Source organism: Thermobia domestica, chromosome 9 (genome assembly GCF_964235325.1).
Source record: "Thermobia domestica chromosome 9, izTheDome1.hap1.1, whole genome shotgun sequence".
In the NCBI taxonomy this organism is placed as follows: domain Eukaryota; kingdom Metazoa; phylum Arthropoda; class Insecta; order Zygentoma; family Lepismatidae; genus Thermobia; species Thermobia domestica.
The window spans coordinates 282,728,886-282,962,949 of NC_137462.1; the positions used below are offsets into that span (position 1 = coordinate 282,728,886).

General features: G+C 40.7%; 2 protein-coding genes across 8 annotated transcripts; both read right to left on the bottom strand.

The window, feature by feature from the left end:
- Nucleotides 1–11,035: 11,035 nt before the first annotated feature.
- On the bottom strand, nucleotides 11,036–25,095 carry LOC145661225 (zinc finger MYM-type protein 1-like). Its single transcript, XM_081726683.1, has 2 exons — nucleotides 24,831–25,095; nucleotides 11,036–11,976 (listed from the first exon to the last, which is right to left on the bottom strand). Exons 1-2 carry the CDS (start codon nucleotides 25,093–25,095, stop codon nucleotides 11,036–11,038), a joined length of 1,206 nt encoding a protein of 401 aa, XP_081582809.1.
- Nucleotides 25,096–26,612: 1,517 nt separating this feature from the next.
- LOC145660729 (uncharacterized) lies at nucleotides 26,613–149,489 on the bottom strand. Of its 7 annotated transcripts, none has more exons than XM_081726127.1 (4): nucleotides 77,233–77,323; nucleotides 65,170–65,309; nucleotides 62,705–63,215; nucleotides 29,392–33,352 (listed from the first exon to the last, which is right to left on the bottom strand). In XM_081726127.1, the coding sequence occupies exons 3-4, from the start codon at nucleotides 63,133–63,135 to the stop codon at nucleotides 31,858–31,860; spliced, it is 1,926 nt and encodes a 641-aa protein (XP_081582253.1). In that variant the 5' UTR covers nucleotides 63,136–63,215; nucleotides 65,170–65,309; nucleotides 77,233–77,323; the 3' UTR covers nucleotides 29,392–31,857. The 7 variants fall into 7 exon arrangements, with proteins under 7 accessions (XP_081582256.1, XP_081582253.1, XP_081582251.1 ...); XM_081726125.1 differs by having other exon boundaries at nucleotides 77,144–77,305; XM_081726130.1 differs by lacking the exons at nucleotides 29,392–33,352; nucleotides 65,170–65,309 and adding an exon at nucleotides 26,613–27,164 and having other exon boundaries at nucleotides 77,144–77,309.
- Between the last annotated feature and the right edge of the window lie 84,575 nt (nucleotides 149,490–234,064).

Genomic DNA, 234,064 nt, shown 5'->3' on the forward strand with positions numbered 1-234,064 from the left:
CCTATGAATCTGTTATGAAACCAATTTCGTGGAAAGTTAAACTTTTTGTTCGCTTCCTTCGTAAATGTATTACGATTATGGTTCTTGTTTCTCCTACAATTGATTCGGTTCTATTACTGGTAAAATTAGGTTCAGTTCTCTTCTCGTTACAATGGAATCTATTATTATTTCTCGCATTAAGATCACCTTCTTCCCTGTCACTGATGTTGCGAACTGGTACATAACTATCTTGATTACTATTAGTATTGGCTTGATTCCGATTACTATTTGCCTGCAACATAGATTGACTTTCAAAATTTTGCTCTATCATAATAAGGTGATTGAATTTGACGTATTGTGCAGAAATCAACATTTTCTGCAACTTAAAAACGTAAAAAGATTCGGATTGATGCTATTACTCTTGATTGCTGTTGGTATGGATTAATTGAGTGCTTGAGAGTGAGAAGGAGATATGCTACAAACAGATAGTTTGCAGAAAAATGAAGTTTTATTAGACTAAGTACAAAATGATAACGTAAGGTTACTGTAATTGGGCAATGGCTTATTTTAGCTTTCAAATATCAACAGGGTATTTGGAAAAATTGATAGCAGCACCAACAGGAAATGTATCTACATCAAACTTTCAGGTTGTGTGGCCAGTGGCGGCTTAAGGGTGGGGCGCGCGGTGCTTCCGCCCCGGGCCCCACTTTGTGGGGGCCCCCGACGGTAAGTAAAAAGTAATTACTAAGGAACCTTGTTAGCATGAGCCGTACAAGGGCCGTCAAGGTTTATAATGCACACCTTCCCTAAATGTAAACGCAATTAATTGTCAATCAATATTACACCAAATAACGGATGAAACCAAAGAAATATCTGTCTAATAAAGCTAATCAGTGCTGGATTTCCATACAAGCTAAACAAACTATAAGCTTCGGGCCTTACTCTCTTGGGGACCGGAAAGAAATTTAGAAAAGAAAACTGAATGTAGGTTAAAAATAAATAAAATAAAAGTTTTATTATCTTGTAGGATCCCAAAGAAATTTAAAGGAAAAAGCTCTGAATATAGGTGAAAAATAAAGTAAATGTTTCATACTCTTGGGGGCCCCCCAAAGAATTTTAAAGGAAAAGGCTGAGTGCAGGCGAAAAAATAAAACAGACGTCTCACTTTCTTGAGGCCCCCAAGATTTTTTTTTTAAAGTTGAATGTAGGTGAAAAATAAATAAAATAAAAGTTTTACTCTTTTGGGACCCCAAAGAAATTTAAAGGAAAAAATGTATGTGGATTAAAATATGAATAAAATAAAAGTTTCACTCTGTCCAATGACCTCAGAGAAATTTAAAGGAAAAGCTGAGTGTAGATTAAAATATAATGGAAGTCAAAGTATATTGTGTTATTTACATTCTAAGGTCTTATGATGCAAGTAATGGGGCCCCGTCTGCTAGCCTGCTTCCTAAAATATCACTGTTTATTTATTTATTTGTTCATATATCAGTTCAAGAGAAAGATAGAAAAAAGGGATCAACGTGTATAATGCTTTATTAGGGTACTAGCATTCTGTTCCTAATTAAAAGCTCTTTGGTAACTATAGTCGCTGATTCACTTGTTTTCTTTCTGTCTTTATTCTTTTGTCTTTTACAAGTCGAATTTTCAGCGAGCGAAACCCTTTTGCTTAGAAGGTTTCCCCATTTCTGCTTTTGTTTTTCGGCGTATGAATTTACATTTCATCCCACAAATTTAGACTGAAGAAAATGTTCAATAAGAAAACAAGTGTTCAAATAATCAAAATACTTCAGCATTTTATTTAATTCAACTCCTGATTGTTCTCATATGGAACACTTGTCACAAATAATTCGATTTGTTGACATACAACGTGATTCTGTTTAAGATCGGGAAGCATTTATTGATTTCATCTCTGTCGAAGGAAAGACTGCTGAGAGTATTTCTGCTGAAATACTGAAGAAACTTCAATGTGATAGGCTTGGTATTAAGATTCCAGAGGCCTGTCTTGTGATAATCAGGCTACAATGGCCGGGTAATATTCTGGAGTTCAAACTTTTATACGGAATATAAGTCCTTTGGCCATTTTCGTTAATTGTAACAATAATTCATTGAACCTTGCGGCTTACACGCTGCGCATGTTAACGTTCTGGCGGTGACATTGTTAGGAGCAATGGAACGTTTGTTGGTATTCTTCTCTAGATCTACTCACCGATGGAATGTACTGCAAAATCACGAAAGATTGGTCTGAAACGTGAAAATGACACTAGATTGAGATCAAAAGCAGAAGCTTTAAAGGCACTTTCTAGTCAATTGGATCAGGGGCGTCATTTAGGGAGGGCAGGAGGGGGCAATTGCCCCCCCAAGAGTTTGAGGAATACATATACTTTAATCGATTGTCTAATAATATACTAGTACAAAACGTGAAAGTCTTATGTCGGTAGTTCTCTTGGCCCCCCCCCCCCAAGCGGTCTGAAATGACGCCCCTGAATTGGATGAAGTAATTGATCCGTTGAAAGATCTGCGTGACACTTTGATTGAAACGCTTGATACTACAGGAGATGCTGGTCTTCTTCTTGCAAGCATCCAGTCATTTAACTTTATCGCCTTAATATATTTCTGGTCTGCAAATCTCTCATGTATTGATCGAATCCAAAAATGCCTTCAATCTCACGATATGAGTTTCAATCAAACTCTTTTTCAGTTACAGAACCTGGTTAACACCATTAATATCTGGAGACTTGAGCTAGGCAAGGAAATCATATCCATAGCTGAAAGAAGTTGCAGAGCATGGAACATAACTGTGTTAATAGACAGTAGAAGAAGATGCATGCCTGGAGAAGCAAGGAATGAAACCTAACTGCACAGGCCGAAGTGAAGCGATCTATCAATGAAATTCTAGATGAGATGAGACAACAAATGATCATTTTACTCAGATGCATGACCTGAACGGCAGATTTGGATTCCTGTGTTCTATGGCCAACTTTGTGCAGCAATGAGATGATGAGAGCGAGGAAAGGCTAAAAGCATGTTGCTCTGATTTGGCTTTGTTCTACCCGTATGACCTGGATGGCTTATTATTATTTCAGGATTGTAAAGATTTAATCCGTTCACTAAGGTGTGCTCAAAAAGCTAAAGAACGACTTGAATTTTCACCACAAGGTATCCTGAAATATGTATCTTCAATAGGGCTTGAAATTTACTAAAGTTTAGCAGCCGTTCTTCAGATTTTGATAACACTGCCCGTATCTGTCGCATCATGTGAAAGGTTTTTCACCAAAATGAAATTGATAAAATCATACTTGCGTTCCACAATGAGTCAGGAAAGATTCACGAATCTGGCCATTCTTTCTATCGAAAATGAAATAGCATCCACTTTGGATTTTGATAATATAGTTGAGCCTTTCGCTGCTACCAAAGCAAGGAAGGTATCATTCTGAATGTTGGTGGAACATATGCTAATATGGTAGTGGAACTACTGTCGAAAGTAGTTTCATGTTTTAAGTAAAGGCAATAAAAATACAAAAGTACCGAAAGAAAATGAAATCTTTCGTCCCACGCTTATGCCGGTTACGCTAAAGGGGACGGTGATGATGAGAAATGAATGCACAGGTAGAATGAAGAAAGTGGGAGGAAACGGGAGAACCCCGATAAAACCCACGAGCACGGTGTTTGTTCACCACAAAGTCCACACGGCGCGAGCTGGGATCGAACCAGGGACCCCAAGCATAAGAGGTGAACGCTCTACCACTGAGCCACCGCACCCCCAAAAGTACCAAAAGAGTAATAAAAAACTGTCAAGATTTGTCAATTGACTGGTGATAGGTGGTAATGAAAAGTAGGATGGTATAACTCGTAGTAGAATTCTGTGCTCACATATTTAATCTATAATATCCCCAATTATTCAATATATTCAGGATTTTTTAAATAATATATTCTAATACTATGTTAGTAAATGGTAATGGAAATAGTTATAAGTGACAGAATATAAACATGACTGAATTATTAAATACAAAATAATATAATCATAAAACAAGTGCAAAATCTGGAAACAATATTAAAAAAAACAAGCAGGAGAGAAATATTCTAGTGCTTAACTATTAATTGATATTTCGGCAAAAGCAGCGGGATAGATCGTATATTATCACTGGAGAGAAACCGAATGTTAAAGTCAATGGGGCTAATTGTAGGAAGAAAAATCTAATCAAATAAAACCCACCTAACGTAAATTCAGGCAGGTGAGAAACTATGAATAAACTTAACCATATGAGAAATTGCGCAGGAGAAACACCAAAGGCGAGAACCGAACAAAAATTTTCTAGAAAAAAGAGGCTACATTTAAAAATCGCATCGGTTATATTATTATTTGCAATTTTTGCAATATCAGCTCATTGTTACGTTTTGTACGTAGGCCTAAATTTGTCTCTAACTGTATTATTAGGAGCATTACTTCAACTATTCCATCTAATTACAGTACGCGTTGATACTACGATAGTATAAGTGTAGGATAAATTCTGGATTCTTGATTGTTACGTTTCCGTTGTGAGTTGTAGTTTCCGTTACAATTGTATCCCTAATCCTTTTTCTATCGTGTCCTTTGTTTAAAAATGAATAATAATAAAAAAAATATGCAATGATAATCGTGATCCAGTTTTATTTGTTTAATATATCCCAGATTATAATGATCTAAACACACACACTAACGGGAAAGGGGGCGAAGCAAACAGAAAGAATGATTATGTAAATGAATGTCAAAAATAGAACTGTATAAATCACGATTGTTTGAAAAGGGGCCCCAACGTACTTCACTGGCCCCGGGCCCCACTTTGCCTTACGCCGCCACTGTGTGTGGTATAGCCCCTTCTCACTCTCAGGCACTCAATTAACTTCATTATATACGGATATCACAAAATCAGTGAGGTTCGTATCCAATTTTGGGTTATAATGTCTATTTCGAACTAAGGCGTCCCTATTGACCAACATTAAATGGTTTTGAAAATTAGAAAGTAAGGAATTTTAAAATGTAAATAATTACCTAAATTACTTCTGATTGCTTTGAACCTGACGGAACACAGTGGTAATAAAGCATGAGGAAGAATGTTAAAAAATTTAGATTTTTCTACTCTCATTAAATCACATTCATCCTCGAACTTTTCTAAGAAGGTGCTGGCCGGGATGTAATCCGACTTTCCACTAAATTTTGTTAGAGATCTAATTTCACTAACCCTTTGGGAATCCGATGGTACAATTTGTACGATACGGGTGTTTCATGGTACATTGCGTTATAGCTCTCCTATTTGAGCTTTTTCGTCCGGTTTTTGTTTTTCAAGTCCAGAGGCATTGTAGAAGACGATACGTATTGTTTCACACCTTCATGGGTCGAGACATAGGAGGTGATGACATAATTCTAAAAAATATATTTTCTTTTATTAAGCCTATGTTCATTATTTCTTGGCGGGCTTATTTTTGCACGTAGAAGATTAAAATTTTGCACAAACATTCCGTCCACTGAGTAGTATTTACCAGATTTTTTTTTCAGATTTCTGCGTGAAAACAGGGGGGGGGGGAATCCAGAGGGGGGAAATTTTGAAAAAGGGATATTTTTACCAAAGAATCCCTTTCTTCGGGTTTTCCCGCCATAGATACATGATGGAGACATGTGAATGGTACCGCCTGAAAGGCAGTTCTATTCTGAAGAGGATAATGTGCTAGCCATGATCTTAGGGTAATTAGGGATATCTCAGGGAATTTTTACAAAATATCCTTCTGTATACGGGAATATGGGACATTGTATATATTTTTTTTGGCGGGCTTACTTCTGCACCTAGAAGATTGAAATTGTGTATAAACATTCAGCCCACCTAATAGTATTTATCAGATTTTTCAGATCTCTGCGTTAAAACAGGGGAGTCCAGAGGGGCTAAAAGTTGAAAAAGGGATATTTAGACCAAAAAATCCTTTTTTCCCGGATTTTCCCGCCTTAGATACATGATGGAGACACGTCAGTCATACTGTCTTAAAGGCAGTTCTATTCTGAAGAGAATGATGGGCGAAACATGACCCTAGTGTAATTACGGATGTGTCCAGGAATTTTTATCAAAATATACTTCTGTATAGAGGAATATGGGACATTTTCGGTATTTTTTGGGGGGCGGGCTTATTTTTGCACCTAGAAGATTGAAATTGTGCACAAACATTCAATCCACCGAGTAGTATTTAACAGATATTTTTCAGATTTCTGCGTTAAAGCAGGGGGGTTCAGAGGGGCTAAAAGTTGAAAAAAGGAATATTTAGACCAAAAAATCCCTTTTTTCGGGATTTTTCCGCCTTAGATACATGATGGAGACATGTGGATGGTACCGCCTGAAAGGCAGTTCTATTCTGTAGAGAATGATTGGCGGATTATAGTCCTAGGGTAAATAGAGATGTCTCAGGAAATTTTTTACCTCAGATCATGGTGTTTTGCGGTAATTTGGAGGATTGTGGAGATTCATGATAACATTTCTCCCGCCCTTAGTATTCAAGATAGAAACTTGAAATTTGGCACACACGTTCAGTCTACCAAGTACTATTTATCAGATGTTTTACGTTCACACAGGGCCGTTCCAGAGGGACCCAAAGGGTGAAAAAAATCCCCTCAAATTTTCCCTTTGACATCACTTTTTCCACTCCTGGTATATGGTATGAGCATGCAAGTGGTACCATTTGAAAGCCAGCTTCATTCTGAAGAGAATGAGGTATGAACCATGGTCCTAGGATAAATAGTGACGATGCGGTAGCTGCTTGACTGAAAGTCTAAAAAAGTGCCCATAAAACCCCGGATCCCTTAAGGGCTAAATTGAAAATGATTACTTTTATTAGTATGCTTACAATGCTTAGAATTTACGGAATGTTTTCCTGGCGGTGAGATGAATGATTTCTTCTTCCATATCTCTTCACTGTCGTCCTTCTCGGAATATCCTCCGGATGAATTACTATCTTCCAGTACAACTTTGGGTTCATATGGAATAAGTTCGAAGTTGACAGCCGGAACTGGATCACCATTTTGAGTGCTAAACTTCTCTTTGATCGCATTTACATCTTCTTGCAATTCCCTGATCTGATTAGCATGCTCATTAACTGAAGTTTCCACAACTTCTACCGAACTTTGTACGTCAGTAAATCGATGTAAAATCTTTTTCATCTTATAATCTGTTTGCTCTAACTTTGAATGTATTTGTTGGTTTATTTGCTCCAATTTACTATCCATTTTAGTGTTGATTTGATTACAAACTTAGCATTCATCTGTTATGCTATTTGCTCTAGCTTGGTATCAGTTTTTTGTTTTGTTAGAAGTGACATTTGGTCCATGTTTTGTTGTTGCTGCTATATTTGATGACCAAGCTGTCTTATAAGATGAGCCACGTTCGTTGGTGAGTTCGTACCTGGTAGTTCTACATCACCACCTTCCTCATTTATATTTTCTTTTCGTGCAACACTCATTTTAATGTTTCTATAAATCCTTTTCTTACTTCTAAGTAAAGTATACTCTGTGTTGAACGCTATGTTGAGACTGCTTTACTAAACTTCAAACTAATATAAAGGTAATCCTGGTCGGTAAACCATCTAAAATGTAACGATTAACTTCTTATATTTTATACTTTACACGCTACATTCAGCCCAAGTCCGAATTGTAATATAAGTTGACACAGCTAAATATAAGAGCTTCTGCTTGCATGCATTGAGAATTAGACACACCAAATACAGAACACCATTAACTTCTTATTCTCAAAACCTTCATGAAACTTATTATTATGTTCATAGGCGCCTAACACATGTAAACAGTAGGGGGGCAAAATTGGCCAATAAAGAATTCTATAATAATAATAATAATAATAATAATAATAATAATAATAATAATAATAATAATAATAATAATAATAATAATAATAATAATAATAATAATAATTATTATTATTATTATTATTATTATTAAAATAATCATTCTTTGTATCATTGGCTTTGAGGATAAGCATAGCTTCAATTTTTATTTGTATGTGTGGTCTACAGCAATCATGATTGCTGTTCGTACGAGAAGATGATCACTGTTGAGCGCCAAATTGGGAAGGAAGTCTATTGGTGGAACACGAAAAAAACAGGAAAATCTATCAGTGAGGAAGTCTATTAGTGGAACACGAAAAAAACAGGAAAATCTATCAGTGAGGAAGTCTATTAGTGGAACACGAAAAAAACAGGAAAATCTATCAGTATATTTTCTCACAGTTTAGACCGATTGTACTCTCTAAAAATTGAAAGTGGATTCGCTTGAGCGGAAACCAAGATCATTATCAAATTGCGCTACGAAAGACCCTAACGAAGAAAACACATTATTTTAAATAAATGTTCTGATAACAATGACATTAAATTGTGCCATCAACAAATAAATTGCGCTAACCTCAATTACTAGTGATTTTCGGTTGATTAAAATTTTCGACATCTTAATGGGAACATTATCCGAAAACATTGGGAGATTTCACAGCACAACAAAACCCTCCTCACGGAACTCTCTTAGCACACAAGGCATCGATAATTCGATGAATTTCACAACAAAAAATACTCGACCAAAAATCAAAACAATTTTCCCCTATGAACAGCAATATGGACAACCATTGCTAATCGAATTAGGAATGAATTTTGCCTTTTGAAAGCATTAAACAAGAACGAACTAATTATATACTAAATCACTGCATTGCTCTACCACGGTAAAAAAAGTAATATGTTTACTTCTTACTTAAATTTAAGGCTTCTTTCTTGAAAATGATCATTTCCTGAGCTTGTAAAAATATATATAAACACCAAATGTTCGAAATATTTAAGATACAGTAGAAGCTGTTTATACATAAAATAGTGGTTTGGGTACAAAACCTCGAGGCCAGAAGCTCGCGGGGACAACCTCGCGGCCCAAAACCTCGCCTGGCCAAAACCTTGTCCCCCAAAACCTCGCCGGGCCGAAACATCGCTGGCCAAAATCTCGCCTTGCCAAAACCTCGCCGGCCAAAACGTCGTGGGCCAAAATCTCGCGGTGCCAAAATCTCACCTGGGCAAATCTTCGCCACCCAAAACCTCGCGGGCAAAAACCTCTTCATCCAAAACCTCGCGCCCCAAAATATCGCCATACCCAAAATCTCGCCTGACCAAAACCTCGTTGTAATGATCTCGCGACACAGACTCTCGCCTGGTCTAAATTAAGCGAGACGTAGTGTCGCCTGTGAAGAAATGTCGTCAAGATAAAACTTCTTCACGACGATTTCTTCAATGTAGAATGTTCTATATATTACTATATGTATATATTTAGTAATAACACATAATTACATTAAAATAATGATAAAAGAAATTCTAATGCATGCTTTGGAAATATATATTAAATGACTGTGTTTGTTACATTATACCTCTTGAGCCATCCTACCGATCTCAATCAAATTTTCAACATAGATAAGGTTCGAGCCTAGGATGTCTTTTATAATTTCACTTTGTCGGCACAACAAAAGGGAGGGGGAGGGGGATATATATATATATATATATATATATATATATAATATATATATATATATATATATATATATATATATATATATATATATATATATATCAAGAGCCGTAGCTGGAGATTTCGGCGCCCGGGGCGAAGTAGAATTCGGCGCCACTACTCTCACCACACCAAGCTCTTCCTTCCTTTTTTCTTTTTACTTTTAAGAAAAGCAGCAGATATTGTTATACTACACTGAATTTTTATTAAGCTGCAGGCGAGATTTTGGCCCACGAGGTTTTGGCGGCGAGGTTGTGGCCACACGATGTTTTGGGTGGCGCGGTTTTGGCCCGGCGAGGTTTTGGCAACGTGAGGTGTTAGCCCGGCGAGATTTTGTCCCGCGAGGTTTTGGCCAGGCGAGGTTTTGGGCCGCGAGGTTGTCCCCGCGAGCTTCTGGCCTCGAGGTTTTGTACCCAAACCACTATTTTATGTATAAACAGCTTCTACTGTTTCTTAAATATTTCGAACATTTGATGTTTATATATATTTTTACAAGCTCAAGAAATGATCATTTTCAAGAAAGAAGCCTTAAATTTAAGTAAGAAGTAAACATATTACTTTTTTACCATGGTAGAGCAATGCAGTGATTTAGTATATAATTAGTTCGTTCTTGTTTAATGCTTTCAAAAGGCAACCCAAAAAAGTCACAAACTATATCACTATCACTTGCAGTTTCCAACACACCACATATACACAATAGTGTTTGCTTCAGAAACAATCAAATGTTTTTCTGCGGATTTCTGTCTTTAATAGCAATTCATTTGCTATATCACGCAGATTTAATTTGTCAAGTCTTTCCTGGTGAATCCGAAGAACAGCAACATCATTAAGTCTACTCTGAGTCATAGTGCTTGTAAGATTAGTTTTTAATCGATGCAGAGCTGAAAACGTTCTTTCAGCAGTAGCCATTGTAGTGGGTAAAAGTAAATGTAGTTGCAGCAAAGTTTTAATTTCAGAGAAGAGGTATGACATATTTCCCATGCTACTTAGGATATCTACGACGTCTTGCACTGAAACAAAATCTCGTTTATAACGACATCACGGAACATTTTTTAGCTGAACTCGAAGTCTATTTCGTCCAAATCATCGTTATATGTATCAAGTACATATCTCAGTTCTTCTTCATATTGTATATCACATGCGGCTTTTACAAAAAGTTTCTTTGTGTGTAAGGCTGTATTCACGTCCTGTTGGTCATACCGTCTTTCTCACCACAAACTGCATCTAATAGTCTATACCAGATTTCTACTTCATATAAGTGTTTCAGATCACTAAAAGTATGGTTTGGAGAGCCATCGTCCAGTCGTCTCGGAATTTTTCGCTGACGCGGCAGAGTTGGTTCTTCCACGCGTGACAACTCTCTTTTTGCCGTAGCATTAGTCCAAACCCTGTCAAAATGTTCATCTGTTCGAAGATTAGTGAGAGTATCTCTTGTTCGTTTCGCTGCGTCAATAGCCTCGGAGACATAGCAGGATGTTGTAGAAGTTCACTCAGTTATTCACAAAGCTCAAATACAATCTTAGCGGCCTCCATGGAGAAAAATGTTTTAAAATCCTTCATGTTACGCATCAAGCCACCAGCGACAGACACATCTGTACTTGTATCATCATCATGTATATTTTTCAGGGTTTCCAATAACGGCGCGTAGTTCTTCAGAACATTGTCAAATGACAGAGCTTTTACAGTCCATCTGTTCGGACATAAACGTCTCAATAAGACACTTGAAAAACAACTGTAATTAGTTTCCGACAAGCCCTTCTGAATATTCGTAAAATTAGCAAAACGCTTCGGTGACTCACGTATTAAATTTACAAGCGCACGCACGAATTCAAGAACATCTCTAATACAAGGAATTTGTCGTGCTCCCCACTGTAGAGCTAAATGTAAAGAGTGGGTAGTACAGTGAATATAGAGCACCTTTGGTTGCACTTCTTTTATTTTAGCTTCGACTCCAGAGTAACAACCGGACATATTACTAGCTCCATCATAACACTGTCCCCTGCAGTTTTGTAATGATAGATCCATTCGTACAAGCATATCTGCAATCACTGCTGTTAATGTAGATGCATCCATTCCTTCTACTTTATAGAAACCGATGGAATCAGAGTATACTTCGAATGCTTCACTTACATAACGAATATACAAGCACACTTGCTCCTGACGCGAAATGCCTGAAGTTTCGTCAACAATGAAAGAAAAATGCTTTTGCCGTTTAATATCAGATGCTATCCCACGAAGAACGAATTGCGCAAGAAGTTCTAAAATTTCATTTTGAATGTCATGGCCGAGCCATTTATCTCGACGATGAAGCCACTTGCTTAAATCTTCGGAATTCTCTGATCTCAACTGCAGAAGCTGGTATAAGTTTCCTGCTTCCTCAGAATGTCTACGTAAAGCACATCCCTGTCTCGCCAGATTGCGAATTGAGGAAACACCTTAAGAAGAGCATTTTCGACATTTTGGGGTATTTGTTTGTTCAATTTACTGTTCACATTTACTTTTTCACTAAGGACTAATTTTAATGCTGCTTCTCGGTGAACATGAGAATTTTCGTGACAAGAAAATTTTTCAAGTGCTTTTTTTCAGTTCTTGAAGCCATTTTTAGTAAACCCTTCGTCCATATTTTTTTTGAAAACGAAAGATTTTTCTCCGTAGCTTTAATGCAAGTGAAACAAAACACCCGCTCTGGCAATGGATCCCAATTAAGCCAAGGGTAGTTATCGAACCAACAAGTCTGAAAGCATCGGCGTACTTTACCAAAATACACTTGAGGGAAAGAAATATCGCATGGTTGATTGGGAGCACTAATATCTTGCAATTTTATAGTGTCATTGTCTACGTGCGATGTGTTAAACAGCTGTTGTTTGTCAGACATATTATCGACATTTGAACTTTCCCGTCTCGATTCCACACTTACACTAGAAATACTATCTTCACTGTTGATACAAGATGATTCACCAGTTTCGAGTGTACTGTGAGAGCACTCATGCGTGAGGAGTTCTCTCCACTTCTTTTTGAACTGACACTACTACTGCCACTGATTTTTTTTAAAAAAATACTTCAAGAGAGATATTTTCTCTCGACTCAAACACACACCACAGTTTATGATATGATATTAAAGAGCACCAGCCGGACCCCCATGATACAGAATTACAGACATACTGTCCCAAAACTATGACAACTCTCTTGCATTCTTTTTTGTCTAAATTTTTAGAAAACTATAAAGATACTTCTTTCACGTGATTGCCCTAAGGGGAGATAAAAGAGAAGGAGGGAAGTGAGAATGATTCGTAGCCTTCTTTCCATCCACATGTGCAATTATACGAATATAATCCAAGGCAGCAAGATGTACTGGTTCTTTTACCGTATACTTGCTTTGTTCGGAAGTTAAAGATCAACAGATAAACATGGACTGTCACTTGATAGCACAAGTGCCCACCCTCCTCCTCTACTTTTTCTGGCTTCATAAGACACCGGCAGACCCCGTTTCTACCATGTTCTTTCCAAGGTTACTAGAAGGAAAGGGGCTATACGCACAGACGCTTCGCTCCTCGTTTTGCGTGACGTCACCAGCGAGGAGCAGCAAGTAGGTATAGAGGTGTACGAAGCAGCCAGAAAGTCTTTTTTCTTTCTTTATGCATAACATTTTCGCTGTCACAACATTCTCCTACACACAAACTTCAAATAAATAAATAAATAAATAATAAATAAGCCAGCAATAAATAGAACATCTGAACGCAATTTATATTATGGAAAATTAACGATGTACCTGTGTTGCATGATCATTTATTTATTTTTTGATTAGATAGATAATTTTTGAATTATAATTACATTTTAAATGTATTTATATCTGAAATGTTACTGTCAATGTATTTAAGCAAAGTTTTACCAGGGCAATCTGATATTTCCAGTGCCTGGAGTTAAAGTAATTGGGGAACCAATGATAAGGTGAGTTCCACACTTTGTGATTACTGATAGGAATATCTCAATAAATACTTAAAACCATGGATATTAATAATAATAATAATAATAATAATAATAATAATAATAATAATAATAATAATAATAATAATAATAATAGACGTCGATGCATTCAGTTGCGGAAGCCCTTTGATGCCTAGCAATTTATTTTGTTCAATATATTGCACTCAGGCTTAAAGTTTAAAATTGCCAATTCATATCTTCTCCACATGATTATTAAAACGGAACCCATCCGTGTTAAACGTCATGTCGATTATCCATCACAGATTATATTTAATGTACCCAATGTTGACGCTATGATTGCACTTCGTGACATTAATAGTACACAGTCCGTATTTGGTTTATATCTAAATATTTGTATGCTCACTAGTGTTACGAATCGAGAGAGACGAGACGAGAAATTTGGTTTTCTCGTCTTGTAGAATCGATTTTCGGAAAAAGCTCTTTTCGTCTCGCCTCGAAGTTTCTCTAGCCTCTTGTATAAATTTGTGTACAAAATTTGTCCTGACTTCCTAAAGTCACGAGAGATCCACGAGGGATGAGATATAACAACATTTAAACGATATTTATTATTGGAGTTTATTGTGTAATGTCTTGTGTATCTTTGCATTATCTTCATTGTGTTCTTACAATCACTTTATCAATTTATAGTTTCTCTTTTAAAACGATGAACCATGCAACACTAAATCAGTGTTTAAGGTTTAATACTTGGGTGAACTCGTGTTGCCAATGAGACTCATGAAGTTTCCCATCTTGCCTCGAAAACGAGACGAGAACTCCCATATTTTTAAATTTAAACGAATTTAAAAGATTCTTCTCGTCCCGAATTGCAGACGAGACAAGACATTTCTCGCCTCGATCTCGTCTCGTGGACAATGCTAATCTTAGCAATGAGTTAGAAATAGTTAACCTGCCAGTTTTCCTCAACGGTCAAACTCTTCCATTCTGGGGTGCAAGGCGTGGGGCAACAGTCCCACCTGTTCTAACACACGACGTTCCGGAGTTTTACTCTGATTTCTAAATCAAATAAACATCTAGAGGACTAATAAGCAGAAAAAAATATCGAAAAATAATTTTAAATTATGAACTTCATGCATACATAGAAATTTATGAAAATGAATGAGGAAAATAAACTTACTTTATTTTACTTTGAAATCGGGAAATCGGCTCCCCCTAGAAAAGTTTCTTCAGGTGCCTATGATCCTGACTGAGGACCTTTGTCTTTTCTTCACTATTTTGGCATGGAGGAACTAAAACTATCAATTAAGTATGAATAGTGCAAATCAAAGGTGTATACATGCATAAAGAAATCGGTTGATTGTGCAATTGATAATAAGTTAGAACAACATTTAACTCTAAAAGAAACCGATGAAATATAAGTGTCGTGGTTAATATTAAACAAACTGAAAATAGTTTGAAAAATGTATCGGTAAATATCGGTGTTTATTTGCCAATGCCGATACCGATACTCCCAAAAATGGCTGATATTACCGATACCGATATATCGGTACATCCCTAATTCTATAATGTGGAACACTTGGAGATGAAAGACAAATACACGTAAAAATACATATGTACACAAGTATTTAAGTTAACACTATCATGCAATATTGCATGTCTGTACAGCCAAGCCCACTTAAAGAAATCTTCCGAGATATAGACCTTTCCTCTATTAAATAATATTCGTCCACGTACACCACTAGAAAGGAAAGCAACACAATTCAACATACCAAAAACCCAACATAAATAAAGAATTGTTTGTGGTCTTACTAGCAAATCTTCGCGCGCCAACCAGACGACAAGCTCTAAGTTCCTCGCTGGTGACGTCACTGTGAAGAGAGCGTGAAAGTAGAGGTCCGGGACAAAGGTGCCCTGGTTCTTTCTTCTACTGCGGCACGGAACACCTTGAGGATGTGATTGACAGGTTATTGTACCAACTTTTCCATCAGCAGTTGTTTTAATCCTCCACAATGTTTTGGACATGCGCATTTTAAAACAGACCTAGCATTAAAAGAATACTGGAATCTAGCTCTTTGTATCGATGGTTCACCAAAATCTGAGAATCCACGGCGGCGGATCCAGGATATGATCAAGGGAGGGGCTAAACCATATTTTGCCGTTTTATCCAGTGTAAAGCAGGATTGAAGCCCATTTTATCCAGTGTATACCTCGGCGTCAAGGGGGGGGCTATAGCCCCTATATCCCTCTCCTTGGATCCGCCAATATATATATATATATATATATATATATATATATATATATATATATATAGAATATATATATATATATAGATAGATAGATAGAGAGAGAGAGAGAGAGAGGGAGAGAGAATTAAATACGATAAACACTTAGCAATTTATTTCAGTGCTTTGTATTTGAGAGGTAGTTTTCCCTGAAATACTTTTTGGATATTGTTTGGTGCTCCGAAAGTGCGTGTGTGTGTGAGGGGGGGGGGAAATGCTATGTTTGACCTCCAGTTTGGGAAGTGAGGGACAAGTGACCCCTTTTGCCCCATGGCTCAGGCGACTATAATTATGTTGTCATAGCAACCAAACAAAATATCTATCTTCTTTTTAACAACTCACATTACCTGATTATCAATATAAAATCAACAATATATATTATTTTTCTTTCTTCTTTTTCTACTCAACAGATTGTGTACTTTTAAGCACCGTTGCCCAAAATAACTACAAGAAAATGGGAGTAATTTATAGCAGATATACAATATCGTTGTAACCACATAGTCCAATATGATTTCGATATTGCTTGTATGCTTGTGTTAGCGGTGACGTTTTAGAAGCTCGTTATATGCTTTGAAACCTATGACGTGATGACCATCGTATATTTGTCTAGTGTGTTGTTATAATCACTATGATGACGCTTGCGACTTTCAATTTGTAAGGATAAAGTTGGAATACGCTTTTACTCCTTCTGTCGCTCTTCTCGCTATTGTAGGCCTACTTGCCGTGGCACTACTGTTAGCAATGAAGTATATGTCATTATCAATATTAGGAATATCATTGTTTGTTTGGTTCTGATAGTATCCATTTCTAGCCGGAGCTTACATTTTACACGATAAACGGAACAAAAAACACGCAAATGGTTTATCTTCTACACCATATTTAGGAAGAAGAATTTGTCGTATCGGTTTCTCAAGCAATTTTAATACAATAGCAAGGTTGATAACAGCCACCGTCCCATCTACCACTTCACTCCACAAAGATCTTAGCAAAATCTGACTTCAGATAGATTACACTGTCTCAACTCGTGTAGACAAGAAAGGCCCAACTCGACAAGTGAACTTCCTCTCACAGACGTCTGGAGAAGTGTGAAGAGAAGCAATGGGAACTCTAGCCCGGACCAGGGGTTAGCCCCCAGTTTTTTGACTGACAAAAATATTTTAAGCTATCATTTATATGTTTCCAAAGTTTATATTAGGCTCATCATATACCTATCATAGTCTGGGTTCTTGCTTATCCCTGTTTTAACTTCTATACCACCCACTGAAGACAAGCGAATACCATCCATAAAATATAATCTTCAATATGACCTTTCGTGAGATTTTGGGGTAAAAATGTATGTTATAACACATACAACATGTTGACAAAGGTTGGTGGGAGGGGGAAACATTATGACGTGGTAAGGTGTCGTTCGCCATCTTGGAATCAACCTGTTTATTTTAAATTGGAATATATGGTCCTTGACTTATTAAAAAAACATCCAAGTTTGAAGGGAAATCCAATGATAAAGTTATTTTTCTAAAATCTGCAATGGTTTTGAAGTTATGAATGTAATTAGGATAGGTTGTTATCTTTTAGACTTAAATTTTGTTATATATGGACGGAAACTGACTGGGCCTTATGCAGAGTCGTTTTGACTCATGGTTAGTGCCATACTAAAGAGTTCGACTAACATATGATTCCTGCAGTAGTGAGGCCTTTAGTATGGTGCTAATTATACTTCAAAAGGACTCTGCATAAGTCGGACTCTCTCTCTCTCTCTCTCTCTCTCTCTCTCTTTTTTTGTAAGTAGGATGGGATGTTAACTCGAGAGGAAAGAATCAAAATTATCCTTTTGGCTAGAGGACGCAGTTCAGCAATAAGAGCAGCCATCTTCAATATGCAACATCTTAATCGCGAGCCGTGACAGATACAGCTGTACGAAAACTAGCCCACAAATTCAGGGCAATGGAAAATCTTGATGATTTAGCTGGATCAGGACTACCACGGAGCTGTGTCGGATGTATTGGTGAATAGTCCTACGTTGAGTGAGACATCTATCAAGTTTTACACAATGTTAGCGAAAAAAAGTGTTCAAAAAATGTTGAAAATTAAAAAATGGCACCCTTACATATTCCGGCTGAAAATAAAAATTGCCACATGATGATTCTGATAGACGAATTGAGTTTTGTGAGTGGGGATTTGTGCAGATAGCTTCTGACACGGTGTTGTGCTCATAACATTGTTTTTAGTGATGAGGGAAATTTTTATGTAACAAGTGAGATTAAGCAAAATGCTCGGCACTGGGCTAACACAAATGCTAGTTGAATGCATCAACGATACAAGATACAAGTAAGGTAATGGTGTGGTTTGGAACAGTGGCGGATCCAGAAATTGCTTTTGCGGGGGGCTGGAACAAAATAATTTTGAAAAACAGTGGAACTTATTTTTACTGTTCAAATTTGATAGTAATATACAATACACTTGCATATAGTTAAAAATAGACTAGTTCATGGAACCAAGGAAGTGACTAAATCTGACATGCTAGCTCATCTATTTAAAAGGTTTATTATATTAATATTCTTACATTGTTCAGTGTGTCTTATTGTAATATTCTTTCTGTATTCTTAATGAGTTAAGATTAAAAAACTTCTTCGGGAGACACATGAAATGCTTTGTAACAAAGAATACATATCACAAAGTTCACGACTAAACCAGTTGAGAAAGCTCCAAGAATATTACCAGAACGAACTTAAAAAGAAATAATATTTTCGAAATTTCTATGAAATTGTGTATTATATTTATTTGATTAAATTGAATAGATAATACACTTACATAGTTGGAACCTGCGGATTACAGAATCTATTGGATTAGCTATATTGAGCTGTCACTTTTTTTTTATCACCGTATACATACTAAAAATGCAGATATAAACAGTGGCCGCCAGTTAATGATTGCAACTAAAATGTTCACCATCCTCTTACGTATTGATCAATACCGATATTGTCTTTCTATGAGTCACCGTTCCCGAGATATTAGCCAAAAAATTTCTGATTTTAGGAGATTTAAGGAGTCATATTTCAAGAACCGTAAGTCATAGAGAGATTATACTGGTGTTAATCAGTATCTAAAATGGTGATTAACATTTTTTTTGGTACCAAATAATAACCGGTGGGCTGGGGTCACTCGCCAAAACACACTTCAAATGTTTTTTGCATGGGAGTTTCGGATATTAGGGTATGGCCATTCCTAGTACAGAACGAAAGTTCGCACAATCACTTGATGTACTTCGAGACAGTACAAAATTTCTTCAGTTATCATCACAAACAAAAGTTCTCCACTCCTACTCTATAGGTGTCTGTTTACAAATTATTTCGCGATTTGGCTGTTAAGGTCATCGACACCCGTAATTGAAAAGACCAGCAGTTAATATCCAAAGCCAAACACAAGAGGAAGCCTCGATCGTCCATTCACATAATTCAGATGAAACCTTATTTATCGCTTCATCACAATGCTCTGCATTTTTAGTGTTAATGACTTCAAACTCGTCTTGCTCTGATATTTGGGGGGTGCTTCAGCCCCAAAGCCCCCTTTAAATCCGCTACTAGTGTGGAATATGGGGCGAAAAACATTGGGCCTGTCTTCATTAGTAGTACCATTACGGTATCCGGGCTCGATCCGTGTACCTTCCCGATTGGGATTTTTGTCCCTGTGAAGGGCTTAGCCATTCTATTACGGTCCTGGGTTCGATTCTTGTCTGTCCCTGTTCGGCAAAGCCATTCTATTACGGTATCCGGGCTCGATCCGTGTACCTTCCTGATTGGGATTGTTGGCCCTGCGAAGGGCTTAGCCGTTCTATTACGGTACTGGGTTCAATTCTTGTCTGTCCCTGTTCGGCAAAACCATTCTATTACAGTACAGCATTGCGCTGCCCGGTACGCACCATCCTTAACCGGCCACCGCGGAGAACTCTCTACTCTTTGCCCCCGAATAATATAGCTTCGCACTATTTCATTGAGGGGTTCAGAAAGTTCGTCCCCGCGACAATCGTTCAAGGGAGGCACGATACTCCTTACCGTAATGGTCCAGATTCGGACGGAATCACCTGGGAGGAGACCTAAGGCGTGTTATGGAAAATAGATGAGAGCATCACCTACTTTCATGGATTGATCACAAGTAATTCAACAACCACGTTCTCGTCTTGTCATGCAATCTGTAAAAAGGATGAACTGAAAAAACTACATATTATAGTGCCGTTTATTAGAAATGAATAAACGTACCTGTAACAAATATGTTTCTTACATTACGTTGCCCCAGTTACGTAGCGAATTCGTAAATATGCTTTAATATTACCCACAAGAACAGTTTTAGTTCACCATGGCGCGCCTATATTCGTGATCACGTTTATAAATAGAAACACTAAGTATCCGACGAATCCACTCGCAGAAATTGTCCTTTCTTCCAATTCGAGGAATTTAATAAACAGTCTTTCCAGGCAAACGTGATGACAGCATTATGTTGTGATTTTAGTTGAAGAATTAACTTGTTCTGACATTTTTCGTGTTAATCGGTGATCAGGAGCCCATTACCTTCAAATGCACCTTGCCAAGTCCTTTGTTTCACTCGTAATCTCGATCACGCCCCCTTGTCGTTATAAAATATTACTTGGGGCTGATTTACTTTAACAACGACTTGCACAACACTTACGAAAAATACTAGTTTCTACATCATTATTTTCACAGATCATTTATGGAGCTTCAAAGAAAGCTGTAGTTTTTCTAAAACATAACATAATTTAAATCATTGAAATGCTTTCTGGCGTCGAGATAAAACTATGATCAGCGAAACTTGCCGAGTCATACTTCACACACACACACACTAACACCAAAACCAACTATTGCGTTTCAAAACTCTCCATTCTTTCCTTTTCTTCTACTCTGTCTTTTAGCACCACCAGGCGGCAGCACAATCAATGAGAAGCATATACCACACAAAGCGTACAAATTCAGATGAACGTCACATAATGCACTAACGCAGAATTTGCGTTTAAACGAAAAGTATAAGCAAAATTTTGGTACAGTTACATTGGTGGTCGAAAGGAATGTACGTGCACCATTGAATAATGGTAAACGTTCAAGAACCCTGACTGTATTTTCACTTCAATGATCATCACTGTTCCAAGGTCAAGATGAACTCTAGTTCACTAGGAATTTTATAAAAACTTTCGTCGGGTGACACTTCATCAGATGTAAAATCTCATTTAACGTAGAAAAATGACGAACGCGTGGGGCATTTATACGCATACATAAAAGTTTATGGGGCTTTTATATGTAAAGTCCTTTTTTTTTTTACATTCGGCATCGTCACTAAATTAAACATTTATACGTGCATGACTCACAATTGATATACAAATAATTCTCATGATATACCTTTGATATTTGAATTACAATATTGCTATATGCGCTCTTATTATTAAAAATAACACAAACATTATACGAAATTATGGCATTATTTAAACATAAAATATTCACATTACTTTACGATATTATGCAAAAAACTATAGAACATGAACAAATAATCATTATGAATTACTCAACTTTTAAACAAATAGATAAAACAAATATTATTTGAATCATATATTTCAATATTCCACAAAAGGAAATAAATAAACTTATTCCACACACGTTATACTTAAATATCATAAATGACGAAGTATGCGTGCGATTCTTACGTTATTCTGACAAAAGTTACGGAAAACAAAATCGTTACTCACAAATACAAGGATTACACATCATTCAAATATAATCACTACAAGAAATAAATTTATTACCACTCTTTTGTACTGTTACAATAAGAGTGAGGCCGGATAGAAGTAAGTCTGCCACACTTTTACGCTAATAAGCGCCTATCCACTTAAAATTATAAGTTTCCCTTCCCCATTATACATTTATAGTTTCATCCCACCCCTTTGGAATGGCAACAAGACCTTTTAGTGAGGTAGGAGTATAAAACAACATAGAAAAGTGAACCCAAAGGTTAAAAATAAATGAGGGGGGGGGGAGTTGCCATTCATAATTCAATACTCGTGTTTTTGTTACAGTACTCCATTGACACACAAAAACTTACTCTCACTCTAATAAAATTAGAGCTTATCATCGTTTACATTAGTAATAGTACATGAATGCTAAACTCACCTTATACAATTGGTGGTTTAAGATCTTATTGTTAGTTTCAATAACTTGTCGCAAAGTATCAACAAGACAATACAATAATTCATGTAAACGAGTTTTTAACTCATATTTCTTTTACATATGAATACTAATGAACAACATTTTCATACATATCAGTATTTAGATAATAATCATGTCCGTGACTTTTTTTTTTTACATGTCACGTCTACTTAGCTTAGGATTCAGCAAGTGATTTAAAGCTAATATAAGAGCACGATACCGACAATCTAGCCTATCATTTAAATATTGCAAATATGTGTCACATTTTAATAGCTCTTTCAACAAGAACTGAACATTAAACTTATTACTTTCGCTCTCGTTGAAAACAGATAAACTAACTTTCGTTATATTCAAAGAATTCACATTTACTAAAGTTTCAGGTTCACAAGAATCCAATTTTTCACTACTTTCTTTTACAGAATCAAATTCTTTTTCATGAATATGTTTCTTAGCTAATTCTAACCAGATGTTCCTAGTTTTCTGAGTGGGTCTCCACACTCTCATACGATCAATAGAATGTACACCACAAGATTCTCCGGTTAAAGGATCTACAAGTTCAAATACTTTGTCTGAAATTTTACTTTTACAAAACAGGGGACCGTTGTAAAGCATGAAAAATTTGGGAATCTTTTTGTCTACTGCTGAACTCAAATGTGATTGCAACAAGAATACCAAATCGTTTTCTTTTATTTTATATTTTCTTTCTTGGGATGCATTATATTTCTCGTTTCTTTTTCTAACTTTTTCACCTCTGCGGTAATCAGCCATTATCAGTTTATTTTCCCAATTTACAGGTTCACTTTCATCATAGCTTTCATTTGTCACAAAGCCAAAATGCTTCAACACAGAATAATTTGCTTTTACATTTAAATGAAGACTAGCAGGGCTGACACCTAAACTACTACACACAGAATAATTCAACAAAATGACAATTTGAGGTATGTATTTCTTTACGACGATTACAAAAGTAATTTTAAAATTTCGACAATTCCAAAATCATTGCAAATATCACATTCCAAATAATCAATCCAGCGGAAGGTAATAATCTACTTAACTTACGCCTACTTTCGGTTTCTCTAACTCGGGAGTAATTTTGTACGGTTTCATTTGCCAAAACATCATGTATGTGAAATCGCAAATGATTAAGTGGTTTCTAATCATGACTTTACTTTTAAAACACACCATATTTATACATGCACTTTGTTTCTCAACACTGCAGATGGCAACATTGCATAAAATACTGCTCTTTCTTTTGCATTTTAATGCACTGAACTGATTAACTTTCACTTTATTAGCATTAAATTTTGCATCTTTTAACTTTTCATTCGTTATGGCAACACTACGTCGATACTTGGATCGCATACCAAGTTGTGAATTAGAACACTGATTCATGTTAGAAGATTGATTCACTAACTTTTGAACTATACCACAATCTCCACAATTTCTCCTTTTCTTTCGAAAACTTTTAACACGCTTTACTAGTATTTTCCGAAATTTCAATCGATCACTAATTTGACTTTTCATTTTAAACTGGTTTTTTCGATGCAACTGCATGTTTGGGTTTTTTCATTGCAATGACGCAATTAACATTCGGTTTTTCATTAACAAGCATTTTTGACCTACATTTTGTTTTGCATTTTTTATTTTTGGCTCTTACCAGTGCGTGTGATTTACTCAATAGCCTGACGGACGTTCTTTAAAAAACTTTACAATTCTTACTAAATGATCTGCGGTCTGCACCTAATGTAACAGCTGATTCAATACTTAATGATCTACTATGGTCGCTAGATTTCAAATTACTGTTATTCGTGCACGAACTTTCGGAAGACAATTCAGAGACATAAACAGAATCATTTTTGCGTGTACCATGCTCTATCATTACGCTACGATGGCATTTAAATCTTTTTTTAAGATTGGAACGCAGGACCTTGTTTGAGAATTTATGAAAGTTATGCAATAAACGGAATAAATTTTTCACTTTCTTACGGACTTTATGCAACTTTCGTTTATTTTTCTTACTGTTTTTACTGCAAGCTAGTAAATGAATACGCTTTTTGACAAGTTTGCTGTACATATGCTTTACGCTACTGAAAATTTCACGACAAACTAGACTCTTTTCTTTCCATAAGACAAAGTTGTTACTACAATTGGGAAGCTTACTGAACTCAGAACTATTATCTTTGGTTTTTGAATGTATAGACATCGTGCATACGAGTACAAAGAAAGTTATTCGTTTGACTTGCTTAACTTGTACTTGATTGACTACTAACTCACAACAGTGCAGATTACTTTCAACATGACCTAGTTTAACAATCGTTACATTAACAAAGTAAAAGCAACTAGTGCGGACGGGAATACATTCTAATTTACTAAGCGGTACACTACCTAAGATACTTTGAAGTGTTTGCGATAACAAGCTACCAACGGGCATTGAGGTCTCTTTGCCTCGAATTTCTTTACAATAAACGACGACATTAGTGCTGTTCTTCGCCAAACGGTATGCACACAGCTCATGAATGTTATTCAACCCTTCACACAATTCACAATTTTCTTCTACCTGTCACTTTTCAACTATTTTCGGACTAGGTGTGTCAGCTACAGCAATCTGACAACAAGAACTTTCGTCAATAACTAGACTAGGAGTGTTCCCATATTCTTTATCTGTACAAGTACTAGTAACTACAACACTATTTACTTCATTACTTTCTTTCTCTTGTGACTCAAACTTATCATCTAACTCTATCGAAAATCGTTTACCGCTATCTGAACCTGCACGATTGATTTCGTCTACATTTCTTTCTAAGTTTTTTTTTTCAATTTAACAGGATTCCTGCAAGGTTGATACTCCAATTGTAATACCGCCAAAACATTTTTCTAACTGTTGTTTGGTTTTGTTATGACATTTTTCTACTTGTTGGTGGATTTCAGTGTTTAAATCATTAATAACATCGTTGATTTGTTTGGTATCACCAACAACACCATTAAGCGTTAGCATTTGTCGTTTGGTGTCATTGACAGCAAGATTAAGTGATTGCATTAATTGTTTGGTGTCACTAACAGTATCATTAATTTTATTAATAGCTTGAAGCAAAGTTTGCAAGCTTAAATTCTCACTTTTCGCCATAACTGCACGTTACAAATACACAAACACAATAAACACCAATAATGCTTTCGAGTTAGCGCATATAGCATATCATGAGAAATGAAACCTGTCAAGTATTACAACACCTAGATCCTCTCCCAGATGCTACATCCGTTACGAATCAGTTAGTAAATAATCCGTCCCTGAGAGGGAAACGCCATTCTATTACGGTATCCGGGCTCGATCCGTGTACCTTCCCGATTGGGATTTTTGTCCTGTGAAGGGCTTAGCCATTCTATTACGGTCCTGGGTTCGATTCTTGTCTGTCCCTGTTCGGCAAAGCCATTCTATTACGGTACCCGGGCTCGATCCGTGTACCTTCCTGATTGGGATTGTTGGCCCTGCGAAGGGCTTAGCCGTTCTATTACGGTACTGGGTTCAATTCTTGTCTGTCCCTGTTCGGCAAAGCCATTCTATTACAGTACAGCATTGCGCTGCCCGGTACGCACCATCCTTAACCGGCCACCGCGGAGAACTCTCTACTCTTTGCCCCCGAAGAATATAGCTTTGCACTATTTCATTGAGGGGTTCAGAAAGTTCGTCCCCGCGACAATCGTTCAAGGGAGGCACGATACTCCTTACCGTAATGGTCCAGATTCGGACAGAATCACCTGGGAGGAGACCTAAGGCGTGTTATGGAAAATAGATGAGAGCATCACCTACTTTCATGGATTGATCACAAGTAATTCAACAACCACGTTCTCGTCTTGTCATGCAATCTGTAAAAAGGATGAACTGACAAAACTACATATTATAGTGCCGTTTATTAGAAATGAATAAACGTACCTGTAACAAATATGTTTCTTACATTACGTTGCCCCAGTTACGTAGCGAATTCGTAAATATGCTTTAATATTACCCACAAGAACAGTTTTAGTTCACCATGGCGCGCCTATATTCGTGATCACGTTTATAAATAGAAACACTAAGTATCCGCCGAATCCACTCGTAGAAATTGTCCTTTCTTCCAATTCGAGGAATTTAATAAACAGTCTTTCCAGGCAAACGTGATGACAGCATTATGTTGCGATTTTAGTTGAAGAATTGACTTGTTCTGACATTTTTCGTGTTAATCGGTGATCAGGAGTCCATTACCTTCAAATGCACCTTGCCAAGTCCTTTGTTTCACTCGTAATCTCGATGACGCCCCCTTGTCGTTATAAAGTATTACTTGGGGCTGATTTACTTTAACAACGACTTGCACAACACTTACGAAAAATACTAGTTTCTACATCATTATTTTCACAGATCATTTATGGAGCTTCAAAGAAAGCTCTAGTTTTTCTAAAACATAACATAATTTAAATCATTGAAATGCTTTCTGGCGTCGAGTTAAAACTATGAACAGCGAAACTTGCCGAGTCATACTTCACACACACACACTAACACCAAAACCAACTATTGCGTTTCAAAACTCTCCATTCTTTCCTTTTCTTCTACTCTGTCTTTTAGCACCACCAGGCGGCAGCACAATCAATGAGAAGCATATACCACACAAAACGTACAAATTCAGATGAACGTCACATAATGCACTAACGCAGAATTTGCGTTTAAACGAAAAATACATGAAGCAAAATTTTGGTACAGTTACAGTACCTCGGATGCTGCACAATACAGTGTGTGTATAAAAGAACTCCGGGGTTTTGAGGCAAAATGTTTTAATTAAGTAAAAAACGTACATACTTGTGTTACAAATGATTGGCAAGCTTACATTTTCAAGTTTTGTTTTTAACAATTTAATAAAGTTCAATATGAGCCCCGCCGGGGTGTTGAGGCAAAATAAGTAATAAAACGTACATACATGTGTTATACATGAGTGGAAAGCTTACATTTTCACGTTTGTTTTAACAATTTATTAACGTTCAATATGAGCTCCGTGAGTGGCATGGCACACATCGTAACGGTACTCTATCTCTTGAATAACACATTGAGCCTTTTGTTGTGGCATCACCATAGCGCGAAGCGCAACAATGCACACGGCACTTGTAGTGATTCACTGACTACCGCAACCGCTACGTCGTCTCAAAGTCAACGCTCCGCAGCGCTGCCACCTGTTGATAAAAATATTTCCAATTAGTATGACAAACATTTTGAGCTAGTCGTTTCAGAGAAATTAACTAAATTTTGCTCTCTTTTATCGTTAATAATATATGCATTTTTAAAAACCCGGAGTTCTTTTATAAACACCCTGTATAAAGATATGTATGAAAACACTGTTCTGCGGTTTTTGTTGAGAGGGAGGGACATTTCTTTAATTCTAGCAACAAGATGGGGCACCAAAGCATTATATCGTAATGTAATCTGATGACTCACTGAACAGTTTCTCGGTGCTGGATAGGACGACGTGGACCAGCTGAGTAGTTACCAATGTCCCCTACCTAACTTCGTTGGAAGTTTATCTTTGAGGGCGCCGTTTAGCTATTGTCTACCAGTGTAAACTTAATGGCTACCTAAAAAAGAGAATAAATACGGCCTGTGAACAAATATCACAGACTTTGCTTCGCAGAGTGCACGAGCACTAGTTCGCGCGGTTAAGTGACGTACATATAACATAATAGTATTGTGGACACCATGTCGAAATTTTTGGGCCCCTGGAATGCGCCGCCCGGGTACTCACATTACCCCGCCCCTGCGGTCCCGTTGTATCACGTCATGAATTACTAACCCAGGCGTTAAGCCCTTTCAAGTTTGAACTTGGGATTACATACTATCCCAGTTCTCATCTAATAGTTAGACAATCCTAAACAATAGACTCGATACGAATGTCGGTCATTTGAGACGTTCTATATTTCATTCCTTCTTACCTTCGATAGCGATGGGAACTGAACTCCCATTTTAACGCTCTCAGGAGTGTAATTATTAATCTCAGTGCCATCAAAGAACTATAGAGTCGACACTAATATCAGTAGTTTTATTTTTAAATGTCAATTTCTTCCCATCTTCTTAGGGGTGCTAATTAGAAAACGGCATAAGAAGTGTCGCCAATCAATTTAGGTACCACGAAAACTATAGATTTGATACAACTATCAGTCGGTTTTTTTTTCTCCTGTAAATATTCTTTCCCCCGGGGTTTACTAATAGAACCTGAAGTAAGATTAAACAGCATTAGTAGTGTCGCTGTTCATGTAACGACTTCGGAAACTATTGACTGTACACTAATATAGGTCATTTATCATCATATGTTACTCAGCCATTAATGGTACTTAGCTTGACTTAAATGCCATCAATACTGACACCAATTAACTTAGCAACGCTCAAAATTAATGATTCTACACTAACCTTGGTCGTTTCCTATAATTTTACATGTCACCAATTCAACCCGGGTGATAGTCGGGGTTTAAGTCAGAGTTAAACGACATCGGAAGTGTTATTATCTAAGCGACCCCGAAATCTATGGATTCAATATTAATATTGGTCGCTCTCAGAAGTACGAATGGGGCTTAATTCGGATTTAAACGGGATCAGAAGTGCCACTATTCATTTAAGCGACCCCAAAAGTTACGGATTCGACAGTAATGTTGGGCCTTTTCCAAAAGTTTATATTTCACCCTTCTTTATCGTCTATGTGTGCTGGAAAGTGTTACTCTTACTGGGGCTGAACTTGTACTTACAGGCCATCGAAACAGTCACCAATCAACAAAAAGTATGGATTCAACACTAATATAGGTAGTTTTTAGTCATTCTGAAGTCTCCCCGCTCCCACTTCTGGGTGTACTAGGCTGGTCTTACTTCGTCTAAGTAATGTGTGTTGCAAATTTAATTAAAATTGCTTTACGCTTTCCACACATACATATATATGAAATGAAAGGAAATTTTTGAGTTTTACGTCCCACGTATATGCCAGCTGGGCTAAAAAGAAACGGTGATGACGAGTAATGAATGAAATGGTTAAATGAAGAAAGTAGAAGAACTCCGAAGAAACCCACGCACACAGTTTGTTCACCACAAAGTTCACATGGCGGGAGCAGGGTTTGAACCCCGGACCCCATGCACAAGAGGTGAACGCTCTGCCACTGAGCCACCACCGCCACACACACACACACACATATATATATATATATATATATATATATAAAGATAACGAACTTCCTTCAGATAAGTAAAAACAAATTGGATAAACGGGAAAAGGTAAAAAGGAATAGCCAGTTCATAAAGTAAAATATGAAATAACGTATTAGCTTAGAAATAATAGTGGTAATAGTAAACACATACAGAGTACTCTTAAATTATAATTTAGTTATAAATTATAAATTAATAATTATTAACACGAAATATGTAGACGAAAGTCTCAACTAAGCAAATGTTTATTTCCAAATAATAATAATAAACACATCACTACAAATGAGATAACAGACACTAAAACAAACAGGAAATATCTGTGAAAAATTGGAATGAGTAACATAAATACCTAGATATAAAATATAGATAACTCAGAAATAATAAACAATAATAACGAATATTTCCCAATATTGGAGAACGCCTCTAATACGCGATGAATGTAGCCGATTTTTAAGAACAGAAATAGTGCTTAAATAATAAACAAATCATATTTTTTTTTAATGACGTCTGCCTCATGGAATTTCCGCAGTTCGACTGTTACAATATCATCTATATTATAGCCGCTTGGTCAAATAAAACTTGAAAGGAGAAATTGGATGTAATTCTTATGCCTGTGCTCCAATGTAGTTTGTTGTTGTGGAGATAGCAATTTCGTGCAATATTCACAATATCGGTGGTCCAATAGAACTAAAGCAAAGTTGGCTGCAGGATATTTTATAGAGTAAGAAGATTTTGCAAATCAGGCAGTTACCATTTTTCTATGTTGCGTGAAGGAAAATCAACAAGTTTGAAAATAAGATATACCATAAAATGTTTCAAAGATGCACAAATTTGATCGCGTACACGTTTATTCCATAAATATTTGAAAACATTTCGTGGCCTAATCATAAAAGAAAAGATAAAATTGTAGTGAAATATACTAAAGATGCTACTTTTTTTTCAGATGTTTACAAAGTTCGGAAAATATTTGGAAACAAAGAGCAGTAGAGTATGAGTGCCTGGTGTCTCTTGCTATACAATATTACTGTAGGCAAAGTATGAATTTGGATTCAAAGAAAATACCCAAATGAGCATTTTGTTTGCATGTACACATAAAATACTGTTTGAGAAACGAAAAAATAATGCTTGCACGAACTAATACTTGGATATCATATATATATATATATAAAGAACAGTGTTGAGTGCAATATATTCATACCATTTGATTTATTATATTTACAAAATGAGGAATTAAAAGGAACAGAATTTGCAATACCTCTACTAAATATCTATATATTGAACTTGCGATAAATAAATATATAATTCGTTATCATTCTCTATTTATTAGATGCTTACCAAATTGAGTCGAGAGCAGTATTAATTCATCAGATCGGACTTTTCCGATTCTTTTTCAGTTAGCCTAAAATTGTGCTTCTTCTTCGATTACAAATAGAGCTTTCGGTTAGTATTTTCAACTTCTTAAAGAACAATGTTTGTGGTTTTTTAGTTTCCTTGTCAAATAAGTAGTCGTGAGTATTACGGAAGAGTGTTTTTTCTGACACATGAGTTTAGTTCTTTTCTGTAATTATGATATCCATATTCGTTCTCACTTAATTTGATCCATCTTTCGAACGTGATTTAACAGCCTCATTTTCAAGGAATTGATTAAATTGTGAGAGACGCTTGAGCAATGAAATGGAATATAACTATAATCAGTACGAAGGTTTTAACTTTTCAATGTCACGTTTTAATTAGATTCAGTACACAATATACTATACTAACATTTTCTGTATGCAAAATAACATGTATGGACTCTAACCGATTATCTAACCATGGAAAGGTTGGCTAAATACCTACTTACATTCATTCACCTCAGACTTTTAGATAGTTGTAACATTAATTGGAAAGTACAGGAAATGTGTGCTCGTACTTCCATGATTACACACAATAACTCGTATATGCGAATTTGCAGTTTTTGCAGTTTTTTTGGTAAGCATATTTTCCTTCTTATATATAAATTGTACCGTAGTCACCAAGTGAGTTCTGTTTCACACAACTGAATAATTGTGTTTCCTTTTAATTTGTATTTGCTATGCCAAATACAATTTTCCAACAAAACTTTACATACATTGAAACTTTTTCAATTTGCTTTTTGTCAAAAAGGAGACTATACTATATACGACCAATACTGTAATGGCGAGAATCAGAAAGAAAAATATATATGCTTTGTTTATAAATAGTATAAAAACAGTTTTATCCCTTGTTAGGTATTTGGAAGCATGAGCCTTTATTACCTGTACACAGTAACATTTGTCACTCAACCTCGAAGGTTCAATTGGAGAACTTCATTACAGAGATGTCATTGAACACATTTTACACACATGTGGTTTGTAAGCTCTTGGGCATAACACGTGACTTTAAAATAAACGTTTCTCAATTCTTTGGTAAATATTCTAATAGAGACACGTGTACTGATGTAACTCACTATACGTAAATGTTAATTGAATCCTACGCTAAAACACTTGAGTGATGCGAGATTCGTTACTTACGTTACCTCTGGTTTGCGAAAGGGTATTTCCAACTCTATAACAAAGAACTGGAATCTATGACTCTATGTAAGTATATGAGTATATTACCTTTAATATTTAACACACGATGTAAAACGTTCTCAAAATATCCGGTTAGAAAATCTTGGCTATTTGTTTTTTAATTGTGCTGTAACATATGCGTTACTAAAGATGACTTCGTATTATAACCTTTACCGCAATGCTGACATGTGTGAAGTTTTTGGCCGGTATGTATTAACATGTGGCTAAGCAAATGCGTTTTTCTTCTGAAACCTTTACCGCAATGGTGACAACTGTAAGGCTTTTCAGTTGTATGTGTGAAAATGTGCTTTTTCAAATCCGATCTAGTAGCAAATCCCCTGGAACACTCCTGACAAACATAAGATTTCTCACCTGAATGTGTCAATATGTGAGTTCGTAAAGATGAACTTTGACTGAACCTTTTTCCACACTGTTGGCATATATGAGGTTTCTCGCCTGTATGTGTCAACATATGGGATTTTAAAGCCCATTTTAAACCAAACCCCTTGCCACACTCCTGACAGACATGTGATTTTTCACCTGTGTGTGTTACCATGTGGCACTTTAAACGAGATTTTACAGCAAAGCTTCTTTCACACGTTTGGCAAAAATAACGTTTCTCCTTTGTATGAGTCAACATATGTTTTGCTAAATATGACTTTCGACTGAATACCTTAGAACATTCTTCACAAATGTGGGCTTTCTCATTTACGTGAGTTCCAAGGTGATTTGTTAAATGTATCTTTTGGGTGAATCCCTTGCTACAGTGTTGGCAAATATACGACTTTTCAGCTTTGTGTGTCAACATATGCTTTACTAAAGTCGATTTCAAAAGGAATGCTTTTCCACACTCTTGGCAAGTATGATTTTTTTCACCTAGATGAGTTAACATATGCGAAGCTAAAGATGCTTTTAGACTAAATGATTTTCGACAATTCTGGCAAGTAAAATCTTCAGTGGAAGTATGCGATAAGATATGTTTGTCAAACTGTGATTTTGAATGGAATCCCTTATAACACTCTTTACAAACTAGTTTTCCTGCCGAATGTCGTGAAACATGGTATGTCAATTTAAATTTGGTAGCAAACCCCTTTCCACATTCTTTACATGTGAAAGGTTTTTCTTCTGTATGTGTGAATAAATGAATAGCTAAATTTTGTTTGACGCTAAATCTCTTTCCACATTCTGGACATACATGTGATTTTACATTTGAATGCGTTAACATGTGCATTTTCAAGTAACTTTTTAGACGGAATTGCTTTGCACACTGCTCGCAGGTAAAAGGTTTGTTTTCTGAGTGTGTTTGCATGTGCCTTTTTAAGCTGGATCTCAAACTGTACTTCTTGTAACACGTCTGGCAAACGTGCTCCTTATTGCCAATGTGTTGAAGCATGTGGTAAGACAGTGTTGATTTTAATTTGAATGTTTTCGCACACTTTTCACAAGTATTTACATTTTCACCTGTACGTATTGAAATGTGATTTGTTAAACTAGATTTGTGGGTGAATCTCTTTCCGCACTCTTGACAAACATGTGATTTCTGGCCAGTGTGACTTAACATTAGCTTTGAATTAAAAGTATTCCCTTCTTCGCTTAGATTAGATGTGTAGAACCTGAAATAGAATCCATAAGACACCTGACATGTAATATATTTGTAACAATTACTAAACAATTAACACCTTCTTTCGACACTATACGAGATATTATTGTATTGTTATTGCATGTCATAATTACACTATATCAGGAAATAACATTATACCATAAAAAAAAGTTACGTGTTCGCGTAATAATAGGCAAAATCATTACCAAAATGAACACAATCGACTATGTAGAATGACAAACAGAAACAAACAAAATAGAATGAAGAATACAATGAAAATAAAAAATGCGGAGAATTTCAACAGAAATAACAGTAGGCAAGCCTAGAGGGAGGTAATTTGATCGTACAAGAAATAGTAATAAATCACGTATTTACGAAACCCATTACGGAAATATTGATATTAAGAAACAATATACAATTACAGAAAAAACAGGTGGCAGGAAAATTATAATAGGAAAATGAAGAGGGAGGAGACAATAAATTGGAGTAGTCTAACAAAGAACACACTAAGTATTTCAAATTCCGAGTTGAAGTTAAACCATGAGTTAAACTAGCAATAATAATAATAATAATAATAATAATAATAATAATAATAATAATAATAATAATAATAATGGATTCAGACTCTCTTATATATTCTACTGGTTTGACAGATACACGTATTGAAGCAGGTCTCTTGTATCACGATAATTACAATTGAGACACACAACGTTCAAGAATAGGAAAGATGGAATAAAAATTTTTAGTTTAACGTCACACATTACGTCCTTTAGGCCACAGGAGACAATCGTTAAAGCGAAGTAATTGAAATGAAATAACTGTTGGAATGGGAATGAGGAAGGAAAAGAGAGTATCCCGAAATAAACTCATCGACACGATTCTGATCAGCACAAAATTAGTTGATAGCAGATCGAACCAGGAACTCTATGCACGAGAGTAATCGTTCAAAAATAGCAAACAACTAGTTTAAGTGTAACTAAAGGTAAATTGTAATGAGACAAAAATGAGCGAGAATGTTAAAACAATCAATTTTAAAGAAGCACGAACTAAATAAGGATTTTTTTATGTCATACTCTCACTATTGCCGCAAAACCGTCTTCTTAAGGATTTTTCTTTTAACGTATATTATCCATGCAAAGGAATTCATTTAGCACGTTTCGACGTCAATATTGTACTAAAAATCACAATAAGTATTTCTTCCCTTTTTATTTTACGGATATTGTAGAGACAACCTAGGACAAAGCTCACGAAGAAAAGGCGTCAATTCCATATGAAGGATTGGTACCGGCTAAAATGTATATGTGAAGTCGCGAATTCTTATTTCATGAATTACTGCGTACTTCAGGACTGAAACTCTTTTTCTCTCTTGGATTTGTCCATTTTTTAAGATGACTTAAGTTATAGTGTTCACACATCGTAAATAAATATTTGATTAACAACATAACAAAGTGGCTCAATTTGTTTGACCAAAAAGTAATCCACTTTTATTTTTTTTTTCCTAAAAACGTCTCAGGAAATTAAATGTTTCATTAATAACCATTGAATACGACGTAAAGGATGAAAATATTTGTACGGGCTAGTTTGCTCTTGGGATAAGTTGTTTTCGGACGATTTTGTGAAAAACGACTTCAGTGATTTAACTTATATTTCATAAATAAAGTTTGAATTCATAAGTGCAGAATTAGGGATGAGTCTTTTGTCTTGTAAAGTCAACAGGAGGTAACTTACTCTTGGGGGTGAATTTTTCTACGATCTCAGAAACAATACAAACGATCTTCATTATATATCATAAATAAATGTGTCAGAAATAACCCTACAATACAGGATAACTCACTTCTCTTGAAAACTTTTACAAGTGGTAGTTTGCTCTTAAGAGTGAGTTATTAGCTTTTCCTTTTGCGTCCTCAAATACATCCCATGCGATTTTGATATTTCATAAATGAGTATTTCATTAATAAACTATGAAACTACCCTAATATATGGTACATAACTTTTATTGAAAAAATCAGAATGAGTAGTTTATTTTTGAGGATGCTTTCATGAGGAGTTTGTATTGTACGGTTAATAATGTCTCCCGAATTTTACAATTAATGAAACATTTATTTATTGTATACGAATAAAATCTGACAAGGGAAGGTCCTACAAGTTGTCGGTCAAGTCTGATTGCCGCTTAGTGCATCTGCTAGAGCATAACGAGAAACGAAAATGAGCAAAATTTAAGGTGCTATAGACCAGAAGGATAGGGTTCGTTTAACATTTCATTAAAAAAAATTATATCATGGAATTATTTATGTTTAAAGTAAATATCTTGAAAACCGTTAAAACAATGAAACTGAGTGGTGTACAATATGATGAGAACAAAATACCGTATCGAAAACCACAGTGTTGTCATACATGAGGTAGTGTTGCCAACTCAACAAAAATATTTTGTTTTAAATAGCACCCTATACAAATGTGCAATTTAAAATGCACTATTATCACTAAACCTAACAGTGTAGTGGCACAGTGTTGCACTGAAGCAGCTACGTGTGCTGAAAATGTACAATGGAGAAGCCAGATGTTTCAACAGAGAGTAATAAAGGAGTGTGTTAGAAAAAAGTGAGGTATCTGCATTACAGTTTAGTACCCCGGTGAATAAGCAGATAATGCACGAAAACAAAATGTTACACGCGAGGAAAGAAACTCGTGTTTCCTAATTATGCATTTGGAGATTATCAAGATGTGGTAGACAACTTTCTTGGTTTATGTCTTTTGTGCTGTCACATTCTTTTATTTCCTATCCTAAATATCATATGATTATGTTACCGTACACTCAGCCGCGTGGTCTAGAAAGCTAAGCAATAGACTTAGCTTCGCGTGTTCCAATCCATTTCGGACATGGAGGTTTATATTGTGCTTTTCACCTTGCATTTCATTGTCATCTTTTGTCTTTCATAGTGGTTCGGATCCCCCTTTACGCTATAGGTCCCATCCTATGTAGCTCCGCTGGTGACACAGCAGATAAAAATGGCATAACTCAATTTCGTTTTTCAAATGCATCAATCTTTTATGACAATGCTGACAATTTGCTATATTATACTAAAGGTGATATTCTGTATTTGATTTAAATTATGAGACCCAGATTGCTTTATCACCCTTTGTTGTCGCATATCAGACTTCTTCATTGTACATTTTCAGCACACGTAGCTCCAATAGTGTGCAACACTGTATCACTACACTCTACTTTTAAGCTTAGTAATAACAGTACATTTTAAATCTGTGCACATTTGTATAGGGTGCTATTCCAAACAAAATTCTAAGTTGGCAACACTGCCTCAACTATGACAACAATGTTTATGATTTCGATATTTTATTTTGTTCTCATTACATTGTGCATCTTTTGTTTTAGTAAATCTAGCAGGTTTCAAGATATTTACCTAAAACATAAATATTTCCACGTTATGTTTTGAATATTGAAATGTTGAGGCGTCGTAGGTCCTATTCCTCGAGTCCATATAATTTTAAATTTTGCTCATCTTCATTTCTCATGATAGTCTATCAGATGTGCTATGTGGCAATCAGGTCTGACCGACAACTTGTGGGACTTCCCTTGTTAACCGGTTTTTCTGAAAATTATCAGAAGAGAACTCATCCCAAGAGCAAACCATCTGTTATGGATGTGTTCATGAGAAACGAATTATACCCAGGAGAGTAATTAGGGGCATGGCCATCGGGCTCAAGCTCCCCCCCCCCCCCGAAATAAATTACTTATATGGAAAACTTCATTAAAATTTGTCGGCACCCAAAAGGAAAAAATATAAGTGCTTATTCACATGATGTGCATAGCCCTCCGAAACAAAGTCTTAAATATGCCACTGATTACGCCATATGGCACGGTTACTAATGAAGAATCTATGTAAGAAAACAAAATTTCTTGAATCTTTTCAAAAGAATTCACCCCAAAAGCAAACTATCCCTTGCGGTATTTTTTCTTTGGTAAAAGAATGAGTTATGCCATTCTATAACAATATTAATGAAATATTTATTTATGGAAATATGAACAACATCGCCTGAGTAGTTCTGGATAAAATTACGGAAAGTTCACCCACGAGCACATACTTTCTGATGTTATTCAGGTCACATAAGTTATACTGTATTGTCAGGTAATTAACGAAACATCTATGAAGTATGAACATAATCGACTGAGTAATGTTGCAAAAAATGCAGAAAGAGCAGCAAAGAATAAACTGTCTTCCCTCACAGAAATTACTTATACCGCAGTATAGTATTGTTAAAAAAATATTAATGTATGAAATATAAAAACACTAGAAAAGAGCATTTTTCATCCTTAAGAAATGTACCTTTACTTATGGAAGTAGAAAGAAAACTCGTAAATCTTCCACTTAAGAAATGTACGTTTACTTTTGGAAGTAGAAAGAAAATTCGTAAATCTTTCACATGGGCTATCTTAGAGAAACCTTAAAATTTTATTTCTTTTCGTCACTTGAAATTGAAAAAAATGGTCCGATGTTCCAGAACACTTTATCTTGATTGCTAATAGGTGGTGAAGTAAATGTACTATGTATATATATTTTGGCAGTAATGTGCAACGGATAGCAATGATCAGGAAGAGATAGTTTCTGCTTTCCCGCCACGTTAATTAATATAGGGACTTTTGAAGATCCACATATACAGACTTTAAGCAGGATTGTACATTTTCCAACTACGAGCAATATATGTTATGTTTTGATTGGCATTGGTTCCAGAGTCTTTTCTTTGCAAAGCGTTAGTAGTATAAATTCATCTTCTGATAATTTTCTGCTTCTTGTAATCAAACTGGGATTTAACTCAGAGTTCTTCTGTTGGAAAGTCGTGCATTCGAGAGAGGGCAATATTCTGAAAATCCCATGCCTCAAAGACAAGTGGGGTGTAATTTGTCCCACAGTAGATGTTATGAACTTGAATAGTAGTATTGGAAATCAGTATCGGCACTTATGAGATTATTACAAAAATTCAACGCCCACTGGGTTATATCAAGTGGGAGCGTTAAGTCCATTGAGTACAAAAAGTAGTGGTATTTTTTTCAGAAAACTGTGCACCTTTTATGTTATGATTCGGAATAAAATTTACGAAAAGAAACGCAAACAAAAGAAAAATTGTTTTATGCAGAGGGAGTATTGTGCTAATTTTATCTTTTCTGAAATATGTTGAGTTGAATATTTCGAGTTCTGAACTTCTTCACCAGATGGCATTCCTGTCTTCCAGAAGCGACCTCCTTGGAGGTTAGTTATGACGCCACTTTTCGTTATTGTAAGAAGGAGGAATATTGTTTTTGATGTTGATATAAATTTAATTTAGTGAAATTACAACCTATTGAATATTTAAGTTGGTGGAAGAATCTAATTCAGAATTTCTGGAAACAAAGGTTAATGGTTATGTGGTGAAAAAAGTCAGTGTGTGTACGTAGTCCATTTTCGGTAAAGATAAATGGGTAATTATTTTATCATTATACTTCATACATAGAAAAATTGAATATATCTTTTGGGAATGAAGTCCATATTATCTTTTGGGCACTATATTGCTTATAGGCATAAGTTCCTGGCTTCATTCTAAAGAGAAACATTTTGTTAATAAATGAAATAACAGAATCTTCAGTTATGAAATTGTAAACATTATAAATGTAAGCAAAAGAGAGGGTAAAGGATTTACTAATAAAATTCGTCCGCCTTTGGTAAATGGGGGATAAATTTCCGACCACTCTAGAACTTCTTCTCGCTACAGGTTTTCTGTATTTGCTGGTAATTACTTCAGTATAGATTCACAGTTTGGGGAAGAAAATTTGGGTGACACAAATTCCTGATTCTCCCAGAGGAATACAATATAACTCTCTACAGCATTTTTTTCGGATACAAAAAGGAGCAGCTTGGAATGTAGGAGAACATGATGCAGGAGGAATTTAATAAAGAAACTCGTAGTCCACTTAATTGATTCGTTTACCAGGTTTTGCATGCTTCACTTGCGGTTTCTACTGGCAAGCAGGTCTACTGGAGTATAACTAATAGTTTTGCATACGTGAGAAATTGTCTTTTCTCATATATAAAATATTTACAACCACTGATAAATAACAAGACCCAAAACTGGAATGTATACACTGATTGCAATCGTCAATTGTACGGGGAGACAAGACTGATACACCACATTAGTACATTGAACCTTAAGAGGGAATCTATTTTTAAAATATAAACAGCACAAGAAATATCTTAGAATATACTCTTTTCTGCATGAAGGAAACCGTACTTACGGCTGTGAGAGATATTCTGCAATATTTATAAGACTGCCCCAGTTGCATATGAAAACCTGTTGGTTCCAGAGCAGTGACGTTTCAAACCAAATTATCCTCCTAATGTTATATGTGAGGAAAGCCATGTTCCTTTTCTACGACATCGAAGCAATACAGTGCAGGAAAATTCACGATAGTATGTTCGTGCGCGTACCTAATTTCCTTGTTGCATAAAAATCTGCAATGAAGGTCTGGAAAATTAGAATATTCTGCAATACCTTCTATCAGTGGGAACATATCTTTAACAGTTAGGACAAAATTCATGATTTTCTCATCTAGTTGGGGGAACGACACTTAGGTATTAAGAAGTTTATGTGACACGTAACTCAAAGGGTTACGAAGTGCATTTCATATTGAAGGCTATGGTAGAACAACATGAATTTTTTATCATCTTGAACGGAACCAAAATTTTTACTGCAATACCTCACCCTTCATCGAATCTGAATTTTCTCCCCATGATTTTGAGTAAATTATGCAACGTGTTCAATTTATACCAGCAAACAAGGGCATGACATCCTGCATTTCTTTAATATCATGAGAAATTAAACGTATATCGGACGGGAAATGAGCTCATACAGTAGAACACTTCATAGAGACAAAACAATTCCAGGAAAAATTATGAAACACCCTGTCCAAGATGTAAATGTACTTCGCCAGGGAACATATTTCATTCACTACTACATTCGAAGTCGAAACAAAAGTACCGTACATCAATTTCTTGAGACCATAACAATTGTCACCGCATAAATATGATCTTTTCTCTTTATTTAAAAAAAAAAAAGCCAAATACCATTGAAATTCTACCGGTAGATGATTATCAACGGCGACTTCCAACTTGTCGCGAATATGGGCAGTTGTTCAACCTGTTGGTGCCAGTGTTCCAAACACTTTCTGCCAATGCCGTTGTAGCCCGTGAATGTTTTCGTACTTTCAGTACCATTTCAGTACAGCTTTGCTTTCAATAAACGATAAGAGAACTTCAGCCATTGTTTCTACTCGATTGTCTTCTGCTGCACTGGCTAATATAATTGGCTCAATCCACCACTAACAACCCGCGCATGAGTGGAAGAAGTCATCAGCTCCGCTTATCACCACAACTTCAATACCTTACACTACACTACGTATTATTAGTAAGTTGTTTTGTTTAGAAATTATTTAATTATAATCAGTGAGTATACTTTTTGGACTCCTGTGTATTAATGTTATTATACAAATGAGTAAAAATAAACATATTGACGAAAACAAGTATATGACAAAGACAATAATAGCCATTATAAGAGATCAAATATTAGTAAATACGATATTTGCTTAAAGATTTGTGTACAAAATATACATATCTACGTTTTAACAAAACCTATTTCTTAATTTCTTTGTGCACAAAAGTATATGTAATGTTGCTTAGATCTTGGTTAGTAGTGAGGTTATTAAACTTAATGTACATACTATACAATGGAGAACCTTTACATACTTCAATCCTGGGAACATCTAAAGCCATTACTGTTGATTATGTAGATAACCTGGTCTATTATTGGGTCCAATTTTTTGTAAGAAATAAGTATTGTCGAGATGAGCATTTATAATTTAATCAAGAAATAATTGTTGAATAAACTGACGCCTGTTACGCGATATAACACAATCATATTTTTTGAGGTTAATAATAGTAAATATTGGGCGCAGGGGGGTAAAACAACATGCGTCTATTAAATATAGTGGAATTATTTGGACTGCATGAGCGTTTAGATTTCAATAATCTTATTGCAAATTTATAGTTAAAATGAATAATTAGATCTAATGTTAAAGAATTTGATAGAAACGAAGGTATATTTTCATGTCGTTTATAGTACAGAGCTACCTCTGTACACAGATTTAAAATATCTAGCAAATCTTTCCGTTATATCATTCGTACGTAGATGTAATGAGAATGTTCTGATACTTCACGGAATATTTCTTAACATTATAATTTGCATTCTGTTTTTATTGTTGAAGAAATTTCAGAATGATTTTTGATCGGATTTTATGTCCTTTCATACGTTTTCTAAATAACTGCAATACAGTTAATTAACGGTAGTTTTACTTGTTTCCTTGCTTGCTAAACATTTCGTTATACTCCTCAGCTATTCCGACATGTTTCTGATATTAATCTTTTAATTCTAGAATCTTAAGTTCTTCCCTAAATCAACATGGGTTTCTACTATTTTTTCTTTTTCATGTTTTCAAAAGCATGTTACAAAATGCCTTATTAAATCTATTATAAAATACATTAATGGGTACTTCTACGGAATCTACATTATATAAACCAGACCATTTTATATCACTGTGAAAAATCTGCTTTTACAAAATTATTTTACGATTCTTAACCGTAGTAACTTTATTAATCGCACTTATTAATATTTCCAAACCAGAGAGTTGCAACTCTCGACATACCATTGAAAATAAGTATTTACTACAGTGTTTAATGTTTTGTAGGAGCTACCTTCCGTTTGAGTTACGTATTTCGAATGAAAATTTTGAAGTTAAAATTAACAATGACTATTATATTATGATGTTGGAAATCGATATGTGACTCAAACATACTCACGAACAGTATAACATAGTGCACAATATACACTTAAAATATAATTATACAGTATTCACAACTACTTTTGCAACTAGAGATTCATGTTTTACACTTTAATACAATCAACTTGGAATCGCTGAAACATTACTTTTCAGTACTACAAACAAAAAATGGAAGAATGGCCATATAATCGTTGAGCTGTACAAGAGATTCCCCCAAATAAAGTGGGTAATCTTCAAAAGAATAAAGGGGAAAACGTCGAATAAATGCACACTATGGCACGTAACATTTCCAGATATAGCACATTAAAAAGAGATTTCGCCTGAGAAATGAACAATCTCTACATACGCTCACGAACTGCAAATGGTACATCGATCTCTAGAATCTACGATAACACCATTTACTACATAACACTATGCAGTGCTGATGGGAGCTTATAAACACTGATATACTCAGAGACGTTCTTGAAAAAAAAATACGCCATTAACTTCAATACATTTATAACAACGTCGAAGGACAGATTGCAAAGTACGCGCAAATCTCTCCTGTCTCTATATCTCCCACAGCACCAGTTACACGAGGAAAGAGGTCCTCGACACTTTCCACAAGTTTTCTATATATAAGCGTTTTCATTTCTCCCATGCAAAGAAATCCAGTGGTGTGGGGTTGGCAGAGCAAACGGCCGTAGATAAGTCTAACCTTGCCATTCCTAAAGTGGAAAAAGCTTGATTAGCCACACTGAATTTTTCTCATTCACACCAGGCAAATGTCGGAGTGATACTTAACTTATAGGTTTCAGGCTAATTCCTTTCTTCCACAAACCATTCTTCCTTCCTTTTACCCGGATAGTTTGCTCGCCGAAGGATGTCATCCGTCATACGGGACGGGCTAAATAGCCATGCCCAGATGCCGAAAGCTCAGAAATTTAAATCCTAAATATCGAATCCAACGATCGCCGAAAATACAGTTTTCTGACGCTGTTTCTCTTACTGTAATGCGTAGGGGCGACATCGTATTGAAAGCCATTGTTTATCTTGTCTTGGCACGTTTCCCAAAAGATCAAGAAATACGTATAGAAAAAGTCATAAATTCCACAATACTAAGTAGGACGCAAAATGTAAAGGCCTATCACCTATGCCACACCACATTTTCGGTGTGAAAACATGTTGACGCTAGCGCACAATGATTGAATGCGATTTCACATGTGACTGGTATTGAACATGCCTTCCTTAGTGAGCACTGCCTCATTTGTCCACAAAACTGTCCTTGGGAAATCTAGAGGACAAGAGTTTGTCGCAGTTACCATTGGCACAATTCTGTATGTGGGAGAAATTCCATGGGCAGTATGTGGTGCTAGGGCTGTTCCGACAATTGAGTAATCGATAACAATTCGACAAAATTTCAAAACCGTTTCGTCGATAAACAATTTTAGTTTTATCGAATTATTGATCTTTGAGACTCCCGAAATGTTCGAGGCACTCCAAATGTAAGAAACATTCAACAAGTTCAAGACTCTCGAACTGTACGGGAGTCTTAAATTGTTTGAAGGCAACAAACACAGAAATATCTCAATATGATCGCATTTGTTAAGACGCTTGTATATTTTGAAAAGTTTAGGATTATCGGAGTATTCGGAAAAAACAATGTATTTGAGGTTATCATAGTTGTACATAATAGTACTGCATTAATGTAGAATGTTCATTTTAAAAGTTGTCTCCTTAGAAATGAAGTGAAAGAAAAGTTTTTTTCAACACAGATTTGTACAAGACTTAAGCAGTTTGTCAGAAAAGAGAGAGAGGAAGAGAAAACATGGAACTCCCGAACGGGATTGGAATCCAGGACACTATTAGTCTACTAACAGTCACTTTGCTGATTGCGCGAATAGCAGGCAGAAAAAGAAGTTATCTGATTTCAAGGGTTTAATTTGAAGTTCTGGATAGAAACAGCTACTGATATGGGTAGAGGTAAGAAAACTCGATAAGGCTAAGAATTTATCGAACTTCCGTTTCAAAAATTTATTATCCGGCACTCGAAGCCATTCGAGTATTTGAGATTGTCGAAATTTCGTGCAATAACTGAACTTTGAGTATCAGTGAACAAACCTTCAGAATGTGCGTGCGAAGCGTTCTATTATAGCTCGTCCTGTCTGTCTGTATGTGACATCTGACGATAACTTTCGAAGGGATTGTCAGATTTTGTTTTAACTTAACTTTAAAGTGTTTTTCCTTTGCTCTCCCCATACACTTATTGTTTTGGTTGCCATACGACAAGGGGAATTTTCCAGAATCCGAGAATTTGTTCTTACTTTGAGCGGAATTCTTCCGAATAAGAAAGCAGCGTATGTTCTTACTTTGAGCGTAGTCATGTGAAACCTACGATAAGATTCGAATGAGTTGTCCGATTTTAAAGGAGATTGGTCCAAATACATATGTCAAGTATATGTTGCTCTTGGTTACCGTACGGCATTTGATCTTGTACATACGATGCTGAGCGGCTCTGGGGCATTACCAACCTGATTCAATGGATACCTTGGAGGGGGGATGCGGCCGAACGACTGAGATCAATAAAGTTTGGAGAATTAACTCCGCACTCCCTATATGCTCTCATGCCATGGTGCTATGCACAAGGGAGAACTTTACATATGACAGAACGGAGACTAAAGGAAAATGAAATGAAATGTTCCAGTTTAACGTCCCATGATAGTACCTTTTAAACTGAGAAGAATGATTAAAGCAAGCGAATGAGGATGGAATAATTGTTGGAATGATAATGTGGGAAGAAATGGGAGAAAACTCACGGACACAATGTTGTCCACCATAAACTTACTTGGTCGGGGATCGAATCAGGGAGAGACAAAAGGAATGAACGGCAAAGGGGAGAAAATCATACATGCTCTCACTTACATTTCATATGGTTCTGAATCAATTTCCATATCAAATTAAAATAACTTCCGATTACTTCTTAAGGAAAAATAAAAACATTATTTCCTCAAGAGTTCTGTCAGCTACTTAGTATTACGTTGCACTTTCAAAGAAAGACGGTCGCAGTTATTTGCTTTGCATTTGTTGAAAGAAATATTCTCTCTCCTGTCGTGTCCTGCGTACAATACTTATCACTGTTTCTTTTTTTTCTAAACAAAAAAAGCCAATCAATATCTTTCAAAACGATTGCGAATACACAGACTTCAGTTGTAATCAGATTTTTCTTGGGAAATAAGGTTATACTACTAATTCAAGCTGAAACGGTGCCGGAAAATATGTTTAAGTTACTGTATAGTGAAAATGTCAGCGAAAAGATAATTTGTGTGGCATTTTTACAATACGTGCGATGACAAAGTGCAATATTGGTAACATTACTGTAAAGCTGTCATTTTTACAAAATCTGGAAACACTTCTGGTATGATGAACCATCATAAAACAAAGTATCCAATGAACTATGACGAATTTTAACGTGAATCTGGATCTGAGAAACGTGAAAGAAGTGTAGATGATCCAGACGAGTTGAGTTGATTTTGAGTTTAACGTCCCTTTTCAGCAGCGAGGCTATATGAGACGTGGACCTACTGATTAACGTGGAATCCGAACCACATGAGCGCCCGCCGGGAATCGAACCCGGGTCTACCGCGCCACAGGCGCGTATGCTAACCGCTTAGCCACGGAGGAGCTCTATGATCCAGACGAAATTGAAGTATTATCTACAGATGGAAGAGCTAATCAAGATATCGAAACACGTCCTTCCTCTTCAGCTTCAAACAGGTAAGAATTGAAGAAATTAATATACAGGGGCAGGCAAAATTCTGGATACATCTCTATAAAAATCGAACGGTGTGAGGAATCATAATGTCGTTTGGTACGGTGTCTGTAGGTGGGGACGCCACTTATAGGAGCTATGGCGACAGCGTCGGTCATCTTGAAATCCATCATCTCGGATTTGGGTTACATTTTTCAAATGGGAAGAGGGTCATGTCGCATATCATTTTAAGCTGCCTTTTTCTGAGGAATACATCTGTGTAATCCGCTCTGCGATATCTTTATTTGTGTGGGAGTTATGACCTTTTAAAATTTAAATTTCCAAGGTGTTCAATTTTCTTTATCATTGCAGGTGATCTACAATGGCACTTACACAGGAGAAACGCATTGAAATTGTGTTAATGAGTGGTAGACGAACTGGCAGAGTGATTGCTGCTTACTTCAATGCCCTGCATTATGAAAGAAATGGCATCTAGCATATGATAATTTCCAAATTATTAGACAATTTACTTGCAATAGGTTCTGTGGCGGACAAGCCACGCAGTGGACGTCCAAGAGCAGCCACCGACGAGAAAACTGCAACAGCAATTGTGTCATCGGAATGAGAAGTCCACATCGCAGTACGCGCCGGTTATCAGCAATATCCGTTGTCAGTTAACGTTCAATCCTGCGTGTATTGCACACACATCAATAGCACCCGTACAAGTTACAGTTGCAACATCTGTCGGAGGATGACCCTGGTCGACGGTTACAATTTGCAGAATGGGCTCTGAATCAGTGCGACAATAATCCAAACTTCATAGAATAGGTGTTTTTCAGTGACGAAGCTAACTTATATGTGTAAGGTGAGGTAAAGAAACAGAATTACCGTTACTGGTTAGATGCAAACCCGTCGTGGATGGATCCCTGTAAACTTGCTGGTGGTGGAAAAGTGATGATATGGTGTGGGATTTGGGATACAAAAATTGTGGGTCCGGTGTTTATTGATGGAACCTTGAATGGGGAGAGGTATCTTAACATGATTCGTGATTGTTTCGAACGTTGTTGAACCCGCAGGGTGATTTCCCAACTTTCTTCCAACAGGACAGTGCACCTCCCCACTATGCTACTGAGGTCAGAGAGTTTCTGAATGAATAGTTTCCAGGCCACTGGATAGGTAGGAGTAGTCCCATGAAATGGCCACCACGCTCCCTGATCTCACACATCTTGACTTCTATCTGTGGGATTATTTGAAATAAATTGTGTGTGAGGTAAAAATCAACAACGTAGCCCATTTCTGCCGGCGTACTGAGAAGGCATGTGCCTGTGTTTACCCATAGGCCTTGCGACGTGTGCAGGAGGACAGGCAAAAAAGACTCCGATTGTGCATACAGCGCAATGGAGGTCATATTGAGCATATGCTGTAATACCGGCTCTGACAAGTGTCCCAAAATTTAAGATGTCAGATTCCTACAGAAATAAAGATATCACAAAACGGATTGCACAGGTGTATTCTGAATTGAACACAACTTTGCAAATTTAAATTTTACCAGGCCATAACTCCCACACAAATGAAGATATCGCAGAGCGGATTGCACAGGTGTATTCCTTAGAAAGGGCAGAGTAAGATGATATGTAGCAAGACCCCTTCCTGTTTAAAAAACTCAAATCTAAGGTGGCGGATTTCAAGATGGTTGCCACTGTCGCCATAACTCCTATAAGTTGCGCCCCATATCAAACGATATTATAATTCCACATACCGTTCGACTTTTATAGGAGTGTATCCAGACATTTTTCTCACCCTGTAAAAATTAAAATTTTGCATTTTACTTTCTGAAAAGAATTACAAGCTGTCAATACTTCTCCCATCTACTTCAATCATCTTGCTACGGTCGACTACTTAAGCCATGGATGGGCATGGAGGCTAAGGCTGTTGAAAGAGATACAGCAGAATCTCCAACATTCTTCCTCCACGGGGAGGGTTGGGACAACCTGGCCCCCCAGACTTCCTTTTAATAGGCCTAAATACAGAGTGTTTTAAAAAAACCCGGATAACGTTTGATAGATGTTTCCTGACACCAAGATAAAACAAAAGATATAAATCAACCTGGGTGCACAGGTGCTTCATTTCGGAGTTATAGGCTGCCGAAAACATGCAAAAAAAGAACTTTAAGATCCATAGCTCCAATACTATGGGACCTACTGTAGTTGGGTCAAGACTTCGCTTAGGAACTAATAGGTACACTATCCAAAACTAGATGTTTCAGAATCCTAAAGTATTCACGCAACAACTTTTATAGAGGGAGTTTGCCTATGGGCATATAATTAAAGAACTCACCAACTACATCTATAAAAATTGTTGCGGAAGTACTACAGGATTCTGAAACTTGGATATTTATATAGGGCACATATTAGTTAATAAATAAAGTCTTAACCGGACTACGGTGGATCTCATGAGATTGAAGCTATGGACCTTTCAATTTCATTTATTTATGTTTTCGGCAGCCTATAACTCCAAAAGGAAGCATTTGTGCACCCAGGTTGATCGATACTTTTTGTGCCATCTTGGTGTCAGGAATCACATCACAAACGTTGTCGGTGTTGTTTTGAAACACCTTGTATAAAATAATGCACCGTGTTATTCTGAATTGATGTAAAACCTTTACGTATTTTAGGTCTACATTATTCGTCCAGTAAGCAACCTGCCCCCACCAAACGAAGCTTCTGGATCCAATAGTGTGTGGACCGTTTAGAACATACACTGTACATATTCACTGTCGAGATAATATATTTATTTTCGTTTTTAATTTTCATTGAGCTCAGTGATGATTTCAAGGTTTCTTCTGGGTAGGCTTACCATACGCCCGGGATTCAAGCCTGTGCCCGGAAAATTGTCTGGGATTAATTAACGTCCGAAATTTTACGGAAAGTGGAAACCGGAAAGTTTCGCTAGTTTGGTCAAGTGATTGGCTTGCAATTCTGTTTTGTGCTGATATTTATGAAAAAATCAATAGCGACCAGGTGTTCTTCGGAAGAATACTTTAGTCAGAAAAATAATTACGACAATATAAAAATATATTTTAAGTATAGAAAATGAGCATTTTAGGAACTTATGGTTAGACTTTTTTTTAGCTTATCAATACCAGATTTTGCAGTGTTGTTTTCTATTTCTAGAGCGTGGGGCTGTGTCCTAAAAATAGTAGGACATTTGCAAATATGTCGTCATTTTTTTTTCCACTGGTCAATTACGATCTCAATATTATATGGAACATAATCTTCAATTTCGTTTATTTTCCGTCATGGGATTTCTCATTTTGGGAACCACCTTGCGCTCTTAAAATAGGCCTCTATTGCTGGACCATTGTATTGGTGAAGTACTATGTTCTTTGTCTTCTTTTAATATTATACTGATAACTTTGTTTTTTGTTATTGTGCTTTAAACATAGTAGGCAGCGATTTTCGAACGCCTTTCACTCACCAACCGTATTGCTTTCGACATTTTTCACCGACATTTTGCCCGTTTTTACTTAGAGGAAAAATTACCTCCCAACTACTGTAACATAGATTTTGCAACACCTTGTGTATTTTCATTGTATCAAGTTGTGTGACAGCATTGACCTTTGAAGGTCAAAATTGAGAAGACCCTTATCACGCGATTTCAAAATAAAATTCTGAAATAGCATATGTACCATTTTGTTCGATTACTCTATTTTTCAGACTGGACTAGGGTCTCGTCGCTAAAGAACTTCTGTGGTTTCTAGTTAAAAAAAAAAAACTTGAGACATGTGGTTTTCTTAGGCCTCTTTTGAAACTACCTTAATACCATTCAGGTAATAGTCTGACGGCTTCCGGTGAAGGCTATGCGGCGAATGCATTAAAACCTCCCACCAATCTTTTATAAATTTTTAGTGAATCGCTGGCGGTGGCATAAGTAGAAACTCGTAATGCCTTGTGAATTCTACCAAACACTGGTCGCTAGTATGGCTTTTCTTTCAGACTATGGAGTTTCCCTTCGACCACGATCTGTTTCGCACATTGTTATACGTTATATATTTTTCGTGATCAACCGTTACAGAAATGCTTCCAGTTCGTTATGTTTCAGTAGACCTTCACGGACCTGTGCACCATTTGCATCTTATAAAATTGTGATTATAAGCAACTGGTACTACCGAGAAAAATGGATTAATATGTGTAGTAAAACGTAGACTGAAGGGAAACACATAGAGCCTGCTTTGCTTGTAAGCAGCTGTGTTTACCAGGTGCCGTTAAATTATTCGGGAATGTTAGTTTGTTGCACCTGGTGCTTTGAATACTTTTGCTGCTATGCGTTCTCAGCGTTACTATAGACTACATAGTCACTGTTTCAACTATGTGTTCGGATCGTTTCCGTGATTGATATGTCCATTGAGTGTTCTACCCGTTTGCCTGTTGGGCTGTCCGATCGTTTTGCCTAGTAGAATGTCTTACCGTTTTAGCACTTGTGTGTTTTAAGGTTCTGAGCGAATTTGCCGTTTGACCATTTTGGAGTTGGGCATTCAGACATAGGCCCATAAATTTAAAAAAATAACGTAAGACGACTTGAGTCGATCTGTGATTGTTCTTGGCTCTATTTTGAGTGTCTCTCACGAGGTATCGTTCAGATATTCAGAAAATGGGATAACGTTTCTGCTTTTGCGAAAGAATCTGAACCCTCTTAGTTCTGCCCCCTTTACATTAAAGATTTTAATGAAGTGCAGTAAGAAAAGTCCATAAGAAATTGTATTTTTGGCATATATTTTGAATCTCCTATCTTACTGAGAATATGCACTTCACTCAAAATGATATGACAAAAATTCCCTTTGAGATGTGTACAGACTATATACCAAAATTGATTCCAAATGTGTCATCCATTTTTCCGTAATGCGATCAAAAACAAAAGAAAGCCTACGATTTGAACATAGTGGAAAGTACTATAGAAAATACCGTCTTCCCTCTTAGAACCGGAATTTTCAAACGCTGAGGCTTATGTCCTTTTATTTTTAATTAGGAATGTACTCAATGAGTTTCATCACACTAATTTGATGCGATCGTGAAACACTGTACTTTCGGCATAAATTTTAAACACCATCTAGAGCTCCCACTTTCTTTATGGTTAGTGTACGCAACTAGGGCGCCGAAGGCTCGTGTTCAGTTACCGACACGAACTCATATGTTCACGATCCCATGTTAAGCTGTAAGCCCACGCCTTATAGAACCATAGTGTTGAAAAGGTCACTAAACTCTAATGAAATAGAATTGATTCCCATCTACCCTTTAGGGTACATCATTAATTTACATGAATAAAATCTTATCTCAAGGTAGGTAATGAGTATGTTTGAAAATGTATTTCAAACTATTCGTAGATTCACCGTATAAGGATCACAAACAGTAACAAATATAGCTTTAAATATGAGGAATGAAATTATAGAAAGTATTTTTTTTTTCCATTCTTAAAACAAGAACTTTCAAGACTGTTGGGACATGTTTATTTTTAAGGAAGAGATTTTATGGGAAATTCGTCTTCGTAACTTGATGTACTAGTAAGATACTCAATTTCCGAGTAAATTAAGATCCTAATTAACTACTTACAATATGCATTTTAATCAAAATCTGATTATAAAATCCCAGTTAGAGGTAGTTGACAACCATATTCAAATATTCATTTCGAATGGTTCTATCGTTCTCCCGTAATTTGATCAAATACAAGATTACTTTCCCTTTAATATACTGAAAATAATGCTTAAAAGAAAACATAATAGACTAGATTCTACTATTTTAACTTTAAAAACTTGAATAGCTCAATCTTACCAAGGAAATAAGCTGACTTCACTTATTGCTAACTCTTGCCTTGTGGGACTGGCCTTGTTTAGTTACGACTAACGGAGTATCTTCTACTTATAACTGTTAACTGATAAACTTGTTGACGAAATAGAAATAAACTTGTCACTAAGTTTGTCCAATTACAATGTATTAGACTGTATTTTGCCAGTAGTAAAACAATATTAGTTTCTATTTTCTTAAAGTGGTAAATGTTTTGGTTCTGAATCAGATCAGTTCACAGAGTAAATAGCCTAAAAAAATAAATAGAAGATAGCACGCGACCTGCGCTCAGCTATAGTATCGGATGTTAAATACATAATATTAATAAGCATGTATTAGGTATACATTCGTGCATCGAGGAAGTATTTGACATTATACTAAGTAGTGTTGTAAAAGACTGTTTTTTTTTCAATAAAAAGACGTTCTTTTTCATGCGTTTTTTCAAATGTCTGTTTTTTTCTGGCAAGTATTATTTATTGATTTATGTTGGAGATTATTGAAATAATCAACAGAACTTACGTTGAAGCCCTCGTAACTTACAAATCGTTTGTTTCTTTGTACCTGCATACTAGCGAAATTGTGTGATTATTCCTTTCGGACCCAGGTCATTTTTGGCATTTTCCTACATCTTCAGTTAGTGACTTATTGCTCAAAAACAGTTTATTCGATTGATATGGTTAAGGCCTTGTTTTTTGGAAAATGAATATGGCTACTTTTTGGTGTAAGTTACATTGCAGTCTTGCCAACAGGTGGGAAAGTATTGAGGGAAATGTAGGGTTGAAAATTTAGAAAAAAAATCCCTAACCGAATTTCCAAATTTTTAGTATCTAGCACCACTGCTACCATATGGGTTCAAGTCACTTAAAAAAATTCTCTGGTGTGTTGACAAGGTACAGTGAAATCCTGAAGTCACTGGCTTCCATTCAAAGAGAGAAATAAAAAATTCTCTTTCATCATACGCATGCAATTTTGACACTTTTTACGCCTCAGTAGCAAAATCAACAGATAAGCCGGAGCTGCAGCTTTTCTAATTATCCTATTGAAACATTTTATGCTGCGTTCTGCAGGCCAAAGAGGACGCTTTGAGGTGGTGGTACGTTTGTTTCAATGTAGCCAGCAAGAGGGAAATAATAGAGGAGAAATGGAAATTTTTCAAAGTTTTCACCTAAAATCGGGAATTACTTGTTTTGGCTGGAAACCGTACCATCAGAGGGACGAAAACTATCTGAAGATAAACCTTGGTACTCCAAGGATATATCCTACAAGTATTATGGCGATATCTAACAAAATAAGCATGAAATTAAAAAAAAAAAATCATTCTACCTCAGAAATTCACCATTATCTTGCCATTTATAGGACATGGTTTATTGTACACCTCAACTGCACTTTCTCTAATTACTCGAGTGAAACTTTTTGTGGTGCGCTGTGGAGGCTAAGGACGAGGCTTTTAGACACTGGTACGTTTCTTCGAATGTAACCAACAAGAGGGAAATAATACAGACAAACAGGGAATTTTTCAAAATTTCCACCTAAAACCTGGAACTAAAATTTTCTGTAGCTGGCAATACTGCTATCAGACACACACAAACTATCTTAAAATAAGCTTTGGTATCCCTCTAATATATCCTATAAGTATTCTGACGATATCTAATAAAGTAAGCATGTCAATAAAAAAATATCTCATTCTATCTAAAAAAAATCACAGTTATCTTTCAACTTAGAGGCCAAAGTCTACTGTAAACCTCCACTGTACTTCCCCTAATGATCCTATTAAAACTTTCTATGGTGCGTTGTGTATGGCAAAGACGAGACTTTCAGATACTGATACGTTTGTTTCGATATAGCGAACAAGAGGAAAATAGACAAAACAAATAATTTTCCCAAAATTTCCCCCTAAAATCTGGAATTGAATTTTTTGTAGCTGGCAACACTGCTACCAGATGGACGCAAACTTTCTTAAATTAAACATTGGTACACCACTAATATAACCTACAAGTATCATGCCCATATTTAAGGAACAAAGCTTCTAATTACCAAAAATATATTACGGTAAACACAAAAGTAGGGAAGAACTAGAAAAATCAAGTTTTAGAACCTAAATACGAATTTTCCGTGCGCCCCCTAATTACCCCATTATAACGATCTGTACTTACGTTTGTTAAGTAAGGACAAATGTTCGATTGGCGTAAGTTGACTTGCACTCGGACGTTAGATACGGATTTATAAACAAAAATTCCGATTTTTTTGTCCAAAGTTAGGGAAATTTTAATTTACCTAATTGGCAACTCTGCGCGCAGGCCCGTCCAATTGATGTGAACAATTAGGTATCTATCCGAGGTATCTACCTGGCAAGTCTTAAGGAGGTCTCTCTACAATGAACGAAGCTACAGGGGAAAAAAAGGTAGGGGAAATTCGGAAATTCTCGAATTTTTAATTGGGCTAAAATTTGAGAAGGAAATTCGACCCCGAGAAGAAAAAGAAATTAATATGATAAACTATGCTCCAACAATATTTTGCAAAAATAATATCTCGATATCTTAATTAGTGTCCACCCAGGAGCGGATTAAAAAAGTGACACACCTGTGTGTGCCACTTTGGCCACCTGGGTCCGAAAGGGTTTCGAGTGTACATTTGATTACATTTTTTTGACTACTAACTCGCGTTGTTGTAAAAGTTATAGTCTCAACTAATAATGATATCGTTGTTGTAAACAATAACTTTATAAAGAAATTTTTTTCTCTTAGTTCCAATACTGTTGGTGAGAAATGCAGGGTGTTTCAAAATGAATATCGGGATTTTAAGTCTTCGTAGTACTTATTACATTTTACGTACAACTAAAAACAATACATCAAGTAAAAGAACACCTCAAACAGTCTTTGCTACAAGTGTTCGATGTGTGCTTCATTCGTCACACGGCACACATCTAGTCGCTAGACGAAATGGCGATTTATCACTGAAGACGACACGATCCAGAAAATCTTCATCGTCATACAGCAATATTTCATCTGCAAAATTGGCACATAAACTGTAGGCTTTAGGCCTTTAGCAACTGCAAACGATAAGGACGTAGTTGCAAGCGTCTCCTTAATATTCTTCACACACACGGTTGCACTGTACTACAAATTCAGTCTGTAAAACTAAAACACAAGAAGCTTTCTGCTGTCTAGTCTCCATCTTTGCTACTAGCTCTTTCTAAAGGCAGACAGAGGAAACACTGCATGTGCATGCGTGCGTACAAAACTGTTTGAGTTGCTGTTTCATTTCATAATATTTATAATTGTAACTTAATTGTAATAAATAAGACAAAGTTTCAAAACTCTACTTTTCATTTTGAAACAGCCTGCATTACTTCAAATTGAGTCATTTTATATTCATGTCTTGTATATACATACCATCAGGGCCAGCCTTAGGCAATTTTTCGCCCCGTGCGAAAGCATAATTTGCCGTCTCCCCCTTTCTCCAGAAAGAACAAATCTTAAAACTTACGATTTTAAGTATGCTACTTCAGCATGAACAAGAAGGGGAGGGTAAGTGCAGTCGCACTCAGAAAGGCTTAAATACTTACTAAAAGTACAATCTCCTTGTGTCTGTCTTTTTCTTTAAATATTAATCTCTAATGTTAGTGAGAGATAAAGGAAATACACCTGCAGAGGAAAGATGGTAATCCTTTTTATACTGCTTGTAGACGATCCAAGAAAGCTTGAACAAGAGTCTTGTTCAAGACCATTCAAGACTATTTGATGAAAAAGACGTCAGCACTGACGTCATTTTTCTCTTGAATTCAATAGTTTCGTTCAAGAAATTTCGTTTCGGTCTTGTTCTAAACAATCCAATTCAGGAGCATTCAATAGCCAATCAGCGCTCGAGTTTAAGTGCAGGAAAATACAAAACAAGTATGATGGCGTCGTGAGACAGAGCTGCAGTTGAATAAATATCTTTTCGTTACTCTTTTACATAATTGTCTGATATTGCAAGTGTGTATTATAATAAACAAAGCTAATATTTGCGCCGGAAGATATTGTTAGATTTTTTTGTTGATTATAATGCTTGCATGCCCATAACTTTTGTTTAATTTTGAGGCAATGAAAAGTATAAGTATTAATTTGAGATTTTAATATACAAGAATACCGAATGTAGATTAAGAAAGAAGAGTCCATTAAATATATATATATAACTGACTTTTCTTGATTTAATAAGACGTTTTGTACTGTTATTAATCTCTGATAATATCAAATAATTGCGTACAGATTGATAATATGCTCGCAAACTGAAGTATCCTTGAAATTATTACACGTTATCCTACTGTAATCTAATTATTTTTTCACGAAATCCACACGTAGTATTTGAGAAGTTATTTCTTAAGGTAGAGGTTAATTTCACGCGTGCAGATTAATTTTACTAGTGCTTTCCCGTAAGGTACAAATGTGCATCCTAACATATGCTACATACAAGACTGTGCAAAAAAAAAATAAATAAATAAATAAATAAATAAAATCGAGATGCTATTTAAGTGTCGGGGCAGGAGCATTGAAGGGGGTCCACGGGAGAGTAGTCCGTACGGAGCAGGCGCGTCATCGACGGAGGTTATAGTACAAGAATAAGAATCATGTATAAATTAGATTTGTGCAACAAGCCCTTGACATCGTATTCACTCATTTGAACTGAACTATAGCTCTTGTAATGATTTGATACTGGAAACATAAAACTTCTAAACATAAAATACTAGTTTCCTACATTATACAGGCATGTTTCGATAGCGGGAATTCTTATGGTATCTCAGATAGCTCTCCTTCATCCACACTCACATATTTTAACAGTAAAATTACTATTCGTTTCACGGGTTATTCTTAACCATTACCAAAACAGGGATAGATTTGTGAAGAAAGTCTGATGCAGATATGGGCAGCAAGTCCTATAGCTGAAAAATATTATCATTGCTTCGTTTGGTTTACTGTGATTTCAGCCTTTTCTTTAAACAGTCTTCGATGCCAAAGCATAAATAACATCAAAAGGTAGTCATTGCCTCGTGATACACACCATTTTAGGAAAAGTTCGATTTTTTTCTTTTTGAGTGTGGTTCTGTCATCAGCACACCATTAGAAGAATCAGATTAAAAAAAAAAAAAACAGTATAGGGAACGATTTTATACCTAAGCAGCACTTTACTTTTTTAACGTCACCTATCCTAACTCGCATTTAATGTCAAAGGGACAAACTAGTTAGTGAAAAATCGAGGGGTTTGCTGCCAAATCAATTGACCTGTTTTCTAAATTATTTAATATAATCTATTAAATTACAAATGCCTGCAGAAAGTTACGAAAAATATGGTAGTATTTTAGCTATTCATGCGCAGGTCTGAACTAAATAAGTACGCAGTTTCGCTTTCATTTGCTTTCATAGTTACAGTCTCTTGTTTTGGGCTGCCATCTATTAACAAGAATATAAATCAGATTCAATATCTCTATGATCGTGTAAAAGTTGTTTCAAGTCCGTTCGAGAGACTTGTTCAATGTCTCGAACAATACTCCTTTGAACGTGTAATTTTGAGGCATTGAATGCTCTTGTTCAAGCTTTCTTGGATCGTCTACAAGCAGCATTACATAATTCAATATCGAGCTCCAATCTCAATGTATCAGTTTGCAATTTCAGTTCAAGTACCTCTTTTATCTTTATCTCTCTGATTTTTCTTCTACATCTGTTAAATTTTTTTTTAAAAAAAGAACTTGTTTCTATATTCAATAATAAGGAACTTGTTTGTGACAAAAAAAGACTAGTTTTCATATCAAAACTGTAATAACTAACTAAATGGAACAGATATTCGCTGCTACTATTTGAGAATTGAGTTCTTGCAATTGACAACAATCAAGAAATTTGTACTGGGATTTATTTGCCCATTTGCTTTAGCATTGTCCATGTGACCTTAAACTAACGCGACCTAAACATAATTTATGAATGTATTTTTCAAATATTAATTCGGCTTAGTAAATGTAACTACCATCATCATGAAGTCTGTTTCCAACAAGAAATATTTAATTTAAATAATATACTTATGACAGATTTTGCCGGATCCTCCAAACTTGCCGCTCTATGCAAATGCACGTGTTGTACATATGGTAGAGGCGGCTCTGCATACACACATATCTAGTTGACAAATTATTTATATATTATATTTAGAAAAATACTAGTAGGCAAATTACTATTAGATTTTACCTTAAGACAAGTTATTTAAATTTATACTGTTCGTGACATTATTTTTCTAATTATCAAAGACCTGCTTTCACGAAAAAACAAAATTTCATTTCTACTTTTATTTCTAAGTTGATATTGATGAAAACTGCTGAAACCCGAATTGATAGTAGTTATGCTATTCATATAAATTGTAAAATATTTGTAGCGTATCAATATCTAGCGTTTATCCTCATTTTACGGTAATCACATCTATATAAAATATTTCATATTTAAATAGACGTAAGATGCATTACAAGTGACTATTTAAAAAAAAAACGAAATTTAGAAAAAAATGACGCAATATTTTTTCTAAGAAAACGTACATTACTAAAAAATACGAACGATTTTTTTCTATTTACAAGACTAAGACATAAGAAGTGTTATATAGGTACACGAGAAACATCACATCGACAGTGTTGGAGAAACCGACTACACCGCTATTCGCTATGCGGTGTCAAGTGATTTTTCGATTAGAAGGAACTGTAAATTGTTATGTGGTGTAAATCTTAACGGAAAAATAAGAATAAATTTGCCATAGCATAACTATATATATATATATATATATATATATATATATATATATATATATATATATATAGTATATGTCTTACAGAATTACTGAACTTAATATTAAATATTTTACTCTCCAGGATGCTTTCCAACTGCAAGATGGATTCTCAATAATTCGTAAACGACTTAGGTAAGCACTCAGAAAGTGGAAAATATTTTACAGTTGTGACTTCTAATGGACATAATTAAGGAGGTCCTGGCACAATAAAATTTGAGAAAAGTGAATGCAGATAATAATAAAATTTTAAGATAAATTCAAAGAACTTCAAATATGTGTAAGCAATCTATGAGAAGTTTAGATCTAGAATATTAAGATATTATTTTTGTAGATTCTGTTCATAAATGTCACCATTCTAATGTCCGAACAGTAAGTGAACAAGAAAGAAGCACTTTCGTGCTTTTCCTTGACACGAATGGGAGAAAGATTCCATATTTCAAATACCAACTAATGCGTCAATTAATTTCCGGATGGGATAATAACAATCTTTATGCATTGAAACTGAGAGTTTAGTTACTTCATTTTGCTTGTTAGGATGTATCTGGGCGACTACATAATATTGAACAAGAACATGTGTAAGACATAGAAGTGTTTTAAACATTAAAGGTGATTTCAATACACACATTGCTTCCGCCTTGATTCTTGATTGGAATAAATCGGATTCATGTGCAACCAGACTCATCAGGGTAGGAAGATGCTCCCACGGAAGCATATTTAGTGGCCAAGCTCGGCTACAGACAGATTGGCTCGGCTTGTATTCGTACTTAATTTCTCGGTAACTACGGGCCAGATCTCAAATTTGATGCCACGAAACCCACTGTTTAAAGAATAAATATTACTATGTTTCAGTTTATGAGTTTGATTGTTTTAATTAAACATCTATTTTCTTTTTTATACTTTCTATTCCTAACCGCAATTGGTAAATTTTAATACACATTCTACACAGAAAGATCTCGAAAATCGAAGTATACAATGCATAATTAATTTGCTGAAATCTTATGTAAGGATACATATAGAACTTTTTGGAAAGCAAATTCTTTGAACGTAACTGTACAACACAATACTTGCGTTAGCATAATCCACTTTCGGTATTACTGCACTAAGGTGGATGGATTGAGGTGAGTCAGGCCCGTGGTTACACCTCTGATCACATTGGAATATATTATGAAGCTCTTGAAACATAACTTTACATGGAGACAACATTGTCTTGTCAGTTTACACATTTTGTACTTGAATTTAGGAGAGTGCTCTTCAATAAATATTAGTCCTCACTAAAACTGAGCTCCCTCGTGGCTAAGCGGTTAGTGTATGCGCCTTTCAAGTGGGAGACCAGGGTTCGAATCCCGGCGGGAGCTCATGTTCAGATTCCACGTTAATAATTATGTCCGCGTGTTATATAGCCTCTCTGCTGAAAGAAATGCTAAACTAAAAACATCCATCCTTATCAAAACTGTTTCAAGTTTTCTAACATATGGATCACGGATATAGCAATGAGTCTTCAGCGAAACTATTACTTATACAAGGCAACAGAAGTGACTTTGACACTATTTGTTTCGTGTTTGATAATATTTAGCACGCGTAGGAAATTTTGAAATGTCCTCCCTGATGGCCTAATCAAACGTAGAAAGAAGAAATAGTTGAGGTGCGTAAGAATCGAACCGTAATCTGTTTCTTGAGTTTTCGGTATGCTGGAGCGTTATCTCTGATGTGTGAGTCTCTGATTCGATCCCCAGCTAAGTAAGTTTGTTGTGTATAACATTGTGTTCATCTGTTTTCTCGAGATGTTTTCGTTTTCCCAATCCTTCGTATTACAACGTTTGTTACGTTAACGTTCACTTGCCTTAATCGACTGTCCTCCTTAGCTTAAAGGGCTTAATCATGGGTCGTAAACTGATTTAGTTTCAGTTTTTTCGGTGTGCTAACCATAAAACCACACCGTGAACTGACAAATATTTTCATTTGGAGATTTTTTACGGTGCTCTGTCATCTTGGCCTACTTCTTTGATGATTATTTCGTTTAATTCACTGTGGTATGCTACATTTTGAATGCTTGAAATATTTTGACATGAGAAACATGTAATAATTTGAAAACTATGTTGTTGGAAATATTCTTTAAAAACGTATTGATAAATAATTTTATATTTGAAGACATTCTAGAGTCAGTGAACATATTCCTTTTTTTAGGCTATGTTAGTTCTCTTTGGAACTACTTTCGTCAGAAACCATTATAAAATTCTCCTGAATTTTGCAATTTTGAGATCAAAACTATACGAGTTAACCACCTGAAGTAATTATTCTAACTACCACTACTACATATTAGAAATATATTTTGTTCATCATTACGCAGTTATCTTATGTACGTAATAACATGTGTAGTGCCATTTGGAAATACAAGTGCACAACCAGTTTACAACACAATTACTTACAGCATTGATGATAATGCTTTTGCATCCCTAGTATGGAGTGTATAATGTCAAGGACTTCCTTAAAATACCGAATTCTCATGAACTGCTTAAAAGCATTTCAAGTTATTTGATTTACCTTCAACGTTTATTGTTGAGTTGATTCATTTTTCTCAAATCTTTATGGTGAAAGAACTTCATTATTTCTGAACACTATCAGCTAAAACTCTAGAATATATTACACCATCGGACGCACTATCTAAATAACTTTCCATATTATATTATATCTTCAGAAGGGTATCTAAATCTTATATGCGAGGTTTGCAAGTATTCTAATCAGCACAAATAAATAAAGTTATTCAAGAAGTGAAAAAGAATTGATTAGCAAACATTGGTCTACCCACTTTAAGAAAGAAATTAATTCCTTTGGATGTTAGTTTGGGTTTATATACCTGCTTTTAACATGTAGATTTAAAAAAGCACCTGACATTGTGCTATTTGAAAAAAAAAAATCTTCATCTTGGATTTCCAAGACTTTTGATCTTGTAGTACCACATATTATGCTAAACAATGTCCTATTCCGATATTTGCATGATACACAATTTCAGCGCTTCTTGTCTATTCGCTCAAAAATTATAGGAGTGTATCAAGATGAAGGGTCTATTTATCAGTATGATGGACCATTTATCCTAAAACATCCTTGTAACATTTAAACTAATACATACAAGCTCTGAAATTTTGTACCATGCATATATTTTGGGGACATTGCCTGGCATACTCCGATGACATCAAGTTAATAATGTTACAAACTCAACGTAAACTTTAAAAAAAAAATGGAAATAGGTAATTACATATTATAAATCTACGTATTAAACGAAAACCTACAATATCAAACGTGTTATTCTCCATTATGAACTAAGAAGGCTACAGTATTACAAACATCCGAATTTTGGTAGCCTCTACAATAGTAAGAACTTGAGTGTGTGTGTGTATGTGTAATGCACGTCCAAAATGTCTCAATATTCAATACACCAGACAAATTTTCAGTGAATAAAAACTAAGATACAAGGAATTGAAAATTTGACGTGGTTTGACAAAATTGCGATTTACCGCGAAACCCTTTGTCTTTGATAATATCGCACATAGAGAAGACGCATGTTCTGAGATTACATGGACGGGATAGTCGTACAAGGACAACCAAACCCATTATTAGGATACTGACAAAGAAATCAATCACAACACCAAAGTGAGGTGGTGGTGTGTTGTGTTGCCACTTGAAATAAATGATTTCGTAACGAGGTTTATTTTTCAGTTTTGGAATGGAAACTTGCTGCAATATCTGAAGGTATGTGTCACTAGTAACCGTTTCTTCAATAAAAGAATGGCTGAAAGACGCCACAACCGTAACTAACGTCCAAAACAGTGACACCAAGGGCACAATTAACTCTTCTATCACAATCTTGTGTGAATTCGGTTTTGGGTTATTCCGTTTCATCACAAATTAGTGAAAAGGTTCCTATTAATTAACAGTGACGTTTGAATTCTCATTTCAGTACCATATTATCCCACTTCTTACGAAGCTAAAAAATACATTGTACTCTTTCATTCATTCAAGTAACTACTATTCAATTAGCCTAGTTTAACGAAGGACGAACAGATAAACTATTGCAAGTACTGAAGAGAAATATTTAGAAAAAAATGAAGAAATGAGCATACGTGAACGTACCTGAGATTCTGATTGTCGCTATTTATTTCCTGACAATTGCTTTCTTGAACATTTCCATTGGTCTGATTCAAATCGCTTTCTTCAATACTCCCTTGGGTCTGATTTCCAATAATATAATTGCTTGAACCTTCTTCAGTGCGTGTAAAATTAACATCCGTCACATTACTTTGAATAAGTTCGTCTTTTACGGGTAAATCTGGCGTGCAATTAGACACCATATTTTCTCTTAACATGGAAACTTTAATGTCAAAATCTCCGTCTGTTCTATTTATTCCTTCTTCCGTACATTCCACATATGAGGAAGCAATTGAAAGAGGATCCTCAGTTTCAAACTCAGTAGTATTAAGTTCATAATTGCTATATTGGGTAGACTCATTTCCTGTTTTTGCCTCAACTTTAATAGCAGCAATGTTAGAACAATCGAAAGCCATTTCTTCACTTAACAATTGTTCACACTGTAGTTCTTAGACTTTTAAAAGACAGTGTCTGAGAGAAAGAAAAACGAAAAGTCCTGAAAGCATTAACAAAAATATTATTCATTACTACGTAACAGTATATTCAACGAAGCAACAGCTAAATACATGCTAAACTTCGTTACCTGAACCGGTAACACTTTCTGTAATAGGTTATTACAATATTGAGACCAATACGAACATCGGTGTGAAAAGGGATAGGGAACATATTGCTGAGAAAACGATGCTATCATGAAAGATACTTAAACCTAGTATATTAACTTATTTATGACAAAATAATCACTTTCTTTACTCTAATGGTATTCAAGCAATTTTAAAAATTTAATTTTATTTTGCTCGATTCCCCAGTCTGTTTCTTCCATGTTTGAATTGGAGAGTATTTATAGTCTCCCTCGACTCTCTGTGTAACTCTACCCATAGTTGCTGTTAAAAGCAGTTAAGAACTAATGATACTTAGAAAATAAAGAAATATGTGAGCCTACATTAACGTTTTGTATGGAGAAAGCGTTTTGTAATATAATGTATTGTGGAAGTGAGTGGAAGCGGAATATGCATTGTAAATTTACATTATATTAAAGTGTATATATATAACGTGTACGCACATATATAACGATGTAGATTCTAGAATATATATATATATATATATATATATATATATATATATATATATATATATATATATATATATATATATATATACTAGAAACTACATTATTTATACATACCATAAGAAAAATTTTCAATTCCGACTTCCATCCATACAATACGAGAACTACTAGCCATATCCATACTGAACTTTAGGTCAACAAAACTCAAAACTTGATATATTACATAGAAATAAGATTATTTTATAAAGCTGTAGGTTCCCTTATAGAAATATAAAGTTAAGGTTTTAAAAACAAGTAAAAGTATTGTTACATTATCATTTGTTCTGTAACATCAATGATTACCTTCTACTTTCATTCATTTCTGTTACCTTCATTTTTGTGTAAGTGCAAGATATCAATTTGTATGAAACAAGACGGTAATTTAAATTCAAAAGTTACTGAAGATTTTATTTTAATGTAAATGCTATATTTTGTTAGTTTTCTTTTGATTGTATAGCTTGTGTAAAGTGTAGGTTTTAAACATCTTGTATTTTCTGACCAAACCATGAATTGAGGATAATTCCTAAGAAAAATAAATAAACAACATAAATGATTTTTCATAATGGATGTAGTGAATAATACAATTGGTGAATGCATTCTTTAATTCAATGCTAGCTAGTAGACCAGCAAGAAAGGCATATTTATTATTAAAAAAGATTTTCTGTACAGAAAATTACTAGAAACTTAGAAACTATATACATATATATTAGTTTACACTCGTTTCGCTAGTCATTTATAGTAGGAAGAAATGTGATTCCTAATACATAGTGGTTATTTATTCAAACAGGATGACTGCAGTTAGAACATTTAATTTTCAGCACTGACAATATCTCTTTGTTTATAAAAAGATCTTGATACCTTAAGCTGAGTTCGTGAGTGGCAACACTGAAATCACTTGAATTTGATTGACGATTTTAAAGTGCCGTACTATCAATTGTTTAAGAGTTATACAAAAGCACGTAACATTACGTCACCGAACTACTTTCTAATAATCTATTCGGGACACCAATGAAGGAACTAGACCCCAAAGATTTAGTAGGCAATACTCTCGTAGTAGTATGAGTTGTAGAAATGGAAGTTTGATAAGGGTAGTGACAGCTGTTGAGGCAAATCACAGCAGCAAGGAAGTTTGTCTCTACGAGCTACCAAAAGAATGTTCTGTACAATCTCAGAAAGGTTTATATAATAATACATTTTAGATTAGGTAACTTTCCTTCTCTTAGCATGTAGAAATAAAATTTAACTCTAAGCTAAGAAGACCAGTTACTAAATTACTAGTTCTTACTATGCTATACTTTTTCCTATTTTTATTTACAATATGGTATAATATTGTAAGGTAATTTACCTGTTGCACAAACTATCTCCGAATAGCAGAAGGAAGCCATAAGAGCAATAAAAGGATTAACGATACTTTATTTTGTAAACCAATTTTTAAGGCATATCATGGCAATTTCCTTTATGCATATTGATGTTTGTCTTAGGTATCTTTAAAGAAAATAAGATAGTGTCGGTTAGAGTAACGGTATTAATTCATATACTATTAAGGATAAGGCTTAATTTAGTACTCCCCAAAATTGGTAAGCAAAACACACAGCTCTTTCAAATGTATTGGCTTCACACTGTGCAATAACCACCAGTACATATACGAATGGTGTGTAGTTATGACTTTGAAGAGCACTGTAAATCTTTCCTTATACGTAATTCTGTGTATTATCGAGCAATTTGAAGAAGGTTTAAATTGGAGCTTTTGTTTCTCTGTATGCCTGAGTTGACTCTCTCTATTGCAACAATATTGTTTAATGTCAACAAAATTATTCTATTCATTAGCGATGTGGGGCAGCGGTGGCTCAGTGGTAGAGCATTCCCCTCTCGTGCTTGCTGTCCCGGGTTCGATCCCAGCCCCCGCCAAGTGAACTTTGTGGTGGACAAACACCGTGTGCGTGGGTTTTCTCGGGGTTCTCCCGTTTCAACACACTTTCTTCATTCCACCATTTCATTCATTTCTCATAATCACCGTCTCTTTAGCCTAACCGGCATAAAGGTGGGACGTAAAAACTCAAAGATTTTCATTAGCGATGTGACTTTCCTGAAAATCTAACACTGAATAAGCCAAATTATTGCTCAATTAATAAATATTTTCAAAAACAAAGACAAGAAAAAAAAATTCTACATTAACATTACATCGACCGCCTCAGGTTGTACCCTTACATACACACAGAAAGTCAACCGTCAGAGAACAATCGTTCTCATACGAAATCTTGCTATAGTAGAGCGTCGATTATCCGAAGTAATTGGGGGACATGGGTGTTCGGAAAACTGTTCGGATAATCGAACTGTACATGTTTATTTGCCAAAAAGAAGTACTGTACAGTAAATTTATTCATAAAAACAGGCATCTCTGTAAGTATTACAAGTAACGTACAAAGGCAACTTTAATAGGAATATATAGTATGTGGTACAGTTTATTAAACAAAAATATGTACATATTACATACGCATTTTGCATGAACAATACACACAGTACACAAAATTAACGTTTAAAAAGATCCTTTAAGCGAGCGAGTACACAGTTCGGTTAAGCGGTCGTTCGGTTGACCGACGTTCGGATAATCGACGCTCTACTGTACTTTCAAATGTACACGAAGAGAAACTGAAGCACATCATACTCGCAAGTAAAGCATAACACCTATTTCACATCATATGTAGTGCTATCCAGATTTTTCGAAATAGAAGAAAGGTTTAATGGTCTTATTTAACTGGTACTGTCTTACGTCTGGAGACAATTGCATTGTATGCTGCTGTACCTTGGTATTCTGTGCTAAAAGAAAATATTATATATGATCAACATAACATTATGCAGAAGTAAATTTACATATTTTAGTTTCTTGCGTAGGTTTTAAAATGTTACTAGGTATACCTCAATGTACTAACGTAAAGGAAAAACATAAGCCACATTCATAAGGTGATTTTACATGAACAAAATAACATTATACCAAGTAGTTAAACTTCCGTAGTGGGTCTCCATGCATAAAATGATTATAAAAGGATTGATATCACAAGAAGGGTGATTGTTTATATTATAATAGAAGATGGAAAAGGAAAGGGAGTAAAACAAAGATATCGAGGAGGGAGCGGCGCTTTCCAGTTTAGAAACCAGATTTGAAAAATGTGCAGACAAAATATAACAATAAATTAGTTCCCGAAATAAATCGGAACCTTACCTCATATTCAATAACGTAGAAATATGAAAGATAAAATATGCTCCTTACAACATTGTACTTTATAAGGAAGCTATGATGAAGTGAAGAGCTATGAAGGCAGCACGAAATGTTTATGAAAGTGGTGCAGATTGAGTGTATGGATCTACATATTCCTGAAATTTACAGAAGACATTTGTAATAATATTTTAATACCGCCCGAGCTACGCACTGTTTCTTCATTAGCAACTTTTTATAAGGCTTTAATAGCGCCCAAGATCGAATACTGCTCTCCCATATGGTCCATGGCAGCACCTACACATCTCTCCAGACTTGATTCTGTTCTCAATTTCTTCATCGCTATAGTCCGTTTTAGTGCTCCTGCACTTGGAATATTATCTAAGAAGGAACTCTTGCGACATCTTAATATTCAGACTCCTGAGGTACGCAGAATTATCTCTGACCTGAAATATCTACATAAAATAGTTAATGGAAACTTAAGATCAGAAATATTACTTACAGGAACTATGCTTACGTGTCCATTCCCGCATCACCCGGAATACCCATTTATTCCATCTTGCCCGTCCTAGGTTGGCTATTATACAGAGGTTTGTTTCTTATAGAATACCAAACTGTTATAATCAAACAACAACTGATGTGGACATTTTTTCGAGCTACCCAGTGTTTGAGAGAGCAATTAAACGGGTTTTGACGGAATAGTTTTACTCTTACACTCTTTTTTCTATATTGTTGTTATTGTCAGGGTTGGCAAAAACCATGGTTTTTATTGAAAAAAACAAAAAAACAGGTTTTTTTGGTTTAAAGCCGGTTTTTTGGTTTAAACCAGGTTTCTTTGGTTTAAATAATTTACTCTATGTATTCATATTAAATATAAACACAAATTAGTTTGTTTCGTCTTGGTGTTATTATGCAACAACAAGCTTATGCTAGAAGGAGTCACATAAGCTTAAAGCGGAATCCAAATCGCTTCTCGGCTTACATCCAAGAGAAAGTGTCCATTTCGACACGAAAGCGGGACTAATTGGTCTTAAAGCGATTGCCGACTCACTCACGAAGGACTCCTGATAAAAACGCGTTGTACTGATCTTTACATAGGCCTACTTGTTAATATAATTGTCAAGAGTCATTTCAGAAGGACAAAAAGATAAACAGTTACACAAGTGAAAACATTATACAGAATTATATATAAATCGGGAAACTCCCGCCTTAGCCATTGGGAAATCCTGTTATTACTTTAAATGTATTTGTATGTAAAATTTTCAGGTCAACGTATCATAATCACTATGCTAAAACTGAGGTATTAAATTACAAATTTAGTATGTAGATATCATTCAATAAAATTAGAACCAAATCAAATCTAAGCTGATGTTGGAAGCTACGTAGGCAGTTAATAAATTATGCCGATTTCTATCAATATATTTAAGCAACCTTGGCTTCGGTATAAAACAACTGGCATTCCATCAAGTAGAAATATATAATTTGGTTTCATTTCGTATGTTTAGGCCTAACATCCTTATGAAATACCAAGGTTACTACAAAAGACTTTTGCTTAGAGGGACACCACGAATCGCTACTTGGTTTACACTTGAAAGATGGGTTGTGGTTCGACCGAGAATTGAACACTTGACCCCTTGATTAAAAGGAGAAAAGTAAAAAAAAAAAAAAAATGAAATGAAATCTTTGAGTTTTACGTCCCACGTGTATGCCGGTTAGGCTAAAGGAGACGGAAGGTGAAAAGTAGATAAACGTAATGCGGATGGTTTGATATGTGGAAACATCACCATAAAGTTCACGCGATTTAAAGCATTTTTCGTTATTTTTTTTTTTTTTTTGGTTTAAACCAGTTTTTTTTTTGAAAAATTCAGCTGGTTTAAACCAATGTTTAAACCAGCCAACCCTGGTTATTGTTGTCTTGTTTTTTTCCTTCTTTTGTTAGCATGTCCCTGTGTAAAATGGCAAGGTTATGCTGTATCTGGTAATTTGTCCAATAAATAAATAGAGTAGCAATTAAATAATCAAAATATGGTGTGTTCTTTCCTACGAGATGTGTATGTACGTGTTAGATATTGCAAATATAATGTTTAGTTTTGTATCTGGCAACAGTGAAGTTTTTTTGCGTGTGTTCGCTACAAAAAAGAAAAAAAAAAGAGACAGACTGCCTAGTGCAGAGATGTGTGCTAAGATGTTAAAACAATTGAAAACGTTCTTGTTTGTACTACTAACATTTAGTTAAAATAAAACCATTAGATCAGGCCTGCCCATGAATTGGCTCCCGGAGCCGAGGCGTGAGCGACAACGAGCGAAGATAAGAACAGGTGAGCACAGGTGTTGGTAGCTCCGCCCCTTCCACTGCATCCGATAAGTGTTGCCAACCACACATGATGGTAAAAAAGCTACGGCCAAGCCTGGTCACAAATTTGCACGATGTTGAAGCATTGAGCAGACGCAAGCGTGAAATGTGCAGGTGTGCTCTCCCCCTCCCCATTTCGAAAGCAGTGACGCGAAAACACTGCAGGAAATAAAATTGGTACGTTTTTTGATCTAGGAAGACGCATGATAGAGGTTACAGTTAGCGTTGAAGTAACTAACAAATGAAAAAGAAAGAAAGAAAGAAAGAAACGAATATTAAACATGTCAGCTTACAGACGTAAAAACGACTGCAAAAATCGGAAACGAATTGTTTCAGGCCTTTTTTTAGCTTGCTTACACAATTCGTGACATTGCATTACAATAGTGCAAGGGATATGTGGGAAAAGCTTCTGTCAGTGTATGAAAAAAAATCTGAAATGACTCTTCATCTGCTGCAGCAGCAATTTTTCAATCTTAAATTTGACGGTGGAAGTGTAGTTGACTTTATGTCAAAGATTCAGAACATTTGCTGTAGGCTGAAATCTATGGGTGAAAACGTTTGAGATAATATGCAGATTACGAAGATACTAATGTCTCTGCCGGAGGAGTACAAATTTCTAGTCACTGCGTGGGAGTCGGTACCAGCAGAGAAACAGTATGTGAATGAACTTATTTTAAGATTACTGGTGGAAGAAGGAAGGTTGAAGAATTCAAGATCTACAGATAGCAGTTAGGAAAATGGAACTCGTGCTTTTGCAGCCAAGGCTTGATACTAGAAAAGATCACCGGTACCAGAGAGAAAGTCAGAGATAGTGATTCGGCAGCCAGTAGTGCTTCAAGAAGTGCAAGGCCAAATATAAAGTGTTTTTTGTGTGGTGGTGGTTATTTTAAGCGTCATTCTCCACTGCAGCAAAGTGAAAAGGATAAATCCGTGTGTAATTTTTGCAAAAAACCTGATCACATATTTAAAAATTGTTTTGTAAGGTTGGGAAAAGACAAGGCGGGTCGCAAAAACGAAATGAAAAAAAAATGAAATCTTTGTTTTACGTCCCACGGTTATGCCGGTTAGGCTAAAGGAGACGGTGATTATGAGAGATGAGTGAAATGGTGGAATGAAGTAAGTGGGAGGAAACGGGAGAACCTCGAGAAAACCCACGAGCACGGTGTTTGTCCACCACAAAGTTCACTTGGCGGGGGCTGGGATCGAACCCTGGACCCCAAGCACGAGAGGTGAACGCTCTACCACTGAGCCACCGCGCCCCCCACAAAAGCGAAACGTAATCAAATGCATTCGTCTCCGCTTATGTCAGTGGAGAACTAAACTGTGCAGATTGGTTTGTAGATACTGGTGCAACAGAGCACATGTGTTATAAGAAAGAAATGTTTGCCACTTACAAAAGTTTAGATGTACAAAGGTCAGTCAAAATTGGTGACGGATCAGAAATATATGCGTTGGGTGATGGTAGAGTGAAAGTAAGAGCTTTTGACGGTACACAATGGGTAGATTCAGTAATTGAGAATGTTTTGTATGTACCAGCTCTTAAACTGAATATATTTTCAGAGTGTGCAGTGACAGATAAAGGTTACGATCTAGTATCAAACAATAAAGAATGAAAGTTGGAGAAGGATAATGAAGTAAAATGTATAGGCATAAGGGTAGGAAAGTTATACAAAATGATGTTCAGGGTGGATTTTTAGTTTGAAAATTCTGTGCATGTTAGTGTAGCAGCAACAAAAGTAAAACTAACGTTAAAGAAATGGCATGAAAGGTTGGCTCACCAAAATGCGACACAGGTCCGTAACATTCTTGTGAAGCATGGCATTGATTTTGTAGACGATTTTTTTTTCTGTGAGTCGTGCATGAAGGGTAAGCAAGATAAGTTACCTTTTCAAAGTAGTCAAAATAAATCGAAAAGACCTTGTGAGTTAATACATGCAGATTTAGCAGAGCCAATGGAAGTTGAATCTCTTGGGGGCTCAAGATATATTTTGCTGTTGAAAGATGATGTATCTCATTACAGAATTGTTTATTTATTGAAGAACAAGAGTCAGGTGCATTTAGAAAAAAATTGAGCGGGTGGAAAATGAAACAGGGTATAAGGTAAAAACTTTAAGAGCTGACAGTGGGTTAGAGTTCGTAAATAGCGAAATAAAGTAACTTCTGGAACGTAGAGGAATCATTCATCAAAGAACAGTAAGTTACATGCCAGAACAAAATGGAAAAGCTGAACGCGAAATGCGCACAATCGAAGAAGTAGCAAGAACTGTTTTACAAGCTCAAGATCTGAACAAAGAAATGTGAGCTGAAGCGGTGCATCACGTAATATATATTTTAAACCATTCAGGTACAAGCGAGGTGCAAGGAAAACTTCTAGTTGAAGTATGGTCAGGTAATGATGTTTCGAAGGAAGAAATTGAAAATGTTCATGTTTTCGGTTCAAAAGTATGGGTGCACATTCCCAAACAAAAAGTACTAAAATGGGATTTAAAAGCGAACGTGGTATTTTTGTGGGCTACGACTTGAACAGTAAAGGGTACAGAATTTTTTACGCTGGAAGTGAGAAAATCGATGTGGCTCGGTATCTTGTTTTTAAGACGAACCAGGAAATAAGTCAACACAAATCAGAATCCGGTAAAAATAACACTTCTTACATCCTAACCGAAACAGAAGATTCTGAAGCTCTAGAAGGAAGTCAAAGGGACAAGAATGGGAAGAAACATCGGTACCGTAACCAGAAAGTGAGAATGAAGCCCAGCTTCCTCAGCTCAGAAAAAGGGATAAAATTAAAGCACCAACTTGGCTTAAGGACTATGAAACTGTTTTTGTTTGTGAAGCAGATGAACCTACGACGTTGAAGAAGCCATGCAGAGCAAAGAAGCAAATGCGTGGAAAGAGGCAAGGCAGGAGGAACTGAAAACACTTGAAGACACTAGTACATGGACAGTAGTTGAAAAACACGAAGAAGGTGACATTGTGGATTCCAAGTGGGTATATAAGAAAAAGAGAGATGAAAATGGACATGTGACATACAAGAATTGGTAGCAAGAGGGTTTCGATAGAAGAGTGAAAGTGATTTTGCAGACATTTATGCACCGGTTGTTAAATTAAACACTGTAAGAATTTTATTAGCTGTAGCTAAGAAGTTAAGGTTACCAATTTATCAAATGGACGTTAAAACTTTCTTAAATGGTGAAATGAAGAAAGAAGCTTTTATGATACCATTAAAAGGGTTTGAATGTAAACAAAATCATTTATTGAAGTCGCACAAGTCAATTTATGGTTTGAAAAAATCCCCTCGAATATGGAATGATACATTCAGTAGTTTCTTTGTGAAACAGGGTTTTGTTAGGTCCAAAAATGATTATTGTTTGTATATCAAAACCGTGAATAAGAAACGAGTATATTTGTTAGTTTTTGTTGATTATGTACTTATATTAGGGACTGAAGAAAATCGTGTTAAAAGAGAAGTGTAGAAAAAATTGTCAAATGAAAGATCTGGGAAGGGTGTCCAATTATTTAGAGATAAACAATCATCAAGATTTAGAACAAGGTGTTAGAACCTTAAACCACACAACCTATTTGAAAAATGTACTGAAACGAATCAATATGGAAAATTGCAAGCCAGTAAGTACACCAATGGAATTTAATTTTGTCATAAAAGCATGCGAAAAATCAAAAAGTCAACAGTTAGAAAATAAATGCAGACAAATTATAGATAGTTTGATGTATGCTATGGTAGCTACTAGGACACATTTAAGTATACCTTTAAACATTTTAAGTATGTATCAAAATTGAGCAAATAAAGAGTTGCTAAATGCTTTGAAAAGAGTTTTGGAATATGTGAAAGGTACTTTGTGACTTGAATCTTGTATTTAGATCGGAACTCAACCAGTGGTTACATGTTTCAAATATTTGGAAGTACAGTAGTTTGGTGTAGTAGAAAACAAAATTGTGTTACTCTGTCATCAACCGAAGCTGAGTATATAGCATTAGCCGAAGCAACAGCAGGGTAACTTGGATTTATAATTTGTAACAGGATCTAAAACTGTCTGATATTTTTTTTATAAAGAAGTTCTTTTACTCGAAGATAATCAGGGAGCAATAAAAGCAGCTAAAACTTCTGAAAGAAGTAAAAAGTTAAAGTTCGTAGACATAAAGTACCATTATGTAAGAGACGAAGTAGAAAAGGGTGAAGTTAAAATTGAGTACGTTAGTTCTGAGAACCAGATTGCTGGTGGTTTAACTAAGCCTTTGAATAAAACAAAATTTGAAAAATTTAAGTTTGGGTTAAAGCTTAGAGCTGCTTCAGATGAGTAAATGCACTACGTGTATAACATGTAGGTTGTTCATTTATCTAGTAGATTTTTAATAATAACAATAATAATAAAAAAATAGTTTTTGTTCTTAAACATTATATTTCAGGAGGGGTGTTAGATATTGCAATATAATGTTTAGTTTTGTATCTGGCAACAGTGAAGTTTTTTGTGTGTGTTTGCTAAAAAAGAAAAGAAGAGAGTTGATTGTGAGTTTAGAGTTTCGTTCAGCAGCGAGGCTATATGAGACGTGGAGCTACTGATTAACGTGAAATCCGAACCACATGAACTCCCGCCGGGAATCGAACCCGAGCCTCCCATGCCAAAGGCGCGTATGCTAACCGCTTAACCACGGAGGAGCCCAAGAAAGAAAAGAAGAGAGACCTGCCTAGTGCAAAGAGATGTAAGATGTTAATTAAAAACTTTTCTGTTTCTACTACTAACATTTAGTTAAAACCATTAAATAATCAAGTTCCTGTGTATCATACTCCCAATTTTTAAGAATGTTACATAAATGTCGAACCTAGTACGCACGTATTTGACTATAATGTAAATAGTGAAAGATGGGTCATTTCTAAAATTTACAATTTTACTAGATCAGTGTGTAAATAATTGAAATATCTTGTGTTCTTACCTGTGAGATGCGATTTACAATACAATAATGAATGTTAATCTATTAAGCATTAATTCACCTGTCAGGAAGCACAGTGCACAAAGTGAAGTGAATTATCTCAAGTCAGTGTGCTAACTCGTGACAAGAAACTATAGTGTCCGATAGTTACGAGATCGACATATTTGTGAAATTTACATTCGAGATCTGTAACGTTACTTTGGAAAACAAATTTCCAAGCAATATAAAAACATCGCATTATGAAGGGATATATCACATATCTTTATAACGTAAAAGCAGTGGTTTTGCACAATCCACGTTTACGGATATACGCACCATCGCTGACGCGCGTGCTCCCTACGGACGCACCCGCACGGTATCTTATAGACCCGCTATTGCGCTCCTGTCCTGACTCGATTAGACCGCATTCGTGCTTTTTATTGGCCACCTAGCATAGTAAGAGTTCTTTTGTTTTTACACAAGACGTCTTGAAAAGAATCTGCGCCGACGAATGCAAGTACACTCCTCAAAAATGATTGCTGAAGGTACAAAAAGTGAATGCAAAGAGAAAGAAGTACAGTCACTCTCAGAATTGAGCGTACACCTGTAGATATTATGTTAAAACTGCTATAACGTCTACGTATATAATATTTTGTTTCGATAAATTACCATGGGTCTATGTTGAAGGACTTCGAAGCTTGTTTAGCCAATGTAAGTAAGTATTTGCTGTGTTTGGAAGGATGTATGCGTACTAGGGCCGCAGGATATAAAAAACAAAGACTCAGAATTGAGCGTACACCTTAGTATTTGTCTTCATTGCAAGATTGTAGAGGGGATACAAAGGTGCAATAGGCCTTACTCAGTGAACTCAGCTTCATCAATACCTATCTTGATGCGCCGAATGTGTTTTGTGTGAAAACAAGAGCACAATGACTGGAAGAAGAGAGACAACTATGGCAGTCAGAAACTTAATAGCGAAGTTCGCTTTAAAGGTAAATCATTGCGTCAAATTGGACAGCTTGTGCGTAAAACGCATTGTACAGTGCAAAAAAAAAAAATTGTTAACAAATTTAAATATGAAGGGACAGTGCGCAATAAACGAGTGAGGAGTAGAAAATCTATTGTAAATAAGTGAGAGCAAAGAAATGTAGTTATGCAAATAAGAAGAAATCCATGTCAAAGTGTGTCAAAATTTGCCATGAAAATTCTATTTGAGATGGGAAAAGCAATCGCTCTCCCCATCAACAGCGAAACGTACGACGTTGAGAAGAGCTGGATATCATGGTCGTATAGCCAGAAAGAAGCCATGGATAAGTGAAGTTAACAAAGTTAAAATATTGCCGTTCGCTAAATCGTATACTTCACAGCTTCTTACGTTCTGGGATTCAGTGATATTCAATGACGAAAGCAAGTTTAATGTGTTCGGGTCAGATGGACTGCAGGATATGTGGCGGCGACCCAATAAAGCCCTACAACAGGAAAATCTACGACCTACTGTCAAACACAAAGCTGACTCCGTAATGTTGTGGGGCTGTATGTCCGCTTCTGGTGTCGGTAACTTGGAGTTTATTCATACCATAATGGACAAATACGGGTATTTGTCAGTGGGGTCATTGTATTTTTTCAGCATGGCTACGATCCTGAGCATATTGCCCATATTGTCAAACTGTGGTTGTATAACACTCCAAAAAGGTTGGAAACTCTATCACAGTCTTCGGATATAAATCCAATTGAGAATTTGTGGAGGGAATAAGAAAAAAAAAAAAAAAAAAAAAAAAAACAAGTGCAGAAACATAAAATAACGAATAAAACTGAGTTGAAAAGGGTACTGCAAGAAAAATGGAGCAAAATTCTTCCTTCAGTGACTCACAAATAGGTATGCTCCATGCCTAAAAGGTTAGCTGCTGTAATAAAAGCCAAAGGTGGTGCCACAAAATACTGAATATTTTTTTCTCTTCAATAATGAAATATGTACGCTCAATTTTGAGACTCCAAATACACATACTATTTTATTTCTGATTTTTTTACTCATTACTGAAATAATGTTTACGAAGAAAATGTATTCTAATTTGTTCTAGATCTGTTCAGGAAGTAATATTTTAACTTTGAAATACATACTTCACTTATGTAGATGTCTTCTGTGCATTTTTGTGGTAATAAATAAGGTGTACGCTCAATTGTGAGAGCGATTGTATATATTTCATAAATATATGGATGATGCATACAATCAATCTGCACGAAGTCTGTTACTGGTTTTTAATCTGTAGTTTCTATGACATAAATCACTACGCTGTAATTAATACCCATAAAAGGTAAGCCCTTCTATTGTGAATCTGAACCTGTAATGCAAATTCTCCCTTAACGAATATTTGCTAGTATAGTAAGAATTAAATTACTGTTGAAAAAAGGAAATGTGTGATGAATTAAGTACATTTACCTGAAGTCGGACTGCACGAAGCATATCTATTAATCAACAAAGGAAGTATAATACTAAAACAATATATTTAATATATTTCTGTAGGTGCTCTGAATCTACAGAAAGTACAGCAGAGCGTGAGGGTTTATGGACTATGTATGAATTTGCTACTATGAATGATACTAGGGAACCATAAAACGACTTACGCATTTCAGAAGCAACCTCGCCAATTTTATTACAATTTTCAATATTATTAGGTTCAATTTGATAGTTTATGCGCGCGGGGTTCTAGAATCAACATCCCAATTAAGTCGTAATAAAGAAAGTAATAACCCTCACTACTAACCCGCCGTAAGTCATTTAGCATTACTACGAGAACTAAGTCTTGTGCTTTGAAAAACATGGTAACGAACCTGGATATTGATCTCCTTTATCTAGATATGAACATGGGGGTCAGTGTTTCAGAACGTTTCCGTTTGTATGCTCGACCTAAACGACTAACCTGCATATCATGGAAAGGTGCACAATTATTCGCGCTATCTTGTTAACAACTAACCACGAATTTTACGCAGGTGTATCCAGTGATGCCAATTCTTTCAGAGCCGTTTTCCCTTTACAAGCTTCTGAATTTCCCTTTTCCGGACAAAATTTCCCTTCATCCAAATCGTTCAAGTACTGTATTTAGTAAACGTATTTTTAATCGTTTTCGCTTCCACCCCCTCACCCCAATCTTTTAACTACATACAAGCAGATACCTGACAGCCTTCCTTTGAGCTTACGCAGAATTTGAACTTGATTTGTTGTTTAGGTATCTAAGGCGTCGCGATAGAGGAGGGGGAAGAATATGGAAAGGTGTAGGCTAGGACCTATGTTAAAGGTGCAATCTCTGCATTTGCCTGGTGTGACTGAGGAAAAACCCTATAAATACCTCGGTCAGGACGAACAACCTAAATAAATCATAAAAAATATAAAATAAATATTATGTAAATTTAATTTTTATCCTAGATATCATGATAGATTTTAATATTAATGTAACCTAAGGTACAAAGGAAATATTAAGTATATATTTGGTATGTACTTACTTAAGAACAGTACTCCCCTATTTACTGAAACGAATACGAACAGTTACAAAGAAAACTGGAGCTGCTACTGTCTTTGGCTGTACACGAATAATGTTCGTAACCACAATACAAACTAAATCAAAGTTTAGAGATGCGTAATTCTTAAGAATTTATAATTCTGTGCGCACAGTTACCAGAAAATTTGTAAACTTACACAAACACACACACACTAATGACCCAGTATTCTCCCATGTATACACATTTACATTCACGATACGCAGATTTTCTTCTCTTACATCGATTAATCCTCTTCACAATCAATTTTCTGGTTGGGAAAAACATCTTCTGATTGGGAAAACCAAACTGTTATAATAGTTGGAGTGATAATTTAATTGAGAAATATTTCATCTTATTGCATTGCATTAAATTCCACACTGGGAAGATTAATTTTGATCAAAGGTTTTAAATAAGCATTATTGTAATGTTTCGAATTTAACTGAATATGTTGATCGATGTGTAATGTTGATAAATATTAACAAATGCAAAGCAAGATAACTTGTGAGAATTTATATGAAATATGTGCAACGGATTATGTTTGTAATAAGTACGACGTTGAATTAATACTGAATTTTAATTAGATTAATGAGATACGTAAATACATTCAATCTATAAATGATTGAAGAGAGGTTCAAATTTCCCTGCAATATTGAGAGATTACAAGCAATTTCCCTTTTTCCCTTTTCTCCAAAATTTACTCAAAATTTCCCTGCGCCAAGGGAAATTTCCCTTCAATTGGCATCACTGGGTGTATCTATCAGGTGCTAATGAATTTCAAAATGGCGCCATATTCATGGTACTACCAGTGTTGCCAAGAAGTTGATACAATAAAGTCACTTAAAAATGTTCGTGGAGTTTTGCCTCTTTTATATATACACACAGAGGGTTGATTAATTCGTGTGTAAATTTCATTTGTTCACTGTGCAAAAGTGGTATGAGGCAAAGCCGTGCAATTTGGTGTAACTTTAGACGAAGGGCGTAAGTTTTGTTTTGTAACGGTGACGGTAACGGTGGAGGGTATTAATGGTTAAAATGTGAAACAAATCTTTAATAACCTCCCGTTATCCGGAATCTCGGTAGCAGGAGCGCACGCTCCGAAAACAGTGCATCAAGAAATAATGAACTCAAATAAGAATACCAATATTAATACTACAACACTCTTGGGTCGTAATCGACTACTTACCATTCGAGCCTTCAATATAAATCTCCACACTGATGTTATTCACGAAGTTGTCAGACGTAGCTTGAACGTAGAGAGATGATGCAATCTAGACTCAGAATCCTCAGAATACAATTGCGTAAACTTGCTAAAAACCACATGTATTTATTTACTATATTTGTTTTTATAATACCACATTCTATCACAAAATAGTATTCATATACACAACAGATAATGCTTGCCACAAATAAACAATATTTTGACGTAAATAGTCGCTTCAATAATGACTTGGTAACGTCACTCACTTTAATTATTGATACCGTTCAACATAACACTGAGATTGACAAGTAATTAAAAGAAACAAGATATATCAAACAAGGAAACATACAAAATACCATATACAACAAAAATAATAATAATACATGCAATAAGGTTTCTCTACTATTTAGTCTTTTTAGAATAAAGGAAAGTCCAGACGACAGTAGCAAATCTGTTATTTCACAAGTCCAGAAAGAATTTAGAGAAGCTTGATCTCTTATTTATTTTTATATTTATTATTAATTTTTATTTTTAATTATTTCCTTTTTACGGATGCACTAAACTATTACATTATACTTGCCGCTTGGTATAATTGTTTCTATCTTCCATTCTGTCTTTGCCCGAACAGATGATTCACTAGTGAAATACTAATTTGAATGCAAAGTGACTAACTAACTGACACTTGATAGTCACGACTGGCGAACTTTTATTTAAATTGAATTCAACTTATTACTGATATTTCAAACATTCTTCACAAATAAATATGTTAGCTCGCACAGTCTTCATAAATAATAGTTACGTAACAATGTTATATTACTACTGTGGTTGTTAGATATTTTTATGGCTATAATTTGAAGTAATATTCCGCCATTATATAGGCCTATATCAAATATAGATTGATTTTGTTTTAAGCGCTTTTTATGTATATATGTTTCAAACTTGAGCTTACGACTAAAATAATTCAATACAAAGGAATGCGTTCATATTGTGCGCTCATTATATGCACGACGTTCTATATTTACTGATCCTTTAGAGTGTCTACAAGTTATTAACTTCTACTAATATTGACTGGCGCAAGAAACTTTATATTTACTTTTTGTAGCACTGATATGCAGTATCCAATAAAATAGATTAGATTATGAGTGAGGTATTTGAAATGAATAATATTATATCGGCTTACATAAATAATGTAACACTATTTTAGATTTACTTTTTATATGCGCATATATTTTTACGGTAATATCAAAAGAATTCTATAATGTTACGAGTGCAAAGCATGCTTTAATGTGTCGTATATCGTATACACATATCACTTGTTTTAATTCTTTTCGTTGACATTAGTACGTGACATGCGATATTTACTTGCAGTGGCTGGCTTCTTCACGAATATGGCTTACTTGTTATTTTTCGAGCACATTCAGTTTTCTTACCTTTACAAGCAGGTTAAAACAAAACAAGTCCTTTAACAATTCTTGTTCTATATTCTTAATTCTTCATCGCTGCATTCTTCTTTTATTATTCTCCTCTGTATACGTTCCCACTTGTTTTATTACACTGCATTTCTCTTCTGTCTACCTGCAACCTGCTCCTCCTGCCGTCGATTCAACTTGCTGCTCCCCGATCATATGTTGTCACTGTTGCCAGTCAAGTCTAGACAACATTGGTGGTGTTCAGAAGGTTACTGAGCGGAACGCTCAGTCACACCGCTCAAAGTGAGCGAAACTTAAAACTTGCGAAAACAACGGTGCACAAATGCTGATGGGGCAGCGTGTCCTGTCACATATGGCGTCCGAATAGGTTGATCCCTGCGCCGTCACTAAGCATTCACAGATTAACTTTCCCTTAGTTCCACAGATACTTATAGAAGTAAGATAATACACAAACAAATGAAATCTAACACATACACTTATATACATATTTAAACAATATTTCGAAATATGTACAGCCCGCAATCTATTCGCAGTATTCATCAGGCAAGTCCTTCAAAAGATGACTGGCACAATTCTCCTCTGCCTTCTTCCGCCATTTCCAGTATTCTTCCTTAGTGGGCTTCCACAATTTACACTGATGTTCGGATCGGTGTCCTATAGATTTTCCATTGTTCGGATCAATCAGCTCCACAACCTTAAGACTTGGCTTACGAACACATAAGTATGGTCCTGAGTACAGATCGAACATCTTTTTTATCTGCTGTGCTGCTGCATCACTGACGGGATGTGCCCTGAGGAATATAAGATCGCCTAGATTAGCATGCCGATCCGATGTCATTTTTTCGTTGGTACGTTGATTCTTCTTCGCCATCTGAGACTTCTTACGGTGTGCAATCATAAGTAGCCGGTTGTCCCACGAATTTCCGTCTTCATCAGCCTCCTCTTGGAACAGTCGTTTCATCACAGGCGTTACATCCTTCACGTTTAGATGTGCTTGGACTGGGGCAACGTTCAAATTCTCCACAATAGTATAATTCAGTAACATAACAATATTCAACAAGTGCTTATTCCAATCCACATGTTGTGCAGCACAATACAACCTCCAAAGCCTATTCATTTCTCTATGCATCCTCTCCACGGGATTTGCTTGAGGATGGTATGGCGTGGTGTGATACACTTTAACTCCTTTACTAGCCATTGATCCTAGGAACTTACTAGATACAAAACATGGACCGTTGTCACATATAATGGCGTCCGGAATACCTAGATGCATAAAATACAAATCCAGACACCTCAGGATTGCAGCAGTAGTAGCTCGTCTCATTGGGTAGGCTACTAGATGCCTGGTAAACACATCCATGCACGTGCATACATATGCCATGTTTGACTTGCTGGTTGGAAGCTTCCCTACTACATCAACTGATAGTAACTCTCGGGCTCTCGAAACGGTGACCGACTGTAACTTTCTTGAGAGAGGATGATGATCAGCTTTGTGTCTCATACACAATACACAATTGCGGATGTATTGTCGCACATCAGTATACATGTCTTCCCAAACGAAATTTTCTAGAAGCATCGTGTGTGTCTTCGCATATCCAAAATGACCCCTGTCATCATGGTAGCATCTCAGTACTCTCTTTACTAAACTTTTGGGTACAACTATCCTCCATTTATCTTTCAAATGAATATCACGTTTTAACAGCACACCTTGTTGGATCTTATAATACAGACGTACAGATTTACCCCAACTTATTTCTGGTACATTGGTCTGATCTTGCTCCAGAGCATCAATATACTTCATTAATCTTGGATCTTCACGTTGGTATTGCTTCCAATCCTCACTGGTCATATTTGCTAAATCTCCTGGAAGGACATGAAAATTGAAAATTGTAACAATTCTAGGTGATTGGCATACGGTGATACGAGACAAAGTATCCGCTGCTACGTTGGTTACTCCAGGTATGTATTGGATTTCCAACTCCACATCTTGCATTTCAATACACCAGCGATACAGCCTGGTATTCCAATATTTTATGCTCTTAAAATGCACTAAAGCTTGATGGTCAGTTTGTACGATCACATGATGCCGTATTAATAGATTACGCCATTTTCTAATAGCTTTCACAACACCCAACATCTCTATCTCGGTAATGGTATAGCGAGATTCGCAAGGCTTAAGTATGTGTCCAGTGAAACCAATAACTCGTTTCCCATCTTCATATTCTTGAGTCAAAATAGCAGCAGTCCCAATAGTCGAACCGTCGACTATGATAATGAAGTCTTTTGACATATCTGGATGCACTAAAAGTATATTTTTACAAATCTCATGTTTTATTTCCTCGAAACAATTCGTATGTTCAGGCAACCAGGTCCATTTCTTCCCTTGTTTAAGCAGCTGGTATAAAGGTGCTGACTTACGAGCAAAATCATGTATAAACTTGGAGCACCACTGGAAAAATCCTAAGGTCCGTTGCAATGTTTTAATAGTTGTAGGCCTTGGCAATGACTTTACCAGATCCACGCACTCTGGATTTTTCGCTATTCCTACCGGTGTTACTACAAAACCTAAGAAATTTGTCTCAGATACCATAAATGTGCATTTCTTTAAATTGACTGTCATATTTGCTTCCTCCAACTTATACAATACTTGATCTAACAACTCGATGTGAGCTACTGGATCAGTCCCGGGAATTAAAATATCATCTATATACAGTAAGATATTTTCAAGAATAGCAACTCCCAACACTCTCTGCAACGCAGCCATTAAACAAGCTCCACCATTCTTGTAACCAAAGGGTACTCTGCAATGACGATATATCTGGCCTTCAAAAGAGAATGCTACAAGATCCCTACAATCCTCAGTTAACTCGATCTGACAGTACGAATGCACCAGGTCGAGGGACGTTGCACAGGTCATCCCATTAAATCTTGCAAAGAGGTCATCGAGGCGTTCGACCTTCAGATTTGTCAAAGATACGAATTTATTAAGTTGGACCAAATCAAGACAGACTCTAACCTCATCCGAGTTCTTCTTTCTGACTATTACCAGAGGATGGTGATGTTTTGACACTGCAGGCTCAATGATACCTTGACGTAACCATTTTTGGATCTGCTCCCTCGCCTTATCTCGATAACACAGTGGAATTGGGTAAGGTCGTTTCACAATTGGATCTTCAGTGGTGACTTGGATTGTATACTTAAACTTGTTACATTTTCCTGGGAACGGGGCGAAAACTTTTCTTCTCTTCATCAGCACATTGAACAACATTTCCTTGTGTTCCGGACCAATAGGAGTTTTCTCCACCACTTCTCTCACTTCTTCTGGGGTAGCGTACATACTTTTTTCAGTCGCTTTTTCCCTGACTTCCATGACTTCCACTCTCTTTGGACAGCAAGCCGAACATTGAATCTCCTGAACAAGTGGGTCATACAAAGATTCCACAAGAGCTTGATCCTGTATTTGTGCCAGCGTAATTTGTCTCAGGTTGCAATCATCTCTTTGCCTTGACCTAGCTTCATTATACGAATCTTCTTGTTGAATCAATACGCTGTTCCACTGACTTAAAACTTCTTTCAGATCTTCATGATCGCATCCACATACCTGTGAGCTGCATACTTCCTCTGGATGGCATTCGCATTCACTCCATCCTTCTATGACGTTTACAGGTTGATGGTAATTTACACTCAACTCATTAATCATATTATTACACGTACTTTCTTCCTCCTTCGCTTCAACCATGGGCACTATGACTTCTTGCTCCCCAGTTTGAATGGTTACTATGCCATTTCCAAAATTCATTCTGACTTGAAACTTGCTCATGTAATCACGACCCAGTAGAATATCTTGGTTAAGCCCGTCCACCACAAAAGCTCGAACATCCGTCTGTATTCCTTTAATTGTCACAGGAAGATATACTTCTCCTTTCACCATTTTCTTCCTGGTTCCACTATAATCGACAAGAACTACGTGGGGTGCTGGTTTCAATTTCGGACGTGATATAATCTTCGTAACCCTTCTCCACAACTCTAGACTACACAACGTCACCTCCGCACCGCTATCAACAAGTGCTTGCACAACTTCATCCAACACACTTACTCGTATGATACCAGACCATTCTTTTACTCGTTCAAAGTCAGTCTTCACGTCATCAATATTCTCACAATCTGTGTTATACTCCCACTCTTGTCCAGCTATGCATTGAAATTTAACTCGAAAAATATTTATCTCATTCCTACACTCAAACTCACGTACACATAAGGACTATATACATCACTATACACTTCCTCAGGTATATCCTCACTTACACTTTTCTCATGGGTCTTCTCACAACACAAATCGTACCTACCTCCGACCCGCGAGGTGGATACTTCATTTAGTTTTTTGAATCTGGACTTCCTCGAGGATCCCAACGGTGTTGAATATCCTCTTGGGAGGATCTCGGGTCCTCTCTTTCATATTCTTCGTGTGTGTGCCATTTCCTTCCTGGCCGTCTACTTCCCCTCCAAGAACGTGCACGACCACCTCGTCTGCCGCGTCGATAGTTCCCGCGTCCTCGTACACCATCTCGTCCTTCGTACGGTGATTCTTCTCTTGTGTTCGCAGGCTCTGTCTTGTTATCCTCCTGGTCCTTCGATATAGCTCCTACTTTAGCTTTACGAGTAATCACCTCTTCACCGTCCTCCCATCTTCTAGCGCCATATCTTCCTGTCTTCCGTCTTGCTTCCCATGTGTCGTGAATCAGTTCAAGTCGTCGGACTGTTTCAAGAATTTCTGCTAACTCCTGGCCTCGTGATGAAACCAACTGTCTCTGATACTGAACTGGTAGCAAGGTTATGATAGTGTTGCAAATCTGGGCTTCACTGCTCTGGGAATCCAAGTCCCTAATCTGACAAAATCGATTCGTAACAAAACGTTCAACACTTCCGTCAACCTTAGGGTTGAATGGTACAGTCTTAAGGCGCGTTAGCTTAGCACATGTTACATCTTCTGAATGATAGTGCCTTAAGAACATTTGCTTGAAGTCGGCATACGTGAGGAATTTGTTGACATTGGAATAATACCATGATAGCACTGCGTCTCTTAGTATGAACGGTAATACCTTAAGCGCCTGACTAGGTCGCACACCCATAAGAGCACACTCTCGTTCAAACTGTACGATAAACGCTTGAGCTGACAAATCACCTCTCTCTGGTGGATAATGCGTGAACGATTTTATATCCGTTAATCGCAATTTCAATTCCTCTTCGTCTTCTTCCTTTTCTATTTCCTCCCTGTAGTCCTGAGCCGCTTCCGAATAGGCTTCGCGACGGTTCGTTAGTCTTCTGGCGTTTCCATTTTCGTTGCCATTAGAAAGAAGCTGTCTTCTTTGTCGGTTCCTTCTTTCCGTCTTCGGGGACCATCCATCTTCTTCTGAATACCCGCTCTCATCAGACGAACTGGTCTTGATCCGTCTCCGCCGTCTTCTCCGATAACTTGGGTGCACCTCAGTTTCCTTGCTCCGAGAAGCCGCCGTACTATTGAGGGCACTTCTTCCACAGTAGGTACCACTGGACTCACTTCTATTGCGCCTTCCATCTAAGCTTGGAAATTGAGCAGGATAGTATGGCCGCTTCACTTCTGTTTCCTCTTCTACGCCTGAACTATGTCTTCGCCATTCCTCCTCTATCCTTTGTTAAAGTGACGCGATTGCTACCTCCTGACAAGCCAACTTTTCTTGTACTTTCCACAGTTCCGAAGTGTTTTGCCACATGACAGCCTTCGACTGACTCACTTCCGCGCGACACTCTTGCAGTTGATTATTCATCAGCGCGTTGGCTCTAATCACTCTTCCAGAAACCTCTTCTATCACCTTTCTACATTCATCAGTCTTCTGCATGACTTTTAACTGTTCTTTGGCTAAACGATCTTCTATCTGTGTCGTAGTCATCTGCAACACCTCATGCTTCACATCTGCAATCTCATCCTGCATCCTGTTCTGACATTGTGCCATACCTGCTACACAGCTCTTCGATACTTGATCGATTCTTCTATTTACTTCTTCAAATTGCTGACTCGCCTTTTTCTCTGTTAGTATTGCCACTTCCTCGAGTTTACGCACAGTATTCTTCAAATCTTGAATGTCCTGCTGGGTTCCGTCCATCTTTCGTGACAATTCATTTACCTGTTGAGTTAACGAGGCGCTCGTCCTGTCACACTTCTTGCTAACTTCTTCAATCTTATTCTCCAATTGCTCTCTACTATCCCGTAAATCCTCTTGAATAACCTTCATCTCCATCTGAAAATCTTCCTTGATTTTCAACCTCAACTCACAGTGTCCCTTTTCATTATACTTCTCAAACATACGGATAAGCATCTGCTCCATCGCATCCAAAGACAGACTTCGTTCTCCCTTTTCCATCACCTTATGTGGTTCGCACTGTCCGCACTTCCATAATGCTTCAACGGGTGCATCATCCTCGAGTTCATTTTGAGCATTCCATTCTTCCTCTGTCATTTGACTACACACGCGGTGGTACCAACGATCACACAGACAACATTGTACATGATACTCATCTCTAGCTGGATCCTCACAACACACTACTTTATCTGAGTCTGATATGGCCGCACCACCAGATGCACTCGCACTTGCACTGTCTCTTTGTCGATTACGCCGATTTCCACCCATGTTCACTATTTTTTACGACGAAGTAAACTACACAACTAGCAGTTCACGAAATGCACACTCTTGACTGCCACTATTCTTCACAAGCGTCTAAGTCTCATAATCTAAAATGTAACGGTGACGGTAACGGTGGAGGGTATTAATGGTTAAAATGTGAAACAAATCTTTAATAACCTCCCGTTATCCGGAATCTCGGTAGCAGGAGCGCACGCTCCGAAAACAGTGCATCAAGAAATAATGAACTCAAATAAGAATACCAATATTAATACTACAACACTCTTGGGTCGTAATCGACTACTTACCATTCGAGCCTTCAATATAAATCTCCACACTGATGTTATTCACGAAGTTGTCAGACGTAGCGTGAACGTAGAGAGATGATGCAATCTAGACTCAGAATCCTCAGAATACAATTGCGTAAACTTGCTAAAAACCACATGTATTTATTTACTATATTTGTTTTTATAATACCACATTCTATCACAAAATAGTATTCATATACACAACAGATAATGCTTGCCACAAATAAGCAATATTTTGACGTAAATAGTCGCTTCAATAATGACTTGGTAACGTCACTCACTTTAATTATTGATACCGTTCAACATAACACTGAGATTGACAAGTAATTAAAAGAAACAAGATATATCAAACAAGGAAACATACAAAATACCATATACAACAAAAATAATAATAATACATGCAATAAGGTTTCTCTACTATTTAGTCTTTTTAGAATAAAGGAAAGTCCAGACGACAGTAGCAAATCTGTTATTTCACAAGTCCAGAAAGAATTGTTTTAGAGAAGCTTGATCTCTTATTTATTTTTATATTTATTATTAATTTTTATTTTTAATTATTTCCTTTTTACGGATGCACTAAACTATTACATTATACTTGCCGCTTGGTATAATTGTTTCTATCTTCCATTCTGTCTTTGCCCGAACAGATGATTCACTAGTGAAATACTAATTTGAATGCAAAGTGACTAACTAACTGACACTTGATAGTCACGACTGGCGAACTTTTATTTAAATTGAATTCAACTTATTACTGATATTTCAAACATTCTTCACAAATAAATATGTTAGCTCGCACAGTCTTCATAAATAATAGTTACGTAACAATGTTATATTACTACTGTGGTTGTTAGATATTTTTATGGCTATAATTTGAAGTAATATTCCGCCATTATATAGGCCTATATCAAATATAGATTGATTTTGTTTTAAGCGCTTTTTATGTATATATGTTTCAAACTTGAGCTTACGACTAAAATAATTCAATACAAAGGAATGCGTTCATATTGTGCGCTCATTATATGCACGACGTTCTATATTTACTGATCCTTTAGAGTGTCTACAAGTTATTAACTTCTACTAATATTGACTGGCGCAAGAAACTTTATATTTACTTTTTGTAGCACTGATATGCAGTATCCAATAAAATAGATTAGATTATGAGTGAGGTATTTGAAATGAATAATATTATATCGGCTTACATAAATAATGTAACACTATTTTAGATTTACTTTTTATATGCGCATATATTTTTACGGTAATATCAAAAGAATTCTATAATGTTACGAGTGCAAAGCATGCTTTAATGTGTCGTATATCGTATACACATATCACTTGTTTTAATTCTTTTCGTTGACATTAGTACGTGACATGCGATATTTACTTGCAGTGGCTGGCTTCTTCACGAATATGGCTTACTTGTTATTTTTCGAGCACATTCAGTTTTCTTACCTTTACCGGCAGGTTAAAACAAAACAAGTCCTTTAACAATTCTTGTTCTATATTCTTAATTCTTCATCGCTGCATTCTTCTTTTATTATTCTCCTCTGTATACGTTCCCACTTGTTTTATTACACTGCATTTCTCTTCTGTCTACCTGCAACCTGCTCCTCCTGCCGTCGATTCAACTTGCTGCTCCCCGATCATATGTTGTCACTGTTGCCAGTCAAGTCTAGACAACATTGGTGGTGTTCAGAAGGTTACTGAGCGGAACGCTCAGTCACACCGCTCGAAGTGAGCGAAACTTAAAACTTGCGAAAACAACGGTGCACAAATGCTGAAGGGGCAGCGTGTCCTGTCACAGTTTCACCTAGAAGCATTTCATTTGTACGAAAGATTGAAGATATATAGGATCAAATGTCAAATATCGATTTTTTCCTTATGCGATTGCAATGGTAAGTTCTGAAAGAGCCTGAAAAACGTAAATCAAAGTGATAACAAAGAAAAAAGCTGTAAGGTAGGATTCTATGTCGCAAACCGACCAAATATGCGTCAATCAAGTGTCAAGGTCAGAGGTCACTGTCAGAGAAAGATCACAGGTCACCTTGAGAACCCATTTGACATGGTGATGTGCGGACATTGCGTTGTTTTCAGTGTATTCAAATGGGTTCTCAACATAGGCGCCTGAGCCATGGGGCAAAAGAGGTCATGTGCCCCCCACTTCTCAGACTGGGGGCAAACATAGCATTTTGCCCCCCCTCACTTTCGGGGCACCAAAAAATATCCAAAGAGTCTTGTCTTTCAGGGAAAACTACCTCTCAAATAGAGATGTTCTTTCATGCCAGAGATGTTTTTTCAGTGCAAGACGTCGTTGATATTTTAAGTAGCATGGGGAATATATCATACCTCTTCTCTGAAATTTAAACTTTGCTGGAACTACATTTACTTTTATCCGCTACAACGGCTACTGCTGAAAGAACGTTTTCAGTTCTGCGTCGATCAAAGACCTATCTTAGAAGCACTATGACTCAGAGTAGACTTAATCATGTTGCTGTTCTTCAGATTCACCAGGAAAGACTTGACAAATTAAATGTGCGTGATATAGCAAATGAATTCGTATTAAAGACAGAAATCCGCAGAAAAACATTTGGTTGTTTCTGAAGCCTAAACTATTGTGTATATGTGGTGTGTTGGGAACTCCGAGTGATACTGATATAGTTTGTGACTTTTTATTGTATAAACAGCTTCTACTGTATCTTAAACATTTCGACTATTTGGTGTTCATATACATTTTTACAAGACCAGGAAATGATCATTCTCAAGAAAGAAGCTTTAAATTTACGTAAGTAATAAACATATTATTTTTTTTTTTTACCATGGTAGAGCAATGCAGTAATTTAGTATATAATTAGTTCGTTCTTGTATAATGCTTTCAAAAGGCAAAATTCATTCCTAATTGGATTAGCAATGGTTGTTCATATTGCTGTTCATAGTGAAAAAATGTTTTGACTTCTGGGCGAGTATTTTCTGCTGTGAAATTCATCGAATTATCGATGCCTTGTGTGGTAACAGAGTTCCGTGAGGAGTTTTTTCTTTTTTTTCTTTCCTTTTTTTTTTTTTTTTTTTTTGTGCGGTGAAATCTCCCAATGTTTTCGGATAATGTTCCCATTAAGGTGTCGAAAATTTTAATCAACCGAAAACCACTAGCAATCGAGGTTAGCGCAATTTATTTGTTGATTGCACAATTTAATGTCATTGTTATCAGAACATTTATTTACAATAGTGTGTTTTCTTCGTTGGGGTTTTACGTAGCGCAATTTGTAGTCTTCCTTCCCGATAGGATGCTCAACAGTGATCGTCTCCTCGTACGAACAGCAACCATGATTTCTGTAGACCACAAATAAAAATTGAAGCTATGCTTATCCTCAAAGCCAATGACAGAAAGAATGATTATTTTAATAATAATAATAATAATAATAATATAATTATTATTATTATTATAAAATTCACCTAATCTTTATTGGCCAATTTTGTCCCCCCCACTATTTACATGTGTTAGGCGCCTATGGTTCTCAAGATGACCTGTGACCTTGATCTGACCGTGACCTCTGACCTTGACACTTAATTGACGCATATTTGGTTGGCTTGCGATATAGAATCACACCACACAGTTTTTTGTTTGTTATCACTTGGATTTACGTTTTTTCAGGCTCTTTCAGAATTTACCATTGCAGTCCCATAAGGAAAAAAATAGAAATTTTAGCTTTGACTATATATCTCTTCAATCTTTAGTACAAGTGACATGCTTATGTGACGAAACAAAACAAAACTTCTTCGTCTAAAGTTACACCAAATTGCAAGCCTTTACCTCATACCACCTTTGCACAGTGAACAAATGAAATTGACATACGAATCAATCAATTCTCTGTATATATATATACGTGATCAATTCAAGCCATAATACTATATACGCTAAAAGAGCGCATATGAAAAACTCACTGGGCAGTATTTAGAGGGGTGCAAAGGTGCACATGCACCCTCCTTCGTTGTAAATATACACAAACTAAAGCGAAAAGGTAGCAGAAGAAAATAGCAACACTTTCCAAAAAAAATTCTGCTGTCATGTTTCCATTTGGGTTAAAACAAAGGGAAGTTTTGCAAAATCGATAGTTTAAGTCAATTTTCTAGACGTTGAAAGAAAAGGATTTACCGAGAACAGAGACTTAGTCCATGGCTAATCATAAGCGTTCGCCACGCGTTTTTATTACTCATGCGTACGCTTGGATTACGCTGACCATGTATTTAAATGTGGGGGTGGCTAATCACAAACGCGAAAGCAATAAAAACGCGGAGAAAACGTCAGCTCGAGCGTATTTGGTTCTTTTCGGAACAATAGACCGCCTGCTGTTTAAAAGATGTCTAAAGGAAGGAGAAAAAGGAAAGACGTGTTGATAGGCAAGGGGATTTTAACAAGAAACAGCTGCTTGAAAAATGCTTTGTACAGAGTATGGAAGTCTGCTATTATAGACCTGGACCTGGCAAGAAAGACCTGAAAACTCTGACTAGTTCGCAGAATGATTTATAGCTCTGGAGAAAGTAAAATTACCGAATAGCCACATTGGTCGCGTTCGCTACGGGGGTTAACGCTTCGAAAACGCATTCTCAAATAGCCTAACCCTTAGCATTTGCAGGACATTTCCTCACTCACACTACAGATGCCTAAAAGCAATTTAAGAAATCCAACTGAATTCAAATATACTGGTAGTTATTGGTGCACTCCCCCTCAGAAAATCCCAAATCCGACCCTGCTCATATAACTAACAATAATTTCCCTTATATATAACTTTATCATCAATTTTGCTTCAATGAAATCAAAAATAGTTGAGAAAAACGAACAAAATTCAAAGTCTAGGAAAATTACTTCACTTCTACTCACACTTCTACAGATAATCTGTTTCTTATCGTTAATGAAATATTTGTGCTTCTAAACGGAAGCTCTACAAACTAATGAACATTAAATTCTGGAGTTGATCCCCGTTAGAAGGTAAGAGATAACAGCAATCAAAGCGGGAATATGGAGATAGATGTTATGTTTATGTACTTTCCCAGTTCGTCAGCATCTGCACTGATTCAAATAAGCAAAAGGAAAATAAACATATATCTGAATTGATTCGAGTTAATAATACTTATTTTAGGATAGGTTGTTCTCAGTACAAAAGTCGCTAGATTTGTAAATAAGTCGCCAAATCGTCATTTTAAAATCACCAAAAAAGTCGCTAATCGGAAAAATTATTTTTTGTCGCTATCCTGGAATGTGAACCCTCTAGATTTAGCAACTTTTCCCCCAAATTGGCAACACTGGGAACAACGGCCAGAACAGAACCAAGAAATATTGCGATTTGAAAATATCACCAGAATGACTCTATGGCTATGAAGGACACACAATATAGAATTATATATTATCTACACTCTCCAACCCAACTGAATTAATTATATTCAGGTTTTATTTATTTAGGATGTAGGATTTAGAGTTCTGGGTTCCCGGCATGTAAGACCATTTAGCCCGTCGAGTTAGAGGGATTACGTCCCTGGGCTAGCACACTATCCGGGGAAAGGGAAGGATGAAAGGATTGGGGAAAGAAGGAAGCGCCCTGAAACCTATAAGTTATGTACCACCCCGGCATTTGCCTGGTGTGAATGAGGAAAACCCAGGAAAACCTCATTCAGGGTGGCTGACCTGAAAAAGCGTTTTACTATTTTTCGACAGAGTGCCTCCACCGGGTGAGAGCGTTAGCAAGTACGCTACGCGGGGCCACCGAAGTTTGCCTTATGTTCTAAATAAATGTGTCATTATAATTATGTAGTAAAAACTGTTAGAATATAAATACATTACGATTTTGTATTATGTTAATGTCTCCTAATTAAGAATCCATATCACCAAATTCGATTCCATACAATCAATTATATAAGAAATCAATGAGATTAGATATATATATAAGCAAATAAAACTCCCTTTTCATGCATTTGATCGAAAGTAATTAGTAATTATTAAATGCGTTATATTCAAGGCTTAACACCACAACCATTTTGTGCCAACACTTACGATTCAGTCAGAGGCGGACTGGGAGTACAAAGGCCCTACCAGAGAATGATGCTTATGGGCATTGATGCAAGGGCGTTTCGTAAGGAGGACTCCCTTTGCCCTCCCGTTTTGGCGTCACCCTATTTGCGTACTGTACGTTCTAACCGTTAGCAATGGTTCGCAAACTAAGCAGAATTGTACTGAAACTGAACTGAAATACTCCGAATAGTGTTTACTTAGTGATAATGAAGTTGAACGCTGCTTTTAACGCTTTTCAATTCTACCTTTTAAAAAAAAGTTCGGGTTACAATACAATCTTTAGGTTTTAAATGCTAGTGAAAACAATCGTTGTTGCAACTTACCCCCCCCCCCCAAAAAAAAAAGTAAAACAAAAAAGTGAGATTTTATGATTGTAAAATTTATTTTCTAGGGATTGGAAAGGGTGAGATTATGCTTTATTGCTAATCGCTGGAAATTAAGTGTTAAGAAAATACCAGAAAGCTAATCGTCAATCGGGTTCCAAGTTACGACAATGATTAATTGTTATATCTTTGCTTCGGGGGCCCCTTCGTATTAACCCTTATCCGGGCAAGACATTTTTGTAACGTAAACGGGCAACCGGGGCCTGTGAGGCCCAGTATATATTTTAAGTGCAGAATACACAAACTCAATGCCTATTGTCACTTACTGTTTAGACTAGTCTAGAATGTACCGGTATATTTTTTTGTCAAGTAGCGAAACTTCGTGTCACGCTTTTGTAAGCCGCCAAGCAGAATAGCAAATCCGGTCCAGACATTTTTGTAACGTAAACGGGCAACCGGGGCCTGTCAGGCCCAGTATATATTTTAAGTGCAGAACACTCAAAATTCAATGTCTGTTGCCGCATACTGTTCCGACTAGTTACAATAGTCACGTGTTCAATATATAATTATGTGACAATTTGATCTAATATTTGACAGGAATTTCACTAAAGTTATACGGGGCCTCCTAGGCCCCGGTTGACCGGTTACGTCAGGAAAAGATTTTCAAATTAAAAAAAAAAAGAACATTAGCTTTACCAACTCGATATGTTCATGATTTTAACTTCGACGAAAGATAGAAGAATTCAGTATTTTATGTCTTCGAAATATGTATGGTTATTGAGAAATTTTAGAAAAATGAAGCTACTGGGCCTGGGAGGCCCCGATTGCCCGGATAAGGGTTAAAGCCCCATATGACCGGTGTAATCCATACATTTCCCTAGGATGAATTATTCCACATTACCATTCATAAATACAATTCAAATTATATTATTTTTAATGTTACTATTAGTAGCGTAACTAAGATCGCGTGCTCCCAACCTCCCGCAATTTTCGCAAATGGCCCCTGTCAATATTCGTGCACTTTTGTTAGTACAACGAATTAGAAACCCCATTTTGCTATCCTCCTTCCTTTTTATCGACTTGAACTTAAAACAAAAAATATGATTGCATCATCAATGGAGACCTCCTCTTCCTACTCAAGTTTTGAAAACAAGTAAAAAAAAATTTAAAAAATAAAAATAAAAAGTTAAAAAATAAAGATTTGCATGAAAGGAGTCATGTGTCTCCATTGAAGTTCACTATTTCCCGCGTACTTTATATATATACACGATGAAAAGAAATTGTCCCAATCTAATGCCCTGTTAATTCCTACAGCTTTTTAATGCTTTTGTTTCTCTTGGATAAGAACATGGAGAATATTCCATTAAAATCTTCCTACAGTAAAAGAAACCGTGTAAGACATGGAGTTGAAAACTCGAGTTGTGGCGTTGAAAAGAAGCGAGTCCCTAGAGCACAGTGGTGATGTTCTAGCGAAATTAAAGAATTCGGGCCCCATATGTATGGGCTTAGATCCCTTCTATTCGATATAAATATATTACGCTGTCACTTACTGACATACAGCCCCGGGACAGATTTACATCATCACCAGCGCACTCAGGGGAAACTGACCCTTTCCAATGCAACTACCCACGTCCAAAAAATCCATGCTTCATTGATGAATAGAAGGGACCCAGCGCTATACTTTCAGGGCCCAATATCCGAGGACATCAGACTCCAGGCTCGATTTGTGACATCACCGCTGTGTTCAGAGGACCACGACCTTTCTAGTGCCATTCCCATGTCTAAAAAGTGTATATATTTTATTGGTGAATAGAACGGACCCAAGCTTGAACCTTAGGGGCCCGATTTCTGGTGCTTCGGGCCCTTTGACATCACCGCTGTGCTCAGGAACCTTTATTTATAGGCCACCACTCACGTACAATAACTTCATGTCTAACACGGTTTCCTTACCGTTGAAGAATCAGCTCCATGCTCTTTATATGTTATCGATTGCACATCACATTATTGAATACATAAATTATTGACGAGATTATATTTTCGACTTATTAACTTATATACATTTTTGAGATTTTTAAAATTGTATCACTGATTTTTCAACAAACAAGGTTACGGGTTGGGCAGGGGCCTCTTTCCCTAGTGCCCCCTTTCCCTATAGGCCCGTTAGTTACGCCACTGGTTACTATGAATGAAAACTGAGTTTTGATTTAGTTATAACTAATCTAGCAATATCTTATGTAATTTTGCAGAGAGCAGGGCCCACCCAGAAATTTCCGGGCGGCCCAGTCTGCCTCTGGATTCAATGACAGATTATTTATGAAAATGCAAACATATCAAAAAATTATGTTCCTTCACTGTATAAATTTACCAAAAATTCAAAATCTGTAAGTTTTTAATCTAATGGAAATCTTTGATGATGTTTTATAAAGTTATGAATGGGAATAGGGTCAGGACTGGGTTAAATTAATACTCTCTGCTATAAAATTTTAGGAGAGCTAAGCATAGCCCCACTAATATATTTTAAAATTGCCCCAATTTTAAAATTTGGTATGGTAACGTACGATCATGGAATTAGGGATAATACCGAGACCGAGACGGGCTCTTATATACCGAAACGAGACCGAGACCGAGGCAGGCCTCTATAAATCGAGACGAGAGCATTTATATTGATAAAAATTAAAATTGCCTTCACTCCAAATTTCTTTCGTCGCAGTGTTAGATAATATGGGAACGGTAGACTGATGTACAGTCCTGTATATAGGGGGTGATTATTAGGCTCAAGCCTCTCCCGAAATAAATTTGTGATAATTTTTTCGCACTGCATGTACAGCACAAATGTTTCTTACCTGTTCCTCAAACCTCTCCCGAAACAAAATCCACTGCTGATGTAACCTTCTCTCTTTCTCTGTGTCTCTCTGTCTCTCTCTCTCTCTCTGTATCTATCTATCTATGTATATAGATATACACGGGATGTATATACAGGGGATGTTTCAAAACAACACCGACAATGTTTGGGAGGTGATTCCTGACACCAATATAAGACAAAAAATATAGACCAACCTGGGTGCTTACTTTCGGAGTTATAGGCTACCGAAAACATGAAAAAAAAAAATGAACTTTAAAGGTCCATAGCTCCAATACTATGGGATCTACGGTAGTCGGGTCAAGACTTCACTTAGGAACTAATTTGTGCCCTATCCAGAAATACATGTTTCAGAATCCTGCGGTACTCACGCAAGAATTTTCATAGAGGGAGTTTGGCTATGGGCATATAATTTGAAGAAATCACCAACTACCTCTGTAAAAACTGTTGCAGAAGTATCGCAGAATACTGATACATGGGTATTTCGGTAGGGCACATACTAGTTCTTAGGTGAAGTCTTGACCCGACCACGATAGATCCCACAGTACTGGAGCTATGGACCATTAAAATTCATTTTTTTCATGTTTTCTGCAGCATGTAGCTCTGAAAGGAAGCATTTGTCTACCCAGGATGGTTTATACTTTTAGTCTTATCTTGGTGTCAGGAATCACCTCCCAAACGTTGTAGGTGTTGTTTTGAAACACCCCGTATATATATATATACAGGCGCGGATCCAAGGGGGGCTATAGCCCCCTTGACGCTCAGGTATACACTGAATAAAATGGGCTTCAATCCTGCTTTACACTGGGTAAAGCGGCAAACTATGGTTAACCTCCTCCCTTGATCATATCCTGGATCCGCCACTGTATAATTTATATATATATCTTATATTTATATTTATATTTATATTTATATTTATAATTTAATATATATATATATATATATATATATATATATATATATATATATATATATATATATATATATATATATATATATATATATATATATATATAGAGAGAGAGAGAGAGAGAGAGAGAGAGAGATAATTAAATAAAATAGAATTTGTGTGTTTCTGTCCGTTTGTCTCTGTGAGGTCTGGGGACGAGACGAATGGACCGAGAGTTGTCAAATTTTGGTCACGGATACCTTGATCCAGGCTCCAGACCAAGACGAAGTGTTTTTTTAATTCAAACCAGAGTCTCAGGGGGGTCACTTCCAAATTCACCAAATTCGGCTGCGGGTCGATATTACTGTCGAATTCATAGTTTTCGCGGTCGCTAAAATCAATGGTGATACTCCCACAAGCGTTGAGTTCCAGATACAGCCCCTATCGGCTGAGAACCAAGGGGTATCAGGGGGCGTTTACCGGGACATGTAAAAGTAGTATTGACTGATATTAGTGTCGAATTCAATTTTCCCGGTCGCTGAGGTTAATGGTGAAACTCGGATCGCATTAACTTCCAAATTCATCCCATTCGACTTTGGGCCGGAGGTCACCGGGATAATACCGAGAAATGTAAAAATAATCCAAAATGACCAATATTAGGGTCAAATTCATAGTTTGGAAGGTCGCTAAGATGAATGGTGATACTCCCACAGGCGTTGACTTTCAAGTACAGCCCCCATTGGCTGGGACCCAGAGGGTCTCAGGGAGTGTTTACCAGGATATGTAACAGTAGTAAAAATGGCCGATATCTTTTTCTTCCGTTGTTCTCCTTGTTTACGTTTTATATTTTTTCTGACCCGCGCAAAGAATGAGTATTTCAGCTAGTGTATATATATATACCCTAGTGCTACTGTACTTCCATAGTATAATTCGTTTTCCAGACACGAGTCGTTGACACATTTAGGGATGCGCACGAGACGAGTCGAGACAGGATTTTCCTCACAAAATTCGAGTCGAGACACGGCTCTTCCAATAGAGAAATATACATTTTTCGAGTCGAGACATCACTTTTATGGCACATTTTCGAGTCGAGACAGCCACAAATCTTGCCTCGTGCGCATCCCTAGACACATTGACATTTTGATCGTCCATATTGGGTCCAATACGTCAACGTCCGCGAATTTCAAACCAATAGATGTGTAGTGTTCATACATATATCAATCTGCAAAACATTAAGACAATCTGCCCATGGTAAGTGGATGAGAGATTGCTTGCAAAAGTCGATTGGCATGACATTCGGGTGGCCATATTGGATTTATCCTTTGCTGTCGGCCCGGCATGTTTCACCAGTATTCCTTCATGGCCCTCCTCTATCTAAATATATGCGCAGTTTCCGGATCCCCGATTCTTTTGAGAACCTTTACTTGTTAAGCCTGGTATACACTTTAGATTAAAACCGTGCTTAATTAAAAGTTCTAATTACACCCTAATTACATTTCACTTGTTCTACTTTGACCATCGACCGCCTCAAACTCGATCCATACCATTTAGCTACACTGAAAAAAGCCAAGTCCAGATATAAGGAGAAAACGAGGATAAAGTGCTTTCTGTTGGGATCACCATGACAAGACGGTGATGTCAATTGTAATACTGGGTGTAACACCCTTATTTCATGTGGCTACGTACGTCAGTAAGTGAGAGCATCAATTACTCCTATGAAAACAGTAAGCACCACCCTCACTTACTATGTCGCCATAGGGAATGAGGGTGTTTCACCCAGTATTACGATTGACACCACTGCCTTGTCATGGTGTTCCCAACAGAAAGTATATTATCTTCGTTTTGTCCTTATATCTGGACTTGGCTTTTTTTTTTAGTGTATATGCAATTATTCAAAGACTGACAGTTAGTAATACGCATTGTGTTGATTTTTGGGTTGGTTTGTTTTAGTTTAACGTCCCACGGTTATGCTAGGGCGGCTAAAGGATACGTGGAGCTACTGATTACAGTGGAACCACTTCGGTCGTTCAACTGTACCCCCACCGGGAATCCAACTTGGGACCACGCGAATTGTAGTCAAGCGTGCTGCTTACGGCTCTGCTATAGTCTGCTTACGTCTCTGCGTGACATCATTCAAATTCTATGGTTAATCAGAGCAAAAAATAAATAAAATAAAATAAAAATAAATAATAAATAAATAAAATAAATAAGCAAATAAAAATAAATAATTTTGAAAACTTTTTAATACTTCACATAAACTATTGCGAAGAGTAGTACGAAGAGTAAAACTAGATATTTCCAAAACGAAACCAATTATTGTTTTTTTGAGCCCCCAAAGCTGATTTCGTCGGCACCGAGGGGCGACATTTTTCCTAAGGCAAAAAGAGATAGATCTGCAGTATCCATGACAATTTATTTAAATTATAACACTAAATTCTTCCATTTCTTAGGTATTATCCTTTCTTTAGTTCTCAAAGTAGAAATTTTGTAAGCCTGACTGGGTTTTTCGACGCCCTTATGGGTGAGGACCCAGTGACACTGTCACAGTTGTTCCTGCCTAGTTACGGCTTAGGATATATGCTTATGTAATGCATTACGACCTTATGAACTTGTATAAGAAGCAGAATGTACTTAAATTGAGACGCGAACTATGCGAAATATAGGACTTTGAATCTAACTTGTTTGGTGATCCAACCCAAGACCACACATAGCAAAGGTGAGTGCCTTAGCTCCCACCACAAGGTTCAGGAAGTTCGTGTTATAAAGTTTAAATTAAACAAGGAGATGTAAAACGCTAATAAAGCATTTGATCAATTAGAAGCAAAATGTATTGTAGTAATAATTTACCCTATTTGTTAAGATCATGAATGTTATATTATGTTTTTAAAATGACAGTCAAAGCAGAATGTATTGGAGAATAAGTGAGATATTGTAAAATTTCAATTTCGGTCCGATTTAATACATTCGTGCTGCTATGTGTTGCGTTATCCGTTAGGAGGTATTGATCAATTCTAATTCGAAGGAAGGAAATAAATTACTGTATAGTACTGGAGTTAATTTAATAGAGTTTAATTGTATAGGCAGTACTGAGGCTATATGAGACAAGGTCTATTGCTAAAAAGTGAAATATGGGTCACTATTAGGATTTTATCCCAGATATGATATACCCACTGATGATTGAACCTGGAACACACGCATGGAAAGCATTAACGCTAGCAAATTAGCTATGAAGAGATACAGCATACGATAATTGTCAAGAATAAAGGCAAAAAATAAGAAGCGGAAACAACAGACTGTACGAAGTCACGTCTTGTTTCGTCTCGATACCATCCCTACATGAAATATACCTTTATAAATTTGGATTATTCACCTTGTTCCCTTTCATGGGTATACAATTGCAAAAAATATAAAGTTTGGAGTTTTTAACATCAAAAATCCTCTCGGAACCAGGTGGCCAAAGTGGCACACATAGGTATGTCACTTTTTTAATCCGCTTCTGTGTGGACACTAAATAAGACATCGGGATAATTTATTTTGGTCAAATATAATTGAACCATAATTTATCATATTAGCTTCTTTTTCTCCTGGGTGTCAAGTTTCCTTCTCAAATTTCAGCCCAAAGTAAAAAATTCGAAAATTTTCGATTTTCGAATTTTCTTTTTCTCTTTTTTCTTTACTTCGTTGTAGAGAAATCTCCTTAAGACTTGTCAGGTAGATACCTCGGATGGATACCTAATTGCTAACATCAATTGGACCGTCCCGTGTCCAGTGTTGCGAACTAGGGACATTAAAATTTCTCTAAATTTGGGCGAAAAACTTCGAAATTTTTGTTTAGAAATACGTACCAATACGTCCGAGCGCAAGTCAACTTACGCCATGGTCTTTACTGAACAAAAACAGGTATAGATTGTTACAATGGGATAATTAGGGAGCACATGAAAAATTCGTATTAGGTTCTAACCCCTGCTTTTCTAGTTTTTCCCTATTTCCCTGTTTATCGTAATCTATTTTTGTAATTAGAAACTTTGTTTCTTAAGTATCGCCATAATACTTGTAGGATATGTTAGTGGTGTACTAATGCTTATTTTAAGATAGTTTGCGTATATCTGGTAGCAGTGTTGTTAGCTACAGAAAATTTTAATTCTTGATTTTAGGGGGAAATTTGCAAGAATTCAATTTCTTGTCTATTATTTCTCTCTTGTTCGCTACATTTGAACAAACGTAACACTGGCTGAAAGTTTCGTCCTTAGCCTAAACAACGCATCATAAAAAGTTTCAGTAGATAATTAGGGGAAGTCCAATTGGGGTTTATAATAAAACATGTTCTGTAAATGATAAGACAATGCTGAACTTCTGAGGTAGAATGAGATTTTTTTTATTTCATTTTTACTTTGATGTATATCGCCATGATACTTGTAGGATGTATTAACGGGGCACCAAGCTTTATTTTAAGATAATTTGCGTCTCTCTGGTGGTAGGTTTCCAGCCCAAAATTATTTTCCGATTTTAAACGAAAAATTCGGAAAATTTCCTTTTCCCTATATTATTTCCCTTTCGCTGGCCACATTGGAACAAACGTACTAGTATCTGAAAGCCTTCTTATTGGCCTACAGAACGCACCATAAAAAGTTTCAATAAGATAATTAGGAAAGCTGCAGCCCCGGGATATGTGTTCATTTTTTAATTTGAAGCGTAAAAAGGGTCAAAGCTTCATGTGTATGATGACAGAAAATTTTTCTTTCTCTCTTTGTATGGCAGCCAGCGACTTAAGGTTTTTACTGTATCTTTCCAACACACCAAAGAATTTTTAGGTGACTTGGTCCCATGTGGCAATGGTGGTATTAGCTACCAGCGGCGGCTGGTACTATATGTTGCATGGTTGTGCAACCGGATATTTTTTAATACTAAAAATACTTTTAAGTATTAAAGTAGTGTATCAGTAAAATATAAACCTTTGCTCTTGAGTGCAAAACAGTATTGATGCATTTCTTTTAAAAAAATCAATTAAAAAACTGAATGAAAGAGAGAGATTTACATTTCCAGTGGCAGCGAACGTTGCCACTGGAAGCAGTAACATTGAGCATATGGCAGCGAGCCCCTATCTCTTAACATGGGGAAGTGGATTTATTCTTGCATCGCTCCTATCTTCCCGTATTGGTCGTTTGCAGTTGCACGTTCTTCGCAACTGGTCAGCTTCTCTAATAGTTACGAATTCCTCCGCTTGGCAGCGCTTGACTCAATTGATAGGGTGAGGGAGATACAGACGCTTAGAAGTTATTCACAGAACACAAACTCGCAAAGAAAGTCTGGTGGGAGCAGGGACGGATCCAGGCTTAAAGTTTGGGGGGCGGTCGTTCGAAGTCAATAGATTTTATTTAACATTTATAATAGAAAGGTGAAAATTATTGGGATAAGTTTTATTTTAAAAAATCCTATTCTGGGGGGAGGTGGTCGATCGAGTCTCGAAGAAGAAAATGTCTTACCACTGGTCTAATTCCTAGCTCTGTGTCTTTCGTGCACATGATCCAGTGTTCGATTTCTGTCGGAGAGCATAAAAAATGAATACCAAATCATTCACTTCCAATACTCATCTGTCTTCTTTAGCCTAATTTGCTGGAGTGTTAAACTTTTTTTTTTCATTATCGAAGGAAAATATCTTAGATTTCATGCTTCTTTATACTAGAACAGCAGACAAAAATACGTGGTTTCTGAAAATGAACTTTTTGTATCGTATATTTATACAAAGAAATGCTAACAAAATGCATATTGTCGGAGGAGAGAGGTGTTTCTGGACCCTAAAGAAAATAAAGCGGAAAACATTTGCGGTAGCGATGCTTTCTATTCAGAAAAACTTGGCGAGCAGCATTTCAGATTTCAATAAAGTCATAGAAAAATTTGAAGCCCAAAAGAACGAAGAAGACCTTCCGTTCTAAAATAATGCATAGTTTATATAATTAAATAATTTTGTTTAACTGCGTGCATCCATAATTTTCTTGCTTTTTTTTTCTTCTTTTCGGATTAACGCCATCATTCATGGCTTACAGCACATGCTATATATTTGATTTATCTCTTGTTCAATAACATGAGTGTAGAGGTTTTGTATATAAATAGTGTATAAACGTACATCGATAGTGGTTGTTTGAAAAAAGAGAAATAGCTTATATATTAAATCAATATTAGAGAAATAATTTAATCAATAATACACACATACAGCTTAAAAGACTTTCCTCTTTATATTTCCTGAATATTTTTTTATGGATAAGACTCAAGAATGCTGGGGGAGGGAAACACTTGCGCGTACCTACATACCTTTGATATTGCAACATTGCAACCGGTGCTTGTACAGACCACGAACCGCTACTGCTAGCTACAAAAAAATCTTTAAATTCGGTTAGGGAATTTTAAAAATTTTTACCCCTACATTTCCTTCAATATTCTCTCCCAATTGCAACACTGCAATGTAACTTATACCAAAAGCTAGCCACATCCCTCCCCTAAAAAGCAAGGCCTTAACCATATCAATCGGGTAAAGACTTTTTGAGCAATAAGTCACTGACTGAAAATGTAAGAAAACGCCAAAAATGACCTGGGGCCGAAAGGGTTATTGAAGGTTTATTACATTATGGCTTAGCGTAATCCCTGGGGGCGCGGTGGCTCAGTGGTAGAGCGTTCACCTCCGGTGCGTGCGGTCCCTGGTTCGATCACATCTCGCGCCGTGTGGACTTTGTGGTGGACAAACACCGTGCTCGTGGGTTTCCTCAGGGTTCTCCCGTTTCCTCAAACTTTCTTCATTTTACCATTTCACTCATCTATCACGATCACCGTCTCCTTTAGCCTAACCGGCATAACCGTGGGACGTAAAGCTTAAAAGATTTCATTTCATTTTTTATCATAATCTCCCACAACATGGGGGCTATGCCAGCATAGTGGATTACCCGCAAGATGGTGGTAACGCGCTCCCTCCACACTTTGGAGAGGTTTGTGTAGGTCCTACTCTTAAATTTTGGGAATTCCCAAAATTTAAAATTTGGTATGGTAGTGTAGGATGATAGTATGTACTTCGTGATCTATCTATTTCTCTTTTCTCGATAAAAGAGATGGCAAAAAATATAATTTTAGAAGCTTTTTTACCTTAAGTATTCTCCTTTCTCATGAGGTTTATAACGAATGGAATAATATGTCACCACCCATGGAACATGAGTACTTCATTGTGCTCTCTAGTAGTATATTTTGATAACAGTTTATAAACCTATTCCAATTAAAATTTGGAAATTGCTAAGGTAAGGAGAGTGTAGAACTGACAAAGTTTGGTTGATTTATCTTCTTCCCTTTCCATAGGTACAATATTATCAAAAAATAATTTTGGGCAGCGATAATGTGATGGTTATTTAGCAATGTAGCAGATATGAAGATTGTGACAGATTATAGATTGCTAGGACTCCAGAACGCATGTATTCGTTTGTTAGTACAGACGAAAGACAACACAATTGTACCAACCATATTTGTAATGAATGCCATGAGTTCATTTCTTCATCCCAGCAATGCTACATGATACAATAGGGAGTTTGGCTATGGCCACATTATTTGAAGTACTCACTTCTATAAAAATTGTAGGCAGAATTTTGAAACATGGATATTTGGATAGGGCATGTATTAGTTCCTAAGTAAAGTCTTGACCCGACTACGGTAGATCTCATACTTTTGGAGCTATGGATATTAAAGTTCATTTACTCATGGTTTCGGCAGTCTATGACTCCTAAAACAAGCATTTGTGCACCCAGGTTGGTATATACTTTTTGTCTTATCTTGGTGTCAGGAATTACCTCCCAAACGTTGTCAGTGTTGTTTCGAAACACCCTGTATATAGAGTCGGTATAACGAAGCAAGTATAGCATTTAAAATATTTTGTGAAATAAACTTGAGTGACAATGTTGTTAAAATATTCAACGCTTTTTCTCTAATGTTTCAAATAAAATTTTATCTAAATGCATATAAAACTACTTCTCATCTCATTTTTCAAGCTGGATATGATCTGAAGCCAAAAGCGATCAACTACGCCAGGGATAGAATGAGAAGTGTACAACAGTATACGGTGTATCCTACTTAATACTTTTATAGTTAGTTGTTTATATTTTGGGTTTATACTCATCTTTATCAGCTAGACTATATAAACTTGCAGCTTAACGTGGAATTATAACCACATGAGATGCTACTGAGACTCGAACCGGATCCCTCACACCAAAGACACGAAAGAGCTCTAATATTCTTTTAGTTCAATATTAGAATATTCTTTACTCACCTCCAATTTGAGAAAGAACGATTATTTAAGGGCATAGTCAGGGGCAAAATTGAGGGGGAAAGCGGGAGGACGCAATTACCCCACTTCCAGAAAATATCTATGACGTCCCTCTACTTCCTAAAGAATTACAATGGGCAAAGAAAGGCAGGGGGACGGCTTGACGTCATCCATCCCCCTACCTTTTCAGATCCACTTTCACTCCTGGGAATAGGTATAGGCTACATTGCATTTTTGAAAACGGTCGACTGTATAGCTACAAAAAAAAAAAAAAAAAAAGTAAGTACTGGTTAGTGCAGTGATATCAAGTCATAATTGACAGAAATAACGCTCTTCACAAAAAGCCTATGTTATGACTATAAATATTGAAGTAATGAAAAAAGGATGTTATACATATTACCCATAAGTTACTATCGTGGAATCATCAATTATAATGACATAAGCTAGCAATACCGAAAATCGTTAACTATTTTTCATCATATAATTATTAAAATTAATCAATGATGCAACAACAAACAAAAATCTGTACTTCATGACATGCTACTCAGGTATTTCATATTGCAGATTAATATAAAATAAGTACATGTACGTACCATAGGATGAATTATTGACTTCGGAAAATACATAAATTGTTCCTTTTTCAACATTTCTCGTCTAGCTAGATACTGCTTTTTTCTTTTCTTTTAAAAGATGATGCGTACTTTTAATGGGAGAAAGTTCTTCTTTGAGGCATCTTAGAATAGAACCCTATCAGGAATCTTTCCATTTAGTCCAGGGCCAAGCCTATACCCCCGTAAAAATTTTTGGGTCCGGAGAGTTTGATTGCTGGAATGAATTATACAGTGACCAAATATAATTAAAATTTTAGGTAGACATCTGGCATCCTGTTCATTCTCTCTGGGCAGCCATTTTCCAAAATGGCCGCCGCTCATATGTAAATGTCTATATATCTCGTGAACCAAGGTACTTAGAAAGGTGATTTTGGTGTCAAAGTATATGTTTTCCAGGTCGGTGAATTCAAATATGGCATCATCGGTAATGTCACTTAGAAACCTTACTAGCTGGCAACACTGTTGTCTTTAACGGCCAATTATAAAAAGCTACTGATGCATATTGCACAAGGATGTAGCGTGTCCGTACCAGGACTACAGAATACCAATTTTTGCTGGTAGTTGACATCACAGAAAAACAGATTTTAGAAACTAATATAAGAAAAAAGGGGCTTTAAATTCAACATGGCGGCCAATATGACAGCTAGTGACCTGGCCGCCAAGTAATGGACTTATTCAAATGCCTGTAAGGCAGTCACTTATTGGCCTAAAGAGTTCAAACAAGAAGCAGGATGTACAGGAAAGGGCAGACGTTCCAAGCGTTTACGGTTTAGGTCCAGGGAACGAAGCGTATTCTCAGGGGGAAAGCTGGGCTGCGGGGGACATGCATTTTTATGAAAAATATTGATTTGCTCTAGAAAATTATGCATATAACGCAAAGTAAAGCACTAAATGCTCTCTGAAAAATGTTATAAGATTCAATTCGTAGTTTGTCCATACTGTCTATAGTTGTCTGAGATAAGGAAGAACTCATCTTTATTGTATTCTATCGTATATTTTAGAATTTGTGAGTCAGCACGTGCAAACTCCTTTCTAGCTGCAGCTAGCCATTTCCAAGACGAAGTATATTGTCGAGTTGCTGACCTGGAAAGTGACGAAAAAATGTTTGCAGCCGACCTGTAGGCAACTTATTCGTGGACAGCTTCAAGATCAATCTATTCTTCCGGTATCTTGTGATGAAACAATTTTTCGGACTGTGGCGGACATAATACTCTTTTGTCTTCTGGAGTTTCAGGATTTATATCCCATGATGGGCACTTTCCATATGGAAAAAATCGCATTACGTTGTGCCGGTAATTTCTTGATTGGAAGTGGAATGGAAGAGGCTATGATTGAATGTGAAATTTTTGGAAATAAAACAATACAGACTGTGCTTCATGCAACACATTATGTCCATTCTCTTCAAGGTATGCATATCGTTTCACAAGTTATACGAACTCTTCAATGGCAAGCCTTCTGGGCAAAGCACGACAAAAAAGTTTTCCAAACTCAGATAGAGCTAGCAAAATCGTGTCAAGATGCCTTAAGAGAAAGAGATCATATTCAGGCTCATCACTGTTTAACAACAGGTGCCATTGTTTCACGAGTTCGATTGCACGAATTATCTGCGATATGCTTCGTGGTACCTCGAAATGGCCAGAAACCTAGAAATGAAATTGTCGTATCTTTACAGCAAGTTTAAAGATTAACACTTCGTTGTGAAAGACAAGAACGATTCCTTCAATGCAGTCCCTCCGGATATGAAACTTGAGCAGAGTATCCGAAGATCCCAAAAAAGCTCGAAAGGGATTGTTGAGCAAACAAGAAAAGTGGAATACGTTGCTAAATGGCAGTTGGTGTATCATAAAATTCTGAAAATAACAAACATATTTAGAGAACTGACAAATTCTCGTTTAATGAATCACCAAGAAACTGTACTTCATCGTGACCTGATCGGGAAAAGAGGCGAAAAGTTTGATGTGCAAGTTAGGCGTTTGCTAGATTTTGTGATTCAGCAAGGCAATCCATTTGATTACCAGGAGCATCCAGTAAAGCTGCATAACTTTTTAACTAGACAGTACGTGGACGAAGAAATTGCACGTCGCTTGTTAAATGTTTTGGCGGAAGGGGAAGAGAATTACAACCAACTGAAAAGGAGAGATTTCTACTAAAAAGTAAAAAAAAAAAAAAAACCTCACTGACACTATATCTCGCGTCAGTTTGCCCACTTTGTTTGCTTCAAGAGCACATGCTACTAAATTTGGGGATGTTGATACCATATCCAACAAGCAGTTAGCTCAAGCTCAGAGAGACATTGATGTGGCGAAAGAGCGAGGTGTCCCTATGCAAGATATTCTTTCACATGAGCTGTTCGATACAAACGCACTTTTCAAAGGAGACGCACCAACGAAACCACAAAAATACGTTTTGGTGTTGGAGCTAGAAAGCCAATTGCAATCGACCCAAAAAAACAATTACCAAAACATCCCATTTTCCAACAGTTTTGATCGCCGACTTCATGGCTCAGTTGCGAACAATTAAAATGTCATCACTGAAATACTCCGGTGAGGTGATGCACCGCTTTCTGCAGACAGTGATGTCCACTTGTGATGCCCAAGAGTTGCATATTGTTTTCGACAACTATTTTCCCTTATCAGTGAAACAATCGGAGCGGATAAGGAGATCATCGGATTGTTCAACAATCGAAATAGTATATATCGACTCTTCAACCCTCATTCCTATTCAATTAGATAAGTTCTGGGCGTCAACAGAAAATAAGATAAAACTGCAAATGTTTGTGCGAGATTTCATGTTACAAGACTCATCACTGATGGCTAAGGGTCCTATTGTAATTATTGGTAGAATGCTTAATGATGGTGATGAGCTACAAGCAACCCAAATCTCTAATCACGAAACCTCAATTGTACAAGATCTTAACAGTAACGTGGAAGAAGCTAACCTGCGTATTGTACTTCACACATACTGGGCAATACTTCACGGAAAGAAGAGAGTTGTTGTTCTTTCAAATGACGCCGATGTTGTTGCATTTCTTCTTCGCTTTGTCGAGAAGTTTTTGCTCTTAGGTTTGCAACAACTTTGGGTAAGCTATGGAACTGGCGAAAAACTACGTTTCTTACGTCTTCGCACGCTATTCTCCAAATTTGGTTCACTTTTCTGCAACAATCTTATAAAAGCTCGCATACTCACAGGCAATTATGAAGTTAGCAAAATTGGAACCAAGAAAGGTACTATGCGTGCGGAACCTACAATGTATTTACAGAAGTTTGTAGAGACAGAGGACAACACAATCGGAGTCTCTGTAGTTGAGAAATACCTAGTGCGCGTTTGGAAACCTAGCACAAAATGCTCAACTTTTAACGAACTAAGATATGAAGAATATATAAGAAATGTTCCGCTTGCAAAATTAACCCCAACTTCAAAGTCAATCCAAGGTCACATTCTCCGTGCCTATTATTCAATTAGAAAAGGTCTTACCATATTAGAAACATCGTTTCCGGAAGTGGAACCGTATACTTTTGGATGGACTGAATTGAATGGTGTTTTGCGACCAATAAAATTCATGAACCCGTTGCCAAATGATGTGATTCGAAAATGTGGATGCAAGTTGTGTAACAATTATCGATGTCCTTGTAGAAGTGTATTTTACAAGTGTACGACTTACTGCAAGCGTAATAGTGCACAATGTAATAACAAATAATAAGTGCAAAGTGAAAATTTTGATAAGCAAACTGCTTCATGACAGAGATAACATAAAAACTACATTATACAAAGAAGATTGATAATGAATAAAACTATCATAATTATACGTTAGAAATATATTTGTATCCAGCGAAATATTTTGTACATAGATTTTTACTATTTCTTATAAATTATAAAATTATACATCCAGTATCATCATTCGCTCTTTACCTACATAAACTAAAATATTTGATTCGTATTCGCCCTTACGGTAATATTAATTTCCAAAAACAGTGTACTACATTTAAAATTAGTTTGAAAATAATTTCATATGATTGAACAAATCCAAAAACACAGGATTGTTTTAAAAATCATTCACCAAGTGTAAGTGGCTCCAATGATAATCTGGTGGGTGTTATACCAACCGCCATATTGAAAATGGTTGTCAAGATAGAATCAACGGGATATTAGATGTCTACCTAGAATTTTATTTTATTTGGTCACTGAATAACTCATTCCAGCAATCAAACTCTCCGCGCCAAAACAATTTTATACGGTATAGTAAATTTTAATTTTATCTGGCCCATACGGGGTTATAGCGCCGGAAACGAAATAATTAACAAAAAACAGGGGTTTGCTTACTTGTCCTCACGTAGTTATGCACAGGAGATTTCCAAGGAACATTTTGAAGGACATTTTGTAGCTACATGCTTGTAGGTATAGTTGTCTGGAAACAATGGGTCAAAGCTTTGTTTTTCATTGAAAATGTGTGCATTTTTTAATTCTGTCGTCCCCTCCCTGAGAATACGCTTCGTTCTCTGGACCTAAACCGTAAACGCTTGGAACGTCTGCCCTTTCCTGTACATCCTGCTTCTTGTTTGAACTCTTTAGGCCAATAAGTGACTGCCTTACAGGCATTTGAATAAGTCCATTACTTGGCGGCCAGGTCACTAGCTGTCATATTGGCCGCCATGTTGAATTTAAAGCCCCTTTTTTCTTATATTAGTTTCTAAAATCTGTTTTTCTGTGATGTCAACTACCAGCAAAAATTGGTATTCTGTAGTCCTGGTACGGACACGCTACATCCTTGTGCAATATGCATCAGTAGCTTTTTATAATTGGCCGTTAAAGACAACAGTGTTGCCAGCTAGTAAGGTTTCTAAGTGACATTACCGATGATGCCATATTTGAATTCACCGACCTGGAAAACATATACTTTGACACCAAAATCACCTTTCTAAGTACCTTGGTTCACGAGATATATAGACATTTACATATGAGCGGCGGCCATTTTGGAAAATGGCTGCCCAGAGAGAATGAACAGGATACCATATGTCTACCTAAAATTTTAATTATATTTGGTCACTGTATAACTCATTCCAGCAATCAAACTCTCCGGACCTAAAAATTTTTACGGGGGTATAGGCTGGGCCCAGGACTAATTAAAGAAACATACGCTTTCCTTCGTCATTTATGAGACATGATTTTTTGGTCACTGGAACATTTTCTTGGTGTGTAACGCTGTTAGTTTATATGAGAGAAAGTTCATACTTCACAAGGTCAAGCATAAAGATCCGTTAACTTGTTCCCCCACATTTAAAATTTACTCAGAAAAGAATGTCAAAGTTTTGTACTAGTTTTGTACCGTTTTGTACCACAAATAAAAAGTTTTGTACCACGTCCATTAACCAGTAATGGACGATTCAAAGTGGGAGAACAAGTTAACGCCTGTTCCCCCACCATGACGAATTTTCCCAAAAATAGTGTCAAAGTTTTGTACTAGTTTTGTACCGTTTTGTACCACCAATAAAAAGTTTTGTAACACGTCCATTAGCTAGTAATGGACGATTTAAAGTCTAGACCTAACGTTAACTTGTTCCTCCTCCATAACAAATTTTCCCGAAAATAGTGGCAAAGCTTTGTACTAGTTTTGAACCGTTTTGTACCACAAATAAAAAGTTTTGTACCACGCCCATTAGCCACTAGCGTTAACTTGTTCCCCCACAATAAGGAATTTTCCCAAAAATAGTGTCAAAGTTTTGTACCGTTTTGTACCACCAATAAAAAGTTTTGTACCACGTCCATTAGCCACTAATAGGCGATTTAAAGTCTGGACCTAGCGTTAACTTGTTCCCCCACCCTAACGAATTTTCCCGAAAATAGAGTCAAAGTTTTGTACTAGTTTTGTACCGTTTTGTACCACAAATAAAAAGTTTTGTACCACGTCCATTAACAGTAATGGACGATTTAATGTCTGCACCTAGCGCTAACTTGTTCCCCCAGAATAACGAATTTTTCCGAAAATAGTGGCAAAGTGGCAAAGTTTTGTACTAGTTTTGTACCGTTTTGTACGACCAATAAAATGTTTTGTACCATATCCATTAGCCAGTAATGGACGATTTAGTGTCTGGGCCCAGCTTAACTGGTTCCCTCACCATAACGAATTTCCAATTAAATAGTGTCAAATTTTCGTACTAGTTTTGTACCGTTTTGTACCACCAATAAAAAGTTTTGTACCACATCCATTAGCCAGTAATGGGCGATTTAATGTCTGGACTTAGCGTTAAATTGTTCCCCCACCATGACGAATTTTCCCAAAAATAGTGTCAAAGTTTTGTACTAGTTTTGTACCGTTTAGTACCACCAATAAAAGTTTTGTAACACGTCCATTAGCTAGTAATGGACGATTTAAAGTCTAGACCTAACGTTAACTTGTTCCTCCTCCATAACAAATTTTCCCGAAAATAGTGGCAAAGCTTTGTACTAGTTTTGAACCGTTTTGTACCACAAATAAAAAGTTTTGTACCACGCCCATTAGCCACTAGCGTTAACTTGTTCCCCCACAATAAGGAATTTTCCCAAAAATAGTGTCAAAGTTTTGTACCGTTTTGTACCACCAATAAAAAGTTTTGTACCACGTCCATTAGCCAGTAATAGGCGATTTAAAGTCTGGACCTAGCGTTAACTTGTTCCCCCACCCTAACGAATTTTCCCGAAAATAGAGTCAAAGTTTTGTACTAGTTTTGTACCGTTTTGTACCACCAATAAAAAGTTTTGTACCACGTCCATTAACAGTAATGGACGATTTAATGTCTGCACCTAGCGCTAACTTGTTCCCCCAGAATAACGAATTTTTCCGAAAATAGTGGCAAAGTGGCAAAGTTTTGTACTAGTTTTGTACCGTTTTGTACGACCAATAAAATGTTTTGTACCATATCCATTAGCCAGTAATGGACGATTTAGTGTCTGGGCCCAGCTTAACTGGTTCCCTCACCATAACGAATTTCCAATTAAATAGTGTCAAAGTTTTGTACTAGTTTTGTACCGTTTTGTACCACCAATAAAAAGTTTTGTACCACATCCATTAGCCAGTAATGGGCGATTTAATGTCTGGACTTAGCGTTAAATTGTTCCCCCACCATAACGAATTTTCCCGAAAATAGTGTCAAAGTTTTGTACTAGTTTTGTACCGTTTTGTAGCACCAATAAAAAGTTTTGTACCACATCCATTAGCTAGTATTGGACGATTCAATGTCTAGACCTAACGTTAACTTGTTCCTCCACCATAACAAATTTTCCCGAAAATAATGCCAAAGCTTTGCACTAGTTTTGTACCGTTTTGTACCACAAATAAAAAGTTTTTTACCACGCCCATTAGCCACTAGCGTTAAATTGTTCCCCCACCATAACGAATTTTCCCGAAAATAGTGTCAAAGTTTTGTACTAGTTTTGTACCGTTTTGTACGACCAATAAAATGTTTTGTACCATATCCATTAGCCAGTAATGAACGATTTAGTGTCTGGGCCCAGCTTAACTGGTTCCCTCACCATAACGAATTTTCTATTAAATAATGTTAAAGTTTTGTACTAGTTTTGTATCGTTTTGCACCACCAATAAAATTTTTGTACAACATCCATTAACCAGTAATGGACGACTTAATGTCTGGACCTAGCGTTAACTTGTTCCCCACCATAACGAATTTTCCCGAAAATAGTGTCAAAGTTTTGTACTAGTTTTGTACCGTTTTGTACCACCAATAAAAAGTTTTGTACCACATCCATTAGCCAGTAATTGGCGATTTAATGTCTGGACCTAGGGTTAAATTGTTCCCCCACCATAACGAATTTTCCCGAAAATAGTGTCAAAGTTTTGTACTAGTTTTGTACCGTTTTGTACCACAAATAAAAAGTTTTGTAATACGTCCATTAGCCAGTAATGGACGATTTAATGTCTGCACCTAGCACAAACTTGTTCCCCCAGAATAACGAATTTTTCCGAAAATAGTGGCAAACCTTTGTACTAGTTTTGTACCGTTTCGTACCACCAATAAAAAATTTTGTACCACGTCCATTAGCCAGTAATGGACGATGTAAAGTCTGGACCTAGCGTTAAATTGTTCCCCCACCATATCGAATTTCCCGAAAATAGTGTCAAAGTTTTGTACTAGTTTTGTACCGTTTTGTACGACCAATAAAATGTTTTGTACCATATCCATTAGCCAGTAATGAACGAGTTAGTGTCTGGGCCCAGCTTAACTGGTTCCCTCACCATAACGAATTTTCTATTAAATAATGTTAAAGTTTTGTACTAGTTTTGTATCGTTTTGCACCACCAATAAAATTTTTGTACAACATCCATTAACCAGTAATGGACGACTTAATGTCTGGACCTAGCGTTAACTTGTTCCCCACCATAACGAATTTTCCCGAAAATAGTGTCAAAGTTTTGTACTAGTTTTGTACCGTTTTGTACCACCAATAAAAAGTTTTGTACCACATCCATTAGCTAGTAATGGGCGATTTAATGTCTGGACCTAGCGTTAAATTGTTCCCCCACCATAACGAATTTTCCCGAAAATAGTGTCAAAGTTTTGTACTAGTTTTGTACCGTTTTGTACCACCAATAAAAAGTTTTGTACCACATCCATTAACCAGTAATGGGCGATTTAATGTCTGGACCTAGCGTTAAATTGTTCCCCCACCATAACGAATTTCCCGAAAATAGTGTCGAAGTTTTGTACTAGTTTTGTACCGTTTTGTACGACCAATAAAATGTTTTGTACCATATCCATTAGCCAGTAATGGACGATTTAGTGTCTGGGCCCAGCTTAACTGGTTCCCTCACCATAACGAATTTTCTATTAAATAATGTTAAAGTTTTGTACTAGTTTTGTATCGTTTTGCACCACCAATAAAATTTTTGTGCAACATCCATTAACCAGTAATGGACGATTTAATGTCTGGACCTAGCGTTAACTTGTTCCCCACCATAACGAATTTTCCCGAAAATAGTGTCAAAGTTTTGTACTAGTTTTGTACCGTTTTGTACCACCAATAAAAAGTTTTGTACCACATCCATTAGCCAGTAATGGGCGATTTAATGTCTGGGCCCAGCGTTAACTTGTTCCCCCACCTTAACGAATTTTGTCAAAATTTTTTCTACATGGTACTATTAACAAAAATGTTGTACTGCATTATTAGCCGTTAATGGACGATTGAATGTCTGGAACCACTATTAGCTTCAGGTCGGTCAGGATGGAGTTCCACATCGCCATTTACAAAAATAATTTATACCAGAGTTTTGTACTGTTTTGTACCAACAATAAAATGTTTTGTACCAGTCCCAAAATGTCCGAAATTAAGGCTTTTTTTTTATCTAATGAGACTATTTCGAAAGAAATCGGGGTTTGTGGAACTCTATCTTGACCTTAGTGTTCCGCATTAGAAGATGGAATTTGGGACATTTGGGGACAGATACAAAACTTTCTATTGTTGGTACAAAACAGTAAAAAACTTTCTTTATCTAACGAGACGATTTTGAAACAAATGGGGCTATGTGGAACTCCAACTTGACCTTAGTTTTCCGCATTAGAATGTGAAATTTGGGACATTTGGGGACAGGTACAAAACTTTTTATTGTTGGTATAAAACAGTACAAAACTTTCTTTTTCTAATGAGACCATTATAATTGATATATGTGTTTATGGGACTGAGATTTGTTTCTGTGTCTTAGATTAGAAGTTTGAATTTGGGACATTTTGGGACTGGTACAAAACTTTTTAGTGTTGGTACAAAGCAGTACAAAACTTTCTTTATGTAATGAAGCCACTTTGATAAATCGTCGAATGTAGAACTCAGAGGTCAAGTTGGAGTTCCACACTAAAATCTAAAATTTGGGACATTTTGGGACTGGTACAAAACTTTTTATTGATGGTATAAAAGAGTACAAAACTAGTACAAAACTCTGGTATAAATTATTTTTGTAAATGGCGATGTAGAATTCCATCCTGACCGACCTGAAGCTAATAGTGCTTCCAGACTTTCAATCGTCCATTAATGTCTAATGATGCAGTACATTTTTGTTAATAGTACCATGTAGAAAAAAAAACTTTGACAAAATTCGTTAAGGTGCGGGAACAAGTTAACGCTGGGCCCAGACATTAAATCGTCCATTACTGGCTAATGGATACGGTACAAAACTTTTTATTTGTGGTACAAAACGATACAAAACTAGTACAAAACTTTGCCACTATTTTCGGGAAAATTCGTTATGGTGGGGGAACAAGTTAACGCTAAGTGCAGACTTAAAATCGTCCATTACTGGCTAATGGACGTAGTAAAAAACGGTACAGAACTAGTCAAAACTTTGACACTATTTTTGGGAAAATTCGTTATGGTGGGGGAACAAGTTAGCGCTAGGTCCAGACTTTAAATCGTCCATTACTGGCTACTGGACTTGGTACAAAACTTTTTATTGGTGGTACAAAACGGTACAAAACTAGTACAAAACTTTGCATTATTTTCGCGAAAATTCGTTATGGTGGGGAACAGGTGTTGACTTGTTCCCCCACTTTGAATCGTCCAGTACTGGCTAATGGACGTGGTACAATTTTTTTATTGGTGGTGCAAAACGGTACAAAACTAGTACAAAACTTTGCCACTACTTTCGGGAAAATTCGTTATGGTGGAGAAACAAGTTAACGTTAGGTCCAGACATTAAATCGTCCATTACTGGCTAATGGAAGTGTTACAAAACTTTTTATTGGTGGTACAAAACGGTACAAAACTACTACAAAAGTTTGCCTTTATTTTCGAGAAAATTCGTTATGGTGGGGGAACAAGTTAACGCTAGGTGCAGACTTAAAATCGTCCATTACTGGCTAATGGACGTGGTAAAAAACGGTACAGAACTAGTACAAAACTTTGACACTATTTTTGGGAAAGTTCGTTATGGTGGGGGAACAAGTTAACGCTAGGTCCAGGTTTTAAATCGTCAATTACTGGCTAATCGACGTGGCACAAAACTTTTTATTGGTGGTACAAAACGGTACAAAACTAGTAGAAAACTTTGCATTATTTTCGCGAAAATTCGTAATGGTGGGGGAACAAGTTAACGCTACGTCCAGACATTAAATCGTCTATTACTGGCTAATGGATGTGGTACAAAACTTAATATTGGTGGTACAAAACGGTACAAAAGTAGTATAAAACTTTGCCGCTCTTTTCGGGAAAATTCGTTATGGTGGGGGAACAAGTTAACGCTGGTTCAGACTTTAAATCGTACATTACTGGCTAATGGACGTGGTGCAGAACTTTTTATTGGTGGTACAAAACGCTACAAAACTAGTACAAAACTTTGACAATATTTTCGGGAAAATTCGTTATGGTGGGGGAACAAGTTAACGCTAGTTCGAGACTTTAAATCGCCTATTACTGGCTAATGGACGTGGTACAAAACTTTTTATTGGTGGTACAAAACGGTAAAAAACTACTACAAAACTTTGACAATATTTTTGGGAAAATTCGTTATGGTGGGGGAACAAGTTATCGCTAGTGCTTAATGGGCGTGGTACAAAACTTTTTATTTGTGGTACAAAACGGTACAAAACTAGTACAAAACTTTGACACTATTTCGGGAAAATTCGTCATGGTGGGGGAACAGGCGTTATCTTGTTCCCCCACTTTGAATCGTCCATTACTGGTTGATGGACGTGGTACAAAACTTTTTATTGGTGGTTCAAAACGGTACAAATCTAGTACAGAACTTTGACATTCTTTTCTGAGTAAATTTTAAAAGTGGGGGAACAAGTTGACGGAGCTCAAGCATAAAAACTACCACACACAATTACCGCAGAGAAATTTTTACATTTGTCTGTTTATGAAAATGTCCCAGCCAAATTGACGCTAAGTTCCCCCGATCATTATGTGTTACTATAACGAGAAAAATTCCATACTCTTTTATACTCTTGTGCTTTCCAGCCAGTGACGACGCCAAAGGGGGCGGCCGCCCCCTGGTGGCTACTCCCTACCACCTGACTGACCTCCAGACTCCTACAGTCTTAAAACATTTTAAATGTTGTATTTTATGTGCCGGTATCATAGCCAAGTTCATTGTCAGATTGTATTATTCATGCATTTACTATGAGGCGGATTACTGCTTAAGCTTTGCTCTGTTTTCTAATTTAGCGTTTTTACCGGTAAATATTAGTTATAGTTCATTCTTATAAATTTTAATTTCCAACACTGAGAATAGGCAACATTCTTTTTTTTTTGGAGAATTGGCTACATTGTTGATCCGATTCAACTGAACATGAAACTTTCATTATGGTTACCGAACAACAATAGTAGAGTTGGTCGACTTGTTTTCTTCCCACTGGATCAACTTCTATTACAAACAAAACCATTAATTATACATATTAAATAACTCGTGTGTATTTATCCAGATTTGAAGTTTTAAGTTACATATTTTGTTTTATTTAAAGATTGTATGTCTTTTTCTTCTGAAACATTATTCTCGTTATTCCGTATTCATAGGATTGGCTTATAACAGCTTAATTTGTGAGTACCAGGAGTTTAATTTTTGGAGATGAAAAGGGTTGTGGTTTCTCTTACTGCAAATAATAATAATAATAATAATAATAATAATAATAATAATAATAATAATAATAATAATAATAATAATAATAATAATAATAATAATAATAATAATAATAAAGAGAAGAAGAAGAACAGAACTAGATCGAATTAAAGATCTATGTAACATGTATTATGATTTCTACACAAGCACTGGCAATAAGTCATTTAAAGAACTTCATATAAAATATAAAAGTAATTTAGGAACTTATTGAAAGACTACGATAAAAAAAAATACCCTACTGACTCACTAAAATATAATGCTGGCATCAAAAGTAAGGCCATGTGGAATATTGTAAGAAGTGAATACAATTTAACTAGGAAAAATTAAAATTAACCTACTTCAATTACTGCTTCAGATTTAAATGACTTTTTCATTAATAAAACAAATGAAATTGTAAAGGAGATTAAGTCAAAAATACATAGTACAAATTTTTATAATTATCTAAATTATATTTTTCAACCATCTTGTACTTTTAGCTTCAAATTAGTAACTGTTAAGGACGCCGAAAAGAAAACAATTTTCAAGATGAAAAATAGTTGTACCTCTGATGTATATTGTCTTAATTCTATTATACTTAAAAGTGACAGATTTTATTGCTGAACCTTTAACACACATTGTTAACAGTTGCATACTAGAGTCGATATTTCCTGATATGTTAAAATATGTTAAAGTAATTCCAGTACACAAAAAGGGTAATAATTCAGAATGTGACAACTATAGACCTATATCTATAATCCCTGTAGTAGCCAAGCTTGTTGAAATATTACTCAATGATCAAATAGTTAAATATTTTGAGAGTAATTCATTGTTTAGTAGCTCCCAATTTGGGTATAGAGAAGGATTAGGTACAATTAAAGCAACAACTTCCTTAGTTAAGAATCTTTTAGACAGCTTAGAAAGTAAATATTTTACTAAAGTTAAATTTTATGACTTGTCAAAAGCGTTCGATACGGTATCTCACAAGATTATTTTAAGTAAATTAAAATACTATGGTTTTCAACATGATGTGTTAAATCTTAATAAAATCATACTTATCAGACAGATATCAAAAAGTACAATTCCATAATTCGAACTCCAAATACTTGCAAGTGGGTTCTGGGGTACCACAGGATCAGTTCTAGGTCCCATTTTATTCCTCATTTATATCAATGACCTTCCTAAAGTAGCTACTATTCCCGCTAAAGGCTATCTTTTCGCTGATGACTTTGGAGTCTGTGTAAGTTCTAAATCAGTTGTCGAAAGAGAACAATTAACTCAAGATGTAACAACTGTGGTTGAGGACTGGTGTACAGCAAACTTATTGTATTTAATCCTGAATAAAATACAAGATCTTAATGTTACAAATAACAATCTAGATTACACAGAAAAAAATTATAATGTTAAATTTTTGGGATTTAAACTTGATTCAAAATTAAACTGGAACAATCACATTGAAATCACGGCAGCTAATGTAAGAAAGGGTATATACATGCTGAGAAAATTAAGAAGATGCGTTAGTTTGAAAATCTTAAGAATTGTTTACTTTGCCCAAATCCACACCTTCCTATTATATGGTACCGTGAAATGGGGCTACTTTGACATTTAGGGTTACTTTGACATAAAGCGGGGCTACTTTGACAGATGAGCAATTCGTGCTTCCCGTGAGAATTGTTGCATATACTTTCATAGATAAAGGCTGATATGGTGTCCACGGTGCGAATTGCCGGAGGGGATGTGGGATTTCTCCCATTGTATTTCTACCCCCTCTCAATATCCTTCCTGTCCCTCAATATATAATATAAGGACTTCTAGATCCGCCACTGTTTATTCCCTCCAAAAATGAATAATCTAATTCGCACTCTGACGATATAGAGAGTGGATTCAATGTGTCCTGTGCAAAAAATGGGTGTGTGGGTTTTGTACTGGTGGATCAAAAAATCCTCAATATGCTTGAACGACTGTGATGTTGACGACTAAGGTTTTTCTTTCCATTGTTACATGTAAAGATAACATACCGGTACATATGTAATTATGTTAAAAGTAAAGTAAAAAAATAAAGTAGAGTAAAAAATAAAGTAACAATGTAAGGCAAAGCACCGTAGTTCAAAGTAAAAGATGTTAAAAGTAAAGCTTTAGAAAAACTTGTATAGTGGTGTATAATGATGTACCACAACAAAATAAAGATTTCGTGCTTATGGAGTATATAGCATACCGTACCTTACACATGACCAAAACACTTCTTTATACACTTTACATAAATTCCATGTCAAAATAACTCCATACGTTGAGTAACTTTGACCTTATGCAGCAAATACATAAGATGTCAAAGTAGCCCCACCCCCGGGGCTACTTTGACCGGTATTTCTTAATTTCTTCCCGCCAAAACTTACTTGTAGAGACTTAGGTTTAGTAGTGGATGTGATAGCCTAGATACCTATTGTTATGATGAGAATAGTATCATTCATTGGTTGCAGAAAGTGTCCCGTGTACACATCTAAACTAGTGCAAAATCTGTCAAATAGCCCCGTTTTACGGTACTATCCTTTGGGGTGGATTTAGTAACACTTATAAGCTTTTAAAGCCACAAAAGAAAGCTGTCAGATTGTTATGTAGTATTCCTTCTCGCAGCCACTGCAAATCTAGCTTTAAACTACTCAAAATAATGACTCTTCCTGCTATTTTATTTTTTTAATGTTTAATGTATGTAAAAGAGAACAGAGATAACTACCCCGAACATTCCAGGTATCATTCATGTAACGCAAGATACAGAAATAATATAATGACAGTGTATTACAATTTACAATTATGCCAAAACACAAAAGAGTTTTATTGGCATGTCCGCTAAATTATTCAACTCTCTCCCAAAAGCACTGAGAGATACCGAAGTGTATACTTTTATAAGTAAACTTAAATCACTGTTATTAGATAATCCAATATATGATATAGAAGAGTTTCACGAAATTACAAAGCAGTTAAAGTGAAAAATAACAGCATTGAAGCAGGGGCGGATCCAGGGGGGCGATCGCTCCCCAGAAAAGGAAACTTTCTTATTATATATATATATATATATATATATATATATATATATATATATATATATATATATATATATATATATATAACCCATCCCAAAGTTTGGAGCCCTTAAAAGTAGCAGTATGACAACCTCTCTCAGAAGTCGGTCCTGGATCCGCCCCTGCATTGAAGAACTATGAGAAAAATGAATTAACATGTATAGTAGTTATCTATTGTATTGAGTTGAAATCGATATTCTTTGTACCGTATTGTATTAGATTACAATCGATAATTTACATATATTAGAATATGTATTGCGGTTATATTTAGATGTATTTTTTGTAAATATTCTGTATCCATTTTTGACCTTTTATATGCTTACAGGAATAGAGATCTGGTTGCACTCGGGAAAACAAATCTTCAAAAAGGATTGAAAAGAACATTTAGCTACGAACCAAACCATGCTCGAGACACAAAAGATACAGGTGAGTTACTTTCCACTTGAGGAGAACCTCTCAGACTCTATAGCGATACTTCGCCCCTAAGCGAGGAATCCCGATCGGTCAGAAATTCCATCTAACCGCAACGAACTCTGTGTGTGGACTCGACTAACAGGCCTCAACGCTAGAGTAGTACTTTTCACTCGAAAAAAAATACACACACACACCAAAGGAGCAATCACAATGGGGGTGAAACCCTCCTCATAAAGGACTACGCCCTTAGGTAGGTTCTGCTCGGGGTAACGTCCATACCTCCGCAATAAACCTTGCATAGACTCGACAATAGGATGCCTCACTGCATAAGTAGTGAACTACTCATAGATCCAACAGAAAAATAGCTTATTGGTCTCCACTCTGGTAAAACCATCCGCGTGTTGAAAGAGATACACCCAATAACTGGTTTCGATCGGGATGCGTCTGCCACAGTTCCGCAAGAGATCCAGCCTAGACTTGGCATCGAAATGCCTGCTTCAACAACAGCCATTGGCCAACTAAGAAACAGAAAATCATGCACAAAGTAAGCTAAAGGCGAAAAACTAGAAAACAAATAAGAAACTAAAAAGTCACTGGAAACATGCATTAAAAGAACTACTAAAGCTAGAAAAGCACATCTCCAGCATGAAGAGAATATGTAAGAGGAGGAAAAATCGACAAAAACTCCTTCTACACCACTAGTAGTCAGAATAAATAAGTGGGGAATCTAGCTCTAGATGACAGGTACTAGGATCGGACGGCTGACCTCTGAAGTAAAAGCATAATTATACAGTAAGGAGTTAGCAAGATGATTTTCTAGAAAAGAGAGACTGGGTTTGGGAAGGAGGTTAGGAGAGTGATGGGAATATCTTCATTACGACGTCTGGGTGCAATGCTATCACTCCTTGATGATCAAGACCGGTGTCCAAAGGCTCGGCTCCTTACTCTCTCAAAGGCTCTAATCGTCACCTGGTCTGGGATCGTTGTCGAAGTTCCCTCTTGTGAATCAGACTCTAGTTCACAGGCCAGATGCAACAGCCATCCGCTAGCTCACAGTCCAACTCCAACAGCCACTTCCAAATCTTAACATCAACCTCCCAAAGCGGAAGTCTCCGGTCCTAATTAAGGTCGGGCCCAGGGCTCGGCGACTATTACAGATGAGCCAAGAAGCGAGTCGCAGACGTCACGGGAGGTGTGCTATGAGGTAGTGGGAGGAGACAGGAGAGTCTCACACAATTCTCACAAAACGCAAAAACAATTACATAAAAACATATTACATTTACAGAGTGCTGATTCAACAAAACACTGAACAGTCGGTCGCTGGTTCTTCAGAGAATCAGTCCACGTGTTGCTTGTTTCTTATGATATAATAACAACACATAATAATATTGCAAAGGTCTCTGTCCTTTCCCGAAATACTCTAAATCGTAATAAACACAAACAGCACAGACAAAATTAGGCAACCCACATCATTGTTCGCTGAAAAATATGATATGTGCAACATCAATAAATCAATGATAGATCGATCACTGACAGTCTTTAATGTGGGCGCCAGCACAGACTCACAGATCCCTTTACATAATATGTTTACAGGCTCAGTTAGTATGATTTCCAAAATAAAAATACTGAAGCTATCAATGGATTTTGTCAATGTAAGCCCTGCTTATTTAATTTCTGGTTTTCGCATGCTATGTGGTCTTTGGTACATACTTTTCCTTCCATGTGCTATATTCATATATCATTTACACATTTTACACTTCACTTCATGGTCATTTCTTTCTCGTTTTACAAATGACCGTTCCACTGAATATTTCACGTGAAAAGAATGCTTGAGCTTGGGAATGATGCAAACAATTTTATAGATCAGACACAAGCAATGTGAAAGAAGAATGTTGAATTCACTCTATACCAACAAAGAAATTTAATTCACTTTACTTCACTTGCAACGGACTGGTTAAAACGCTTGATTGTAAATTTTGCCTCAGAAAATGGCAGACAGGACGAAATAGTAAAAATGCGGTTTAACACCTTCGTTGATTCAAGTTCCAAATATGAAGCAGTTCTCCGCTGCGGATTTTACTATAAAATAAATAGTAGTTAAAGCCCGTCTCCGGGAAAAGATGTTCTTTTCTATTAAAAATGATATTTAAGAAATTATTACCATGGCCTCTCTTGAATGTTTATTAAATTCTCTTTTTTCTCCTCTAGAAGCTAAACAATCTACAGGATGAAAGAATGGATGTGATTTTCAAACTTCCTGTTGTTTGTTCAGTAAAATTAAATAGTTACACAAATCTTCCGAAAACCTTGTGTTTTTAGACGAGACATACTTTTTCTTGAAGGCTGAATTATTCTCAATCTGAAGAACAAAAACCGGGACAAACAGGCGCCCCGAAAGACTTTTTGGGACAATTGATTCTTTCATTGAAAACCGGGACGACTGGCAACCCTAGTCTTAGGTGACATATTGATGTTCAAAGGGGATGGGTGGTTACCTTTATATTTATGGTATGATCATGGCTCATACTTGATTTTTTTTTTTTTTTTTTTTTAGAATGGAGTATCCTTTCGAACGCTGTCACTTGCTTGTCCGTATCATACACGAGAAACGGAAAAATCGAAAAAAACGGGAGTTTTTTTGATTTTTTAAAACAATTTTGCATATCTCTGACCTGGTTCAAGAAGGAATCTGATTTTTTTTAAAATAAAATGCGAATTATGTACATAGTACGTGTGCAAAATTTCAATCTTGTATCCTGAGAACTAAGGGCGGAAATTTTTTTTGAAAGCCTGAAGGGACCCATTTATATATATCTATATCTATATGTATATGTATATAGATATATATCAGGGATGCAAATAACCACTCACCCGAGGCGAGTGATTCATCGGTGCGGGCGATTATTTAATATCATACCGAAGGTAAGTAAATCATTTCTATTGTGGGGTGTGGGCTAGTAGCTTTTTCTTGGGCGAGTAAAATTTTAATGCTTATTTGCATATATATATATATATATATATATATATATATATATATATATATATATATACAGGGTGACTGGTAATTCAATACATTCCTTGCAAGGGATTATTCTACAAGTAGGCCTACTTTGGAACATTTTCACCTATATGAACCGGGGATCGCATATCAATAGTTTCTGAGTAATTTGCACATGTGTTACTCATTTTCCGTAAGAACGTTCCAATCTTCGATCAGTTTCACTCCCCTTTCTGCTGCATAGTTTGTTACGTGGATGAATTTAACTATTGTCTTTCCTTAAGATAGTCATTGTTATTTGACCATGAAGTCGGATTACACTCAAGAAACCCTTTCGGTATTTTGAATCTCTCGAGGAAAATTTGTACGTTTATTTTAAGAAAGTCACAGATTTCTCCTTTCACAAGAATTTTTCTTGTATCACCTTTTGCGTCAAGCCTCTTTGCTATTTCATGTTTGACCTTAAGTTTTAATTGTCTCAACAATTTTTTTGTTTTTCCATTATGATAACTTCCTCATTCTTCCATTATGTTCCTACATGTTCCTCCGTCAAGTACCAAAGATGATGAGAAAATTTAGAAAGAGCTACTTCAGATAATTCAGTATCTATTTGTCAATAACTACAAACCTTTCAAAAGTTGCAAGTCTTGTAATGGTGAATGAGATGTTTGATCACATTTGAACCAAACTTATACATACTGTCATATCAGAAGAAATACATGCTCTCCGAAAACCCGTTTCTATTTATTTCGTTAAACGAAGTTGTTGGCGAAAGAGAAATATTTTTACAGTGGCTTGCTTTCTGAACCATTGCAGCCCGACGAAGAAGAAGAAGCATTTGTAGCACGTAACGATTAAAATGTTACTTATTTTATTTTCAATTAGTTTTTAATATTTGGTACGAAAAACTAATTTTTATTTCTTTTTGAATAATTATAAACAAGATATGTGTATAAGATATAAACAACTTGTAAACAAGATATTGGTAAGTTTTGTAAGCATTTTTCGTAAGTTTTTGTTGTAGTATAAAACGGGGCTTTTGCTCTTTTTCAGTTTCTTTTCTTTTTCTTTTTTCTTTTTTTTTTTTTGTTAAAATAAGCGTTCTTATGATACGAAAAGACCTGTTTTATGGTAACCGACATTCCACTGAAGGGTTTGATTTAAATCTAGCGATTTTATCATTGATAGTTTTGGTTTTATGTGCTAAAATATATAAGGGTCCCCATTTTGTATCCTCATCCGCAAAAAAAGGGTCGCATATACTGCAACTTCCACATTTTCATTAATAACTCGCTTTTCTGACTATATTATCACTTCTTTGTGCTTTCCTTAACAAAGCAGTGTAATAATGCATAATTATTTATTATTTTAGAGAAAAAATAAAGCAAAATAAGAAAATTATAAGCAAAAAACCTTTAATCTTATGAAACCTTGGTGTGTCAAATAATTACACGAAGAATATCCCGTGGGAAAAAAGAGGGAAAATGACACAGGTATTAGGAAACACTCACTAACATGTGAAGCTATTGAACAGAAACATGAACTGAAGAGTCAACTACGTATTTCTGCGTTTAATATGCAATTCACACTTCACGCACAGTTCCAATATGCAAAAGCAATCGATATCTTCAGTTGAAACTACTGATATAGGGAGAAAATGACTATTTAAAACTTCAGCTGTGAACGTGCGCTTGGAGCGATATATGAGCATTATTACAACATATTCTTTCATGAATTGTCTCGGTGGTCAAGCGGCCGGTGGCAATAGCCGAGTGGTCTCGGGCGTTCGGCTTCGGATCATGAGGCGCAATCCACTGGGGGTTCAAATCCCCCTGAAGAGCAAGGTCGGAATTTTAACTGTCCTGGATCTTTCTGTGTTTGTGTCCGTGTCGTGTTTGGATTACGGAGAAATTGCGCGACTTGCCAATGGCGAACAGTATCCCGGTTGGGACGAACTTAAAAAAAAGCGTGTTTAGTAGTATTCTTGAAAGTCTAGCATCGGAGGGCGGCAGTTCGAATCTGCCTCCCGGCAGTTTTGATTTTTTTCAACATATGGAAACATTTCTTTAAATATAAAGTTCTGCTTTGAAGTGCTTGAAAAAAAAAATCAGATGAACTATCACGTTTCAAAGCCTGTTACATTTGTTCACCCTGTCATCATTTATATACGAAGACGCTAAAATGAGGAACGTTAACATTGTTATAATGGGAACAACTTTCTGGTTTGAATACCAACCTTAAATCACACGTCCAAAATGAAAATTATTCATGTTCTGATACCTATTGTAATATACAGGTGTGTGTGTATATATAGAGAAAGAAAGAGAGAGAGAGAAAGTATGTGAGAGAGATAGAAAACAATATATGCTGTAATTTTAATTACAACGTAAAAAGTTATTGTAATTCATAATCTGGATTTTTACAAAGCGATTTGAACGCTTGAAGCGACTTAATATTCATAAAGCATCTTTTTCTTGAAGTGTCGCAAATAGTCCGATGCTTTGTAATATGTGCCAAAGAAATAAATGCATGTTTTAAACAGGATAGTATCGTCTACCTTTTGCTTCAATTGATGGTATAAAATAATGTTGAGTTGATTTTAACATCCCTTTCAGCATCGAGGCTATATGAGACGTTTACCTACTGATTAGCGTGAAATCCGAACCACATGAGCTCACACCGGGAATCGAACCGGGTCTCTTACGTCAAAGGTGCGTATGCTAACCGCTTAGCTACGAAGGAACTCGGTATGAAACTAGAATAGCACACATTACCCCATATTATTTCACCGAAAGATTTCTGTTTTATGATCAGCTAAAATAGTATTTCTGGACACCGTAGCGAAAAATGTATTTGCTTTTACAAGTAGTGTACGAAAAATACAAAGAATAAACACAGTAGAAATGAAACCAAGAAATGAATTCAAAGTAAAGTGCTTTGCCTCTCTCGAATAAATCACTCAATGTATTACAAGTGCATATCTCGTGCATTTCCAGTAGAATTATTAAAACGCGCTGGCTTTATAACTTGGCTGTGTGGTCTAGTGGCTAGCATGTGTGTCTGTGGTGTACAGGGTACCGGGTTTGATTCCCGGTGGGAGAACTTTTGGAATTTTAAATGTTCTCGACGTGTCTGTGTTTGTGTCCCTATCATTCAAGTTTACTGTAAAACGTGTATAACCGAGTAGGAAATATACAGAAAGTACTGATAAGGGAAAAGTAGACTTTGGTAAGTGAACTTCGGGGCCGCCTTTCGCGACGTAAATTAAGAAGAAAATAAGTGGGTTTAGCGAGGCGCTTGAAATTACAGTAATGATTGACGGTTCGGTTCCCAGTCCGGTTTTCTTTCAATGTAAGGATACTTTATTTTTTCTAAATACAACGTTACATTTTTAACATTTGAATTGGTTATAAAAACAAAATCAGATAAACTGTCAGCTTTCAAACCTCTGTCACTTTTATTCAACATCTGTTTGTATACGAAGATGACGCTATGGAAATGCTAGCACTACCAAAGTTCAAATAGATTTCTAAGTTAATATCAAATTGAAAACACACGCCCAAAATGAGAATATATGTTTCTGCTTTATATGTATAGTTCAATTATACCAAACAAAATTCGCTATCCGCATTCCCTTTGGCGGTAGGGGTAACTTTAAAATTTTAAAGTGGGACCCCCATTTCTTATTGGACATTTCGATTCTCCAGAAAAAAGTGACTGATTTCACCCAGAATTGAAAACAATTCCTTCACGGATGGCACTTTAATCGATACGGGAAAAGGAGGGGTAGCAAAACGTTATGAAAATGTTTTTTGTCAGATCCGTGCTCTGTGGTCATACAGTTAGCATACTGGACTGCACAGTCAGAGATCCTGATTTCAATTCCTAGTAACCCTAGGGGAACACCAAATGAGTACATAACAAGTAGTGACTATTTTCATGAATATATGCATCATATAAAAATCGCTTTAAGTTTGATACTAAGATATTATTATTATTATTATTATTATTATTATTATTATTATTATTATTATTATTATTATTATTATGTTACATATTACTTGGGGTTATAATTAGGAAGACCTAGGCGCAGATGGGAGGACGATATTAAGATGGATCTCGCAGAAATAGGAATACAAAGTAGAAACTGGATCCAGTTAGCTAAGGATAGAAGTCAGTGGAGAGCTTTCGTGAATGCGGCATTGAACCTCCGGGTTCCATAGGCCATAGAATTAGTTAGTTAGTTAGGAGGGTAAGTGTGCCTAAAGTCAGCCGTCTCCAGTAGTCAGCCATTTTTCAGTAAAAAGCATATTAAATAAACATACAGTAGCTTGTTACCAAACAAATAATCAACTACAACTTAAATCAGAGCTCCAGTATTCAACCTCATTTGTTCTGGCCTGGTGTGACTCCTCGTGGCAGAAAAAAAAGTATCATTTGAGGTCTGCTGATGCAAGTGAGCAAAGTGCGCATTTTGTTAATAAAAAAATAAGGAAGAAGCCTTACTTCAAAGTTAAGTTAAAAGTATATTATTGTAAAAAAGTACGAGTTATTGCTTTCTTCTATGCATGAATGTATCGTAGCTTATCAAAAATTCGTGGTTTATGATACAAAACAAGATATTGCGTAGAAATAAGGGGGGCTGACTACAAGTTGCATTTTTGATAACGTTTTCCGGTAGTCAGCCATTAGGGGCTGACTACTGGAAATGACTCTTCACTTCAATTTAAAATGGTCAGCCCCCCATTACTTTCAACGGACGACTACTGGATACATATACTCCAGTAGTCATCCACTTATCATTCATTCAATTTAAATGACACATGACATACAACTAAGACACTTAACTAATACGTAGAAGACTTTTCTAACGATTTAATGAAAAAGTAACTGTTATGATGTCACTAATTGCATCATACAAGTATAATACAGTTATAAACTACGGGACAAAATTAAACGATCGAAAATGCCATTAAAACTTATGACGATGTTGGTCGTTTATTTTTGTCCCGTACTTTAATATCAGTCTGGTATTGTAACCATTTCAATTCTAGTATTTTTCTAGAACTGAGGGAAAACAGGTTAAGGATTTATGGCTGGTCTGAATTATTTCTCTAAAATTTAAAAAGGACAGGTAATGAGTATTTGTTTTACCCTAAGCATACGCCCTACATAAGCTTTGGGGGCCCGGGCCCCCTGGCCCTAGCAGGATCGACGCCCTTGACCCTGATCATAGCTTAGTCTTTTAATCTATGGTAGCTATGAGGAAGTAAGGGTTATCCATATCTAATTGATTTATTTTTTTAAATTACTCCGCACAATGTCGCGTTCCTGCACGTTTTTAATTCCAAGGCTGCAATTGTTCTTCAACTATTATTATTATTATTATTATTATTATTATTATTATTATTATTATTATTATTATTATTATTATTATTATTATTATCTGTTCTTATCTGCTCTGTTCCTAGAGTTGCCTGATTGCCGAAACAATACAGAATAATCATAAATATTTACTTTCTAACTCACTGTGAGCGTGAGGAAAATATGTCTAACAGTTTAAGAACGCGTGATTTAGCGTTTCTTTCAACCAGTCCAAAGACATCTACTGGAATAGACTCAGTGTCAGATGTTTTTGCAATCAGGTGCGTTGAGGATACTCTATCCAAAGAGTCTTCTTATTCTATACTAATGAACACATATAAGGCTATTGTTCTGTCCGAAGAGGATCGATCTGCTATCAGTAGATACTTGCTAGTGAAATGCTCGATATCTTAGTCCTGGAACATACCAAATTTTAGCAATTGGCCGTCTAGAGCCTACAAATATATCTTTGATATCAGAAATAGACGTTACGTCTGACTCAAACCAGGAAAATAACATATCCGTTATGGCATCTTGTACTGAAGCGACGCAAGGTGAAAGGTCTGCTTCTGTTTCTACAGTCAGTAGAGCCAGAAATAACTCTATATGATCTCAGAAGAAATTCAAAGAAAATCTTCGTAAAATACTTCCATATCATCTGGCTTTGATTAGCATATTTTCTGGCTAGCTCCAATCAAAAACAAAACTACCAAACATGTGCCCAGAGAAAAAGTTCAAAGTGCAGTATCCTCCCAAGCATGGAGAAATTATCAGATGGTAAAGAATGAAAAGAAAAGAAAACTAGAAGAGGAATGTCTAAAATGAAAAAGGGAGAGAATACAAAAGAAAGGAAAAATTTTAAGTCAAACAAAAAAAAAAAAAAGGACTGTCAAGCCAAGTAGCACTAGTAGTTAAAAAGACGAGACGCAAGAAGTTGTTGAAATGCCGTCTAAGGCCTGAAGAAGAATTCATAAGTGATATTGAGAACGATACACTTAAATATTTTGGGTGTCACTTTTGTGATCACTGGTACCACTTAAAATGCACGTGCCTCAGTGAATTATCGTACGAGGAACCTGCTAAACAAGTGCTTATGTGTCCTGAATGTGCTTAATGAACTTCATATTAAAGGGTTAATGTCATAGCTAAATATAAATATCAATGTAAATATAAATAGGCCTATATATTAGTTTTAAATAGGCTATTCTAGGCCGAGGCACATTTTTCTTAGTTTATGGTGAATATCATACAAGAAGTCTTTTTTCCTGTATCGCAATATATTTTCCACCAGGCCTGCTTCTAGCCACAGAGGTTGGGGGGGCATAGATATGTTAGGGGGGGCAAGTCATTAAAAATCTCTTACACATATCTAAATTGTGTTTTTTGTGTTGAGGTCTGGAGGGGCCACGAAAAGTTTAGGAGGGCCAGGCCCCCTAGCTCCCTCTAGTTGCGGGCCTGTTTTCCCACGTAGTTTTTCTCTGTAGGAACTCTGAGTGCAATATATTTGTCCCTTAATTTGCTACTGAGGAATTGATCTCTAAAATTCCATTAAAAAAGTCAATTCTATAGTGTGGCTGAGTACTGGTTAAAGTAATGGCTGACCTTTGGTTTTCATAGGCCGACTACTGTTTTTTTCAGGGTTTCTGGTATTTTCTTTTTCCTGTGTAATTATTTATAAAAGATTTCCTGTGCGAGCTACACAAACGTAAAATTTAAACACTGTTCTTTCTAATGACATATGCAGTAAAAGTTATTAGTAAAAAATGATTTTTTTATACTTTAACAAAGTTGAAAATCTCCTTAAATGGTCGACTACTGGCACATTTACCCTATTACTTGAGATGCAAACTATAGTTGCAATTTTTTGAAGGAATGTTGCCTAACTGGAAAGTAGAACTTTGCATATTGTTTTGTCTGTGAAACATATGCTTGTTTAGCTTTATTTGAAAGTGTTAATTTTGCCAAAAATATTGAACGTTGGAAAACCGCAATAGCATTTCCTTATACGGGCCAAAAAAAGAGAGCTGATATTTCTAAAGGAGGCAATCGTAACAAAAACGGATAGGAGATAAACATAAATCGAAAATGTTATGTTGAAAACATTTTCATTGATTTTGTCTTCTGCCTCAGGCACTGACAAGGTCAGACAAATATTGTCTATTACGTTTAAAATTGCCTAAAGAAAAGTTGAACAGAATACCACAGATCTTATCACTCAGTAATCAGTTGTGAAGTGCTCCCTTGTAGTCAAACAACATATATCGAAATAACGTGTTTTCTGCCTCTTAGCAAATAAAAACTACGATCTTACTAGCTCTTGGAGTAACCAACTGCGCATGTCGTTTAATAGCTTCAACTAAAAGGGGTGCTCATTCAACGTGCAACTCGTGAAACGGGTAGAAGTCAGAAATGGCTGAGAATAGAAAAGAGCATGTTCTTGCTTTAGTGCAAGAAGGCTATTGCGCTTCACAAGCCGCTGAAAGGTGTGGAGTTTTACCAAGAACAACACAGAAGTGGATAAAGCGTTTTCGAGAGACTGGAGAAACTATGCGGCGCCGAGGTAGTGGTAGGCGTCGTGTGACAACACCTGAGCAGGATGCGCAGCTTGTTGCTGCTGCGCGACTTAATCCCAACATGACCGCCAGACAACTTCGGCACGCATCAGCTTTTCCAGGATCTCGAGATACTGCTGTACGGCGTCTTAGGGAAGCTAATCTTCACGCCCGTCGTGCTGCGGTGAAAGAATTCCTCTCGGAAGAGCATATAAGACGACGGCTTCAGTTTGCGGAAGAAAATGTCAACCGTGATTGGAGACATGTTGTCTTCACAGACGAATGCACATTTTCTTCCTCAAATAATGGCCCAGTAGTCGTGTATCGTCCGAGAGGCTCCAGGCATGATCCCAGATACGTTTTCCACAAACGTCACTGTGGACGCGTATCTGTATCTGCTTGGGGTTTTATGACATCACAGTATCTTGGAATACTCCATAGGGTAGAGGGGCGTCTTACAGGTGAGCAATATTTACATATCCTTCGGGATGTTATGTTGCCATCTGTGCGTTCTATCTACCCCGATGGACTAATCCAGGTTCAGCACGACAGGTCTCCGGTTCATATGTGTCAATTAGTTCAGAATTGGCTCTCGCAGCAGGCTGATTTAGAGGTCGTAGATTGGCCACCGCGTGGAGCCGATATAAATATAATAATTGAGACAGTATGGGCAGAGGTCAAAAGGGTGATGAAGGAGAACTGGCCTAACCCGCCTCCATCCACAAAAAATCAACTATGGGAAATCGTTGAAAACAGCTGGGAGGAAGTCTCCCGTAGTGAACGCTTTCTCCGCAGACTTACCGAAAGCATGCCCAGAAGGCTCCAGGCAGTCATCGATGTAGAAGGTCATTGGACCTCCTATTAGACACTTATATATAAACAGCCCTTTTCAGGGCTACGTATTCCCTTCCATTCTTTTTTTTTTTTGAATGCCAATGAAAATGTATCTACGTCACTTTCACCGTTAAACAATGAAAATGAAAAAAAAACATAATAGCAGTGGACAAGACTCGATCGTGCGAACTTGTGTATTGTAATCTCTCACGTATCCCCTGAGCTACGAAGTAACACGTAGATTTTTTGAAAAAGATATTAGTAGTTCATAACAACACACTCCCTTTTTATGTAATTCGTGTGCCCCTTGCTGCTATCGATGGCGTGAAAACAAAATGCTACACATTACCCCATATCATTTCACCAGTAGATTGCTGTTTTCTGATCAGTTAAAACAGGATTCCTGGATATCTAAGCGAAAAATGTATTTCTTTTTCTTTTTCATGTATTCTACGAAAAACCTAAAGAGTAAACAAAATCGAGACAAGCAACTTTCTCGAACAAACCACTCAATGTATCAGTGTCATTGCAAACAACGTCTCGCTGATGTAATGAATAACAACATGTAGTAAAGATCATGGGGTCTTCAGATCAAATACAGCTTGTCATATGGTTTTGTTTTCTTCAGCACAATAGAATTTTTAAAAAAATTATCCAGTCATGTGAGAAAAACAAATTTTGCAGAAATATAACATTTCGTTTTGAGAGGCGTATTAGCACGAAGAAATAGTTTTATTTCTTGCAATCCAAACCGTGAAGAATGAGCTAATGAATAGCGTTTATGGGTCTTTCAATAAGCACTATCCAGTGTGTTGTCGTTGGCAACGTTACGTTTTTCCTTTTTTTTCTCGTTTTCGCGCATCACATTCTGTTTTTCATTGACTTTTAATGCTAAATTTTAATCCGCTGTTACTTCGTTCGTCGTTTTCACTTCCACCTACAATATTAGATTTAGGCATAGCTGACTATCCTCTAATTTGTATCGAAGTTTTGTCAAGTTTCTACTGAACGTCAGCTAACCATTTTCTTCCAAGTACTAAAGGTATTTAAATATTTATTTCAAACGGCTGATTTGATTTCCCGTGATGATCGGACAGACAAACACGACGTCACTTCTACATATTGACCGCCTTATTTGGAACTTGCCCCATTTCCCCCTCAAAAGTGGATTTTTAAGGACAACGGAAGATGGGCTCACATATTTTAAAATAAGGTGTTTATATCCATCTGTTCCTCTTACGACATATGTGTTAATGAATCCGACTGGACCAAATGCTAAATACCGTATATTTAAAAGATAATTTCAAGTGCTTCATCCGTTTTGCTGTGAAGACAAGACACAATCTCGATGTCATCATTCTTAAATATTGAGCAAAAACGATACAAATTGCCCCTCTTCTCCATTTAGTACCGAAATTTCTAAACACGGTCGGACACGTGCACACTCGTTTTAAATAAGGAATTTATGTATCATATTTCATCTCACAAACGTGAGAGATTCTATTTTTGGCATACATTTTAACCCCCTCTCTTCTGTTTGGATACGCATTTCAATAAAAATGGCGTGACAACAACCCAGTCCGAGGTAGGTATTAAAGATGTTAATAAAATTCATTTCAAACGGTTCAGCCATTTTTCGTTATGATAAACAACGTGTTTTTAATTTATATACTATGCAAATATAGGTTAATAGTATTGTTCTGTCTTGTTATTTATTTATTTATGTTATTTATTGATATAAAATTGAGGTGTTACGTTTAATGTTTAACAATACCTAGCATTTACCATGTTATCAACCGTGAAGTAGCGAATTTTGTGTCTAATATTTATATTATATTCAATTTAATGTGTCACGCTAGTAGCAAATTAAGCATAAATGCGAAAACATTGTTCACTTTCAGTTCTCAAGAGAATTTCTTTCCTGTCTTTCTATTATTTTGTCAATAGCTTACAAAACACTGGCATCAGACTTGCAATTATATTTTTTAACTTTTTTCCCATAAACTCCCCTGAAAATTTAACCTGAATCGACCCTTACCGGGAATCGAACCCGAGACTACAAGAACCAAAAGCACTCGCGCTAGACACTAGTCTTTTCTTATTTTTATTCCACGTTAATTAGTAAGCCCACGTTTCCTATAGCCTCGCTGTTGAAAGTGTTACGTGAATATAGACTAGACCAAAATTAATTATTGGTGTCCATTTCAGGATCACTCAGTATTATGTTTTTAAGTGTTAAAGTGTTACAAAATCCAACACTTTTCAGTGCCTTATTAAACAACTTATTTTTTTAAAAAAGTCTTGAATGTGTATTCACGGATACAATAAGAATAAAAATCACTATTAGAAATAAACATTTGCAGTAAAAGGAAAAGCAGAAGCTATTTGTGTAATAAAAATGTATATCTTTGTCAAAATATTTGTGACTTGGTGTAATCTATATTCACGTAACATTCCTCCACTAAAAACATGCTACAGAGTGATCCTGAAATGAACACCAGTAAAAAATTTTGGTCTAGTCTATATTCACATAACAAAAGGAACAAGAAACTAAAAATCCACTCAACACTACTTTTATACCACCAATAGCAGCAAGGGGCAGACGATACTATCTCGAAAAAATGCATTTATTTCTTTGACCCACATTGCAAAGCATCGGACAATTTGCAACATCAATTACAAAAGCTTGAAGAGAAAGAATCTTTATGGACAATAAGTTTCTTACATACAATATTCAATTATAAAATGCCTACTACTTATCTTTCTTATTTAATTTATGGGGCGCGATGGTTCACTGGTAGAGCGCTTACCTTTGGTGTATGCGGTCTCTGGTTTTATTCCGTCCAAGTAAGCTTGTGGTGGACAACATTATGTCCGTGACTTTTCTCAAAGCATTTCCTTTTCCTTCCACTTTCTCATTCCACCAATTATTATATCATTTTTCTTACTTTAATTATCTTCTCCCTTAGCCTAAAATAGCAGGATTCTAGAACACTGGTCCGTATACCAATTGAGTGGTGATGAAGAAAGCAATCAACCTGGTTAACCTACCTTTACTCGCTATCGCTTGCTTGACATTACTATATGAATTGTGTATTGAGATTGATAAAGAAAAGAACCAAACTGGTTACTAATCCAAATTCTCCTCTATGTGAGGACCAGCAATCTAGAACCTTCCCGCCTAAAGGACGTAATAGTGGGATGTTAAATATTTCATTTCATTTTCTAATTTAATTTAGCTCTTTCACATAATATTTTATCTGATATAATAATAAAATATTATCAAGTGCTCGCAAAGCTGGGAGCGATCTCGGAATCTATCGTAATGTGCGGTAATCTTATTAAATATGTTTCACTACTAGATCAGTTGTTGAATGTTTCATAATGCTATACTAAATTCCATAAACATTCAAGCGAAATAAGTAAAATTGATGAGATTGACAATTTAAACCGCAGTATTGCAAAGCTGGCGGTGTAAATATTTTCTCCATTACGCAAACTCTGTTTCAAATACAACCATTATTATACAGTTCATTTTCATAAACTTGTTCTTATAGCAACTATATCATTTCCCATTTAAATTCAATTTATAGATCATTTTGTGTTACATATCAGCTGATACTTATCCTATAAACTATACAATAAGTTAACATTCGATGTAAATAAATAAGAAATGTATGATGTTACAGATTCTGGAATTGCAATTTAATTCAATTTTAAACTGTATACATTTTCTATATGATTGTTTCATTTACTTTATAAAAATCCAGATTATGATTTACACTAACTGTTTTAATTAAAAATACAAGCTTACACAGGGTGCGGGGAAAGTCCCGGAACGGTCCAATATCTCGCGAAATATATAGATCAGCAAAAAAAAAAAATAACAAGTGTTAAACAGTTTTGAAAAATCTATCCAATGATACCAAACGCAACCCTCCATTCCCACACGGTGGGTAACTTTAAAATTTTAAATGGAAATCCCCATATTTTGTTGCACATTTGGATTCTTCAGAATAAGTAACAGTGATTTGACCCAAAATTGAAAACAGTGCCTTCACGGATAGCACTTGAATCGACACATAAAAAATGGAGGAGGCAAATCTTTATGAAAATGTGGCCTCTCAGTGTCCAACTCTGGGCCATGCGGTTAGCGTACGGGACTGCGGCATGAAAGGTCGTGAGTTCGATTCCCACGCAGAGTAAAATTTTTATGTGATTTTTTTACCCACATAACGAATTCATACATTTTAACTTCCATAAAATAATGCATTTGTCCATATTTATTAATTTGCAAGAAAATACAAATGGTGACAAAAATGGCTTATTTTTGTTGTAAATAACCCTACTACTAAGAACTACTTCATAAAGCTACTTTGCAAAACAATTATCGATATTGTATTCCATGTAACTTCATCTTCGCACACACTGTTTTCAATTTTTGATCAAATCACTATTACTTTTTCTGGAGAATCCACATATGAAATAAGAAATAGGGGTTCCCATTTAAAATTGTAGTTATCCCCCGTAGTCCCCAAGGAGGTAGGGATAGGTGATTGTGTTTTCTATCATTGGATAGCTTCTTTAAAACTATTTAACATGTGTTATTTTTGTTTTGGTGATATTTATACTTCGCGAGATATTGGACCGTTCCGGGAATTTTTCCGCACCCTGTATACAGTATTTTATCTCTCTCTTTCGCACTCTCACTTTCTATATTACAACTGAGTGTTGCAATAGGTATCAAGAACATGAATAATTTTCATTTTGGACGTATGGTTTAAGGTTGGTATTAAGATCACAAATCTGTTCTCATTATAACGGATGTGGTATTAACGTTAATAAGGATCGTTAACGTTCCACATTTTAGTGTCTTCGTATATAGCCTAATTGATGAACATAGTGAATAAATGTGACTGAGCTTTGAAAACTGATTGTTCATCTGGTCTTGTGTTTTTAAGCACTTCAAACTAGACATTTATATTTTAAAAAAATATTTCACTATATTGAAAAAAAAAAAAAAGCGTTCCGCACTCAGGCTCGAACTGCCACCTTTCGGTTATAGAATTTCAGCAGCATTGCTAAACCCGCTTGGCCACGCAGGCATGTTACGAAACAACGCGTTCTGATATTAGAAATAGACTCGCTCCAAGCGCAGGTTTACACTTGGAGTTTTAAATAGCCATTTTCTGTTTTTTTCAGTAATTTCAACTGAAGATATTGATTGATTTCCCATATTGGAACTTCACGTGAAGTGTGAATTGTATGTTCATCTCAAAAATACATTATTTTCTGTTCCTTCAATTTTACGTATTTGTGAGTGCTCCTAATACCTGTGCACTGTATGGAGTGAATTTCCCTCGGGATATTCTTCGCGTAATTATCTGACAGACTAAAGTTTCATAACAATCATAGTTTTTTGCTTATAATTTTCTTATTTTGCTTTATTTTTTCACAAAAATCATAAATAATTATTCATTACTACACTGCTTTGTTAAGGAAAGCACTAAGAAGCAATAATATATTAAGAAAACTGAGTTATTAATGAAAATGTGGAAGTTACAGTATATGCGAACTTTTTTTTTGCGGATGACGATACATCTTTCCCCTATTGTAATAGGATTCAAAATTTTAGGTCGGTTGAGGCACCATTTAATATTATTTAATGAACCTTTTTTTCTCCTGGCTTAATTTACTCTATGTTTGAAATCAAGTTCGTGGGTTCGTCCAAAGAAATTCGCAAATAAAAAAAGGACCACCCTAATATATAATTCCACGAATAACACTAAGGCCCGTCTCCTGATGAAGTCAAGGCAGATAGAAACATAAAACCTTTTGTAAACTTCAAGGGACATAAAATACAACATTATGCTGATAAGAGGAATCCACTATGAGGGGGCCTAAGGGGTCACTTCAAAATTTTAAATAGCAACTACTACTGTGTGGTACTTCATTTGAAAGTTAATCACGTGTAGAGACCCATTTGGAAACTGTATATCGTTAGCGTGTCCCTAGAAAACATGGCAGCCATCCGTAAAGTACGATCCAAGTGCGTTCCACGCAGAACACTAAGAACCTTCAAGGGACATGAAAGACAACATTATGCTGATAAGGAGAATCCCCCATGAGGGGGCCCCAAGCGGCTTACGGGGTTAACTACAAAAGTTTAAAGAGCAACCTTCATCATGTGATATTTCGTTTGAAAGATAATCACGTGTACAGACCAAACCGTGTCCACAACAAACTCTAAAGTCTAACGTAGGCCTAGTTCGGAAAGAAACTCACAATACCGGTACACTTACCACACGTTTAGCACTGGAACAGTATTGCAAATACAAAACATGCAAATTGAACTGAAACGGATAGAAAAGAGAGTACCATAATATTCACGAAGAAATTAACCCTCCGAACAGGGGCGGATCCAGGGGGCGATCGGGGCGATTGCCCCCCCCCCACCAGAAGAGGAAATTTTCTTATTTTATATATATAAATAAAACCCATCCCAAAGTTTGGAGCCCTTAAAAGTAGCAGTATGAAACCCACCGCCCCCCAGAAATCGGTCTTGGATCCGCCCCTGCCTCCAAGGCACGAACCCCGAAAGAAGAGTGTTATGATTACATGGGGAAACTGCATGAATTAATATTAGATTTATGATTATAAAAAGTTAGTGATTCCAAATGTTATCATCGGGCTGGAAAGGCTCAATGGAAATGCGAAAAAAGCAAAAACAAAGAAAAATACACAATTCCTCAACACTGTAGTACAATTCTGATAGCTCGTACGAACTTCTATACTTGCATACATGAAGAACATATCATATTGTAGATGTCATATAAATTATATCCTGTTACTGCAAGGTATGTGGGAATTATGATCTGCAAACGTAACTATTTGATTTAAATCTCGGACAGTAACGTAATGCACCGAGTCGTCTTTGCGCACTTGGGAGCGTGTTGCATTGGAATTCGAGAGGTCACCGCTGGTTCATGCCATACCGGCCGATTTTCTAACTTTCGCATGCATAACCAGCTCATACCAGCTCACTTTAAGCACTGCTGTTTCCTATGCATTCACCACCAGTTTCAAGAGCAATCTGGACAGTCTTTCGTTTTTTCTCACCAGCCATCTTATAGAACATAAACATCCTTTCAGTCGATCTACCTGCTTTCGCCCTTTTCAGCAGATCCACCAAGAACTGATCAAACCACCATGATAATCAACTCACTTGTGACAATACTTGCTACGACTAGCCTGCTAAAATATTATCGTAGTTACGGCCATTAGAAAAAAGGATTTCGCTTCTTTTATTGAGTCGTTGGTGAAATATGTAGTTTTATCGTGTTTTAAATACTTTTTTTAAACTATCGCCCTTCAAATTTTGCCGCTCTGGTCTCAGGCCCATGTGGCCCATGCCGAAATCCGGCCCTGCATACAGGCCTTGGCCGATGCCATCCGAAATCATTCCCTTTGTTATATATTTAGTGTAAAATTGCGTCTGAGATATACCTGATGTCTGTTAAAAATAAATAAATAAATAAATAAATAAAAATAAAGAAGTCGACAATTGACTTCTTGTATAAACAAAAATGTGAATATTTGTAATTTACAGGGTGGGCCCAAAGTCAGGTGACAATCCTGTAACAGAAAAGTCTATTAGGCTAGAGGTCCAGGTTGGTCAGAGATGAGTGGGGATGAGGGAACCTAAAAAAACACACATGATCATCACGACCGCCATCTTGAAGTACATCATTTTGAATATCACTTTATTTTTTAAAATGGAAGGCCCCCGAAGAAAGAGCGCAACTCTTAAACCGGGTAGACGACGACAAAAAAATGGAAGGTAGGCATGCGGCACATGTTTTAAGACTGTCTTTTTGATCAGGAATGCAATGCTGCTGCCCAGGACCGGATCCAGGATTTTCTTTGGGGGGATGCACCAATAACTATCAGTACATTTGAATCAAATTTATTTTTAAAAAAATGCTTTTAGACATCTGTGATGTGTATGAGGAACTGACTTAAACTATTGTCTTTAGCAAAACCACTTTCTTTTAATCCCGAAACGGAAACATGTTATGAAATTTTACGAAAGTATTGCTATTTCCAGTGTCACTTTCTCAATTTAGATAGTGTATATTCAGAACAGAGGGGGAGTGCACGTGCTCCGGTGCACCCCCCCTAAATCTGGCCCTGCTGCTGTCCATTTCTTCATATCACTAATCTTTGATGAATTATAGCCTGTTTTATCGTTGCAGATTCCAGTGACTGGACTTTGGTACTAGCGACCCAGGAACATATTGAGATGATCCTGATGTGTGGAAATCGCAGCTCGTGTGTGGTGATGTGGACTTTAATGCGCTACACTGGATAATGTCTATCATCCAGTGAGAACCTATTCTCTTGTTTTATTCGGAGATTAAACGACCCATTTTCTTTTAATTTTCCTCTTTCGTTAATTGACAACGATGACAACATCGAACAAACTCTGAAACTTCATGTTTCATATTTTCCCAAGTATATCTTTTAGACCGTTTCTTCAAAGTTCGAAAAATGCCAGAATGGCCGCCAACCAATTTATCATTATGATAATACTCAATTAAAACATGCCTCAAATTCTTGGGAATAACGATCTTATAAGGGTTATTTACTGAGTTAGTTCTTTTCATCAAAATTTTCTTGTTCAGGATATAACCTGAAACAGACTCACCCTTCTCAATCTTCTCTATAATATCTTTAAGCTCAGAGTCTTCTCTTTGCAATACATCGATGGGTTCTTTAATTAATGGAAGTCTCCACATATGGGCTAACCTAAAATTTTCCTTAAATGCTGCCAGTCCCATTGGCCCATCTATAATACGAAATTCAAAGGGATCATATACCCTTGTCAATGTGTCAGCCACGAAGTTATCGCAAGATCTAACATGTTTAATTTGAAAATCAAATTGACAAAGGGTCTCGACTAATGGCCCATATCTCATTAGTCTCTTTGAATTACTAAGAATCTACGTTAGAGCCTTATTGTCCGTTAGCACATCAAATTCTTTAACCAAGTAATGTCGGAACCGAGCAATCGTCTTGACTAAACTAATAAATTCAATTTCGTAAATGCTGCGGTGTTTATCAGCTTCAGACAATTTCTTATTGAAGAACGCAACGGGTTGATACTCCCCCTTGCTGTTCTCTTGTTGCAAACACCCAGCAATATTTTTCCTGAACCGTCAACATTAACAATGAAACGCTTGTTAAGGCCAGGAGTTTTCAATACAACATTTTCCACCAATAAACATTTCAAGTTATCAAGAACCTTTTGATGTTCTGAGGTCCATTCAAATTTCTTATTAACAGACTTGAGTTCACTTAAGGGTCCCATTAACTCTTGCATTTCAGGAGCGAATTAGAATAGTAACTAAAAAGCCCTAAAATTTTCATGAGACCTCTTCGATTTCTTGGTGGACGAATATTCTTGATTACCGATACTCTTTTCGGATCAATTTCCATTTGGTCTCCTGATACAACATAACCTAAATAATTAATTTTCGTATAAAAACAAACATTTATCAAGAGAAACCGTTACATTGTTATCTCTAAACCTATCGAAAACCTTATTGTATTTTTATGTTCTTCGACAGTATCAGAAAATATTAGTACGTCATCGAAATACGTATTAACGCCATCCTTTTCTAAATCTCCCAACATTTTCTTCATTACACGAGTTAACAAGTTACTTCCAGTTTTAATACCAACTGGAACTCGTGTATAACGATATAAGCCTTTCGGTGTCACTATAGTTGTTATGTCTCTTGAGTTATCATCTAATATAAGTTGATTATACGCACGACGTAAATCTATTCTTGAGTATAATTTCTTCCCTGATAATCCCGTAAGATATTCCTCCAGGTTCGGAGAAGGAAAAGTTCGTTAACAATTAAAGAATTAGCTTTAACGTAAGTACCGACAATTCTATAAGTATTATTCTTATTTTTTTTACCAAGAAGCAACTACTTGCGTAGTTTGAATGGTCCACTTCCTGTAAAATTCCTTGATCTACCAATTCCTGAATCTGTTCATCAAATATTTTTTCTTTTCCTTTAGGGATTGGTAAAGGATTCTGTTTAAAGGGTTTATTTTCCGTAAGATAAATATGACCAATAAAGTCCTTAATGCACCCTATTCGTTCTGAGATAACATCAGAATATTCATTGGTAATCGAATCAATGAATGAAACAACTTCCTGATCACGATATCTCCAGTCTTCCTCAATCGGTTTTTCTCCCTGTGTATTCAACGGGTCTTTCACCTGTTGAGATCGTTTGTATGCGGCTTCCCCCTGTGGAGTATCCTTAATAATATACTTTCGATTCCTATTGACAAGTTTATGAAAATTTTCCGCTTGTTCAATGTCTACATCGGATGCCTCAGATGAACTTTGAGGTTGTACTGTTCTTATCTTAGATGTAGAAGGAATATTTCCAATAGTGTTATCAACCTTGGATCTCTGACCATCTTCATTATTTATACGATCTGCACTCTTCTTCTTCGTCTTCCTCTTCCTAGACTTCTTGGAAGAACCTTTCATTTTTGAACAATTCGATGACTGATCAACCATGTCGCCCAGATCTTCAACTTCGTTGTTCTTCTTTAAGGATAACTGATGTTTAGTTTCATCTGGTTCAATTATTACTGAATCTCCACCATTTCCATCAGTTGAAATCATTGCCATATCGACACAAGTTGATTTACCAGGAATTTCTTCAGGTTGGGTGGTTGGAAATCCTTCTAGTCAAAGTTCTGAACTAAGGAAAGGCATCCCTAATAAACATTCACAAGGGAGTTGCTCTACCACTCGAAAATTCACAGTCTGAAAATATCCGGATAGGTTAACGTTCAAAGTTATTTCTTCTCCAGTAGAGAAATTCAATCCCGAAGGGGCATTAACTGTTCTTTCATCAACAGCACGTATATACTGTTCAGCACCACTTCGACGAACCAAAGATCTTGTGACAAGATTAAAGCTGGAACCACCGTCCACACAAACACTGGCTAAGATATTATTTATCTTGCCAATCACGAACGTCGCAACTAACCCATCCATCTCTGACGGAATTTTCTGGTTAAGTTTCTTTCCCATTACTTCAGATCGATCTCTATCACTATTATAATTAGAGAATCCTGAAGCTATCGAAGCCTCAGGACATCCATTCAATTGATTCGATTTTACATTACTAGTAGAGGAATAATTATTATGTTTCTGATAATATTCACCCACCTTAGACTTACTATTCGACAGAACCATTTGATTTTTACCTTTAAATCCCATTGATCTATTATATTCGATTTGTTCACGGGTACTCATAACAAATCGTTCGGCTATGTCTAATAACTCTAATCTGTTATTAGGGAAGTAACTTCCTAGCATTCTATTTCTCTGATTCGGGTTCATTCCCATTAATATGATTCTAACCAATTCACTTTCTTCCATATTTAAACCTAGAACATTCATTGATATCAACACCGATTTTACATATTCGTTCATTAGTTCAGATAATTTTTGCTTCCTATATACTCTATCACTCACTAAAGAATGAACGACAGTTGGAGTAACAAACCTAGATAACAAGTTATGTTTAAAAACATTCCAATCTAAATGATCGTGTAAAGCTGATGTAACAATCCTTAATACAACCCCAACGCATTTTGGAATGAGTACTGACAAAATCATGTTAAATGAATAACTGCTTTCCAATAAAATCTCTTCTATCTTGAATAACAATTCAAAAATTTGCACGCTATCATTTCCATTTACATTCTTAATACTCATGAAACTATTTTCCAAATATGTTAATGATCTCGCATGGGTGTATTTAACCATTAGATTATGTTCAGCATTCACTCCTGATCGATGATCATCTAAACTCAAATTAGTTTGAACTCCTCTTTCCAAGTTTCTACCATCCAGATTTCAAAATCCTGGACCGAAATTGGTATTACCAGAATGTATATTATTAATACCCACTCTTGGCGTTGAACTGAGTATATTAGAAACTCTACTATAATAATTTCCTAATTCTAGGTATCTATTTCGAGATCGAAAATCATCAGAAGAATTTAAAATAGGAGGAGGAGAAACCCCCATCTCTCTTCTTAAAGGCGGTTCATTAAAAGTAACCCTTTGATCAGCTCTGGAAAATTCATGCTAGGAGGATTGGCTATACGACTAAAACCATAAGTCCCCGCTAAACTATTTACGGATGAATCTAAATTATTTCTAACTGGTGTAGGAAAAAACCTAACACCTGTATTGTTCCGCATAGGTGGCGTTAAACTCATACTTAATGAGCCAAAATTTGAATTGAAACTAGGTTGACCAGTAGCATCGATCGTAACAAATTCAGAATATGGTATATCTATACTGACGTACTCACGTTCGCTTCTAATATTCTCCATAATACAATTATATATGAAGCAAAACAGCACAATATGTAAATAATACTTATGACTAATCATACACATACACTAAACAACTAATACTACTAAAGAACATAAACTAGAAATTGATTCGAAAACTCTGGAAGAGATTTGAAACAATTTACTAACCACAATAATCATCGACCAACTAATGATCCAAAATTTAAACAACTCAAACGGAGTGGCGATTTTTTTTGAATAGCAAAAATTTATATTTATTCGGAAAAATAATCCTCAATTCACTTGAATTTATATTCAGAAACACTATGGAATTCAAAATCATTCTATTTATGCAACTCGGATATGATTATGAACACTAAGTAGAATGACTATGTTGGAGGAAAAAGTCCAACTGACCATTTAACTAATCAAAATTGCAAGTCTTTTCAATTTAAGCATTAAATGATTCAATAACATTCATATTATTGTACAAAAAACAATTAAAAATTTTTTGGTGAAATTATTATGTAGGAAGAAAATACTAATTAACCATAAACAGGGCAAAATAGTAAAAAAGTTCAATTCTAAATGTATAGGCTTAAATAGCATTCAATATGTTATATTCTGATAATATTACAAAAAATTTGTAGAATTAGAATGTTGGAGGAAAGTACTAACCAACACTTTAAAAGTAGAAAAATTACTAACAAATTCAATTCAAAGTATTCAAATATCCAAAGCATTCGCAATATTATCTCTAGATTCAATAATATTCATTTAAGTGAAATGCTAAAGTTGGAGGAAATTGATTATTCAACAATGTCTATCAAAAATATTAAAGTTAAAGTTAAATTTCTAATCTAATTTGATATTATCTATATCAACTATATTTCCTATTCTTATCTCTTTACAATATTTTAGTGGAATGATAATGTTGAAATAATTTCTATGTATAACAATATAATAAACTTATTTAATTTTAAATGTGTTGTCTTACAATCTTGTAAGACGTTTGGTCTAGTATCTTCACAATTGTAACGTCCCCTTCCGCCTAGCCTTGCCTAATCGAAACCAAATCGAGAGTTTGTTAGAAAAATTAAAAACAAAAAAAATTAAACTGTCAACCTGGGCTCAGATAACAAACCCTGGCAGAGAGGGCTTGGGAGAGCGGTGCCGAGCCGTATCGCGAAAACTACTGCGAAAGCACAGGCAAAAATCACTGATCCAATATTTCTCTTTCCAAGGCAAAGGTATAGACATCAAACGTAAACAAAATAAACACTAACACAATGTTTCAGTTTGAAATTTAACAATTTTATTGACCAAACGAGGGAGGTGTATATGTACTAAATCGTTAGGATAGTACATATACACTGAGTTCAAATATGAAATAAATAACTATAGGAACAACTAATTTTTCCGTCAGCCAATCTGACTAATTTTCCAATCAATCAACTTTAACTTTTGTTTCAATAGCAAATATTCTTCTAAATCCAACTTGCAAATATATTTTTAAAAGAAGCAATAGTTAACAGTTAATAATCTTACTAAATCTGGAATTTTAGCAAGTAATAAATCTCTTGTTCATTTTTATTAAACTCAACTACTCAAATCGAATCACATTCATGAAATCTTAAATATTGAAAATTTTACTGAATCAGTTTTCTAACAATATTTAGACAATCTCTGATTCATGTCTAATTAATTAAATTAATTCAAAAATTGATAAACTAATTTGTTCTTGTTCAAAATAGCAAATTTTAACCCTCTTGACAACTTTCGAGAAAAATCGAGAAATTATTCGTATTTTGAGAAAGGTAGTAAATTTCGTATCAGTTGAAATATAAAGTCAAATAGCTGCAAAGAAAATATATAAATTAAATATTGGAAATACTGGATCCGGAAATGGTTCTAGAATCAATCCGAGGTTTCCGACAAAAATTAGAAAATGAGTATCGCCACTTAAATTAAGGGAGGAATCTTCTTACTAGTGAAATGCAAAGGTCCGCGAGTTTAATCCCTTTTGGAGACAAAACTACACACAACCGCACCAAATCCACACTTTTAACGAGACACAACTACTTTTAAATAGAAATCAAAGTAGCAACTCACCTATTTTCAGATTACTAATATCTTTACCTACAGACTTCCTTCCGTCCGCTGGAAACTTGGACTCTTTGACTGAATGAAGGACTAAGAACGATAGCAATTCTTTGCTCAGTGCCAAATAGCTTACTCTTAAAATTCTCGTGATTCATACAAATTCAAGCAATAAATTACGTCTTTACAGAGTTTCACCATTGGACAATTCTTTTGAATTACTGGCAGAAACGAGGTCCAAACCAGCAATCGCTCTAGACTAATATAAGATTTGCCCAACACTACAACTTTTCTCTCCTATATAATTTTCTTTTTGTTAAAAAAAAAGAAATATTTCAGAAAGAAAGATGTGAGAAAACGAACGTAAAATATATGTTGAATTCACTCTCTGAGCTCGGAAAATAAAGAAATATGAGGGATTTATAATCACTTTGATTTCAATGCTCACTTTCCCTCTCCGACTCTGTAACTATCTAACTGCACTAAAGTAACTTTCTTCCTTTCCAAATTCTTCCTGAATCACTGAAAACTTGTTCCAAAATATGTAATAGATTAACTCACTTAATTCAAAAAGCATGATAAACAATATTAACTTCTCTGACACGGAACTCCGATTTGCCCAAGTAGAAGTATTTAACTACATGTCCTACTGCCACACACAATCTAAGCCGAGAACGCGTAACAGCCAACAACTCCACATCTTCGGTAGACAATCAAGATACTAGACAACGTAACCAGGTGTTACGCTGTCAGGTAGATATCGGCGAGTTAAGCCACGCCCCCCGAACGATTGCGCGCAAAGCTTTTTGTTTCTCTCCAGTTGTCACAGTATATGAATTTACAGTCTATTCCTCCTTACATTTTTGTTTTAAATTTTCATGCACTTTTTGTTTTCTTCATTTTTTAGATTATTTTTTTTACAAAAGTGAACTAATAGTTTTAACAAATTACAAACTTTAACAATATTAGTATAAATAGTAATATTAATATAATATATACAATTTTTCCTCCTTGTACACATCCATTCTTTGTTTTCCAAGAACTTGAAAGGATGGGATGGTACAATGCACAGCCAGCAATGTCTCTGGAATCACAGAAGCACAGGCATCCTCAATCCGCTGCACGAGATGTAAATTCCGGATCTTGAAGGGTTTTATAGTTGACGTAAAAAGTCGCCTCGTCGCGTCTGAGAACAGCACGGTCAAGGGGGAATCTAGATTAGTTTCCAGTTGTGCTGTTGCACATTCTTCAAACTGCACCCTACAGTCCGGACCGTTCTCTGTGAGATGCTGGTGAAGCTGGATCTTGAAGGGTTTTATAGTTGACGTAAAAAGTCGCCTCGTCGCGTCGGAGAACAGCACGGTCAAGGGGACACCTAGATTAGTTTCCAGTTGTGCTGTTGCACATTCTTCAAACTGCACCCTACAGTCCGGACCGTTCTCTGTGAGATGCTGGTGAAGCTGGATCTTGAAGGGTTTTATAGTTGACGTAAAAAGTCGCCTCGTCGCGTCGCAGAACAGCACGGTCAAGGGGACACCTAGATTAGTTTCCAGTTGTGCTGTTGCACATTCTTCAAACTGCACCCTACAGTCCGGACCGTTCTCTGTGAGATGCTGGTGAAGCTGGATCTTGAAGGGTTTTATAGTTGACGTAAAAAGTCGCCTCGTCGCGTCGGAGAACAGCACGGTCAAGGGGACACCTAGATTAGTTTCCAGTTGTGCTGTTGCACATTCTTCAAACTGCACCCTACAGTCCGGACCGTTCTCTGTGAGATGCTGGTGAAGCTGGATCTTGAAGGGTTTTATAGTTGACGTAAAAAGTCGCCTCGTCGCGTCGGAGAACACCACGGTCAAGGGGAAATCTAGATTAGTTTCCAGTTGTGCTGTTGCACATTCTTCAAACTGCACCCTACAGTCCGGACCGTTCTCTGTGAGATGCTGGTGAAGCTGGATCTTGAAGGGTTTTATAGTTGACGTAAAAAGTCGCCTCGTCGCGTCGGAGAAGAGCACGGTCAAGGGGACACCTAGATTAGTTTCCAGTTGTGCTGTTGCACATTCTTCAAACTGCACCCTACAGTCCGGACCGTTCTCTGTGAGATGCTGGTGAAGCTGGATCTTGAAGGGTTTTATAGTTGACGTAAAAAGTCGCCTCGTCGCGTCGGAGAACAGCACGGTCAAGGGGACACCTAGATTAGTTTCCAGTTGTGCTGTTGCACATTCTTCAAACTGCACCCTACAGTCCGGACCGTTCTCTGTGAGATGCTGGTGAAGCTGGATCTTGAAGGGTTTTATAGTTGACGTAAAAAGTCGCCTCGTCGCGTCGGAGAACAGCACGGTCAAGGGAAATTTACATTAGTTTCCAGTTGTGCTGTTGCACATTCTTCAAACTGCACCCTACAGTCCGGACCGTTCTCTGTGAGATGCTGGTGAAGCTGGATCTTGAAGGGTTTTATAGTTGACGTAAAAAGTCGCCTCGTCGCGTCGGAGAACAGCACGGTCAAGGGGACACCTAGATTAGTTTCCAGTTGTGCTGTTGCACATTCTTCAAACTGCACCCTACAGTCCGGACCGTTCTCTGTGAGATGCTGGTGAAGCTGGATCTTGAAGGGTTTTATAGTTGACGTAAAAAGTCGCCTCGTCGCGTCGGAGAACAGCACGGTCAAGGGGAAATCTAGATTAGTTTCCAGTTGTGCTGTTGCACATTCTTCAAACTGCACCCTACAGTCCGGACCGTTCTCTGTGAGATGCTGGTGAAGCTGGATCTTGAAGGGTTTTATAGTTGACGTAAAAAGTCCCCTCGTCGCGTCGGAGAAGAGCACGGTCAAGGGGAAACCTAGATTAGTTTCCAGTTGTGCTGTTGCACATTCTTCAAACTGCACCCTACAGTCCGGACCGTTCTCTGTGAGATGCTGGTGAAGCTGGATCTTGAAGGGTTTTATAGTTGACGTAAAAAGTCGCCTCGTCGCGTCGGAGAACAGCACGGTCAAGGGGACACCTAGATTAGTTTCCAGTTGTGCTGTTGCACATTCTTCAAACTGGCCCCTACAGTCCGGACCGTTCTCTGTGAGATGCTGGTGAAGCTGGATCTTGAAGGGTTTTATAGTTGACGTAAAAAGTCGCCTCGTCGCGTCTGAAAACAGCACGGTCAAGGGGACACCTAGATTAGTTTCCAGTTGTGCTGTTGCACATTCTTCAAACTGCACCCTACAGTCCGTTCCGTTCTCTGTGAGATGCTGGTGAAGCTGGATCTTGAAGGGTTTTATAGTTGACGTAAAAAGTCGCCTCGTAGCGTCGGAGAACAGCACGGTCAAGGGGACACCTAGATTAGTTTCCAGTTGTGCTGTTGCACATTCTTCAAACTGCACCCTACAGTCCGGACCGTTCTCTCTGAGATGCTGGTGAAGCTGGATCTTGAAGGGTTTTATAGTTGACGTAAAAAGTCGTCTCGTAGCGTCGGAGAACAGCACGGTCAAGGGGACACCTAGATTAGTTTCCAGTTGTGCTGTTGCACATTCTTCAAACTGCACCCTACAGTCCGGACCGTTCTCTGTGAGATGCTGGTGAAGCTGGATCTTGAAGGGTTATATAGTTGACGTAAAAAGTCGCCTCGTCGCGTCGGAGAACAGCACGGTCAAGGGGACACCTAGATTAGTTTCCAGTTGTGCTGTTGCACATTCTTCAAACTGCACCCTACAGTCCGGACCGTTCTCTGTGAGATGCTGGTGAAGCTGGATCTTGAAGGGTTTTATAGTTGACGTAAAAAGTCGCCTCGTAGCGTCGGAGAACAGCACGGTCAAGGGGACACCTAGATTAGTTTCCAGTTGTGCTGTTGCACATTCTTCAAACTGCACCCTACAGTCCGTTCCGTTCTCTGTGAGATGCTGGTGAAGCTGGATCTTGAAGGGTTATATAGTTGACGTAAAAAGTCGCCTCGTCGCGTCGGAGAACAGCACGGTCAAGGGGACACCTAGATTAGTTTCCAGTTGTGCTGTTGCACATTCTTCAAACTGCACCCTACAGTCCGGACCGTTCTCTGTGAGATGGTGGTGAAGCTGGATCTTGAAGGGTTTTATAGTTGACGTAAAAAGTCGCCTCGTCGCGTCGGAGAACAGCACGGTCAAGGGGACACCTAGATTAGTTTCCAGTTGTGCTGTTGCACATTCTTCAAACTGCACCCTACAGTCCGGACCGTTCTCTGTGAGATGCTGGTGAAGCTGGATCTTTAAGGGTTTTATAGTTGACGTAAAAGTCGCCTCGTCGGAGAACAGCACGGTCAAGGGGAAACCTAGATTAGTTTCCAGTTGTGCTGTTGCACATTCTTCAAACTGCACCCTACAGTCCGGACCGTTCTTTGTGAGATGCTGGTGAAGGTGGATCTTGAAGGGATTTATAGTTGACGTAAAAAGTCGCCTCGTCGCGTCGGAGAAGAGCACGGTCAAGGGGACACCTAGATTAGTTTCCAGTTGTGCTGTTGCACATTCTTCAAACTGCACCCTACAGTCCGGACCGTTCTCTGTGAGATGCTGGTGAAGCTGGATCTTGAAGGGTTATATAGTTGACGTAAAAAGTCGCCTCGTCGCGTCGGAGAACAGCACGGTCAAGGGGAAACCTAGATTAGTTTCCAGTTGTGCTGTTGCACATTCTTCAAACTGCACCCTACAGTCCGTTCCGTTCTCTGTGAGATGCTGGTGAAGCTGGATCTTGAAGGGTTATATAGTTGACGTAAAAAGTCGCCTCGTCGCGTCGGAGAACAGCACGGTCAAGGGGAAACCTAGATTAGTTTCCAGTTGTGCTGTTGCACATTCTTCAAACTGCACCCTACAGTCCGTTCCGTTCTCTGTGAGATGCTGGTGAAGCTGGATCTTGAAGGGTTTTATAGTTGACGTAAAAAGTTGCCTCGTCGGAGAACAGCACGGTCAAGGGGACACCTAGATTAGTTTCCAGTTGTGCTGTTGCACATTCTTCAAACTGCACCCTACAGTCCGGACCGTTCTCTGTGAGATGCTGGTGAAGCTGGATCTTGAAGGGTTTTATAGTTGACGTAAAAAGTCGCCTCGTCGCGTCGGAGAACAGCGCGGTCAAGGGAAATTAACATTAGTTTCCAGTTGTGCTGTTGCACATTCTTCAAACTGCACCCTACAGTCCGGACCGTTCTCTGTGAGATGCTGGTGAAGCTGGATCTTGAAGGGTTTTATAGTTGACGTAAAAAGTCGCCTCGTAGCGTCGGAGAACAGCACGGTCAAGGGGACACCTAGATTAGTTTCCAGTTGTGCTGTTGCACATTCTTCAAACTGCAGCCTACAGTCCGGACCGTTCTCTGTGAGATGCTGGTGAAGCTGGATCTTGAAGGGTTTTATAGTTGACGTAAAAAGTCGCCTCGTCGGAGAACAGCACGGTCAAGGAGAAACCTAGATTAGTTTCCACTTGTGCTGTTGCACATTCTTCAAACTGCACTCTACAGTCCGGACCGTTCTCTGTGAGATGCTGGTGAAGCTGGATCTTGAAGGGTTTTATAGTTGACGGAAAAAGTCGCCTCGTCGCGTCGGAGAACAGCACGGTCAAGGGAAATTTACATTAGTTTCCAGTTGTGCTGTTGCACATTCTTCAAACTGCACCCTACAGTCCGGACCGTTCTCTGTGAGATGCTGGTGAAGCTGGATCTTGAAGGGTTTTATAGTTGACGTAAAAAGTCGCCTCGTCGCGTCGGAGAAGAGCACGGTCAAGAGAAATTAACATTAGTTTCCAGTTGTGCTGTTGCACATTCTTCAAACTGCACCCTACAGTCCGGACCGTTCTCTGTGAGATGCTGGTGAAGCTGGATCTTGAAGGGTTTTATAGTTGACGTAAAAAGTCGCCTCGTCGCGTCGGAGAAGAGCACGGTCAAGGGGACACCTAGATTAGTTTCCAGTTGTGCTGTTGCACATTCTTCAAACTGCACCCTACAGTCCGGACCGTTCTCTGTGAGATGCTGGTGAAGCTGGATCTTGAAGGGTTTTATAGTTGACGTAAAAAGTCGCCTCGTAGCGTCGGAGAACAGCACGGTCAAGGGGACACCTAGATTAGTTTCCAGTTGTGCTGTTGCACATTCTTCAAACTGCACCCTACAGTCCGGACCGTTCTCTGTGAGATGCTGGTGAAGCTGGATCTTGAAGGGTTTTATAGTTGACGTAAAAAGTCGCCTCGTCGGAGAACAGCACGGTCAAGGGGAAACCTAGATTAGTTCCACTTGTGCTGTTGCACATTCTTCAAACTGCACCCTACAGTCCGGACCGTTCTCTGTGAGATGCTGGTGAAGCTGGATCTTGAAGGGTTTTATAGTTGACGTATAAAGTCGCCTCGTAGCGTCGGAGAACAGCACGGTCAAGGGGAAACCTAGATTAGTTTCCAGTTGTGCTGTTGCACATTCTTCAAACTGCACCCTACAGTCCGGACCGTTCTCTGTGAGATGCTGGTGAAGCTGGATCTTGAAGGGTTTTATAGTTGACGTAAAAAGTCGCCTCGTCGCGTCGGAGAACAGCACGGTCAAGGGGACACCTAGATTAGTTTCCAGTTGTGCTGTTGCACATTCTTCAAACTACACCCTACAGTCCGGACCGTTCTCTGTGAGATGCTGGTGAAGCTGGATCTTGAAGGGTTTTATAGTTGACGTAAAAACTCGCCTCGTCGGAGAACAGCACGGTCAAGGGGAAACCTAGATTAGTTTCCACTTGTGCTGTTGCACATTCTTCAAACTGCACCCTACAGTCCGGACCGTTCTCTGTGAGATGCTGGTGAAGCTGGATCTTGAAGGGTTTTATAGTTGACGTAAAAAGTCGCCTCGTCGCGTCGGAGAACAGCACGGTCAAGGGAAAATCTAGATTAGTTTCCAGTTGTGCTGTTGCACATTCTTCAAACTGCACCCTACAGTCCGGACCGTTCTCTGTGAGATGCTGGTGAAGCTGGATCTTGAAGGGTTATATAGTTGACGTAAAAAGTCGCCTCGTCGGAGAACAGCACGGTCAAGGGGGAATCTAGATTAGTTTCCAGTTGTGCTGTTGCACATTCTTCAAACTGCACCCTACACTCCGGACCGTTCTCTGTGAGATGCTGGTGAAGCTGGATCTTGAAGGGTTTTATAGTTGACGTAAAAAGTCGCCTCGTCGCGTCGGAGAACAGCACGGTCAAGGGGGAATCTAGATTAGTTTCCAGTTGTGCTGTTGCACATTCTTCAAACTGCACCCTACAGTCCGGACCGTTCTCTGTGAGATGCTGGTGAAGCTGGATCTTGAAGGGTTTTATAGTTGACGTAAAAAGTCGCCTCGTCGCGTCGGAGAACAGCACGGTCAAGGGGACACCTAGATTAGTTTCCAGTTGTGCTGTTGCACATTCTTCAAACTGCACCCTACAGTCCGGACCGTTCTCTGTGAGATGCTGGTGAAGCTGGATCTTGAAGGGTTTTATAGTTGACGTAAAAAGTCGCCTCGTCGGAGAACAGCACGGTCAAGGGGAAACCTAGATTAGTTTCCACTTGTGCTGTTGCACATTCTTCAAACTGCACCCTACAGTCCGGACCGTTCTCTCTGAGATGCTGGTGAAGCTGGATCTTGAAGGGTTTTATAGTTGACGTAAAAAGTCGCCTCGTAGCGTCGGAGAACAGCACGGTCAAGGGGAAACCTAGATTAGTTTCCAGTTGTGCTGTTGCACATTCTTCAAACTGCACCCTACAGTCTGGACCGTTCTCTGTGAGATGCTGGTGAAGCTGGATCTTGAAGGGTTTTATAGTTGACGTAAAAAGTCGCCTCGTCGCGTCGGAGAACAGCACGGTCAAGGGGACACCTAGATTAGTTTCCAGTTGTGCTGTTGCACATTCTTCAAACTGCACCCTACAGTCCGGACCGTTCTCTGTGAGATGCTGGTGAAGCTGGATCTTGAAGGGTTTTATAGTTGACGTAAAAACTCGCCTCGTCGGAGAACAGCACGGTCAAGGGGAAACCTAGATTAGTTTCCACTTGTGCTGTTGCACATTCTTCAAACTGCACCCTACAGTCCGGACCGTTCTCTGTGAGATGCTGGTGAAGCTGGATCTTGAAGGGTTTTATAGTTGACGTAAAAAGTCGCCTCGTCGCGTCGGAGAACAGCACGGTCAAGGGAAAATCTAGATTAGTTTCCAGTTGTGCTGTTGCACATTCTTCAAACTGCACCCTACAGTCCGGACCGTTCTCTGTGAGATGCTGGTGAAGCTGGATCTTGAAGGGTTATATAGTTGACGTAAAAAGTCGCCTCGTCGGAGAACAGCACGGTCAAGGGGGAATCTAGATTAGTTTCCAGTTGTGCTGTTGCACATTCTTCAAACTGCACCCTACACTCCGGACCGTTCTCTGTGAGATGCTGGTGAAGCTGGATCTTGAAGGGTTTTATAGTTGACGTAAAAAGTCGCCTCGTCGCGTCGGAGAACAGCACGGTCAAGGGGGAATCTAGATTAGTTTCCAGTTGTGCTGTTGCACATTCTTCAAACTGCACAATACAGTCCGGACCGTTCTCTGTGAGATGCTGGTGAAGCTGGATCTTGAAGGGTTTTATAGTTGACGTAAAAAGTCGCCTCGTCGGAGAACAGCACGGTCAAGGGGGAATCTAGATTAGTTTCCAGTTGTGCTGTTGCAAATTCTTCAAACTGCACCCTACAGTCCGGACCGTTCTCTGTGAGATGCTGGTGAAGCTGGATATTGAAGGGTTATATAGTTGACGTAAAAAGTCGCCTCGTCGGAGAACAGCACGGTCAATAGGGAATCTAGATTAGTTTCCAGTTGTGCTGTTGCACATTCTTCAAACTGCACCCTATAGTCCGGACCGTCCTCTGTGAGATGCTGGTGAAGCTGGATCTTGAAGGGTTTTATAGTTGACGTAAAAAGTCGCCTCGTCGGAGAACAGCACGGTCAAGGGGAAACCTAGATTAGTTTCCACTTGTGCTGTTGCACATTCTTCAAACTGCACCCTACAGTCCGGACCGTTCTCTGTGAGATGCTGGTGAAGCTGGATCTTGAAGGGTTTTATAGTTGACGTAAAAAGTCGCCTCGTCGCGTCGGAGAACAGCACGGTCAAGGGGAAATCTAGATTAGTTTCCAGTTGTGCTGTTGCACATTCTTCAAACTGCACCCTACAGTCCGGACCGTTCTCTGTGAGATGCTGGTGAAGCTGGATCTTGAAGGGTTTTATAGTTGACGTAAAAAGTCGCCTCGTCGGAGAACAGCACGGTCAAGGGGGAATCTAGATTAGTTTCCAGTTGTGCTGTTGCACATTCTTCAAACTGCACCCTACAGTCCGGACCGTTCTCTGTGAGATGCTGGTGAAGCTGGATCTTGTAGGGTTATATAGTTGACGTAAAAAGTCGCCTCGTCGGAGAACAGTACGGTCAACGGGGAATCTAGATTAGTTTCCAGTTGTGCTGTTGCACATTCTTCAAACTGCACCCTACAGTCCGGACCGTTCTCTGCGAGATGCTGGTGAAGCTGGATCTTGAAGGGTTTTATAGTTGACGTAAAAAGTCGCCTCGTCGCGTCGGAGAACAGCACGGTCAAGGGAAATTTACATTAGTTTCCAGTTGTGCTGTTGCACATTCTTCACACTGCACCCTACAGTCCGGACCGTTCTCTGTGAGATGCTGGTGAAGCTGGATCTTGAAGGGTTTTATAGTTGACGTAAAAAGTCGCCTCGTCGCGTCGGAGAACAGCACGGTCAAGGGGACACCTAGATTAGTTTCCAGTTGTGCTGTTGCACATTCTTCAAACTGCACCCTACAGTCCGGACCGTTCTCTGTGAGATGCTGGTGAAGCTGGATCTTGAAGGGTTTTATAGTTGACGTAAAAAGTCGCCTCGTCGCGTCGGAGAACAGCACGGTCAAGGGGAAACCTAGATTAGTTTCCAGTTGTGCTGTTGCACATTCTTCAAACTGCACCCTACAGTCCGGACCGTTCTCTGTGAGATGCTGGTGAAGCTGGATCTTGAAGGGTTATATAGTTGACGTAAAAAGTCGCCTCGTCGCGTCGGAGAACAGCACGGTCAAGGGGACACCTAGATTAGTTTCCAGTTGTGCTGTTGCACATTCTTCAAACTGCACCCTACAGTCCGGACCGTTCTCTGTGAGATGCTGGTGAAGCTGGATCTTGAAGGGTTTTATAGTTGACGTAAAAAGTCGCCTCGTCGCGTCGGAGAACAGCACGGTCAAGGGGAAACCTAGATTAGTTTCCAGTTGTGCTGTTGCACATTCTTCAAACTGCACCCTACAGTCCGGACCGTTCTCTGTGAGATGCTGGTGAAGCTGGATCTTGAAGGGTTATATAGTTGACGTAAAAAGTCGCCTCGTCGCGTCGGAGAAGAGCACGGTCAAGAGAAATTAACATTAGTTTCCAGTTGTGCTGTTGCACATTCTTCAAACTGCACCCTACAGTCCGGACCGTTCTCTGTGAGATGCTGGTGAAGCTGGATCTTGAAGGGTTTTATAGTTGACGTAAAAAGTCGCCTCGTAGCGTCGGAGAACAGCACGGTCAAGGGGACACCTAGATTAGTTTCCAGTTGTGCTGTTGCACATTCTTCAAACTGCAGCCTACAGTCCGGACCGTTCTCTGTGAGATGCTGGTGAAGCTGGATCTTGAAGGGTTTTATAGTTGACGTAAAAAGTCGCCTCGTCGGAGAACAGCACGGTCAAGGAGAAACCTAGATTAGTTTCCACTTGTGCTGTTGCACATTCTTCAAACTGCACTCTACAGTCCGGACCGTTCTCTGTGAGATGCTGGTGAAGCTGGATCTTGAAGGGTTTTATAGTTGACGGAAAAAGTCGCCTCGTCGCGTCGGAGAACAGCACGGTCAAGGGAAATTTACATTAGTTTCCAGTTGTGCTGTTGCACATTCTTCAAACTGCACCCTACAGTCCGGACCGTTCTCTGTGAGATGCTGGTGAAGCTGGATCTTGAAGGGTTTTATAGTTGACGTAAAAAGTCGCCTCGTCGCGTCGGAGAAGAGCACGGTCAAGAGAAATTAACATTAGTTTCCAGTTGTGCTGTTGCACATTCTTCAAACTGCACCCTACAGTCCGGACCGTTCTCTGTGAGATGCTGGTGAAGCTGGATCTTGAAGGGTTTTATAGTTGACGTAAAAAGTCGCCTCGTCGCGTCGGAGAAGAGCACGGTCAAGGGGACACCTAGATTAGTTTCCAGTTGTGCTGTTGCACATTCTTCAAACTGCACCCTACAGTCCGGACCGTTCTCTGTGAGATGCTGGTGAAGCTGGATCTTGAAGGGTTTTATAGTTGACGTAAAAAGTCGCCTCGTAGCGTCGGAGAACAGCACGGTCAAGGGGACACCTAGATTAGTTTCCAGTTGTGCTGTTGCACATTCTTCAAACTGCACCCTACAGTCCGGACCGTTCTCTGTGAGATGCTGGTGAAGCTGGATCTTGAAGGGTTTTATAGTTGACGTAAAAAGTCGCCTCGTCGGAGAACAGCACGGTCAAGGGGAAACCTAGATTAGTTCCACTTGTGCTGTTGCACATTCTTCAAACTGCACCCTACAGTCCGGACCGTTCTCTGTGAGATGCTGGTGAAGCTGGATCTTGAAGGGTTTTATAGTTGACGTATAAAGTCGCCTCGTAGCGTCGGAGAACAGCACGGTCAAGGGGAAACCTAGATTAGTTTCCAGTTGTGCTGTTGCACATTCTTCAAACTGCACCCTACAGTCCGGACCGTTCTCTGTGAGATGCTGGTGAAGCTGGATCTTGAAGGGTTTTATAGTTGACGTAAAAAGTCGCCTCGTCGCGTCGGAGAACAGCACGGTCAAGGGGACACCTAGATTAGTTTCCAGTTGTGCTGTTGCACATTCTTCAAACTACACCCTACAGTCCGGACCGTTCTCTGTGAGATGCTGGTGAAGCTGGATCTTGAAGGGTTTTATAGTTGACGTAAAAACTCGCCTCGTCGGAGAACAGCACGGTCAAGGGGAAACCTAGATTAGTTTCCACTTGTGCTGTTGCACATTCTTCAAACTGCACCCTACAGTCCGGACCGTTCTCTGTGAGATGCTGGTGAAGCTGGATCTTGAAGGGTTTTATAGTTGACGTAAAAAGTCGCCTCGTCGCGTCGGAGAACAGCACGGTCAAGGGAAAATCTAGATTAGTTTCCAGTTGTGCTGTTGCACATTCTTCAAACTGCACCCTACAGTCCGGACCGTTCTCTGTGAGATGCTGGTGAAGCTGGATCTTGAAGGGTTATATAGTTGACGTAAAAAGTCGCCTCGTCGGAGAACAGCACGGTCAAGGGGGAATCTAGATTAGTTTCCAGTTGTGCTGTTGCACATTCTTCAAACTGCACCCTACACTCCGGACCGTTCTCTGTGAGATGCTGGTGAAGCTGGATCTTGAAGGGTTTTATAGTTGACGTAAAAAGTCGCCTCGTCGCGTCGGAGAACAGCACGGTCAAGGGGGAATCTAGATTAGTTTCCAGTTGTGCTGTTGCACATTCTTCAAACTGCACCCTACAGTCCGGACCGTTCTCTGTGAGATGCTGGTGAAGCTGGATCTTGAAGGGTTTTATAGTTGACGTAAAAAGTCGCCTCGTCGCGTCGGAGAACAGCACGGTCAAGGGGACACCTAGATTAGTTTCCAGTTGTGCTGTTGCACATTCTTCAAACTGCACCCTACAGTCCGGACCGTTCTCTGTGAGATGCTGGTGAAGCTGGATCTTGAAGGGTTTTATAGTTGACGTAAAAAGTCGCCTCGTCGGAGAACAGCACGGTCAAGGGGAAACCTAGATTAGTTTCCACTTGTGCTGTTGCACATTCTTCAAACTGCACCCTACAGTCCGGACCGTTCTCTCTGAGATGCTGGTGAAGCTGGATCTTGAAGGGTTTTATAGTTGACGTAAAAAGTCGCCTCGTAGCGTCGGAGAACAGCACGGTCAAGGGGAAACCTAGATTAGTTTCCAGTTGTGCTGTTGCACATTCTTCAAACTGCACCCTACAGTCTGGACCGTTCTCTGTGAGATGCTGGTGAAGCTGGATCTTGAAGGGTTTTATAGTTGACGTAAAAAGTCGCCTCGTCGCGTCGGAGAACAGCACGGTCAAGGGGACACCTAGATTAGTTTCCAGTTGTGCTGTTGCACATTCTTCAAACTGCACCCTACAGTCCGGACCGTTCTCTGTGAGATGCTGGTGAAGCTGGATCTTGAAGGGTTTTATAGTTGACGTAAAAACTCGCCTCGTCGGAGAACAGCACGGTCAAGGGGAAACCTAGATTAGTTTCCACTTGTGCTGTTGCACATTCTTCAAACTGCACCCTACAGTCCGGACCGTTCTCTGTGAGATGCTGGTGAAGCTGGATCTTGAAGGGTTTTATAGTTGACGTAAAAAGTCGCCTCGTCGCGTCGGAGAACAGCACGGTCAAGGGAAAATCTAGATTAGTTTCCAGTTGTGCTGTTGCACATTCTTCAAACTGCACCCTACAGTCCGGACCGTTCTCTGTGAGATGCTGGTGAAGCTGGATCTTGAAGGGTTATATAGTTGACGTAAAAAGTCGCCTCGTCGGAGAACAGCACGGTCAAGGGGGAATCTAGATTAGTTTCCAGTTGTGCTGTTGCACATTCTTCAAACTGCACCCTACACTCCGGACCGTTCTCTGTGAGATGCTGGTGAAGCTGGATCTTGAAGGGTTTTATAGTTGACGTAAAAAGTCGCCTCGTCGCGTCGGAGAACAGCACGGTCAAGGGGGAATCTAGATTAGTTTCCAGTTGTGCTGTTGCACATTCTTCAAACTGCACAATACAGTCCGGACCGTTCTCTGTGAGATGCTGGTGAAGCTGGATCTTGAAGGGTTTTATAGTTGACGTAAAAAGTCGCCTCGTCGGAGAACAGCACGGTCAAGGGGGAATCTAGATTAGTTTCCAGTTGTGCTGTTGCACATTCTTCAAACTGCACCCTACAGTCCGGACCGTTCTCTGTGAGATGCTGGTGAAGCTGGATATTGAAGGGTTATATAGTTGACGTAAAAAGTCGCCTCGTCGGAGAACAGCACGGTCAATAGGGAATCTAGATTAGTTTCCAGTTGTGCTGTTGCACATTCTTCAAACTGCACCCTATAGTCCGGACCGTCCTCTGTGAGATGCTGGTGAAGCTGGATCTTGAAGGGTTTTATAGTTGACGTAAAAAGTCGCCTCGTCGGAGAACAGCACGGTCAAGGGGAAACCTAGATTAGTTTCCACTTGTGCTGTTGCACATTCTTCAAACTGCACCCTACAGTCCGGACCGTTCTCTGTGAGATGCTGGTGAAGCTGGATCTTGAAGGGTTTTATAGTTGACGTAAAAAGTCGCCTCGTCGCGTCGGAGAACAGCACGGTCAAGGGGAAATCTAGATTAGTTTCCAGTTGTGCTGTTGCACATTCTTCAAACTGCACCCTACAGTCCGGACCGTTCTCTGTGAGATGCTGGTGAAGCTGGATCTTGAAGGGTTTTATAGTTGACGTAAAAAGTCGCCTCGTCGGAGAACAGCACGGTCAAGGGGGAATCTAGATTAGTTTCCAGTTGTGCTGTTGCACATTCTTCAAACTGCACCCTACAGTCCGGACCGTTCTCTGTGAGATGCTGGTGAAGCTGGATCTTGTAGGGTTATATAGTTGACGTAAAAAGTCGCCTCGTCGGAGAACAGTACGGTCAACGGGGAATCTAGATTAGTTTCCAGTTGTGCTGTTGCACATTCTTCAAACTGCACCCTACAGTCCGGACCGTTCTCTGCGAGATGCTGGTGAAGCTGGATCTTGAAGGGTTTTATAGTTGACGTAAAAAGTCGCCTCGTCGCGTCGGAGAACAGCACGGTCAAGGGAAATGTACATTAGTTTCCAGTTGTGCTGTTGCACATTCTTCACACTGCACCCTACAGTCCGGACCGTTCTCTGTGAGATGCTGGTGAAGCTGGATCTTGAAGGGTTTTATAGTTGACGTAAAAAGTCGCCTCGTCGCGTCGGAGAACAGCACGGTCAAGGGGACACCTAGATTAGTTTCCAGTTGTGCTGTTGCACATTCTTCAAACTGCACCCTACAGTCCGGACCGTTCTCTGTGAGATGCTGGTGAAGCTGGATCTTGAAGGGTTTTATAGTTGACGTAAAAAGTCGCCTCGTCGCGTCGGAGAACAGCACGGTCAAGGGGAAACCTAGATTAGTTTCCAGTTGTGCTGTTGCACATTCTTCAAACTGCACCCTACAGTCCGGACCGTTCTCTGTGAGATGCTGGTGAAGCTGGATCTTGAAGGGTTATATAGTTGACGTAAAAAGTCGCCTCGTCGCGTCGGAGAACAGCACGGTCAAGGGGACACCTAGATTAGTTTCCAGTTGTGCTGTTGCACATTCTTCAAACTGCACCCTACAGTCCGGACCGTTCTCTGTGAGATGCTGGTGAAGCTGGATCTTGAAGGGTTTTATAGTTGACGTAAAAAGTCGCCTCGTCGCGTCGGAGAACAGCACGGTCAAGGGGAAACCTAGATTAGTTTCCAGTTGTGCTGTTGCACATTCTTCAAACTGCACCCTACAGTCCGGACCGTTCTCTGTGAGATGCTGGTGAAGCTGGATCTTGAAGGGTTATATAGTTGACGTAAAAAGTCGCCTCGTCGCGTCGGAGAACAGCACGGTCAAGGGGACACCTAGATTAGTTTCCAGTTGTGCTGTTGCACATTCTTCAAACTGCACCCTACAGTCCGGACCGTTCTCTGTGAGATGCTGGTGAAGCTGGATCTTGAAGGGTTTTATAGTTGACGTAAAAAGTCGCCTCGTCGCGTCGGAGAACAGCACAGTCAAGGGGACACCTAGATTAGTTTCCAGTTGTGCTGTTGCACATTCTTCAAACTGCACCCTACAGTCCGGACCGTTCTCTGTGAGATGCTGGTGAAGCTGGATCTTGAAGGGTTTTATAGTTGACGTAAAAAGTCGCCTCGTCGCGTCGGAGAACAGCACGGTCAAGGGAAATTTACATTAGTTTCCAGTTGTGCTGTTGCACATTCTTCAAACTGCACCCTACAGTCCGGACTGTTCTCTGTGAGATGCTGGTGAAGCTGGATCTTGAAGGGTTTTATAGTTGACGTAAAAAGTCGCCTCGTCGCGTCTGAGAACAGCACGGTCAAGGGGAAACCTAGATTAGTTTCCAGTTGTGCTGTTGCACATTCTTCAAACTGCACCCTACAGTCCGGACCGTTCTCTGTGAGATGCTGGTGAAGCTGGATCTTGAAGGGTTATATAGTTGACGTAAAAAGTCGCCTCGTCGCGTCGGAGAACAGCACGGTCAAGGGGACACCTAGATTAGTTTCCAGTTGTGCTGTTGCACATTCTTCAAACTGCACTCTACAGTCCGGACCGTTCTCTGTGAGATGCTGGTGAAGCTGGATCTTGAAGGGTTTTATAGTTGACGTAAAAAGTCGCCTCGTCGCGTCGGAGAACAGCACGGTCAAGGGAACACCTAGATTAGTTTCCAGTTGTGCTGTTGCACATTCTTCAAACTGCACCCTACAGTCCGGACCGTTCTCTGTGAGATGCTGGTGAAGCTGGATCTTGAAGGGTTTTATAGTTGACGTAAAAAGTCGCCTCGTCGCGTCGGAGAACAGCACGGTCAAGGGGAAACCTAGATTAGTTTCCAGTTGTGCTGTTGCACATTCTTCAAACTGCACCCTGCAGTCCGGACCGTTCTCTGTGAGATGCTGGTGAAGCTGGATCTTGAAGGGTTTTATAGTTGACGTAAAAAGTCGCCTCGTCGCGTCGGAGAACAGCACGGTCAAGGGGACACCTAGATTAGTTTCCAGTTGTGCTGTTGCACATTCTTCAAACTGCACCCTACAGTCCGGACCGTTCTCTGTGAGATGCTGGTGAAGCTGGATCTTGAAGGGTTTTATAGTTGACGTAAAAAGTCGCCTCGTCGCGTCGGAGAACAGCACGTTCAAGGGAAATTTACATTAGTTTCCAGTTGTGCTGTTGCACATTCTTCAAACTGCACTCTACAGTCCGGACCGTTCTCTGTGAGATGCTGGTGAAGCTGGATCTTGAAGGGTTTTATAGTTGACGTAAAAAGTCGCCTCGTCGCGTCGGAGAACAGCACGGTCAAAGGGACACCTAGATTAGTTTCCAGTTGTGCTGTTGCACATTCTTCAAACTGCACCCTACAGTCCGGACCGTTCTCTGTGAGATGCTGGTGAAGCTGGATCTTGAAGGGTTTTATAGTTGACGTAAAAAGTCGCCTCGTCGCGTCGGAGAACAGCACGGTCAAGGGGAAACCTAGATTAGTTTCCAGTTGTGCTGTTGCACATTCTTCAAACTGCACCCTGCAGTCCGGACCGTTCTCTGTGAGATGCTGGTGAAGCTGGATCTTGAAGGGTTTTATAGTTGACGTAAAAAGTCGCCTCGTCGCGTCGGAGAACAGCACGGTCAAGGGGACACCTAGATTAGTTTCCAGTTGTGCTGTTGCACATTCTTCAAACTGCACCCTACAGTCCGGACCGTTCTCTGTGAGATGCTGGTGAAGCTGGATCTTGAAGGGTTTTATAGTTGACGTAAAAAGTCGCCTCGTCGCGTCTGAGAACAGCACGGTCAAGGGGAAACCTAGATTAGTTTCCAGTTGTGCTGTTGCACATTCTTCAAACTGCACCCTACAGTCCGGACCGTTCTCTGTGAGATGCTGGTGAAGCTGGATCTTGAAGGGTTATATAGTTGACGTAAAAAGTCGCCTCGTCGCGTCGGAGAACAGCACGGTCAAGGGGACACCTAGATTAGTTTCCAGTTGTGCTGTTGCACATTCTTCAAACTGCACCCTACAGTCCGGACCGTTCTCTGTGAGATGCTGGTGAAGCTGGATCTTGAAGGGTTTTATAGTTGACGTAAAAAGTCGCCTCGTCGCGTCGGAGAACAGCACGGTCAAGGGGAAACCTAGATTAGTTTCCAGTTGTGCTGTTGCACATTCTTCAAACTGCACCCTGCAGTCCGGACCGTTCTCTGTGAGATGCTGGTGAAGCTGGATCTTGAAGGGTTTTATAGTTGACGTAAAAAGTCGCCTCGTCGCGTCGGAGAACAGCACAGTCAAGGGGACACCTAGATTAGTTTCCAGTTGTGCTGTTGCACATTCTTCAAACTGCACCCTACAGTCCGGACCGTTCTCTGTGAGATGCTGGTGAAGCTGGATCTTGAAGGGTTTTATAGTTGACGTAAAAAGTCGCCTCGTCGCGTCGGAGAACAGCACGGTCAAGGGAAATTTACATTAGTTTCCAGTTGTGCTGTTGCACATTCTTCAAACTGCACTCTACAGTCCGGACCGTTCTCTGTGAGATGCTGGTGAAGCTGGATCTTGAAGGGTTTTATAGTTGACGTAAAAAGTCGCCTCGTCGCGTCGGAGAACAGCACGGTCAAGGGGACACCTAGATTAGTTTCCAGTTGTGCTGTTGCACATTCTTCAAACTGCACCCTACAGTCCGGACCGTTCTCTGTGAGATGCTGGTGAAGCTGGATCTTGAAGGGTTTTATAGTTGACGTAAAAAGTCGCCTCGTCGCGTCGGAGAACAGCACGGTCAAGGGGGAATCTAGATTAATTTCCAGTTGTGCTGTTGCACATTCTTCAAACTGCACCCTACAGTCCGGACCGTTCTCTGTGAGATGCTGGTGAAGCTGGATCTTGAAGGGTTTTATAGTTGACGTAAAAAGTCGCCTCGTCTGAGAACAGCACGGTCAAGGGGAAACCTAGATTAGTTTCCACTTGTGCTGTTGCACATTCTTCAAACTGCACCCTACAGTCCGGACCGTTCTCTCTGAGATGCTGGTGAAGCTGGATCTTGAAGGGTTTTATAGTTGACGTAAAAAGTCGCCTCGACTGAGAACAGCACGGTCAAGGGGGAATCTAGATTAGTTTCCAGTTGTGCTGTTGCACATTCTTCAAACTGCACCCTACAGTCCGGACCGTTCTCTGTGAGATGCTGGTGAAGCTGGATCTTGAAGGGTTTTATAGTTGACGTAAAAAGTCGCCTCGTCGCGTCTGAGAACAGCACGGTCAAGGGGACACCTAGATTAGTTTCCAGTTGTGCTGTTGCACATTCTTCACACTGCACCCTACAGTCCGGACCGTTCTCTGTGAGATGCTGGTGAAGCTGGATCTTGAAGGGTTTTATAGTTGACGTAAAAAGTCGCCTCGTCGCGTCTGAGAACAGCACGGTCAAGGGGACACCTAGATTAGTTTCCACTTGTGCTGTTGCACATTCTTCAAACTGCACCCTACAGTCCGGACCGTTCTCTGTGAGATGCTGGTGAAGCTGGATCTTGAAGGGTTTTATAGTTGACGTAAAAAGTCGCCTCGTCGCGTCTGAGAACAGCACGGTCAAGGGGACACCTAGATTAGGTTGCAGTTGTGCTGTTGCACATTCTTCAAACTGCACCCTACAGTCCGGACCGTTCTCTGTGAGATGCTGGTGAAGCTGGATCTTGAAGGGTTTTATAGTTGACGTAAAAAGTCGCCTCGTCTGAGAACAGCACGGTCAAGGGGAAACCTAGATTAGTTTCCAGTTGTGCTGTTGCACATTCTTCAAACTGCACCCTACAGTCCGGACCGTTCTCTGTGAGATGCTGGTGAAGCTGGATCTTGAAGGGTTATATAGTTGACGTAAAAAGTCGCCTCGTCGGAGAACAGCACGGTCAAGGGGGAATCTAGATTAGTTTCCAGTTGTGCTGTTGCACATTCTTCAAACTGCACCCTACAGTCCGTTCCGTTCTCTGTGAGATGCTGGTGAAGCTGGATCTTGAAGGGTTTTATAGTTGACGTAAAAAGTCGCCTCGTCGGAGAACAGCACGGTCAAGGGGAAACCTAGATTAGTTTCCACTTGTGCTGTTGCACATTCTTCAAACTGCACCCTACAGTCCGGACCGTTCTCTGTGAGATGCTGGTGAAGCTGGATCTTGAAGGGTTTTATAGTTGACGTAAAAAGTCGCCTCGTCGCGTCGGAGAACAGCACGGTCAAGGGGACACCTAGATTAGTTTCCAGTTGTGCTGTTGCACATTCTTCAAACTGCACCCTACAGTCCGGACCGTTCTCTGTGAGATGCTGGTGAAGCTGGATCTTGAAGGGTTTTATAGTTGACGTAAAAATTCGCCTCGTCGCGTCGGAGAACAGCACGTTCAAGGGAAATTTACATTAGTTTCCAGTTGTGCTGTTGCACATTCTTCAAACTGCACTCTACAGTCCGGACCGTTCTCTGTGAGATGCTGGTGAAGCTGGATCTTGAAGGGTTTTATAGTTGACGTAAAAAGTCGCCTCGTCGCGTCGGAGAACAGCACGGTCAAGGGGACACCTAGATTAGTTTCCAGTTGTGCTGTTGCACATTCTTCAAACTGCACCCTACAGTCCGGACCGTTCTCTGTGAGATGCTGGTGAAGCTGGATCTTGAAGGGTTTTATAGTTGACGTAAAAAGTCGCCTCGTCGCGTCGGAGAACAGCACGGTCAAGGGGAAACCTAGATTAGTTTCCAGTTGTGCTGTTGCACATTCTTCAAACTGCACCCTGCAGTCCGGACCGTTCTCTGTGAGATGCTGGTGAAGCTGGATCTTGAAGGGTTTTATAGTTGACGTAAAAAGTCGCCTCGTCGCGTCGGAGAACAGCACGGTCAAGGGGAAACCTAGATTAGTTTCCAGTTGTGCTGTTGCACATTCTTCAAACTGCACCCTACAGTCCGGACCGTTCTCTGTGAGATGCTGGTGAAGCTGGATCTTGAAGGGTTTTATAGTTGACGTAAAAAGTCGCCTCGTCGCGTCTGAGAACAGCACGGTCAAGGGGAAACCTAGATTAGTTTCCAGTTGTGCTGTTGCACATTCTTCAAACTGCACCCTACAGTCCGGACCGTTCTCTGTGAGATGCTGGTGAAGCTGGATCTTGAAGGGTTATATAGTTGACGTAAAAAGTCGCCTCGTCGCGTCGGAGAACAGCACGGTCAAGGGGACACCTAGATTAGTTTCCAGTTGTGCTGTTGCACATTCTTCAAACTGCACCCTACAGTCCGGACCGTTCTCTGTGAGATGCTGGTGAAGCTGGATCTTGAAGGGTTTTATAGTTGACGTAAAAAGTCGCCTCGTCGCGTCGGAGAACAGCACGGTCAAGGGGAAACCTAGATTAGTTTCCAGTTGTGCTGTTGCACATTCTTCAAACTGCACCCTGCAGTCCGGACCGTTCTCTGTGAGATGCTGGTGAAGCTGGATCTTGAAGGGTTTTATAGTTGACGTAAAAAGTCGCCTCGTCGCGTCGGAGAACAGCACAGTCAAGGGGACACCTAGATTAGTTTCCAGTTGTGCTGTTGCACATTCTTCAAACTGCACCCTACAGTCCGGACCGTTCTCTGTGAGATGCTGGTGAAGCTGGATCTTGAAGGGTTTTATAGTTGACGTAAAAAGTCGCCTCGTCGCGTCGGAGAACAGCACGGTCAAGGGAAATTTACATTAGTTTCCAGTTGTGCTGTTGCACATTCTTCAAACTGCACTCTACAGTCCGGACCGTTCTCTGTGAGATGCTGGTGAAGCTGGATCTTGAAGGGTTTTATAGTTGACGTAAAAAGTCGCCTCGTCGCGTCGGAGAACAGCACGGTCAAGGGGACACCTAGATTAGTTTACCGTTGTGCTGTTGCACATTCTTCAAACTGCACCCTACAGTCCGGACCGTTCTCTGTGAGATGCTGGTGAAGCTGGATCTTGAAGGGTTTTATAGTTGACGTAAAAAGTCGCCTCGTCGCGTCGGAGAACAGCACGGTCAAGGGGGAATCTAGATTAGTTTCCAGTTGTGCTGTTGCACATTCTTCAAACTGCACCCTACAGTCCGGACCGTTCTCTGTGAGATGCTGGTGAAGCTGGATCTTGAAGGGTTTTATAGTTGACGTAAAAAGTCGCCTCGTCTGAGAACAGCACGGTCAAGGGGAAACCTAGATTAGTTTCCACTTGTGCTGTTGCACATTCTTCAAACTGCACCCTACAGTCCGGACCGTTCTCTCTGAGATGCTGGTGAAGCTGGATCTTGAAGGGTTTTATAGTTGACGTAAAAAGTCGCCTCGACTGAGAACAGCACGGTCAAGGGGGAATCTAGATTAGTTTCCAGTTGTGCTGTTGCACATTCTTCAAACTGCACCCTACAGTCCGGACCGTTCTCTCTGAGATGCTGGTGAAGCTGGATCTTGAAGGGTTTTATAGTTGACGTAAAAAGTCGCCTCGTCGCGTCTGAGAACAGCACGGTCAAGGGGACACCTAGATTAGTTTCCAGTTGTGCTGTTGCACATTCTTCAAACTGCACTCTACAGTCCGGACCGTTCTCTGTGAGATGCTGGTGAAGCTGGATCTTGAAGGGTTTTATAGTTGACGTAAAAAGTCGCCTCGTCGCGTCGGAGAACAGCACGGTCAAAGGGACACCTAGATTAGTTTCCAGTTGTGCTGTTGCACATTCTTCAAACTGCACCCTACAGTCCGGACCGTTCTCTGTGAGATGCTGGTGAAGCTGGATCTTGAAGGGTTTTATAGTTGACGTAAAAAGTCGCCTCGTCGCGTCGGAGAACAGCACGGTCAAGGGGAAACCTAGATTAGTTTCCAGTTGTGCTGTTGAACATTCTTCAAACTGCACCCTGCAGTCCGGACCGTTCTCTGTGAGATGCTGGTGAAGCTGGATCTTGAAGGGTTTTATAGTTGACGTAAAAAGTCGCCTCGTCGCGTCGGAGAACAGCACGGTCAAGGGGACACCTAGATTAGTTTCCAGTTGTGCTGTTGCACATTCTTCAAACTGCACCCTACAGTCCGGACCGTTCTCTGTGAGATGCTGGTGAAGCTGGATCTTGAAGGGTTTTATAGTTGACGTAAAAAGTCGCCTCGTCGCGTCTGAGAACAGCACGGTCAAGGGGAAACCTAGATTAGTTTCCAGTTGTGCTGTTGCACATTCTTCAAACTGCACCCTACAGTCCGGACCGTTCTCTGTGAGATGCTGGTGAAGCTGGATCTTGAAGGGTTATATAGTTGACGTAAAAAGTCGCCTCGTCGCGTCGGAGAACAGCACGGTCAAGGGGACACCTAGATTAGTTTCCAGTTGTGCTGTTGCACATTCTTCAAACTGCACCCTACAGTCCGGACCGTTCTCTGTGAGATGCTGGTGAAGCTGGATCTTGAAGGGTTTTATAGTTGACGTAAAAAGTCGCCTCGTCGCGTCGGAGAACAGCACGGTCAAGGGGAAACCTAGATTAGTTTCCAGTTGTGCTGTTGCACATTCTTCAAACTGCACCCTGCAGTCCGGACCGTTCTCTGTGAGATGCTGGTGAAGCTGGATCTTGAAGGGTTTTATAGTTGACGTAAAAAGTCGCCTCGTCGCGTCGGAGAACAGCACAGTCAAGGGGACACCTAGATTAGTTTCCAGTTGTGCTGTTGCACATTCTTCAAACTGCACCCTACAGTCCGGACCGTTCTCTGTGAGATGCTGGTGAAGCTGGATCTTGAAGGGTTTTATAGTTGACGTAAAAAGTCGCCTCGTCGCGTCGGAGAACAGCACGGTCAAGGGAAATTTACATTAGTTTCCAGTTGTGCTGTTGCACATTCTTCAAACTGCACTCTACAGTCCGGACCGTTCTCTGTGAGATGCTGGTGAAGCTGGATCTTGAAGGGTTTTATAGTTGACGTAAAAAGTCGCCTCGTCGCGTCGGAGAACAGCACGGTCAAGGGGACACCTAGATTAGTTTCCAGTTGTGCTGTTGCACATTCTTCAAACTGCACCCTACAGTCCGGACCGTTCTCTGTGAGATGCTGGTGAAGCTGGATCTTGAAGGGTTTTATAGTTGACGTAAAAAGTCGCCTCGTCGCGTCGGAGAACAGCACGGTCAAGGGGGAATCTAGATTAATTTCCAGTTGTGCTGTTGCACATTCTTCAAACTGCACCCTACAGTCCGGACCGTTCTCTGTGAGATGCTGGTGAAGCTGGATCTTGAAGGGTTTTATAGTTGACGTAAAAAGTCGCCTCGTCTGAGAACAGCACGGTCAAGGGGAAACCTAGATTAGTTTCCACTTGTGCTGTTGCACATTCTTCAAACTGCACCCTACAGTCCGGACCGTTCTCTCTGAGATGCTGGTGAAGCTGGATCTTGAAGGGTTTTATAGTTGACGTAAAAAGTCGCCTCGACTGAGAACAGCACGGTCAAGGGGGAATCTAGATTAGTTTCCAGTTGTGCTGTTGCACATTCTTCAAACTGCACCCTACAGTCCGGACCGTTCTCTGTGAGATGCTGGTGAAGCTGGATCTTGAAGGGTTTTATAGTTGACGTAAAAAGTCGCCTCGTCGCGTCTGAGAACAGCACGGTCAAGGGGACACCTAGATTAGTTTCCAGTTGTGCTGTTGCACATTCTTCACACTGCACCCTACAGTCCGGACCGTTCTCTGTGAGATGCTGGTGAAGCTGGATCTTGAAGGGTTTTATAGTTGACGTAAAAAGTCGCCTCGTCGCGTCTGAGAACAGCACGGTCAAGGGGACACCTAGATTAGTTTCCACTTGTGCTGTTGCACATTCTTCAAACTGCACCCTACAGTCCGGACCGTTCTCTGTGAGATGCTGGTGAAGCTGGATCTTGAAGGGTTTTATAGTTGACGTAAAAAGTCGCCTCGTCGCGTCTGAGAACAGCACGGTCAAGGGGACACCTAGATTAGGTTGCAGTTGTGCTGTTGCACATTCTTCAAACTGCACCCTACAGTCCGGACCGTTCTCTGTGAGATGCTGGTGAAGCTGGATCTTGAAGGGTTTTATAGTTGACGTAAAAAGTCGCCTCGTCTGAGAACTGCACGGTCAAGGGGAAACCTAGATTAGTTTCCAGTTGTGCTGTTGCACATTCTTCAAACTGCACCCTACAGTCCGGACCGTTCTCTGTGAGATGCTGGTGAAGCTGGATCTTGAAGGGTTATATAGTTGACGTAAAAAGTCGCCTCGTCGGAGAACAGCACGGTCAAGGGGGAATCTAGATTAGTTTCCAGTTGTGCTGTTGCACATTCTTCAAACTGCACCCTACAGTCCGTTCCGTTCTCTGTGAGATGCTGGTGAAGCTGGATCTTGAAGGGTTTTATAGTTGACGTAAAAAGTCGCCTCGTCGGAGAACAGCACGGTCAAGGGGAAACCTAGATTAGTTTCCACTTGTGCTGTTGCACATTCTTCAAACTGCACCCTACAGTCCGGACCGTTCTCTGTGAGATGCTGGTGAAGCTGGATCTTGAAGGGTTTTATAGTTGACGTAAAAAGTCGCCTCGTCGCGTCGGAGAACAGCACGGTCAAGGGGACACCTAGATTAGTTTCCAGTTGTGCTGTTGCACATTCTTCAAACTGCACCCTACAGTCCGGACCGTTCTCTGTGAGATGCTGGTGAAGCTGGATCTTGAAGGGTTTTATAGTTGACGTAAAAAGTCGCCTCGTCGCGTCGGAGAACAGCACGTTCAAGGGAAATTTACATTAGTTTCCAGTTGTGCTGTTGCACATTCTTCAAACTGCACTCTACAGTCCGGACCGTTCTCTGTGAGATGCTGGTGAAGCTGGATCTTGAAGGGTTTTATAGTTGACGTAAAAAGTCGCCTCGTCGCGTCGGAGAACAGCACGGTCAAGGGGACACCTAGATTAGTTTCCAGTTGTGCTGTTGCACATTCTTCAAACTGCACCCTACAGTCCGGACCGTTCTCTGTGAGATGCTGGTGAAGCTGGATCTTGAAGGGTTTTATAGTTGACGTAAAAAGTCGCCTCGTCGCGTCGGAGAACAGCACGGTCAAGGGGAAACCTAGATTAGTTTCCAGTTGTGCTGTTGCACATTCTTCAAACTGCACCCTGCAGTCCGGACCGTTCTCTGTGAGATGCTGGTGAAGCTGGATCTTGAAGGGTTTTATAGTTGACGTAAAAAGTCGCCTCGTCGCGTCGGAGAACAGCACGGTCAAGGGGACACCTAGATTAGTTTCCAGTTGTGCTGTTGCACATTCTTCAAACTGCACCCTACAGTCCGGACCGTTCTCTGTGAGATGCTGGTGAAGCTGGATCTTGAAGGGTTTTATAGTTGACGTAAAAAGTCGCCTCGTCGCGTCTGAGAACAGCACGGTCAAGGGGAAACCTAGATTAGTTTCCAGTTGTGCTGTTGCACATTCTTCAAACTGCACCCTACAGTCCGGACCGTTCTCTGTGAGATGCTGGTGAAGCTGGATCTTGAAGGGTTATATAGTTGACGTAAAAAGTCGCCTCGTCGCGTCGGAGAACAGCACGGTCAAGGGGACACCTAGATTAGTTTCCAGTTGTGCTGTTGCACATTCTTCAAACTGCACCCTACAGTCCGGACCGTTCTCTGTGAGATGCTGGTGAAGCTGGATCTTGAAGGGTTTTATAGTTGACGTAAAAAGTCGCGTCGTCGCGTCGGAGAACAGCACGGTCAAGGGGAAACCTAGATTAGTTTCCAGTTGTGCTGTTGCACATTCTTCAAACTGCACCCTGCAGTCCGGACCGTTCTCTGTGAGATGCTGGTGAAGCTGGATCTTGAAGGGTTTTATAGTTGACGTAAAAAGTCGCCTCGTCGCGTCGGAGAACAGCACAGTCAAGGGGACACCTAGATTAGTTTCCAGTTGTGCTGTTGCACATTCTTCAAACTGCACCCTACAGTCCGGACCGTTCTCTGTGAGATGCTGGTGAAGCTGGATCTTGAAGGGTTTTATAGTTGACGTAAAAAGTCGCCTCGTCGCGTCGGAGAACAGCACGGTCAAGGGAAATTTACATTAGTTTCCAGTTGTGCTGTTGCACATTCTTCAAACTGCACTCTACAGTCCGGACCGTTCTCTGTGAGATGCTGGTGAAGCTGGATCTTGAAGGGTTTTATAGTTGACGTAAAAAGTCGCCTCGTCGCGTCGGAGAACAGCACGGTCAAGGGGACACCTAGATTAGTTTCCAGTTGTGCTGTTGCACATTCTTCAAACTGCACCCTACAGTCCGGACCGTTCTCTGTGAGATGCTGGTGAAGCTGGATCTTGAAGGGTTTTATAGTTGACGTAAAAAGTCGCCTCGTCGCGTCGGAGAACAGCACGGTCAAGGGGGAATCTAGATTAGTTTCCAGTTGTGCTGTTGCACATTCTTCAAACTGCACCCTACAGTCCGGACCGTTCTCTGTGAGATGCTGGTGAAGCTGGATCTTGAAGGGTTTTATAGTTGACGTAAAAAGTCGCCTCGTCTGAGAACAGCACGGTCAAGGGGAAACCTAGATTAGTTTCCACTTGTGCTGTTGCACATTCTTCAAACTGCACCCTACAGTCCGGACCGTTCTCTCTGAGATGCTGGTGAAGCTGGATCTTGAAGGGTTTTATAGTTGACGTAAAAAGTCGCCTCGACTGAGAACAGCACGGTCAAGGGGGAATCTAGATTAGTTTCCAGTTGTGCTGTTGCACATTCTTCAAACTGCACCCTACAGTCCGGACCGTTCTCTCTGAGATGCTGGTGAAGCTGGATCTTGAAGGGTTTTATAGTTGACGTAAAAAGTCGCCTCGTCGCGTCTGAGAACAGCACGGTCAAGGGGACACCTAGATTAGTTTCCAGTTGTGCTGTTGCACATTCTTCACACTGCACCCTACAGTCCGGACCGTTCTCTGTGAGATGCTGGTGAAGCTGGATCTTGAAGGGTTTTATAGTTGACGTAAAAAGTCGCCTCGTCGCGTCTGAGAACAGCACGGTCAAGGGGACACCTAGATTAGTTTCCAGTTGTGCTGTTGCACATTCTTCAAACTGCACCCTACAGTCCGGACCGTTCTCTGTGAGATGCTGGTGAAGCTGGATCTTGAAGGGTTTTATAGTTGACGTAAAAAGTCGCCTCGTCGCGTCTGAGAACAGCACGGTCAAGGGGACACCTAGATTAGGTTGCAGTTGTGCTGTTGCACATTCTTCAAACTGCACCCTACAGTCCGGACCGTTCTCTGTGAGATGCTGGTGAAGCTGGATCTTGAAGGGTTTTATAGTTGACGTAAAAAGTCGCCTCGTCTGAGAACAGCACGGTCAAGGGGAAACCTAGATTAGTTTCCAGTTGTGCTGTTGCACATTCTTCAAACTGCACCCTACAGTCCGGACCGTTCTCTGTGAGATGCTGGTGAAGCTGGATCTTGAAGGGTTATATAGTTGACGTAAAAAGTCGCCTCGTCGGAGAACAGCACGGTCAAGGGGGAATCTAGATTAGTTTCCAGTTGTGCTGTTGCACATTCTTCAAACTGCACCCTACAGTCCGTTCCGTTCTCTGTGAGATGCTGGTGAAGCTGGATCTTGAAGGGTTTTATAGTTGACGTAAAAAGTCGCCTCGTCGGAGAACAGCACGGTCAAGGGGAAACCTAGATTAGTTTCCACTTGTGCTGTTGCACATTCTTCAAACTGCACCCTACAGTCCGGACCGTTCTCTGTGAGATGCTGGTGAAGCTGGATCTTGAAGGGTTTTATAGTTGACGTAAAAAGTCGCCTCGTCGCGTCGGAGAACAGCACGGACAAGGGGACACCTAGATTAGTTTCCAGTTGTGCTGTTGCACATTCTTCAAACTGCACCCTACAGTCCGGACCGTTCTCTGTGAGATGCTGGTGAAGCTGGATCTTGAAGGGTTTTATAGTTGACGTAAAAAGTCGCCTCGTCGCGTCGGAGAACAGCACGGTCAAGGGAAATTTACATTAATTTCCAGTTGTGCTGTTGCACATTCTTCAAACTGCACCCTACACTCCGGACCGTTCTCTGTGAGATGCTGGTGAAGCTGGATCTTGAAGGGTTTTATAGTTGACGTAAAAAGTCGCCTCGTCGCGTCGGAGAACAGCACGGTCAAGGGGACACCTAGATTAGTTTCCAGTTGTGCTGTTGCACATTCTTCAAACTGCACCCTACAGTCCGGACCGTTCTCTGTGAGATGCTGGTGAAGCTGGATCTTGAAGGGTTTTATAGTTGACGTAAAAAGTCGCCTCGTCGGAGAACAGCACGGTCAAGGGGAAACCAAGATTAGTTTCCACTTGTGCTGTTGCACATTCTTCAAACTGCACCCTACAGTCCGGACCGTTCTCTCTCAGATGCTGGTGAAGCTGGATCTTGAAGGGTTTTATAGTTGACGTAAAAAGTCGCCTCGTCGCGTCGGAGAACAGCACGGTCAAGGGAAATTTACATTAGTTTCCAGTTGTGCTGTTGCACATTCTTCAAACTGCACCCTACAGTCCGGACCGTTCTCTGTGAGATGCTGGTGAAGCTGGATCTTGAAGGGTTTTATAGTTGACGTAAAAAGTCGCCTCGTCGCGTCGGAGAACAGCACGGTCAAGGGGAAATCTAGATTAGTTTCCAGTTGTGCTGTTGCACATTCTTCAAACTGCACCCTACAGTCCGGACCGTTCTCTGTGAGATGCTGGTGAAGCTGGATCTTGAAGGGTTACATAGTTGACGTAAAAAGTCGCCTCGTCGGAGAACAGCACGGTCAAGGGGGAATCTAGATTAGTTTCCAGTTGTGCTGTTGCACATTCTTCAAACTGCACCCTACAGTCCGGACCGTTCTCTGTGAGATGCTGGTGAAGCTGGATCTTGAAGGGTTATATAGTTGACGTAAAAAGTCGCCTCGTCGGAGAACAGTACGGTCAAGGGGGAATCTAGATTAGTTTCCAGTTGTGCTGTTGCACATTCTTCAAACTGCACCCTACAGTCCGGACCGTTCTCTGTGAGATGCTGGTGAAGCTGGATCTTGAAGGGTTTTATAGTTGACGTAAAAAGTCGCCTCGTCGCGTCGGAGAACAGCACGGTCAAGGGAAATTTACATTAGTTTCCAGTTGTGCTGTTGCACATTCTTCACACTGCACCCTACAGTCCGGACCGTTCTCTGTGAGATGCTGGTGAAGCTGGATTTTGAAGGGTTTTATAGTTGACGTAAAAAGTCGCCTCGTCGCGTCGGAGAACAGCACGGTCAAGGGGACACCTAGATTAGTTTCCAGTTGTGCTGTTGCACATTCTTCAAACTGCACCCTACAGTCCGGACCGTTCTCTGTGAGATGCTGGTGAAGCTGGATCTTGAAGGGTTTTATAGTTGACGTAAAAAGTCGCCTCGTCGCGTCGGAGAACAGCACGGTCAAGGGGAAACCTAGATTAGTTTCCAGTTGTGCTGTTGCACATTCTTCAAACTGCACCCTACAGTCCGGACCGTTCTCTGTGAGATGCTGGTGAAGCTGGATCTTGAAGGGTTATATAGTTGACGTAAAAAGTCGCCTCGTCGCGTCGGAGAACAGCACGGTCAAGGGGACACCTAGATTAGTTTCCAGTTGTGCTGTTGCACATTCTTCAAACTGCACCCTACAGTCCGGACCGTTCTCTGTGAGATGCTGGTGAAGCTGGATCTTGAAGGGTTTTATAGTTGACGTAAAAAGTCGCCTCGTCGCGTCGGAGAACAGCACGGTCAAGGGAAATTTACATTAGTTTCCAGTTGTGCTGTTGCACATTCTTCAAACTGCACTCTACAGTCCGGAACGTTCTCTGTGAGATGCTGGTGAAGCTGGATCTTGAAGGGTTTTATAGTTGACGTAAAAAGTAGCCTCGTCGCGTCGGAGAACAGCACGGTCAAGGGGACACCTAGATTAGTTTCCAGTTGTGCTGTTGCACATTCTTCAAACTGCACCCTACAGTCCGGACCGTTCTCTGAGAGATGCTGGTGAAGCTGGATCTTGAAGGGTTTTATAGTTGACGTAAAAAGTCGCCTCGTCGCGTCGGAGAACAGCACGGTCAAGGGGAAACCTAGATTAGTTTCCAGTTGTGCTGTTGCACATTCTTCAAACTGCACCCTACAGTCCGGACCGTTCTCTGTGAGATGCTGGTGAAGCTGGATCTTGAAGGGTTTTATAGTTGACGTAAAAAGTCGCCTCGTCGCGTCGGAGAACAGCACGGTCAAGGGGACACCTAGATTAGTTTCCAGTTGTGCTGTTGCACATTCTTCAAACTGCACCCTACAGTCCGGACCGTTCTCTGTGAGATGCTGGTGAAGCTGGATCTTGAAGGGTTTTATAGTTGACGTAAAAAGTCGCCTCGTCGCGTCTGAGAACAGCACGGTCAAGGGGAAACCTAGATTAGTTTCCAGTTGTGCTGTTGCACATTCTTCAAACTGCACCCTACAGTCCGGACCGTTCTCTGTGAGATGCTGGTGAAGCTGGATCTTGAAGGGTTATATAGTTGACGTAAAAAGTCGCCTCGTCGCGTCGGAGAACAGCACGGTCAAGGGGACACCTAGATTAGTTTCCAGTTGTGCTGTTGCACATTCTTCAAACTGCACCCTACAGTCCGGACCGTTCTCTGTGAGATGCTGGTGAAGCTGGATCTTGAAGGGTTATATAGTTGACGTAAAAAGTCGCCTCGTCGCGTCGGAGAACAGCACGGTCAAGGGGACACCTAGATTAGTTTCCAGTTGTGCTGTTGCACATTCTTCAAACTGCACCCTACAGTCCGGACCGTTCTCTGTGAGATGCTGGTGAAGCTGGATCTTGAAGGGTTATATAGTTGACGTAAAAAGTCGCCTCGTCGCGTCGGAGAACAGCACGGTCAAGGGGACACCTAGATTAGTTTCCAGTTGTGCTGTTGCACATTCTTCAAACTGCACCCTACAGTCCGGACCGTTCTCTGTGAGATGCTGGTGAAGCTGGATCTTGAAGGTTTTTATAGTTGACGTAAAAAGTCGCCTCGTCGCGTCGGAGAACAGCACGGTCAAGGGGAAACCTAGATTAGTTTCCAGTTGTGCTGTTGCACATTCTTCAAACTGCACCCTGCAGTCCGGACCGTTCTCTGTGAGATGCTGGTGAAGCTGGATCTTGAAGGGTTTTATAGTTGACGTAAAAAGTCGCCTCGTCGCGTCGGAGAACAGCACGGTCAAGGGGACACCTAGATTAGTTTCCAGTTGTGCTGTTGCAGATTCTTCAAACTGCACCCTAGAGTCCGGACCGTTCTCTGTGAGATGCTGGTGAAGCTGGATCTTGAAGGGTTTTATAGTTGACGTAAAAAGTCGCCTCGTCGCGTCGGAGAACAGCACGGTCAAGGGGAAACCTAGATTAGTTTCCAGTTGTGCTGTTGCACATTCTTCAAACTGCACCCTACAGTCCGGACCGTTCTCTGTGAGATGCTGGTGAAGCTGGATCTTGAAGGGTTTTATAGTTGACGTAAAAAGTCGCCTCGTCGCGTCGGAGAACAGCACGGTCAAGGGGACACCTAGATTAGTTTCCAGTTGTGCTGTTGCACATTCTTCAAACTGCACCCTACAGTCCGGACCGTTCTCTGAGAGATGCTGGTGAAGCTGGATCTTGAAGGGTTTTATAGTTGACGTAAAAAGTCGCCTCGTCGCGTCGGAGAACAGCACGGTCAAGGGAAATTTACATTAGTTTCCAGTTGTGCTGTTGCACATTCTTCAAACTGCACTTTACAGTCCGGACCGTTCTCTGTGAGATGCTGGTGAAGCTGGATCTTGAAGGGTTTTATAGTTGACGTAAAAAGTCGCCTCGTCGCGTCGGAGAACAGCACGGTCAAGGGGACACCTAGATTAGTTTCCAGTTGTGCTGTTGCACATTCTTCAAACTGCACCCTACAGTCCGGACCGTTCTCTGTGAGATGCTGGTGAAGCTGGATCTTGAAGGGTTTTATAGTTGACGTAAAAAGTCGCCTCGTCGCGTCGGAGAACAGCACGGTCAAGGGGACACCTAGATTAGTTTCCAGTTGTGCTGTTGCACATTCTTCAAACTGCACCCTACAGTCCGGACCGTTCTCTGTGAGATGCTGGTGAAGCTGGATCTTGAAGGGTTTTATAGTTGACGTAAAAAGTCGCCTCGTCGCGTCGGAGAACAGCACGGTCAAGGGGAAACCTAGATTAGTTTCCAGTTGTGCTGTTGCACATTCTTCAAACTGCACCCTACAGTCCGGACCGTTCTCTGTGAGATGCTGGTGAAGCTGGATCTTGAAGGGTTTTATAGTTGACGTAAAAAGTCGCCTCGTCGCGTCGGAGAACAGCACGGTCAAGGGAAATTTACATTAGTTTCCAGTTGTGCTGTTGCACATTCTTCAAACTGCACTCTACAGTCCGGAACGTTCTCTGTGAGATGCTGGTGAAGCTGGATCTTGAAGGGTTTTATAGTTGACGTAAAAAGTAGCCTCGTCGCGTCGGAGAACAGCACGGTCAAGGGGACACCTAGATTAGTTTCCAGTTGTGCTGTTGCACATTCTTCAAACTGCACCCTACAGTCCGGACCGTTCTCTGAGAGATGCTGGTGAAGCTGGATCTTGAAGGGTTTTATAGTTGACGTAAAAAGTCGCCTCGTCGCGTCGGAGAACAGCACGGTCAAGGGGAAACCTAGATTAGTTTCCAGTTGTGCTGTTGCACATTCTTCAAACTGCACCCTACAGTCCGGACCGTTCTCTGTGAGATGCTGGTGAAGCTGGATCTTGAAGGGTTTTATAGTTGACGTAAAAAGTCGCCTCGTCGCGTCTGAGAACAGCACGGTCAAGGGGAAACCTAGATTAGTTTCCAGTTGTGCTGTTGCACATTCTTCAAACTGCACCCTACAGTCCGGACCGTTCTCTGTGAGATGCTGGTGAAGCTGGATCTTGAAGGGTTATATAGTTGACGTAAAAAGTCGCCTCGTCGCGTCGGAGAACAGCACGGTCAAGGGGACACCTAGATTAGTTTCCAGTTGTGCTGTTGCACATTCTTCAAACTGCACCCTACAGTCCGGACCGTTCTCTGTGAGATGCTGGTGAAGCTGGATCTTGAAGGGTTATATAGTTGACGTAAAAAGTCGCCTCGTCGCGTCGGAGAACAGCACGGTCAAGGGGACACCTAGATTAGTTTCCAGTTGTGCTGTTGCACATTCTTCAAACTGCACCCTACAGTCCGGACCGTTCTCTGTGAGATGCTGGTGAAGCTGGATCTTGAAGGGTTATATAGTTGACGTAAAAAGTCGCCTCGTCGCGTCGGAGAACAGCACGGTCAAGGGGACACCTAGATTAGTTTCCAGTTGTGCTGTTGCACATTCTTCAAACTGCACCCTACAGTCCGGACCGTTCTCTGTGAGATGCTGGTGAAGCTGGATCTTGAAGGTTTTTATAGTTGACGTAAAAAGTCGCCTCGTCGCGTCGGAGAACAGCACGGTCAAGGGGAAACCTAGATTAGTTTCCAGTTGTGCTGTTGCACATTCTTCAAACTGCACCCTGCAGTCCGGACCGTTCTCTGTGAGATGCTGGTGAAGCTGGATCTTGAAGGGTTTTATAGTTGACGTAAAAAGTCGCCTCGTCGCGTCGGAGAACAGCACGGTCAAGGGGACACCTAGATTAGTTTCCAGTTGTGCTGTTGCAGATTCTTCAAACTGCACCCTAGAGTCCGGACCGTTCTCTGTGAGATGCTGGTGAAGCTGGATCTTGAAGGGTTTTATAGTTGACGTAAAAAGTCGCCTCGTCGCGTCGGAGAACAGCACGGTCAAGGGGAAACCTAGATTAGTTTCCAGTTGTGCTGTTGCACATTCTTCAAACTGCACCCTACAGTCCGGACCGTTCTCTGTGAGATGCTGGTGAAGCTGGATCTTGAAGGGTTTTATAGTTGACGTAAAAAGTCGCCTCGTCGCGTCGGAGAACAGCACGGTCAAGGGGACACCTAGATTAGTTTCCAGTTGTGCTGTTGCACATTCTTCAAACTGCACCCTACAGTCCGGACCGTTCTCTGAGAGATGCTGGTGAAGCTGGATCTTGAAGGGTTTTATAGTTGACGTAAAAAGTCGCCTCGTCGCGTCGGAGAACAGCACGGTCAAGGGAAATTTACATTAGTTTCCAGTTGTGCTGTTGCACATTCTTCAAACTGCACTTTACAGTCCGGACCGTTCTCTGTGAGATGCTGGTGAAGCTGGATCTTGAAGGGTTTTATAGTTGACGTAAAAAGTCGCCTCGTCGCGTCGGAGAACAGCACGGTCAAGGGGACACCTAGATTAGTTTCCAGTTGTGCTGTTGCACATTCTTCAAACTGCACCCTACAGTCCGGACCGTTCTCTGTGAGATGCTGGTGAAGCTGGATCTTGAAGGGTTTTATAGTTGACGTAAAAAGTCGCCTCGTCGCGTCGGAGAACAGCACGGTCAAGGGGACACCTAGATTAGTTTCCAGTTGTGCTGTTGCACATTCTTCAAACTGCACCCTACAGTCCGGACCGTTCTCTGTGAGATGCTGGTGAAGCTGGATCTTGAAGGGTTTTATAGTTGACGTAAAAAGTCGCCTCGTCGCGTCGGAGAACAGCACGGTCAAGGGGAAACCTAGATTAGTTTCCAGTTGTGCTGTTGCACATTCTTCAAACTGCACCCTACAGTCCGGACCGTTCTCTGTGAGATGCTGGTGAAGCTGGATCTTGAAGGGTTATATAGTTGACGTAAAAAGTCGCCTCGTCGCGTCGGAGAACAGCACGGTCAAGGGGACACCTAGATTAGTTTCCAGTTGTGCTGTTGCACTTTCTTCAAACTGCACCCTACAGTCCGGACCGTTCTCTGTGAGATGCTGGTGAAGCTGGATCTTGAAGGGTTTTATAGTTGACGTAAAAAGTCGCCTCGTCGCGTCGGAGAACAGCACAGTCAAGGGGACACCTAGATTAGTTTCCAGTTGTGCTGTTGCACATTCTTCAAACTGCACCCTACAGTCCGGACCGTTCTCTGTGAGATGCTGGTGAAGCTGGATCTTGAAGGGTTTTATAGTTGACGTAAAAAGTCGCCTCGTCGCGTCGGAGAACAGCACGGTCAAGGGGAAACCTAGATTAGTTTCCAGTTGTGCTGTTGCACATTCTTCAAACTGCACTCTACAGTCCGGACCGTTCTCTGTGAGATGCTGGTGAAGCTGGATCTTGAAGGGTTTTATAGTTGACGTAAAAAGTCGCCTCGTCGCGTCGGAGAACAGCACGGTCAAGGGGACACCTAGATTAGTTTCCAGTTGTGCTGTTGCACATTCTTCAAACTGCACCCTACAGTCCGGACCGTTCTCTGTGAGATGCTGGTGAAGCTGGATCTTGAAGGGTTTTATAGTTGACGTAAAAAGTCGCCTCGTCGCGTCGGAGAACAGCACGGTCAAGGGAAATTTACATTAATTTCCAGTTGTGCTGTTGCACATTCTTCAAACTGCACCCTACACTCCGGACCGTTCTCTGTGAGATGCTGGTGAAGCTGGATCTTGAAGGGTTATATAGTTGACGTAAAAAGTCGCCTCGTCGGAGAACAGCACGGTCAAGGGGGAATCTAGATTAGTTTCCAGTTGTGCTGTTGCACATTCTTCAAACTGCACCCTACAGTCCGGACCGTTCTCTCTGAGATGCTGGTGAAGCTGGATCTTGAAGGGTTTTATAGTTGACGTAAAAAGTCGCCTCGACTGAGAACAGCACGGTCAAGGGGGAATCTAGATTAGTTTCCAGTTGTGCTGTTGCACATTCTTCAAACTGCACCCTACAGTCCGGACCGTTCTCTGTGAGATGCTGGTGAAGCTGGATCTTGAAGGGTTTTATAGTTGACGTAAAAAGTCGCCTCGTCGCGTCTGAGAACAGCACGGTCATGGGGACACCTAGATTAGTTTCCAGTTGTGCTGTTGCACATTCTTCACACTGCACCCTACAGTCCGGACCGTTCTCTGTGAGATGCTGGTGAAGCTGGATCTTGAAGGGTTTTATAGTTGACGTAAAAAGTCGCCTCGTCGCGTCTGAGAACAGCACGGTCAAGGGGACACCTAGATTAGTTTCCACTTGTGCTGTTGCACATTCTTCAAACTGCACCCTACAGTCCGGACCGTTCTCTGTGAGATGCTGGTGAAGCTGGATCTTGAAGGGTTTTATAGTTGACGTAAAAAGTCGCCTCGTCGCGTCGGAGAACAGCACGGTCAAGGGGACACCTAGATTAGTTTCCAGTTGTGCTGTTGCACATTCTTCAAACTGCACCCTACACTCCGGACCGTTCTCTGTGAGATGCTGGTGAAGCTGGATCTTGAAGTTTTTTATAGTTGACGTAAAAAGTCGCCTCGTCGCGTCGGAGAACAGCACGGTCAAGGGGACACCTAGATTAGTTTCCAGTTGTGCTGTTGCACATTCTTCAAACTGCACCCTACAGTCCGGACCGTTCTCTGTGAGATGCTGGTGAAGCTGGATCTTGAAGGGTTATATAGTTGACGTAAAAAGTCGCCTCGTCGCGTCGGAGAACAGAACGGTCAAGGGGACACCTAGATTAGTTTCCAGTTGTGCTGTTGCACATTCTTCAAACTGCACCCTACAGTCCGGACCGTTCTCTGTGAGATGGTGGTGAAGCTGGATCTTGAAGGGTTTTATAGTTGACGTAAAAAGTCGCCTCGTCGCTCGGAGAACAGCACGGTCAAGGGGACACCTAGATTAGTTTCCAGTTGTGCTGTTGCACATTCTTCAAACTGTACCCTACAGTCCGGACCGTTCTCTGTGAGATGGTGGTGAAGCTGGATCTTGAAGGGTTTTATAGTTGACGTAAAAAGTCGCCTCGTCGCGTCGGAGAACAGCACGGTCAAGGGGACACCTAGATTAGTTTCCAGTTGTGCTGTTGCACATTCTTCACACTGCACCCCACAGTCCGGACCGTTCTCTGTGAGATGCTGGTGAAGCTGGATCTTGAAGGGTTTTATAGTTGACGTAAAAAGTCGCCTCGTCTGAGAACAGCACGGTCAAGGGGAAACCTAGATTAGTTTCCAGTTGTGCTGTTGCACATTCTTCAACCTGCACCCTACAGTCCGGACCGTTCTCTGTGAGATGCTGGTGAAGCTGGATCTTGAAGGGTTATATAGTTGACGTAAAAAGTCGCCTCGTCGGAGAACAGCAAGGTCAAGGGGGAATCTAGATTAGTTTCCAGTTGTGCTGTTGCACATTCTTCAAACTGCACCCTACAGTCCGGACCGTTCTCTGTGAGATGCTGGTGAAGCTGGATCTTGAAGGGTTTTATAGTTGACGTAAAAAGTCGCCTCGTCGGAGAACAGCACGGTCAAGGGGAAACCTAGATTAGTTTCCACTTGTGCTGTTGCACATTCTTCAAACTGCACCCTACAGTCCGGACCGTTCTCTGTGAGATGCTGGTGAAGCTTGATCTTGAAGGGTTTTATAGTTGACGTAAAAAGTCGCCTCGTCGCGTCGGAGAACAGCACGGTCAAGGGGACACCTAGATTAGTTTCCAGTTGTGCTGTTGCACATTCTTCAAACTGCACCCTACAGTCCGGACCGTTCTCTGTGAGATGCTGGTGAAGCTGGATCTTGAAGGGTTTTATAGTTGACGTAAAAAGTCGCCTCGTCGGAGAACAGCACGGTCAAGGGGAAACCTAGATTAGTTTCCACTTGTGCTGTTGCACATTCTTCAAACTGCACCCTACAGTCCGGACCGTTCTCTGTGAGATGCTGGTGAAGCTGGATCTTGAAGGGTTTTATAGTTGACGTAAAAAGTCGCCTCGTCGCGTCGGAGAACAGCACGGTCAAGGGGACACCTAGATTAGTTTCCAGTTGTGCTGTTGCACATTCTTCAAACTGCACCCTACAGTCCGGACCGTTCTCTGTGAGATGCTGGTGAAGCTGGATCTTGAAGGGTTTTATAGTTGACGTAAAAAGTCGCCTCGTCTGAGAACAGCACGGTCAAGGGGAAACCTAGATTAGTTTCCAGTTGTGCTGTTGCACATTCTTCAAACTGCACCCTACAGTCCGGACCGTTCTCTGTGAGATGCTGGTGAAGCTGGATCTTGAAGGGTTATATAGTTGACGTAAAAAGTCGCCTCGTCGGAGAACAGCACGGTCAAGGGGGAATCTAGATTAGTTTCCAGTTGTGCTGTTGCACATTCTTCAAACTGCACCCTACAGTCCGGACCGTTCTCTGTGAGATGCTGGTGAAGCTGGATCTTGAAGGGTTTTATAGTTGACGTAAAAGGTCGCCTCGTCGCGTCTGAGAACAGCACGGTCAAGGGGACACCTAGATTAGTTTCCAGTTGTGCTGTTGCACATTCTTCACACTGCACCCTACAGTCCGGACCGTTCTCTGTGAGATGCTGGTGAAGCTGGATCTTGAAGGGTTTTATAGTTGACGTAAAAAGTCGACTCGTCGCGTCTGAGAACAGCACGGTCAAGGGGACACCTAGATTAGTTTCCACTTGTGCTGTTGCACATTCTTCACACTGCACTCTACAGTCCGGACCGTTCTCTGTGAGATGCTGGTGAAGCTGGATCTTGAAGGGTTTTATAGTTGACGTAAAAAGTCGCCTCGTGTGAGAACAGCACGGTCAAGGGGAAACCTAGATTAGTTTCCAGTTGTGCTGTTGCACATTCTTCAAACTGCACCCTACAGTCCGGACCGTTCTCTGTGAGATGCTGGTGAAGCTGGATCTTGAAGGGTTATATAGTTGACGTAAAAAGTCGCCTCGTCGGAGAACAGCACGGTCAAGGGGGAATCTAGATTAGTTTCCAGTTGTGCTGTTGCACATTCTTCAAACTGCACCCTACAGTCCGGACCGTTCTCTGTGAGATGCTGGTGAAGCTGGATCTTGAAGGGTTTTATAGTTGACGTAAAAAGTCGCCTCGTCGGAGAACAGCACGGTCAAGGGGAAACCTAGATTAGTTTCCACTTGTACTGTTGCACATTCTTCAAACTGCACCCTACAGTCTGGACCGTTCTCTGTGAGATGCTGGTGAAGCTGGATCTTGAAGGGTTTTATAGTTGACGTAAAAAGTCGCCTCGTCGCGTCGGAGAACAGCACGGTCAAGGGGACACCTAGATTAGTTTCCAGTTGTGCTGTTGCACATTCTTCAAACTGCACCCTACAGTCCGGACCGTTCTCTGTGAGATGCTGGTGAAGCTGGATCTTGAAGGGTTTTATAGTTGACGTAAAAAGTCGCCTCGTCGCGTCGGAGAACAGCACGGTCAAGGGAAATTTTCATTAATTTCCAGTTGTGCTGTTGCACATTCTTCAAACTGCACCCTACACTCCGGACCGTTCTCTCTGAGATGCTGGTGAAGCTGGATCTTGAAGGGTTTTATAGTTGACGTAAAAAGTCGCCTCGACTGAGAACAGCACGGTCAAGGGGGAATCTAGTTTATTTTCCAGTTGTGCTGTTGCACATTCTTCAAACTGCACCGTACAGTCCGGACCGTTCTCTGTGAGATGCTGGTGAAGCTGGATCTTGAAGGGTTATATAGTTGACGTAAAAAGTCGCCTCGTCGGAGAACAGCACGGTCAAGGGGGAATCTAGATTAGTTTCCAGTTGTGCTGTTGCACATTCTTCAAACTGCACCCTACAGTCCGGACCGTTCTCTGTGAGATGCTGGTGAAGCTGGATCTTGAAGGGTTTTATAGTTGACGTAAAAAGTCGCCTCGTCGCGTCGGAGAACAGCACGGTCAAGGGAAATTTACATTAGTTTCCAGTTGTGCTGTTGCACATTCTTCAAACTGCACTCTACAGTCCGGACCGTTCTCTGTGAGATGCTGGTGAAGCTGGATCTTGAAGGGTTTTATAGTTGACGTAAAAAGTCGCCTCGTCGCGTCGGAGAACAGCACGGTCAAGGGGACACCTAGATTAGTTTCCAGTTGTGCTGTTGCACATTCTTCAAACTGCACCCTACAGTCCGGACCGTTCTCTGTGAGATGCTGGTGAAGCTGGATCTTGAAGGGTTTTATAGTTGACGTAAAAAGTCGCCTCGTCGCGTCGGAGAACAGCACGGTCAAGGGGAAACCTAGATTAGTTTCTAGTTGTGCTGTTGCACATTCTTCAAACAGCACCCTACAGTCCGGACCGTTCTCTGTGAGATGCTGGTGAAGCTGGATCTTGAAGGGTTATATAGTTGACGTAAAAAGTCGCCTCGACTGAGAACAGCACGGTCAAGGGGGAATCTAGATTAGTTTCCAGTTGTGCTGTTGCACATTCTTCAAACTGCACCCTACAGTCCGGACCGTTCTCTGTGAGATGCTGGTGAAGCTGGATCTTGAAGGGTTTTATAGTTGACGTAAAAAGTCGCCTCGTCGCGTCGGAGAACAGCACGGTCAAGGGGACACCTAGATTAGTTTCCAGTTGTGCTGTTGCACATTCTTCACACTGCACCCTACAGTCCGGACCGCTCTCTGTGACATGCTGGTGAAGCTGGATCTTGAAGGGTTTTATAGTTGACGTAAAAAGTCGCCTCGTCGCGTCTGAGAACAGCACGGTCAAGGGGACACCTAGATTAGTTTCCACTTGTGCTGTTGCACATTCTTCAAACTGCACCCTACAGTCCGGACCGTTCTCTGTGAGATGCTGGTGAAGCTGGATCTTGAAGGGTTTTATAGTTGACGTAAAAAGTCGCCTCGTCGCGTCTGAGAACAGCACGGTCAAGGGGACACCTAGATTAGTTTCCAGTTGTGCTGTTGCACATTCTTCACACTGCACCCTACAGTCCGGACCGTTCTCTGTGAGATGCTGGTGAAGCTGGATCTTGAAGAGTTTTATAGTTGACGTAAAAAGTCGCCTCGTCTGAGAACAGCACGGTCAAGGGGAAACCTAGATTAGTTTCCAGTTGTGCTGTTGCACATTCTTCAAACTGCACCCTACAGTCCGGACCGTTCTCTGTGAGATGCTGGTGAAGCTGGATCTTGAAGGGTTTTATAGTTGACGTAAAAAGTCGCCTCGTCGGAGAACAGCACGGTCAAGGGGAAACCTAGATTAGTTTCCAGTTGTGCTGTTGCACATTCTTCGAACTGCACCCTACAGTCCGGACCGTTCCCTGTGAGATGCTGGTGAAGCTGGATCTTGAAGGGTTTTATAGTTGACGTAAAAAGTCGCCTCGTCGCGTCGGAGAACAGCACGGTCAAGGGGACACCTAGATTAGTTTCCAGTTGTGCTGTTGCACATTCTTCAAACTGCACCCTACAGTCCGGACCGTTCTCTGTGAGATGCTGGTGAAGCTGGATCTTGAAGGGTTTTATAGTTGACGTAAAAAGTCGCCTCGTCGCGTCGGAGAACAGCACGGTCAAGGGGACACCTAGATTAGTTTCCAGTTGTGCTGTTGCACATTCTTCAAACTGCACCCTACAGTCCGGACCGTTCTCTGTGAGATGCTGGTGAAGCTGGATCTTGAAGGGTTTTATAGTTGACGTAAAAAGTCGCCTCGTCGCGTCGGAGAACAGCACGGTCAAGGGGACACCTAGATTAGTTTCTAGTTGTGCTGTTGCACATTCTTCAAACAGCACCCTACAGTCCGGACCGTTCTCTGTGAGATGCTGGTGAAGCTGGATCTTGAAGGGTTATATAGTTGACGTAAAAAGTCGCCTCGTCGGAGAACAGCACGGTCAAGGGGGAATCTAGATTAGTTTCCAGTTGTGCTGTTGCACATTCTTCAAACTGCACCCTACAGTCCGGACCGTTCTCTCTGAGATGCTGGTGAAGCTGGATCTTGAAGGGTTTTATAGTTGACGTAAAAAGTCGCCTCGTCGGAGAACAGCACGGTCAAGGGGAAACCTAGATTAGTTTCCACTTGTGCTGTTGCACATTCTTCAAACTGCACCCTACAGTCCGGACCGTTCTCTCTGAGATGCTGGTGAAGCTGGATCTTGAAGGGTTTTATAGTTGACGTAAAAAGTCGCCTCGACTGAGAACAGCACGGTCAAGGGGGAATCTAGATTAGTTTCCAGTTGTGCTGTTGCACATTCTTCAAACTGCACCCTACAGTCCGGACCGTTCTCTGTGAGATGCTGGTGAAACTGGATCTTGAAGGGTTTTATAGTTGACGTAAAAAGTCGCCTCGTCGCGTCTGAGAACAGCACGGTCAAGGGAAATTTACATTAGTTTCCAGTTGTGCTGTTGCACATTCTTCACACTGCACCCTACAGTCCGGACCGTTCTCTGTGAGATGCTGGTGAAGCTGGATCTTGAAGGGTTTTATAGTTGACGTAAAAAGTCGCCTCGTCGCGTCGGAGAACAGCACGGTCAAGGGGACACCTAGATTAGTTTCCACTTGTGCTGTTGCACATTCTTCAAACTGCACCCTACAGTCCGGACCGTTCTCTGTGAGATGCTGGTGAAGCTGGATCTTGAAGGGTTTTATAGTTGACGTAAAAAGTCGCCTCGTCGCGTCTGAGAACAGCACGGTCAAGGGGACACCTAGATTAGTTTCCAGTTGTGCTGTTGCACATTCTTCACACTGCACCCTACAGTCCGGACCGTTCTCTGTGAGATGCTGGTGAAGCTGGATCTTGAAGGGTTTTATAGTTGACGTAAAAAGTCGCCTCGTCTGAGAACAGCACGGTCAAGGGGAAACCTAGATTAGTTTCCAGTTGTGCTGTTGCACATTCTTCAAACTGCACCCTACAGTCCGGACCGTTCTCTGTGAGATGCTGGTGAAGCTGGATCTTGAAGGGTTTTATAGTTGACGTAAAAAGTCGCCTCGTCGCGTCGGAGAACAGCACGGTCAAGGGAAATTTACATTAGTTTCCAGTTGTGCTGTTGCACATTCTTCAAACTGCACCCTACAGTCCGGACCGTTCTCTGTGAGATGCTGGTGAAGCTGGATCTTGAAGGGTTTTATAGTTGACGTAAAAAGTCGCCTCGTCGGAGAACAGCACGGTCAAGGGGAAACCTAGATTAGTTTCCACTTGTGCTGTTGCACATTCTTCAAACTGCACCCTACAGTCCGGACCGTTCTCTGTGAGATGCTGGTGAAGCTGGATCTTGAAGGGTTTTATAGTTGACGTAAAAAGTCGCCTCGTCGCGTCGGAGAACAGCACGATCAAGGGGACACCTAGATTAGTTTCCAGTTGTGCTGTTGCACATTCTTCAAACTGCACCCTACAGTCCGGACCGTTCTCTGTGAGATGCTGGTGAAGCTGGATCTTGAAGGGTTTTATAGTTGACGTAAAAAGTCGCCTCGTCGCGTCGGAGAACAGCACGGTCAAGGGAAATTTACATTAATTTCCAGTTGTGCTGTTGCACATTCTTCAAACTGCACCCTACACTCCGGACCGTTCTCTGTGAGATGCTGGTGAAGCTGGATCTTCAAGGGTTTTATAGTTGACGTAAAAAGTCGCCTCGTCGCGTCGGAGAACAGCACGGTCAAGGGGACACCTAGATTAGTTTCCAGTTGTGCTGTTGCACATTCTTCAAACTGCACCCTACAGTCCGGACCGTTCTCTGTGAGATGCTGGTGAAGCTGGATCTTGAAGGGTTTTATAGTTGACGTAAAAAGTCGCCTCGTCGCGTCGGAGAAGAGCACGGTCAAGGGGACACCTAGATTAGTTTCCAGTTGTTCTGTTGCACATTCTTCAAACTGCACCCTACAGTCCGGACCGTTCTCTGTGAGATGCTGGTGAAGCTGGATCTTGAAGGGTTTTATAGTTGACGTAAAAAGTCGCCTCGTCGGAGAACAGCACGGTCAAGGGGAAACCTAGATTAGTTTCCACTTGTGCTGTTGCACATTCTTCAAACTGCACCCTACAGTCCGGACCGTTCTCTGTGAGATGCTGGTGAAGCTGGATCTTGAAGGGTTTTATAGTTGACGTAAAAAGTCGCCTCGTCGCGTCGGAGAACAGCACGGTCAAGGGAAATTTACATTAGTTTCCAGTTGTGCTGTTGCACATTCTTCAAACTGCACCCTACAGTCCGGACCGTTCTGTGTGAGATGCTGGTGAAGCTGGATCTTGAAGGGTTTTATAGTTGACGTAAAAAGTCGCCTCGTCGCGTCGGAGAACAGCACGGTCAAGGGAAATTTACATTAGTTTCCAGTTGTGCTGTTGCACATTCTTCAAACTGCACTCTACAGTCCGGACCGTTCTCTGTGAGATGCTGGTGAAGCTGGATCTTGAAGGGTTTTATAGTTGACGTAAAAAGTCGCCTCGTCGGAGAACAGCACGGTCAAGGGAAATTGACATTAGTTTCCAGTTGTGCTGTTGCACATTCTTCAAACTGCACCCTACAGTCCGGACCGTTCTCTGTGAGATGCTGGCTAAGCTGGATCTTGAAGGGTTTTATAGTTGACGTAAAAAGTCGCCTCGTCGCGTCGGAGAACAGCACGGTCAAGGGAAATTTACATTAGTTTCCAGTTGTGCTGTTGCACATTCTTCAAACTGCACCCTACAGTCCGGACCGTTCTCTGTGAGATGCTGGTGAAGCTGGATCTTGAAAGGTTTTATAGTTTACGTAAAAAGTCGCCTCGTCGGAGAACAGCACGGTCAAGGGGACACCTAGATTAGTTTCCAGTTGTGCTGTTGCACATTCTTCAAACTGCACCCTACAGTCCGGACCGTTCTCTGTGAGATGCTGGTGAAGCTGGATCTTGAAGGGTTTTATAGTTGACGTAAAAAGTCCCCTCGTCGCGTCGGAGAACAGCACGGTCAAGGGGACACCTAGATTAGTTTCCAGTTGTGCTGTTGCACATTCTTCAAACTGCACCCTACAGTCCGGACCGTTCTGTGTGAGATGCTGGTGAAGCTGGATCTTGAAGGGTTTTATAGTTGACGTAAAAAGTCGCCTCGTCGCGTCGGAGAACAGCACGGTCAAGGGAAATTTACATTAGTTTCCAGTTGTGCTGTTGCACATTCTTCAAACTGCACTCTACAGTCCGGACCGTTCTCTGTGAGATGCTGGCTAAGCTGGATCTTGAAGGGTTTTATAGTTGACGTAAAAAGTCGCCTCGTCGCGTCGGAGAACAGCACGGTCAAGGGAAATTTACATTAGTTTCCAGTTGTGCTGTTGCACATTCTTCAAACTGCACCCTACAGTCCGGACCGTTCTCTGTGAGATGCTGGTGAAGCTGGATCTTGAAAGGTTTTATAGTTTACGTAAAAAGTCGCCTCGTCGGAGAACAGCACGGTCAAGGGGAAACCTAGATTAGTTTCCACTTGTGCTGTTGCACATTCTTCAAACTGCACCCTACAGTCCGGACCGTTCTCTCTGAGATGCTGGTGAAGCTGGATCTTGAAGGGTTTTATAGTTGACGTAAAAAGTCGCCTCGTCGCGTCGGAGAACAGCACGGTCAAGGGGACACCTAGATTAGTTTCCAGTTGTGCTGTTGCACATTCTTCAAACTGCACCCTACAGTCCGGACCGTTCTCTGTGAGATGCTGGTGAAGCTGGATCTTGAAGGGTTTTATAGTTGACGTAAAAAGTCGCCTCGTCGCGTCGGAGAACAGCACGGTCAAGGGAAATTTACATTAGTTTCCAGTTGTGCTGTTGCACATTCTTCAAACTGCACCCTACAGTCCGGACCGTTCTCTGTGAGATGCTGGTGAAGCTGGATCTTGAAGGGTTTTATAGTTGACGTAAAAAGTCGCCTCGTCGCGTCGGAGAACAGCACGGTCAAGGCGACACCTAGATTAGTTTCCAGTTGTGCTGTTGCACATTCTTCAAACTGCACCCTACAGTCCGGACCGTTCTCTGTGAGATGCTGGTGAAGCTGGATCTTGAAGGGTTTTATAGTTGGCGTAAAAAGTCGCCTCGTCGCGTCGGAGAACAGCACGGTCAAGGGGAAACGTAGATTATTTTCCAGTTGTGCTGTTGCACATTCTTCAAACTGCACCCTACAGTCCGGACCGTTCTCTGTGAGATGCTGGTGAAGCTGGATCTTGAAGGGTTTTATAGTTGACGTAAAAAGTCGCCTCGTCGCGTCGGAGAACAGCACGGTCAAGGGGAAACCTAGATTAGTTTCCAGTTGTGCTGTTGCACATTCTTCAAACTGCACCCTACAGTCCGGACCGTTCTCTGTGAGATGCTGGTGAAGCTGGATCTTGAAGGGTTTTATAGTTGACGTAAAAAGTCGCCTCGTCGCGTCGGAGAACAGCACGGTCAAGGGGAAACCTAGATTAGTTTCCAGTTGTGCTGTTGCACATTCTTCAAACATCACCCTACAGTCCGGACCGTTCTCTGTGAGATGCTGGTGAAGCGGGATCTTGAAGGGTTTTATAGTTGACGTAAAAAGTCGCCTCGTCGCGTCGGAGAACAGCACGGTCAAGGGAAATTTACATTAGTTTCCAGTTGTGCTGTTGCACATTCTTCAAACTGCACCCTACAGTCCGTTCCGTTCTCTGTGAGATGCTGGTGAAGCTGGATCTTGAAGGGTTATATAGTTGACGTAAAAAGTCGCCTCGTCGCGTCGGAGAACAGCACGGTCAAGGGGACACCTAGATTAGTTTCCACTTGTGCTGTTGCACATTCTTCAAACTGCACCCTACAGTCCGGACCGTTCTCTGTGAGATGCTGGTGAAGCGGGATCTTGAAGGGTTTTATAGTTGACGTAAAAAGTCGCCTCGTCGCGTCGGAGAACAGCACGGTCAAGGGGACACCTAGATTAGTTTCCAGTTGTGCTGTTGCACATTCTTCAAACTGCACCCTACAGTCCGGACCGTTCTCTGTGAGATGCTGGTGAAGCTGGATCTTGAAGGGTTTTATAGTTGACGTAAAAAGTCGCCTCGTCGCGTCGGAGAACAGCACGGTCAAGGGACACCTAGATTAGTTTCCACTTGTGCTGTTGCACATTCTTCAAACTGCACTCTACAGTCCGGACCGTTCTCTGTGAGATGCTGGTGAAGCTGGATCTTGAAGGGTTTTATAGTTGACGTAAAAAGTCGCCTCGTCGCGTCGGAGAACAGCACGGTCAAGGGAAATTTACATTAGTTTCCAGTTGTGCTGTTGCACATTCTTCAAACTGCACCCTACAGTCCGGACCGTTCTCTGTGAGATGCTGGTGAAGCTGGATCTTGAAGGGTTTTATAGTTGACGTAAAAAGTCGCCTCGTCGCGTCGGAGAACAGCACGGTCAAGGGAAATTTACATTAGTTTCCAGTTGTGCTGTTGCACATTCTTCAAACTGCACCCTACAGTCCGGACCGTTCTCTGTGAGATGCTGGTGAAGCTGGATCTTGAAGGGTTTTATAGTTGACGTAAAAAGTCGCCTCGTCGCGTCGGAGAACAGCACGGTCAAGGGGACACCTAGATTAGTTTCCAGTTGTGCTGTTGCACATTCTTCAAACTGCACTCTACAGTCCGGACCGTTCTCTGTGAGATGCTGGTGAAGCTGGATCTTGAAGGGTTTTATAGTTGACGTAAAAAGTCGCCTCGTCGCGTCGGAGAACAGCACGGTCAAGGGGACACCTAGATTAGTTTCCAGTTGTGCTGTTGCACATTCTTCAAACTGCACCCTACAGTCCGGACCGTTCTCTGTGAGATGCTGGTGAAGCTGGATCTTGAAGGGTTTTATAGTTGACGTAAAAAGTCGCCTCGTAGCGTCGGAGAACAGCACGGTCAAGGGGACACCTAGATTAGTTTCCAGTTGTGCTGTTGCACATTCTTCAAACTGCACCCTACAGTCCGGACCGTTCTCTGTGAGATGCTGGTGAAGCTGGATCTTGAAGGGTTTTATAGTTGACGTAAAAAGTCGCCTCGTCGCGTCGGAGAACAGCACGGTCAAGGGGACACCTAGATTAGTTTCCAGTTGTGCTGTTGCACATTCTTCAAACTGCACCCTACAGTCCGGACCGTTCTCTGTGAGATGCTGGTGAAGCTGGATCTTGAAGGGTTTTATAGTTGACGTAAAAAGTCGCCTCGTAGCGTCGGAGAACAGCACGGTCAAGGGGAAACCTAGATTAGTTTCCAGTTGTGCTGTTGCACATTCTTCAAACTGCACCCTACAGTCCGGACCGTTCTCTGTGAGATGCTGGTGAAGCTGGATCTTGAAGGGTTTTATAGTTGACGTAAAAAGTCGCCTCGTAGCGTCGGAGAACAGCACGGTCAAGGGGAAATCTAGATTAGTTTCCAGTTGTGCTGTTGCACATTCTTCAAACTGCACCCTACAGTCCGGACCGTTCTCTGTGAGATGCTGGTGAAGCTGGATCTTGAAGGGTTTTATAGTTGACGTAAAAAGTCGCCTCGTCGCGTCGGAGAACAGCACGGTCAAGGGGACACCTAGATTAGTTTCCAGTTGTGCTGTTGCACATTCTTCAAACTGCACCCTACAGTCCGGACCGTTCTCTGTGAGATGCTGGTGAAGCTGGATCTTGAAGGGTTTTATAGTTGACGTAAAAAGTCGCCTCGTCGCGTCGGAGAACAGCACGGTCAAGGGAAATTTACATTAGTTTCCAGTTGTGCTGTTGCACATTCTTCAAACTGCACCCTACAGTCCGGACCGTTCTCTGTGAGATGCTGGTGAAGCTGGATCTTGAAGGGTTTTATAGTTGACGTAAAAAGTCGCCTCGTCGCGTTTGAGAACAGCACGGTCAAGGGAAATTTACATTAGTTTCCAGTTGTGCTGTTGCACATTCTTCAAACTGCACCCTACAGTCCGGACCGTTCTCTGTGAGATGCTGGTGAAGCTGGATCTTGAAGGGTTTTATAGTTGACGTAAAAAGTCGCCTCGTCGCGTCGGAGAACAGCACGGTCAAGGGGACACCTAGATTAGTTTCCAGTTGTGCTGTTGCACATTCTTCAAACTGCACCCTACAGTCCGGACCGTTCTCTGTGAGATGCTGGTGAAGCTGGATCTTGAAGGGTTTTATAGTTGACGTAAAAACTCGCCTCGTCGGAGAACAGCACGGTCAAGGGGAAACCTAGATTAGTTTCCACTTGTGCTGTTGCACATTCTTCAAACTGCACCCTACAGTCCGGACCGTTCTCTGTGAGATGCTGGTGAAGCTGGATCTTGAAGGGTTTTATAGTTGACGTAAAAAGTCGCCTCGTCGCGTCGGAGAACAGCACGGTCAAGGGGAAACCTAGATTAGTTTCCAGTTGTGCTGTTGCACATTCTTCAAACTGCACCCTACAGTCCGGACCGTTCTCTCTGAGATGCTGGTGAAGCTGGATCTTGAAGGGTTTTATAGTTGACGTAAAAAGTCGCCTCGTCGCGTCGGAGAACAGCACGGTCAAGGGGACACCTAGATTAGTTTCCAGTTGTGCTGTTGCACATTCTTCAAACTGCACCCTACAGTCCGGACCGTTCTCTGTGAGATGCTGGTGAAGCTGGATCTTGAAGGGTTTTATAGTTGACGTAAAAAGTCGCCTCGTCGCGTCGGAGAACAGCACGGTCAAGGGGACACCTAGATTAGTTTCCAGTTGTGCTGTTGCACATTCTTCAAACTGCACCCTACAGTCCGGACCGTTCTCTGTGAGATGCTGGTGAAGCTGGATCTTGAAGGGTTTTATAGTTGACGTAAAAAGTCGCCTCGTCGCGTCGGAGAACAGCACGGTCAAGGGGACACCTAGATTAGTTTCCAGTTGTGCTGTTGCACATTCTTCAAACTGCACCCTACAGTCCGGACCGTTCTCTGTGAGATGCTGGTGAAGCTGGATCTTGAAGGGTTTTATAGTTGACGTAAAAAGTCGCCTCGTAGCGTCGGAGAACAGCACGGTCAAGGGGACACCTAGATTAGTTTCCAGTTGTGCTGTTGCACATTCTTCAAACTGCACCCTACAGTCCGGACCGTTCTCTGTGAGATGCTGGTGAAGCTGGATCTTGAAGGGTTTTATAGTTGACGTAAAAAGTCGCCTCGTCGGAGAACAGCACGGTCAAGGGGAAACCTAGATTAGTTTCCACTTGTGCTGTTGCACATTCTTCAAACTGCACCCTACAGTCCGGACCGTTCTCTGTGAGATGCTGGTGAAGCTGGATCTTGAAGGGTTTTATAGTTGACGTAAAAAGTCGCCTCGTCGCGTCGGAGAACAGCACGGTCAAGGGACACCTAGATTAGTTTCCACTTGTGCTGTTGCACATTCTTCAAACTGCACTCTACAGTCCGGACCGTTCTCTGTGAGATGCTGGTGAAGCTGGATCTTGAAGGGTTTTATAGTTGACGTAAAAAGTCGCCTCGTCGCGTCGGAGAACAGCACGGTCAAGGGAAATTTACATTAGTTTCCAGTTGTGCTGTTGCACATTCTTCAAACTGCACCCTACAGTCCGGACCGTTCTCTGTGAGATGCTGGTGAAGCTGGATCTTGAAGGGTTTTATAGTTGACGTAAAAAGTCGCCTCGTCGCGTCGGAGAACAGCACGGTCAAGGGAAATTTACATTAGTTTCCAGTTGTGCTGTTGCACATTCTTCAAACTGCACCCTACAGTCCGGACCGTTCTCTGTGAGATGCTGGTGAAGCTGGATCTTGAAGGGTTTTATAGTTGACGTAAAAAGTCGCCTCGTCGCGTCGGAGAACAGCACGGTCAAGGGGACACCTAGATTAGTTTCCAGTTGTGCTGTTGCACATTCTTCAAACTGCACCCTACAGTCCGGACCGTTCTCTGTGAGATGCTGGTGAAGCTGGATCTTGAAGGGTTTTATAGTTGACGTAAAAAGTCGCCTCGTCGCGTCGGAGAACAGCACGGTCAAGGGGAAATCTAGATTAGTTTCCAGTTGTGCTGTTGCACATTCTTCAAACTGCACCCTACAGTCCGGACCGTTCTCTGTGAGATGCTGGTGAAGCTGGATCTTGAAGGGTTTTATAGTTGACGTAAAAAGTCGCCTCGTAGCGTCGGAGAACAGCACGGTCAAGGGGAAACCTAGATTAGTTTCCAGTTGTGCTGTTGCACATTCTTCAAACTGCACCCTACAGTCCGGACCGTTCTCTGTGAGATGCTGGTGAAGCTGGATCTTGAAGGGTTTTATAGTTGACGTAAAAAGTCGCCTCGTCGCGTCGGAGAACAGCACGGTCAAGGGGACACCTAGATTAGTTTCCAGTTGTGCTGTTGCACATTCTTCAAACTGCACCCTACAGTCCGGACCGTTCTCTGTGAGATGCTGGTGAAGCTGGATCTTGAAGGGTTTTATAGTTGACGTAAAAAGTCGCCTCGTCGCGTCGGAGAACAGCACGGTCAAGGGGAAATCTAGATTAGTTTCCAGTTGTGCTGTTGCACATTCTTCAAACTGCACCCTACAGTCCGGACCGTTCTCTGTGAGATGCTGGTGAAGCTGGATCTTGAAGGGTTTTATAGTTGACGTAAAAGTCACCTCGTAGCGTCGGAGAACAGCACGGTCAAGGGGAAACCTAGATTAGTTTCCAGTTGTGCTGTTGCACATTCTTCAAACTGCACCCTACAGTCCGGACCGTTCTCTGTGAGATGCTGGTGAAGCTGGATCTTGAAGGGTTTTATAGTTGACGTAAAAAGTCGCCTCGTAGCGTCGGAGAACAGCACGGTCAAGGGGAAATCTAGATTAGTTTCCAGTTGTGCTGTTGCACATTCTTCAAACTGCACCCTACAGTCCGGACCGTTCTCTGTGAGATGCTGGTGAAGCTGGATCTTGAAGGGTTTTATAGTTGACGTAAAAAGTCGCCTCGTCGCGTCGGAGAACAGCACGGTCAAGGGGACACCTAGATTAGTTTCCAGTTGTGCTGTTGCACATTCTTCAAACTGCACCCTACAGTCCGGACCGTTCTCTGTGAGATGCTGGTGAAGCTGGATCTTGAAGGGTTTTATAGTTGACGTAAAAAGTCGCCTCGTCGCGTCGGAGAACAGCACGGTCAAGGGAAATTTACATTAGTTTCCAGTTGTGCTGTTGCACATTCTTCAAACTGCACCCTACAGTCCGGACCGTTCTCTGTGAGATGCTGGTGAAGCTGGATCTTGAAGGGTTTTATAGTTGACGTAAAAAGTCGCCTCGTCGCGTCGGAGAACAGCACGGTCAAGGGAAATTTACATTAGTTTCCAGTTGTGCTGTTGCACATTCTTCAAACTGCACCCTACAGTCCGGACCGTTCTCTGTGAGATGCTGGTGAAGCTGGATCTTGAAGGGTTTTATAGTTGACGTAAAAAGTCGCCTCGTCGCGTCGGAGAACAGCACGGTCAAGGGGACACCTAGATTAGTTTCCAGTTGTGCTGTTGCACATTCTTCAAACTGCACCCTACAGTCCGGACCGTTCTCTGTGAGATGCTGGTGAAGCTGGATCTTGAAGGGTTTTATAGTTGACGTAAAAAGTCGCCTCGTAGCGTCGGAGAACAGCACGGTCAAGGGGAAACCTAGATTAGTTTCCACTTGTGCTGTTGCACATTCTTCAAACTGCACCCTACAGTCCGGACCGTTCTCTGTGAGATGCTGGTGAAGCTGGATCTTGAAGGGTTTTATAGTTGACGTAAAAAGTCGCCTCGTCGCGTCGGAGAACAGCACGGTCAAGGGGAAACCTAGATTAGTTTCCAGTTGTGCTGTTGCACATTCTTCAAACTGCACCCTACAGTCCGGACCGTTCTCTGTGAGATGCTGGTGAAGCTGGATCTTGAAGGGTTTTATAGTTGACGTAAAAAGTCGCCTCGTCGCGTCGGAGAACAGCACGGTCAAGGGGACACCTAGATTAGTTTCCAGTTGTGCTGTTGCACATTCTTCAAACTGCACCCTACAGTCCGGACCGTTCTCTGTGAGATGCTGGTGAAGCTGGATCTTGAAGGGTTTTATAGTTGACGTAAAAAGTCGCCTCGTCGCGTCGGAGAACAGCACGGTCAAGGGGACACCTAGATTAGTTTCCAGTTGTGCTGTTGCACATTCTTCAAACTGCACCCTACAGTCCGGACCGTTCTCTGTGAGATGCTGGTGAATCTGGATCTTGAAGGGTTTTATAGTTGACGTAAAAAGTCGCCTCGTCGCGTCGGAGAACAGCACGGTCAAGGGGACACCTAGATTAGTTTCCAGTTGTGCTGTTGCACATTCTTCAAACTGCACCCTACAGTCCGGACCGTTCTCTGTGAGATGCTGGTGAAGCTGGATCTTGAAGGGTTTTATAGTTGACGTAAAAAGTCGCCTCGTAGCGTCGGAGAACAGCACGGTCAAGGGGACACCTAGATTAGTTTCCAGTTGTGCTGTTGCACATTCTTCAAACTGCACCCTACAGTCCGGACCGTTCTCTGCGAGATGCTGGTGAAGCTGGATCTTGAAGGGTTTTATAGTTGACGTAAAAAGTCGCCTCGTCGGAGAACAGCACGGTCAAGGGGAAACCTAGATTAGTTTCCACTTGTGCTGTTGCACATTCTTCAAACTGCACCCTACAGTCCGGACCGTTCTCTGTGAGATGCTGGTGAAGCTGGATCTTGAAGGGTTTTATAGTTGACGTAAAAAGTCGCCTCGTCGCGTCGGAGAACAGCACGGTCAAGGGACACCTAGATTAGTTTCCACTTGTGCTGTTGCACATTCTTCAAACTGCACTCTACAGTCCGGACCGTTCTCTGTGAGATGCTGGTGAAGCTGGATCTTGAAGGGTTTTATAGTTGACGTAAAAAGTCGCCTCGTCGCGTCGGAGAACAGCACGGTCAAGGGAAATTTACATTAGTTTCCAGTTGTGCTGTTGCACATTCTTCAAACTGCACCCTACAGTCCGGACCGTTCTCTGTGAGATGCTGGTGAAGCTGGATCTTGAAGGGTTTTATAGTTGACGTAAAAAGTCGCCTCGTCGCGTCGGAGAACAGCACGGTCAAGGGAAATTTACATTAGTTTCCAGTTGTGCTGTTGCACATTCTTCAAACTGCACCCTACAGTCCGGACCGTTCTCTGTGAGATGCTGGTGAAGCTGGATCTTGAAGGGTTTTATAGTTGACGTAAAAAGTCGCCTCGTCGCGTCGGAGAACAGCACGGTCAAGGGGACACCTAGATTAGTTTCCAGTTGTGCTGTTGCACATTCTTCAAACTGCACTCTACAGTCCGGACCGTTCTCTGTGAGATGCTGGTGAAGCTGGATCTTGAAGGGTTTTATAGTTGACGTAAAAAGTCGCCTCGTCGCGTCGGAGAACAGCACGGTCAAGGGGACACCTAGATTAGTTTCCAGTTGTGCTGTTGCACATTCTTCAAACTGCACCCTACAGTCCGGACCGTTCTCTCTGAGATGCTGGTGAAGCTGGATCTTGAAGGGTTTTATAGTTGACGTAAAAAGTCGCCTCGTAGCGTCGGAGAACAGCACGGTCAAGGGGACACCTAGATTAGTTTCCAGTTGTGCTGTTGCACATTCTTCAAACTGCACCCTACAGTCCGGACCGTTCTCTGTGAGATGCTGGTGAAGCTGGATCTTGAAGGGTTTTATAGTTGACGTAAAAAGTCGCCTCGTCGCGTCGGAGAACAGCACGGTCAAGGGGAAATCTAGATTAGTATCCAGTTGTGCTGTTGCACATTCTTCAAACTGCACCCTACAGTCCGGACCGTTCTCTGTGAGATGCTGGTGAAGCTGGATCTTGAAGGGTTTTATAGTTGACGTAAAAAGTCGCCTCGTAGCGTCGGAGAACAGCACGGTCAAGGGGAAACCTAGATTAGTTTCCAGTTGTGCTGTTGCACATTCTTCAAACTGCACCATACAGTCCGGACCGTTCTCTGTGAGATGCTGGTGAAGCTGGATCTTGAAGGGTTATATAGTTGACGTAAAAAGTCGCCTCGTAGCGTCGGAGAACAGCACGGTCAAGGGGAAATCTAGATTAGTTTCCAGTTGTGCTGTTGCACATTCTTCAAACTGCACCCTACAGTCCGGACCGTTCTCTGTGAGATGCTGGTGAAGCTGGATCTTGAAGGGTTTTATAGTTGACGTAAAAAGTCGCCTCGTCGCGTCGGAGAAGAGCACGGTCAAGGGGACACCTAGATTAGTTTCCAGTTGTGCTGTTGCACATTCTTCAAACTGCACCCTACAGTCCGGACCGTTCTCTGTGAGATGCTGGTGAAGCTGGATCTTGAAGGGTTTTATAGTTGACGTAAAAAGTCGCCTCGTCGCGTCGGAGAACAGCACGGTCAAGGGGAAACCTAGATTAGTTTCCAGTTGTGCTGTTGCACATTCTTCAAACTGCACCCTACAGTCCGGACCGTTCTCTGTGAGATGCTGGTGAAGCTGGATCTTGAAGGGTTTTATAGTTGACGTAAAAAGTCGCCTCGTCGCGTCGGAGAACAGCACGGTCAAGGGGAAACCTAGATTAGTTTCCAGTTGTGCTGTTGCACATTCTTCAAACTGCACCCTACAGTCCGGACCGTTCTCTGTGAGATGCTGGTGAAGCTGGATCTTGAAGGGTTTTATAGTTGACGTAAAAAGTCGCCTCGTCGCGTCGGAGAACAGCACGGTCAAGGGGACACCTAGATTAGTTTCCAGTTGTGCTGTTGCACATTCTTCAAACTGCACCCTACAGTCCGGACCGTTCTCTGTGAGATGCTGGTGAAGCTGGATCTTGAAGGGTTTTATAGTTGACGTAAAAAGTCGCCTCGTCGCGTCGGAGAACAGCACGGTCAAGGGGACACCTAGATTAGTTTCCAGTTGTGCTGTTGCACATTCTTCAAACTGCACCCTACAGTCCGGACCGTTCTCTGTGAGATGCTGGTGAAGCTGGATCTTGAAGGGTTTTATAGTTGACGTAAAAAGTCGCCTCGTCGCGTCGGAGAACAGCACGGTCAAGGGGACACCTAGATTAGTTTCCAGTTGTGCTGTTGCACATTCTTCAAACTGCACCCTACAGTCCGGACCGTTCTCTGTGAGATGCTGGTGAAGCTGGATCTTGAAGGGTTTTATAGTTGACGTAAAAAGTCGCCTCGTAGCGTCGGAGAACAGCACGGTCAAGGGGACACCTAGATTAGTTTCCAGTTGTGCTGTTGCACATTCTTCAAACTGCACCCTACAGTCCGGACCGTTCTCTGCGAGATGCTGGTGAAGCTGGATCTTGAAGGGTTTTATAGTTGACGTAAAAAGTCGCCTCGTCGGAGAACAGCACGGTCAAGGGGAAACCTAGATTAGTTTCCACTTGTGCTGTTGCACATTCTTCAAACTGCACCCTACAGTCCGGACCGTTCTCTGTGAGATGCTGGTGAAGCTGGATCTTGAAGGGTTTTATAGTTGACGTAAAAAGTCGCCTCGTCGCGTCGGAGAACAGCACGGTCAAGGGACACCTAGATTAGTTTCCACTTGTGCTGTTGCACATTCTTCAAACTGCACTCTACAGTCCGGACCGTTCTCTGTGAGATGCTGGTGAAGCTGGATCTTGAAGGGTTTTATAGTTGACGTAAAAAGTCGCCTCGTCGCGTCGGAGAACAGCACGGTCAAGGGAAATTTACATTAGTTTCCAGTTGTGCTGTTGCACATTCTTCAAACTGCACCCTACAGTCCGGACCGTTCTCTGTGAGATGCTGGTGAAGCTGGATCTTGAAGGGTTTTATAGTTGACGTAAAAAGTCGCCTCGTCGCGTCGGAGAACAGCACGGTCAAGGGAAATTTACATTAGTTTCCAGTTGTGCTGTTGCACATTCTTCAAACTGCACCCTACAGTCCGGACCGTTCTCTGTGAGATGCTGGTGAAGCTGGATCTTGAAGGGTTTTATAGTTGACGTAAAAAGTCGCCTCGTCGCGTCGGAGAACAGCACGGTCAAGGGGACACCTAGATTAGTTTCCAGTTGTGCTGTTGCACATTCTTCAAACTGCACTCTACAGTCCGGACCGTTCTCTGTGAGATGCTGGTGAAGCTGGATCTTGAAGGGTTTTATAGTTGACGTAAAAAGTCGCCTCGTCGCGTCGGAGAACAGCACGGTCAAGGGGACACCTAGATTAGTTTCCAGTTGTGCTGTTGCACATTCTTCAAACTGCACCCTACAGTCCGGACCGTTCTCTCTGAGATGCTGGTGAAGCTGGATCTTGAAGGGTTTTATAGTTGACGTAAAAAGTCGCCTCGTAGCGTCGGAGAACAGCACGGTCAAGGGGACACCTAGATTAGTTTCCAGTTGTGCTGTTGCACATTCTTCAAACTGCACCCTACAGTCCGGACCGTTCTCTGTGAGATGCTGGTGAAGCTGGATCTTGAAGGGTTTTATAGTTGACGTAAAAAGTCGCCTCGTCGCGTCGGAGAACAGCACGGTCAAGGGGAAATCTAGATTAGTATCCAGTTGTGCTGTTGCACATTCTTCAAACTGCACCCTACAGTCCGGACCGTTCTCTGTGAGATGCTGGTGAAGCTGGATCTTGAAGGGTTTTATAGTTGACGTAAAAAGTCGCCTCGTAGCGTCGGAGAACAGCACGGTCAAGGGGAAACCTAGATTAGTTTCCAGTTGTGCTGTTGCACATTCTTCAAACTGCACCATACAGTCCGGACCGTTCTCTGTGAGATGCTGGTGAAGCTGGATCTTGAAGGGTTATATAGTTGACGTAAAAAGTCGCCTCGTAGCGTCGGAGAACAGCACGGTCAAGGGGAAATCTAGATTAGTTTCCAGTTGTGCTGTTGCACATTCTTCAAACTGCACCCTACAGTCCGGACCGTTCTCTGTGAGATGCTGGTGAAGCTGGATCTTGAAGGGTTTTATAGTTGACGTAAAAAGTCGCCTCGTCGCGTCGGAGAAGAGCACGGTCAAGGGGACACCTAGATTAGTTTCCAGTTGTGCTGTTGCACATTCTTCAAACTGCACCCTACAGTCCGGACCGTTCTCTGTGAGATGCTGGTGAAGCTGGATCTTGAAGGGTTTTATAGTTGACGTAAAAAGTCGCCTCGTCGCGTCGGAGAACAGCACGGTCAAGGGAAATTTACATTAGTTTCCAGTTGTGCTGTTGCACATTCTTCAAACTGCACCCTACAGTCCGGAACGTTCTCTGTGAGATGCTGGTGAAGCTGGATCTTGAAGGGTTTTATAGTTGACGTAAAAAGTCGCCTCGTCGCGTCGGAGAACAGCACGGTCAAGGGAAATTTACATTAGTTTCCAGTTGTGCTGTTGCACATTCTTCAAAATGCACCCTACAGTCCGGACCGTTCTCTGTGAGATGCTGGTGAAGCTGGATCTTGAAGGGTTTTATAGTTGACGTAAAAAGTCGCCTCGTCGCGTCGGAGAACAGCACGGTCAAGGGAAATTTACATTAGTTTCCAGTTGTGCTGTTGCACATTCTTCAAACTGCACCCTACAGTCCGGACCGTTCTCTGTGAGATGCTGGTGAAGCTGGATATTGAAGGGTTTTCTAGTTGACGTAAAAAGTCGCCTCGTCGCGTCGGAGAACAGCACGGTCAAGGGAAATTTACATTAGTTTCCAGTTGTGCTGTTGCACATTCTTCAAACTGCACCCTACAGTCCGGACCGTTCTCTGTGAGATGCTGGTGAAGCTGGATCTTGAAGGGTTTTATAGTTGACGTAAAAAGTCGCCTCGTCGCGTCGGAGAACAGCACGGTCAAGGGAAATTTACATTAGTTTCCAGTTGTGCTGTTGCACATTCTTCAAACTGCACCCTACAGTCCGGACCGTTCTCTGTGAGATGCTGGTGAAGCTGGATCTTGAAGGGTTTTATAGTTGACGTAAAAAGTCGCCTCGTCGCGTCGGAGAACAGCACGGTCAAGGGAAATTTACATTAGTTTCCAGTTGTGCTGTTGCACATTCTTCAAACTGCACTCTACAGTCCGGACCGTTCTCTGTGAGATGCTGGTGAAGCTGGATCTTGAAGGGTTTTATAGTTGACGTAAAAAGTCGCCTCGTCGCGTCGGAGAGCAGCACGGTCAAGGGGACACCTAGATTAGTTTCCAGTTGTGCTGTTGCACATTCTTCAAACTGCACCCTACAGTCCGGACCGTTCTCTGTGAGATGCTGGTGAAGCTGGATCTTGAAGGGTTTTATAGTTGACGTAAAAAGTCGCCTCGTCGCGTCGGAGAACAGCACCGTCAAGGGGACACCTAGATTAGTTTCTAGTTGTGCTGTTGCACATTCTTCAAACTGCACCCTACAGTCCGGACCGTTCTCTGTGAGATGCTGGTGAAGCTGGATCTTGAAGGGTTATATAGTTGACGTAAAAAGTCGCCTCGTCGGAGAACAGCACGGTCAAGGGGGAATCTAGATTAGTTTCCACTTGTGCTGTTGCACATTCTTCAAACTGCACCCTACAGTCCGGACCGTTCTCTCTGAGATGCTGGTGAAGCTGGATCTTGAAGGGTTTTATAGTTGACGTAAAAAGTCGCCTCGTCTGAGAACAGCACGGTCAAGGGGAAACCTAGATTAGTTTCCACTTGTGCTGTTGCACATTCTTCAAACTGCACCCTACAGTCCGGACCGTTCTCTGTGAGATGCTGGTGAAGCTGGATCTTGAAGGGTTTTATAGTTGACGTAAAAAGTCGCCTCGACTGAGAACAGCACGGTCAAGGGGGAATCTAGATTAGTTTCCAGTTGTGCTGTTGCACATTCTTCAAACTGCACCCTACAGTCCGGACCGTTCTCTGTGAAATGCTGGTGAAGCTGGATCTTGAAGGGTTTTATAATTGACGTAAAAAGTCGCCTCGTCGCGTCTGAGAACAGCACGGTCAAGGGGACACCTAGATTAGTTTCCAGTTGTGCTGTTGCACATTCTTCACACTGCACCCTACAGTCCGGACCGTTCTCTGTGAGATGCTGGTGAAGCTGGATCTTGAAGGGTTTTATAGTTGACGCAAAAAGTCGCCTCGTCGCGTCTGAGAACAGCACGGTCAAGGGGACACCTAGATTAGTTTCCACTTGTGCTGTTGCACATTCTTCAAACTGCACCCTACAGTCCGGACCGTTCTCTGTGAGATGCTGGTGAAGCTGGATCTTGAAGGGTTTTATAGTTGACGTAAAAAGTCGCCTCGTCGCGTCTGAGAACAGCACGGTCAAGGGGACACCTAGATTAGTTTCCAGTTGTGCTGTTGCACATTCTTCACACTGCACCCTACAGTCCGGACCGTTCTCTGTGAGATGCTGGTGAAGCTGGATCTTGAAGGGTTTTATAGTTGACGTAAAAAGTCGCCTCGTCTGAGAACAGCACGGTCAAGGGGAAACCTAGATTAGTTTCCAGTTGTGCTGTTGCACATTCTTCAAACTGCACCCTACAGTCCGGACCGTTCTCTGTGAGATGCTGGTGAAGCTGGATCTTGAAGGGTTTTATAGTTGACGTAAAAAGTCGCCTCGTCGGAGAACAGCACGGTCAAGGGGGAATCTAGATTAGTTTCCAGTTGTGCTGTTGCACATTCTTCAAACTGCACCCTACAGTCCGGACCGTTCTCTGTGAGATGCTGGTGAAGCTGGATCTTGAAGGGTTTTATAGTTGACGTAAAAAGTCGCCTCGTCGGAGAACAGCACGGTCAAGGGGAAACCTAAATTAGTTTCCACTTGTGCTGTTGCACATTCTTCAAACTGCACCCTACAGTCCGGACCGTTCTCTGTGAGATGCTGGTGAAGCTGGATCTTGAAGGGTTATATAGTTGACGTAAAAAGTCGCCTCGTCGGAGAACAGCACGGTCAAGGGGGAATCTAGATTAGTTTCCAGTTGTGCTGTTGCACATTCTTCAAACTGCACCCTACAGTCCGGACCGTTCTCTGTGAGATGCTGGTGAAGCTGGATCTTGAAGGGTTTTATAGTTGACGTAAAAAGTCGCCTCGTCGGAGAACAGCACGGTCAATCGGAAACTTAGATTAGTTTCCACTTGTGCTGTTGCACATTCTTCAAACTGCACCCTACAGTCCGGACCGTTCTCTGTGAGATGCTGGTGAAGCTGGATCTTGAAGGGTTTTATAGTTGACGTAAAAAGTCGCCTCGTCGCGTCGGAGAACAGCACGGTCAAGGGGAAACCTAGATTAGTTTCCAGTTGTGCTGTTGCACATTCTTCAAACTGCACCCTACAGTCCGGACCGTTCTCTGTGAGATGCTGGTGAAGCTGGATCTTGAAGGGTTTTATAGTTGACGTAAAAAGTCGCCTCGTCGCGTCGGAGAAGAGCACGGTCAAGGGGACACCTAGATTAGTTTCCAGTTGTGCTGTTGCACATTCTTCAAACTGCACCCTACAGTCCGGACCGTTCTCTGTGAGATGCTGGTGAAGCTGGATCTTGAAGGGTTTTATAGTTGACGTAAAAAGTCGCCTCGTCGGAGAACAGCACGGTCAAGGGGAAACCTAGATTAGTTTCCACTTGTGCTGTTGCACATTCTTCAAACTGCACCCTACAGTCCGGACCGTTCTCTCTGAGATGCTGGTGAAGCTGGATCTTGAAGGGTTTTATAGTTGACGTAAAAAGTCGCCTCGTCGCGTCGGAGAACAGCACGGTCAAGGGAAATTTACATTAGTTTCCAGTTGTGCTGTTGCACATTCTTCAAACTGCACCCTACAGTCCGGACCGTTCTCTGTGAGATGCTGGTGAAGCTGGATCTTGAAGGGTTTTATAGTTGACGTAAAAAGTCGCCTCGTCGCGTCGGAGAACAGCACGGTCAAGGGAAATTTACATTAGTTTCCAGTTGTGCTGTTGCACATTCTTCAAACTGCACCCTACAGTCCGGACCGTTCTCTGTGAGATGCTGGTGAAGCTGGATCTTGAAGGGTTTTATAGTTGACGTAAAAAGTCGCCTCGTCGCGTCGGAGAACAGCACGGTCAAGGGAAATTTACATTAGTTTCCAGTTGTGCTGTTGCACATTCTTCAAACTGCACCCTACAGTCCGGACCGTTCTCTGTGAGATGCTGGTGAAGCTGGATCTTGAAGGGTTTTATAGTTGACGTAAAAAGTCGCCTCGTCGCGTCGGAGAACAGCACGGTCAAGGGAAATTTACATTAGTTTCCAGTTGTGCTGTTGCACATTCTTCAAACTGCACTCTACAGTCCGGACCGTTCTCTGTGAGATGCTGGTGAAGCTGGATCTTGAAGGGTTTTATAGTTGACGTAAAAAGTCGCCTCGTCGGAGAACAGCACGGTCAAGGGAAATTGACATTAGTTTCCAGTTGTGCTGTTGCACATTCTTCAAACTGCACCCTACAGTCCGGACCGTTCTCTGTGAGATGCTGGTGAAGCTGGATCTTGAAGGGTTCTATAGTTGACGTAAAAAGTCGCCTCGTCGGAGAACAGCACGGTCAAGGGGAAACCTAGATTAGTTTCCACTTGTGCTGTTGCACATTCTTCAAACTGCACCCTACAGTCCGGACCGTTCTCTGTGAGATGCTGGTGAAGCTGGATCTTGAAGGGTTTTATAGTTGACGTAAAAAGTCGCCTCGTCGCGTCGGAGAACAGCACGGTCAAGGGAAATTTACATTAATTTCCAGTTGTGCTGTTGCACATTCTTCAAACTGCACCCTACACTCCGGACCGTTCTCTGTGAGATGCTGGTGAAGCTGGATCTTGAAGGGTTTTATAGTTGACGTAAAAAGTCGCCTCGTCGCGTCGGAGAACAGCACGGTCAAGGGGACACCTAGATTAGTTTCCAGTTGTGCTGTTGCACATTCTTCAAACTGCACCCTACAGTCCGGACCGTTCTCTGTGAGATGCTGGTGAAGCTGGATCTTGAAGGGTTTTATAGTTGACGTAAAAAGTCGCCTCGTCGCGTCGGAGAAGAGCACGGTCAAGGGGACACCTAGATTAGTTTCCAGTTGTGCTGTTGCACATTCTTCAAACTGCACCCTACAGTCCGGACCGTTCTCTGTGAGATGCTGGTGAAGCTGGATCTTGAAGGGTTTTATAGTTGACGTAAAAAGTCGCCTCGTCGGAGAACAGCACGGTCAAGGGGAAACCTAGATTAGTTTCCACTTGTGCTGTTGCACATTCTTCAAACTGCACCCTACAGTCCGGACCGTTCTCTCTGAGATGCTGGTGAAGCTGGATCTTGAAGGGTTTTATAGTTGACGTAAAAAGTCGCCTCGTCGCGTCGGAGAACAGCACGGTCAAGGGAAATTTACATTAGTTTCCAGTTGTGCTGTTGGACATTCTTCAAATTGCACCCTACAGTCCGGACCGTTCTCTGTGAGATGCTGGTGAAGCTGGATCTTGAAGGGTTTTATAGTTGACGTAAAAAGTCGCCTCGTCGCGTCGGAGAACAGCACGGTCAAGGGAAATTTACATTAGTTTCCAGTTGTGCTGTTGCACATTCTTCAAACTGCACCCTACAGTCCGGACCGTTCTCTGTGAGATGCTGGTGAAGCTGGATCTTGAAGGGTTTTATAGTTGACGTAAAAAGTCGCCTCGTCGCGTCGGAGAACAGCACGGTCAAGGGAAATTTACATTAGTTTGCAGTTGTGCTGTTGCACATTCTTCAAACTGCACTCTACAGTCCGGACCGTTCTCTGTGAGATGCTGGTGAAGCTGGATCTTGAAGGGTTTTATAGTTGACGTAAAAAGTCGCCTCGTCGGAGAACAGCACGGTCAAGGGAAATTGACATTAGTTTCCAGTTGTGCTGTTGCACATTCTTCAAACTGCACCCTACAGTCCGGACCGTTCTCTGTGAGATGCTGGTGAAGCTGGATCTTGAAGGGTTTTATAGTTGACGTAAAAAGTCGCCTCGTCGCGTCGGAGAACAGCACGGTCAAGGGAAATTTACATTAGTTTCCAGTTGTGCTGTTGCACATTCTTCAAACTGCACCCTACAGTCCGTTCCGTTCTCTGTGAGATGCTGGTGAAGCTGGATCTTGAAGGGTTATATAGTTGACGTAAAAAGTCGCCTCGTCGCGTCGGAGACAGCACGGTCAAGGGGACACCTAGATTAGTTTCCACTTGTGCTGTTGCACATTCTTCAAACTGCACCCTACAGTCCGGACCGTTCTCTGTGAGATGCTGGTGAAGCGGGATCTTGAAGGGTTTTATAGTTGACGTAAAAAGTCGCCTCGTCGCGTCGGAGAACAGCACGGTCAAGGGGACACCTAGATTAGTTTCGAGTTGTGCTGTTGCACATTCTTCAAACTGCACCCTACAGTCCGGACCGTTCTCTGTGAGATGCTGGTGAAGCTGGATCTTGAAGGGTTTTATAGTTGACGTAAAAAGTCGCCTCGTAGCGTCGGAGAACAGCACGGTCAAGGGGACACCTAGATTAGTTTCCAGTTGTGCTGTTGCACATTCTTCAAACTGCACCCTACAGTCCGGACCGTTCTCTGTGAGATGCTGGTGAAGCTGGATCTTGAAGGGTTTTATAGTTGACGTAAAAAGTCGCCTCGTCGCGTCGGAGAACAGCACGGTCAAGGGGCCACCTAGATTTGTTTCCAGTTGTGCTGTTGCACATTCTTCAAACTGCACCCTACAGTCCGGACCGTTCTCTGTGAGATGCTGGTGAAGCTGGATCTTGAAGGGTTTTATAGTTGACGTAAAAAGTCGCCTCGTCGGAGAACAGCACGGTCAAGGGGAAACCTAGATTAGTTTCCACTTGTGCTGTTGCACATTCTTCAAACTGCACCCTACAGTCCGGACCGTTCTCTCTGAGATGCTGGTGAAGCTGGATCTTGAAGGGTTTTATAGTTGACGTAAAAAGTCGCCTCGTCGCGTCGGAGAACAGCACGGTCAAGGGAAATTTACATTAGTTTCCAGTTGTGCTGTTGCACATTCTTCAAACTGCATCCTACAGTCCGGACCGTTCTCTGTGAGATGCTGGTTAAGCTGGATCTTGAAGGGTTTTATAGTTGACGTAAAAAGTCGCCTCGTCGCGTCGGAGAACAGCACGGTCAAGGGAAATTTACATTAGTTTCCAGTTGTGCTGTTGCACATTCTTCAAACTGCACCCTACAGTCCGTTCCGTTCTCTGTGAGATGCTGGTGAAGCTGGATCTTGAAGGGTTTTATAGTTGACGTAAAAAGTCGCCTCGTCGCGTCGGAGAACAGCACGGTCAAGGGGAAACCTAGATTAGTTTCCAGTTGTGCTGTTGCACATTCTTCAAACTGCACCCTACAGTCCGTTCCGTTCTCTGTGAGATGCTGGTGAAGCTGGATCTTGAAGGGTTTTATAGTTGACGTAAAAAGTCGCCTCGTCGCGTCGGAGAACAGCACGGTCAAGGGGAAACCTAGATTAGTTTCCAGTTGTGCTGTTGCACATTCTTCAAACTGCACCCTACAGTCCGTTCCGTTCTCTGTGAGATGCTGGTGAAGCTGGATCTTGAAGGGTTTTATAGTTGACGTAAAAAGTCGCCTCGTCGCGTCGGAGAACAGCACGGTCAAGGGAAATTTACATTAGTTTCCAGTTGTGCTGTTGCACATTCTTCAAACTGCACCCTACAGTCCGGACCGTTCTCTGTGAGATGCTGGTGAAGCTGGATCTTGAAGGGTTTTATAGTTGACGTAAAAAGTCGCCTCGTCGCGTCGGAGAACAGCACGGTCAAGGGAAATTTACATTAGTTTCCAGTTGTGCTGTTGCACATTCTTCAAACTGCACCCTACAGTCCGTTCCGTTCTCTGTGAGATGCTGGTGAAGCTGGATCTTGAAGGGTTATATAGTTGACGTAAAAAGTCGCCTCGTCGCGTCGGAGACAGCACGGTCAAGGGGACACCTAGATTAGTTTCCACTTGTGCTGTTGCACATTCTTCAAACTGCACCCTACAGTCCGGACCGTTCTCTGTGAGATGCTGGTGAAGCGGGATCTTGAAGGGTTTTATAGTTGACGTAAAAAGTCGCCTCGTCGCGTCGGAGAACAGCACGGTCAAGGGGACACCTAGATTAGTTTCGAGTTGTGCTGTTGCACATTCTTCAAACTGCACCCTACAGTCCGGACCGTTCTCTGTGAGATGCTGGTGAAGCTGGATCTTGAAGGGTTTTATAGTTGACGTAAAAAGTCGCCTCGTAGCGTCGGAGAACAGCACGGTCAAGGGGACACCTAGATTAGTTTCCAGTTGTGCTGTTGCACATTCTTCAAACTGCACCCTACAGTCCGGACCGTTCTCTGTGAGATGCTGGTGAAGCTGGATCTTGAAGGGTTTTATAGTTGACGTAAAAAGTCGCCTCGTCGGAGAACAGCACGGTCAAGGGGAAACCTAGATTAGTTTCCACTTGTGCTGTTGCATATTCTTCAAACTGCACCCTACAGTCCGGACCGTTCTCTGTGAGATGCTGGTGAAGCTGGATCTTGAAGGGTTTTATAGTTGACGTAAAAAGTCGCCTCGTCGCGTCGGAGAACAGCACGGTCAAGGGACACCTAGATTAGTTTCCACTTGTGCTGTTGCACATTCTTCAAACTGCACTCTACAGTCCGGACCGTTCTCTGTGAGATGCTGGTGAAGCTGTTCTTGAAGGGTTTTATAGTTGACGTAAAAAGTCGCCTCGTCGCGTCGGAGAACAGCACGGTCAAGGGAAATTTACATTAGTTTCCAGTTGTGCTGTTGCACATTCTTCAAACTGCACCCTACAGTCCGGACCGTTCTCTGTGAGATGCTGGTGAAGCTGGATCTTGAAGGGTTTTATAGTTGACGTAAAAAGTCGCCTCGTCGCGTCGGAGAACAGCACGGTCAAGGGGACACCTAGATTAGTTTCCAGTTGTGCTGTTGCACATTCTTCAACTGCACCCTACAGTCCGGACAGTTCTCTGTGAGATGCTGGTGAAGCTGGATCTTGAAGGGTTTTATAGTTGACGTAAAAAGTCGCCTCGTAGCGTCGGAGAACAGCACGGTCAAGGGGACACCTAGATTAGTTTCCAGTTGTGCTGTTGCACATTCTTCAAACTGCACTCTACAGTCCGGACCGTTCTCTGTGAGATGCTGGTGAAGGTGGATCTTGAAGGGTTTTATAGTTGACGTAAAAAGTCGCCTCGTCGCGTCGGAGAACAGCACGGTCAAGGGGACACCTAGATTAGTTTCCAGTTGTGCTGTTGCACATTCTTCAAACTGCACCCTACAGTCCGGACCGTTCTCTCTGAGATGCTGGTGAAGCTGGATCTTGAAGGGTTTTATAGTTGACGTAAAAAGTCGCCTCGTAGCGTCGGAGAACAGCACGGTCAAGGGGACACCTAGATTAGTTTCCAGTTGTGCTGTTGCACATTCTTCAAACTGCACCCTACAGTCCGGACCGTTCTCTGTGAGATGCTGGTGAAGCTGGATCTTGAAGGGTTTTATAGTTGACGTAAAAAGTCGCCTCGTAGCGTCGGAGAACAGCACGGTCAAGGGGAAACATAGATTAGTTTCCAGTTGTGCTGTTGCACATTCTTCAAACTGCACCCTAGAGTCCGGACCGTTCTCTCTGAGATGCTGGTGAAGCTGGATCTTGAAGGGTTTTATAGTTGACGTAAAAAGTCGCCTCGTCGCGTCGGAGAACAGCACGGTCAAGGGGACACCTAGATTAGTTTCCAGTTGTGCTGTTGCACATTCTTCAAACTGCACTCTACAGTCCGGACCGTTCTCTGTGAGATGCTGGTGAAGCTGGATCTTGAAGGGTTTTATAGTTGACGTAAAAAGTCGCCTCGTAGCGTCGGAGAACAGCACGGTCAAGGGGACACCTAGATTAGTTTCCAGTTGTGCTGTTGCACATTCTTCAAACTGCACTCTACAGTCCGGACCGTTCTCTGTGAGATGCTGGTGAAGGTGGATCTTGAAGGGTTTTATAGTTGACGTAAAAAGTCGCCTCGTCGCGTCGGAGAACAGCACGGTCAAGGGGACACCTAGATTAGTTTCCAGTTGTGCTGTTGCACATTCTTCAAACTGCACCCTACAGTCCGGACCGTTCTCTGTGAGATGCTGGTGAAGCTGGATCTTGAAGGGTTTTATAGTTGACGTAAAAAGTCGCCTCGTCGCGTCGGAGAACAGCACGGTCAAGGGGACACCTAGATTAGTTTCCAGTTGTGCTGTTGCACATTCTTCAAACTGCACCCTACAGTCCGGACCGTTCTCTCTGAGATGCTGGTGAAGCTGGATCTTGAAGGGTTTTATAGTTGACGTAAAAAGTCGCCTCGTAGCGTCGGAGAACAGCACGGTCAAGGGGACACCTAGATTAGTTTCCAGTTGTGCTGTTGCACATTCTTCAAACTGCACCCTACAGTCCGGACCGTTCTCTGTGAGATGCTGGTGAAGCTGGATCTTGAAGGGTTTTATAGTTGACGTAAAAAGTCGCCTCGTAGCGTCGGAGAACAGCACGGTCAAGGGGAAACCTAGATTAGTTTCCAGTTGTGCTGTTGCACATTCTTCAAACTGCACCCTACAGTCCGGACCGTTCTCTGTGAGATGCTGGTGAAGCTGGATCTTGAAGGGTTTTATAGTTGACGTAAAAAGTCGCCTCGTAGCGTCGGAGAACAGCACGGTCAAGGGGAAATCTAGATTAGTTTCCAGTTGTGCTGTTGCACATTCTTCAAACTGCACCCTACAGTCCGGACCGTTCTCTGTGAGATGCTGGTGAAGCTGGATCTTGAAGGGTTTTATAGTTGACGTAAAAAGTCGCCTCGTCGCGTCGGAGAAGAGCACGGTCAAGGGGACACCTAGATTAGTTTCCAGTTGTGCTGTTGCACATTCTTCAAACTGCACCCTACAGTCCGGACCGTTCTCTGTGAGATGCTGGTGAAGCTGGATCTTGAAGGGTTTTATAGTTGTCGTAAAAAGTCGCCTCGTCGCGTCGGAGAACAGCACGGTCAAGGGAAATTTACATTAGTTTGCAGTTGTGCTGTTGCACATTCTTCAAACTGCACCCTACATTCCGGACCGTTCTCTGTGAGATGCTGCTGAAGCTGGATCTTGAAGGGTTTTATAGTTGACGTAAAAAGTCGCCTCGTCGCGTCGGAGAACAGCACGGTCAAGGGAAATTTACATTAGTTTCCAGTTGTGCTGTTGCACATTCTTCAAACTGCACCCTACAATCCGGACCGTTCTCTGTGAGATGCTGGTGAAGCTGGATCTTGAAGGGTTTTATAGTTGACGTAAAAACTCGCCTCGTCGCGTCGGAGGACAGCACGGTCAAGGGAAATTTACATTAGTTTCCAGTTGTGCTGTTGCACATTCTTCAAACTGCACCCTACAGTCCGGACCGTTCTCTGTGAGATGCTGGTGAAGCTGGATCTTGAAGGGTTTTATAGTTGACGTAAAAAGTCGCCTCGTCGCTTCGGAGAACAGCACGGTCAAGGGAAATTTACATTAGTTTCCAGTTGTGCTGTTGCACATTCTTCAAACTGCACCCTACAGTCCGGACCGTTCTCTGTGAGATGCTGGTGAAGCTGGATCTTGAAGGGTTTTATAGTTGACGTAAAAAGTCGCCTCGTCGCGTCGGAGAACAGCACGGTCAAGGGAAATTTACATTAGTTTCCAGTTGTGCTGTTGCACATTCTTCAAACTGCACCCTACAGTCCGGACCGTTCTCTGTGAGATGCTGGTGAAGCTGGATCTTGAAGGGTTTTATAGTTGACGTAAAAAGTCGCCTCGTCGCGTCGGAGAACAGCACGGTCAAGGGAAATTTACATTAGTTTCCAGTTGTGCTGTTGCACATTCTTCAAACTGCACCCTACAGTCCGGACCGTTCTCTGTGAGATGCTGGTGAAGCTGGATCTTGAAGGGTTTTATAGTTGACGTAAAAAGTCGCCTCGTCGCGTCGGAGAACAGCACGGTCAAGGGGAAACCTAGATTAGTTTCCAGTTGTGCTGTTGCACATTCTTCAAACTGCACCCTACAGTCCGGACCGTTCTCTGTGAGATGCTGGTGAAGCTGGATCTTGAAGGGTTTTATAGTTGACGTAAAAATCGCCTCGTCGGAGAACAGCACGGTCAAGGGGACACCTAGATTAGTTTCCAGTTGTGCTGTTGCACATTCTTCAAACTGCACCCTACAGTCCGTTCCGTTCTCTGTGAGATGCTGGTGAAGCTGGATCTTGAAGGGTTTTATAGTTGACGTAAAAAGTCGCCTCGTCGCGTCGGAGAACAGCACGGTCAAGGGGACACCTAGATTAGTTCCCAGTTGTGCTGTTGCACATTCTTCAAACTGCACCCTACAGTCCGTTCCGTTCTCTGTGAGATGCTGGTGAAGCTGGATCTTGAAGGGTTTTATAGTTGACGTAAAAAGTCGCCTCGTCGGAGAACAGCACGGTCAAGGGGAAACCTAGATTAGTTTCCAGTTGTGCTGTTGCACATTCTTCAAACTGCACCCTACAGTCCGGACCGTTCTCTGTGAGATGCTGGTGAAGCTGGATCTTGAAGGGTTATATAGTTGACGTAAAAAGTCGCCTCGTCGCGTCGGAGAACAGCACGGTCAAGGGGAAACCTAGATTAGTTTCCAGTTGTGCTGTTGCACATTCTTCAAACTGCACCCTACAGTCCGTTCCGTTCTCTGTGAGATGCTGGTGAAGCTGGATCTTGAAGGGTTTTATAGTTGACGTAAAAAGTCGCCTCGTCGGAGAACAGCACGGTCAAGGGGAAACCTAGATTAGTTTCCAGTTGTGCTGTTGCACATTCTTCAAACTGCACCCTACAGTCCGTTCCGTTCTCTGTGAGATGCTGGTGAAGCTGGATCTTCAAGGGTTATATAGTTGACGTAAAAAGTCGCCTCGTCGCGTCGGAGAACAGCACGGTCAAGGGGAAACCTAGATTAGTTTCCAGTTGTGCTGTTGCACATTCTTCAAACTGCACCCTACAGTCCGGACCGTTCTCTGTGAGATGCTGGTGAAGCTGGATCTTGAAGGGTTATATAGTTGACGTAAAAAGTCGCCTCGTCGCGTCGGAGAACAGCACGGTCAAGGGGACACCTAGATTAGTTTCCAGTTGTGCTGTTGCACATTCTTCAAACTGTACCCTACAGTCCGGACCGTTCTCTGTGAGATGCTGGTGAAGCTGGATCTTGAAGGGTTTTATAGTTGACGTAAAAAGTCGCCTCGTCGCGTCGGAGAACAGCACGGTCAAGGGGACACCTAGATTAGTTTCCAGTTGTGCTGTTGCACATTCTTCAAACTGCACCCTACAGTCCGGACCGTTCTCTGTGAGATGCTGGTGAAGCTGGATCTTGAAGGGTTTTATAGTTGACGTAAAAAGTCGCCTCGTCGCGTCGGAGAACAGCACGGTCAAGGGGACACCTAGATTAGTTTCCAGTTGTGCTGTTGCACTTTCTTCAAACTGCACCCTACAGTCCGGACCGTTCTCTGTGAGATGCTGGTGAAGCTGGATCTTGAAGGGTTATATAGTTGACGTAAAAAGTCGCCTCGTCTGAGAACAGCACGGTCAAGGGGAAACCTAGATTAGTTTCCAGTTGTGCTGTTGCACATTCTTCAAACTGCACCCTTCAGTCCGGACCGTTCTCTGTGAGATGCTGGTGAAGCTGGATCTTGAAGGGTTATATAGTTGACGTAAAAAGCCGCCTCGTCTGAGAACAGCACGGTCAAGGGGACACCTAGATTAGTTTCCAGTTGTGCTGTTGCACATTCTTCAAACTGCACCCTACAGTCCGTTCCGTTCTCTGTGAGATGCTGGTGAAGCTGGATCTTGAAGGGTTTTATAGTTGACGTAAAAAGTCGCCTCGTCGGAGAACAGCACGGTCAAGGGGACACCTAGATTAGTTTCCAGTTGTGCTGTTGCACATTCTTCAAACTGCACCCTACAGTCCGTTCCGTTCTCTGTGAGATGCTGGTGAAGCTGGATCTTGAAGGGTTTTATAGTTGACGTAAAAAGTCGCCTCGTCTGAGAACAGCACGGTCAAGGGGACACCTAGATTAGTTTCCAGTTGTGCTGTTGCACATTCTTCAAACTGCACCCTACAGTCCGTTCCGTTCTCTGTGAGATGCTGGTGAAGCTGGATCTTGAAGGGTTTTATAGTTGACGTAAAAAGTCGCCTCGTCGGAGAACAGCACGGTCAAGGGGACACCTAGATTAGTTTCCAGTTGTGCTGTTGCACATTCTTCAAACTGCACCCTACAGTCCGTTCCGTTCTCTGTGAGATGCTGGTGAAGCTGGATCTTGAAGGGTTTTATAGTTGACGTAAAAAGTCGCCTCGTCGGAGAACAGCACGGTCAAGGGGACACCTAGATTAGTTTCCAGTTGTGCTGTTGCACATTCTTCAAACTGCACCCTACAGTCCGTTCCGTTCTCTGTGAGATGCTGGTGAAGCTGGATCTTGAAGGGTTTTATAGTTGACGTAAAAAGTCGCCTCGTCGGAGAACAGCACGGTCAAGGGGAAACCTAGATTAGTTTCCAGTTGTGCTGTTGCACATTCTTCAAACTGCACTCTACAGTCCGGACCGTTCTCTGTGAGATGCTGGTGAAGCTGGATCTTGAAGGGTTTTATAGTTGACGTAAAAAGTTGCCTCGTCGGAGAACAGCACGGTCAAGGGGAAACCTAGATTAGTTTCCAGTTGTGCTTTTGCACATTCTTCAAACTGCACTCTACAGTCCGGACCGTTCTCTGTGAGATGCTGGTGAAGCTGGATCTTGAAGGGTTTTATAGTTGACGTAAAAAGTCGCCTCGTCTGAGAACAGCACGGTCAAGGGGACACCTAGATTAGTTTCCAGTTGTGCTGTTGCACATTCTTCAAACTGCACCCTACAGTCCGTTCCGTTCTCTGTGAGATGCTGGTGAAGCTGGATCTTGAAGGGTTTTATAGTTGACGTAAAAAGTCGCCTCGTCGGAGAACAGCACGGTCAAGGGGACACCGAGATTAGTTTCCAGTTGTGCTGTTGCACATTCTTCAAACTGCACCCTACAGTCCGTTCCGTTCTCTGTGAGATGCTGGTGAAGCTGGATCTTGAAGGGTTTTATAGTTGACGTAAAACGTCGCCTCGTCGGAGAACAGCACGGTCAAGGGGACACCTAGATTAGTTTCCAGTTGTGCTGTTGCACATTCTTCAAACTGCACCCTACAGTCCGTTCCGTTCTCTGTGAGATGCTGGTGAAGCTGGATCTTGAAGGGTTTTATAGTTGACGTAAAAAGTCGCCTCGTCGGAGAACAGCACGGTCAAGGGGAAACCTAGATTAGTTTCCAGTTGTGCTGTTGCACATTCTTCAAACTGCACTCTACAGTCCGGACCGTTCTCTGTGAGATGCTGGTGAAGCTGGATCTTGAAGGGTTTTATAGTTGACGTAAAAAGTTGCCTCGTCGGAGAACAGCACGGCCAAGGGGAAACCTAGATAAGTTTCCAGTTGTGCTGTTGCACATTCTTCAAACTGCACCCTACAGTCCGGACCGTTCTCTGTGAGATGCTGGTGAAGCTTGATCTTGAAGGGTTTTATAGTTGACGTAAAAAGTCGCCTCGTCGGAGAACAGCACGGTCAAGGGGAAACCTAGATTAGTTTCCAGTTGTGCTGTTGCACATTCTTCAAACTGCACTCTACAGTCCGGACCGTTCTCTGTGAGATGCTGGTGAAGCTGGATCTTGAAGGGTTTTATAGTTGACGTAAAAAGTCGCCTCGTCGGAGAACAGCACGGTCAAGGGGAAACCTAGATTAGTTTCCAGTGGTGCTGTTGCACATTCTTCAAACTGCACCCTACAGTCCGGACCGTTCTCTGTGAGATGCTGGTGAAGCTGGATCTTGAAGGGTTTTATAGTTGACGTAAAAAGTTGCCTCGTCGGAGAACAGCACGGTCAAGGGGAAACCTAGACTAGTTTCCACTTGTGCTGTTGCACATTCTTCAAACTGCACCCTACAGTCCGTTCCGTTCTCTGTGAGATGCTGGTGAAGCTGGATCTTGAAGGGTTTTATAGTTGACGTAAAAAGTCGCCTCGTCTGAGAACAGCACGGTCAAGGGGACACCTAGATTAGTTTCCAGTTGTGCTGTTGCACATTCTTCAAACTGCACCCTACAGTCCGTTCCGTTCTCTGTGAGATGCTGGTGAAGCTGGATCTTGAAGGGTTTTATAGTTGACGTAAAAAGTCGCCTCGTCGGAGAACAGCACGGTCAAGGGGACACCTAGATTAGTTTCCAGTTGTGCTGTTGCACATTCTTCAAACTGCACCCTACAGTCCGTTCCGTTCTCTGTGAGATGCTGGTGAAGCTGGATCTTGAAGGGTTTTATAGTTGACGTAAAAAGTCGCCTCGTCGGAGAACAGCACGGTCAAGGGGACACCTAGATTAGTTTCCAGTTGTGCTGTTGCACATTCTTCAAACTGCACCCTACAGTCCGTTCCGTTCTCTGTGAGATGCTGGTGAATCTGGATCTTGAAGGGTTTTATAGTTGACGTAAAAAGTCGCCTCGTCGCGTCGGAGAACAGCACGGTCAAGGGGAAACCTAGATTAGTTTCCACTTGTGCTGTTGCACATTCTTCAAACTGCACCCTACAGTTCGGACCGTTCTCTGTGAGATGCTGGTGAAGCTGGATCTTGAAGGGTTTTATAGTTGACGTAAAAAGTCGCCTCGTCGCGTCGGAGAACAGCACGGTCAAGGGGACACCTAGATTAGTTTCCAGTTGTGCTGTTGCACATTCTTCAAACTGCACCCTACAGTCCGTTCCGTTCTCTGTGAGATGCTGGTGAAGCTGGATCTTGAAGGGTTTTATAGTTGACGTAAAAAGTCGCCTCGTAGCGTCGGAGAACAGCACGGTCAAGGGGAAACCTAGATTAGTTTCCAGTTGTGCTGTTGCACATTCTTCAAACTGCACCCTACAGTCCGGACCGTTCTCTGTGAGATGCTGGTGAAGCTGGATCTTGAAGGGTTTTATAGTTGACGTAAAAAGTCGCCTCGTCGCGTCGGAGAACAGCACGGTCAAGGGAAATTTACATTAGTTTCCAGTTGTGCTGTTGCACATTCTTCAAACTGCACCCTACAGTCCGGACCGTTCTCTGTGAGATGCTGGTGAAGCTGGATCTTGAAGGGTTTTATAGTTGACGTAAAAAGTCGCCTCGTCGCGTCGGAGAACAGCACGGTCAAGGGAAATTTACATTAGTTTCCAGTTGTGCTGTTGCACATTCTTCAAACTGCACCCTACAGTCCGGACCGTTCTCTGTGAGATGCTGGTGAAGCTGGATCTTGAAGGGTTTTATAGTTGACGTAAAAAGTCGCCTCGTCGCGTCGGAGAACAGCACGGTCAAGGGAAATTTACATTAGTTTCCAGTTGTGCTGTTGCACATTCTTCAAACTGCACCCTACAGTCCGGACCGTTCTCTGTGAGATGCTGGTGAAGCTGGATCTTGAAGGGTTTTATAGTTGACGTAAAAAGTCGCCTCGTCGCGTCGGAGAACAGCACGGTCAAGGGGAAACCTAGATTAGTTTCCAGTTGTGCTGTTGCACATTCTTCAAACTGCACCCTACAGTCCGGACCGTTCTCTGTGAGATGCTGGTGAAGCTGGATCTTGAAGGGTTTTATAGTTGACGTAAAAATCGCCTCGTCGGAGAACAGCACGGTCAAGGGGACACCTAGATTAGTTTCCAGTTGTGCTGTTGCACATTCTTCAAACTGCACCCTACAGTCCGTTCCGTTCTCTGTGAGATGCTGGTGAAGCTGGATCTTGAAGGGTTTTATAGTTGACGTAAAAAGTCGCCTCGTCGCGTCGGAGAACAGCACGGTCAAGGGGACACCTAGATTAGTTCCCAGTTGTGCTTTTGCACATTCTTCAAACTGCACCCTACAGTCCGTTCCGTTCTCTGTGAGATGCTGGTGAAGCTGGATCTTGAAGGGTTTTATAGTTGACGTAAAAAGTCGCCTCGTCGGAGAACAGCACGGTCAAGGGGAAACCTAGATTAGTTTCCAGTTGTGCTGTTGCACATTCTTCAAACTGCACCCTACAGTCCGGACCGTTCTCTGTGAGATGCTGGTGAAGCTGGATCTTGAAGGGTTATATAGTTGACGTAAAAAGTCGCCTCGTCGCGTCGGAGAACAGCACGGTCAAGGGGAAACCTAGATTAGTTTCCAGTTGTGCTGTTGCACATTCTTCAAACTGCACCCTACAGTCCGTTCCGTTCTCTGTGAGATGCTGGTGAAGCTGGATCTTGAAGGGTTTTATAGTTGACGTAAAAAGTCGCCTCGTCGGAGAACAGCACGGTCAAGGGGAAACCTAGATTAGTTTCCAGTTGTGCTGTTGCACATTCTTCAAACTGCACCCTACAGTCCGTTCCGTTCTCTGTGAGATGCTGGTGAAGCTGGATCTTGAAGGGTTATATAGTTGACGTAAAAAGTCGCCTCGTCGCGTCGGAGAACAGCACGGTCAAGGGGAAACCTAGATTAGTTTCCAGTTGTGCTGTTGCACATTCTTCAAACTGCACCCTACAGTCCGGACCGTTCTCTGTGAGATGCTGGTGAAGCTGGATCTTGAAGGGTTATATAGTTGACGTAAAAAGTCGCCTCGTCGCGTCGGAGAACAGCACGGTCAAGGGGACACCTAGATTAGTTTCCAGTTGTGCTGTTGCACATTCTTCAAACTGTACCCTACAGTCCGGACCGTTCTCTGTGAGATGCTGGTGAAGCTGGATCTTGAAGGGTTTTATAGTTGACGCAAAAAGTCGCCTCGTCGCGTCGGAGAACAGCACGGTCAAGGGGACACCTAGATTAGTTTCCAGTTGTGCTGTTGCACATTCTTCAAACTGCACCCTACAGTCCGGACCGTTCTCTGTGAGATGCTGGTGAAGCTGGATCTTGAAGGGTTTTATAGTTGACGTAAAAAGTCGCCTCGTCGCGTCGGAGAACAGCACGGTCAAGGGGACACCTAGATTAGTTTCCAGTTGTGCTGTTGCACTTTCTTCAAACTGCACCCTACAGTCCGGACCGTTCTCTGTGAGATGCTGGTGAAGCTGGATCTTGAAGGGTTATATAGTTGACGTAAAAAGTCGCCTCGTCTGAGAACAGCACGGTCAAGGGGAAACCTAGATTAGTTTCCAGTTGTGCTGTTGCACATTCTTCAAACTGCACCCTTCAGTCCGGACCGTTCTCTGTGAGATGCTGGTGAAGCTGGATCTTGAAGGGTTATATAGTTGACGTAAAAAGCCGCCTCGTCTGAGAACAGCACGGTCAAGGGGACACCTAGATTAGTTTCCAGTTGTGCTGTTGCACATTCTTCAAACTGCACCCTACAGTCCGTTCCGTTCTCTGTGAGATGCTGGTGAAGCTGGATCTTGAAGGGTTTTATAGTTGACGTAAAAAGTCGCCTCGTCGGAGAACAGCACGGTCAAGGGGACACCTAGATTAGTTTCCAGTTGTGCTGTTGCACATTCTTCAAACTGCACCCTACAGTCCGTTCCGTTCTCTGTGAGATGCTGGTGAAGCTGGATCTTGAAGGGTTTTATAGTTGACGTAAAAAGTCGCCTCGTTTGAGAACAGCACGGTCAAGGGGACACCTAGATTAGTTTCCAGTTGTGCTGTTGCACATTCTTCAAACTGCACCCTACAGTCCGTTCCGTTCTCTGTGAGATGCTGGTGAAGCTGGATCTTGAAGGGTTTTATAGTTGACGTAAAAAGTCGCCTCGTCGGAGAACAGCACGGTCAAGGGGACACCTAGATTAGTTTCCAGTTGTGCTGTTGCACATTCTTCAAACTGCACCCTACAGTCCGTTCCGTTCTCTGTGAGATGCTGGTGAAGCTGGATCTTGAAGGGTTTTATAGTTGACGTAAAAAGTCGCCTCGTCTGAGAACAGCACGGTCAAGGGGACACCTAGATTAGTTTCCAGTTGTGCTGTTGCACATTCTTCAAACTGCACCCTACAGTCCGTTCCGTTCTCTGTGAGATGCTGGTGAAGCTGGATCTTGAAGGGTTTTATAGTTGACGTAAAAAGTCGCCTCGTCGGAGAACAGCACGGTCAAGGGGAAACCTAGATTAGTTTCCAGTTGTGCTGTTGCACATTCTTCAAACTGCACTGTACAGTCCGGACCGTTCTCTGTGAGATGCTGGTGAAGCTGGATCTTGAAGGGTTTTATAGTTGACGTAAAAAGTTGCCTCGTCGGAGAACAGCACGGTCAAGGGGAAACCTAGATTAGTTTCCAGTTGTGCTGTTGCACATTCTTCAAACTGCACTCTACAGTCCGGACCGTTCTCTGTGAGATGCTGGTGAAGCTGGATCTTGAAGGGTTTTATAGTTGACGTAAAAAGTCGCCTCGTCTGAGAACAGCACGGTCAAGGGGACACCTAGATTAGTTTCCAGTTGTGCTGTTGCACATTCTTCAAACTGCACCCTACAGTCCGTTCCGTTCTCTGTGAGATGCTGGTGAAGCTGGATCTTGAAGGGTTTTATAGTTGACGTAAAAAGTCGCCTCGTCGGAGAACAGCACGGTCAAGGGGACACCGAGATTAGTTTCCAGTTGTGCTGTTGCACATTCTTCAAACTGCACCCTACAGTCCGTTCCGTTCTCTGTGAGATGCTGGTGAAGCTGGATCTTGAAGGGTTTTATAGTTGACGTAAAACGTCGCCTCGTCGGAGAACAGCACGGTCAAGGGGACACCTAGATTAGTTTCCAGTTGTGCTGTTGCACATTCTTCAAACTGCACCCTACAGTCCGTTCCGTTCTCTGTGAGATGCTGGTGAAGCTGGATCTTGAAGGGTTTTATAGTTGACGTAAAAAGTCGCCTCGTCGGAGAACAGCACGGTCAAGGGGAAACCTAGATTAGTTTCCAGTTGTGCTGTTGCACATTCTTCAAACTGCACTCTACAGTCCGGACCGTTCTCTGTGAGATGCTGGTGAAGCTGGATCTTGAAGGGTTTTATAGTTGACGTAAAAAGTTGCCTCGTCGGAGAACAGCACGGTCAAGGGGAAACCTAGATTAGTTTCCAGTTGTGCTGTTGCACATTCTTCAAACTGCACCCTACAGTCCGGACCGTTCTCTGTGAGATGCTGGTGAAGCTGGATCTTGAAGGGTTTTATAGTTGACGTAAAAAGTCGCCTCGTCGGAGAACAGCACGGTCAAGGGGAAACCTAGATTAGTTTCCAGTTGTGCTGTTGCACATTCTTCAAACTGCACTCTACAGTCCGGACCGTTCTCTGTGAGATGCTGGTGAAGCTGGATCTTGAAGGGTTTTATAGTTGACGTAAAAAGTCGCCTCGTCGGAGAACAGCACGGTCAAGGGGAAACCTAGATTAGTTTCCAGTTGTGCTGTTGCACATTCTTCAAACTGCACCCTACAGTCCGGACCGTTCTCTGTGAGATGCTGGTGAAGCTGGATCTTGAAGGGTTTTAGGTTGACGTAAAAAGTTGCCTCGTCGGAGAACAGCACGGTCAAGGGGAAACCTAGACTAGTTTCCACTTGTGCTGTTGCACATTCTTCAAACTGCACCCTACAGTCCGTTCCGTTCTCTGTGAGATGCTGGTGAAGCTGGATCTTGAAGGGTTTTATAGTTGACGTAAAAAGTCGCCTCGTCTGAGAACAGCACGGTCAAGGGGACACCTAGATTAGTTTCCAGTTGTGCTGTTGCACATTCTTCAAACTGCACCCTACAGTCCGTTCCGTTCTCTGTGAGATGCTGGTGAAGCTGGATCTTGAAGGGTTTTATAGTTGACGTAAAAAGTCGCCTCGTCGGAGAACAGCACGGTCAAGGGGACACCTAGATTAGTTTCCAGTTGTGCTGTTGCACATTCTTCAAACTGCACCCTACAGTCCGTTCCGTTCTCTGTGAGATGCTGGTGAAGCTGGATCTTGAAGGGTTTTATAGTTGACGTAAAAAGTCGCCTCGTCGGAGAACAGCTCGGTCAAGGGGACACCTAGATTAGTTTCCAGTTGTGCTGTTGCACATTCTTCAAACTGCACCCTACAGTCCGTTCCGTTCTCTGTGAGATGCTGGTGAATCTGGATCTTGAAGGGTTTTATAGTTGACGTAAAAAGTCGCCTCGTCGCGTCGGAGAACAGCACGGTCAAGGGGAAACCTAGATTAGTTTCCACTTGTGCTGTTGCACATTCTTCAAACTGCACCCTACAGTTCGGACCGTTCTCTGTGAGATGCTGGTGAAGCTGGATCTTGAAGGGTTTTATAGTTGACGTAAAAAGTCGCCTCGTCGCGTCGGAGAACAGCACGGTCAAGGGGACACCTAGATTAGTTTCCAGTTGTGCTGTTGCACATTCTTCAAACTGCACCCTACAGTCCGTTCCGTTCTCTGTGAGATGCTGGTGAAGCTGGATCTTGAAGGGTTTTATAGTTGACGTAAAAAGTCGCCTCGTAGCGTCGGAGAACAGCACGGTCAAGGGGAAACCTAGATTAGTTTCCAGTTGTGCTGTTGCACATTCTTCAAACTGCACCCTACAGTCCGTTCCGTTCTCTGTGAGATGCTGGTGAAGCTGGATCTTGAAGGGTTTTATAGTTGACGTAAAAATTCGCCTCGTCGCGTCGGAGAACAGCACGGTCAAGGGGAAACCTAGATTAGTTTCCACTTGTGCTGTTGCACATTCTTCAAACTGCACCCTACAGTCCGGACCGTTCTCTGTGAGATGCTGGTGAAGCTGGATCTTGAAGGGTTTTATAGTTGACGTAAAAAGTCGCCTCGTCGCGTCGGAGAACAGCACGGTCAAGGGGACACCTAGATTAGTTTCCAGTTGTGCTGTTGCACATTCTTCAAACTGCACCCTACAGTCCGTTCCGTTCTCTGTGAGATGCTGGTGAAGCTGGATCTTGAAGGGTTTTATAGTTGACGTAAAAAGTCGCCTCGTAGCGTCGGAGAACAGCACGGTCAAGGGGAAACCTAGATTAGTTTCCAGTTGTGCTGTTGCACATTCTTCAAACTGCACCCTACAGTCCGGACCGTTCTCTGTGAGATGCTGGTGAAGCTGGATCTTGAAGGGTTTTATAGTTGACGTAAAAAGTCGCCTCGTCGGAGAACAGCACGGTCAAGGGGACACCTAGATTAGTTTCCAGTTGTGCTGTTGCACATTCTTCAAACTGCACCCTACAGTCCGGACCGTTCTCTGTGAGATGCTGCTGAAGCTGGATCTTGAAGGGTTTTATAGTTGACGTAAAAAGTCGCCTCGTCGCGTCGGAGAACAGCACGGTCAAGGGGGAATCTAGATTAGTTTCCAGTTGTGCTGTTGCATATTCTTCAAACTGCACCCTACAGTCCTGACCGTTCTCTGTGAGATGCTGGTGAAGCTGGATCTTGAAGGGTTATATAGTTGACGTAAAAAGTTGCCTCGTCGGAGAACAGCACGGTCAAGGGGGAATCTAGATTAGTTTCCAGTTGTGCTGTTGCACATTCTTCAAACTGCACCCTACAGTCCGGACCGTTCTCTGTGAGATGCTGGTGAAGCTGGATCTTGAAGGGTTTTATAGTTGACGTAAAAAGTCGCCTCGTCGCGTCGGAGAACAGCACGGTCAAGGGGAATCTAGATTAGTTTCCAGTTGTGCTGTTGCATATTCTTCAAACTGCACCCTACAGTCCTGACCGTTCTCTGTGAGATGCTGGTGAAGCTGGATCTTGAAGGGTTATATAGTTGACGTAAAAAGTTGCCTCGTCGGAGAACAGCACGGTCAAGGGGACACCTAGATTAGTTTCCAGTTGTGCTGTTGCACATTCTTCAAACTGCACCCTACAGTCCGGACCGTTCTCTGTGAGATGCTGGTGAAGCTGGATCTTGAAGGGTTTTATAGTTGACGTAAAAAGTCGCCTCGTCGCGTCGGAGAACAGCACGGTCAAGGGGACACCTAGATTAGTTTCCAGTTGTGCTGTTGCACATTCTTCAAACTGCACCCTACAGTCCGGACCGTTCTCTGTGAGATGCTGGTGAAGCTGGATCTTGAAGGGTTTTATAGTTGACGTAAAAAGTCGCCTCGTCGGAGAACAGCACGGTCAAGGGGAAACCTAGATTAGTTTCCAGTTGTGCTGTTGCACATTCTTCAAACTGCACCCTACAGTCCGGACCGTTCTCTGTGAGATGCTGGTGAAGCTGGATCTTGAAGGGTTTTATAGTTGACGTAAAAAGTCGCCTCGTCGCGTCGGAGAACAGCACGGTCAAGGGGGAATCTAGATTAGTTTCCAGTTGTGCTGTTGCATATTCTTCAAACTGCACCCTACAGTCCGGACCGTTCTCTGTGAGATGCTGGTGAAGCTGGATCTTGAAGGGTTTTATAGTTGACGTAAAAAGTCGCCTCGTCGCGTCGGAGAACAGCACGGTCAAGGGGACACCTAGATTAGTTCCCAGTTGTGCTGTTGCACATTCTTCAAACTGCACCCTACAGTCCGGACCGTTCTCTGTGAGATGCTGGTAAAGCTGGATCTTGAAGGGTTTTATAGTTGACGTAAAAAGTCGTCTCGTCGCGTCGGAGAACAGCACGGTCAAGGGGACACCTAGATTAGTTTCCAGTTGTGCTGTTGCACATTCTTCAAACTGCACTCTACAGTCCGGACCGTTCTCTGTGAGATGCTGGTGAAGCTGGATCTTGAAGGGTTTTATAGTTGACGTAAAAAGTCGCCTCGTCGCGTCGGAGAACAGCACGGTCAAGGGGACACCTAGATTAGTTTCCAGTTGTGCTGTTGCACATTCTTCAAACTGCACCCTACAGTCCGGACCGTTCTCTGTGAGATGCTGGGGAAGCTGGATCTTGAAGGGTTTTATAGTTGACGTAAAAAGTCGCCTCGTCGGAGAACAGCACGGTCAAGGGGACACCTAGATTAGTTTCCAGTTGTGCTGTTGCACATTCTTCAAACTGCACTCTGCAGTCCGGACCGTTCTCTGTGAGATGCTGGTGAAGCTGGATCTTGAAGGGTTTTATAGTTGACGTAAAAAGTCGCCTCGTCGCGTCGGAGAACAGCACGGTCAAGGGGACACCTAGATTAGTTTCCAGTTGTGCTGTTGCACATTCTTCAAACTGCACTCTACAGTCCGGACCGTTCTCTGTGAGATGCTGGTGAAGCTGGATCTTGAAGGGTTTTATAGTTGACGTAAAAAGTCGCCTCGTCGCGTCGGAGAACAGCACGGTCAAGGGGACACCTAGATTAGTTTCCAGTTGTGCTGTTGCACATTCTTCAAACTGCACCCTACAGTCCGGACCGTTCTCTGTGAGATGCTGGTGAAGCTGGATCTTGAAGGGTTTTATAGTTGACGTAAAAAGTCGCCTCGTCGGAGAACAGCACGGTCAAGGGGACACCTAGATTAGTTTCCAGTTGTGCTGTTGCACATTCTTCAAACTGCGCTCTACAGTCCGGACCGTTCTCTGTGAGATGCTGGTGAAGCTGGATCTTGAAGGGTTTTATAGTTGACGTAAAAAGTCGCCTCGTCGGAGAACAGCACGGTCAAGGGGACACCTAGATTAGTTTCCAGTTGTGCTGTTGCACATTCTTCAAACTGCACTCTACAGTCCGGACCGTTCTCTGTGAGATGCTGGTGAAGCTGGATCTTGAAGGGTTTTATAGTTGACGTAAAAAGTCGCCTCGTCGCGTCGGAGAACAGCACGGTCAAGGGGACACCTAGATTAGTTTCCAGTTGTGCTGTTGCACATTCTTCAAACTGCACTCTACAGTCCGGACCGTTCTCTGTGAGATGCTGGTGAAGCTGGATCTTGAAGGGTTTTATAGTTGACGTAAAAAGTCGCCTCGTCGCGTCGGAGAACAGCACGGTCAAGGGGACACCTAGATTAGTTTCCAGTTGTGCTGTTGCACATTCTTCAAACTGCACCCTACAGTCCGGACCGTTCTCTGTGAGATGCTGGTGAAGCTGGATCTTGAAGGGTTTAATAGTTGACGTAAAAAGTCGCCTCGTCGCGTCGGAGAACAGCACGGTCAAGGGGACACCTAGATTAGTTTCCAGTTGTGCTGTTGCACATTCTTCAAACTGCACCCTACAGTCCGGACCGTTCTCTGTGAGATGCTGGTGAAGCTGGATCTTGAAGGGTTTTATAGTTGACGTAAAAAGTCGCCTCGTCGCGTCGGAGAACAGCACGGTCAAGGGGACACCTAGATTAGTTTCCAGTTGTGCTGTTGCACATTCTTCAAACTGCACCCTACAGTCCGGACCGTTCTCTGTGAGATGCTGGTGAAGCTGGATCTTGAAGGGTTTTATAGTTGACGTAAAAAGTCGCCTCGTCGGAGAACAGCACGGTCAAGGGGAAACCTAGATTAGTTTCCAGTTGTGCTGTTGCACATTCTTCAAACTGCACTCTACAGTCCGGACCGTTCTCTGTGAGATGCTGGTGAAGCTGGATCTTGAAGGGTTTTATAGTTGACGTAAAAAGTCGCCTCGTCGCGTCGGAGAACAGCACGGTCAAGGGGACACCTAGATTAGTTTCCAGTTGTGCTGTTGCACATTCTTCAAACTGCACTCTACAGTCCGGACCGTTCTCTGTGAGATGCTGGTGAAGCTGGATCTTGAAGGGTTTTATAGTTGACGTAAAAAGTCGCCTCGTCGCGTCGGAGAACAGCACGGTCAAGGGGACTCCTAGATTAGTTTCCAGTTGTGCTGTTGCACATTCTTCAAACTGCACCCTACAGTCCGGACCGTTCTCTGTGAGATGCTGGTGAAGCTGGATCTTGAAGGGTTTTATAGTTGACGTAAAAAGTCGCCTCGTCGCGTCGGAGAACAGCACGGTCAAGGGGACACCTAGATTAGTTTCTAGTTGTGCTGTTGCACATTCTTCAAACTGCACTCTACAGTCCGGACCGTTCTCTGTGAGATGCTGGTGAAGCTGGATCTTGAAGGGTTTTATAGTTGACGTAAAAAGTCGCCTCGTCGCGTCGAAAACAGCACGGTCAAGGGGACACCTAGATTAGTTTCCAGTTGTGCTGTTGCACATTCTTCAAACTGCACCCTACAGTCCGGACCGTTCTCTGTGAGATGCTGGTGAAGCTGGATCTTGAAGGGTTTTATAGTTGACGTAAAAAGTCGCCTCGTCGGAGAACAGCAC

Excerpts from the sequence above, each read along its gene's own strand:
- LOC145661225 (XM_081726683.1), bottom strand. The coding sequence starts at position 25,095 with ATGGCGAAAAGTGAGAATTTAAGCTTGCAAACTTTGCTTCAAGCTATT. Across the intron at positions 11,977-24,830 it reads GTTAGAAAAATGTTTTGGCG|GTGTTTCCTCAATTCGCAAT; the intron begins GTATTACAATTG and ends GCTCTTCTTAAG.
- LOC145660729 (XM_081726129.1), bottom strand. The coding sequence starts at position 63,135 with ATGGCTTTCGATTGTTCTAACATTGCTGCTATTAAAGTTGAGGCAAAA. Across the intron at positions 33,353-62,704 it reads AGCGACAATCAGAATCTCAG|GTTCTACACATCTAATCTAA; the intron begins GTACGTTCACGT and ends ATTCTATTTCAG.